Raw genomic sequence first — 235,636 nt, 5'->3', positions numbered from 1 at the left:
ATCATGCATCCTGGCATTTTTTTTTTCCCCTTCTTTCGGAGATTTGTAAATACACAATGGCAGGAGATTTAATGCACAAACAAACAGACAAACAAAAAAAGGGAAAAGAAACTTTAAAAAAAAAAAAAAGAAAAGAATAAATAAAAAAAAAAATTCTGTTTTAGTTTCCGGGGGGGGGAAGCGTCGCCAAGTTGCACACGCCCCTTCCCGTGTATCGCTGATGCAACTTCCTGTAACAAGCACTTTGTATAAAAAAAAAAAAGTGGACTTCCTGCTATAAGGCACAGGTATTTATTCTGTAACCAATTTTAGAACACAAAAAAAATATTCAAATAAATGTGATCACTTAGTGCAAATGCCTCGCTCTGCTGCCCCTTCTGCCTCCCCCGCGCCCCCCCCCGGGAACAGGGGCCCGTTTCTGCTCCAAAAGAAGGCTGTGACCTCATTTTAGAAATCGGCTATTCTCCGGTTTGGTGGGTTTGTCTCTCTAATTCAGGTGTTGGAAACGATCCGATGAGCAGCGCCTGGGTTGGGGGAACACCACAAATGTTGGTCAAACGCTGCAGGCTTTGGGCCGCTCACGTGGAGGTAAATCTGGAGAAGCCCTTTTAAAATCAAGGGGCCCGATTCTGGTCTTGTGTCGGGCCTGATTCTGCAGCGCTCAGTGCCTTGGATCGTTGCGGTTGGCCTGCTTCTCCGTTGCCTTGCATGGTTTACCTGATTCTCCTCCTATCTTACTCCAGTTTTTCTGTGGTGTAAATCCATTGACTGGAGCGGAGTCACTCCTCATTTGCGCTGGAGAGAGGCGATTCAGCCCCCTTGTGTCGGCCTTTTGCTCCTAATTCAGCAGAACACTTGAACGTGTGCTTAAGTCCTGTTGATTTGACTTCATCTGGGTGCTGAATGGGTGGGTGCCTTCCCTTGTTCTGATCTGGTAGGTTTCACATTCACTTTGGGAGGAGTACGTGATTACACCTGGCACAGCAATGAAGGCAGCCCTTTGACTTCAGTGGGGCTACACCTGGTCATAAGGGCTACTCCAGGTAATAAGTGCATGCAGAACTGGGCCCTCATCCTGGTTCTACCCAGTGACTTAAAGTGTAATTACTCCTGATTCTCGCTGACAGAGCGTGAGATCCGAATCAGACCCATTGTTTTGTCAATATAAATCAGTCCCCCGGAGCTCTGTGTCAGAGCTGTAAGTGTGGATGCAACGTTCTAAAAGCTGTGACCAAGCAAGGTTTATTGGGGGATGTGGACAGGACAGAGATTGCTGTCCCCATGGACTAGAGTGAAATCTTGCTGACTACGGTGTAAGGATCTGCCTGCCTTTATCAAGTAGCAGTGAACCCAGTATGGATACAGTTCAGAGCCGCCCTGGCACATCCGGAGCTGGATTGCACACCCGGTTGTGGCCAACTAATCGGCCCACAGCTGGTCTGGACCAAGAGATTTAGGTCCCATGGATGAGTGGGCGTTTCATGTCTCCGCTTTTTATAGCATAGCTCGTACTGAGACCAGCTGACCTGGAAGCTGTGGGGGCAGATCAGAGGGAGCCGTTCAGACAAGCTCTAATTCTAGTTGACTTCCACAAACCACCGAACTCCCCCTTTTTGCTGCAGAAGCAAGTTGGGAGGCGCAGCCTGTGAAATCCAGCTCGGCTCTGAGCTGGTGACTGCGGGTTCAGCGCTGTTGACTTCGCTCCTGACTTACATGGGCATTAGTGGTGTCTGGCCTGGCCTGGCCTGGCCCTGTCGGGACACCAGACTCCTTCCTGGAGGAACATTTGCGTTGAGCTCGGCTGATGTTTTGACTTCAGACACCGGCGCGTGGGAAAGAGGCTGTGAGGTCCAGGAACATTTGTGGTTCCTGAACTGGTGACAGCTTCCCATGTGCCCAGCCCCCGGTGGAGGGCTGCATGCTGGAGAGAACAGGCAGGCGTGGTCTAGGCTAGCACAGCGGAACCCAGGGTCTGGGCATTGGCTGCTCTGGCCCAAACAGAATCAGAATCAACGCCTGGCTCTGTTTGGCCCTGGAGTTCCCATTTGGGCCCTTCTTTGATCCATCCTGCCTGTGTGTGGCTATCAATCCGTGCTGTCTCCCAGCTGGTCGCAAACGGTATCGGGACAGGAACTGCGGCTGCAGTCTTTTTTCCCCGACCTGCCGTGTGCAAATGTGATGCACTGCTGCTTCTCCCCATGGGCTACTGACGGGTGCATGGGGTGCAGAAAGACCCTCAAGCAGGGGCTGCTTAAGCTTGAGTGTACCAACGGAGGAGGGGGCCAGGGCAAGACGTACAAAGGGATCAGATCCCTCTGGGGCTTGCGTTCTCTTTCCTGTTGCATTTGAACATGTAGACATGGAATAAAGGTATTTTCTGTCCCCCCTCATTCAGCGTGTCCCCTCCTCTGGCTCCTTTCTCCTCTTCCTCCGGTTCCCAAGAGACCAAGGTTCGCAGGCTGGCGTGGTGTAGTGGAGGACTGGTGCTCACAGAGAGCTGTGGCCTGCTCCCATGATCCTACAGAATTACATCTATTACATCAGCAGCTAGAGGGCCCCTGGCAAGACCAGGCCTGATTGTGCTAGGCACTGTATAAAAACCTAATGAGAATTAGCCCTTGCCCGGAAGAGTTCATAACCCAAATACACAAGGCAGAGGGAGGGAGGGAGGGTGAGTGGGTGGGTGGGTGGGTGGGAAGAGAACCGATTTGCCCAAGGGCACCGGCAGAGCCAGGGATGGAACCCAGGTCTCCTGAGTCCTAGCCCATTGCCTTATCCACTGGCCCCAATGGCTGAACTCTCAGTGTCTGTCTCCGCTGCAATAAAGGACCCGGGGGCTGGGTCTCGGAGCCTGGGATCCAGCCGAGTCAGTTGACCCAGGCTCTGAGACCCAGTGCCGTGGCGGGGTTATGGCAGTGTAGACGTACCCTCGTTGGCTTTGACGAGAGACTGATCGTGCTCCCTCTGCTGTCTCCCGGGATGTACCAGCAGGCCGCCGCGGAGTTCCCCTCTCCGCAGAGCGGGGTTTGTCAACCGAATTAGTTCCTCTCTCTCACGCAGTGCGAAGTGCTGGGGTTGCTCATTTGGGCCCCGATCCAGGCAAACCCTCACACACAGGCTAGGTGCTGTGCAAATGGAACAAAGCAGCCATCTCTGCCCCCAAAGAGGTCCCAGGGGAAGGGCTTTGCTCAACAGGGAATACAGCGAAGCAGGCGCTTAAGGGCTTGGCTGAATCAGCTGCAGAGTCTCCAGTCCTCCTCGCTTTACTCAGGTCAGCATATCTGTTTACACCGGAGGTGCAAGCGGGATGGCGGCACTGAAAGAGAAGCCTTTACTTTCCCCCACCATGGTGTTCCCATGAGAGGGAGCTGCTGTACTGGGAAGAGGGAGGGGAGGACACATCAATTGCTGTTTCATTCAGAGCAGGTTGGAGCAGGAATTAGTCCTATGGTACAGGGAAGGCTCCTTGTTGCTGTTTGAAGTCAGCTGGGAGTTGAGCTTCTGGCTTTGATGGCAGCAGGGCCTAGCCCTAGATTTCCCCCCTCCTCCCCCATTATGTCATTGCTTTGTCCTCCCCCACCTTCCTTTCCTCCAACATCTGTCCCTCGTGTGCTGAGCGCGTCTCCGCTCTGGGCTGACGCCCGTCCAATGGCACTTTCACATGGACCAGAAGGCTCCCGGCTGCAGGCAGTTTGCCTCTGGCAGCTGCAAAGTGTTTGTCATGCAACCTGCTCCATAGGGCTGGTGTCCTCCGCAAGCGTTTACTGCCAGCCTGTGGGTTAGGGACGCGTAATGATACCTCTTGGAAGCCTCACCAGCCAGGCTGAACAGGGCATGGAAGGAGCAGCCTCGCAGCCGTCACTAACCGAACAGCTAATGCCAGGAAACTCAAATGAGCGTTTGTATTGCAGTGCATTGCCCAGTGTGTCTGGGCTCTGCTGCCCTCTGCTGGCTGCAATCAGCACTGCTGAGCTCTGTGTCATAGACCCTGTACTGAAAACAGCTCATGGGAGTTCTCTTTTAGCACAACCTGTACAGTCCTGTGCTTCTGGAGGAGAGATTTTTCCCTGACATTCTTGGTGATCGTGGGGTACAGCACAGAGACCCCCAGGACGTTCTAAGCCACTGTGGAGTTGCTACAGGCGCATTCTTCTCATTTTACAATTGAAGAAACTGAGGCACGGAAACTGTGACCTGCCCTGGCCTTTGACTCCCTAGGTGACCTCAGCCAAGGAACTTCACCTCTCTGCCTCAGTTTCTCTTTTGATAAAATATCTGTTTTTTTCCCCTCTCTCTCTTTTTTGCAGCAGGTCACAAGTTTCCATGTGTTTCTTTAGAGTCAGTATGCAGAAAACTATAGAGAGGTGGGGGGGGGGTTTCAGGGAGGGGGGGTGGTTGCTCTGTGACGGTTCTATACAAAGGTGACCTCAGGCATCCAGGAGGGGCAATAGTCTAGATATCTGTCTTGCAGAGAGTCATTTTTTGAAATGGGAAAAGGAGCAGCAGGAAACCCTGCTAACAGGTTAAATAGACACAGCCAATTAAAAATGATATTGTCCATCACTCCTTCCCTTCACTAACAATGACACTGGTGAGTGTCAAAATCGAATCCCGGCAGCACTGCTGTTTACGTTCCCTTTTGCACTTGGACCGCGGGTCTGTCTCCCTTGAATACCCGAGTCCTGTTGTGTCGCGTGTTCATTAACATGATTGAATATGCTAGTGTACAAACAAGCTCCAAGAGTGGGAAGTTGGAGCTAGATCAATTCAAACTGGAAATAAGGTGTCAGACGAGATGGTTATAATGGACCCTTTTGGCCTTTAAAATCTATGAACCAAACATTTCTGCCCCGCTGTGAGGACAGCCTGGGGTTAAGCATGTCTAGTAACAAAGGGTTGTGTCCTGTCTACACTAGAATTTATTGACATGCCAATGTGTGTTAATACACAGCTAAAAAGTGACATGTAGCCAGACCTAGCCTAGGCAAGTCAGTTTACTATTAGATTTTTGTACAATTTCTTTCTTTCAAAAAGATCTAAAATCTGTATTTTTATGCCAGGCAATGTTTCAATAGAGATGGTTTCTTTACCCTTCTGCCTAGCAAGCTGGGTAAGATGGTCCCACTTTGGTTCTCTTTGCACTGCACGAGCAATCATATTTTGGTAACTACGTGTGACCAACTCATCTGCCCTGATTACCACAGCTGCTTTTGCCACCAGCCATGCTGCCTAACTGGGTTTCTACTGGCACAGTCTGGGAACAGTTGGGCAGCTCTCCCATACTGCAAGGCACAGAATGCCATGGGGGCGTGCATTGCCGCATGGGGCAATGCCCTCAGGGACACCTTAGCTCACAGAGAGCTGGGTGGAAGGACACCTGGCCTCCCTGTCAGAGACAGGTGGTTGGGGGTCACCTCTGTACAGCGGAATGAGGGCTGGAGCCAGACTCCAGGAAGACCATCATGTGGCAGTCTTGGGCACAGCCAGCTGCTGGTTCGTATTAGCCCTGGTGAGAAGCCAAGCGTGGCTAGAGCCACCCATGTCTCCCATGGGATCACAGACCTGGTGAAAAGCTGGAGTGGTGGGAAGAAGCGGAAATCAAAACTGGGTGTAAGGCTGATCTGGGGGCATTCTCCACATCAGCCGTCTTCGAGGCACCTGTCCGGGCTACATAGGGACTGACTTACGCGTTCGTCTGACCGGCTCCCACTACCCCAGTTCAGTGCGTCTATGCGACCGTATTTATCCCCTCACAACAGGGTGCCCGCAGCCTCCTCCGCCCTCAGCCATGGTCGTGTCAGTGCTCTCCCGTCCCATCCGGCGGCCGCTGCTGGGGGCAGTGAGGTCACAGGTGCCTCTCACCCGCCGCGACGCTTTCAGGGCCATCCTCCGCTTCTGGGAGGAAAGGCTTAGCCGATCACACAGCTACGCCTGGAAAGGACAGAAACAGCGGGACAGAAGCTGGTTAGTGATTTAAGCCTGGTCTGAAGTGACACTGTCATGGCTTGTCGGGGTGGGGGGTGATAAAACCACTCCCCTGACCCACAGGCCCTAGCCTCTAATTTTCCCTGGGGGTGCTCAACCCCCCGGTCAGCCCCAGGCTCTGCCCCCACTCCACCCCTTCCCCCGAGCCCCCCCGCCTCTTCCTGCCCCCACTCCACCCCTGCCCGCCTCTTCCCTGCCGCTTTCCGCCCCCGCACGAGTGCACACCATTCCTGCTCCTCCCCCTCCCTCCCAGCGCCTCCAGCTCACTGCGAAACAGCTGTTCTGCAGCGTGAAGGAGGCACGGGGAGGGAGGGGGAGGAGTTGATCAGCAGGGGCCGCCAGCGGACGGGAGGCACTGGGGGAGAGGGAGGAGCTGGCTGCCGGTGGGTGCTAAGCACCCGCTAATTTTTCTCCGTGGGTGCTCCAGCCACGGCGTCGGTGCCTATCACACCCCAGTGCGGCCACGGCCGTGCAGCCAGAAGAGGGCTTCGGTGGGCAGAGTTAAGGTTGGTTGGGGAGTTGGTGCTTGGGTGGGAGTTGGAGCAGAAAACGTCCTCTGTCGGCGTATGCTGCGCTGACGCTAGGGGCCTCGGAGGGCAGAGATTCCATGGCGTAGTCATCGCCCCAGTGACCTCATCTGCAGCAGGAATGAAGCAAACCTGGTGTGGTAGGATGTGACTCACGTGTGGGGTTGGCCATGCTATATCCTGCCTATGCGCTCAGAGTAATCTGCCTTGGGGCTGGGACGGAGGCTGACGGGGCCTTCCTTCCTGCCTTGCCCCCTCCCTTCCCAGCAAGCGGCCTGGCATCTCTGACCACGCAGCTAGGCCCACGCAGCTCCAAGCTGCCTTGAAGCCCGACACCATCATACTGCTCCTATGCAGTCAGGCTCTTGGGGCCAGAAGAAGGAGAGGCCACAACAGCGGCTTGCAATGAACACTCCCCCACCACCCCCCCACCACCACTCCATCTCCCTCCCCTCCCCCCAAGAATAGAATTCACTACATGTCAGACCAGGCACCACACAGGGTATTTTACCACGGGGGTTGAAGCCCAGATAGGCTGAGGTCTGTTTTAAAATGGAAACTCTGTCAGTCCCTTTGCAGATCGATGCACTTTGGCTTGTACTGGCCTCCCTCAGAGAATCCGACAGCCCATTACGCAGCAGCCAGAGAGAGGATTTTTTTTAAGCCTGTTCTGTTGTTATTAACACATGTATCTAGCACAGAAATGGATCATTGCTTTGCAGTCTACATATACGGAGATCGCTCATCCACGGCTGAAATGGAACTATTTCTGGGGTGGCTATAAATATGGCCAGTTATTAACACCATGTTGATGGAGCACAGAAGAATCCCATTGCTTTCAGCCCCGAGCCCACCTCTGCTCTCATTCATACTGGTGTAAATCAGGAACAACTCCATTCAGGGCAAGGGAGCTGCTGGCGTGAATCGGATCAGAATCTGGCCCTTTGTGTCCAGTGATCACCATGGAAATGCAGCTAATTCTGGAGTGGAATGGGACAGTCATTCCTGCACTCCAGCCCTTCCTCTCTCTTCTACCCGTCGCTGGCTCTAAGAGCTGTTTCAATCCCCAAGGTCGCTGCTGCTCCTGCGGCTTAAGTCCTCTGCGTCACTGTTGCAAGGTTATTGTGCTGCATTATCATCACTGCGTGCTGTGGAATGAGCCAGCCTCACCTGCTAAGCATGGCCCGTGAGTTGGCTCCGTCAGCAGTTCTGATGTGCTGCCTCCCGGCTGCTAGCCTTCCTCCCCAGCCCCCATGGCCTTTTCCATCTCAGGCGGAGCAAAGGGCCCAGATGAGCACAGCTGAGGGGAGGAAAGACAAGCTGCTCGGAAATCTAGGCGGAGCTATTGCATTGATAGAAAATGCAAAAAGCCCAAGCTCTAGCTTGGACCCTGAGCTGGACGGCTCGTGAGTTCAAAGGGGCATTCTGCTTTGGAGCCATCTCTAGGCCAAGGCAGGGTAAAAGCCACGTGAAGGGAGCAGAGAATGTGTCTCGGGGCATTTCTACATTGCAGCCAGAGGGGTGACTGCAGCGCCATGGCCCAATAGAGCAGTGAAGATGCAGTGGCATGGAGCCTAGGAGGACCTCAGGTAGGTACCCACGGTTCTGGGCAGGCTGGTACGGCTTCTGCTAAAGCTGCATTTTTGCTGTCTTTAGCCCAGCTGCAGTTGCCCCGCACCCCGATTGCGCCGTAGCTAGATCCTGAACCTCTAACTCCCTCGGATGTCATGGAAGGTGCTGGGCTGACCCAGGAGAGGGGAGCCCCCTGTTTGGCCACGTAGCAGACCCAGCACGGGACGTGGCAGAGCCAGCTTCCTCACACGGGCTGTGCTCAGCTGGGAGCCGGCTCTCAGGACTGGCATGCAAGCCCCAGGATCAGTTCAGGCCCAGGCAGCTCTGCTGGGAGGTTGTGAACAAAAGGAGCCAGCTCGGGCCACCACAGCGGTGGGATAGCGCTGGAGGGTTGGAAGCAGCGGCCGCAAAATGCGCAGCACGGGGCTGTTCGTTGGATATTTCCTACCTACCCCGAAGCAGGAAACGTTGGAAAACTCAGGGCCAGTGACATTCCTGGAGTCATGCCATTGCAGCCAGGGTATTTGGTGCCTTTATGAGACTCCCTGTCCTTGTGAGAGCCAGGAAGAATCTGACCCCGCCACTGGGTCCCTCATTGCTCCAGATCCTTCAAGACAGATCCTCTCCTACTGCTGTGAGCCTCATCTGAGGACCAACCTACTTCCATCCCCACCACGTGCTCTTCTGCCAGGCAGCCTGGGGAGCTCCCAACCCTTTAGCACAGCGGGGATTAGCCCAGACCTGCCAGAACACAATGATTTCTGTCCCTGGGTCAGCCCAGGAGAGCTACACCCCCACTGGCAGAGGGCCTAGCATGCCTCCCATTTCAGTGCAACCCACACACGTGCACACCAGGACACAGGAGGGTCTCAAGGAGCAGATGCAATGCTGCCGTCACAGCATCCGACAACGAGGGATCTGTTTCAGGCAGGGGGATGTTGGTGGCGACTCGGTGGGGGGAGGAAATGCCACAGCACAGGCCCTGCAGCGACAAACCACAACGCAGGAAACGAAGCCACTTGGGAGCACGGATCTATCTGGCGCGTCCGCCTGTCTGTCCACCTGCCTGCCGGCCGCCTTGGAGGTGCCATTCACCTGAGCTTCTGCTCTGGCTGCACGTGAATAAACAGGGAACGCACAGGGGCTGCAGGGGAGTGCTGGAGGGGCGGGAAGGGGACTGAGGCCCAAGGTCATGGGCAGGGAGGAGCCTGTCCTGCTTAGCTGGCAGAACTGTGTGTGTAACTCGGGCCTGTTGTTCTGTGGCTCGCTCCCGTTTGATGCTCGAACGCTGAGCAGCAGGAAACCTGCTCTTGTTCCCTAGGCAATCCTAGTTCATTTCCTTTCCTTTCATCAGTCACTGCCTGCAAAGCCTCCTGCATCAAGCCCTTTCACCCAAGCAGCTGCACCTGCAAAGAGAATCGGACTGTGAGCGTGGTCAGTTTCACTATGCAGCCAGCTCGGTGCACAGGGAGCTACTCTGGCTTGGTGCTTGAAGCTGGCCCCTGGACGGATTGCAGGGGAGGCTGCAATAGGGTTACCATATTTGAACATTCAAAAAAGAGGACACTCCGGTGGGGGGGCCGAGGATTTGCTCATGCCGCCCTGGTCCCACCCCAACTCCACCCCTTCCCTGCCCCCCATTTCAACCCCTTCCCAAAATCCCTGCCCCAGCCCCACCTCCTCCCCTGTGGGTGCCACGTTCCTCCTCCTCCCCCCCAGCCACGCGAAACAGCTGTTTCACGGCGCAAGTGCTGGAAGCTAGGGGGAAAAAGCGGGCACTCTCTCAAGTGATCAACATTCACTTTCTTTCTTGAATGATCAACCCTTCTTTGGGGAAAAATAATAATGGCAAAATCTCGGACGATTTTAGTGTTTAAAAATTCCTCCAGGATGGCGATTTAAGAACCAAAAAGCCAGACATGTCCAGGAAAATACGGACGTATGGTAACCCTAGGTTGCAGGAGAGCGGTGTGGGGGTTGGATCAATACATCAGAGGGGCCTTGTCTGGTTCTTGGGCCATTCAACAACGGTCTGCTTAAGCCACTCCCTCCCACAGGAGAGAAGGACGGCGGACAGGGCAGCTACTGTTCAGCAAGGCTGCCACACACCGGGACTATGAGGTCATAATGATTCTCTGTAACCAATCCCTCATCGGTTATCGGCTGGGATCGAGCCAGGGACCTTTAGCACAAAAGGCCAGAGCCAGAGTCCATTGAAGTCAATGGAAAAACTCCCAGTAACTGCAGTGGGGTTTGGCTCACGCCCCGAAAGCACAAGCCTTGCCCCTCTGCAGTATTTCTGGGGTGGGAATAAGACAGCATCAGAGAGGTAAGACAAAGGCCTTCTGCACAGTAAACTCTCCCTTTGTAACTCAAGTTCAGGGCCTCTGTCAGGGTTCCCTCCCCACTCTGAACTCTATGGTACAGATGTGGGGACCAGCATGAAAGACCCCCTAAGCTTATGTAAGCGGGGGAATAGTCCCGCAATTGTGGGGAACTTTCCTGGCATCTGCACTACCCCAGTGAAGTGGGCTAGTGAAAGGATCTGAGTCCTCGCTCTCACTTCCTTTACCCAGTGGCCTCCCTGCCCTTGAGGACTCCCCTTCCACTCTCCTGTCTGGCAGAGTCCTCGTAACCCCAACAAGGCTGGGCCCAGGATTCCTGGGGGGCTCAACCCCCAACCCTGCTGTGGTCACCTAGGACAGGGTTAGGGTGTCCCCGCTCCGGGGTACTCTCTCTGCCCTGGGCACTTCTCTGACCCACTGACCATTACATACAAGTTAAAGCAAATGCAAGTTATTTAATCAACAATTAATTTTGAAAAGAATAAGGGAAAATGGGAAAGGTTAAAGGAAACACATCACCCCGCTCTGTGGCGGGGAACATCACAAACAGTGTCTCTAGAACGTCAGGGCAGTTCACAGTCTGTTCCTTGTAAGCCCCAGGCCTCCTGCTCAGGCCCTGGCCGTGCTGCAGGGATGCTGCGGGTTGGACACTCGCTCTGGTGGTGGCCACACGCTCTCAGGCTCTAGGTGGCAGGACCCTTCTGCCCAGTGTCGCCCCCGCCCTGTCGGGGTTACCAATCCCGCTCCGAGTCTGGCCTGCAGCCTCCTGGCTGAGGCATCTGCCTGTGCTGGGCCCGCTGCCCAGGGTCCCCCCCTCGCTCTCCCCAGCTGCTCACCGCACCCAGCTCCGGACTGCTCCAGCCCCAGCCCCACCACTCGGTCTCTGCACAGCTGCTGCTCTGCCCCCAGCTCCCTGGGCTGCTGCTCTGGCCCCTCTGGCCCCTCTGGCTCTGGTTGCTGCAGCTCTGCTCCCAGGGCAGGTCTGCTCTCTCTGGGCTGCTGGATCTTGCCCAGCTCAGCTCCCCAGCTCAGCTCAGGCCCCTGCTTTCTCCTTAGCTCGGCCCCACTCTGTCTGACCCAGCCAATTCCAGCTCAAATGGAGGACTGGACCTCCCTGGCCTCCTGACTCCCTGAATAGCCTGCTCGCCCTGTCATTCAGGCTGACCTGGAGCATTGGCCTCTCCCCATTGTTCCTGGGGACTGTCAGTCTCAGGGTCCTGATTTCCCATAGACCCTTCCCCTTTTAGTACTGGGAGCTAGCCAACCAAAACACCCCCACTGACTGCTAGTAGGGGGGCAACAGTCCCCTTACACTTATTTCTACCAGCTTAGCTTAAAACTTCCCCAAGGCACAATTCCCTCCTTGTCCGTGGACAGTATTTGCTGCTACCACCAAGTGAGTTAGACAAAGATTCAAGGAAAAGAACCACTTGGAGTTCCTGTTCCCCAAAATATTCCCCCCAAGCCCCTTCACCCCCTTTCCCGGGAAGGCTTGAGAATAATATACTAACCAATTGGTACAAGTGAGCCCAGACCAAATCCCTGGGTTTTTAGGACACTAAAACCAATCAGATTCTTTAAAAAAACAGAACTTTATTATAAAGAAAAAAAAGTAAAAGAAGCACTTCTGTAAAATCAGGGTGGAAGGTAATTTTACAGGGTAATCAAATTCAAAACACAGAGGATTCCCCCCTCTAGGCAAAACTTTAAAGTTACAAAAAACGGGGATAAACCTCCATCTAAGCATAGAGAAAATACACAAGCTAAAACAAGAGATACTCTAACGCATTTCCTTGCTATTACTTACTCTTCCTGTAAATTTAGATGTATCATTCAGAAGGAGCTGGATTACTTGCTTGGTCTCTCTCTTTGTCTCCAGAGAGAACAAACACCAAGCACAAAAACAAAGCCTCCCCGCAGATGTGAAAGTATCTTCTTTCCCCATTAGTCCTTCTGGTCAGCTGCCAACTAAGTTAATTGAACTGATTAACCCCTTACAGGTAAGGGGATTCTGTACCTCTGGCCAGGAGGGATTTTATATTACTGCGTACATAAAGGTTGTTACCCTTCCCTTTATATTTATGACAGCCTGCTTTTCCATAGCACCACGGAGGCAGCTGGACACCTTTGTTTTATTATTTCCTCTTGATTTCTGTGCAGCTGCTGCCCTTTCAGTTCAGATGCCCCACGCTGGATCTCAGCGCTGTTAGCTGAGGCAAATCCGAACCCTCTCCTCGAGGGAGGCGGCACCAGCTGGAGGCAACAGCGTAGGCACAAGATCAGGAATGTGGAGAAGGCTGTGGCCTTCCTCCCCAAGCAGTGCCATCACAGAGTGAGAGAAGGGCAGGCGGGGCCTGGGAAAAGCCACACCACTGAGGCAGGGCTACCATTTTAGAGGCAGAGAAGAATTTCACAGCCTTCCCAGGGCACTGCATCTAGAATTGCCAACCCTCCACGATTGTCCTGGAGTCTCCAGGAATTAAAGATTCATCTTGAATTAAAGATTGTCATGTGAGGAAACCTCCGGGAATACGTCCAACTGAAATTGGCAACCCTATTCGACTCCCAGGTTGGGCCAGCTCAGCCATTACAAGGAGGACTTGTTGCTTCTGCGGATGTGGTTGGCTGGGGGAATTTCCTGGGTGTAGAAGGAGCGAGTGTTCAGAATTAACAATCCCAAACGAGGCCTGCCCTATTCAGTCCTTATCACAGGATTTTTCTGTCTCAACTGTTTCCCAAGGGAGACCTGGCTTTTCGACTAAGTGAAACCTTATGTGAAAAGTGCCTGCTTTCTGTCAAAAACTTCAATTTTTCATCAACAAGCCCCAATAGCCAAAGAGCAAAATATTTCCTGCCAGGATGGTTTCACGTCCCTCTTCTCCTCTATGGGCCAGGTGCCTCAGCTGAACTACATCTCCCATGATGCACCACAGCCCAGAACTCCACCAGGAGGGGAGACTGTGGTGCATTGTGGGAGATGTAGTCTGAGCAGGGAGCCCATGAGGTTCCCCAGCGGGAGGGAGACATTTCAGTTTTCAGCCGAAATATTTCAGTTTTTCACTAAAAAGTCTAAACTTTCAATAGGGGAAAAATAAACCCGCATTTTTTGACCAGCTTTATCACTAAAGCATCTGAACTCTGTACATAGAGCCAAATCCCGAAAGGTACTGAACTCCCAGCAATACTTATCACCGGTGCTTAATTTGTGCAGCGGCTTGTCAGGGCTAAGCCCTGGCACCTCTGGGCCTGGTTTGACCACACTCCTGTCCCTGTTTTTCATTAGTTGTCCCCTGTAATTAGTTAGCTCTCCAGGCCCTGTGGATCTCCCCTTTAGGCTGGGGGGGGGCTCCTTTCGTAGTGGACGAGCTCCGCCCGCCCACTTCCTGGATCCCAATAGACCTCTGGGCCTGGCAGTTCATAGCCCCAGGACCTCTGGGCTTGCCACGTCACTTACAAAAATAAAAAAAATTGCTTGAGCTCCAGCACGTCTTTGATTGCAAATAAACCGCTGCTCATTATCACCTCTCAGGATAGCCCCCACCTTGCCTCTGATGGCGAAGGAGAGCTGTACTTATAGGGCTTCAGCTCCGCCTCCTTCAAAGCCCCGCCTCCTAGCGGCAGAAAATCCACTGGGCATGCTCAGTAGGATCTCTGCTGCTTTAAAAGGGAGGCTACACACTCAGGAGCGCTTGGTGAGGGAAGGACAGTGGCTGCAGCTCTTGCTGGCCTGGCTGCATCAGGAAAGTAAGGAAGCTTTGGGTTGTAACGCACAGCATGTGTGTCCTGTAGCTTATACATTGTCATGATCATGGGGAGAGAAACCAAGAGGCAGAAGGGAAAGAGAAAAGTGACTGGAAAAGCAATGGTCAGTGAAGAAGGGGTGACGCCTCTCATGTCACAGCTGGCTTTGGCCCCCTCGGTTGTGGAAACTGAGGCCTGACTGGTGGCTTGTCGACGTGGGGAAGTTGACTAGAATCGCTTCCCGGGGGGATATGCTGGTATCAAAGTGACTAATCCAAAGTTCTTGAATCAATGTCACTAAATCTATAATCGAGTCCCCATGGGGAGCTATTCCAGTCAATGTCCCTGCAGAGAAAAGGTTCAAATTTTGGCATCTCCATAGCCCACAGCAAGGGGTCGCTTTCATGGCTGGTTGGGGCACTCCCGGCTAATGCAACCATCCTGCGTATTCAAGCTGCACATCCTTATGGCCAGAGCCTTGGCTGGTGTAAGTGCGCATGGCTCCATGGTGCTTACCCCACCAGTGGATCTGGCCCTGGGTGTTGATAGTGTGCCCCTCACCCTCGTATTGGGCCTGGCAGGGTTTGCATTCTCAAGGTGGTTCTCCTCCAGGCAGGCCTCGAATGTCTTCTGCAAGGCAAAGGTGGTTTGTCCGTCCACCTGGTGCCCAGATGCCCATGCTCGGTCTTGTCTGCTGCTCCATCGAAGGGATTGCTGTGGGGCAAGGTGCTGGCTCAGCAGCCCTGGGGGCTGAAGTCCGGTGTTTTCCGCAGGAAAGATGCAGCCCAGGCCGGGGCTGGGGAGCTCCCCCACGCTGCCCAGCTGCTGCGCTTTAATCCCAATACACGGGCAGCGCTGAGGGGCAGGGGAGTTCCTGGGGACTTTCCACCCAGGCTGCAATTCTTGCGTCAGGCCGGGTCTGCATTTGGCTAAGGCTGAGGAGAAAGAAAAGCGGAGCCCAGCCAAGGAACAAGCAGCAAGCCAGCACGGTCCCAGCCCCTTCCCCTGGCTGGCCGGCTCTGATCATTGAGGCAGTGCCTCGGAGGCCCGGTCCCCACAGGCCCTGGGAACAGCAACCAGCACCCAGTGCTGAGACACCCCCGGTGCTAGCCTCCGGGCCACCTACTGAGCACAGCTGGCCTGCAGAAAGCTGCCTGGCTGGCGACGGCCCAGCTCATAGGCTAGCAGTGAAGGTTCCCAGCCTTGCTGCCGCCTGGGCATCAGCATTATCCCTGCCTTGCCTTGCTCCAGGAACCTTTGGCTCAGATCTTTGGCTCTGGCTACTGCCTCCGGCTCTGGCTCTGTGCTTCGATTCCTGGCTACTGACTCCAGCGCCAACCACTAGGCGTGACACCCCATGCCCCAGTCACTCACACAGCCTGGCAGGTCACCGGACACTGGTTCTGGTGGGAGCCGGGTCTAAAGCAAAGCCCAGCCCCCTTCTGTGGCTCCTGGCCGGGTGTATCTCCAGCCGCAGGAGCAGAACCTGTGTGCTGCCCGCATGGGAGGGAGGGAGAGGGGAGTGAAGGACAGGCCCCAGCCGAGCCTGGCTCTGATCTCATTCCATGCGCTCTGCTCCAGTGCTGTGCAGACACCTAGGAACGTGAGCAATCAGTGGCTATTCTGTATTCCCCGAACAGTTTCTGAACAGCTGCGTGGCTCATAATAATCCCCCGAAAACCTGCCTGGAAACCGCCTCCCTGCTCCAGCTCTGAGTCACCCAAGAGTTTTTGCAAGGGCTTAACGGGGCGGGGGTGGGGGAGGATAACCCACCCCTGGCCCATTTCTTCCCCCTATGGCTCCCAGTGGCTGGCTCAGCGGAGAGGAATCGCGCCCCCCGCAACCAGCCTTCCCTCTCGGAACCCACCCTCTGCTGTGGGGGGCAGAGACAGGAGGTGAGGCAAAGGTGGCCCCTTTGGGATGGGGGGACCCAGGGTGCCAGCTGGCACAGGGCAGTGTGGCAAGGCCACCTGGGGTGGGGAAATGGAGGCTGTCTGGAAGGGCAGAGTGCTCGGGTCGGGGGGGCTCTGCATGGGGGAAGGGGGCTCTGAGGAAAAGGAGGCCCAGGGGTGAGAAGAATGGGGGGGCCCTCAGATAAAAGTATTTCAGGGGAGAGTAGGGCGGGGTGGCCATGGAGAGATGGGGCCTGGGGGGCGCAGAAGGGAGAAGGACCGGATACAGGTCAGGGGAAGGTTGCAGGGTAGAAGACCAAGGAAAGCAGCGGGTTGGGGGCCTTGGATGCATCGAAGCGGCAAATACAATTTCCCTCCCCGGCCATGGGGCCTGAGATGGGTTGTTGTGGCCTTTAGGGGGTCATCAAAGCCCCAGATGCAGCAGGGAGAGAGATTTCACCCCTCCCCTCAATACTCCCCTGCTCCCCGTCCTCTGAAAACCCGAGTGTATCAATCAAGCTGCTCTCCATCCCCCACATACACACAGACCCTTCTGAGCCCCTGGCAGCTCTTCCTTTCCCTTGCACTGAAGGCAGGAGACAGCAATTTTTTTTTGGTCAAGGTGGCTAGCAGGGATGGGGTCCCTTTAAGAACACCGTGTCCTGCCACCTCTGAGTGTGTGTTGTGGGTCAGTCGCAGACAGGATCTGCGGAGGGCTGGGGGTTTCCTGCCCGGGGCTTTGCCTGGCCTCCATCGCTGGGACACACACATACACACAGAGCCTTTGTCCCATTGTTTATCGCCAGCTGTACACACGCAAGGCTGCAGCTGTATTTAAAATAAAAACAATTCAGCGACAGGACGGCTCTGCGTTCAGAGGGGTGGATCCCGTCTCCGGCGCTTTGGAGGAAGGACCCCACAGTAGGACGATGTGGGATGAGCTGCCCACAATGAAGATCACATCCTAACCTTGATGGATAAAGATGGGCTGAAGGACAGGGCAGGGCAGAAAAGGTGGGGGAGTTGCACTGTATGTAAGGGAGCAGTAGGACTGCTCAGAGCTCAAGAATGAAACTGCAGAAAAACCTGAGTGTCTCTGGATTAAGTTTAGAAGTGTGAGCAACAAGGGTGATGTTGTGGTGGGAGTCTGCTATAGACCGCCGGACCAGGGGGATGAGGTGGACGAGGCTTTCTTCCAGCAACTCACGGAAGTTACTAGATCGCAGGCCCTGGTTCTCATGGGAGACTTCAATCACCCTGATATCTGCTGGGAGAGCAATACAGCGGTGCACAGACAATCCAGGAAGTTTTTGGAAAGTGTAGGGGACAATTTCCTGGTGCAAGTGCTGGAGGAACCAACTAGGGGCAGAGCTCTTCTTCACCTGCTGCTCACAAACCGGGAAGAATTAGTAGGGGAAGCTAAAGTGGATGGGAACCTGGGAGGCAGTGACCATGAGATGGTCGAGTTCAGGATCCTGACACAGGGAAGAAAAGAAAGCAGCAGAATACGGACCCTGGACTTCAGAAAAGCAGACTTTGACTGACTCCGGGAACTGATGGGCAGGATCCCCTGGGAGAATAACATGAGGGGGAAAGGAGTCCAGGAGAGCTGGCTGTATTTTAAAGAATCCTTATTGAGGTTACATGGACAAACCATCCCGATGTGTAGAAAGAATAGTAAATATGGCAGGTGACCAGCTTGGCTTAACAGTGAAATCCTTGCTGATCTTAAACACAAAAAAGAAGCTTACAAGAAGTGGAAGATTGGACAAATGACCAGGGAAGAGTATAAAAATATTGCTCGGGCATGCAAGAGTGAAATCAGGAAGGCCAAATCACACCTGGAGGTGCAGCTAGCAAAAGATGTTAAGAGTAACAAGAAGGGTTTCTTCAGGTATGTTAGCAACAAGAAGAAAGTCAAGGAAAGTGTGGGCCCCTTACTGAATGAGGGAGGCAACCTAGTGACAGAGGATGTGGAAAAAGCTAATATACTCAATGCTTTTTTTGCCTCTGTCTTCACGAACAAGATCAGCTCCCAGTCTGCTGCACTGGGCAGCACAGCTTGGGGAGGAGGTGACCAGCCCTCTGTGGAGAAAAGTGGTTCAGGACTATTTAGAAAAGCTGGACGAGCACAAGTCCATGGGGCCGGATGCGCTGCATCTGAGAGTGCTAAAGGAGTTGGCGGATGTGATTGCAGAGCCATTGGCCATTATCTTTGAAAACTCATGGCAATTGGAGGAAGTCCCGGACGACTGGAAAAAGGCTAATGTAGTGCCCATCTTTAAAAAAGGGAAGAAGGAGGATCCTGGGAAGTACAGGCCGGTCAGCCTCACCTCAGTCCCTGGAAAAATCATGGAGCAGGTCCTCAAGGAATCAATTCTGAAGCACTTAGAGGAGAGGAAAGTGATCAGGAACAGTCAGCATGGATTCACCAAGGGCAAGTCATGCCTGACTAATCTAATTGCCTTCTATGACGAGATAACTGGCTCTGTGGATGAAGGGAAAGCGGTGGACATGTTGTTCCTTGACTTTAGCAAAGCTTTTGACACGGTCTCCCACAGTATTCTTGCCAGCAAGTTAAAGAAGTATGGGCTGGATGAATGGACTATAAGGTGGATAGAAAGTTGGCTAGATTGTCAGGCTCAACGGGTAGTGATCAATGGCTCCATGTCTAGTTGGCAGCCGGTATCAAATGGAGTGCCCCAAAGGACAGTCCTCGGGCCAGTTTTGTTCAATATCTTCATTAATGATCTGGAGGATGGTGTGGATTGCACCCTCAGCAAGTTTGCAGATGACACTAAACTGGGAGGAGAGGTAGATACACTGGAGGGTAGGGATAGGATACTGAGGGCCCTAGACAAATTAGAGGATTGGGCCAAAAGAAATCTGAGGTTCAACAAGGACAAGTGCAGAGTCCTGCACTTAGGATGGAAGAATCCCAAGCACCACTAGAGACTAGGGACCGAATGGCTCGGCAGCAGTTCAACAGAAAAGGACCTAGGGGTTACAGTGGACGAGAAGCTGGATATGAGTCAACAGTGTGCCCTTGTTGCCAAGAAGGCCAATGGCATTTTGGGATGTATAAGTAGGGGCATTGCCAGCAGATCAAGGGACGTGATCGTTCCCCTCTATTCGACATTGGTGAGGCCTTATCTGGAGTACTGTGTCCCGTTTTGGGCCCCACACTACAAGAAGGATGTGGAAAAATTGGAAAGAGTACAGCGGAGGGTAAGAAAAATGATTAGGGGACTGGAGCACATGACTTATGAGGAGAGGCTGAGGGAACTGGGATTGTTTAGACTGCAGAAGAGAAAAATGAGGGGGGATTTGATAGCTGCTTTCAACTACCTGAAAGGGGGTTCTAAAAAGGATGGATCTAGACTGTTCTCAGTGGTAGCTGATGACAGAACAAGGAATAATGGTGTCAAGTTGCAGTGGGGGAGGTTTAGGTTGGATATTAGGAAAAACATTTTCCACTCGGAGGGTGGTGAAACGCTGGAATGCGTTACCTAGGGAGGTGGTGGAATCTTCTTCTTCATTTGAAGTTTTTAAGGTCAGGCTTGACAAAGCCCTGGCTGGGATGATTTAGTTGGGGATTGGTCCTGCTTTGAGCAGGGGGTTGGACTAGATGACCTCCTGAGGTCCCTTCCAACCCTGATATTCTATGATTCTAAGACTGAGATTTTTATCCCTTCTTGTCCAAACAAGAGTCTGGTCCATCATGCTGAACTTGGTGACTGGGACACCCTGGGGGGTGCTTGGCACCTCCAAAAACCAGGCCCGAGGGGGTCACACTGTGCTGCCCAAAGGCTGGCCCCAGCACCTGCTTGTTTTCATACCAAGCGCTCTTCTGGCAAAGCGGCCGCTCGGTGGCACGAGGGTGAGTCAACATGAACGTGTGCCAGGTGAAGAGTGAATCACTCGCTGACTAACCAGGCCCAATGAGCAACCAGAGAGACATGACTGTTCCTGCTTTACCCCAGCCCGCTGGCTCAGGAGGAAGGACAGCCATGTGTACTGGCTATTCATTCCAACCTTTCTGGCATACGCAGCTTGCCCGCCGATCTATAATAACACAGCTATGAGATTCCCTCTTCCACTCTGATAAGAGCCGATAAGAAAGATCTCCTGGTCCTGTCAACTTAGCCCTGCCCATGTTCCAGCTCTTCCGGTTTGTCACAAGCCTGGTGCTATTTGGTGTTTTTCACAGAGCCCCCGCGTGTGATTAGGTGCAACACTCAGCTTTCATTTTAAAAAATACAAGTTTCTGGGCCTCAGCGTTTCAGAGAAAAGCTTGAAAATGTGCCCCAAGTGCGACCTAAAGGCTCAAAACCCAGAAGGCCAATTAAAAGAACCCACATTTTTTAAAAAAGAAATCTGTTTTGGGGGGGTTTTTGAGACCTGAATCACGATGCTGCCCTTACCTATAGCTTTCCATGATGGACGTGCTGCATAATAAACACGCTAACAGTTTTCAAGTACATAAAATGTTTGTTACAAGAAGGAAAGAGAAAAGTTTATTGTTCACCTCTGAGGGTAGGACAAGAATCAATGGGCTTAAATTGCAGCAATTTAGGTTGGACATTAGGAAAAACTTCCTGTCGGGGTGATTAAGCCCTGGAATAAATTGCCCAGGGAAGTTGTGGAATCTCGGTCATTGGAGACTTTTAAGAGCAGGTTGGACAGACACCTGTCAGGGATGGTCTAGATAATATGCAGTCCTGCCTTTCATGCAGGCAACTGGACTAGAAGATCTCTCGAGGGCCCTCCCAGTCCTATGATTCTATAACGATCTAACACTCCCGACAAGTCCTGGTGTATCTCTGGCGTGTGGAATGGTCTATGGATTGGGCTGTGTTGGGCCAGCTGGCTCGGAAGGAGTACTGGGGTCTTATCAGTGATTAATGATGAATTGCAGGAGCGAGTCTACTGAGCAGCCAAGGACAGCTGCTGGAGATTTGCCTTTTGAAACGTTTTTAAAGTGAAAAATGACCTTTTTAAAGCAAGTTTTTTTAGTGGAAAACTTTCATATTTTATATTTTCATTTTTTATGGGGAAAGACTTTTCTGGTTGGTTGTTTTTTGTCCGCCCCCCATATCCCTCCCAACCAGTGATTGGGTCTTCCCTGACCCCTTTTCCAGTGATCAATTTGGAAAATAAAGGGGCGGGCAGGAGAAATAAAAAGAAAGGGGAAGAAAACTCAAAAATTTGAAAACCAGATAATGTTTGCGTTAGTTTAGTTTTCCAATACTATAAAGTCAGCTTTTCTTGAGGTTGAGAAAACGAACAAGTGTCTAAATGTGTGCCAGCCATTCTCACTGTGTTGGGGTCACGCCTAGCCCCGGTTGTCCTGCACTGGGGGACCAGAGAGCCCCTGGGGCACAGTTTTGCAAGGGAAAGCTTTGCTAGTGATGCTGGGTATTGTCTTAGTTTCAGTATAACTGACCTGTTCCTAATCTCTGCCAGCCAGTGACGATACAATATGCCTCTTCTGCAACGCCCCCTCTTTCTTTTAGACCGTGTTTGCAGCTGCCATCTGCACACGCGCGCTTGGAGGAGAACGTGTCCCTGGCTGGCCACATTCCTGTGTGCACTGGAAATTACAACCTGGGCCCAACTTGCCATGAGCCAGCTGCAGGCTTCTGCGGATGGCATCTTGCACTTTAACCATCGCCCGGCACATCAGCAAAGCTGGGCAAAGGCCCCTGGTTCGTTTAATCGCAGTGCCCAGTGCTAGTAGCCGGGCACCCAGAGGTGAACTGACTGTGTTTCATTGCATCAAATAATAACAAAAATAGACACTGAGACCAGGCTCAAGGTGCCCTGCTGCTCAACATGACTGTAACCCAGTGGTGGGCAACCTGTGGCCCACCACGGCCCGCCACTTCCCGCAGTTCCCATTGGCTGGGAACAGTGAACTGCGGCCACTGGGAGCTGCGGGAGGGCCATGCTTGCAGACGGTCAACTTCGGCAAAATGTCTCGCGGCCCGCATTCAGATTACGCCACAGGTTGCCCACCACCGGTGTAACCCCAGTCGCATGAAACAATCCATCAAGGAGGCACTTGGCTGGCCAGCTGCCTCCAAAACCACTCCTTTCCACTGCTTCATCACTCTGGGAGCACCCGCTCAGCACTCTGCAAATCCCACCATGGGCAGGGTACCCAGGTCACCAAATCCAGGCTATTTTGGATCAAGCAGGGCAGCAAGTTGCCCCGAGCTGGCCTGCCGGCTGCCCCATCTCTCTCTTCGAATGTGTGGGAACCAGCTCAGGCATCTCCACTGGCTGCAGCTGTGGCAGTGTGGTCCAAGGAGAGAGGTCAGGCCCAGGCCATAACCAGCCCCTTAACCTCGACCCAGAGCCCAATAGGCAGCCGGTGCAGATCCCAGAGCACGGGGCTCGGGCACTCCCAGCAAAATGCCCCGCTCAGTAAGCGAGCCACTGCATCCTGCACCAGCGTCAACCTCCAAACAGTTCTAAGGTGCAGCCCCACACAGAGCGTCTTGCAACGGTCTAAACCCGAGGTGACAGGTCTGTAGGAGGGTGGCCGGCTCTGCAGCCAAAAGGCAAGGTCGCAGCCTCCCAACCAGATGCAGCGGGTGAAAGCTGACTGGGTTGCTGCTGTGCTGGGAGCGTTTCACAGCGGAGGGGGGCGGGGGGGTTTCTAGAATCGCCCTTAGGTTGCCAGCCTTGGTAACTAATGGAGGCTGCACTCCCTCAGTCAAAGGGGCTGAGATTACCTCTGCCATCTCCTCCAGCAGCTTCCCACACACTCATCCCCTCTGTCTTCACTAGCTCACTCTCAGCTGTGCCCCAGTCTCGACTGGACACTGGCTGAGCGGCTGAACTGCATCAGGTGAGACACAGACATAGAATCATAGGCCTGGAAGGGACCTCGAGAGGTCGTCTAGTCCAGTCCCCTGCACTCGTGGCAGGACTAAGTATTATCTAGACCAGCCCTGACAGGTGTTTGTCTAACCTGCTCATATTTAGCTTGTGATCCACTTTGACCCCCAGATCCCTTTCCGCAGCACTCCTTTCTAGGCAGTCATTTCCCATTTTGTATGTGTGCAACTGATTGATCCTTCCTAAGTAGAGTACTTTGCATTTGTCCTTATTGAATTTCATCCTATTTATTTCAGACCATTTCTCCAGTTTGTCCCGATCATCTTGAATTTTAATCCTATCCCCGAAAGCACTTGCAACCCCTCTCAGCTTGGTATCGTCCGCAAACTTGATAAGTGGACTCTCTATGCCATTATCTAAATCGGGGATAGTCAACCTATGGCACGCATGCCAAAGGCGGCAAGCAAGCTGGGTCCCAGCCACCCGTCTGGTGGGCTCTGCTGCTGGCCTGGGGTCCTGGCCACCAACCCGGGGCTCTGCAGACACCCTCGGCTGTGGCTCCCTGGCCCCAGCCTGGGGCAGTGAGGGGGTGCACACAGGGGAAGAAGGGGCACAGCTCAGCACCCCCACCTTAAAAATTGTTCCAATGCCACTGTGCGCCATTTTTAAATCCTGATTTGCTGCTTACATCACTGTCACGCCACATGGACCAGCGCACTGCATTGGATGTTGAGATTAGAATGTACATGCAAGAACTGGATCAGAATTTTCTGACAGATTTCAAGATTTTCAGTGATTTGGCCCAATGCTTTGTTTTCTAATTAAACCTGAAAAGTTCAACGAAAGCGACTTGGATTTGTCAGTATTTCAGTGGATGGGGGTTGAGGATTTCAAAATGCAGCTCATTCAGTTATAAAGCTCAGAATTGTGGGCATCAAAGTGTATAGATCTGCCGAGTGCACTTGAAGCTACCGAGAGAGATTATGGGGCCTCTATTCTGACCTGCTGGACGTCCCTGCCAGTGAAATTTAACTGTTTGAAGAAAATTGTGTTTGCAATGCTTTTAACATTTGGATCTACATATCTGTGTGAGCACGTATTTTCACACATGAAATCTGTCCACTGTCCCTCTCGGAGCTGGTTAACAACTTATCACTCAGAAGCCCATGTGCAGCTTAAAGTATCCAAATACATGGCAGACATTGGAAAACTCAGCAAGGGCAAGGATCACACTAAACTGATAAGATCAGCATTTTTAATTTAATTTTAAATGAAGCTTCTTAAACATTTTAAAAACCTTATTTACTTTACATACAACAATAGTTTAGTTCTATAATTTGGCCTTATAGAAAGAGACCTTCTAAAAACGTTAAAATGTATGACTGGCACGCGAAACCTTAAATTAGAGTGAATACATGAAGACTCGGCACGCCACTTCTGAAAGGTTGCTCTAAATAATTGATGAAGATATTGAACAGAACTGGACCCAGAACTGATCCCGGCGGGACCCCACTCGTTATGCCCTTCCAGCTTGACTGTGAACCACTGATACCTACCCTCTGGAAAAGGCTTTCCATCCAGTTCTGCACCCACCTTATAGTAACTCCATCTAGGGTGCATTTCTCAGGTTTGTGTATGAGAAAGTCACGGGAGACAGTATCAGAAGCTTTACTAAAGTCAAGCTATACCACATCTACCACTTCCTCCCTATCCATGAAGCTTTTTCTTTGACAGGGTAACAAGCAATCAGGTTGGTTTGACGTAGAATCATGGACTATCAGGGTTGGAAGGGACCTCAGGAGGTCATCTAGTCCAACCCCATGCTCAAAGCAGGACCAATCCCCAACTAAATCATCCCAGCCAGGGCTTTGTCAAGCCTGACCTTAAAAACCTCTAAGGAAGGAGATTCCACCACCTCCCTAGGTAACGCATTCCAGTGCTTCACCACCCTCCTAGTGAAAAAGTTTTTCCTAATATCCAACCTAAATCTCCCTCACTGCAACTTGAGACCATTACTCCTTGTTCTGTCATCTGCTACCACTGAGAACAGTCTCTTTTGTTCTTCACAAATCCATGCTGACTGTTACTGATCAACTTATTATCTTCTAGATCAGTGGTTCTCAACCAGGGGTCTGGGGCCTCCTGGGGGGGCCACAAGCAGGTTTCAGGGGGGCCACCAAGCAGGACCAGCGTTAGACTTGCTGGGGCCCAGGGCAGAACGCCTAAGTCCCACTGCATGGGGCTGAAGCCCAGGGCCCTGAACCCCGTCACCTGGGGCTGAAGCAGAAGCCTGAGCAACTTAGCTTCACAGTGCCCCCTGTGGTGTGAGGCCCTGGGCAACTGCCCTGCTTGTTAACCCCTAATGCTGGCCCTGGCTTTTATATGCAGAAAACCACTTACTGTGGCACAGGTGGGCTGTGGAGTTTTTATAGTATGTTGGGGGGGGTCAGAAAGAAAACGGTTGAGAACCCCTGTTCTAGATATTTGCAAATTGATTGCTTAATTATTTGTCCCATTACCTTTCCGGGTACAGAAGTTAAACTGACTGGTCAGTAATTCCCCGGGTTGCCCTTAGTTCCCTTTCTATAGATGGGCACTAGATTTGCCCTTTTCCAGTCTTCTGGAATCTTTCCTGTCTTCCATGACTTTTCAAAGATAATCGCTAATGGCTCAGATATCTCCTCCGTCAGCTCCTTTGAGTATTCTAGGGTCCATTTCATCAGGCCCTGGTGACTTGAGGACATCTAACTGGTCTAAGTAATTTTTAACTTACTTTTTAACATACAGTGGGAGTGTCATCAGCATCCTGAAAACCCAGCACCACGTGCCTCCTATGTGATGAATTCTGCTCAGTCCAAGCTGCATGAGCAGGCTGGAGACACTTCCGCTCTGCCCCGTTGCAGGGAATCTCCACCTGCCCAGTTTGATAGCCTCTCGTCCTTTGCACCATCTCGCTGGCTGATCATCTGAGGGGAAAGAGCGCAATTGCCAGCTGCCTGGGAAAGCTGAAGCCTTGTATTGTCCCAGTGCAGCATATCCCATTGCATAGACAGCCTGTGCCGAGCACTGCACCTCCCCAAATACACTGACACACACTCACCTCTCAGACTCTGCCACAAAATCGACGTAGCTTGAAAGGACAGGAACGAAACCCAAACACTTTCTGTTTCTAATTCAAGGGAAAGAGCTCTCTGAAAGGAAACCGTTCAGAGGCAGGCAGGCAGAACCGAGTGGGCTGCTAGCAGTCCCTAAAATCTGACCTAAGCCAGCCATGCCTAAGCCAGAGATAATTCATTTAGGGCCTCTGTCATTCTGCCTCCTGCAGCCCACATGTTGCCAAAGTGGTTTAGTCCTAGTTTTGATTAACAACTGTGATTTTTTGCAATGCTCTCCAGCCAGCCAATAAAATGGACTCTTCCTTCCTCATTTCCATCTTTGATTTTGATGCACCCAAGCCACCAAATAGGCAAAAGTCTTGTGCGGAACCAGGCATCAAATCTAACATCTCTGGTTCCCTGCTTCTTCCACACCGCCCCTGTTCTATTTAAACCTTTAAAACAAATGATGCCCAAGGGCGGCTTAATCTTGTAAGGGAGCGTATGTTTCTAGCTATACTGACGCTTTAAAAATCATATACCAGGTTCCTTCTCCACATCGTGCATAACGTGGCAGCTTATGACAGCTGAAATGATGTATAAACTCCAAGCTGCTTTTCACTATTTACGCTCTTTGTTCACTTTCTGCATTTCTCCCAGTTTGGCCAATGAACGAACGTAGGCTAGCCCATTTCACCTTGTCTAGTTCATCTCTGGTCTCATGCACTAGTAATGCTGGGATTGTAAACACTGCAGGGGAAGGTTTATTTGAGCCAAACCTGACCGGTCCATGTCCCCATTTGTATCTCTTCTTTCCCTACACTTTAAAATCTGTGATGAAAATACTCAGGCCTAGGGTGCTGATCTGATCCATGTAAACATGGTACAGCAGCTACTCAGTATGCTGCAAGCTCTCCAGTTGCAGGTAGTGATACTATAGTGGTTATGCTGGAGGGGAGGGCTTTAGTAAGCTAAGCCGGAGGCCTGAAATATATAAACTCCTTATGATCCCAGGTTCAAATCCCCAAAGGGTCAGCTCAGCCCTTGCTCCTCCCAAGATAGAAAACCATGTCTAATGAAATGCAGTGTCAGATGAGATCTTTAAAACCAACATGCTGCATGGTGCCCTTGGTCAAAAATGCTGTTTTCAATGTCTGCTGGAGGGCCAGTTGGCTGCCGCACTGCATCCCAGAGGTGGCTGCATTTCAGCAGTGCTTGGAAAGCTTGGTGGGGTCCCAGGGGTGACAGCAGCATTATCATGGGAACTCATAACGCTCCTGGGCCACAGCCTGCTTCCCCTGGAGTCACTGACTGTTGGGTCACCGCCTGACGGGAGCAGGATTAATGGCCCCTATTTTAGGAGCGAGTTTCTTCTCTCACTAAGTCACTTTTAGCAGAAAACAGCCATCTGCCTCCCCTGCCCCCACTCCCACAACCTCGTCCATTGGTCCTGCCAGCATTATCCTCCACTCCAACATGGGACATTCAGCTATGCGCTCGCATCATTTTGACAGCCTCAATGGCTTTATAATGGGGACAGAGGGGCTCCTGGCTCAGGCACAGGACAGGGGAGCAGGACGCCTGCATCCTATTCCCCACTCTGCTGTCTAGCCTTAGGCAGGTCCTGCCCCCCACCCCCACTGTGTGCCTCTGTTTCCCCATCTGTAAAATGGGGGCTATGATACTGACCCACCTCAGATGGGCAACGAGCAACTTAGCTCAGGGGTGTCTGGAAAGCATGTTTCCAGCTGGATGCTGCTAGAGTAGCAAGAAGTGTTGTTTCTGCTCAGCCTGTTTTATTATGCTGGGGGCCTGGTGTATAAATCTGAGCATAAAGCGGCTGGAGTTCCCACTGACTCCAAGGAAGTTACTGCAGAGCTAGGGCCAGTCCTGTCTCCATTGACCCCAGTGGGCATTTTGCTCTTGATCCCCGTGGGAGTAGGATTTAGCCCTTGAAGGTCGTCACTGAGAGCAGAGCCGGGCCCGCTGCCGGTGGGGGTGTACTGACGGAATGGCACCAGACCCATGTACGGAGAACACCCCTGGCTGCCTGCTCCACCATTCACACTGCACCAGATGCACATGAATATGGCCTGCCACGGAGCTGGGATTTCCTTGGGGATGATGCCAGAGAGTGTTTCAGTTTGACGCATCAGCCAGGGCAGTGCGAGCTTAACATGGGTGTAGATAGATCAGCTAGACAGGGCTAGTGCTCGGGTCCCCTTCCCTTTTAGTAAAAGTTTTCTTTTGTTATACACAGACTCAGTGCTCGGGTTGCCTCTTAGAGGTGCCGAGGGGTAGGGGTAAGTTTTCCCCGATTGCTGGGTAGGGGCTCGAGCTGTTTGGAGACGCTACCTGGCAAAAGGGTTACGTATAGCTAGAAATTAGCTAGATGGGTGTGCGTGCGTCCAGCCAGCCAGGGGTCTAGTTGGGGGGGGGTCTAATGAAGTATTTGATTAAATACTGAATGGCTGAAAGTGTCATTTGGCTGAAGCCGATGAGCAGTGCGATCATGACTCTTCCCCTTGTTAAGTCTCACTGCAGCCCCTCCCTTTGCTGCCGGCTGGCTTTTCGGGGAAGGTGTATGGGGGTCACTATTGCCACCCCTGAGGGTACAGCCACCCTGGAGCTAGAGATGTAATTTCCAGCACAGGCAGCCCTAGCACTCCCCTGAGTACGTGTCTAGGGTCTGCAGTCGGCTCTTGTGTAGCCCCAGCCCCACTGGGTGTTCTTAGTGCGCTCGCTCGCTCAGAGCTAGCGTGTGATTGCATTCCGGCTCCAGCGTGCCCCCCCCGCCCCCTACAGCCCCTGTCATCTGCACGTGGCCAAGTGCCTCGCACCCTTGAATGGGTTAACCCTCCCAACCGCCCAGGCAGACAGTCGGGATCATTATCCCCATGTCACAGACAGGCATACCAAAGTCCCAGAAGCGCTAAGTGATTTGCACTCCAGCCAGAACATCTCACGGAGCCATTATCCAGCCCTGTACAAACTCCATAGACTACCCCACTTCCCTGGCTCACAGGGGCCTTAGCCTCTGCAAAAGAGACCAGCTTGTCACTAAGCTTCACTAGGAGAAGGGGATTTCTCTTTTGCTGATCCAGCCTCCCTTTCCTTGACCTTCAATCTCCCAGCCTCCTGCGGGGTGGGAAAGCATGTCTCCCTGGAGCTAGGAGCTGGCCTCTGATTCCATGCTGGGCCTGTCTCTGAGAGGCGCTGGCCCGGCCTTGCTTCATGTGCTGGCCATGGGGAGCATGTTCTGGCCTCAGGAACGTGGCTCAGGCTGAGGGGATCGTCACTCGGTCCCTCATCTCCTGTCAGTTTTTATACTGGAGGAGGCTCGGGCAGCTCAGGCCAGGAGGGGCTGTATAATAGCGAAAGGGAGGCAGGCTGGCCCTCACACAGAGGCAGGGAGCGTGAGACAAAAGCAGGAGAGGCACGAGCAGCAGCCATCTGGAACTGGACCTGAGTGGAGGGACAGAGAGCCCACGCGAGGGGAACATGGGGAGTCTCTGAATGGCTGGAGCAATCCCCTATCAGCCTCCGAGCTGGACCAAGCCCTGCGACTGTGAATGATTCCTTTCAAGTAGCGAGGGGCAGTCCCTGCAGGGGACAGGACCCCAGCTGCCAAATGGCGCAGCCTCAGCAGAATATCCCCCCAGCGAGAAGGGGCAGGGGTCTTTCACCGCCCCGGCACCTCGCCTCCCCCCATAGCCACGGGGTCAGTGCAGGGAAGGGAGAGCGAAGGAAACCCATTCCACGGGCAGCCAGCAGCCCTTGTTCAGATGCCAGGGACGGGCCTTGGAAGCACAGTCCCCCCATAAAGGACCTGAGGGGGCGTTTTTAGGTCGTCATCCAGGGGCTGGGCAGGACACCCCCTCTCCCCCCGTTCCCCTGCATGAATAGAGTGCAAAGGCCAGGCTTGATTTCGGTGGGACTCCTGGGGTATTGCCCCACTAGGAGGCAGCAGCGTTGTCCCTGGGGGACGCTGTGGAGTCAGCAGGCTCTTCTATGGCGGCTAAGTCCACCCCAGGACTTAGCTCCTGTGCCCGGGGTCCCTGTCTGTGCCCAGAGGCCTCAGTGAAGAATCCCCTTTGCATTCATTCTGTCCGAGTCCTGGCTCTTCCCTACCGCCGGGGAGGCTGCCAGGGCAAAGGCTGAACGGCAGTGGCCCGGAGGGCCAGGCTGTGGGAGGAGCTCAGGCTCAATGCGGTGCATCACGATGCCCTCTAGTGGCGGTCCCAGGTGCGGCGCTCCTTAGTACAGGAAGCGCCCGCTCTGCTAAGAGAGTGTTTAGCAGCGCACTTCACGCACCCGCACAGAGCTGGGTGGAAAGTGGTCAGCGAGGTGACTCCCAGTGAGACAGGCTCAGCCTGGCCCAGCCCCAGCAAAGAGCCTCCCAGCACAGGTGGGGATGGTCCAACCCCACGGAGGCCCGACGCTCCTCCCTGGGATTGCCAATAGCTCTGCCAGGACATAGAACCCCATCTGAGACCAGCTCGGTGGATCTCCCAGAAAGAAGAGGAGATGGCTTTGAGGGGAGACCGGCGCTTCTCAGCTCCAGCTGGCTCAGCCTACGAGGAGGCTACTTCCACGAGCTCCCCCAGGGGCAGGTTCCCTCTTGCTTCTCCCGAGAACATTGCCCCCCCCGCTCCCCCCGGCCCTCGGGCTGGGTCTCAGCTGTGGGGATGGATGGGACCCAGTGCGGCCTCTGGCCAGTGCGTGGAGACTCGGCGGCTCTGGAGACTGCCAGCTGGCAGGCTCACCCACCTGCTCTCCCGCAGCTGCCTCGTTCCATCACAGCTACTGCTGGCAGCAGCCCCGCTAGGGCCCATGCAGCAGCCGTCACCCCCGCGGAGATGTCTGTAGCAACACTGGGGATCAGAGGCAGAAGGATGGGATGGGGAGTGGGAGTGGGGATTAAAGCAGCTGTTGCCCCACGCTGATGGGGGGTGGGGGCAGGGGGTCGAATCTCTCACACACCCTGCACCGTGAAGGGTTAACTCACTGGTGTCTTCTCTCACTGAGCAAGACTGGACCCCACGGGCAGTGTCCCTCCCATTGCCGCCTGCAGCTGCTGTTATATAAATGGGAGGCCAACAGCTGGAGGAGCTGTACTAACTCATTGCCCTGCCATGCCATTGCCATCCTGGGAGCTCTGCACACGGCACAGTGCTGGAAAGGCCATTGCTAAGGCAAGACTGGAGGCTGACGAGGAATTGTACAGCAGGCTGGAGGAAGGCGGCAGCAGGAAACTGAGGTTTGGGGTTGGCAAAAAAAGTGGAACAATGAAACCCATCCTTTTCGTGTGGAGCATGGGAACCAGCCCATAAGTGGTGGCAGCGATATGGAAAAAATATGAAATGAAAAGCAAGCCGATGACAGTTATGGGGAAGCCACAGAAGGTGTCAAGCTCTGGAGCCAAGGCAGAAGAAGCACTGAGTGAAGTGAAGACTGGTAAGGCTGCTGGTGGCGATGAGATAACTGTTGATATGATCAAGGCAGTTGGAGGGACTGGAGTCAAGTGGCTTTATGCATTACTAGGTGTTTGCTGGGATCAAGCTTGGGTACCCGGAGAGCAGGATCGATGGTGCCTCTTTGGAAGGGCCAGGGTGATGCAAATGATCCAAACGCTTATCAGGGGATCACCCTGTTACATCAGCCTCTCAAAGTCTTTGTGAGAGTTTTGGAGGCAAGGTGGAGGAAAATATAGGAGAGGAGCAACATGCCTTTTGGAAGGGAAGGAGAACTCTAGACCCGCTATTTGCAGTGAGACAGATGTTTGAAAGAATGATCAACGGAGGGCATTGCTGCTGTGGAGCATTTGTTGGTCTTGAGAAAGCATATGGCTTGATTCCACCGGTGTTTGGAGTATTGAGATGGATGGGAGGGGCACTTCAAGAAGTGGAGAGGATAGAGAAGCAGTATCGAGGGTCAGAACCTAAGGCAACAATACATGGAATTTCCGAGAGTTCTGAGGGGACGGTGCAACAGAGACAAGGCAGAGTGCTGAGTCCACTTCTCTCCATCCGAGTTATGAAGTGAATCAGTAGAAGAACCAAGCCACAGAGAACCAATGTATGCTGAGGACCTGGCCCCTATGGCTGACAGCAAAGAGGAATTGCTCAATGTGGGATCAGACTGGGCATCTGTGTTGGAAGATCATGGTTTGAAGAACACAAAGAAAGCTAGAGTTACGCAAATTGGGAAGGTGCAAGAAGAGCTGGTGATTAACATTTCAGGAGAGAAGCTGATTCGGAAGAAAGAATTTTTGCCCTTGGTAGGGTGACCAGGTGTACCGATTTTATAGGGACAGTCCCGATTTTTGGGTCTTTTTCTTATATAGGCTCCTATTACCCCCACCCCCATCCCAATTTTTCACACTTGCTGTCTAGTCACCCTAGCCCTTGGGAAGTAAACTTAGTGCCGTTGGAGAGAGATGAGGAGAACTGAAACGAAGAACCCTTTCCCTGTGCGCTGGCAGCGGCGGTGAAAAAGCTGCAAGGAATGCTGTGGGACTAGCAAATAAGGAACAAACTGAAAGGAACAGTGTATGCGGCATGTGTTTGTCCCTGCTGGCTCTAGGGTTTGGAAACAGTGGGAGTTACCAAGATGGAAGAAAAGAAGATACAAGTAGTAGAAAATAATATACTGAAGAGAATGCAGTCAAGTGCAGGGTAGGCAGAGTGTGCATGGAAGAAATGAGGGGTAAGATGAACCTGGGACCCTCAGTGATAGATGGGCTGGAGAGGGCATGTTTGAGGTGGGCTGGACATCTGATAAGAATGGGAGAAGAACAACCAGCAAAGAAAACCAGGGACGAAGAGGAAAACAAGCAAGGACATGGAAGACTCAGGATACAATGGAAAGACTCTGTTGGCCTGGTGGTGTCTACATGAGGGCTTAGGTCAGCTTAACTATATCTCTGTGTAAAATTTACACCCCTGAGTGACAGAGCTGCGTAGACCTAAGTTTTAAGCATAGACCAGGCCTAACTCAGAGAGATTTTCAGTCAAACCCAGGAACAGAACTCGGTACCTTGTGTTCTATAAAGCAAAGACTCCTGCCACTGGAACCAAAGGGGAATCTCTGCTTGCTCTCGCAGTGGTAGGGCTTTCATGCTTCAGGGGCTGTAAAAAACTCTAGGACAACACAATCACTCTGTCACACTCCCACACACACTAGTTGCCATTCCAGAGAGCTGAGGTGCACGCAAACACTACAGGGCATCTTGTGGTTTCCAGGTTCTCTAGTATCCCAGCAGTGCCCTAGGATCCAGCTCATTGGGTGGATGGGCGGGGAACAGCCAATCGTTACATTCCCCAAGTAACCTATAAATTCAGGCCAAGTAGGTCCTTTTCTTTCCTTTCAAAATGGCTGTCCTCAAGAGGCCAGGGGTTCAAAGTAAGTCAGTCATTTTAAAGTGGAAGTCTCAGTGCCCTAAAATAAAGTGTATAAGCCAGAGACACGCACTCATCTTCTGCCCTGCCACAGCCCAAATCCACATGGAATTCAGTCCATTATGTCTTGGTCTCTACTCCACTTCTTCCGTCTAGGATTTAAAATCCTGCCATGACCCAAGGACAGGATTCTGAGCATGTCGTATTCGTCAGTCTCACTCGCTTCAGATATGATGGGCCAAAGCAGGGGAGAAAACACAGCTCTTTAAACCACAAAGAGACATAAAACAGGGACGCTGTTTCTCAAGTATTTTGTGGCGGCTGGGAATTTCTGAGCACTTTCCAACCTCTCCTTTTGTCTGACCTGGGGGTGGCAGGTTTGCTGTTTGACTAAAAAAAACACCAACTCCTTTGTGTTATGCAGGTCAGACTAGGTGGTCACAATGTCCTTCCTGGCCTGGGGATCTGTGAAAATCGTGAATGACCAACTCTGAGCAAAAGTGCTTTTAATTTAGCTCTTAAAGAAATCTCTTTCAGGTCTGTCTTGTGCGTGACCAGCTGCATCTTCCAGGCCGGTGAGTCGGCTGAGTAAGGAGCATCTCTGCCAAGGGTAAGTCTTGAGGATTTTCTAGTCAGCAATTCTCTATAAGGCTTTTCCTTTCCGTATCCATACCGTGACACAATGGCTAAGAGTTCTGATCCCAGATTTGCATGTGACTGCCTCTACGATCTTGGGCAAGTCAAGTCATTTCACCTGGCTGCCTCCTCTGTGGGGTGAGACACTCCTACTTCACTGAGGGGTGGGGGGGTGGCGTGTTGAGAATTAATGTGTCAATCAATGCAAGTACAGTGTTTTGACGATGTGACAGTATTATAAGTGTGCCATTCCCTTCCGCCCAGAGGCTCACGCTCAGAGCTAATCAGGTGTGTTCAATGTCTCTCTCTAGGGGCTGCAGCGAGTGGGGGCATCTCTGTACCTCGTGCGATAGAGGCCTGTGCGTTTGGGGTTGAAGGTTGAGATTTCTCTTCCTGTGTGCTACATGGAGGAAGTGCAGCTGAGCGGATGTCTGTTCATGTATGTGGCAGACATTAATTAGTTTGGTTTGCCTTACGGCAGTATATGGTATTACAGAATGCCATTTGGAAGTAGAAACGACTTAGGACTGGATTGAAAGGTCTGGGGATATTGTAAGAGCAGAGGGAAGATCCATTCTGGCGTAGTTGTTGAAATGTGCCTTGAAGTTGCTTTATCATTATACTTTGGCTTGGCAGAATTCCAGCTCTATTTTTTGATCATTTCAAAAGATAATGTCAATGTTTATATTTTTAAGCATATTTTCTATTTTATCAATTTCAGTTTTCACAGTTGTGCAAAATACTGGATGTTAAGGCATTTGTTGTTTTTTGTATCTATTTCAGTGTTGCAGGAAATGATGGGTAGGTCAGCCAATAGTTATCTAATGACAGTAGATATGGAAATTCAAAAAGTGAAAGCTTTATAACCCTTAAAACAAAACTGTTCACATCACATCACATCACATCTACAAAGTAAATGTCCTTAAATCAAACTCTAATAGGTTCTCAAGCAGTATTTTTCTTACTTTGCCCAGCTGTACGTTTTGATGATTATCAATGGAAATGTTTTTTGGTGGGTTTGTGTGTGTACGGTGAAATTGACGTTTGCTGACACATGGATAAAAACCTAATCCCTTCTAAGCCTAATTATACTTTGTATTTGTCCCACCCTTTTGAGCCAAATATCACAAAGCTCAGAGCAAACAATTAAGTCCCACAATTTGTTCGGAGGTGAGAATTGTCACACACACACACACACTCACACTCACACACCTGACAAAGAGAAATTGAAACAAAGGTAGAATCATTTGTCTAAGATCACACACTGAGTTTACTTAGATTGTAAACAGCTTGGGGCAGGGACTGTCTTTTTATTCTGTGTTTGCACCGTGCCTAAGCAATGGGTTTCTGGTCCCTGACTGCAGCTCCTAGGAGCTACCACGATACGAATCATAAATAATCAGTGGGGGAATTGGGCTGCCAGGTCTCACAGCTCTAGCCCCTAGATCATGCTGCCCGTCAATTTGACTCTCACTGTTTTACATGGAGGCAAAATAAGCATTTAGCAGCATGGCGTTCTCTCTGGGGCTTGCATCCTGGCTAGAGAACATTTCCACCGTACTGGTTAGCGAGACCTTTCACGTGTAAGCATTCCTTGTCTGCTTTGCACTGAGTCTCGTCTATAGATTTCCCAGGATGCTGACGGGGGAAGGGAGGGTGCATGGGAAACCGGACATGGCATGTTATTGAATTGATAGGCTACTTTGTCCTGATGGGGGTTGGGGGGAGGGCGGGTTAGAAACAGAGCATCAATAAACGGCTTGAGTTGTGAATGGAGAGAGACGGATTAGGAGCCGGGTGAAAACGTGTCAGAGTGCAGAAAGAAAAATGAGCAGCTGGCTGAGCAAAATTGGTGTCTGGTGAAGGACTCAGGGCCTGGTGGAAGCACGACACCAGGGCCTGGTGACACTGATCGAGAAAGACTGATGAAGAACAGCTGGATCTGGTTGCAAACATCTGGGGAACCAGGGCTGGAGTGAGGGCGAAGTCTAATAACTACAGTGGCTCCAGAAGCTACTTCTCGGTGTTTTAGTTTGTGGCCTCGATAACTCGTCACCAGGAGCTTAATTAAAAGGTTGCAATTTATTTGTGTGCAGACAGGATAGGAGCAGTCACCTCTTTGGTGAGAGGGGATGGAAGTGTAGCTTTCGATACTGGGCCTCCTACCACCACAAATTTAGCTTAGGTGTAAAACTTTGGAACATTGAGGCCAAATACAGTTCCTTGGGCTAGTGCCTGAGAAACCGCGCGAGTGCGGTGGGATTGAGGAGGTGCAATTGACATGGGCCTGGGCAGTCCAGTCTGGTTCCGAAGCCCAAGCTGATCCAATTGCACCAAGTTGGTATAAACAAGAAGAGCTACTATTGGGAAGGGCATTTTCTCTGAGCATCTCCGGACTTCAGAATTCACTCCTTCCTCCTAGTCCAAAATAACCAAAGTCTGATCACCTCCAGGTCTTTTCATTTTTCTCAGGTTTTTAAAAATGGGGTAGGGTTGGGGGAAGTATCAGAAGGGTGGGGGAATTGTTGGAAAGGGAGATGACTTTCCGGGTTTTAAGTTGCCTGGCTCACTGGCATTTAAGTTATAATTCATTGTATAGCTGCACTTCGCTGTACTTTTAAGCTATGTCAAGGGCTCCCAGGGCATATGGATAGGAGCCCTTTTGTAGCATTTGCATAAATCTAAATAAACAATCAGGGTAAGGATGGAAAAAATAAGTTTGATTGTAAATCTGATTTTAGTGTGAATCTAGAGGATAATGTTTGTAACCTAAGGAATCTTTAAATTAATTTCTTGTCCCTTTTCCAGTGTTGCCAACTCCTGCCGTTTTATTGAGTCTTACAAGAGTTGGTGGTTTTCTTAAAGCCCCAATTGTTGGAGTCAGGTGATGGGCTGAGGACTCAGCTTTTGTTCGCAAATAAAAGGAAATGCCTAGCAGAGAGAAATGTAACCCCTAACAGCTGCAACCGCAGAAGGCAAAGAAAGAGACACCCCCCCCCCGCCCACGGTATTACTATGTAAATCTCATGATTTTTAAGACAATCTCATAATTTTGGCAGGCCCATCTCATGATTTTGGAAAGCCAGGCACAATTCTGCTTGTCAGTATAATTTATCACAAGTTATTGGGCCGGATGCAGGCATTACTGGGTGAAATTCTCTGGCCTGTGTTACGCAAGAGATCGGATATGGGGCTCATGATGGACCCTTCTGGACTTGGTCGATGAATATCCAGGAACTGAAGGGAGCTCCCAACTAGCTCCCCAACAGGCCCTGCTCACTTGGCTCCTAAAATTCCTTTAATTTAAAATTCTATTTCAGAGGAAATCTTCCTGGTCCATTAGAAGTTAAACATAGAGCTTAAATATGATGGGAAGCATATTTAGATGTCATCAGCTTAAACACATATATCAACCTCATCAGTATGGAAGCCCGTCTTGGGGAGCTGTTTAAGATAACATCATCAGCTCTTGGAAATTATGAAGGAATATTAATTAGCCAGGCTCTGGGTCGTTTATCATAAAGAATAAATCAATAGCCTCGCCGTATAACATAAATCACTGTCGTGGGGGCAGTGAGTTCCAAGGATGGAATACTGTTTTATACAGCACCTTCTTAAAGGCTCAGAGTACTTTGCAGCGATATAAAGATCACTACAGCTGTTTAACAGCTGATAGCCCCACAACACAACAGTGTGTTGTTATTTAGATTTGAGACAGTAGCTAGAGGCCCCAAATGGGGATCAGGGCTCCATTTTGCTAGGAGCTGTACAAACACACAGGTCATGTCTACACTACAAACTGGGGTCGCCAGTCCCTGCCCCAAAGAGCTTAGTTTAATAGACAGGTGTACAAAGGGTGGGATGGGAAACCGAGAATAGCCCAAGGTGTGTCACAGACAGCAGGTCAGTGGCAGAGCCAGGTTTAGAATGCAGTGTGACGAAGTGGGAATGTTCTTAATGTTTTCTCTGAATAATGGGTGGGTGCCTCAGTTTCCCCTATGCAGTTCTTAAGTATCCAGGTGGTGGGTTAAGGGTGTGTGATTGTGGGAGAGCCCTAAAGGGTCAGTGTGATGGTGTCTGCAGAAAGAATGGCTGACACCCTGTCTCCTGGCAACTGATGGCTGGGGGTCCCTCCTCTGCAAAGGTGCAAACTGAAGGTGTTGGAGAACAAAGAGATCAGGTGGCCTCCTGGCCAGGGAAAGACACAGAGGAGAGGAGGGGCTGCAGAGTTTCAGTTTGGAGCTGGCTGGGGAAATGGGGGGAGGCTCAGATGGGGCTCTGGCCTCCCTGCCCCCCAGGACGGACCTGACTGAGATGTTCTGTTCTCTGTACCTACAAGCTCCGTTTTAGACCATGTTCCTGTCGACTAATAAACCTTCTGTTTTACTGGCTGGCTGAGAGTCACGTCTGACTGTGGAATTGGGGTGCAGAACCCACTGGCTTCCCCAGGAGCCCCGCCTGTATGGACTTGCTGTGGGAAGCGCACGGTGTGGACGGGGATGCTGAATGCGCCCAGGTCAGCCCCAGGAAAGTCAAAGTTGTGTAAGCTTCTTGCCCTGGGGAGAGGAGGTTTCCCCAGAGTCCTCCTGCCTGGCTTCATCTGGAGTAGTTCCAGAGCATCGCCCGGTGACTCCATGACATTCGGGTCTCCCGATTTCTAGTCCAGTGCCTCTATCCACTAGGCCATGCTCCCTCTTCCTGAAGTGGCCCTCTCCCTCACTAACGTGGCTGAGGAATTTCAGAACGTGCTGCGACAGCTTGAGCTCGAATTTGACTAAGACGCTGCATGGAGCACCTTTGCGCTGCGGGGTGGAAGCCCTGGGATCTTCCCTGAACTCAGTTGCCCAGGTCCTTGGTTTGACATCACCCCCAGCAGCACAGCATCCCCGGCCCTGGTTTGCTGGGCATTTGTGTGTTACGAGCTAAGAGGGAAGCGTGCCTACCTCCCTATTGAGATGTCAGCACTGCTTTCGGCAAGCATCCTGAGGACGTGCTGTTCTGTCTCCTGTCTGCGGGCTGAGTTAGATCCGAGAAAGAGACTGCAGCATTCCCAACCATGTGGCACTCCCTCTTATCCACTGCTGACTTGGCGGGTGCCAGGCAGTCTGTTACTTAACTAGACAATGATATGAACTCAAGGGGAAGCCTTCTCTTCCCATGCTCCATCATCCTCTCTCTCCAGCTGGAGCTACAATGGTATGATGCCACTACCAGTTGGCTTGGTGTATGGAACTTATCGGTCCCCATTACACAATCTTTAGTATATCTACTCTCACAACCCCCCTGCAAGGTAGGACATTGTACAGAGGGGGAACTGAGGCATCTGGAGCTCCAAGCTATGTTGCATGGCCTGGAGTGTAATTCAGGACTTCGCCCCAGACGTCAATGGGAGGTTTGCCCAAAGATCAAGGGCAGACTAGGGACTCCATAAAGTCCCTAAACTTCCATCTCCCATTTGTTCAGTGCTTTGCTCTCACATTCAGCACCACTTAATGGGACATCTGCTCCCCTTCAGGGCCAGTGTTGTTCCTGCCCTTTGTTTCTCTTCCTCTTCCCTGTGTGTGTGTCACTCCTTTCTTCCTCCTGCATTTCCTTCCCTATGGCCGTCTTCCCTTCACCATTCCATCTGCTAAAATGAAGAGCAATAAAATAGTTAATGCTGACATTTTATGTGTCTTCATTAGACTTCAGTGTTAATGTTCCAATGGGATTAATGGGGGTTGGCCTGTTCACACCTCTCTGAGTTATTTTTCAGGCTGTCTGCAGACTCAGGCAGACGTCACTGCATTGGTTATGCTCCGTTCACATGTTCCAGGTTTACTTCCCAACCACAATGCCTAGAAACATACCTGTTAGGAGACAAACTGAGATTCTGTGTAATTTGAATATGCCACATGCATACATCAGCAGGGCTGGACACTTCATGACAATGAGCTGAAAGGATCAGCACTGGAATTTAGGCTTAAATAGAGACTTGGAGTGGCTAAGTCATTATGCAAGGTAGCCTGTTTCCTCTTGTTTTTTCCTACCCCCCCCCCCAGATGTTCTGGTTTAACTTGGATTTTAACTTGAAGAGTGGTCAGTTTGGATGAGCTATTACCAGCAGGAGAGTGAGTTTGTGTGTGTATGGGGGTGGGGGGATGTGAGAACCTGGATTTATGCAGGAAATAGCCCAGCTTGATTGTCATGCACATTGTGTAAAGAGTTGTCACTTTGGATGGGCTATCACCAGCAGGAGAGTGAATTTGTGTGGGGGGGTGGAGGGTGAGAAAACCTGGATTTGTGCTGGAAATCACTTTAGATAAGCTATTACCAGCAGGACAGTGGGGTGGGAATAGGTATTGTTTCATATTCTCTGTGTATATATAAAGCCTGCTGCAGTCTCCACGATATGCATCTGAGGAAGTGAGCTGTAGCTCACGAAAGCTTATGCTCTAATAAATTGGTTAGTCTCTAAGGTGCCACAAGTCCTCCTTTTCTTTTAGCACTGGAATAGTTAACAAGCTGACTTTTAAGTGATCTGATGAAGTGAGCTGTAGCTCACGAAAGCTTATGCTCAAATAAATTTGTTAGTCTCTAAGGTGCCATAAATCCTCCTTTTCTTTTTACCAATACAGACTAAGACGGCTGCTACTCTAAAACCATCAGACAATTGTTTCCAAGTTGATACCCCATTGAGATGAATGGGAGAAGTTCACACCTCTTCCACCTATACACCTAGGAGCAAGGAACACAGGCCAGCCCTACAGAATAGGGAGGACTCTGTCCTGGAAAGCAAAGACTCTGAAAAGTATTTAAGGCTTGTGGTGGGCAAGCAACTTGACCTGAGCTGCCAGAATGATACTGTGGCCAAAAGAAGATGTGATCCTTGGGTGCATAAACAAAGGAGTGGTGAGTAGGCACAGGGAGGTGATTTTAATTTGTTGGTGAGACCCGATACTGGAATGCTGTTGTGGACATTTTGTAATGTCTGTACAGTTTGAGTTCTGTGTGGGATTATGAACTTTCTGTGTGTATCCTGACCAAACCGCAAACTTCATTTTGAATGTGCAGCCCTTTGCCTTCTCTGTCCTTTTATCCCCATGGTGGACTGAAGTCCCAAGGAGCAGTAATACAATACAGGATCATTAAATCAGGGTGGTCTGCTATTCAAATACAAACATCCTAGACAACAGGCTGGGTGTCACCCAGGAGAACAGGTTTGTTGGGGAGAAGTCACCCAGTAGGGTCTGTGTTCACCTCTGAAGCTGCTCTGGGAGTCACCTGAGAGGACTGGGAGGTTGTAAGAAGGCAGGAGTTGCTCTGCTTGGTGTCTTTGGCCATTTTCATCAGCCCAAGGAGAGGGGAGCTGCAGCAGGAGCCTGATAAGGCAGGAGGGAACCCTATCTGAACTCAGCCCGTCCCCCAGGGACTTCCCAGGGAAGGGTGAGCTAGCGAGGGGCGTTGCGTTATGGGTGTGTGTTGTTTTCTAAATGATCTGTACTCTCTGCCCTTTGCTCTTTACTTAAAAGAGAGAATGGTGCTTTAGAATCCTGTGCAAAGTCTCTGTGCGTGCGTGTGCACTGGTATGTGCTACACTGATCGTACGCCCATCGAAGATTTAACCCGTGGACTCAAAAATGCATGCAGGGCTGAGTTCTGGGTGTGGGTGTGTTGAAGCTATGGGGGAGTTTGGGGACCAGTTCTGGTCCTGGGGTGAGGCAGTTGGTCTGTGGAGATCTCAGCTCTCAGCAGGGAGATCTGCACCCCAAGAGTGTGCCTAGAGCCCTCAAACTAGGGACAGTGCATGGGGGGTTCAGTCTGGCACATGCCCAAGAGGTCAACTAGCTCTGCGACAGGGGCACCCAGTTCTGGTGTCCCCACTTTCAAAAAGATATTGAAAAAGATGCAGAAAAGAGCCAGAAAAATTATGTTAAGGGCTGGAAAAAAATATCTCCGAGTGAGGCTTAAAGAGTTCAATCTGTTTAGTTTATCAACAAGAAGATGGAGAGGTGACTTGATTACGGTGGATAAGTCCCTTTGCAGAGGGGAATTACCAGGAACTAAGGTGCTCTGTAATCTAGTGGAGAAAGGCAGAACAAGACCCAGTGGCTGGAAGCTGAAGCCAGGCAAATTCCAGTTAGAAAACCGGGAAGTGAAGTGGTGGGTTCCCTGTCGCTTGATGTCTTCAGATGCAGCCTGGATGCCTTTCTGAAAGACGGGTTTCAGCCAGACACAAGTGAGTGGGCTCAGTACGGAGGGAAATGGAGCCAATGTGCTATACAGGTGGTCAGTCAGGTGATTTAATGGCCGCTTCTGGCCTTGAACTCTATGAATCACTTTCTGCTTGGAAAACTCTCTCGGGACCAGTCATTTACTTCCCCTCACCTCACCCCAGGAAAGTTTAGACCAGGGATCTCAAACTCAAATTACCAGGAGGGCCACATGAAGCCTGAGGTCTGCATCACTGACACTGTTCCCCCCTGCACCTGGCCCCGCCCCCACTCCACCCCTTCCATGAGGCCCCGCCCCTGTCCTGCCTCTTCCCCCCTTCCAACCCCTTCTCCAAAGTCCCCACCCCAACTCCGCCCCCTCCCTGCCCCTATTCCAACCCCTTCCCCAAATCCCCACCCCGCCCTGCCTCTTCTCCGCCTCCTCCCCTGAGCACGCGGCTCCCCACTCCTCCCCCCTCCCTCCTGGAAAGCGCTAAGTGCCACCAAACAGCTGTTTGGTGGCGGGAAGTGCCTGGAGGTAGGTAGAGGAGCGGGGATGCGGTGCGCTGTGGGGCGGGAGGGGAGCTTGGCGGCTGCAGGAAATAACTGGGGGGGGTTGGGGGGGGCGCAGGGAACTTGGCGGGCCGCAGCAAATAGCTCTGCGGGCCGCGTGTTTGAGACCCCTGGGTTAGACTCTGGTTCATAGTTCTGCTGCGTGGGGTGAGTTCTAAATCTGCCCAATTAATCCACAGGGCTCCGCTTATAACCAGTCCTTGACTCCTCTCTGCAGCAAATCATGGAAAATAAAGCCCCATGCGAGGTTAACGGTACTGGTCTCGGCATCATAACAGTGCAGGAACTCCCCCGCTGCTCTAGGTATCAGTCACTCCACCTGCCTGAGGTATTTGCACCCCCTGATAGCCAAGGGGAAAGGAAAGGCAGCTATGTTCTGCCGAGCGTCTCTGCACTGGGCAGGCAGAGCAAGGTTCTGGGGAGAAGGGAATGCGGTAATAAGCGAGGATTGCCTGGCTCCTGATCCAAAGACCATTATGCAACTGACATCAGCAGATACACTCAGTTGCTCACGAAGCGCTGTCCAGAGGGAATGTCTGGGCAACTTTTAGTTTGACTGTCAGCTTGATTTATGTTGCAATTTGCATCGCTTTGCATAATGTACCCATAATGGACTTAGCACTCTAGTTTGTTGTTTTAACACCGTAAAAAAAAAAAAGAAAAGAAAAGAAAAAAGGGCCCAAACCTCGAAGGCCTGGTTTTCAAATAGAACTGAGCCAGGTCGCTGACAGAGCCCAGAGATGGATGGATCACGGGGAGGAATTCTATCCCTTCTTGCATTGGGTGGGTGCACAGTGGGGTTCCTGTGTGGAAGCATTGGGCTATACATTACTCATTGCAATCGCTTTTTCTGCCTCAAGCCTCCATCTCTCCTTGTACTGTCTGCTGTTAGACGCCACGTTGCGGGCCGGTGCTTTGATCTGGTCAATCCTAGGTCCCCTCCTTATTAGTTATTTCTAGTGCCTAGAAGACCCGACAGAGATCAGAGCCTCCTCGTGCTCGGTGCTGCAGGAACACAGAGGAAGAGACAGGCCCTGCCCCAATGCCGTCTGAATAGACAAGACAGACATGGGGTGCAGGCAAGAGAGCGGATTGTTGTCCCCCATTCTACAGCTGGAGAACTGAGGCTGAGAGAGATTAAGTGATGTGGCCAAGGCCAGATTGGGAGTCTGTGGCAGAGCTGAGAATGGGACCCAGGTCCCCTGAGTCTCAGCGCAGAGCCCCATCCTGCCCCCTTTGGGGGTGTAGAGGTCAGTAGGACAAGCCCAGGAGAAGCAGCAGAAAGCGATGGGGATTCTTAGCATTCCTAAGGGAGCCAGGACCACAAGCAGCAGCTAGAGCAGAGCGGGGTGGGCCGTGAAGCCACGGCTTCTCCATCTCCTTTCATCCAGGCATCTCCAAGCCCTTGGCAAGTATTTAAACCCCTTGACCTCTCTTGGGGGCTCAACAGCCCTGAGATGCATGGACTAACCTCATCCTCCAAGCTCAACAAGGATCTACAAGCTCTTATGGTCCCCAGATTTCTACCCCTTTCCCTTCTCTGTGCAGATGACAGCACCGCTCAGCCCAATAACCTCAGCCTCCTGAGCCCTGCTCCTTGGAGAAGCTGGGCTCGGCTACCCAGCAACACTAGCTGCCACTTGCCGGGACAGCAGCGATCACATCGGCATCACAGGCTCCCAGGCCCTGCCCCATCACTGCTGAAGGGGAATTGCCATTAGCTGCAGCAGTTTTGGGGCTTTCAGCAGCTTTGCAGATGGAATGTCTGGGACATGCACCCTCCAGATCCCTGACCAGGAGTTTGGAACAACCAAAGAAAATCCTGCCCCCCTCCCCGCAAGGAATCCCGCTCGGGTTTTCTGCTGATCCCAGTTTGTGCTGGCAGAGGACTTTGGGAGGTTAGTCTCTGCTATGTGGCTACCCATGCAGCTTAACACAGAGCAGGTTAAGGGGTGACTCGGTCAGTCTATAAGTGCCTACGTGGGGGACAAATATTTAATACCGGGCTCTTCAAGCTAGCACAGAAAGGTAGAACACAATCCCCTTGTAGGGACAGGGAACCTGCAGGACAAGACCTGGATCCATGCAGACTGGAAATAAGGTGTGAATATTTAACAGTGAATGTAATTAGCCACTGGCGCAATGTACCAAGGGTCGTGGTGGATTCTCCATCGCTGGCCATTTTTAAATCAAGCTGGGATGTTTTTCTGAGAGATCTGCTCTAGGAGTTTATATAGCCTGTTGTATACGGGAGTCAGACTAGATGATCACAGTGGTCCCTGCTGGCCTTGTAATCTATGAATTCTGACCTGCAGCCTCCCTGTTATCCCAGAGCCGGGCTCCTCCCCCATTCACAGCTCTGCCAATGTCCCTCAGCCCTGACCTGCAGCCCCCCCTGCTATTACAGCACTGGCTCCCCTTCCCCCAGCAATGCCAATCCCAGCCCCTCCTCCCCCAATTCCAGCCCTGGCCTCCCCCACTGCTCTGCCACTGCCCCTCAGTCTTGCCCTGCAGCTCCCCTGCGGTTCCAGACTTGGGACCCCAGCACCCCTGAGCTATGACAATATAGCTTGGTGCTGCCCTGTAGCCCCCCCGGCATTTCAGTCTCACCAGAGCAAATGCTGCCTATTGTGCCAAGCTACTCATTGATGTTGCGGTCTGAGTAAATGTCCCAAGGGAGTTAGATCTGGTTAAGCACATCTCTGAGGTGTGGCTGTGAAACGGAATGGCCCCGGGTCACCACCGCATCGACTCGGCATTCGGTAGAGCATGTATCTGCTCTGAACTTGGCCCAGACTCCAGAGGCTGATAGGTTAGCATCTACCCCGTCTCAATGCCAGCCAGACCCCCCCACAGCCAGAGAGTGATGGCACCTGTGGGTGGGTCTCAAGTCCTTGGATCACATGCGATGGCTGCAGAGTTTGGTCAAATCCTGGAGAATAAATGATGTTTACATGTGAGATTTAAGAGGCCTCTTTCGAGTCTCTGTAAGATCCAAAGCAGCGTACAGGGAAGGGCTGGGTGGCATTATCTAGAATTGTTGCTATGCATCCAAACCGACATTAAAAGAACATTAGGTTGCAAAGCCGAGCACTCGAAAGCTTGGAAATGCCCGAATTAAGGTGGCCTGGGTAACCTTCATTCAGCCCCCTCGTGCATGTGCATTGTGACGCAGTCGTTAATTGCACCGTGTTTTCCACAGGACCTCTGCTTCATTCAGTGCCCAGGATGGCCAGTGCTCCCTTAATGAGCAGCTATTCAATATTTGGGCTTCTCCCCATGCAACGTGTGTGGCCCCAGCCTCACCACGTACTGTTCAACCCTTGCTCCAGGTGAGCTGGGGCGGGGAGCGGTTCCTCTACCCCCCCCGTTACTTCCTGCGCTGCCCCCCACCCTCGCTCACCTCCACTCCTCCTGCTCCCCTGAACGCGCTGCCTCTCCCTCGCCTGAGAGGGAGTGGGGAGAAGCCGAGCGGCGGCGTGTTCAGGGGAGCATGCGGAGCGGAGGTGAGCTAGGGCGGGGGGTTCTGGGGGGGCAGGAGCCGCAGGAAGCGATGGGGGCAGGGAATGTGGCATGCCTGGAGGAGGAGGCGGGGCCGGGTGTTGGGAAGGGGCTGAGTCGGGGCAGAGCCTGGGGTGGGGGGGCACAAAAAAAAGTGGGGGCGGCCAAAAATGTTTTTTCTTGGGGTGGCAAAAACCCTAGAGCCAGCCCTGATTGTAGAATCACAGGACTGGAAGGGTCCTCGCATCTAGTCCAGTCCCCTGCACTCATGGCGGGACTCAGTATTATCTAGACCAGCCCTGACAAGTGTTTGTCCAACCTGCTCTTAAAAATCCCCAGTGATGGAGAGTCCACAACCTCCCTAGGCAATTTATTCCAGTGCTTCACCACCCTGACAGTTAGGAAGTTTTTCCTAGTGTCCAACCTAAACCGCCCTTGCTGCAATTTAAGCCCATTGCTTCTTGTCCTAGCCTCAGCGGTTAAGAAAAAAAGTTTTTCTTCCTCCTCCTTGTAACAACCTTTTACATACTTGAAAACTGTTATCATGTCCCCTCTCAGTCTTCTCTTCTCCAGACTAAACAAACCCAGTTTTTTCAATCTTCCCTCACAGGTCATGTTTTCTAGACCTTTCATCGTTTTTGTTGCTCTTTTCTGGACTTTCTCCAATTTGTCCACATCTTTCCTGAAATGTGGTGCCCAGAAGTGGACACAATACTCCAGCTGAGGCCTAATCAGCGTGGAGTAGAGAAGAAGAATTACTTCTTGTGTCTTGCTTACAACACTCCTGCTAATACAGTCCAGAAGGATGTTCACCTTTTTTGCAACAGCGTTACACTGTTGACTCATATTTAGCTTGTGATCCACTATGACCCCCAGATCCCTTTCCGCAGCACTCCTTCTTAGGCAGTCATTTCCCATTTTGTATGTGTGCAACTGATTGATCCTTCCTAAGTAGAGTACTTTGCATTTGTCCTTATTGAATTTCATCCTATTTACTTCAGACCATTTCTCCAGTTTGTCCAGATCATTTTGAATTTTAATCCTATCCTCCAAAGCACTTGCACCCCTCCCAGCTTGGTATCGTCCGCAAACTTTATATGTGTACTCTGAATGCCATTATCTAAATAATTGATGAAGATATTGAACAGAACTGGACCCAGAACCGATCCCTGTGGGACTCCACTCGTTATGCCCTTCCAGCATGATTGTGATCCACTGATAACTCTCTGGGAACGGTTTTCCAACCAGTTCTGCACCCACCTTACAGTACCTCTATCAAGGTTGTATTTCCCTGGTTTGTTTATGAGAAGGTCATGGGAGACAACATCAGAAGCTTTACTAAAGTCAAGATATACAACGTGTACCGCTTGCCCCCATCCACAAGGCTTGTTACCCTGTCAAAGAAAGCTATCACGTTGGTTTGACACAATTTGGTTTTGACAAATCCATGCTGACTGTTACTTAGCACATTATTATCTTCTAGATGTTTGCAAATTGATTGAAATCCTGAAATTGTGGAGGGCCAGGTGTAGAGAGGAACGTTAAGTGGAGTCATCAAAACTCTTGGTGGGGGAAGTGGGATTGAATAATTTGTTTGCCTAGCTCCACTCCTTGGCTTTGGTGGATGTTGGGTTTGGTGCACATTCGGAATGGTCCAGGAGCACAATCAAACCCCATCCCCGGGCTCCCTCGTCCCTGGGTTGCAGCACTTGGAAGTGCCATTCTCCAGAGGCTGAACTCTGCTGCGTCAGGGCGATTTACGTTTGAGCTCATGTTCAAAGGCTCTGCTGCTGTGGTGGCTCATGCCAGAAAGTGCTGCTCACTGGGTCATTGTTCCTGTGCCCGAGCCCTTCGGCCGTGCCCCTGCCTTTGATCCAGTTCCCTCTGTCTGATCAGATCCTGCTCAGCACATTCCAGCCTCAGTTTCCAGATTTTCCACACGGCCAAGTGGGGGGAGGGGACGACTTGACTGTCAAGGCTCTGGGGAAAGACACTCATTTAAAGGGCCAGCACCTCCTTTCTTTAGAGCAACCCCCTGAACAAACGGAGCTCAGTCGAACAAAAGCTTCCTTTGTTTGACGTAGAACATGATGTGGAGGGATATTTTGGAGGGTGGGAGAGGAGGCCAGTCAACTTCCCGAGAAGATCTGAGCCCAGGGAAAGCTGGGGGTGGGCGAGCTGCAAGCACGCCAAGATTTTGAGGCGTGAACACGATTTGAAAAATAAATCTCCAGGCACAAACTCAGTTGAACCCTTTAGTGCTGGAGCTGCTGGGAGACGGGTCCCCCAGTGAGGGAGCATCGTCTCCACTGGGACCCGGAGCCGGCTGCTCCAGACCAAGGAAAGCGCACAGAGAAGCCAGACACTGATTTTATCCCCCCCTCCCCCGTCCTCCTCCTTTTTCTTTCTCATTCCCTTTTTTTGCATCTCTCCTCCCCCGGCTACTTCCTTTGCTACATCTGGGCCAGGAGGTGAAGGGCCTTGTTGCCGTAGGAACAGAGATGAAGGACACACTTCAAACAAAACCAACACAAACCGGCTTTGTCTGATTCTGGCCCGAGGCTTTTCTGCTCCGGGACCCAAGGATTTAGGGGTTTGCTCCCCACCGCCTCAGCAGCTGCCCAGTGGCTGCATGCTGGCCAGGGGCTTTAGGTGCTTTTACCATTGCTCCAGGGACTCAGTGGGGCTCATAAATACACCAGTCGAGGAAAGGCAGGACAAAGTAACAAATCCAGGGGATCCTCGCACTGCCTGGCCCATCCCTGTACAACCAGCAAGGGCTGGGCCTGTGGTGACCTGCTCCTCTAGGGAGTAGACTAAGAAGCTGGGGTACTTTGAGTGGAGCCCAAGGCATGGGGTGCCCTGTCCAAACTTCCTGGGTCCCCTTCCCCTCACTCCGTTGGGCAGGCAGCGTGGCCTAGTGGTCAGAGCAAAGGGGGCTCCTGGGCCGTTTGACCTGGGCTCAGTTCCGGATGCTGCTAATGTCTTGCTGCAGGGCTAGAGGAAAGGAATGGAGGTACCAGTGGGTTTAATTCCCCCTTTGTGCGGCTCCCAGCCTGCCTCTTTCGTAAGGTGGCGGATCACTGGGGGTGAGGGGGAGCTGAAATTAATACGCAGCAGGTTTAAAACAAACAAAAGGAAGTATTTCTTCACACAACTCACAGTCAACCTGTGGAACTCCTTGCCAGAGGATGTCGTGAAGGCCAAGACTATAATAGGGTTCGAAAAAGAACTAGATAAGTTCATGGAGGATAGGTCCATCAATGGCTATTAGGCAGGATGGGTGGGGATGGTGTCCCTAGCCTCTGTTTGCCAGAAGAATGAGCGTCAGAGAATGGATCTCTTGATGATTCCCTGTTCTGTTCATTCCCTCTCGGGCACCTGGCATCGGCCACTGTCGGCAGACAGGATACTGGGCTGGATGGACCTTTGGTCTGACCCAGTCTGGTCGTTCTTATGGTCTCCTGGCTGGCCAAGCCCACCTGGGCCAAGTAACACTGGGACCTGCTGCGCCTGGCATGTGGGGTGGGGTGGGGACAGACACACGAGAAGAGTCTCCCAGGGAGATGGAGAAACCCAGTGGAGAGAGGCCTCTGTCTCGCTCCTTTGCAGCATGGGGGGATGGTTCCCCGGGCCACCCCCCCCCATCCCTCCTCTGCTCAACACCATGCGCTGCCAATGCCCTCTGCCAATACCTTCCGATCCTGACTGCAGTCCCAACCTCCCCCGCACGGTGTCTGTGAAAGCACACCCATGCACAGTGTCCATGTACGCGAGCACACACAACACACACACCCCCTGTTGTGTACTTGGGTAGTCTTGGCTCTCAGCAGCTCAGCTGAGACCCTGCCAGCTCTGCAATGGTTAGTGCTGTGGCCCGGGGGGGACTAGGAGATTTACACTCCCTTTCACTTTGGAAGTAGTGAGTAGGAGTGCGGGGGCTCGCAGACCATCTCGCTGAGCCCGGGCTGCAGGGTGCGGGGGCTCGCAGACCGTCTCGCTGAGCCCGGGCTGCAGGGTGCGGGGGCTCGCAGACCGTCTCGCTGAGCCCGGGCTGCAGGGTGCGGGGGCTCACAGACCGTCTCGCTGAGCCCGGGGCGTGGGGCGGGGACTCGGCTCCCGAGGGTATGGCACAACTCGTTCAGCAGATACGGACGCTGTGGCAATGTTCGAACTGTTTTGCTGTGACTAGATTTAAAAAGAAGGTTTGTTAGAGGAGAAGCCAGCCAAGGACAGCGCAGCTGGTAGCTCTGAGCATCGGGGCCTCCCCCGTTTGCTGCTTCTGCGGTCACAGCTGACCTCTGCAGTAGGAAACCATTCAACCCAGCCCTGCGCCATGGGCCCCTGACAAATGCCAGCCAGGGCTTTGTCCAGTGGCTGATGGGACCAGCAAGGGGCTCTGGATGCCCGTAGACCTTTAGGGCACACGTTCAAAGCCAGCCCACCAGGGGGCTGATCCAAAGCCCCTGGAGAGAGGCCCATTGACTTTCATGGGCTTTGGATGAGGCCCCAAAGCCCTTCTCCCCAGGAGAGAAAGGCAGGGCTTGTGGTTAATGTCCACACCCGGGTTCCGCGTCTGACCTTGAGCAAGTTGCTTTGGTTCTGTGTCTCACCATCCCAGGCTGTAAAATGGGCCTTAGCCGGGGCCGCCCTCCAATAACGGACCAGCGCCGCGCCCAGCCCGGGCCTCAGCCGGGGCCGCCCTCCAATAACGGACCAGCGCCGCGCTCAGCCCGGGCCTCAGCCGGGGCCGCCCTCCAATAACGGACCAGCGCCGCGCCCAGCCCGGGCCTCAGCCGGGGCCGCCCTCCAATAACGGACCAGCGCCGCGCCCAGCCCGGGCCTCAGCCGGGGCCTCCCTCCAATAACGGACCAGCGCCGCGCCCAGCCTGGGCCTCAGCCGGGGCCTCCCTCCAATAACGGACCAGCGCCGCGCCCAGCCCGGGCCTCAGCCGGAGCCTCCCCCCAATAACGGACCAGCGCCGCGCCCAGCCCGGGCCTTAGCCGGGGCCGCCCCCAAATAACGGACCAGCGCCGCGCCCACCCCCGGCCTTAGCCGGGGCCGCCCTCCAGTAACGGACCAGCGCCGCGCCCAGCCCGGGCCTCAGCCGGGGCCGCCCTCCAATAACGGACCAGCGCCGCGCCCAGCCCGGGCCTCAGCCGGGGCCTCCCTCCAATAACGGACCAGCGCCGCGCCCAGCCTGGGCCTCAGCCGGGGCCTCCCTCCAATAACGGACCAGCGCCGCGCCCAGCCCGGGCCTCAGCCGGAGCCTCCCCCCAATAACGGACCAGCGCCGCGCCCAGCCCGGGCCTTAGCCGGGGCCGCCCCCAAATAACGGACCAGCGCCGCGCCCACCCCCGGCCTTAGCCGGGGCCGCCCTCCAGTAACGGACCAGCGCCGCGCCCACCCCGGGCCTTAGCCGGGGCCGCCCTCCAATAACGGACCAGCGCCGCGCCCAGCCCGGGCCTTAGCCGGGGCCGCCCTCCAATAACGGACCAGCGCTGTGCCCAGCCCGGGGCCTCCCTCCAATAACGGACCAGCGCCGCGCCCAGCCCGGGCCTTAGCCGGGTCCGCCCTCCAATAACGGACCAGCGCTGTGCCCAGCCTGGGGCCTCCCTCCAATAACGGACCAGCGCTGCGCCCAGGCTGGGCCTTAGCCGGGGTCGCCCTCCAATAACGGACCAGCGCTGCGCCCAGCCCTGGGCCTCCCTCCAATAACGGACCAGCGCTGCGCCCAGCCCTGGGCCTCCCTCCAATAACGGACCAGCGCTGCGCCCAGCCCTGGGCCTCCCTCCAATAACGGACCAGCGCTGCGCCCAGCCCTGGGCCTCCCTCCAATAACGGACCAGCGCTGCGCCCAGGCCGGGCCTTAGCTGGGGCCACCCTCCAATAACGGACCAGCGCTGCGCCCAGCCCGGGGCCTCCCTCCAATAACGGACCAGCGCTGTGCCCAGCCCGGGGCTTCCCTCCAATAACGGACCAGCGCTGTGCCCAGCCTGGGCCTTAGCCGGGGCCGCCCTCCAATAACGGACCAGCGCCGTGCCCAGCCCGGGGCCTCTCTCCAATAACGGAGCAGCGCTGCGCCCAGCCTGGGCCTTAGCCAGGCCACCGTCCAATAACAAACCAATCTACAGAACTTGGGCCTTATCCGGAAGAGGAAACTGAAGGATGCTGATTAGGACAGGCGAGGCTACAGACCAGGGTAATTACAAAGCACCTAGCATGTTCCTGCTGCAGAGTCTAGCTCCTTGCAGCAAGCAGGCAGCTGCTGGGCTGCCCGCATTTCTCAGCGGATCGCAACACCCTAAGCAGCGGGTGGTGAGCTGTATCTCCCCAGGGCACTGCCCGCCCTCATTTGTGCCAGTGGCCGGGCCCGGGGGTCCTGCCCCGCTCAGCTGGCCCGGCCCAGTCGTGCGGTGTCAGCAAACCGCGGCGCCGCTCGCTGGAGAAGCTGCCATTGTTTGCCTTCAATCAAGATGTTTCAGCCGGAATCAAAAGCCCCAAGTGGGTAAATCATCATCGCACAAAAACTTCTGCCTGCAAAATAGGTCAAGTCAGACTCCAAAGAGCGCGAGCGTCGGGCGCGGTGCTCGGCAGGAAGAAAAGCGACAGCTGTGATCTCAAATATAGAGAGAGCCATGCATATGCATAACCGCGTACAGCTGTTGGGCCGTATGTTCATTAGGGCCAACTGTTTAGGAGTGAGCGGGAGGGGGACGGCTGGGGAAAGGGAGTTTATCCCGACATTCAGAGGCAAAAGTGTGGAGAGCCGCCGCCCCGCCCCCGGGCAGCTGTGCCTCGCTGATTGCTCCTGAGTCAGCAGCTTTTGCTGGGCCCTAAGGCGGCTTCAGCTCGGCGCCGGCTCCGAAGCTGGAGATCGACCCCGGCCCTGCCCCTGCTGAGAGTCCGTTAGCTGGCGCAAATTAGGAGCCAGCAGGTGGCTGCTCAGGCCGGGGCGGTTCTCTCCTGGCACCACAGACAAAGCCCAAGCTAATCCTGAAAAGCCAGCGCGGAAGGGGACTGGTGTATGGGAAAGAGAGTGTGGCCTAGGGGTTAAAGCGCCAGGCTGGGCTGCGGGAGACACGGGTTCTGGCCCTGCCTCTGCTGCGTGTGCTATAGGTGTGGGTTCCTCGCCAGGCGAAGTGCTGCTTGAGATGCGTGAAGGGAGGCAGGACCTGGGCCTTGAATGACTTGGCCCTCTCCTAGGTGCCATTGGAGCTGTTTGGCCGTGTGTCCTAGCCCCTCTGCCGGTGGAGACTCTCCCTGAGCTCAAGGGCATTATGGAGTGGGAGGGTCTGTATGCCTGTGGCAGACAGCAGGGACAAGTGTGGCCAGGGATTGGTCCAAGACTTGCCTCACAGGGGTGCTGAAGGTGTCTGCAGTGGAATTGTGATGGGCAGTGCACCAAGCGCCCAGGGGCTGAAAAAAAAATCACGTGCCTGGCAGAGGTGGTTTTAACCACTGAGCAAACTCAGCTTCACTGCAGCCCCCCAGGAGGCTCCAAAGCGATCCCTGGACACCTGCCTGGGGGTAGGGGGTCCTTGTTTCAGAGCTAAGGATCTGCTCTACTTTGCTTCCCATAGCAACGCCGGCTCTGCTGCCCCATACGAAGGCGGCTGCATGAGTCATGGAAGATCACAAGCCAGGGAGGGAGGGAGTGGAAATTCCATGTGGAACAGAGACCTGTGCAATGGGTCATCAATTTTCAGGGGGTTGCCTGGAGATGGGAGAAGCTGATGAAGCTAAAGGACAAGGCTGGCCCAGGAGAAAATTCAAGTGGGAAATCAGGAGGGATGAGGTTCTTGCACAGCCTCCCAACAGGAGTCATGGGGGCAAACAATGTATTTAGTGTTGAGAGAGAGCAGGATAAATCAATGAGTGCGATTGTACGACAGGGTTGTTTGTGTGGGGGAGTTGGGGAGCATGGCTCAAGGGCCCTGGGACGCACTTTTGGTGTTCATTTTTTATTCCTAACGCTCATGCTTCAGGGTTTCAGCCGATCACCTGCAGGGATCAGGAAGAAATCTCCTCCAATGTATTTGGGGTTGGTTTTTGGTCTCCTTCCTCTGAAGCATCAGGGCTGGCCATGGCTGGAGATGGAAGAAGGAGGGGTCGGGGCAGGGACCTGGGGTGGCACCGAGCATTCCCTCTCTCAGGTGCTTAGGGCTGGCCGGTTCTTGTTCACATGCTCAGGGTCAAACACAACTCCATGTGTGAGGTTAGGTAGGAATTTCCCCCCAGGTCAGACTGGAAGGGATCTCGGGGCTGGAGAGGGGGGCAGGGGTTGCCTTCCTCTGCAGCGTGTGGGTGTAGATCACTTGCAGGATTATCTAGGTGTATCTCACGTAATTGTTTCCCTGCCATTGTGGGGATCTCAGGCTCTGGTGCCCCTCAGGCCCTCCTGTTCTCTGCCTGTGGTACGTAATAGTCTAGGCTGCTGTGGGCTGCAGTACTTAGTCCAGGGGTGGGCCCACATCCAGCCCACGGGACCGTCCTGCCTGGCCCCTGAGCTCCCGGCCGGGGAGGCTCACCCCTGGCCCCTCCCCCGCTGCCCCCTTCCCCCGCAGCCACACCGCCGTGCGGGCAGCGCGCTGGCCCGCCGCTCCTGTCGGGCAGTGCAGTGACACGGCTGGCTCCGGCATGGTAAGGGGGCGGGGAGCTGGGGGGGTTGGATAAGGGGTAGGGGGTTCCGAGGGACAGTCAGGGGACAGGGAGCAGGGGCGGTTGGATGGGGTGGAGGTTCTGGGGGGGCAGTCAGAGGATGGGGAGCAGGGGGAGTTGGATAGGGGTGGGGTTCCAGGGGGTGGTTAGGGGCGGGGGTCCTGGGAGGGGGTGGTCAGGGGTCAAGGAGCAGGGGGGGTTGGATTGGTCGGGGGTTCTGAGGGGGGTGGAAAGTGGGAGGGGGTGGATAGGGGGTGGGAGCCAGGCTGTTTGGGGAGGCACAGCCTTCCCTACCTGGCCCTCCATACAGTTGCGCAACCCCGATGTGGCCCTTGGGCCAAAAAGTTTGCCCACCCCGACTTAGTCTGTGTTCAGTTGTTGGGTCTAGTGTGCAGGGCCTGGGTGGTGCTGGGGGCCTGCGCTATACAGGTGGGTGGCCTAGATCACTGGGCGGGGCATGATGAGATGATCAGGGGGCACGAGGTGGGGCCCAGCGCTGTGGTCGGTAGGGTGGCGACAGACGTATCCCCAGAACACTGGACATTCCGGTACTGCGGAGAATGGTGTGACTCCGCCCCCTGCTGACGTGACCCCGCCCACATGGTGTAAGGTTGGGCCGGCAGGCGTGGAGCAATGCCCTCTTTGGAATAGCTGCGACTTCCGTCCCGTGCTCGGTACGAACCCACGACTAGTTTTATATCTGGACTGGTCAGGGGACAAACCCAGGACTGGCCGGCGTACAACCCGACGTGTGGCCGGACCAGGGCAGGGCTGCAGCAGGGACAGCACACAGAGGGGTGTGGGGGCAGGCAGTGGTCAGGGACGTGGAGGGCAAAGCACATGCCAGCAGCAGTGTTCAGCTTGCAGTTCTCAGCCTGAAGCAACAGCCTTTCTGGGGCTCCCTGCTCCAGCCGCTGGGAACGGTGCCGGAGGAAGAGACTCAGCCAAGTGGGGACAGCGTCTCCCCTTCTGTAGGTGCAATAGCTGCTCTCTTGGCCGACACTGGGGATTGAACCCAATGTGTCAGCCACGAGGACAATCTTCACGCTGGCCCTGGGCTGCGGGCTCGGGGCCTTTGGCCCAGTGCTCCCAGGCACGGACACGGGCTCGGGGCTGCCAGCCTGGCGTTCGCCCATCAGCAGTACATTCACTTTAAAATGAGTGAAATGAACAGCAGAAGCCCTGTGGGGCCCTCTAATCCACATCCCCCCCCAGCCCTCAGATCGGCCTAATCCCCTCAGTCTCCGAGCCCTCTAGGATAAACCGAGCTGTCTCTGGCCTCACAGGTGCTAGGGGGAGGCGACTGAGAATATAACGTAAAATCTGGGGGGTCAGGAGGGAGCTGGGAGTGGGACAGCTGCCTTGGACTAGTGCATTCACCATGAGAAGCCCTGCTTTGTAGAGCCCCATTGTAGAGATGGAGCTGAAACCCTCTTGGGGCAGCACCTGTTGAAGGGAGGGACTGGTTTTCACAGCAGCACTGTTACTTAGCTGCCATCTCCCCCACCTGTGCCGCCTTTGCACCCCAAATACGTGATGTATGGGGCCATCATGGGAGGAGAGGGGAGCTGCTGCCTCTTGGTGGTGATGAGGGGTACGTTGCTTCTCCTCTCGCTGCTTGTGTCCGGGATGGCTCATAATGGCTGTCAGCAGAGAGCTGGGCCTTCAGCATTGACCATGTGAGCCAACTCTCATTAAAGCCAGCGGGAGTTTTCCCACAATGGGAGTTGGCCTAGCCACTCGAGCTAAACAAGTAACTCATCAACGAAGTAGCAGGCCCTCAGCTGGCCACTAGAGGGGGACATGGCTATGCTCACTCAGCCACCACCCTCCTGATCTTACAACAAAATCTCTCTCCTTCTAAAGCTTCTGTTCCTGCAGCCCAGAGGATTCCATTGGAGAAGACAAAGGCATCTGTGGTTTCTCCTGAAATGTTGGCATGTGCACTTGGCTGTGCCAGGAAATGACAAGTAGAACTTTTGCCCCCTGTGTAGTCTGTTCTGCCCAAATATATTCACTGATAATGTTTCATGACTTAAGTGTGAAAGGATCCCCAAACATTTGTATAGAAGGAGGGCCAATGTGGCGGAGCCTGGGGCTACAAACAACTACGGTTAAAGGAGCATTCATATTTTCCAATATCGTTTGTACAGCGCTCTTATTTGGGAGACTATCAGAAGCCTGAAATCTGTCTAGGTTTTCATAAGGTGGCCCATCATCATGATACTGAAGAAAATGTACAAATCTCTGTCTTCCAGTTCTGTTGGAAGGAATAAGCTTAAAGTTATTTAAGTCTGAGAATGCTGATGCATTGGGGTTTTTGCAGGAAAGCTCATGTGCCCCCTTCTATTCCCAGCCTCTATTACCCTCCTCCCTCCAAAAAACTGTACTCCAAGCAGAGTCTTGACCCCCAAAAAGGGAGACGTACCAGAGACCCCATGAAAATCCACTAGGGACTTTGCTATTGATTTTACATGGAAGGCACCCAGCTGCTGTGGTGATGAGCAGTGGTAGAAAACCCGAAGAGGGATGAGTCTAAGAAATGGGTTTGCACGTAGTTGTGAACACAAGGAGGATGGTTAGCCCGTATTCGCCAACACAAGTCCTCCCCTATTTACCAACAGCTTGATTTTTCCAGCAGAGCGAAGCCATCATGTGATCTCTTCGCTGCGGAGGTGATTTCTCAGATAGTTGGGACCAAAACCAAAGGACCGCCATCTTGATCAGGCCTCTGTTCACCGGGGAGCCAGCATAGAGAGAGATAAATTGAGGTGATGTATTCCTTGTAGGCTGTGTTAGTGAGCAGGCCAGCTGCTGGATTCTGAAAGCACCGTCTTCCCGCCCCCTGGTTAAGAACGCTCCTCTGGAGCACAAGCCAAAATGGCTCTTCTTTGTTGACAAGAGCACCATTGAGCGACGTCAATTTCCACCCAGTTGTAGGCGGGTTCAGATTGTGCGCCCTCTGCTGGCTGGCAGTAGCACAACAAAAAATATCGTAAGGTCAGGCCACGAGGGTAAAGTCTCTTTAAAAATCTCTCCCATGAATGAGTTAGCTGTAGAACGTTCCCTGACAGCTTCTAATGTAGATCAGATTTTGGCCCTAAGTTACTCGACAGTTTTCCTTTCTTTTTGGAGTATTTATACAGAGCCATATCTCGCTATCCTTTTATACTCTGTGCATGGCTGTAGTGTCTGACTGTCAAGTGGTGGGTCATGGTGCTTTACAAAGAGAAGATCTAGTACCAGCAAGTCCTCTGTAGGGTCAGATTTCCTTTCATTATGGTGATCAGGGACAGACATCTCTCCCACCACATTAAATGTGAAATACGCATGTGTGTGTGGGGGGGTGTGTACGCGCCCCCCCCACACACACACTTACACTGTTCTAAGCACAGAAACCCTTTAAAGCCACACTCCAGCTTCAGTGCACACTGACTGCAGATTTTACCAGAGTTTAGTTTCCTACCAGCGCTGGAAAGGGAAATAAGCGAACAGATTGCAATAAAAAAACCACAACAACCCTAAATGCAACCAACTGAGCCCTAAACTGCAATTTAGCTGCAAGCCAATCAAAAGCCTTCAACATGAGCCCAATTCCACGTACCAAAAAAAAAAAAAAAAAATCTTAATTGCAATTACTTGGTTGGCGTAGCAGCGCGGCAGCTCAGTGGGCAAAGCTGCTGGGACCTATTTGAAAGCAGCCTGGATGCTTGTTACAGAGAAACATTCTGGCTTGGTAGCTTGCCGCAAGCCGTAGATGAGATGTACTAGCGGGGTGTCTGCTTAGTGATGTTGGGGATGTAGCTGGGAGAGTGAGATCTCCAGCACTCCAGTCCCAAAAGACTCCCACATTCTGCTAAAGGTTTTAGTCAAGGATATCGGTATGGTGTGAACAAGAGAGACGTGTTGGCTAAACAGCAATGGAAAACGTTCTTTTATTTCTCCTTCAGCCTGTGGCTTGCTGGGTTGTTTTTTATTTTTCCCCTCCAGTACAGTCAACTCCTTTTAGAGCACTAAATTCATCATGTAAATGTCACAGCAAGGCTTCTGCATGTAGGGTATCTGTGGTTCGCTATACCAGACACATGCAAGGTCACACGCAGACCTGTCATAAATTACATCAAGGCCTACTGTAAATAGAAACAGGAGAGGGAAAATGCAGAGAATTGGGGGGGGACAATATATAACATTGTGACAGCTTAGACAACTCCTGGCGTGTTCACTTGCCACAGAAATATTTTTCACATCCAATCCGTTAGGCAAACGAGATGTGAAAGTATTTCCTAGTTTGCTTTAAAAATATCAAGGATCAGTCCAAAAAAAAAGGGCCTAAAATATGGTGTGACCATCTATAATGTTTTTTCCAATGGCTTGCCAGTCTGCTAGCTGTCCTGAGTATAGAGGGAACATACACTCAACCTTTCAGAAAGCTCCGATTGCTGATCTCTCTCGTTTGCCTGGGGTAGTGTTGCAGGAACAGGTAAAATCCAGTAGTTTCACCCAAAATGTCAAACGTGGTTTCATTTCAAAGTGTTCAAAACTCAACCATTTTCTGGTTTCCCACACACAAAAAAGTTTGCTTTTTAATCGTTTTGATCAAATGTTATCCAAACTGTTGGTGAACTTGTTAATCTTTTTGATATTTTCAATAAAAGCATCAAGCTTTTTTTTTTTTTTAAAGTGTATCTTTGGCGCACTCAAAAACCCTCCAAAAAACCAACAACCCAGCAAAGTCCAATGCCAGGGTTTTTTTTGTTTTTTTTTTTCAAAAAATGTTGGTTTTGGATAAAAAGCCATTTTTCAGGGGGAAAAGACGACTTGTTTCAAAAATTGTGAGGCATTCTACTCATAACTAATCTCTAATTCTTTGATGAGAAGAGGCAGAGCTGAAATATTGAAGGCATTCTATAGAGAATAGGATTCTTTAAAAGTGAAGTCTTCCTTTAGGATGGTCTGAAAAATAAAGACCCAACACAACCCCAAACCCTTGGCTGAAAACTAAATATAAACTCAAAACACTGGCTTCTTGTTTCTACTCAATTTTTATTTCTTGACAAAGACATCTAAATTATACACTGAATTTTACAACATGACCAAATATTGCAAATATCCCTTTGAGCAAATTCAAAAAAGGAACAAACTAGAGAGTGTCTGGGCCAGATTATATCCTGCAATAAGACAGAACTGGATAGCCTAGCCCGTATGCTCTCCAGGGGAAGAAAATGCATCTTCATGTATGGTTTGTATGGAGCCCTAGCCCAATGGGGTGTGATCCTGAATGAAGCTAGTGGGTGCTATTGTTATACAAATATATTTAATAACGAAAGCACAGTGATCACTTGCAATTAGAAAGAATACAAAAATCCCTAATGTGCACAGAATATAGTTGGAAAATGGGTAAAAGGAGAACTTAGTATGTCTCAAGCCAGTGTTATCCCAGAACTATTGATGTTCCATCCAGAGCTTTAACTGTTCCACCATCTTTCCCCGTCTAAGAACCCAGATAGCGCTAGCAGAAGGCTCTCTAATTTACCAGACAAAGGCATTAGCAGGATCCAATGGCTGGAAGTTGAGCTGGACAAATTCAAACCGGAAATAAGATGTACGTTTTTAAAAGTTAGGGTAATTAACCATTGGAACAGCCTTCTAAGTTATGTGGTGGATTCTCTGTCACCTGGAGTCCTTAAATCAAGGCTTGATGTCTTCCTAAAAGAGAGATTCTACTTCAATCACAAATCATTGAGCCTGATGTAGAAATTACTGGGTGGGATTTAATGGTCTGTGTTATACAGGAGGTCAGACTAGATGATCGTAATGGTCCCTTCTGGCCTTGAAATCTCTGAAGCTATAAAGTCTATGAATAAACTCCACCCATGCCAATGAGACAGTTTGTTTCCATAGAAACTTCCTTTAAAGGGGAAAAAGCAGACATAGTCAGAAGGACAAAACCTAAACACCATAATTGGCATAAATTGAATGTGACCCTGGCGGGTGCAATGGAGATTTGTTTTCAACGATGGCAGGTGTTCCGGATGGTTGTAACCGGTCTTATGCTTTGTGTTTAGACAGGTGGTGTTGAGGGAGGAGAGAAGCTTTGCTTAGCTGATCAGGGTTGAATGGACTGTAAACATATTAAAATAAGAGATGGCAGGTGAATTGTGTCTCAAGTACTTTTAAATTCCCATCCAGTGGATGCATGGAGGCTTGTTTACCACAAGGAGAAAGTTTATGGTCATCAGTATGGCATGGTCTACTTAAGTCCCGCTACACACATGGAAATAAAACTCCGGTAGCCCCTCACACTATCACATTCTCTCCATTATTACCTGAACAGATTGATTACTTGTGTCTGCTGGATTTTAGCAGGGAGCATTGTGTGCGTAGATGCCTGCACCAAAGATGCAAGCATGCCTCGCTACATGCAGGCATATATCTATTGATCCAGCAAGCCATTTCTGGACTCAATGACCAACAAAGTCAATTTCCCCTCTCCAAGTTGAGACTCTAGGAAAAAATTAAACAAATACAATTTCCAAGTGTATATATGTCTGACTATGGAAAAAAAGGAAAATCTTTTCAAATGCAAACAGTTAATTGCGACACCCATTATCAGTTGCTTCTTAGCTGAAAAGAAACGAGCCAGTATAGTTTTCTGCTTGTTAAAGACGTGATAAAAGAGAAGGGAAGAGCCTAACTCAAGGCTCTTTTAAAGTGGCAGGGACCTAAGGTCACAGTAGTGTGGGTTTTTTTAAAACTGTTGACGTTTAGGGGTGCGGAAGCATTTCAGAAACTCTACACTTTCAATGCCGCAAAGGTGACATATTTCAAGGCTGGGAGCCCATATTCTGAAGCTTTGCATTTAGCCACTTAAACAGCACAACCTCGCTCTTTGTAAGAGAGCTGCGATTGTTTACAGCAGGAGGATGCACTAACAATAAAGCAAAGGCAGACACATGCTGCGATGCGTTACTCCGAGTAGCCCCTGGGAACATGTGCTGCGAAGATTCCTGGGCTTCCGGATAAGGTACTGCAGCTGCAGGTGAGAGTCACTGAGCAAGCTGATTTTAAACAGATCATGCTGCCTTGCTCATTCTGCACAAAGATAGAACCATGTCCCCTTGCGTATTTCGCTATCGCTTAGGAATTCACTTGAGCCTGTTTTATTCCCCAGTCTTTTGGTTTTTACACTGGGGCTAGCTCACTTCAATCTCCACACCATTCTCCTTCTGGGTTTGGAGACAGATGTACTCTGGCTCTCCAGAAAGCAGGATCACCAGGGTACAGGCAGGGCAACCTTTTCCCACACTGCCCGCCAAGCTGTCTCCTAGCGATGAGAGGGCAGGGCACGGCTGTGGTCATTCTTTGGCCTTCATGCTTGGGCTGCAAGCAATGCTGCCAATCAGGATGGTGGATTTTTTTTTTTTTTAAACAATCTGTAAATCTGTATGCTAGAAACTAGCTGGACTGAGAGCCAGCAGCTTTTTTTTTGCACTGGACGCAACTGCTTTCAGGTGCCAGTGACTCTTAGTCCCTGTCAACTTGGGCTGGATTTGAATTGGGGACCTACAGGGGACAAGCACCCTTTCCTTCCTACCAGTTAGTACCCCCATCTCACCTCTGACACATCCATTTGGACTGAAGAAGTTGTGGAATTTGTCAGTCAAGGGAAAACGACTCATCGTCTTAGAACAAGCTTTTCCTTCCTGCTTCCTATCTGCCATTATTCCAATCCCTACCCCTACATGGGATTAATTCTAAACTGGGAGATTCTTTCCCACAGTGGCCATTTCATGGCTCCAGCCTCATACCTAGGATCAACTGCAGAAAGCTATCCCCACTGCAAAGCAATTGTAGATTTTCACTCCACAAGTCCCAGTGCATTTCCTGAAGTGAAAGATTTTAGAGAAGGCAGAAAATACACTGTGTGTTCAAAAAAGAGAAAAGTGGGAGCGGTTTTACCTTGTTCTAGGAACTGAAACATGGAATTAACTGCGCTTCACTGCACAGTTACCTCGATGGCCAGGGTTTGTGGCATACCAAGACTAATTTCAAAAATATAACCGCCCACCCTTGCACTGAACATGGGTAACCACGTATTTGCCACCGTGAAGTGGTCTGCATTTTACTTTAGCTGGAGGAAAAGCTACCCCTTCCTTGCCTTCAAACTGTCAAAAGCTTAGGTTATACATACATGGCTCCTCTCCCACTTCTAGGGAGGGGTGCAGCATCACTGCTGTATCTGGTTAAGATGAAGGTTCTTTTTAGGGCTACAGGGGGCAGGGGATGACATGAGAATTCTACCCACCTTACACAAAATGACGTGCGTCTTTTAACAACCCACACTTGCTACCGAAACAACATCTGCTTTGGGGAAAAGGTTTGACTGACATCTGAGAATGGCCAGGATGACTGTGGAACCAGTGGGGTGCAGGGCATGCTGTGATCATCTCGGTGACTATACTGGCTCTGCAGAAGCCCAAACACAAGCCCCCAGCCTATTGGAATTCTCTAACCTGAATCACAAGCTTACTCTTGTTTAAAATCACATTTTCTAATCAGAGGAGTGTGGAGACAGTTAATACTATTTATACGGGGGGGGGGCAAGTACAATTCCTTTATTGGGAAAAATAACTGTACTAAAGAGCAGGTAAAGGTCCAATTCCAGCCGTGGGTTGAACTGTTGTTGTTCCCTTTTTTTAACAGCTGTAGCTGTGCACAGATGGAAAAAACATTTGGTCAGAAAGCAGCAAATTAGTGCTTCCAGGATAGAATTCAGCTTCCACAGCTCTTCCATTTCCATGCAGCTCAGGGGGGTTTATTTCTTCTTCGCATTGACATTTTTGCAGACCCAGTTCATGCCGTCCTTCGGACAAAAGGTGGACACAGAGAAAGGCAGATTAGTCAAGGAAGGGGATAAGGAATCCTCAAGCTGTCATTTGGAAAACATATTTGTACCACTCTCCCCATAATTCCCCACAATGCGACACGTAAACTGCAAATTCCCCTTTGTTCAGTGGCTCCTGTCGCAGAGCTGTTATGGTCAGAAAAGGGACTCAGTAAAAAAGGGTTGTCTTCTCATTCCACCTCTGTGTCCGAGTCCTCTGAGTTAGGACTGACTTGTCATTAAAAAGATTGAGGCTCAATTCCAGGTTCTGCTATGGACTCCTGCAACCCTGGGCAAGTAACTCAGTCTTCCTGTATGTCAATTTTAGAGGACACTGGCCCTAGAGTTAGGGTGCTAACTTGGTATTCAGGTCCAATAACCTGCTGAGCCACAGACTTCCTGTCTCTTTGTGCCTCGGATCCCATCTGTACAATGGGGATAACAGCCCTGCTCTGCCTCATAGGGGTGTTGGGAGGAGAAATACAGTAAGGACTGTAAGGCACTCAGATGCACCTGTGATGGGGGCCATATAAGTACGTTAAATAGACAGACTGCCCCATCTATGATGATAACACTCCTCTACCACACAGGGCTGCTGGGAGTCCTAGTTTATTGTCCATAAAGCAAGTTGGGATCTGTCTTGAAGGGAATGCTCCAGCAAAGAAAGCATCATTTTACCTGCTCATGCGGCTGACCTAAAAGCCCTGCCGAGTGCACGAGCTGGATTCTCGTCAGCCATGTGCACCCTCTAAACTGCCCCCTAGAGTCCAAGTGAAGAGTCTTTAGTTAGTATGAAAGATGATGTTCAAAGGAGGAAGCCAGCTGGATTTTCAGGTCTGAGGTTTGAAAATCCATCTTTGGATTTGTAAACTGGGCAGATGAGATCGGGGACGGCAGAGAGAGGACAGGGAGCCCCAGTGGGTCATTCGTAGAGTCACTTTGCTAACTATCACTACACCTTTAAAGCCGTTAGACCTTAAAAATATTTGAGCAGCCTGCTAGTAATTTTCTGCATTGTCCAGTGGCAGGGCTGCATGTTGTTTCCTGCTCTCTTATTTCTCAGGCCAGCACAGAGTGGGAGAAATAGGTTAAGAGCTTGATCTTCCCAAGAGCGTCAGTAAGAAAGAACAGGTGGGAGAGAGAATATCTTTTAATTTACTGGACCAACTTCTGTTGGTAACAGAGAAAAACTTTTGAGGTTACACAGAGCTCTTCTTCAGGGCTCTCTCACCAACAGAAGTTGATCTAATAAGAAATTTAATAATTTTATTAAGATAATGTTGAAATAAAAAGAAAACAGTACAGAGTTTAAGCACAGAAGTTTCTGGTTATCAGGGAATAAGGTACAGATTATCAAGGGGTGCGAAATTCGGTTTAGGAATGGGTGGCGTAAGGAATACATAATCTGCAGTCTCCCCGATTGGGGGTAAAAGTTTAACGGGTAAAAGTACAAACATTGAGATATGGGGGTATGTTGTCCATATAATGGCGATGTTCAGGTGTGGAGTATAATGAGTGGATATGATGATGAGGATGGATTTACCCTCATTTGGTGGGATTTAATGTTCAATGAGTTTATGGTTCCAGTTCATATGGTCCAATGGAAAAAGTCTCTCAGTCCCTTTCCCATAGTTGATGCACAATGTCGTACCGGCTCACCACCTCACCACCTTGTCTCTCTAATAGCCTAGGACTGACATGGCGACAACTATGCTGCATATAACAATGGAAGAGTGTTGTTGGCACACAACAGCAACCCCTTTTAGCAAAGAAAGGAAATTCATAGATTGGTTCTGAATAGAGTCCTGTCTAGCTCTTAGCCAGAAAGATGGTGGTCATACAGAAGGTTTTAAAGAGGATACTGAATCCTCAGGGCTTAATCAGGAGCACATAAGGTATCTCAGTTTGAAAATAGAAATTTACCCTGGTAGCTGTCCCATTGGGTAGTTCTTATTGGAAGAGGTCCAGTGGTTTTCTAAACTGACCCTTGCTGCAGTTTTAAATTATAAAACAAACCCAGTGGTGCATCAGATTACTATGGGACATACATACACACACACACACAGAGGCCTAATTCTAATAATGGCTCTAAGCCTAACCTCAGGGAGGGTCACTTTCTTCATTTTTATTTAGTACTGCAGCGGAGATCAGTGTGTACAACAAATTGTCAGAAATCCTCTGACCAAATGGGAAAAGTCGGGAGTAAATTCATTTTAAGGCCCAGGAGCTTTGTGTTTTCCCTTCAGTAACAATGTAAAACCTATGTGTAAAACATGTAATGCTTTAAATGCTTTAGTGGTTTAAAGCGCATCACTTTGGAGAGAGATTCTCAAGGTACACGAGGCCATAGGTTTACAGTGGAGCTAGACGGAGATATGTTGAAGCCCTCCGCTCGGTTGTGTTCTTTAGAAATCTGCATGACTGCCTGCAAAGGGTAAAAAATGCTCCCAGAATGATTTCAGCTTCCCCAGTGTCTGAAGCAATAATCACATTTGCACACATCATGGCATACAAGGCAAGCAGAGCCCCTCATTCATTTTGAATCTAGGTTTACTTGCTGAACCAGAACAGCTGAGACAGCTTAAAGTAATAAATATCAGCTGACACCCTTTGCTATTCAGCACAGTAATCCCATAAACAATACATCACTGCAAAACAACAAATGCGCATCCTATCTCCCAGCTAATCTGACCAGAACCTGAATTTACAGTGATTAAAACTCGGCCCGGTGCCATTAGGGAGCTCAGGGAGGGGATATCAGCCCACTGGAGCACCCGAGAGGCGCGGATCATAAAGCGAGTTTATGTTGGGATTTACCATGGCCGGGAGCCTAAACTGCATCAACCATATAACGAGGGCAAAAGAATGACAAAGCACTGTGAGAGACAAAAGATGAACTCCAAGGGGTTTGAAATCCAAACCTAGGTCACCTAACTTTTAAAGCAGGAATGGCTTTTAAAGCCATTTTATAGAACGAGTTAATTTTAATATCTAATTAGTTCATGGGGGAGGGTCTGAGGGATTAACATGTCCCAGTAGGAAAAAATGTTTGCTATATCAGAAACATGAGTAAAATACTGTTATCTGCAAGCACTAAAGATAACTTAAATGTTTTTATTGCAACTTTATTGTGTGTGGCATCCTTCCTACAGAGGGTATCCCAGTATGCTTTGCAGAGAGGTGAATACAATGGAAGGGAAAAGAAAAATATAGATATGGGACAACAAACCTTCAGCGAAGGTTTGAAATGGGAAGGAGAGCTGTTATGGTGGAGACACCCAGGGAGGCTGTTTCAGATGGGAGGCGGTGAGCTGGAGAAGACTCTTGCATCAGGTACAGAAGGAGCAGGGAGGGGAAGAAAAATGGTGGGTACAAAAGACAGGACCAAGTCCATAGAGGATTTAAAAACAATGAGAGCAATTTTTCTTCTGCCCCTTGTCCTTATATTTTCTTGCCTGTACGTACTTGAAATTGACTCTTTATGAAAAGTACCTCATCCCTACAACAACAACAATTACACCCTTGTGACTAAAATACATAAAGTACAAATAATAACTAACTTTGCACTCTTCTGAAGCAGTATGCTTTGGCATTAGCAGTTATTCTAAGAATGAACATGAATACAGTAGTAATATTCCCTTCCCAAGCAGATATTAAATCTAACGCCATAGATGGGGAGAGAGTTAGAATTCTTCGGATTTTACTGTCTCTATTCATTTACAAACAGCTAGTAAACATCAATAAAAAAGACGCTAAACACTGAACTGCGGGAAAAGTCCATGCACCTTATTGAATAAGTCCCCTCAACCCACAGAGCCCTTGCTACAAATTCATGTTGGCTAAAACGCTGGAGAAACTACACTGCAAAGCATCTCATGGAACGATAGTGACAAGGCTCCTTTCCACATATGGGCAACATATCCTGTGCATGGCAGTCAATGAGGAGGATTATTGCGAGTGGATACTCCTAGCTTTTCTTTTCTGAAGAGTTGGATTCAAATCCTGCATTTTGGTCACAAGAATGAATGAGACTGATGGCCCCTCACACAGAGTATGTCTACACTGCAATCAGTGAACATAAGAACGGCCATTCTGGGTCAGACCAATGGTCCATCTAGCCCAGTATCCTGTCTTCTGACAGTGGCCAACGCCAGGTGCTTCAGAGGGAGTGAACAGAAGAGGCAATCATCGAGTGATCCTGTTGTCCACTCCCAGCTTCTGGCAATCAGACTAGGGATACCCAGAGCATGGGGTTGCATCCCTGCCCAACTTGGCTAATAGCCATTGATGAACCTATCCTCCAGGAACTTATCTAGTTCTTTTTTGAACCCTGCTATAGTTTTGGCCTCAGAACATCCCCTGGCAATGAGTTCCACAGGTTGACTGTGCATTGTGTGAGGAAGTACTTCCTTATGTTTGTTTTAAACCTGATGCCTATTAATTTCATTGGGTGACCCCTGGTCCTTGTGTTACATGAAGGAGTAAATAACACTTCCTTATTCATGGTCTCCACACCATTCACAAATTATTAGACCTCTGTCATATCCCCCCATAGTCATCTCTTTTCCAAGCTGAACAGTCCCAGTCCTTCTAATCTCTCCTCCTATGGAAGCTGTTCCATCCCCCTAATCATTTTTGTTGCCCTTCTCTGAATCTTTTCCATTTCTAATACAGCGGTGTGACTGCAGCCCATGTAGACATACCTTGAACTAGCTACTCCAGTAACAGCAGTGGGCAGCAGCATGGGCTAGTCACTGGAGTACAGAGTGCACACCCAGGGTCCTGGTGCATTGGTATGGCCTGTGCTGCCAGGGCTTCCCTGCTATTGTTATTGGAGCTAGCGAGATTGAAACTAGCTCGGCTATGCTGCAGACACCCCTCTGATTGCAGAGCAGGCATACAGTAAAGCACCACGCAATGTGCCATGACTGGCAGACTCTCTACTCAGGACAGACTAGACGTTGGAATAGTAGCTGGGGTAGCAGGCCAGAGGTGAGCTGTGTTGGCAGATTTGGAGAGGGTTGCTGCAGGCTGGGATTGGCTGACTGCACTCAACTTGTTTTAAACCCCATGCTATCAGCAATTTAGCTACAAGAGCAAAGTAATAAGACCTCAAATACAAGTGAACAAGTCCCTTCCACCTCTTAGGAACCTTCTGATGTCTGCTCCCATGCGATAAACCAGGGATCAGGCACAGTCACAAACTTCTGACCCCTAAACATGACCTTGGGGGCAATAAGGCTTAATTCCTTCAGGTAAACCTGGGTATGCCATAATCAGTTGGGTCAGGGGAGTTAAAAATTCGCTATCTTGGATGTTTTCAGCATACTCCTTATTTCAAATGTTACTTTTTTCTCTGTCCACACTGCTAATATCCTGCCCCGGTACCTAAGATTTCCAGGCTGCTGCTTCTATCATCCTGCTACAAGTGGCTACACATTTTTTGCCTAGATGTAAATTTCTTTTTAGACTCCTGTAATCTTGTATTCCTGACACAGTTCTGACAATTCCCTCTCTGCTCCCACATTAAACATCACTAAGCTCTCTGCTCCTAGCTCCGCTGTTCCTTATCCCCTGCAACCCCTGTCTCTGTCCACCGTGGTATAGCTACTGTTATCCAAATGGGTTTTTAATGCAATTTAAAGGTGTGTCTAACTTGGCTAAAATATGGTAAGTCCCTGTGCATACTGGCCTTAAAACAAACTCAGGGCCTATTAATGCAGCACATTATACTGTCAAAGGCCACTTCATAATACCTCTTGCCTGGGTGGATGGGCCAAACTGTGATATTAACATAGTACAATACTAGGGCTCAGCTGAAGAGGGATAGGCACAGGTGGTTCTAGGCCACCTTTCTACCTCCCATAATCCTGGGGCCAAACTGGCCCTGACACAGATTAGAGTAGTTTAAAGGCTGCTCTAACTTCCACAGACTTGTAATGGCATCAAGGGGCCATTACTGCTGTGAGGCTGAGCAGAGCATAATGCGTTCCAGCATTATGCCAATGGAAGATTCCCGCCCCCCCACCCGTTTAGGACAGCTTTAAGGACCCTCTGCACCATTCTGAGGAACTTGCCCTTAGCCTTTACAGGGCAGTAGCACAGTTTGGTCCCATCTCAGGGATATTATAAAATGGTCCCATGATGCAGCAAACTGTGCAATGCAGACTGGTCCAAAGGCATGAATCACGTCCAACAAACGTTCAGGATTCTTATTAAGCAGGCCCAACAGGCAGGTAGATAGCAAAATGAAACACATGTGGCTGCCCCTTCCCACCCCATCTCTGTTGTACAGGCACCGACTCCCCATCACCGGAGTCGGTGCCTGTACAAGGAGCCGCAGATTAACTTCTGAAGAGCCGCATGTGGCTGCGGAGCCCCAGGTTGGCCACCCCTGCCCCAGAGCGTCTAACTGCCAACAAATCACTGTTATGAGGCACTGCTTCCCCTGTCCCCTGTTGTCACCAGAACCAATTACCACCTCATACCATATACCATACACAGCCCACTTATTACACTGCTTCTGCTATTCTGCTACGCTGTCAATGGTATATAAACATGAGCTTTCACTTGCAAACCGGGTGAGTCTTTATGCCAGATTGTGAGGCAGAAACCAAATCACTACTGCAGAGAGACAATCCTTCTGCCTTTGCTAGCTCTGAATTACAGACAAAGTAAGGGTCTGCTTCAAATGCACTCAGAGCGTAATGGAAGTCTCTCTTCTTTGAACAATGCCATAGTCTCATGAACAAAATGAACGATGTGTCCACAGCTTCACTAAGGAGAGTGAGGAGGTAATGAAACTCTGTTCTTTGGAAGCGGAAACAAGCTGGTGCTATTGGCAGCCCAGTGGGTGACAGCTTGGTGCAGGGGGCTAACCTGTGGGGGTTCCCTCTAACCCAGTCACTTTTATTCATGGCTTTCCAAGGAAGCTGCTGTGACCTTTCTCAAGTCCCAAAAGGTTAATGTTAAAGGACAAGATGACAACGCAGATTCCCTTCTTAATTAACATTTTTATTAACGAACCTATTTCAAATAATAGTTAAATTCTCTAAATTTATATCATTCTATTAACCATAATCTAATCTCATTAACCTTGAAATCCCCAGTCTTAACTACCCAATTCTATACACCATGGCACTATCAACTAAACTAATTAAATGACCTTCAAACTGGTTCCCCTTTGGTTATTGTCATTATTTATCCTTGCTCATTGTTCTTCCTTGGGGCCCTCACCAAACCTTCCCTATGAACTCAGTTCCTGCACATACTCATTCCAGAGAAACCCCTCTTATCAAAATCCATTGGTACCGTCTCTCAGGTCTAACTGGATACTATGCTCCACTGCCAGCAATGGCAGCAGGCTTGTTCTCTTGCTTTCATTCTAAATACCGGATGCTTCTTGGCTTCCAGCATCTTCATTTATTTTTCTGTCACTAAAGTCAACATTATCTGAGAAGTTCTCAGAGTAGTGCACAGGGATCTAAACTCCCCATATGACAGCACGGTGCAGAGATACTGTAACACAAACCTCATGTGTTTGTCTTAATCCCAACCCCTCCCCACAGTTTGAGGGGGTGGCCTGCCTCTGTGGTTTCATGGGACACACCCAAAAGGCAGGATAAATGACTCCTCCCTAGTCTGAGCCAACCGAGATCTAAAATCCTTGCTCTAGTTGTGTTTCCAGAAATGTTTCCTGGCCAAAGCAAGAGCGTCTTGCTGTCTGGTTTGATGGTGTTTATGGCGCCATGGAGGTGAAGTGCTGTCTGCCTATCTAGATATCTATCTGAGGTACTTATGTGGCCTCCATCATTGCAACATTTGAGCACCTCATGATCTTTAATGGATTTCTCCTCACAACACCCCTCTGAGGCAGGGCAGTTATTCCCATTGTCCAGAGGGGAAACTGAGGCATGGGGATTTGCCAGTGTCACACAGGAAGTTTGGAGTGGAGCAGAAACTTTAATCTAGGTCTCCCAAGTCCTAGACAAGTGTCCTAAACATTGGACCATCCTTCCTCTCTGAGCTCGTTGGGAATGGGGATGGCTATTCACTCTACAGGCTCTAGGGCAGGTTATGACTTGCCCACCCTCCCACTGGATGATCATTTCTGTAATAAGCTGCCATCTTTTACAGTACCGGAAAATGGGGGTGACAAAGTGAGACATTATCTGGCTCACATCTAAATGCATTTCACTTAGGTTAGGGTGATGAACAAAATATTTAAGTCTGCAGATACTTAATGACTTGGCCTCTGCTATCTGGACATAAGCACAGGAGTGGATTTTACTTCCACGTACTAGGTTGTATTAGACTTTACTAGATACACACAGGTGCACTGCACACATCTGAAGGCACAATGAGAAGAAGCAGACAATAGGAAAGCAGCCATGTAGGTCTAGAAAGACTTGGATCAGCTGGGGAGAGGAGCATTTTTCAGCTAATAGAGGTGAAGCTGATAATCCTCATTTTTCAGCATTTAATGCTTCCACACCCAATCATGTTTACAGCTGTTGAGCCAACACAGCTCCCTCCTGGAGAAATGAGTAGGAGCAACAAAGTGGGTGAGAGCCTGGGGCAGGCGGGTGAGTGGGGAGAGGGAGGAGGTGACATGGGGATGCATGTACACATTTGAAATATAAGCTTGTGTTCCTTTTTGCTTTATTTCTTCAAGAGTATTTTATGTTTGAATAATAGCCATTGTGGGGCAAAAATCCATTAGGAAACAGCAAGTCCAAGTCACCTACTGAGATAGTATAACATTATAATACCCTGTAACAGCACCACTTCAAAACAGAGATAGGGCTGAAATGTTTCACAAGCTTGGCTACAAATGCAGCGAAGTTTATATATTGGCTAAATAAATAAAAGCTCTTGGAAGGCTACTGTCTGGTATATTTAGGCCCACACTTTGGGTTCTGTAAAGACAGATTTTTTTTTTTAAATTCTAAGTAAAAGAGTTGAGTTGGAATGTAAACAGCCTCCCACAGTGTTTGCAACCCAAATATTCAAATATTATACTAATGCACGAAAGCGTGAAACCGACTAAACTCAAGTCCCATCTATGTTACAAAAAATTACCGTGTTGTACGACCTGGTATGCTATTACGTGGTAGCACCCAACAAAGTTAAAACCACGTTTCAGTCTTGATTCAGGGACGTGGCTCAGCCTAGTCTACAGAGTTTTAGCCACATCAGGTGCTACCATCATAAGTAGGTCCCACCATCAGGCAGCTCTTTTGTGCTCTAGGCTGGACCAAAGTGAAACTGACCAGCCTCTCTCCATTGTCTGAGCTGAAGCAAAACCCAGCATCAGTGGAAGTAAATTTGATTTTGAAAGTTTTATGCAGTAGTAATCTAAGGAGTTAACAGCACAGGTAAGACAACATGTTTCATGAAATGATTAACCTGACATCATCTCTTTAAAATAAATAAATGCCTTCCTAAAACTTGATTAAGATATTCTGCTTTCTGAGGAGCCCTTGTGATCACTGGCCTCCTTCATAACACCACACAGCCTCTCCTCATTCAGTAAGGTATGTTGGCACAACAAGCCCTCTCTATCACCTCACCTGCACACCTTCTCCTGTGAGGGCTGAACAAGACTGGATCTGCCAGATTCTATCACGGATCGTGTGTAGGTTCAGTCCCTCAGCAATCTCCGAAGCAGGGGCAGCCGTAAGTAAATCTTGCTTGTTAGCAAATATGAGCACAGGGACTCCGCTGAGCTTTTCTTCATCCAAGAGCTCGGCCAGCTCCTATATCATTTAAAAAGGGGGTTATGGGGGGGAGAGAAGCCTTTAACCACCAGAGGATGATCATGTCTCTAATTAGAGTTATATTTAGGGCAAATGTTGGAAGTGAGTGTTCCAGTGAAACCTGGATCCTATTACAAAAAAGCAAGAGAGTGTACAATCATCTGTGCTCAGAGTTCAGAAGCAAGTTCTTTCAATTACAGGTTATGTGAGTCTTTAGCTTAGTTTGAAATTAACAGTTGTTTTAAAGGCTACAACTCTGCTTTTTGCCAATCCCTGCTCTCTGGAAACCAACACAAAATACATCGAGTTATTGCCCTGACTCATCCTTGAAATCAGGTGGTTCTATCTCTAATATATTTGAACCTCTGCAATGATGCTAGTAACAAGCTTCGATTTTTGATCCAAGTTTTATGAACTGTAACTCGTAAAAGAGAATCTTGTTTCAGAAACAAAAATCTCCCTCCCACAAGGAAGCTGTGCTACCTACTGAAGGAATGCTGAAAGCCAGGCTGAACGATAGGTTTTACTGGCCAGACTTTAGTTTCACTTGCATGACATGTTGCAGGGTATTTTGTAAAACATGTGCTTGTTGGGGAGTGGATGGCTCAAGAACCGCTACAGACTGTCCTTGTTTTGGGGGAGGAGGGAGAAGAGATCTTGTACTGCTGTGCAAGAATGAGTTGCATCATGGATCAGATTCTAGGCCAAAAAAGCAATTTACTTGCATTCTGAAAACCAGGATAAAACAGAATTGAGTTACAAAACTTTTTAAATGTTTCTGATCAGACCCAAGAAACGTTCAAGTCAATATTTACAAATTTAAGTGGAAATCATAAGAACATGATTCCTTATGATCTTGTTTTGGCAAGATTCAGAAGGACCTGAAAAGGTTTAGGCTTTAAACATTTGGTTCCATTTTTTTCTGGTAGAGGTGAACCAAGGGTAGCCCCTTCATCAAATTAATAGACAACTAATAATTTATGCTGATGCTGAAAGGAAAGCCCCACTTGAAATGCAAATTTCCACACACAAACAACAAGTATATTCCTAACTTCTGTATGGAAAGGGCATTAATGAACCTTACTTCAGAGAGAGTTGAACATAAGTTACTTACCTGACCAGTTTCTTCAAACCTCTTTCTATCTGCGCTGTCAATGACATAGATCTACAAAGGAAACAGGCGAAGGAGTTACTTTATTTGGAATACATTGAAGGATGTAGTAGCCTGTATAAAACTGAATTGAATCCAGTTCCCAATAGCAATCCTTATCATTTACACAGGCACAAACATTTATGTAAAGTGCTGTACAAACAGTAACTACCCCACCCCACACCCCAGAAGGTAGGCAACTATCCCTATTTTACAGATGGGGAGAAAAGGGTCGTGGACTGGTCAAGGTCAGAGAGGGGGTTGCTGGCAGGGCTGGGATCAGAACAAAGGAGTCTCCTGCCTCCCAGCTCTGTGCTCAGTACAGTAAATCAGGCTGCCTCCCAGTGGTAATGTGTCCACATAAACCACTACTGACTGTGTTGACAGCGAAGAAATGGACTGAATTGGTCATGGAGATTGAATTTCCTTCCAGGGCAGGGCTAAGACCATTGGACAGGGGGCAGCGTGAGAGGAGCTTGCACTTCTACTGATTATGCTCTGCCTGTTTGTTTTATGGAGATGTGGGTCAGTTCGGCATCTTTCACCAGCACTGAATTAGTTAGTTTCCTTCCTTGGCAGACTAAGAACTTGTTTTTGAACACTCTGGGGGTAAATGCAAGTGGCATAACCTGTGGAAGAGGTTTTAGCTCCACACAGTCTTTCAGGCTCCTTGAAGTTCTTGCTAGATATGCATTTAGTAAAGCCAGCTGCTCCCATCCCTCTGAACTATGCCCCTGTTCATCGCTAATGTGGTTGAAACAGTTCAGTTGTTTAAAACAATAGACAGGCCTAAATCAATGTGGAGCCTTAGTGTTTGCATATCATGTAACACAGGAAGGATTACACTGACCAAAATCAACCTTCCCCAAACAGTAACTTGCTAAGGACAATTGAAAAGAAACTCCACAATGGTTCAGGTACTGGTAGATGTGTGTATGTGTGACATGAGAGTCGGGGTCCCCAGCTGACTGAGGGGCCTGGCAACGAAACATGGGGCCTTTCATTTCCAGGTCATTGATATGAATCCATCCCTGACCAGGAGTGACTGCAAGTTGCGGACTGCTGTTCAGTGGAATGAGTGTCAGTCTGGTTCTTAGGGGATCGGTGTCCATAATTCCCCCCATCACACCACAAATGGCCCCCTTGCTTGCAGTGTCAGACAGAGACTCCATGCTTCCAGGACAATGTGGACTGAATATCAGGGGAAAAAAATTCCTAACAGCAAAATTGATTAAACTGTAGAACAGTCTCCAAACATAAGAACATAAGAGCAGCCATACTAGGTCAGACCAAAGGTCCATCTAGCCCAGCATCCTGTCTTCTGGACGTGGCCAATGACAGGTGCCCCAGAGGGAATGAACAGAACAGGGAATCATCAAGTGGTCCATCCCCTGTTGCCCATTCCCAGCTTCTGGCAAACAGAGGCTAGGGACACCACCCCTGCCCATCCTAGCTAATAGCCATTGATGGACCTATCCTCCATGAACTTATACAGTTCTTTTCTGAACCCTGTTATAGTCTTGACCTTCACAACCGCCTCTGGTAAAGAGTTCCACAGGTTGATGATGTGTTGTGTGAAGAAATACTTCCTTTTGTTGGTTTTAAACCTGCCGCCTATTAATTTCATTGGGTGACCCCTAGTTCTTGTGTTACAAAAAGGAGTAAATAACACTTCCTTGTTCACATTCTCCACACCAGTCATGATTTTATAGACCTCTATCATATCTTCTCTAAATCGTCTCTTTTCCAAGCTGAACAGTCCCAGTCTTATTAATCTCTCCTCATATGAAAGGTGTTCCAAACCCCTAATCATTTTTGTTTCCCTTTTCTGTACCTTTTCCAATTCCAATATATCTTTTTTGAGATGGGGCGACCACATCTGCAAGCAGTATTCAAGATGTAGGCGTATCAGGGATTTCTATAGGGGCAATATGATATTTTCTGTCTTATTATCTATTCCTTTCTTAATGATTCCCAACATTCTGTTTGTTCTTTTTGACTGGGAAAGGCTGGAGTTAGTAGGAACTTAATATGCTGTGAGGAAAACTCGTATGCTTGCCAGGGGAAGAGGTAACTGGTGACCTCATGCATTTTTTCCTCTACTTACTGTGGTTTCATGATCCTTACAAATCAGAGCTGATGCACACTGGTGGAGGACAGCATATGCATAGGAAGTTTACAATGCCGCTGCCCATACTATACTGGTCCATGCTCAGTAGACGAGCTGAGGGATCTGGTGTCATTTCAACATCTTTCCTAAGCACTAAATGAAACATTATAAACTATAGTAAATAGCTATTTAAAATGTCATTAAGTGCTTTCCTCAGTGAGGATGCCATATCTTATCTACTGTTGGAAAACTTGTTAAAATTACAAAGAAGGAATATCAACAGCTGCCTCCTTTAGGGTGAAATGCTATCTGTTTAGCTACTGCGCACAGGAACACTACATAACTGTTTAGGACAGGAAGTGAGGACCACCATATCCAGCCAAAAGTGAGGTAGTTATGGGAGAGAACATAATTCTTCAAACTGAAATTTGGTTAGGGCACTGGGGCTGACACCTCTGCTCTTGAAGAAAGTGTCATGGGATGTGTAGTGAGGATGACTGGTCAGCTACTGAGCCTTACATCTCACCTGAAAGATGACCTCTCCAGTACCAGAGTCCCCAGCTCACACTGCTGGGGCATTAGTTCAGCGCTCACAAGGAGTGCCCCCTAACACTCACCAATCCTTTCTCTAGCAGCCACTGGCTTTTCTTTGGGGGGTCTCCTATCAGCGCTTAACTTGCAAGATCTAACTAGATTACAGTTTGCGGTGACAGGGCTGCAGGCAATCCTCCAGTGCACAGCACAACGCCAACCAGCGCAGTACATGTAAAGTGCCTACTTCCAAAGCAGAAAGCCACATGCAAAATCGCTGCAGGTGTGTGTCTGAATATGCAATCATCCAAACAGACCGCACCTTATTTGACTGGGTTAAGCTTCCAAATATCACAGGTGTGTAGAGCTGGAGTATCTCCCATTCACACACACCTGCACTGATTTGAATGTGCAATCACTTCATGGTTTTCAAACATTTTTGGAGGGTCCTCTCCCTTTGTGCAATGCAAATCTGAATGGAGCTGAGGAAGGAGTCTTGCGATTGCACCTTATCTTGGCCCCAGAGTTCCTGCATTGCAAAGCCCATCTGAACTGGTTACTGCAGGGGTAGCATGGGCTCGGTGGCACAACTCGAGTTTAAATTATCTTTGTAAATGCTGTACCAGCACGAACAGAGTGTGAGAAAAACATTCACCTGCATTTCATGTGCTTTCTAAAAAAACAATAGGCCAATATCAAGTCTGGTGGAAGCGCGTCGCAATTTCCATGCAAACGGTGGTGGAAATGGGTCAGGAAGTGACTGCTACCAGCCGTTGTGCAACGCCTACCTTCCCGTCCACCAGTGCTGAAACCGGTCCTTTTCCTCACTGCCCATTTCCTTACTCCTTCTACAAAACAGGGTTTTCCTGTTGTATTGAGTAGGCTGGGGGAGAGAGGAGGGGTACTTTCCCCTCCTCCGGGCTTAGAATTACCCTTTATTTTCCCACCTCCCCTCCCTTGCAGTAAATGTAATGGGAATGTGGCGGTTTAATTGCTGCTACAAGCTTGGCAAGGAAGAACTGGGAGTCACATGGCCTGCAATATACCCATGGAGACGCATCTTCATATATCTTCAATATACCCATGGAGACAGATCTTCACCATGCACGGACTTCAAGTGTCTGCTGTAGCAGTCAAAGGCTCCCTGGCTGCTGCTTTGCAGTGCTGACTTCTGCCTACTTGTATAGTGCTTGCCCACCATACACAGCACCATAGATAATCCCTGACGGAGCAGTCGTGATTATTTTATGGCCGCCCTGTGTTTTGTGCCTTGATAGCCTACACAGGAGCTCGCTGACTAAGCTGGCTCTGCTGTATTTGAAAGCCCGTAATGGAGAAGGGACCTCCCCCTCTTCAGCCTTGTTAAGCCTTGGTCGCTCTCTCACAGCTCCCATAGAATCATAGAATATCAGGGTTGGAAGGGACCCCAGAAGGTCATCTAGTCCAACCCCCTGCTCGAAGCAGGACCAATTCCCAGTTAAATCATCCCAGCCAGGGCTTTGTCAAGCCTGACCTTAAAAACCTCTAAGGAAGGAGATTCTACCACCTCCCTAGGTAACACATTCCAGTGTTTCACCACCCTCTTAGTGAAAAAGTTTTTCCTAATATCCAATCTAAACCTCCCCCACTGCAACTTGAGACCATTACTCCTCGTTCTGTCATCTGCTACCATTGAGAACAGTCTAGAGCCATCCTCTTTGGAACCCCCTTTCAGGTAGTTGAAAGCAGCTATCAAATCCCCCCTCATTCTTCTCTTCTGCAGGCTAAACAATCCCAGCTCCCTCAGCCTCTCCTCATAAGTCATGTGCTCCAGTCCCCTAATCATTTTTCTTACCCTCCGCTGGACTCTTTCCAATTTTTCCACATCCTTCTTGTAGTGTGGGGCCCAAAACTGGACACAGTACTCCAGATGAGGCCTCACCAATGTTGAATAGAGGGGAACGATCACGTCCCTCGATCTGCTCGCTATGCCCCTACTTATACATCCGAAAATGCCATTGGCCTTCTTGGCAACAAGGGCACACTGCTGACTCATATCCAGCTTCTCGTCCACTGTCACCCTAGGTCCTTTTCCGCAGAACTGCTGCCTAGCCATTCGGTCCCTAGTCTGTAGCTGTGCATTGGGTTCTTCCGTCCTAAGTGCAGGACCCTGCACTTATCCTTATTGAACCTCATCAGATTTCTTTTGGCCCAATCCTCCAATTTGTCTAGGTCCTTCTGTATCCTATCCCTCCCCTCCAGCGTATCTACCACTCCTCCCAGTTTAGTATCATCCGCAAATTTGCTGAGAGAGCAATCCACACCATCCTCCAGATCATTTATGAAGATATTGAACAAAATCGGCCCCAGGACCGACCCTTGGGGCACTCCACTTGATACCGGCTGCCAACTAGACATGGAGCCATTGATCACTACCCATTGAGCCCGACAATCTAGCCAGCTTTCTACCCACCTTATAGTGCATTCATCCAGCCCATACTTCCTTAACTTGCTGACAAGAATACTGTGGGAGACCGTGTCAAAAGCTTTGCTAAAGTCAAGAAACAATACATCCACTGCTTTCCCTTCATCCACAGAACCAGTAATCTCATCATAAAAGGCGATTAGATTAGTCAGGCATGACCTTCCCTTGGTGAATCCATGCTGGCTGTTCCTGATCACTGTCCTCTCATGCAAGTGCTTCAGGATTGATTCTTTGAGGACCTGCTCCATGATTTTTCCAGGGACTGAGGTGAGGCTGACTGGCCTGTAGTTCCCAGGATCCTCCTTCTTCCCTTTTTTAAAGATTGGCACTACATTAGCCTTTTTCCAGTCATCCGGGACTTCCCCGGTTCGCCACGAGTTTTCAAAGATAATGGCCAATGGCTCTGCAATCACAGCCGCCAATTCCTTCAGCACTCTCGGATGCAACTCGTCCGGCCCCATGGACTTGTGCACGTCCAGCTTTTCTAAATAGTCCCTAACCACCTCTATCTCCACAGAGGGCTGGCCATCTCTTCCCCATTTTGTGATGCCCAGCACAGCAGTCTGGGAGCTGACCTTGTTAGTGAAAACAGAGGCAAAAAAAGCATTGAGTACATTAGCTTTTTCCACATCCTCTGTCACTAGGTTGCCTCCCTCATTCAGTAAGGGGCCCACACTTTCCTTGGCTTTCTTCTTGTTGCCAACATACCTGAAGAAACCCTTCTTGTTACTCTTGACATCTCTGGCTAGCTGCAGCTCCAGGTGCGATTTGGCCCTCCTGATATCATTCCTACATGCCCGAGCAATATTTTTATACTCTTCCCTGGTCATATGTCCAACCTTCCACTTCTTGTAAGCTTCTTTTTTATGTTTAAGATCCGCTAGGATTTCACCATTAAGCCAAGCTGGTCGCCTGCCATATTTACTATTCTTTCGACTCATCGGGATGGTTTGTCCCTGTAACCTCAACAGGGATTCCTTGAAATACAGCCAGCTCTCCTGGACTCCTTTCCCCTTCAAGTTAGTCCCCCAGGGGATCCTGGCCATCCGTTCCCTGAGGGAGTCGAAGTCTGCTTTCCTGAAGTCCAGGGTCCGTATCCTGCTGCTTACCTTTCTTCCCTGCGTCAGGATCCTGAACTCAACCAACTCATGGTCACTGCCTCCCAGATTCCCATCCACTTTTGCTTCCCCCACTAATTCTACCCGGCCTTGTAAGGTCTCACCCTTGTGCTAGATGTCTTTTTATGTTCACCTTGGCCCCCTCTCTGTAGGCCCATACTCTACCCCTGTTACAGTGATGCTGAGTAGCCCAGCTATTTGGTATTTGTTGTGTATTTTATTGTGCAGCGCCTTGGTGAAAGGCAGCATGTTTAGTGATTAGAGCATGGCACACTGCAGGAGATTAAGAGCCAGTTCTTGGCTCTGATATTGACTTTTAATTATTATTTTGTACTGAGGTAGCACCACTCCTAAGAGCCGCAGTCATTGACCAAGACCTCACTGTGCTAGCTGCTGTGTGAACATATAAGAAGATCGATTGTAAACTCTTTGGGACTAAGTAATGTAAGACTTTCTACGTGTTCACAGTCAGGTCACAGTCCACCTGTGCCTCAGTTTCCCCCATCTGTAAAACAATGTGATAGCAACAACTTACTGTTCAGATGAGCTTAGCTGGTTGGGAGTGTGGGTTAGAGCTTGGGCCCTGCTTTAACTCAGGCTGGAACTCACCCACTTTGCAAATGAGGATGCAGGCTAAGTCACTCAAGTGCTGACAGCTCTCCAGTGCCTTTCCACAAATCCCCAGGCCAGAGGACAGACAAGTTCTCTCGCAATTGATGCAACCAATTGGGAAAGAATCCTAGGGCGTCTCAACACAAAACCATGGGACTCACTCCCAGGCACACACAGATGAATGCAGAAACAATGAGGACGCAGTAACGCAGTTCGAGCTCTGCAGTGCGGATGCTCACACCCAGGCAAGGCTAACCCAGGTGCTCATACCTGGGTGCCAATCACCTGGAAAACTGTGTGGTGTAGATATAGCCTCAGCGATCTAAGCATTGGGTTTGGATTTCCTAAACTTAGTGGCAACACAGGTTCTGTTGTTGGCTGAGACAATTCAGCTTTTAAATCTTCCATGGGGGTTAACTTGAGTGACATACAGCTGGGCCGTGTCTGTCAGATGTACCTCAAGATCAAAGGCCCTTGCTGATCTGTACAGATTCTTCAGAATGTAGCTCACGAAAGTTTATGCTCTAATAAATTGGTTCATCTCTAAGGTGCCACAAGTCCTCCTGTTTTTTTTACAGAATCTGTAGAACTTTTGGTAAGAGTGGGGGATTTGCCCAATATCCCTGGCCAATATTCCTCCTCTTCCCCCACTGTGCAGGCTTGTGGGTGCCAGCTGGCTGCCACCCTGCCCTTAGAAGTGGCTGCATTTTGTATGTATTCTGTACAGTGCTCTAAGACACAATGTGTTGCATCCTGTAACTGTAAAGGCCCTACATTATAAATTAAGCATTTAGTTAAGGTTTTCACGTTCAGAGTTTTACAAACATTAACCTTCAAATAGGTATGGAAGGATAGTCTTGTAATTAAAGATAGCATTATCTTTCTGCCTCTCTTCCACAGACTTTCCTGGCTGGCCTCGGGCAAGTCATTTAACTGTTTTGTGCCTCAGTTTCCCCATCTGTAAAAGGAGGATAATACTGAACCTACCTCACTATTTGTAGCTTAATTCATTAGTACCCGTAAAATGCCTTAAGATTCTCCAATGTACACTGCTACAGATGTGCAAAGTATCATGTTAACATTATGCCATTAATACCAGAGAGACTTGTAATTGAGCATGTATAGGAGTGATCAGCACAATGTGCTGGAAAAGTCAAAAATAAATGTGAAATGTTTCTGCCAATTCCCCCATTTTTCACCATGTGTCCAGTCTTGCCAATGGGTTCGGAATGATTAATGTTATGCCAACAATGGTGTTACTCAGAATTAGGGTGTTTAGCACTGCCTGTCTTTCTGCCTGGAAAGCCACTGCATTAACAAGCACTCAGCTGTGGCCAATACTTACAAGAACATCAGTGTTTTCAAAGTAGTTCCTCCAGTACGGCCTGATCTTCCTCTGTCCACCAATGTCCCACACGTTCAGCTTAAAACCTTGAGACTGTACACTTTTAATGTTAAAGCCCTGTAATGAGCATAAGTAAAACCACACACTGAATCTCAGGATCATATTCATGAGAGCGTATCATTAGCAGCTTATATATCACATTGCTGAAAAGCATGGCAAGATAGGGCCGTGTTGCTGTTCAGATGGATCAGCTGCGGGAGAGGTGAAGAGGAAAGAGAACAGCAGCCTTATGCATGTCAGCTTGCATATGTTCCTGGATCAAGGGCTGACACTGTCATGGCTACAGAGACATATGTTGCTGTTAATGTCTTTGGAGTGCTCAGAAGGGTGGATACAACAAGAGGTGAGAGAGAGATGCCGATAAGGGAAAAAACAGAGGGCACTGTCAGAAGCAGGCTTAAGCCTGTGAAAACTGAGTACACAGTACAGTCTAACCCAAAGCCAGAGGACTAAGCTTCATTCGACACAACACTAGTGCTCAGCTTAAAAGAACAGCTGCATATCTGAAGGGTCTGTTTCATCAACTAAAGCTCCAACTGAAAGGGTGTTCAACTGGAAAAACAGGATGTGCTGTGGCCTGGCAACGTGCTGCCACATGACCCAGGGGATCAGAGCTTGGAATCTGAGCGTGGGCTTTTGCTCTGGGATGTCGGGGGCTGGGAATGCTGCGAGGCAGGGCACTCTGCTTCTAGGGGAGCTGGGGAGAAGAGCACCTTGCGTAGCTCTCTAGCAGCCTCCTCTGGTCAAGTCAGGAGTGGTGCTGATGGCATTTTGGACTGGAGGGACACAATTGCCCCAATGGGGAGCCTTGAAGCGGGGGAGTAAAAACCAACAGCTAGGGATGACATGATCTGTGGGATTCTGGGAATGCCCAGGGGGAAAGCGGCAAGGAGCATAGAGAGAAACGTACAAGTTGTTCTTTGTTTGTTAAAACAAATCTGATTTCTGTTACACCCGGGTAAATCCCAAGTAATTCCACTGCACTCTATGGAGCTAGTCCAGATACACACCAACATGCCTGAGGTCAGAATCTGGCTCAAAGGGTGCAAAACTTATGCTCTCCAGCTATACACGCATTTGGGGCTGGCTCCCTTTCTGCAGTTGAAAACACACCAATATAATGATAATATCCATAGAATCATAGAATATCAGGGTTGGAAGGGACCTCAGGAGGGACTAATCCCCAACTAAATCATCCCAGCCAGGGCTTTGTCAAGCCTTACCTTAAAAATATCTAAGGAAGGAGATTCCACCACCTCCCTAGGTGTTTCACCACCCTCCTACTGAAAAAGTTTTTCCTAATATCCAACCTAAACCTCCCCCACTGTTCTAATTTAGTTTTGTGTGCAGTCTTTAGCATTTCATAGGCATAGCTTGTACCTGAAATATGGTTAACATGGCATGTGGGATGGAAACAGAACACACAGCAGCCTGCAGGCCCAGGAAGAGCCTTTCTTACCTGTGTCGGTGTGATGTGGCTAATGTCTTCAGATGCCAGCTGTTTCAGGAGCGTGGTCTTGCCTGCATTATCCAGTCCCAGGAGGAGGATTCTCACCTCCTGGTCTGGTGCACTCTTCAGTTTGCGCAGAATTGACAGTAAACCCTGCAGCAGCCAGGAAATCCGAGATGTTATTTCCCATGCTGAAACTTTTTCCCCTTCCACAGCCTTGCCCTCCTCCCTCTGCTTCATGGTACATGGCAGCAGATCCCACCACCAGCGCAAACAGGATCTGAGGACTTGCCCCACCCTTTCATTCTTCCATTTCTCCACTTCTGTTCTCTCAGTGCCTCACTCCCACATGCAGCATCACCTTGGGTCTAGAAGCACACAACTGCCACTAATATCACTCAGCATGCCAGCTGATGGGGGCCATTCAAAGGGCTGTGTTGTCCAACTCAACTCCTGTAGCCTATTCAGTATTCACTGTGCCAGAGAGCATATCCCAAGGATGAGGTACATTAATGAGCTGCAGTCAAGCCACCAGGTGATCTGTATTATTTTTACCACCAACAAAACCCCATTAATCTAAATCTCCCTCTTTCTAGGTTACTATGTGCTCTGTCATGACTCCCTTACCCAGTAACACCCCTGATTATCCAAAACCCCATTTACTAGTCCTCTAAAACATGCAGGGCAAATGAAATGTTCAGGTTTCTGAGGATGTAGCAGCTAACAAAAGTATCTCAGATCACTGTGCCTCATGGCTAAGAAAACTTCAAACATTAGCCAGGCTCAGCCCCTCGAGCTGACAGTATCATTCGGGATTAGGAAACGGAATCGGCACGTCGGTTTATTTACAGTGCAAACCACTAGAAAATAACAGAGCTCGTGGGATCCAAGTTACCCAGGAAAGAATTTTCCGTAGTATCTGGCTGGTGAATCTTGCCCATATGCTCAGAGTTTAGCTGATCGCCATATTTGGGGTCAGGAAGGAATTTTCCTCCAGGGCAGATTGAAGAGGCCCTGGAGGTTTTTCGCCTTCCTTTGTAGCATGGGGCCCAGGTCACTTGCTGGAGGATTCTCTGCTCCTTGAAGTCTTTAAACCAAGATTTGAGAACTTCAATAGTTAAGACATAGGTGAGAGGTTTTTCGCAGGAGTGGGTGGGTGAAATTCTGTGGTCTGCGTTGTGCTGGAGGTCAGACTAGATGATCATAATGGTCCCTTCTGACCTTAGTATCTATGAATCTATGAACACAACATAAACCTTTGCTGGTGCCAATGATCAGACACCTGCACTGCTATGAAATAACGGTCAGCAGAAGAGCATTCTAGGTGCTGGCATATAACTGAGGACCACCACTTACCCTGCTTTGATTCAGAACCCTTCTGACAAGCACAGACACACAATAGAGAGGCAGTGCAGCAAGTAGATGGGGCAACAAATGGTGAGTCAAGAGCTCTGCCACTGATTTGCTAGGTGACCTCAGGCAAGTCACTTAATCACTCAGTGCCTCTCTGTCCCCTCCCAAACCCTTTCTTCGTCTTGCCTGTTTAGAATGTAAGCTCTTCCAGGCAGGGACTAGCTCTTACCATGTGTTTGTATGGCACCTATCACAACAGAGCCCCAGTGGGAATCTTGCTATCACACCTAATTAGAATCATCCTCCTCTCTGGAATGTGTCTGTGAAGGAAAATCCTCTTCATCCGTTTTGGGTCATCTCGTTTTCAGTCCAGTCTCTTACTGGTCAGGTGTTCCCATAAAAAAAACTACCATAAGAGGCATTGATTGGCAGCCATGTGTGCTCTGTGCTGAGACCAATAGGACCTGGAGCCAGGAACTCACACTTCAAATCCCAGCTCAGACCCAGAGGCCCTCCAGGCACATCACTGAACCTTAGTTTTGGAAATGGGGGTAATGATATTTTCCGATCTCATGATGATGGTATGAGGATGAATTAGTTATAGGTTGTAAAGTGCTCTGTAGATGGGAAGAGTTCCAAGTTCTAAATATTTTTGTTGAGGCCATGGAGACTGCTCCTGAAGATGGCTCCCTCTAGATCAGGGTTGAGACACATTGGCTAAGGGCAATGGGAAACTTGTCCTGGTATTGTCTCTGCACTACCATCCTATGCTGTGGATACAAGACTTCAGGATCCAGTGAAATCAGCTATCACCACTTTTCTTTAGAAAGCAGGCTTTTAATGTAGCATCCTATTCCAGTGCAGGTGTATTGGCTCCTAGCTGCCTCAGCTTCCACCTCTTTTAAAACACCACCTCTGAGCACTTACAATACTCTGCTCTGCACAAGGATGGTATTAATAAGCTCCAAAGGAAGATCTCACTACACAGATCATCCCAGCTAAGCTTCTGATAACACTGGAAAACCAAAGTTATATATGACCCCACCTCTGACCACCTGTACTATCGGCATTAATTGAATATCAATCAACTAAACTATCTGACACAACTAATAAATGAACATACACCATCCCTTGTACAGGGGAAGTTTTTGTGGAGTTATTTAAAAGAATGTTTTTGTAGGATGCAAGTAGAAAGTTAACAAATGTCAGTCCCAACTTGATGCTTTTAAGAAGTGATAGCATAATGCAAAGGTTAAGCCATCTAGCTCTCAAGTCTGGAAATGCAATAGTAAGATTGAAATCTCACCCTTAATGCTACCTTTTTGTGCCTTAATACTGTCCGTGCCTATCATACGTTGTCAGTTAATAAAACTGGAAAATGTATACTATCTAAGGTACTATATGTTGTTAAATATATATATGATGGTAGCACCCAGATAGGACTGCTTTGTATTAGGTGCTGCCTAATACATAAAGGTAGACACACTCTGACCCCAAAGAATTTACAATCTAAGATGAGTAATGGCAAAGGATGGGGTAGGAGGTCAATCAAGTACATAGGCTTTCAGAATTATTCATCAACATGCTGACAACTTAAAAAATACAAGTTTAACCACACAACTAGTAACAAAGGCTAAGGCGCAAAATGAGCTACACCTAGCAAGGGATATAAAAGGCAATAAGAATATGTTCTTTAAATACATTAGGAGCAAAATAACGATGGAGGAAAGCGTAGGTCCTCTACTTAGCAGAGAGGGAGAGCTAATAACTGACGACATCAAAAAGACTATGGTGTTTAATGTCTGTTTTGCTTCAGTCTTTACTGAAAAGGTTAGTGGTGACCAGATACTCAACACAATTAATATTAAGAACAAGGGGAAGGAATGGACGCCAAAATAGGGAAAGAACAGGTTAAAGAATATTTAGATAATTTAGATGTATTCAAGTTAGCAGGGCCTCATGAAATTCAACCTAGGACACTTAAGGAATTAGCTGAAACAATCTTGGAACCGTTAGAAATTATCTTCAAGAACTCACACAGGACGGGTGAGGTCCCAAAGGACTGAAGAGGGGCAAACACAGGACTTCTCTTTAAAAAGGGCAGGTGATGAGGTTTACAAACCGCACACTGGAGAGCAAGGGTTGGCCTTGCAGGAGACATGCCAACTCCTGCCTGACCACTTAGCAGCACTGAGGGTGGTGGTGGTGGTGCATCTTTTATCGGGGAACAAAGAGGGCAGGGAATTATAGATCAGTCAGACTAACTTCAATATCTGGAAAGATACTGGAACAAATTATTAAACAATTAAATTGAAAGCATCTAGAAGATAATAGGGTTATAAGGCATAGCCAGCATGGATTTGTCATGAACAAATCAACCTGATTTCCTTCTGTGACAGAGTTACTGGCCTACCAACAAATACAAAATGGTAGGGTGACATCACTGTGTGTGTTGGCCTGACAGCGGGACCTATGAGATGTACACCTAACCTGAGTATTACATGGAGCAGACTGGGGGACTGACAACCGTCTTTATTGATCAAAGTTTTCCCTTTTTATTCAGCCAAAAATGTGTAAAAACTAGTCAGTTAAGTATCTAAATGTTGCCTGGCTGGAAGACCCATCAACTGCTGAACAATTCTCAACACAGCTAACTCTTCCAACAATTAGTGATGACTTATCTGCTGAAAGGTTGTCCCTGCATGATACAATCTATAATGCTGTTGTGAGCTGCGATAGATATACAAAATGCTATCATGCAGACTGGTTCGATGATGATCCTGAAATATTGAATCTTCTCGATGCCAAGTGGCAAGTGCATGACATGCTCTTAGCTGACCCGTCCACTGAAGGCAAGATAAGAAGTTATGGGTTTAATCTGCAGCAAGGGACACTTAGGTTGGATATTAGGAAAAACTTTCTAACTATAAAGGCAGTTAAGCTTTGGAATAGGCTTCCAAGGGATGTTGTGGAATCCCCATCATTGGAGGTTTCTAGGAACAGGTCAGACAAACACCTGTCAGGGATGGTTTATAACCTATCCTGAAAAATGATCCCTCACTCTCACAGACCTTGGGAGACAGACCAGTCTTCGCTTACAGACAGCCCCCCAACCTGAAGCAAATACTCACCAGCAACCACACACCACACAACAAAAACACTAATCCAGGAACCTATCCTTGCAACAAAGCCCGATGCCAACTCTGTCCATATATTTATTCAAGTGACACATAATCACATTAGCCACAACATCAGGGGCTCGTTCACCTGCACATCTACCAATGTGATATATGCCATCATGTGCCAGCAATGCCCCTCTGCCATGTACACTGAATAAATGGACACAAATCCGGCATCAGGAATCATAACATTCAAAAACTGGTAGGAGAACACTTCAACCTCTCTGGCCACTCAAGAACAGATTTAAGGGTGGCAATTTTGCAACAGAAAAGTTTCAAAAACAGACTCCAAAGAGAAACTGCTGAGCTTGAATTAATATGCAAACTAGATCCCATTAACCTGGGTTTGAATAGGGACGGGGAGTGGCTGGGTCATTACACATATTGAATCTATTATCCTAAGTTAAGTATCCTCACACCTTCTTGTCAACTGTCTAAATGGGCCATCTTGATGATCACTACAAAAGTTTTTATCGCCTGCTGATAATAGCTCATCTTAACTAAATAGCCTCTTACAGTTTGTATGGCATCTTCACCTTCTCTGTGTGTATATATCTTCTTACTATCTATTCCATTCTATGCATCCGATGAAGTGGGCTGTAGCCCACAAAAGCTTCTGCTCTAATAAATTTGTTAATCTCTAAGGTGTCACAAGTCCTCCTGTTCTTTTTCAGAGTAGCAGTTGTGTTAGTCTGTATCCGCAAAAAGAAAAGGAGTACTTGCGGCACCTTAGAGACTAACCAATTTATTTGAACATAAGCTTTCGTGTGCTGCAGCTCACTTCATCCGATGCATAAAATGGAACATATAGTAAGAAGATATATATATACATACAGAGAAGTTGTTAGTCTCGAAGGTGCCACAAGTACTCCTTTTCTTTTTGCTTGCTAAGAGTAAAGCAATAAATTCCCAGAGCAGATCAAGATTGGGAATCTTTTTAACTTTAAATGCAACTACAAGAAACCAAATGCAAAAGAATAAGCTACAAAGCATCACTTATCTACCACTAAATACTTCTCAGGGGAGGAATGAAAAACAAATGTTAATAGATCCTCTCCTATTGCTGAATGATGAACTTCCAAACTAACACAACAGCCTACAAGAAATAAGATCAGCGTCGTTCCATATTCTATTCAAGTGACACTTCTTGTTGTGTGGCTGATCGCAGGATTATCTAGGTTAGCCAAGAGAGAAGGGGTTATTTATAGAAATAAAAGTATTCTCTGAGGTATAAAGTAAGCTGATTTAGAAGGCTAGAAGAAAAGCAAACCAATATATAGATGTAGACTCTGCTTAGCAGCTCTGTTTGTATACAGATTATAGAGCTCATGTGTGCAGTTAAAATGCAGTCCAATTTAAATCAAGACACAAACTCTAGTTTGGGCTAGCAGTCATTCAAAAATGTTACTGTTCTAAAGTTACATCTATGTATTCTGATTCTAGTAAATAGATATTTAATATCCGGGAGAAGCATCACTCAGTAAAATCTGTGGGAATGTTTAAAAATTCAGCCTTATAAATACCTAAATACTAGGGCTGTCAATTAATCGCAGTTACCTCATGCAATTAACTCAAAAAAATTAATAGCAATTAAAAAAATTGAGATTAATCGCAGTTTTAATTGCACTGTTAAACAATAGAATACCAACTGAAATTTACTAAATATTTTTGATGTTTATCTACATTTTCATATATATTGTATTCTGTATTGTAATTGAAATCAAAGTATATTATTTTTATTACAAATATTTGCACTGTAAACAAAAGAAATAGCATTTTTCAGTTCACCTCATACAAGTACTGTAGTACAATCTCTTTGTTGTGAAAGTGCAATTTACAAATATTGATTTTTGTTGTTGTTACATAACTGCACTCAAAAACAAAACTATGTAAAACTTCAGAGCCTACAAATCCACTCAGCCCTACTTCTTGTTCAGCCAATTGCTAAGACAAACAAATTAGTTTACATTTACAGGAGATAATGCTACCCTCTTCTTATTTACAATATCACTAGAAAGTGAGAACAGGCATTTGCACAGCACTTTTGTAGCCGGCACAGCAAGGTACTTACGTGCCAGATATGCTAAACATTAGTATGCCCCTTCATGCTTCGGCCACCATTCCAGACGACATGCTTCCATGCTGATGATGCACGTTAAAAAAACAATGCGTTAATTAAATTTGTGACTGAACTCCTAGGGAGAGAACTGTATGTCCCCTGCTCTGTTTTAACCACATTCTGCGATATATTTTATGTTATAGCAGTCTCGGATGATGACCCAGCACATGTTGTTCGTTTTCACTTTCACTGCAGATTTCACAAAACGCAAAGAAAGTATCAATGTGAGATTTCTAAAGATAGCCACAGCACTTGACCCAACGTTTAAGAATCTGTACTACCTTCCAAAATCTGAGAGGGACAAGGTGTGGAGCATGCTTTCAGAAGTCTTAAAAGAGCAACACTCCAATGCAGAATCTACAGAACCCAAACCACCAAAAAAGGAAATCAACCTTCTGCTGGTGGCATCTGACTCAGATGATGAAAATGAACATGCGTCGGTCCACACTGCTCTGGACTGTTATCGAGAAGAACCTGTCATCAGCATGGACACATGTCCCTTGGAATGGTGGCAGAAGCATGAAGGGACATATGAATCTTTAGCGCATCAGGCACATAAATATCTTGCGACGCTGGCTACAACAGTGCCATGAGAATGCCTGTTTTCGCTGTCAGGTGACACTGTAAACAAGAAATGGGCAGCATTATCTCCTGCAAATGTAAACAAACTTGTTTGTCTGAGCGATTGGCTGAACAAGAAGTAGGACTGAGAGGACTTGCAGGCGCTAAAATTTTACATTGTTTTATTTTTGAATGCAGTTTTTTGGTACATAATTCTACATTTGTAAGTTCAACTTTCATGATAAAGAGATTGCATTATAGTATTTGTATTAGGTGAATTTAAAAATACTGCTTCTTTTCTTTTCTTACAGTGAAAATACTTGTAATCAAAAATAAATATAAAGTGAGCACTGTACACTTTGTATCTGTGTTGTAATTGAAATTGATATATTTGAAAATGTAGAAAACATCCAAAAATATTTAAAGAAATGGTATTCTATTATTAACAGTGCGATTAATCATGATAAAATTTTTTGTTTCCGCGATTAATCAATCACTTGAGAGCCCTACTAAATACATAAGCTAAAAAGGTGTTAAGTGCTCCTTGATGGTTTAGCAGACTAGAAAAAGTAAGAATTAATTTACTTGCTGCATAACTCCAGCATGTGGCACGTGCAACCTGTACTACGCACATGCTGATGGACAGGTTTTTACTTGCAAACAAAATATTTGAATTAACTTTTGAATGGGAAAACCATAAACGTGGGCAGTAAACAGCAGTGTTATGGAGACTGCTGTGGTGATATGGATGTTCCAGCAGGCAAGGCAAGGATACTAAAAAAAGCAATCTGTTGGTTGGATTAGTGGCAGGGCAGCTGTGTACTGGCAGTTTAAGGGATGAGATGGGTGATGTGGTGGGTTCCCAGGTTCAGTAGCAGAACAAGTCTTCAGCTGAGGCTTAAGCACATTGTCCAGCTGAAGAGCTGCACTGGCAACTTGTCAGGAGCATGAGGGCTACATGTAATCTGCATAAAACTGAACAGATTGCAGCATTTTTAATATGGAGGGGGAAAACTGTGGAGGCCACTGTGTGACAGGGTGTATAGTCTTGCCAGGCTACACCTTTTAGATGAGGATAGCCATACTGGGCAACTCCAGAAGTGGTGGCATGTATGAAGCAAATAATCTGTTTTAGTCTTTGACTGAGTTGAACGAGAGACCAAAGTATCCTTCCTTTGTACAGAGAGGCACAGGACCTCCTCCAACAAGAGACTGACACCTGAGAGCACCACTAAGATACCTACATTTTCTGGAAGGTGGGTGGAGATACTAAAAAAGCAAAACACAAAACCACTGGATAATTACCAAGAAATTATATAAAATTTAATACTGGGTTCTACACTGTTGGGTGGCAAATACAGAGATATACAGCATTCAAAAAGGAAATTGGATATGAAAGAAAATTATCGTCTCATTAGCATCCTTCTGAGAATACAAATATGTGGTTTTATGAAAATATATAATTTCTAGGTTGAAAACACTCACTGAACTATTCAAAGTTTTTTTGTTATAGCTACGTGCGCTAAACTTTTCTTAATACATGTATATAAAAATACAATGACATTTACAGTCCTAAGGTTTGGCAGGTTTATTCAGCTTTAAATCCAAGCTATGTGGATTTCTAGAACTAGTTGGTGCATGCAACCACATCCTGTGCCATAGAAGCTCTTGAGAGGAAGAGTCACATTTATAGGCCAAATTAGAAGTTGATTTAGGGGGAACTGAGCATTGAAATTATCTGTTTCAGAGTAACAGCCGTGTTAGTCTGTATTCGCAAAAAGAAAAGGAGTACTTGTGGCACCTTAGAGACTAACCAATTTATTTGAGCATGAGCTTTCGTGAGCTACAGCTCACTTCATCGGATGCATATCGTGGAAACTGCAGAAGACATTATATACACACAGAGACTATGAAACAATGCCTCCTCCCACCCCACTGTCCTGCTGGTAATAATAAGATAAGCTATTATCTTATTAAGTACTCCTTTTTAAGTACTTATTAAGTACTGCTTTTCTTTTTGCGAAATTATCTGTGTAAATATCATATCAGAGTTGACAATATAAAGGATGTAATGGAGAGAACTATTTCACTTTATGCTATGGTCTAGAAATAAGGTGATGTAGGGCCTGTCAGTAACTGCGGGGTGGAGTTGTATCCCGATTAGGGAGAAGAAGCAAATATTTTCTGTTTTGTTGTATTAGCCACAAAGCTCAGATGATTAGAATATCAGTGCCCTCAGTGACCAGCAAATGTTTCCTTAGTAAGCGTGGCATTTAACAAAAGATCAAATAAAATTCTACTGAACTACAATGCTGCTATAAAGATCATTCTCCTAGCCCACTGCTTGACCATGTCACCCCACCCTTTGCCTCCCCCTTCTCTATCACATCAAACATAAGCTACTTGTCTTCACTTTTAAGGCCCTTCATGGCCTAACCCCATCCTACCTATCCTCTCTTATTCTCTATCAAGATGCTGACTCCTGCCTCTGATTGGACCATGGTGCAAGCCTCCATTACCCATTTGTTAAATCTGAAACAAGTGCCTTTCTGCTTTCTCTCATACTGCTAGTCAGGCTTAGGAAGAGTTCCTGGTAAACATCTGCAGAGCTACCTCATTATCCTCCTTCAAAACCCTCCTTTTCCATTATGCCTACAAAAAAACTGCCTATCACACTGACTAATATTGTCTCATTGTTTCCTTGTACTCTCCCACTGGTCTGTCTGTATGCGCCTGTTATCTCTTGTTTTACACTTAGATTGTAAGCTCCTGGGGAAGGAACTCTCTTTTTGTTCTGTGTTTGTACAGTGCCTAGCACAGTGGGGTTCTGGTCCAAGACTGGGGTTCCTACACACTACAGTAAAGAGTAATAACAACAACTCTAAAAGCATTCCGTAAGACAGAGGATGCCTATTTGAGGAAGATTAGTGAAGGTTTCACTGTATTTATATAGGATTTGGTAGAGTGGGATCAAACAAACAGTCTATCGAGTCTAATATGCCTTCAGCAGTGGCTAGTAGCTGATGTTTCATTCCTAGTCCATTGTGCAATTCTGTACACAGTGTGTGAGGGTGGGGAATCCTTCCTTACTGCAGCTAATTAGCTGATGCCCTGAAGCATGATGTTTGATTAACTTTCTCTTAGCCTGCCTAACTAGAGATGCTACATAAAAGCCTTTTTCAAAACAACCAAAGAGCCTTAATCTATTTAGCACAGCTTATTCAATACTTCTAACACAGTCAAAACGAAATCAATTACTTGCTGCGCAAATTCCAGACTATGGTGTCATTCAATTCATACATTTTTTTCTGCATTAAAGTTTACCTTTTGCTGGAGTCAAATCACCTAGAAAGTTTTCCCTGCTCAAACCCACTGAGACAGTTTTCTATCAAAAGAGGTCATACAAAGTTTTCTATTTTGGGCCACTGGGAGATATCTGAATGGGTCCTTCTGTGCATGCCTTTGCATAATTGAAATCAAACTCTTTTGCTTCCTTTAAATTTGTTAGCAATATGTCACATGCAGATTTCCTTAGGAAAAGGGTTTCAGAGTAGCAGCCGTGTTAGTCTGTATTCGCAAAAAGAAAAGGAGGACTAGTAGCACCTTAGAGACTAACCACACAAAATTTCTATCTATGGGTGTCAATGATGACAATGCCTGCATGCTTTTCTTCCTTCTGTTGGTTTTGGTATTTGAAACTTGTGTCTAGCTTTTGGAACACGTTTGTACATATTTCAGTATACCTGTCTTTGATAACTACCTGCTGTATATGAGTCAATGTTAAGACGTACTCTTTTAAAAAAACCCTATGATGTAATGTAATTTTACTGTGCAGATAAAAGCACCAACAAACTATTAGACCATATGCAAACATTTCTAAAAGGAGTCACTTTCCAAGTCTTATCTCAGAAAGTTCTCAATTTCTGGAACAAATTCTAGGTATCAAGGATACTACTGACAATAAATGGATTGTGGTTTTGTTTGAAAGAATAGATCACAATCAGCCTTAAGTGCCTGACTCCACTTTTAACTATGCAGAAACTACCCTGTCTCCATATAATAATTTTGAGCAAGTCACCTAACCTCTCCATGAGTCAGTTTCCCAATCTGCAAAATGGGATAATACTTGAACATCATGATAGAGCATGAATAAATGACCTTGAATAAAAGGCCCTGTAAGTACAAAGTTATTATACTCTTTGCCTGATGTCTGTTAATAAAGTGCCGTAAACATGTAAATATAGTTATTTACAGTAGCAAGTAAGCCACAGGTGCCATTTAACACAATATTTTCCAAACTTTCAAAAGATGAGCCCTCTTTTAGGACAACAAAACTGACTGGGCTCTCACTGCAGTCCCACCATGTGAAGTTTAACAATCTACCCATCTCTCAATGTATACATCTGCTGTGCCCTCACTTCCTTTCCCCAGCTGGTACTTCATGCCCTCTGCCCCACACTTTTGGGAATTGCTGGAATAGATCTGCATAATATTAAACTTCTACTCATTTCTAAGATGCTTTGATGTGCATTGAAATAATTTAAATGTCAACATTGTTAACTCATTATTGGCATCAGAGTAAGCAACCACTGAAAACAATGGGGCAATTCACTCCTGAGGGCTGTTGTTCTAGGCTCTCTGCAAATTCTGGTCTCTGAAGTGGTTTCACTCCCTTCACATTTTCAAGGTTTTCTTCACAGCCATAACAGCTAGAGACTTAGTGTTTGTTGTTTTGTTTCTTTTAATGAAAGCTGAGATTCTGGAGAACAATTTATGTCAGGGTCTTTAGCTGGGGTGCTCCCGCATCTCTCCCCACTCCAGCTAGTCTCTGATGAACCCCCAGGGGCCATACCACACACTCTGGGAAACACTGATTTTATATATGGGAAATACATTTGTGTATCTTTCTGTTTAATGCTAAGTAAAACATGCACTGGAAACTACCTACTTCCCTCCTGTCCACCCCATCTCACACACACAATAAATGCTCAGAAACCATTCAGCAAATCCCAGACTGTATCAGTTTGAGACCTTCACAAAGCAAAAGTGCAACTTTATCTGTCAGCAGCCGCTGCCCAAGTGTAGTTGGTGGAGTGCTCCATTCCATTATGTAACTGCCCTCATCTTTAAAGCAGATGTATTTTCTGTGATGACCACTGTGTCTAGTATGTAATGACCCACCATCAACTGAACAAAAAGGGAACAGGGGCCCTGGCCTTTGTCTCCACACCTTTTATGATGGAGCAGTGTGGAATGCTGCAGGCTGGGATGGGTGGGGAATGTAGCTTGCAGAACCATCACAGTGAAAAGAAAAGGAGTACTTGTGGCACCTTAGAGACTAACCAATTTATTTGAGCATGAGCTTTCGTGAGCTACAGCTCACTTCATCAGATGTTTACCGTGGAAACTGCAGCAGACTTTATATACACACAGAAATCATGAAACAATACCTCCTCCCACCCCACTGTTGCTATGCTCCTAGTATGCTGTCCGTGTAGCAACTCAATTAGGGAAAATGTGGTTGCCTTGAACCAGTGTGTGCAAACCAGGCCATGTCTATGGATTTGAGGACTGAATGCAGTCCTTATACCTGGGGCTATTGGAGGCTGTTCACCTCTTTCACCCATCCTCTGTCCCACTGTCATAAGCTTCAGAGGAACAGCCGTGTTAGTCTGTATTCGCAAAAAGAAAAGGAGGACTTGTGGATGAAGTGAGCTGTAGCTCACGAAAGCTCATGCTCAAATAAATTGGTTAGTCTCTAAGGTGCCACAAGTCCTCCTTTTCTTTTTGTCATAAGCTTGACTCTTTAGTTTCTGCACACACACCATCCTGCCATAGGGCTAGCCCACCTCTTGGAGGGATGGGGGTGCTCCCCTGCAGCAGCTGTGTCAACCCCTCCTCACCCTGGCACTGCATGCCAGAAACTTCTGAATACCTGCTGGTCCTTTCTCCTCCAATGAGACCCCCAGGCTGGCCCCCCATCCCTCCCTCTTCATAGTACCCCCAGCACCCCATCCATCCCTTCCCATCCAGGCTTGGCTCGCAGATCCCCAGCCCCCCACCTCTTCCTCCCCACCCAGGCTAGCCCCTCCAGTCCATCCCTCCTGCCTCACCTAGGCTGGACACCATCCATCCCTCCCTCCCTCCCTCTCCACGGCACCTTAGCCCCCCCTCCATCCATCCATCCTTCCCCAGCCAGGCTGGGCCCCCCAGCATCCCACCCCTTCCCACCCTCCCCCACAAGCTTGGTCCCCAACCCCCACCCCTTCCCCCCAGGCTGGACCCCCATCCCTCCCTCTCCATAGCACCCTAGCCCCATCCCTCCCTCCCCACCCAGGCTGCCCCCAGCCCCTCCCCCAGACAGCAGGACCCTCCCCTGGCTGCCCCACCAGCACCCCCCAATCCCTCTCCCCTCCCAGGCTGCCCCCCCAGCACCCCCCAATCCCTCTCCCCACCCAGGCAGCCCCCCCCAATCCCTCTCCCCACCCAGGCTGCCCCTGGCCCCTCCCCCAGACAGCAGGACCCTCCCCTGGCTGCCCCACCAGCACCCTCCAATCCCTCTCCCCACCCAGGCTGCCCCCAGCCCCTCCCCCAGACAGCAGGACCCTCCCCTGGCTGCCCCACCAGCACCCTCCAATCCCTCTCCCCACCCAGGCTGCCCCCAGCCCCTCCCCCAGACAGCAGGACCCTCCCCTGGCTGCCCCACCAGCACCCTCCAATCCCTCTCCCCACCCAGGCTGCCCCCCCCAATCCCTCTCCCCACCCAGGCTGCCCCCCCCAGCACCCCCCAATCCCTCTCCCCACCCAGGCAGCCCCCCCCAATCCCTCTCCCCACCCAGGCTGCCCCTGGCCCCTCCCCCAGACAGCAGGACCCTCCCCTGGCTGCCCCCCCAGCACCCTCCAATCCCTCTCCCCACCCAGGCTGCCCCCCCATCCCTCTCCCCACCCAGGCTGGCCCCCCCAGCACTCCCTAATCCCTCTCCCCACCCAGGCTGCCCCCGGCCCCTCCCCCAGACAGCAGGACCCTCCCCTGGCTGCCCCCCCTCACATCTCGCACTCACCATCCTCTACCTACGCGGCTCCCGGGTTACCATGGGCAACTGCGTCATGCGCGCCGCCTCCTACGTACAGCGTCACCCTTCTCCGCGGCACGCACGTCGCACGAGCGGCAGCGGGGCCGGGTCGGACACAGATTCCGGCCCCTGCCGGCCGCGTCGTGCCCCTCCTCGGCGCATGCGTATTAAACCTCCTTGGCTCCCGTCCCGGGTCCTGCGCTGGTGCTGGCAAGGGGGGGAGGGGAGCGGCCGGCTCTGACTGGCTGACAGGGGCCACGCCTGAGGGAGCGGGGCGGGGAAAGCCACGTGGGCCCGAGCGAGGGAGAGGGGCTCTGGCCTGGGGGCCGCAGCAGGTAGGGGGCCGGGGGCCCTGGGATATGCAAACCCCGGAGAGCTGGGGGGCGCGGTGCAATGGGAGGGGGGGCAGAGGGGTGCAGGGCAGTGCAATGGGGGGCACCGGGTAAACCCCAGGAGGTCAGAGTGCGGTGTAATGGGGGGCGGGGCAAGCCCCCCCGGGGGTCTGAGGGGGGGGGCAGTGCGGGGCAAGCCCCCCCCCGGGGGTCTGAGGGGGGGGCAGTGCGGGGCAAGCCCCCCCCGGGGGTCTGAGGGGGGGGCAGTGCGGGGCAGGGCAAGCCCCCCAGAGTCTGAAGGGGGGGGCGGGGCAGGGCAAGCCCCCGGGGGTCTGAAGGGGGGGCGGGGCAGGGCAGGGCAAGCCCCCGGGGTCTGAAGGGGGGGCGGGGCAGGGCAGGGCAAGCCCCCGGGGGTCTGAAGGGGGGGGCGGGGCAGGGCAAGCCCCCCCGCGGGTCTGAAGGGGGGGGCAGTGCGGGGCAAGCCCCCCCGCGGGTCTGAAGGGGGGGGCAGTGCGGTGCAACCCCCCCCGGGGGTCTGAAGGGGGGGGCAGTGCGGGGCAGGGCAAGCCCCCCCGGGGGTCTGAAGGGGGGGGCAGTGCGGGGCAGGGCAAGCCCCCCCGGGGGTCTGAAGGGGGGGGCAGTGCGGGGCAGGGCAAGCCCCCCCGGGGGTCTGAAGGGGGGGGCAGTGCGGGGCAGGGCAAGCCCCCCCGGGGGTCTGAAGGGGGGGGCAGTGCGGGGCAGGGCAAGCCCCCCGGGGTCTGAAGGGGGGGGAGTGCAGTGTGAGGCAGGGCAAGGTTCCAGGGCTCTGAAATGGGGGGGCGGGGCAGGGCAAGCCGCCGGGGGTCTGAAGGGGGGGGAGTGCAGTGTGAGGCAGGGCAAGGTTCCAGGGCTCTGAAATGGGGGGGCAGTGCAGTGCTGTGGGGATTGCAATGTAAAGCCCAGGAGGTCTGAAAGGGAAGCGCAGTGCTTTGGGGGAGGGGAGTGCAGTGTTTACCCTGTTGGGGGGTGGATGGGGGAGGGGAGGGGAAGGGGGGTGTGCAGTGCTGGGTAGAAACCAAGTGATCAGAGAGGAGTGTAGTGGTTTTGGTGGAGGGGAGGGCGCTGTATATAGCCCAGAGAATCTGAGAGGACATGGCAGGTGCAGCATAAGCTGTGTGTGGAGACAGGGACGTTATCGGAGAGGGACTAGGAAGGGGAGTACAGTGCAAAGCCTAGGGTATCCAAGGGGGACGGGGGCGGGCAGTGCAGTTTCATGGGGGTGGGTGTAGAGTGAAAACCCCGAGGGGAGCTGAGAGAGCCAGGGCAGGGCTGTGCAATAGGCGCAGCCTTGGCAGAGTGGAGGGGACTAGATAAGCTCAGACAGGCGGGGAGAAGTGGAGTTGTAGAACCTGGAAAGGGGCCAGTGGGGAGAGCCAAAGGGGTGTGGGTGTGGTGTGGGCAAAACAACAGGCTGTGACCTAGGAAGGTAACTTTGGTTGCTGTATTTTGGATGGACCCATGGCAGTGAGTAATCCCAATGGGAGCTGGTCAGCGGCTGGGCCAGAGTTTCTGCTATCAGGACGCACACGAGGGTCTTTGTCCAAACCCTAAAGCTTTTTCTTCCACAATGTTTCAGAGTGCCTGAGTTGATGGCTGGGGCTTAAGTGATTGACAGGGAGCAAGCAGAGATTTCCTCTGACACCTTTTACCTGCTGTAACCTGGGTCACATCAGGCTAACCATGGGTGCCCAGATGCAGCCTCATGCAAGGAAGCGGGGAAGAGGGAGTGTGTGTTGGCCTGGGCTAGCCAGTTGGGTGTGGGAGAACCTGCCACACGTCACTGTTGTAGGTGATGGAGGGTTGAGACTTGAAACTGTAGCTCATTGAAACCATGCAAGCGAAACCCTCTGTTGCAAGAGAAGGAATCTTCTGAAACCCAATCCAGCGGGAAGAGTTGACAGCCCTGGGAATATAGCAACTGGTGGCTCTCTCAACAGACTCTGGGCATAATGAAGGGGAGCAAAGCAAGCTCCTGGATCATCTGAAATCTCTCAAAGCGAGTCGCTAAGTGGCTGGGTTCTCTGTGTTTATTTAAACCAGTTTTCTGAAAAATGCAGCCCCCTCTGTTCCCCCTCGCCCTGCCACAGTAGCTGTTTCAAGCTCTGTTAGGTTAACGGCATTTTGATCACATCAGTTGCTTGATGGAATGTTTCTGCTGTGTCCATGGTAACTTTTCTGGACCTTTCCAAGTGGCTGAATGTTGATTTGAGCCAGTTTCTCCTTTGATGGAACTGAAAGGAAATGTCCTTTCCGGGCTTTGGACAACAGCCAGAGGTGGTGAAATCCTCACCTTGTTGCTCTCCCCCCTCATCCCTGCCGGGGCTACCCACCCACATCCCCTTCCTCTCTCCTTGCTTACTGATGCTTTTTCTACACAGAAAGAGAGATGTTGAATTAGATTGTTGTTTTCCGTGGTTCACTGAAAGGAAAGTAAGGGGGAATCTCTAACCTCCTTGGGGGGGAGGGCAGCTGCTGTTGGGGTGAGGGACTGGTTCACTGTGTCCACCCCATCCAAAGGTGGGGGGAAAGGCATAAAATCAGCCAAAGCATCATTAAAACTTAGTCACAATGTTGGACAAAGCAAACGCTCTACAATGAAAATGTTCTGAGCTAAATACATCCTTAGCATCATGGCATCAGTGGCATTGCACCAGTGAGGTGTTGGGGTTCATTACATCAGTTTCCCTCAGCCCTGATCTCCATCTGTCTGGTTTACACCTTCATTCTCTCTTTCAGAGCCTGTATAGCTCCCCTCCCCTCAGACTCCTCTTTCAAAGCTCTCCTTTAAATTAACTCTTTGCCTGCCATTGTTCCCTCCAGCCAAGAATCTCAAAGACCTTTAAATCACTCATGTTTGTAACTCATGACTCTCCCATATGGTAGATAATCCCCATTTTTAGAGATGAAGAAACTGGCAGCACAGAGAGGGCAGAGCTAGGGATAGATAGGATAGAACCCAGGAGGCCTGACAGCAAGCTTTGCACGTTCACTGCAAAACCATCAGTCCCTTCTTTCTTCAAGATGTTTTGTCTTTTCTGATTTGGCTTTTCTCCCTGGTCTGCTTTTACCATCAGTGTTTTCTGTCTATTTCTTCCTTCACTGCTAGGTGTATCTCTTCCATAGCTGCTTCTCCTTCCCCATGGACTTTAAAGTTTTTAGAATCCTAGAACTGCAGGGGTGGAAGGAACTCAAGAAGTCATCAAGTCCAGTCCCTTGTGCTGAGCTGGGCCCAAGTTAACCACCCTTGAGACACGAGTTTGCCCAATCTGGTCTTTAAAACCTCCAGTGATAGGTTGTGGAAGCCTATTCCAGAGTTTAACTACTATGGTTAGAAAGTTATTCCTAAAATCTAACACTCAATCTTCCTTGCTGCAGATGAAGCCCATTACTTCTTGCCCTGCCTTCAGTGGATTTGGAGAACAATTGATCACAATCCTCTTTATAACAGTCCTTAACGTATTTGAAGACTGTTACCAGGTCTTCCCTTGGTATTCTTTTCCCAGTTTTTTTAACCTTTCCTCATAGGTGAGGTTTTCTAGACCTTTTATCATTGTTGTTGCTCTCCTGTGGACTCTGTCCAGTTTGTTCCCTTCTTTCCTAAAGTGTGGTACCCAGAATTGGACACAGTACTCCAGCTGGGGCCTCACCAGTGCTGAGTAGAGCGGGACAAAACAATTACCTCCTATGTCTCACATTCAGTGCTTCCTTTAATGTGGCCCAGAATATTTGGCCTTTTTTGCAGCTGCGTCATATTGGTGACTCTTATTCAATTTGTAATACACTATAACCCCAGATACTTAGTAGTAGTACCACCTAGCCAATTATTTCCCATTTGTAGTTGTGTATTTGATTTTTTTCCCCCCTTCCTAAGTGAAGTACTTTGCACTTGTCTTTTATTGAATTTCATGTTGTAGAATTCAGACCAATTCTTCAATTTGTCAAGATCATTTTTAATTCAAATCCTGTCCTCCAAACTGCAGGCAGCCCTTCTCACAAGAGTGTCATCTGCACATTTTGTAAGCATACTCTCCACTCCATTATCCAAGTCATCAGTGAAAATATTGAATAGTGCTGGACTCAGGACTGACCACTGTGGGATCCCGCAAGCTACTGCCTACCGGTTTGACAGCAAACCATTGACTGCTCTGAGTACAGTCTTCCAACCAGGTGTGCACTCATCTTACATTAATTTCATCTAGACCACATTTCCCTGGCTTGCTTATGGGAGTGTCATGTTGTACTGTGTCAAACACCACCTTCTTCCCCTGATTAAATCCCATTGAAATGAATGCATGGGTCTCATTGACTTCAGTGGGCTTTGGATCAGTCCCCTGGTGAATGGAATACCCTGTGCATGTTGAGAGGATGATGCACATTTATAAAAGAAGTTTAATATTTATTCAGAGGTCAAGCTCAGCACCGAGACCTGTAAGCTTGATTCAGTTTGGTGGACTGTTTTCTAGCATTGCAAGGGCAAGTCACATTCCCCTGCACAGTACAGGGTCGTTGGACTCTCTATGAAGTCCTGATTAATAATTAGGATCCTTCGTGGGCTTTAACTTGGGACAAACTGACAAGCAAAGTGATTATTTCATTTTCCAGTCTGTCTTATTTTTCCTTCCCTCCCCCAATATTTTCACCACCAGAACCAGACTCGGAAGCTGCACCTGTGTTTCGAGTGACTTCCCCTCCTCTCACACGCCCCCCCCCCCCAACTATGCCCAAGGAAGCTACATGATATTGGCAGGGCCAGTTGCTCAGCTCCTGCCTCCCTGCTCTAGTCACTGGACTGCACTGCTTCTGGATTTGCACACTGCCCAACCTTTCATCCCTCTCCCTTGATTGCATCTCTCTCCTGCCGTTGCTTTGGCCAGTTCCTGCTCACCAGAGGGATCTCTGCCACTCAGAGGTGGCTGTACATGGGTGGCTCTCCAGGAGCTGTGAAGACGAGGTGGGAGACAACCTGTAGGTGAGGTGCTCTGTAGCTGGCTGGCTGAATGGAAGCCACTGCAGGAGTGGAGCGAAGAGAATGTGGCTGGTGGCTCAAAAGGACGTTGTCTGTTTCCTGCTCCCCAGCATCATCCCCAGCCAGTAGAGCATGGCAGCTGTCTCCTCCCGTTTTGAGGCTACACCCCTTCCTTCCATTGAGACCTCTAGACCAGTCAGCAATGTATCCAGGACAACAGCACTGGGCAGCTGCTGAAGTAATTTATGCTGCAGCCCTCATGGCCCCAGTGGGTGATGCCAGTCCATTTAAAAATGCACCCATGTTGGCACGTGGTAAAATGAGTGCTGTCAAGTGCATTGGTCGAGTATGGGTTTGGCATGGGGCGTCCCCATCCCTAGTGACCACTGAAGTTAGCCAGGTTGCCATGTTTTGAGATTGTCTGATAAATGGTAAGTTAGGATTCCCGCTGCTACACTGGAACTATCAGTGACAATGGATCTATCCACAGGATTTTGGAATTAGTCAGCCACGGGACACGTGCTTCTTGGGATGTCCGAAACTGGGCTGCACAGTGCTCTGTGGGGACCGATACTGCCCCAGCGAGGATGGAGAAGAGGAACTGAGAATCCGTTTCTCTCTCTCATTCCTGTGATTCCCTGAGGCCCTGCAGTGTGACAACTCTCCCAGGCGTGGCGTTAGGAACATCTGTTACTGGGAAGTAGTAGATTGTTAGATGCCAAACACCCATAGGTGTGGGTTCCATTGCATAGCTCAAAGGAGGGCTTAGACTAGACATAGTCTGTGTCGGAAATGGATCTGGAGAAACGTTCATTTAAAACATAACACGGCTCCATGGATGATCCCCAACGCTGCCACTGTCTGGCTTCGTGACCTTTGTCTGTAAAATGGGGAGAGCAAAACTTGCTTCTCGTTGTCGACTGCAGGGAGATCTGCAGGTAGGAAAAGCTGTGTTGGTGCCAAGTCTTAGCAGGCTATTTTGCTTTATAAAATCTGAGAGCAGATCACCGCCCTGTTCCTTTTGTGAGCCTTGTCCATCATTTCAAGGTTCAAGTCTTCATGGTTCAAGTCCATGAAACTCTCAGCCAGTCGCAGTCAGTTACGTGGCTACTTTAAAGCCAAACAATAACTTAATTCTAAAATAAATAGTATATGCCCAGGTGGCATCCTCAAGGTAAGAGCTAGCAGCTCGGATTGGGCTCAAGGTTAATCCGTTCTTAAACCTACAAGCTTGGGGTGCGTTGTGTTTAAGTTCTCCCATTCCTATCACTTCATCTTTGCCAGTAGAGAAAGTGGTACCACGGGCTTAATTTGTCTTGTAAGTGGTGATTCTAAGGGGGCAGCAGAATCCTTCCAATCCAAAGGATCCTCATATTGCTCCTTTTCTGAATTGGGCCATCAGGGTCACCCCCTTCCCCGAATATCAATACTTGGCTATTTCATATGGCTTTTCTCATCTTCAGAGCATTGCACAAACATCAGTTCAACCTGGCAAGGCTGGTAAGTTTAATGATCCTCGTTAAGATGATAGGAAACAGTGAGGTACAGAAAGTTTAGGAGGACCTATACGTTTGTGTTGGAGTCATAATGTTAGAGAGAGAAATACTACCTGAAATTGTCATTGTAGGAGACTTTAATTTCCTGAGTATAGACTGGAGAGCAAATGCTTCTGACAGTTATTCCTGTATGTGATCATTTGCAGATTTTTAGTTGGTAACTAAGGTTTTTTATTTCAAAAGGGCAGATCTTGGGGGAATTAAGTGAAGTTAACTGACCTGAAAAGCTCAGAGATTTCAATGTGCAGGACGGGCTTGGAATTTTTTTTTAAGTCTTGAGGTACAAATTCCACATCGTTTTTGCGTCCCAGCATGGGGGAGAAAAACTTGTGGAGAAGCTCTCCAGTTCTAGCTGGTTGAAGAACCAGCTCAGAAAGGATATTAGGAGTAAACAGAGCCTACGAGAACAAGAGAAAGAGATTGATCAGCAAACAGAAGCTCCATGTTGGTGTTGAAAGTGTAGGGAGAAAGTGAAACTCGCCAAAAGTAGTTAGACCTTGCAAATGACATTAAAACAAATAGTAAAAGATGCTTTGGCTATATAAATAAAAAGAGCAAGAAAAGAAGTGGGGTTGCCATGCAGTGATGATGGGGTAGAAATTAAGTTTACACTAGGTATGGTCCAAAACTTTGCCTCAGTTTTTAGCAAGGCCGGGGATGGAGAACATGGGGTGACAAAGGCAGGATGACTAGTGTGAATGAGCATCTAGAAATGGAAATAACCACATCTGAGGTAGGAAGCAAAGCTCAAAGAGTTTAACGTGTTCTGGTTGGGGACCCAGATAATCGTCATTCCAGAACACTGAAAGAATGGACACTTGAAACTAGAAGTCCAGTAGCAAGGATTTTTAATACATCTATCAAATTGGGTGTGGTAGAATATGAATGGAGAATAGCAAACATAGTGTCTATATTTAACAAAGTAGGCGGGGGGGAGGAACTGATCTGGGAAACCATAGACCCATTTGTCTGAGCTCAGCAGTATGCAAGGCTTTGGAACAAATTTTGAAGGAACAAAAAATTAACAACATAGAGGTCAAGGGAAAATGCGATGAAATGCAACACAGGGTTACCAAAAATAGTGCTGGATGAACCTGATATTTCTTTAAATAAGGGAAATGATGGGAAATTCGGTAGATCTAATCTATTTGGATGTCAATAAAGCATTTGATACAACGCCACAGGAAATTATTAGTTAAACTAGACAAGATGAGGATTAGTACAAAATTGTAAAATGTGTAAAGAAATCACTAAAGGGGAGATGGCAATGGTCGGTGCTGAAGGACTGTCGGGCTGGAGGGAGGTTTCTAGTGAAGTTCCTCAAGGTTCGTTCTTTCGTCTAATCTTTAATATTTTCATTCATGACCCGGGCATGAAAAGTAGGAGTGAGCTAGTGAAATCTACTGAAAACACAAAATTGGGAAGCACTGTCAATACAGAGGAAGATTGGAATATTATAGAAGAAGAACTGGATGATCTAGAAGACTGGAGTAATATTAAATGTTATCCTATTTCTAGTACAAAATGCAAGGTCATGCACTGAGGGTCTAATAAGTTCTGCTATCAACTGAGGGCTCTGCAGCTGAACGTGACAGAGAAAGACCTGGGTGTATTCATTGATCATAGGATGACTACAAGCTACCATTGTGATGTGGCTGTGAAAAAGGCAAATGCAATGCTAGGAGGTATGCTCGTAACGATGGGAAAGTATTAATACCATTGCACTGGGCAGGCGTCCTCTGAAAAACCAATCCAATTCTGCTCACCCACGTTCCAATTTCAGTTCCTCTTTTTTTGAACAGGTCCAGATCCAGGAGGTCCCTTCCAGGCCTATGTCACTATGATTAGAACTTTGGCTTTCCTAGCTCCTAGGCCAGTACTGCAACAATTGCTGGCTCTCTAGAATACAACAATGAGAATACTTGGCATTTATCAGCCAACAAGCTCAGAGGTTGCCCATCTTGCAGATTTTTCTTTAGAATGTCTGTCTTCTTGCGGGGTTTGATAACGACAAACCTACTGAGTCCATTAACCAAGCTGAAGGATCTTGTACACACTACAGGCCAAATAATTCCATATCCAGGGAAGTTATAAAGTCCACCAAGAATGGAGGAAGTTTGCAGTATTTACATAAGAACTTAAGATATTGGGTCAGACCAAAGGTCCATCCAGCCCAATATCCTGTTTGCCGACAGTGGCCAATGCCAGGTGCCCCAGAGGGAGTGAACCTAACAGGTAATGATCTAGTGATCTCTTCTGCCATCCATCTCCACCCTCTGACAAACAGAGGCCAGGGACACCATTCCTTACCCATCCTGGCTAATAGCCATTAATGGACTTAGCCTCCATGAATTTATTCAGTTCTCTTTTAAACCTTGTTATAGTCCTTGCCTTCACAACCTCCTCAGGCAACGAGTTCCACAGGTTGACTGTGCGCTGAGTGAAGGACTTCCTTTTATTTGTTTTAAACCTGCTACCCATTAATTTCATTTGGTGGCCCCTAGTTCTTATGTTATGGGAACAAGTAAATAACTTTTCCTTATTCACTTTCTCCACACCACTCATGATTTTATAGTCCTCTATCATATTCCCCCTTAGTCTCCTCTTTTCCAAGCTGAAAAGTCCTAGCCTCTTTAATCTCTCCTCCTATGGGACCTGTTCCAAACCCCTAATCATTTTAGTTGCCCTTTTCTGAACCTTTTTTAATGCCAGTATATCTTTTTGGGGATGAGGGGACCACATCTGTACACAGTATTCAAGATGTGGGTGTACCATGGATTTATATAAAGGCAATAAGATATTCTCTGTCTTATTCCCTTTTTTTAAATGATTCCTAACATCCAGTTTGCTTTTTGAATTGCCGCTGCACACTGCATGGATGTCTTCAGAGAACTATCCACAATGACTCCAAGATCTTTCTCCTGATTAGCTGTAGCTAAATTAGCCCCCATCATATTGGGGAAAAAATAACCCCAACTATACATACAATGTGCATTACTTTACATTTATCCACGTTAAATTTCATTTGCCATTTTGTTGCCCAATCACTTAGTTTTGTGAGATCTTTTTGAAGTTCTTCACAGTCTGCTTTGGTCTTAACTATCTTGAGCAGTGTAGTATCATCTGCAAACCTTGCTGCCTCGCTGTTTATAAACGGAGTGCACCGCTGGGCTAAAAGTCTCTGGCATAGGCCTGGGATCAAAGAAGTTACGAGCTCTGTTAGCACAGACTGCAAATTGCCCAAGCAAAATACCTTCAGCTGTCTCCTTTGGCTTTAAAAACACAGGGAAATTAATTGCAAAAAAGTGGTCTTGACCCAACACTAAACTTACAGTATCAAGTGCTCAGAAGGCCTGTGCTATACAGGGGGTCAGACTAGATGGTCACAGTGGTCCCTTCTGTCCTTGGAATCTATGAAAAAAAGATGACTAGGAATGCCAGGTTACGGCTTCTTCCTCAGTGTTGCTGAAATTCAGTGTCTTAGCTTCCGGTGTTCCTTGTTAAATATAAAACTTAGTATACTGCTTGCTTGTTAAATCCCCTAGTGAAACAAGCAGGATGTGCAATGTGCCAAAGATAACGTCCTAAGAGCAGCATTAACTTCTCCTGAAGTCTGCAAGCTTGAAAGTCTTTGATTAATTGGATAGTGTCCATGAAGGATGTGGACAGACCTATTTAAATGAATGCTAAACATTATCAACCTTAATATTGCAGTAGTGCTAAGTGGGGTTGGGGAGCGAGGTGCATCTGATGGCGCGATGTAAGGAAATAGTGTGTTGGTAAAGGATGCGCTATGAATTCACTCTCCTGCTGGGTAGCTAGGTGGCTCTGTTCCTGGCAGCAGGACAGAAATCTCTCTTTAAGGCAGAATGTATTTTTCAGGTGAACTTCCAGAGGGTTCCAATCCAGAAGTCCAGCGGCTTTGGACTTCTCTAGGAGTTTATCAGTGGGGAGTTTAAAAAAAAAATCCCAAATAAAGTGCCAGTGGGCAAAGCATTTGAAACCTCTACTATCCTGCAACATCAGAGCTTGGCTGACATTGGGCCAGGCTGGCTCAGGGGAACGGTTATGGGGCAAGGAGCTCTTCTCATTGTAGGTTGCTGGTTCAGTTCAAGGCAAAGGTCATGATGGCTCTGTGGTAGCTTCCATGCAATGAGCTCTGGGATCCTAGTACAGTTCCTAGGGAGCAGGTGTCAGTTGTAACACCACCCTCCCCCCATCCCCTCCGCCAGAGTTGGAAGGTCAGAGCAGAGAGGGCCGGGATTGAGGAGCCCAGACACTGAGCCTGGCAATGTTGCCAACTCCACATAGCAGGAAGTCACCAGACAGATCTTGAAAAGTCACTAGATGTAGCTGTTGAAGCACTCAAAAGGAGTCAAAAATGGCACTAAACAAAATTTCCAGAGTATTCAACAGAGAAATATATACACAGGCAGGTGTGTGTGTGCGTGCGCCCAGGCGAGTATAGTCACAAAATCATTCACAAGCAGCTCTATAGATTTGTTAAAATCCATTCCATGCTCTTCTTACTACATTCTGGTGGACACCAAGTCAATATTACGTCTCCATTGAGCATGTCCTTGGAAGGAATTGCATTCCAGGGCTTCTTGGGCTGAGATCACTGTAATCTGCAGGGGAGGAAAAGAAGTTTGTGGAGGCTAATTAAATACTTTGCTAAAGCCAGGGGCACTTTGGAGAGAGCAGCACATTAGCCAGGGCTTGTTTTTAGCCACATGTGTTCTTTCTTGCTGCTCCATAGTAGGTAACACACCCTGTGATGCAGGGGAAGATGGCTAATGAAGCTGGCAGAGCGGGGGGAGGCAGGTTAGCCAGCCGGGAGAGCCGCACAGATGGAAGGTGGGGTGGGAGGAGAGAGGGCCACGTGCCCCAATGGAGTGGGGGCACCAGGCCTCCAGGGAGGAAGCCTTTACTATAGGATCAAAGGTGGAGCTAGCTTGATTTTTGGCTCCCCTTTACTTCTTCCTCTGGCTTGGCCTGGGGTTTGCTGCCTAGCTGTTTTCAGAAATCGAACCCTGGAAGCAGGGGGAAAGGGTCCGGCTAGTGGATTTTTATTTTTAAATCTACTTTCTTGGCTCCCTGCAGGGCCCAGCTCAGGTCAGGCGAATGCCCTCTTACCCCTGGCTCTGGGCTCCCCCTTTCACTGACCTGTTGGCTCAAATCCACGCTGGCAAGAAAGTGGGGCTTGGCTGAAATTAACCAATCCCAGCCGCCGTGGGCTGCAGTGGGATGAGGATATTTTGCAGGTTTAGATATGCCCAGTGCTTAATTTGTGATGAAAGAGGGGCCAGGGCTCAGCTACCCTCAGTCCCAGCAAGCTCCAGCACAAATTAAGCACTGCCAAACGTGTCCGATAGATAGGAAGGAAGGATGCTATGCGTTGGGGCTAATGAATATTTTCCCTTCTTAATCTGGTGTGTTTCATTTATAAAGCAATGCCACGTTATCACGACTATGGGGTTTTTGTTTGTTTGTTGTGCTTTTAATTGCAGCAATTTGATCCAGAGGGGAAGAGGAAGATTTACAAACCCCCGCTGTATGGACTTTGCTGTTTGCCTAATTGAGAGTCCAATTTCCACCCATTTAAGGGGGCCTGGCTGCAAGGGCAGAACCTCCCCTGGCCCTCATTAAATGTTCTCCCCCTCTCCGAGCCTATTCAGCAAAGGGCTTAAGGTTTGTACGTGAGCCAGTGGCCCTCTGCTCATTGGGAAGGGTGCTCTGTATGCTGCAGCCCAGGTCAGTGAATTTCAGCCCAGCCTCCCTTTCTTGCCAGCCTGGATTTGAGCCGACAGGTTAGTGAAAGAGGGAGCCCAGAGCCAGGGGTAAGAGGGCATTCGCCTGACGTGAGCTCGGCCCTGCAGGGAGCCAAGAAAGTAGGTTAAAAACAAAAATCCAGTAGCCGGACCCTTTCCCCCTGCTTCCAGGGTTTGATTTCTGAAAACAACTAGGCAGCTAACCCCAGGCCAAGCCAAGGGAAGAAGTAAAGGGGAACTGAAATCAAGTTATTTCCACCTTTGATCCTGTAGTAAGGGCTTCCTCCCTGGAGGCACATTGGGGCACATGGCCGTGTCTCCTCCCACCCCACCTTCCATCTGTGCGGCTCTCCTGGCTGGCTAACCTGCCTCCCACACACAGCCTGCTTTATTAGCTGTCTTCCCCTGCATCACAGGCCATGCTACCTACTATGGAGCGGTGAGAAAGAACATTTAGGTAAAAACAAGCCCTGGCTAATGTGCTGCTCTCTCCAAAGTGCCCCTGGCTTTAGCAAAGTATTTAATTAGCTTCCACGAACTTCTTTTCCTTGCCTGCAGATTACAGTGATCTCAGCCCAAGCAGCCCTGGAATGCAATTCCTTCCAAGGACATGCTCAGTTGAGACGTAATGACGTTGATGTGGTGTCCACCAGAATGTAGTAAGAAGAGCACGGAATGAATTGTATTAATGCTATCAAGCTGCTTGTGAATGATTTTGTGACCATTCATATTGGTGACTTCTTTCTCTGAAAGTCACCGTAATTGGCAGTAAAAGTCGCTAAATTTGTCACTGGTCACTTTGATACTTATTTTCTAGCTAGGGAAACAAAAAAGTCCCTAAATCTGGTGACAAAGTAGCTAAATTGGCAACTAACTTAAGCTGCCATTTTGAGGGTGGTTTGAGTGAGGTGCACCTAGGCTCGTTCATTTCACATGGGCCACTGAACAGCTATTGGCTGAATAAAAGCTTCAGGTTGCCACCAGCCTGGGACTGACTAAGACTGGTGACCTGAGGATGTAAGCCACCATCTTCTGCCCGTGTCATGCGTCACTGTCCCCTCTGACCTCTTCAGGCCACTGAGCTCAGCTGGGATACCTGAGCTGATGTTATAGTGTGGAAAACTAGACTACATAATTATCTGTATTGTGGTGGGACCCAGAAACCTCCAGCCCACTGTGCTAGTAGGTGCTGTGCAGATACACAGGACAGAGACCATCCCTGCCTTGAGGAGCTGATGCCCTAAGTAGAGGCAGAAATGTTTCTTGGCATCCCGTTCTCCCCCAGTGGTATCATGTGCGCTCTGCATGCCCAAGGCTAAATAAGGGATGTCCGGCAGTGAGCATGTGAGCTCATGCACCTCTCCAAGAATGAAGCTGGCTTCTGAATGGCCAGCGGCTTCAGTGATGCTTGAGCCAGAACCAGGTGGTGGCCAGGCCCTGCACCACTGCCTTTGCTTAGAAAGGCAGTTTGGGCTAGTGGATTGAGCAACTCCTGAGGCCTACCCTAACTCTCACGCACTGGGTTTTCTTCCTGGCCCTGGGAAGAAGGATCTTCTCCCGCATTTGCTCACCAGGCCATTTCACGGAGAAGTGCTGGCTGTGAAGGCCGATTACGTGGCAATACTCTGGTACAGGAACCTTGGGGAGGTTAGGGGAAGGTTTCCTCTTAAAAGTTCTCCCCTTTCTCTTTCCCCTCCAGATCCCCGCTAAAACGATGATCAGGCTGACCAATTTTAGCATTGACGCCCCACGCTGGGACCAGAACACTTTTGTGGGGCGCCTAAAGCATTTCTTCAACATCACAGACCCGCGGACGGTGCTGGTGTCGGAACATGAGCTGGACAGGGCTAAGGCGCTGGTGGAAAGCTGCAGGTAAATGGCCAGGCGGCCATTGGATCTGAATGAAGGTAGAAGGCTGTTTGCAGCCTGCCTTTGCTATATGTGGGGGGTAAACCCCTGTGGTGAGGAAAGCTTCCCTCTCTGTTCAGCAGTGGTATCTTCACCACAAGGGGGTGACATAGTAGCATGTGCTTGAGCAGACAGTACATTTGGTCCAGCAGAGAGCAGTAGCCACCCCATGCCAGCCAGTAGATTGCATGTGCTCAGCCCCAGGGGTTGGGATCAGGGGGGCATCTCACACTGCTCAGCAGAGTCTTTGGCTTCTTAAAGATCTGCACCAACAGGCCCCATAAGGAGTTCTCATGCAGCCCTTCCGGGTAGGTAAGGTGGTGATGGTAACTGGACATCCTAGAGGTGGTGGGGCTGGAGAGCAGGGGTCTTGCGTAGTGCGGGGATACTGAGGAGGTTATGGAGAATATGGATGCTCCCCTTTCAGCGCATATACCAAACGCATCCTTGCCCCTAGATGAGCCGTGCTCACCTAAGCCCATTCTGTAGGCACTCTGCAGGCATGGCAGTATGTGAAGGCTGGAGATTGGCAGGAGTCTGATACTAGGTGGGGATGGTGAGCTGACAAACTCCCAGGACGTTGCTCTTTCTGCTACCTGCAGGGCTGGGCTGGTACCCCCGGGAACCAGCCAGGAACAGCTGTTCTATGCCAAGAAGCTCTACGACTCTGCGTTCCACCCAGACTCTGGCGAGAAGATGAACCTGATTGGGAGGATGTCATTTCAGGTGCCCGGGGGAATGGCCATCACTGGCTTCATGCTGCAGTTTTACAGGTCAGGGGCTGCAGGGGAGCAGCCAGAGCCCCTTTCCCAGTCCCCCTTTAAAGCTGTCCCTGTTAGGCTAAGCAGGGAATTGACTGCAATGAGTTGCAGGAAGCCACATCAGACCGGATGGATTAGCTCCCTCCTGGTGGCAAAGGGCAGGGGGACAGACTCAGCAGCACCATGGATTCTAATATCAATCCCACCAGCGTGGATGCCATGGTAATGGGCATGGCATAAACACCTAGATAGAAGGGAGATGCAAGGGCTGGGCCTGTGATGTGACAAACGTGAAGAGAAACCTGATCTTCTATCTCTGAGCCTTTTTGACCACTCAGTGCAGCATCCTCCTGGACTATTAACATGACTGGGACCTTTAAACCATGTGGGCAAGGTAATTTCCCCAGGGTGTCCAGTCCAGTCCCATGTTTGATATGACCCCTGACCTGAAACATTGGTGATCTTCATGCAGGGAAACAGATGGGCCTACTCTTCATAGGCTGCTAGAATGTTATTTACAGGTTGTATTCCTTGCACTATGTGCCTGCCCTCGACCTTGGGGCTAGCCTCTCAGTCCTCCCTGTCCTCTCCATATAGTTGTCACCTGATCTAGAGATTGTGTATTAATTATATTGATTACTTAAGAATTCCCTATCAACACTCCCGAGATCAGGCCCAGTAGTATTAAAATTACCATTCAGTTGGGAACCCCAATGTGTGCGGTTGCAACACTCACTCTTAGGAAATACCTTCTGTATTTCTATTAGTTTTATTAACACAGTTAGTGAAGTTGCAAACACTCCATCCCAGCACGGTAGATGGAGATAATACAGAAAGGGCAGCTGAGCATCTGTATACTCCCACCGTCCTTTGCAGAAGGACTTAGAGTGTTCGTTCGTCCTCACCCTCAGTGTCACCAATGGTTGTCATCCTGGCATCTCCCACGCGTTACATCTCCCATACATGTACGGGCCGGGACACAACTTTTATAATGTGTGATGCTGACACCGCTGTGCTTAATGCATGTTCAGGAGGGCTTTTTTTGTATTTCCTTGCCCTACTAATGTGGGGGTGCCCTTCTCCCATACTTTACCCATTCATTTACTTCAAGCTTATTGGTGTAGATGCCAATTAGTTACCATGGCATTCTTGGGGTCAGACAGCCCTCCATGGTGTTATATCTTATGATCTAGGTCTATTCCTAGTTAACTGCTTATGCTAAGTCTTTGGGGCTGTATGCCTTGTTTTGCTAAACTATTTTCTTACAGGACTGAGGCCTGCAAGATTGTTACTTCACTGCATTAACTTAGGCCTATGCCTGAATACCTGCACCGATAGCTACGCAGTCCAGGCTTGTGCCAAACCCCCACAGCTTCCTCCTCCGCCATGTTTTGAAATTCCGGCCCTTCCACCCAGCCCTGGGAGCTTAAACGTGGTCACCATAGAAACCCTGAGCTCGTGGAGGAAACGTGTCCTTGCTCTGAGGTTACAGCAAGTGAAATTACTTGTCACCGTTTCTGCTAATTCATCTTTTTTTTGTTGGGGTTATTAGTTTCAAAAGGGAGGGAAAGGTAAACTGGTCAATTTCACTGTCCTGCCTTCTGATCAGTTTCACTGTGGGTTTCCAGCAGGACAGGGCTGGGTTGGTGTCTGCAACCTGGCAGGGAAATGCTAAAACCCAGCACAAAGACACCTTTTTTAAAAAAGGCTGCTAACATTTCTGTTTCATTAGATTTAAATCTTTGTCCCGGCCTCTAATACATCCAAGTATTTGTGCAAAAAATGAGCCCTTTGCCCAATTGAAACCTCATCTGTCCTTTGCTTCACTGGCATGTTTTTCTTCTTTATCTTATTAACCGATTCTGCTGTTGATTAAAAACCCTTTAATTATTAACCCAAAGCCAGTCCTGGGCTCTTACTGCTCTTTTTTTTTTAAACTTGCCTCTCCTGGTTCCTTTGTATCCTCTGAAATCCCGGATCCCACCTCTCCCAGCGAGTCCCACTGTTCAAGAGAGACCGTTCCTAATCTGTAGCACAATGTTTTCTTTCTCACTCTTGGAAAAACCTCTCCTTCTCTGGTGTGTGTCAGTGGAATTAAAAGGTGCCCCCATGTTTGCCTTCCTCTGTGTCCCTCCTATGCCGTTCAATGAGAATGTTCTCTAGGGACTGATCCTGGCCTGACTCCAGATGATGGACCAAAGCTGGGATTTTTTGCAGCTCTACTGTAGAGTCAGATGCTGGCGGGTTGGTTTGCTCTCCTCTGGGAGGAGCCTGACAAGACCGCCTCACTAGCAAGGGGAGGAGCAAAAAGGCATTTAGCGCCTCCTCTTTTCTAAACTCATATTGCCATTGGCTACCTGGATTGCGAATCCCTAGATAGTGACCAATCGGATTAATGAAGGTGGAGTCTCCCTTTGCCTGAGCAATAAACTGGCTCAGGATACTCTCAGCCATTATCTTTATCCCCTTCCTGGCCTTTAAAGGGCTGAGCTTCCTGTCCCCAACTGGTCTGTGAAAGATCCTCTCATCTCTATCCCCCTCTGCCCACAGATCCCTAGGTGCTTTTCAGACAGTAAAGTCATGCTGGCAACCCGAGTGAGACAAGGAACGAATCCCCTCTGCCCCCATTTGACAGATGGGTAAATTGAGATGCAGGGAGTGGGAAGCCTGAGGAGTGCCCATGAGTCGCTGGCGGAGCTGAGGATCTCTGCCAGGATCCTTAGTCCCACCCACATGCCGTCACCACAGACCGTCCTTCCCTTCAGAGGGGTAGGGACACGCCAGGCTGTGGAGCAGAACTCGGCCAGGTTGATGTGGTGCCTGGTGGAGTGAGTGGCCAGGGGAAGGAGCCCACCACAGCCTCACCCCTGGGCTCAGCACAGCTCGGCAGGAATGAACAAATCCCCCAAGAGCCCTCCCTGCCTAGCTGAGAGCCCAGGCCCACTGCTTGGTCACCTTGCTGCTCTAGTGGGAGGCAACATGGCTCTGTGGAGTGGTAGCCAGGACTCCTGGGTTCATTTCCCAGTGGGACCGCAGGCAGGTAGCTGTGCCTCGGTTTCCTTCTTGGCAAAATAGGGGTGATGTTTGTTTGCGTGCACACACACGCTCTCACTCTTTCTTTGTCAAGCCCTCTCAGGACAGGTGGGGAGGGGTTGGGTGTGTGTTGTCTTGTGTCCCCCAAAGACTGTCCCCATCTGACTCCAGACTGGCAGTGCGTGCAGCTGCAGTGGGGTCTGGGTATCTTGTGTGTATCGCCCCCAGTGTTTATCCTTCCCGAGCGTCCCTGCCAACCCCTGACAGCTGCGGGGATGGGGCTACATTGCTGATGTGAGAGGTGGACACCGACCGCAACCTGCAGCAGTTCCCCAGCCCTGGGAAGGGGCGAGCTCAGCCCTGCGACTCGGTGCTTTGGCAGGCGGCGGGAGGGCAGAATGCACAGGCTGAGCTCTGGTGTCTCCCTCTGACAGGTCGGTCCCGGCGGTGGTTTTCTGGCAGTGGGTGAACCAGTCGTTCAACGCCTTGGTGAACTACACCAACAGGAACGCGGCCTGCCCCATCTCGCTCACGTGAGTATCTGCCCCGCACCATCCCAGGGCCTGCTGGGCTTCGCAACCAGGTATCCGCCCTGTCGCCGGGAGAGGAAATGCCCTGTTGGGAGCAATCCTGCCATTCCTCCCCAGGCCCTGGGTGAGATGGGCTCCTGACTGGTCCGTGGAGTCTTTAGGCTGTCTCTGAATAGGTGGCAGCTGAGGGGCTGTGGCACTGGTGACTTGGCATAGCGCTCCTGCTGCCATGCCCAGGATCAACCCCGGGGCACAGTCTAAAGGCACATGAGGCTGGAGGCTGCCTGGCTTAGATTTCTGGACCTGAGTCTTTTGACCTCACTGAAGAGCTGTCGCTCCCGTGGGCCCCTAGACGCGTCCCCCTCCCCAGGCTCTGTGTTAGCAGGAGTTTGTTAGAGATAACCAGCTGGGGAACACTAGGCCCTGAGGCCTTCATCCCACCTGGGTAGATATGCTGAGTTGCAGGAGAGCTGGAGTAGACCGGGCATTGCAGTCACCAAGGTCCATTCCGCTCTGCGTGGACAGCAATCTGCCCTGGTGTCCTTGGCCCAACACGTCCTCTCTTTGCATCGCAGAGCAGCATTGTGTGCACCAGGTGGCTGCTGCCCTCTACCCCAGAGGTGGCTGCGTGTCTTTGGAAGGTTACTAACTGCAGGAGCTGCCTAAATCTGCATGTGCCGAGGAGGAGAGTTTGGGCATGTAATGAGCCACAGGATTCAGCTCCTTAAGAAGAATATTCTGACTTTCCATAGAGGGTCAGAAGGCGTGATACCAACATCGAGAGACATAATATCAACCCATTTCACAGATGTGGAAACTGAGGCACGGGGAGATTAACTGAGCTGGGAACAGAACCCTGTTTCCTCACCTCACAGTCCTGTGCCTTACCCATGAGGCCGCGCTTCCTGCGTTCTTTCCCCCAAGTGGAAACGTTCCAAGGGTGTGAACCGCAGCCCTTTGGGAGCTCCATGTGGGACTTCCAGGAGCCAGTCCTGAACCTGTCTGGGGGAGTCCTCAGGATGTTCCCCTCTTGCCCCCCAGCTTCTCCCAGGGGACAGGCGCTTGTTCAGGCAACCTCTGGGACTTGCTGAGTTATGTGTTTTCTCCCCCCTCACCCCCTGTAAATTACTGTCTAGGCAAATCGGAGTGGCTTACGTGTCTGCCACCAGCACAGCCCTGGTGACTGCAGTGGGACTCAACCTGTACACCAAGGTACCGTGGGGGGGCTCTGCTGTGTGTACGTGCGGTGGGGAAGACACCGTGGAGCGGGGGTATCTGCGGAGGGCATGGGTGCAGTGGGGGAGGCTCTCTGCTTGCAGACAGGGGGACTTGCCTTCGAGGGCGCTGCTGGCTCCGCTGCTTGTCAGATCCGCTTCTCCGATGGTGCCACTAAGACACGGGTCCCCGCCAGTGCCCGCTCAGCCGTGGCTCCCCCCCCACCCTTTAGCGGAGTAGCTTCCCTGTGTACGTGGACGCCACTGACGTGTCGGGCAACTGAAGACTGTTGCAATCGAGCGTAAGCCAGCCCCAGGCTGAATGCAGAAGCAAACTTGCAGCCGCTCCGTGTTCTCCCCAAAGGCTTTCTGCAGGAGTGTCCTTTCCACGGACAAGCTGCTGACTCAACAGCCCCTTTAAAGGTCCAGAGATTTGGCATTCAACCTACACAGCAGGGGACCTGGACTTTTCCTGTCCACTCCTTTCCCATACTAGGCCCTTCCTCCCTCCCATTTAATAACACGGCGGTCACAACCCTGATGCCTAGTTTTGATGCACACGCCCCAGTTCCTTGTCCAAAGCACCCTTGCAACTACGCCCTAGCATACAGCCATGCTGGGACCATCTCTCCCTCCCTGTGAAGATACCAGCAGGTTTCTGGGTAGGTCCTTGTGCCCAAACCCATCTCATTAGGATCTGGCTCTCATGCTCCCTGCGAGGCCTTTGGTGCTGATCTTCCCAGCCCTGTTGATGTGTTCGGCAGTACTCCAGCATGAGCTCCAGGTGCAGCCGGACACAGATACCAGCTGGCCAGGCTGTTGTCGCACAGGGCAGTGGGTTGAATAAGGGAACTGGGTCTCAGGACTTTTTTCCGCCTGATTTAGCGGCTGGGTCTGATTTGGGTGAAAGGTGCCGGCTGATGGACCTGCAGGTTGGAGGGTTTCATTGAAGGCCTAGCCCATGCGGCAGTGAGCAAGCTTCCCCTACACATCTGCTTCTGAGAGTCCGTCCTGGCCTTGGGGCTCAGTCCCCGAGAGTCACTCACTCCTCCCTGCTGAGGGCACCAGTTCTCATGCTGTGTGTTGGGCTGCTGGCTTCCTGCTGGCCCAGCAACTCCTCTCACCTAGGGGATGCTGAAGGCCGTTCCAGGACTGTTGTGATGGCTGTGCTCACCTCGGTCTCTTTCCTTCCTAGAGAGCTCCGCCCCTTGTGGCACGCTGGGTCCCATTCGCAGCCGTAGCTGCCGCCAACTGTGTGAACATCCCCATGATGAGGCAACAGTAAGTCTGTCTCTGTTCTCCTGGGATGTGCTCCGGCCTGTGGCACCTTGTCAACAACCAGACAAGGATGTGGGATCTTGAACCACAGGCAGAGGTGACTTTTGTAATGAGGAGAGAGGCCGTGTTAACCAGTGGTTGGAGCCTAGATCTGAGAGCCAGGACTCCTGGGCTCTGTTCTTGTCTATCACTGGCTTGCTGTGAGGGCAGGTGGCTTCCCCTCTCTCAGCCTCAGTTTCCCCGTTGGTGTGATGGGAGTGATGGTACTGAGCTAGGTTGTTAATATTTGGACAGCTTTTGACACTGTATGAAGCTTGATGTACACGCTTGATATTCTTCCCAAAAGCCAGCACCTGCCTATGTGCCTAAGAGAGCTGCCCCCACGTTCTAAACTCTCAGCAGGACCAACAAAATCTCAGTGGCAAAACCCTCTTTTCCTCTGGAGGGTTTTTCAGTTGCCCTCCAGCATTTGGAGAGGCTGGTGGGCCCGGGGTATAGCAGAGCTGTCATCGCCCTCCCGCCGTGTTCCTGTGAGATGGGTAGGTGCTATTTCCAGCAGCCTCCCATAGGTGGCAGCATTGCACAAGCCGTTCATTTCCGCCACCCCCCCCCACACACCCCTTTCATGGCCGGAGAAGGCCAGCCCTGGTGTTTAGCGATTAAATCCTGCATCGGGATGGTGGAGAGCCGGTTACCTGATCTCCCTGCCAGAGATTTAGTGGTACACATTTTCTGAATCATGTATTAAAACGCTGACAGACGAGTCTTGCTAGGGGAGGTGGCAACTGCTTTATTCTGATTAATTTGGCAGCAGAGTGGTGGGCCAGGAGTGGATATAGACCAACACAAAGTGGTCTATATGGGTAGAAACAGGCCGGCGCAGTATAGGGGAAGTGTCACGTGGAAGCAACAGGCGTTGGCCACTGTCTGAGGAAGAAGCCCGGAGTTGATGGGCCGGGAGTCTTAGTCACCATGGCAAAACTCTACTTCCTCTGAATGATCATAGATTCCAAGGCCAGGAGAGAGCCCTGTGATCCGCAAGTGTGACCTCCTGGGTAACGCAGGCCAGGGACCCTCCCCGAAATAATTCCTGTTTGAATTACGGTAGCATCTTTCAGTAGGGTGCAGGGAAGGGGCACTAGTTGTGCCAGACAAGCTGGGTGGGAGCTGTCCATGCCGTGCTCTGTCTAGCTGGGGTTGTTGCGGGTAATGCCAGCCTGGGGTGGTGCTCAAGCCCAGGGAAACAGATGATAAATGAGGTGATTTAGGGGAGGGAACATTGTAGCACCCAGGGACCCCAGGCATGGGCCAGGACCCCACTGTGGTACGAGCTGTACAAACAGAACAAAAACAGACACTGCACCCTTCCGCCTTCCTTATCGGCCCTTGTTCGCATGGTTCTCACCCACGTGGCAGAAGGTTTGAAAAGGGCCCAATTCTCCATCGCCACCCTGCCTTATCCCCGCTCAGATCAGATGACTGCCCTTCCAGCTGGATAGCATTTTACAGCCACAATGCACTGGGCTGCATGATGACACCAGGGTCAAGGGCCAAAGCCTATAAACCTCTGGGGAGCAAATTTTGGAGGTGCCTGCATGGCCTAGAGTTTGGGGGAGGGGAGGCTGTTGTGCTAAGCCGGGGGCGGGGGGGAGGTGTGGACCATTTGGCACTATTGGGGGGAGGAGAGGAGGGCCCACCCTGTTTTCATGCGGGGTATGGACAGGGGTGAGCCAGGAGGTTGGGTTTGAGGCATTCATGGTTCCCTGTCTGTGTTTAGGGAGCTCATTAACGGGATCATGGTGACGGACGAGAAGGACCGTGAGCTGGGCTATTCCAGGGTACGTCACGGAGCAGGGCGGGGTGGCTGTTACCGATGGGTTCTGATGGCCTGGCTGCTTTGCTCGTGTGGCGCTGAGCCACCTGAAAAAACGTTGAATCCTTTTCCGGGATCACGTCTCCGTGGGAGCTGATGCCACAGCTGGTGCGGGAATGGGGGTGGGGTGCGGGGCCCATGAGACAAACTGCAGAAAAGTCTGAGCTCCCAGCCTTGCCGACTTTCTGGTCCTAACTCTGCCATCGTAAGGCCAATCCAGCCATGTTTGCTCACGTTCCCTGGGGCTGGGGCAGGCTGGGGGATGGGACTGGAGTAGGTGACACAGGTGCTTCAGACCTGGACACCCCCTCTCCCCCAGCGACCCACGGAGGCGTTGGAGCAGCGAGCACGGACTGGCCCAGCTGGCTATGTTACTGCCCCATCAGATGTAGTCCTTGGAGAGGCTTGGCTGACGGTTGTTCTTGCTTTCAGGTCGCAGCGGCCAAGGGGATTACCCAGGTGGTGGTCTCCAGGATCGTCATGGCAGCGCCTGGCATGGGTGAGCACCAGCGACACCTCCCCTGCAATCTGTGGGGGAGACGAAGGAGGCAACCAGCAAGCCCACCAGTGCAGGGGCTAGCGGGAGGCAGGGGAGGGGTAAGACTAGGGCTGGGAGCCTTTTGGGCGCAGAAAGGCTGGTGCCTAGGATATGCCAGTGCGTAGAACAGAAGGTTGGGAACTGTTGACGTCTGGGGCCTAGTCCTGGCTCTGACACCCAGACCCTCTGCCTGCCTCAGTTTCCCAATCTGTACAATGGCCAGCGCACCTGGTTTATTTTGTGTCTGCAGAGTGTGCCGAGACCCTCTGATGGAAGGCAATGTACAGACAGTCCAAATATTGCCTGTTTGGTCTAAAGGACCATTCCCTTCCACTCCAACCCCTGGGGATTCCCCCCCCACACCCTTGTTCTTTATCTCCTCCCCCCTCCATGCACCCTGACAGGCCCCATGACTCAGCCGCTGGATGGAAATCTTCCTCTAGTCTCAGTGCTATTCTGGTACCTGCCACCGGGACGCTCTGCAGAGCAGTAGGAGATGCCCCCTTCCTTTCCCTGCCCTTGGCTCAGAGCAGGGGTGCTTGCTCGGTTCCCCAGTCAGAAGGCAGGCTGGGGCAGGGATGTTGGCCCTCCTGGGTGTAAGCGACTGGCAGTGGGAGCACTGGTGTGGTGGTTCTGATACAAAGCATGTCCCTGGCCATTGGGAGCCAGGCAGGGTGACCTCAAGGGCTCACCTCCCGTGACGGCTTTTTCCTTGTGGTTGGATCTCGCCTTGCTTGGCCCCCGGCTCTTCAGTGAGCTTTGTTGGCAGAGAATGGAGCGGCTGGGCTGATAAAATCTCTCTCTCTCTCTCTCTCTCTCTTTCTGGCTAGTTCTTTTGCCGATTCTCATGGAGCGGCTGGAGAAGCTCTCCTTCATGAAGGTGAGTGTTTCAGGAGTCTCTGAGTTCCTCCTCCATCATCCCCACGCAGTGGCGTCCTGTCCACATCCATATCCAGCTCCCCCTTCCTGGTGGTCAGACCTCCCCATGGCCCTGTTACCCCCTCTTTTCTCCCTTTTCCCCCCGGACCATCTGTAGGGGTTGGGATCTCTCGCTTGTGCTCTTTCCTCAGTTTCCCCCCACCCCTGCTGGCCCTTGTCATAGAATCATAGAATATCCAGGTTGGAAGGGACCTCAGGAGGTCATCTAGTCCAACCCCCAGGACAAATCCCCAACTAAATCATCCCAGCTAGGGCTTTGTCAAGCCTGACCTTGAAAACCTCAAAGGAAGGAGATTCCACCACCTCCCTAGGTAACCCATTCCAGTGCTTCACCACCCTCCTAGTGAAAATTTTTTTTCTAACATCCAACCTAAACCTCCCCCACTGCAGCTTGAGACCATTACTCCTTGTTCTGTCATCTGCTACTACTAAGAACAGTCTAGATCCATCCTCTTTGGAACCCATTTCAGGTAGTTGAAAGCAGCTATCAAATCCCCCCTCATCCTTCTCTTCTGCAGACTAAATAATCCCAGTTCCCTCAGCCTCTCCTCATAAATCATGTGCTCCAGCCCCCTTATCATTTTGAGTTATGGGGGCCCACTAGAGCTGCAGATGACCCTAAGGGAGCCCCAGAAAGCATGTGAGTATATGGGATATGAACAAAAGATTTGCCAGACTACCAAGCACGTTGAGCTCTTTGGGGGAAGGCTTCCTTCTCCCCGGGCTGGGTTGGACATTGGCTGTGATAATTTTAGGGATGACGTTCCAGGCTCACGTTCTCCTGGGCTGATTTCTTTGCAGAGAATTCAGGTCCTCCACGCACCTTTACAAGTGATGCTGGCCGGGGGCTTGTAAGTATCTTCCTTCCCGAATCACCACCTTTCCTCTGCTCCAGCCTTGCGGCTTTGGGTTCAGAAAAGAGCCGTCTAAAGAACCCAGTCAGTGTGCGGCCTTAACAGGAGCAGACAGCTGGCTCTTTCCAGGCAGGGACTCTGAAAATCTCATTCTTTTCCCACCTTCTGTCAAGCTCAGAGTCCAGGGCTTCCCTGCCACAGATAAGAACCTCAGTAATAATAATAAATCATTCATGGATTCTCCCAGTGCTCCTCTGAGGCAGGTAATAATTATTACATCCCCATTTCAGAGCTGGCGAAACAGAGACACAAATGTGGGGGGGGCGGGGAGGCAGGGTTTGCGATTTGCCTAGCACCACAAAGTGAGGCAGAACTAGACAATGGAACCCAGGCATCCTGACGCCATTCCCTGCTCTAACCACGTCCCTCTGTATCATAAGCCCCAACAGCCGGGGAGGAGAAGCTGCTCGCTCCTCTGACGTAGGGTGCTTGTCACATCCTTAATGGAAGCAGTGAAACCCGGCTGAGTCATATGGGGGGCCACGCCCCACTTCACTCCAGCACAGCACGTGATGATCTCTAATGTAGACAGGCCCCTGCTGAATCCTTGGGTGACTGATCTCCAGAAGTGGAGGAGAAAGAAGCATCAGGAACAGATCAAGGATCTGCAATACACTAGGTCCTACTGCCATGCTGTGGATCAGAGGAAGGGGGAAGGACCCAAGGAGAAGGTCCCCCTTGGTAAAGGTTGAACCCAGGTCCCTGCTACACTGCGAAGGACTGTCCCTTCCCCAATGGTATTCCCTCTCCTCTGTGTCTAAATCCCCTGGATCCAAGCAATGCTAACTGCTGTGGGCTCTCCTGAGCCCTGTCAGGGACCATCCCCCAGATTCCCGTAGACCCTTGCTCTCAGAGCCTCCGAGCTTCCCCAGCTTCAGGGGAATCCAGGGGTTGCCAGCACTCTGGAGAATCAGGCCTGGAGCAGTTGTGACAGTCAGAAGCGGGAGCAGTCTGGCATTGGGACAGGGGGACCAACAAGGGAGGTCCTGCCATGCACCGGGGGTTGGGGGCCCAGGCTTCATCCTACTGGGCACGTCCATCCCTCGGCTTCTCCAACCCCCACCGCTGTAGCATGGGAGTGTCTTGTGAAATCAGCACTGGGTCTCCTGGAGGAAGAGAAGCATTATCCCCATTTTACAGCTGCGGGAGACTGAGGCATGAGACGGATTTGCCCAGGGTCACATATGCTGGGAGTCTGGGTGTAAGCTGGGAATTTAACCCCGATCTCCGGACTCACCATTCAGCCACCTTGCTGGAGAGAGCTGCACGGAAGGAAGCTCCAGAGCGAGAAGCTGCTCTGCTGGGCCGAGTGTGGGTGGCCAGTTCGCTGGTGTTTGTATGAGAGTCCAGGGCAATGTGCTCACCTACACCTTGGTGTTAATCAGCCGCCTTGGACTTCATCAGCCTGGCTGGGAACTGAACCTTGGCCCCGGCACCAACATGACATTCCACCAGAGCAATGCTCAGGGTGCTCTATGGGGGTGCGTAGCTAGATCGCTCCACCCAGCACCGAAATTAGCCAGCCACTGTGACCTGGCCACTTAGCTGGTGTCCCACAAGCCACGCTGGGGCCTTTGAGGAGCGGAGGTGCGGAGCGGAACAAGGATTCCCCAGGGCTAATGCCCCACCTCGTGGGAGCTCGAATGACCATGAGTGGTCCAGCTCTCAGCTTTGCACCCTCCAGGAGAGGTGACTCTTGTGGGGGCTGTCAGTGTCGCTGAGGGTTGGCTCTTGCTCTGAGAGTGGATGTTGAGTTGTCAATGGTAACACTTGGTTTTCTCTGTCCTACAGCCTCCTATTCATGGTGCCGGTTGCCTGCTCGCTGTTCCCACAGAGATGGTACCAGCCGCGCTCATTCTCCCTCCCTGAGAACCCCTCTCCTGACCTATCCTCTGAATACCCCGGGGGGTGCAGGCATCTTCTGGAAAGGCCTTGCCTGTCCCTGGGAACTTGGTGATCTTGAGGGCTTGCAGCCAGTGCTGCCCTTGCAAAGGGTTTGACCTGTGCACAGATGCTAATCCCCACACTGTGCACTCTGTCCTGAGTGGGGAAGGGGGGAGATGAGTCCCCATCTCTGCCTCTTGCACTGAAGTCAGGGCACAGGATGGGGCTGGATTCCCCAGGTCTCTGCGCTCTGCCCCCTGTGCTGGGATCAGGGTGCAGGATGGGGCTGGATTCCCCAGGTCTGTGCACTCTGCTGCCTGCCCTGAGGGCAGCTCATCTCAGCCAGTGACTTGATTCCATGGCCACTGTTAAGATCTGGCTGAGGAAGGCCTGCCTCCTGCCCACCCCCCCCTCCTCCCCCCCCCAGCCAGCCGGAGAGAAAGCCGCTCCCAGACCAAGGACACTTCCAGCAGGGTCTGGGAGAAGAAATGCAGAGCAAATCAAAGCCTGACTGTCCATCTCCTTTCCCTGCAGCTCTCTGGCACTGTCTAGCCTGGAGCCGGAGCTCCGAGCCTGCATCCAGGCCACGCACGGGGACTGCGTGCCTTACGTCTATTTTAACAAGGGATTGTAAATCGAGCATCTACCTCGGGAGCCGTCCACGGCCCTGCACCGCATTCCATAGGGCCACCTGCAGCTGCAGAGCTGTAATCTGGAGATGGGCTCGGGACATACCAATCAGACCTGGATTCCCCCACCCTGGCTGCCAAATTATTGGGGGTTGGGGGGGAGAGGCAGATCTGGAGGTGACTTCTGGCTCCTCTTTGGTTTAACCCTGTATCTTCTGCTCCCCCAGACAGATTTGGGGCCTGTCTCTGAGTGACTGACACCTGCGGGGGGCGCTACATCTGTTGCACTGGTGTTGGCCCGCTAGTGAACAGAATTGGAAATGTGCCCTCTTCAGCAAAGCCGTCACTGGGCACCATAGGTCAACAGACCCCTGGGCCTTAGCAGCGGCTCCTCCTTGTCGCTGGCTAATCCAGGGAAGAGCACCTCCTGCTGCCTTAACTCCTCCCATTGGGTCTGACCCGTGGGAGGCTGGAACGACCTTGGCATGCCAGGATCCTGTTCTCTTAGTTGTTGAACTGATGCCACCTGTTGCAAAGTGCCTGAGAACTGGTCTGATTGCTGTAGGTATCCCAGCCAGGTGCCCGGGTCCAGCCACATGGCTGAAGGTTCTTGCAGTCCTGTGCCCCTTTCTCTGTGACAGATTACTGCTCTGTTCCCCTGTTTAGACGGCTCCCTCCCCTGCCTTTGCTCCCCCTGCTTAGCAGGATGGGGGTAGCTGGGGTAATATACACATGGTGCTATCTCTCTTCTGTTCAGGGAGGCAGGATGGGCTCTGCCATTCGTGTTGCAGGTCATATACAGTACAGTCAATGCCAGCTTCTGTCCTGCAGCTGTGAACTGAATTCTGCTCTCAGTTAAACAGTTGCCATTATTCCAGCTACACCCCAGATTAAGTGAGGTCAGAATTTGGCCCTGGTCTTTGTTCACCTGCCTTCAGAAGGTACCAGCCTCTTCTGACTAAATAACTAATTAATATGCAACCACATTTGATGTCTTAAACAGCCATGGCCTTTCTGTAAACATGTAGGGCTGGATTCTCAGCATCTGAGCAGTGCAAACAGATAACTGCACGTGCAGATTGAGCACTTGCTGGTCCTTGTGCGTGCGTGATTTGAAAACGTGTCCCTCACCCTCAAGTGTTTAGGTCCCAGATTTGTCTTGGTTTACAGTCCATACAATGGAGTGTGAAATGGCCTGATGCTTTTATCCTCTCTCTCTTTTTCTTAAATCCACCATCCCATTGCCTGTAATCGGAAGAACCGATGATCACCACTGTTTGTGTAGCTCCTACCCAGCACTCAACACAAGCTACTCTTGGAGCTGTGCTGGTATCGTGCAACTGGGGCACAGAGTGGGGACAAGGTGGGATCTCTGTCAATTTCAACCTCCTCTAAGGAGAGGCAGGAAAAATTCAAGATTCACAAGAAACCTGCTGGGTAAGGAAATGTTAGTTGTAAGCTTTTGACTGGGAGAAGTTGTTACAAACAACGGAGAGGGGAAAAAATAAAATCTGAGGATTTTTAAAACTCGCCGACTCTGCTGTTGTGTTTTATGTGGACACTTGCTTTAAAGAACCTACAAGGTTCTGTGTATTTGTGATGGCTGTGTATTTGTGTATTTGTGTATGCTCTGTGTATTTGTGATGGCTGCTGACGTTTTCAGCCTGAAGTGCCTTTCGGTTTGGAGCATTTTGAGGATCTGAATGTTGGGAGTCCAAATTCTGCCCTCGCATGAGCATACAAGACCACTCCCTGCACGATTCTGAGGTTCCAATTTGATCCCTGCGAAGCTAATAGAATTACTGAATGGGTGACATTTTGATGGTGCTTCCCACCCAAAGCACTTTACTAATGGATATACAAAGATGTCCGTGAGTGTGTGTCTATATCCTTAGGATTCACTTCACCCAGCACTGAAGTGCAACCACCTCTGGGATGGAACTTGACAGCTGTTTTGTAGCAAATAGCAGCCTTTCTATTTTAGGACAGGAACTGAAAAATAATGCCATATTAAAATGCATCAGCAGGGGTAATTTGGGGAGAGACACGGTCAACCTCCCTAGCTGGAATTCAGCGCTAGTTTTAGCAACTGGTTGAGACCTTGTCTGCACTAGGACTCCTCTGCTAAGATTTCCATTGTATTGTCATTTATTATTCCTATTTCCATAGGGGTTAGGAGCTCCAAATGTGGACCAGCCCACCACTGTGCTAGGCGCTGTACACCACAGACTAAAAAGTCCCTGCTGCCCTCTAGTGATTCCATGCAATAAGCATCTGGTTACAATTAAGACATTTTAGTTTGTTCTCCAACATTAGATTAAATTGATAGATGCAGTTTTCTTTCTCTTCCCTCAACCCCCAAATGCCATTACTGGGCAGAGTTAAGGGTGCTTGGGGGCCCTAACTTGTCTTTTCATATCTTAACATGATTGGATTTCTTTTAAATTAAGCTTAATGCTGACTTTCCTGGTGTTCTAATGCTCAGTTCTGAGATAATTACAACATCCCTGTGATGTTTTATGCCCTTAAGTTACTGAACTGTACCTCAGCTCCAGCTTTCTCATAAGCGTGGGGGGGGATATGTGCGTGCGTCACAGGGTGGGGGAGGGAAGGAATGTGCGCCTTTATTAGGGGGGTGAGGACGTGTGGCTGGGGTCGTGTATTGGGGAAGGGGTAGCTCGAGAGGGTGTCAGGACAATCTGCCATGACAACTGCCCGATAATTTGGTTATTGCTGTGCAAGGGTGAGGACTTAAATCTGTCAGGGGGATACGCACACTTAGCAAGTAGTTCCCTGCCGACTGCATCTCCGCCACACAAGCGCGGCCTGGCATGCTGGCGGCCGTTAGAGGTGCCATCCTCCAGGTGAGACGCTGGCCGGCCTCTCTTCTGCCCTTGCCTGCGGAACGCTGACGGTGGCAATTAGAGAGCCTGGGATAATAACCCTGCTGTCCTGGCCCGAGGGGAGCAGGTTCTAATGTCCAAGGCTGTTTGAGTTGAGCTGTAGCCGAGTGGCCACCTGGCCAGGAAAGGGCGTGACAGCAGCACACCCTTCGGCCTTGCCTGACAAAGAGCAGTCCGGGCTGTGGCCAGGAAGTGTGGCCGGGCTGTTCGCAATGCCCCCCCGGCCTAACGGGAGATGAAAGTTGTGACCACCCTGTGGAGCAGTAGCTTCCATCCTTGATTCACAGCAAGTTGTGGCTGTACAATGACCTTGCTGTTGCTGGGAGGAGATGAGCAGCAGGCAGGCATGTGTGCTGGAGATCAGTGTGAATACGAAAAGGCTGAACTCTTGAGATTGACCCTCTGCTTGCTCTGAACATTTCAAGACCAGCACTGAGCCCAATGGCCAATTGAACGGTGCCTTCCCTCCTGTTGGCAAAATTGCTCACCCATTCCCTTCTGGCTTGGTTACTCTGATCTCCCCGGCTGGCCTGCCCCTTCCAGTCTATCCTAGTCGCTGTGTCCCTAATCAACTGCCTCCCATCCCTTTGTATGCCCAGCTCCACTTGGCTCCCCATTGTCCTAGGCAGTGAGCCCAAGTGTCCTGGCCTGTTCTGAAGGCCTTCAGGCCATTTGGCCTCTATATCTCCGCCCTGGTCTCCTTTTCCTCCTTTCCCCTCCCCCTTCACCCATGCTACCCTGGTGCCATCTGTGGTCTTTGCCCCCTGCTTGAGGCACCCTCCCAAAACCCATTCACCCCAAACACCTCCCTCGATGTCTCCCCTAGGAGAGGCCAGTGAACAATTGTTAAAAGCCCTAATTGAGTGTCTTATTGATTAACCACATGGTCTGCTCATGGTTCCCCTTATCTCATCCCTCTCTCCCCCTCCCTCCATCCCTTTTTTTTTATTATGAGCCTCGCTTTCAGGTCTGAATTTAGGCCCTGATCCTGCAGCTGGTTCTGGATCCTTGGGCTCAGGCGGGGCCCCCTTGCCTTCAGCGCACCTGCGTGGACCTGACTGCAGGATAAGGGTTTCAGATCATAAGCTCTTGGGGGCTGGGACCATGTCTCATTGCTGGGCAGGGCCTTAGCCCGCCCCTTGGGCACTCGGAAATAACAAACAGGTCACAGCCAGTCAGCCGGACGATGGCTTTGAGTCTGGGGAGGAGGTTCCTGGTTGCCGGTCTGCTGTTAGTAATAATGGAGATAATTTGGCATCTCAGATATTTCTAATCCCCAGTGAAATAAGGGCCAGTTTCCCCTGGGGAGGGAAGAGGCCCAAGAAGAGGAGAATTGTTTCTCTTTCCTCTCCCTGCCGGCAGTTTTTTTTTGTGCAAGTTGCACAAGAGCAATTTCACCTGAAGTCTGGAATTGTGCTGAGCCCGTGGCAAACGCACCCTGCCTCGGCTCGGCGGTGTACACACCAGCCGTGCCTGCTTGGAGCCAAGGTGCCTCGTGCCTTGTTGTTAACAAGACAATTCTTGTAACACAACGTGCCGCTGCTATTCAAAGCAAACATGCCCAGCCTACGTCGCCATTGAGGTCATTAGCTTCTTGAAGGGACTCCTCCCTGCTGCGGGAACTCTGTGTGCTTCAGTTTTGTTGTTGACATGACTGCAGCGGCTGGATGGACTTAACATTCAAACACTGTTGGTGTCTAAGGCTGATAAATCCCCTTTGATAGAGATGGGGACAACAATTTTCTAGTTCAATTCCCATGCTGCAGCCATGACGCGCTTAGGGGGACCACCATCACCTGGGACCCCCAATCGATTCAAGCTTCCTGGTGTTGTGAGAACCCAGCTCTCCCTCTCTCTCTTTAGGTATAGCCTTCTGACCCTGAATTTTGTGATCAGTTATAGTTTTCTAAATCTGACTTTTATGATCAAGTTTAAGTTAGATTTAATATTATAACTGTTTTGTTTGTTTGGCTCCCGTATGGTTATTACCTGGCAATAAATAACTTTCATGATTAAGCTGGTTGCTTCTCTCTCTCCCTCCCTCCCACCCTCCTCCCCCACCCCGTGGGTGTTTTTTGGTTTCCTCATTTGCTCTGCAGCAATGCTCCTTGTACCTAAGCTAAAAGATCCTGCAACGCCCAAAAATCCTGTGGGGTTTGCTCATCGAGTGGGTTACTACCAGAACAATTGTAACATGAAAAGTGGGGATAGACACAGGCTGAACCTGGGACATATGAGGGTGGCAGCTTGGAAGTGCTGCTTGACCCAGCTTACTGAGTCCGGGGATATATAAGGGGTCAGCTTGGGAGTGCTGAGTAACCCGCTCCTCTCAGACACCCTCTGTTAATGTGTGTGTTCTTGTCTGAGGCTGGGGCTGGAAGAACCCAGCCCTGGGGAACCTAGGTCTGCAGGATAGCTCCACTGGGAGGGCACTTGCAGCAGGGAGAAGTAGAGCTCTGTATGAGAACACAAGTGACATCAGCAGTACATCAATAGAAATACAGCCCCCTGCCCCCCCGAAGAGTAACCCTAATAAATGAGCATACCCCATATTAATGGGCAAAGCTGGTAACATCATAAACAAGCCAGCTTTAGGTTGCCTGGCCTTTAGCCATGTCTCCAGGTGGATTACCTGTCCAGTAGCTTCAGTGGTATGTCTTTGTGAAGAAGGACCACACAAACAAGGCTGATGCACAAGGCTCTGCTGGTGGAGTTGGCCACAGAACTAAAAGCTTGCAAGAGAAAGTGAGCTTAGTAGCAGCAAGAGGTGCAGCAGCTGGCAATGAGAGTGCAGCCATCTTCTCCAAGTAGTTGCCTCAGACGAGTGACCAGCACCATGGATGGACTTCATATTGGACCAGTTATCAGGGCACCATGAATGATACCCCCAAATATCTTCCTTGAGAAGTCTGAGGATTCCCTTTCAACCTCCTCTAAATGACAGGCAGGCACCACTGTTCAGAAAAAGGTGGGTCTCTCAGGGATCTCATACTCTGGGTGCAGAAAGTCAATCAGATGCCCAGAGTCTGAGTCCTCCACCTCAGACTTTTCTCAGAAAGAAGTGAAAAGCAGGCCCAAGGCAGAGGGGCCAGAAAGCAAACTGGAATAGAGAAGGCAAAAGACACAGAGGCAGGCACCAGCCGATGCTGCCACCACCGTTTTCACTCCTCCAGGAATGTTGCTTCAGCACATACCCTGTCACGCTGAGTCCTGGCATACTCTGTACCCGCCTCAAGAGGAACACATGCTGTTTGTTTTGCTGGGGGAGGGGGTTAGCGATAAGCTGAGCAAACACTGCTGCCTTGGGAGGGACAGAGGGTTTATTTATTTATTTATTTGCAAAGCAAGGATATGTTTTTACTGAGCAATTGTGAGCACAAGTCCTGAGCGAACTGATGGCCAAAAACGTGAAACATGACAGCGTTGTATCTTGAAAAGAAAAAATCAAATCAAATGGGAATTACATGCAAAAATTTCCCCCCACATTAGTGCAAAGAGACAGGTAGGATTTTCTGCACATCAAAAAGCCAGGACCTTCCCTAAGCTAAGCTCTGGCAAGCGACATTTTCTATTCCTCTTTCCTTTAGCGTTGCCACAGCATTATCGGTTATTTAATATGGGGCACTGAAAATGCAGCATGTGCAATATGGCAGAGCTAACACGGCAGGAGCAACCTTACACCTTAACAGTGGGAATGTGTCCACTCGCTTGTCATGCTGATCCCCTTCCCACACCCACAATCTCTCCCTCCCCTGACCCTGTTCAGGAGGGGGACTGCTGGGGTGGGATTCTCAGGCTTGCGGGTCCTCAGCTCCTTTAGTGGGCACAAGCAGAATGTTCTCTGGACAGGAAGGAATCAAGGCAATTTGGGGTCCTAGGCCCACCCCACATGGAGCCTCCTGTGGCCCATGCACTGTGAAGCTTCCCGACCTGTTCCCTCACCATGGCCCTCCCGTGTCCTTCTCTGGGGTGATAGCAGCAGGGGCACCTGCACTGGAGCCATCAGCCGTTTTGGGTCTGTCTTGACTGTCATAGATGAGGCCAGAGCCCGGACCAGACCTGTCAGGGTGTCTAGTTCACTTCCCGAGGCAGTGGATGATGGTACCAATCATACTGGGTGGGGAGAAGGATGAAGTTGTTTCATACAGGGGATACGGTTGGGGCATGATGGGGACATGGTAGCAGAGGAGGGAGGGTCAGGGTGTGACAGGGACATAAGGACATAAGAATGGCCGTACTGGGTCAGACCAAAGGTCCATCTAGCCCAGTATCCTGTCTACCGACAGTGGCCAATGCCAGGTGCCCCAGAGGGAGTGAACTTAACAGGTAATGATCAGTGATTTCTCTCCTGCCATCCATCTCCACCATCTGACAAACAGAGGCTAGGGACACCATTCCTTACCCATCCTGGCTAATAGCCATTAATGGACTTAGCCTCCATGAATTTATCCAGTTCTCTTTTAAACCCTGTTATAGTCCTAGCTTTCACAACCTCCTCAGGCAAGGAGTTCCACACATTGACTGTGTGCTGAGCGAAGAAGAACTTCCTTTTATTTGTTTTAAACCTGCTACCCATTAATTTCATTTGGTGGCCCCTAGTTCTTACATTATGGGAACAAGTAAATAACTTTTCCTTATTCACTTTCTCCACACCACTCATGACTTTATAGTCCTCTATTATATCCCCTCTTAGTCTCCTCTTTTCCAAACTGAAAAGTCCTAGCCTCTTTAATCTCTCCTCATATGGGACCCGTTCCAAACCCCTAATCATTTTAGTTGCCCTTTTCTGATGTCAGTATATCTTTTTTGAGATGAGGGGACCACATCTGTACACAGTATTCAATATGTAGGCGTACCATGGATTTATATAAGGGCAATAAGATATTCTCCGTCTTATTCTCTATCGCTTTTTAAAATGATTCCTAACATCCCGTTTGCTTTTTTGACAGCCACTGCACACTGCATGGATGTCTTCAGAGAACTATCCACAATGACTCCAAGATCTCTTTCTTCATTAGTTGTAGCTAATTTAGCCCCCATGATTTTGTATGTATAGTTGGGGTTATTTTTTCCAATGTGCATTACTTTACATTTATCCACCTTAAATTTCATTTGCCATTTTGTTGCCCAATCACTTAGTTTTGTGAGATCTTTTTGAAGTTCTTCACAGTCTGCTTTGGTCTTAACTATCCTGAGCAGTTTAGTATCATCTGCAAACTTTGCCACCTCACTGTTTACCCCTTTCTCCAGATCATTTATGAATAAGTTGAATAGGATTGGTCCTAGGACTGATCCTTGGGGAACACCACTAGTTACCCCTCTCCATTCTGAAAATTTACCATTTATTCCTACCCTTTGTTCCCTGTCTTTTAACCAGTTCTCAATCCATGACATGATCAGTCGAGGGAGGGTCTGGGAGTGACAGGAACATGGTCAGGAGGGAGAGTTGGGGCATGACAGGGATGTTGTCGGGGGCTCAGGCTGTGATGGGGACGTGGGTGGGGGAGGGTCAGGGTGTAACAGTTAAGGGTGATGGGGACACAGGCGTGGAGGATGGGAAGGGAGAGCTGTGACAGGGACACAGGCGGGGAGCTGGGGGTGATGAGGACACAATCGGGGGGAAAAGGAGGGGGTGACAGGGTCAGGGTGACAGGGACACAGTTGGGGACAAAAAGAAAAGGAGGACTTGTGGCACCTTAGAGACTAACCAATTTATTTGAGCATGAGCTTTCGTGAGCTACAGCTCACTTCATCGGATGCATACTGTGGAAAATACAGAAGATGTTTTTATACACAGAGACCATGAAAAAATGGGTGTTTACCACTACAAAAGGTTTTCTCTCCCCCCACCCCACTCTCCTGCTGGTAATAGCTTATCTAAAGTGATCTCTCTCCTTACAAAGTTGGGGACAAGTTGGGGGAGGAAGGGAAGGGCCGGGACGGGGTGGGGTGGGCACAGGCCAGACGGCCCTGCTGGTGGAGGGGGCCCTGGGCCATCATCCACCTCCCACCGCCGGCCCTTTAAATGTCAGGCGCCGAGCTTCCCTTTCCGCAGCAGCCCCTTCCATGTGCTTCCGCCTCACTCAAGATGGCGGCCAAAACGGAGTTCTTCCCGGGCCGCACTCAAGATGGCGGCGCACGGGATTAGCTCAACCCCTGGGGTGGGGGTGTCACGCGCGGATGACATGAGCCAATGACAGGCAGAGCGGGGCGTGGGGCGGCCCAATGGGAACGCCAGGTGGGCGGGGCGGCAGCCGGGGCGCCCCTCTGCTCCCGTCCCGGGCCGGGCGCGGTAGGGTTAGGTAGGCGGGGGGTGGGGGGGGGGATGGAGAGGAGGCTCCTCGGCGCCATGGCCCTGCTGCTCTTCCAGGTCCTGCCCGAGGGGCTGCCGGCCAGCGTGGAGCCCGCCCAGGTAGGGGCTGAGGGGGCAGCGAGAGGCCTGTGGGGGGCGACAGGCTTGGGGGCCCGGCGTCCGAGGAGGGGAGCTGCCCTCGGGGGACCCCTCAGGGGTGCGAAGGGGGGCTGCACGGTGTGCTCGGGATGCAGCTCCCTGTGGGGGGGGGGTTACTTTGGGGCCTGGCCCAGCAGGCTCCACTCCCCCCCCCCCCCCATGCCTGTGTACCCCCCTCATACCTGGGAAAGGGGCCTAAGCGGGTTCCTGCTTTCACCTTCGTCTGTGCGCTGTTGATTTTCTTAACGCGCTGCCCTGCCCGCAGTGAAGATTTCTCCCCTTATTCTGAGCTCCCCAGGAGGAGGGTCGAAGCCCTCCCTACTTCCCTTCCCAGGTTTTGTTGAATCTTTTTGCCTCTGTGTTGTCATGTTCTCTTCCATTGCCCCACGTCAGCCCCGCCGGTTCTTAGTGTGTGGTGAACGAAGGACCCCGGGTAGAAAAAAGCCAACCAGCCAACCCCGCAACCCTGGAAATAAATTCAACAGATTATTAGGGTTGAGTCCAGGAGAGGTAATTATTATCCTGTATTCTGACCTTCCATGTAACCCAGATCATGGACTCTCACCCAGAGATGCGCCCATCTCAAAACATATTGTTCGGGACACCCAGTGTTGACCCACTGATGGGAGAATTGACCACAACATTTATGATCTCCTCCTGATTGTGTATATTTACCAAGGTGATTGAAAATCTTGTTTTGCTGAGTGGCAGGAAGGCTGCTGTTTTGGAGTGCTGAATGTCCAGAATCTTCTAAATATTTTCAGATGCAGCCTATCTGTGACCATGGAAATTGTAGATCTGTTTAATCTTATGTCCTTTCCTGTGCGGACTAGTGCAAGATTGTACCCTATTGTGTACTCTCGACTGTGTCTTTGGTCTGGTTTTTACTGATCCAAGTGTTGGTGCTTCTACCACTTCCTTTGGGAGCTAATGTAAATAAAATTTTCAACTTTGTGCAAATGGCATATCTTAGCGGTGGGCCATTCAGAGGGAGGAATTATTTCTAGAAAACTGTGGACCTCTATGTTCCCTTATATACAAACAAAGATGCAGTAGCTGCTGTAAAGTGAGTAAAAGATACTTGTTAGTCACTGGTTTCAGAGTAACAGCCGTGTTCGTCTGTATCCGCAAAAAGAAAAGGAGTACATGCATCCGATGAAGTGAGCTGTAGCTCACGAAAGCTTATGCTCAAATAAATTGGTTAGTCTCTAAGGTGCCACTAGTACTCCTTTTCTTTTTGTTAGTCACTGCCTCTCAGTGTGTCTCAAACAAGAAGGAATTGGTGAGGGAAGACATGGCAACAGTAATACAAGCAAGTTTGTTCCTAGACTACTTGTGTATGCAATTTGTACGTCTAATCTTTCAATACAACAGCAAAATAGACCTTGGTGGATATGAGAAGTGGGGCTCGGGGGAGGAAGACAGCAGGAGAGTGGATGGGGTGCTTTAAAAAGTTTATGTATTTCATGAGTGAAGGCACACTGTTCTTGGTAATGTGTATTTCCTGTGGTGACCAGATAGAGGCAAGAAGATATTTTATAAGTTTCCTTTGTAAAGTTTTTGTTTATATAAAATTGGCTTACATTGCTTATTTTAGATATTAGGTTACCTCTGCATCTCAAACACATAGTGTTATTGCACCGCCTACTACGAATTGTAATCAGAAATGTGAAATATTGAAAATAAGCTTATAACAAAATTTTATTCATGTACACCTGCATCCATGCCACCTTATATTTGTGATTCCTTCAGATCTTATAAGTAACATTGCGTAAAGCTAGGATGGGCGGTACTGGCACTGGGAGACTAAAGAATGGTGGGGTATTATTGCAGGGAATGTGTTGTGTAATTCAGTAGGTTGAGCTCTTATTGTTGAGCCTGCACTGAACAAAAGTTCCCAAGAGCATGCTCTGTTGCAGATGATTCTGCTTTTCGGATTAAAAATAGTCCATGCTGCTTATAGTCTTTACCAAAAAATTTCCTATAGTTACTCTTATTTTATTGCTCTATACTATCTGAACTTCAGTTTGCTTAACCACTCTCTGCCTCCTTGACCTTTCCTTGTATCCAGTAAACTGGAATTAATCTTGAGAGTATGTATTAGTAAATTAAGGGTTAAAATATTGCAGTTATCCAAAAAAACCCCACTACATATCAAGAAATTCAGAGTTAAGGTTAAACTGAAAAGGAAATCAAACAGTTAAGATGGTTTGCATTCTTTAACTCTGCTCTGAAGTGACACCATAAAGCGAGGGGGAGTGAAAAATAAATATCTTTAAAAATCCGTTTTATCAAATCTGGAACCATAAACTCTAAAATGCATTAATCATAATTCTGTGGTGTTGTATTATGTCAGTATAGGGCAGAATAAAAGTAGTTTGGATGCCTTTACTGTACATTTCCATGCCTAGCATGTATGGATTTCTTAGCTTAATTACAACTATATTCTGTCAAATGTAGCTTATGCACAGATTTCAATGAGGTATAACTAATATGAAAAGTTTGAAGAGCCTGTGTTGTTCCAGTCTTAAGATCATTTGAGACAAAAAAAGTCTGAGAGAGCTTAAAGGACACATTTTACAAGTCTTCTCAGTGTAATGGGTTTACTTGTAAAATGTCTCACGCCAAGTTCAATATCAGTGTTCTAATTTTGGGGATGATACTTTCTATTCTTTATACATAAGAAGGAGGCTGAATCCCTGCTTTAAGTGCAAAACTCAGCTCTGCAGTTGAAGCTACGTCAAGCATTATCATAGTACAGCATTTCTATTTAATGTTCTAAACTTTTGTATAACATGGGTGTATGCTGTTAAACGGCTGCCACATTTCACCTGAGCTGAGGCTGCATTTAGCACCTGGGGTTTGAGCTGGTATCCTGCCTCACATAGAGGCCTGTGCCTGAAACATCAGAGCAAGGAAAAAGCTCCATAATCCACCAATGGGTGTGGTCAGGGTACAGGTCCTTCTTTTTGGGCCATGTCTACACTAGAGACCTTACAGTGGCACAGCTGTACTGATGCAGCTTTGCCTCTGTAACATCTCCTGTGTAGCCGCTCTCTGTTGATGGGAGAGAGCTCTCCCTTTGACATAATTAAGCCAGCCCCAATGAGTGGCGGTAGCTATATCAGTGGGAGAGCGTCTCCTACTGACATAGCACTGTCCACACTGGCCCTTCTGTTGGTGTAACTTATGTCACTCGGGGGTGTTTTGTCATACCCCATGAACAACATAAGTTACATTGACAGAAATGCTAGAGTAGACGTAGCCTTAGACTCCAAAAGACCTTTGTTGGCCTAGCCACTTTTATTCAGAGAGTGAAGTTATTCCTATATTTTTAAAAGTGCATTGAGATCCTTCAGAATGAAATCTGCTGTATATAACCATAGGGCATATTACACCTCTGCCACAATATCTTTTGAGACTGTTGGTTTTGGCTCACTGATTTCTGCAGCTTTGGCAGGAGACAGTGGGGATCAAAGTACATTCTGTCCTTGCTCAGACTGGGAACCTCTAAGTGACTCTGCAGGTTGGATTAAGGACTCCATGTACTGTGATAGTTGCACCATAATTCAACTGGCTGTCCACCTGTGTGTAGCATGTTTTCCCATCAATTCAAACTCTTGTTTCATACATGGCTGTGAACTCAGAACCATGTACAGTATTACATGATTTTCTCCAAGCTATCTGAGCTGAGGCGTAAATTTATTTCTATACAGCAAATGTAAAATCTGGTTTGAAAAAGTAAAATGTATCCTGGGTAAGTCCTTGGTGGTGGTGGTTGTTGTTGTTTTTTTTTTTAGAGTAATTGGGGCTGCTTTTAACTCGGAATCATAATTATCTGTCTGAGAATCCACTACAATTAAAAATTGATTGATTAAAAACAAAAACAACTTATTTAAAAATACAACCCAGAAAATTCAGGGCTGGTTATAGCTAACTATGGCTGTCAGCCATAGCACCTTGTTCTTTGATCCTGTCAGACCTCACAAGCCAAGCAAGGTCAGGCCAGGTCAGGGCTTGAATCTCAACATCATCCAGTAGGTGGCATTTTTCTCTCCGAGTCTCTTCTGAACCAATAGCTCGGCATAGTGCTGCTGGATATATGTATTATTCTGGCCAGATTCCATCAAAGGATTTTTATATGGCCTGCCTACCTAAAATATCCTACCAAATTTTATTCTTCTCAAAATTCTTCTCTTCCTAAACATCCATCTCTAATCCCTTATATTGTTTGTAACAATGGTGTCTGAGTGCCTGTTGTTTAGTATTGCTTGGCATTCTTAAACGCGGGTCACATTTAATGTGAGTGGTAGCTGTGTTTCAGTGGTAGTTGAGGTGTTTCTTGTATATGTAATTGTATTTCATTTACTCAGAAACATTTTGGTATCCTCTGTGATACGAGGCATTACATATAGTAAATGTAAGATTATTATCCTTTTCGTGTTTAAATTTATATTGGGCAGAAAACAGAGTAGGATTAAATAATAATCAAATTTAATCATGGTAAAAGTTTAATAGTGGGGCGCATCACGGTTTCATACTAGATCCAGTGTTGTCTAATTATGTTATTGATCCGGAAAGGGTGAATAGCAAGGTAGCAAAAGGTGCAAATGAGAAAGCTATTTAGGGCAGTTGGAACCAGACAGGACTGTGGTGAACTTGGACAGATCTAAACAAGCTAGGTGAATAGGTAACAGAATGGCAAGCGAAGTTCAGTGTTCATAAATGCAGAGTAATGAACTTTGGAGGAATACATTTAATTATTCATACCCCTCAGAGTTCTACATTAACGGTATCTGTGCATGAAAGGGACCTGGGAGTCATTGTAGACAGCTCAATGAAAACTTCTGCTCGATGTGCAGCTGCAGTCAAGAAAGCAAACAAGATGTTAAGATGAATAAGGAATGGTATGAAGAACATTATCATGTCTTTATTAAGGTACTCTCTCTCACAAAATTAGGTGGGGTTCAGAGAATGGTGATGAATAAACAAGGATATAGAAAACTGGTGTGAAGAGAGATTGAGAAGACTGTGATTGTTTATTTTAGAAAGGAGACTGTGACTGGGTGTACCTCCCCCGCACTGATCCGGCTGCGGTTAACCACACACTGTGAGATGAAGAGGCCATGTCCCCCAACTCCTGATGGGCATGCTTAGCCTGGAGACAGGATATAAAAGGGAGTGGCCCAGCTTAGTTTGGGCTGGTTGAGGAGGAGAATGGATGTATGCTGTGGGCTCCTGCCAGGTTGTTGCTGGCGCTACGGACCATGGAGGCCAAGCCAGTTGGATCGACGGCAGAATCCCCGCTGACCCTGGGGGATGAGAGTGGGCCAGAAGGCTGACACCTGTAGGAGAACTCAGAGCAGGAAACAGAGGTAGGAAGCAACCCAGGGAACACAACTGTTAAAATAGGAAATTGAGCTGAACCGTGGACTACTGGTTTCTTAGGGCCCTGGGTCAGGAGCCAGTTGAGAATGGTGGGCCCGGATCCCCGTACCCTGCCCCACACCTGTCGCAGGGTGTGGGCACTGCTCAAGGACTCTGGCCATTAGACCATGCTGCCCTGAGAGCAAGGGCAGCCCCAAGGACTCTGGCTGCTAGGCTGCACTGCCATGCTTTATGGGCTAAAACAGCAGTATCTACACTAGCCACTTGAGCCATAACCCTTTATCGCACGCAACCTGCCATCCTGTGACTGGGGTGTACCTACCCCGCGACAGAGACAGATAAGAAGGTATTAGAAGACAAATATAAAATGCTGAAGGTATAAAAAGGTACATCAAGAACTTCTCTCTGCCTCATAACACAAGACATTTTGTGAAATTAGAATGTGGAAAATGCAAAACTAATAAAATACGTTTTTTACACAATGCATAATTAGGCTGTGAAGATTGTCACAAGAAGATGATGAGGCCAAGAATTTAACAAGATTCAAAAAGGGATTGGACACTTATATGGATATCATGAATATCCAGTGCTTATGATTAATACTAACGCATTTTGGAAGGAATATTAAACCTCATGCTTCAGGGCTTAATCCATTCTCTAAGATTAATAGATTAGAAGGCCAGAAGGGACCACTGTGATCATCTAGGCTAAACTCCTGTATGTCACGGGTCATAGGTAGGGCCCTACCAAATTCACTGTCCATTTTGGTCCATTTCACAGTCTTAGAATTTTAAAAATAGTAAATTTCATGATTTTATCTATTTAAATCTGAAATTTCACGGGGTTGTAAATGTAGGGGTCCAGACCCAAACAGGAGTTGAGGGGGTCGCAAGGTGATTGTACTGGGGTTGCGGTACTGCTACCCTTACTTCTGCGCTGCTGCAGGCGGTGGCTCTGCCTTCAGAGCTAGGCAGCTGGAGAGCGGCAGCTGCTGGCTGGGAGCCCAGCTCTGAAGGCAGAGCTGCCGCCAGCAGCAGCGCACAAGTAAGAATGGCCTCGTATGGTATTGCCGCCCTTACTTCTGACCTGCTGCCTGCAGAGCTGGGCCCTCAGCCAGCCGCTGCCACTATCCGGCCACCCAGCTCCGAAGGCAGCAGCACAGAGGTAAGGGTGGCAATATCACGATCCACCCTAAAATAACCTTCTGACCCCCTGCAACTCCCTTTTTGGTCAGGACCCCCAATTTGAGAAACTCTAGTCTCCCCTGTGAAATTGGTATAGTACAGGGTAAAAGCACACACAAGACCAGATTTCACGGTGGGAGACCAGATTTCGTAGTCCATGATGCATTTTTCACAGCCATGAAGTTGGTAGGCCCCTAGTCATAGGACTTCCCTGAATTAATTCCTGTTTGAACTACAACATTTCTCTTAGAAAAAACATCCAGTCTTGATGTTGAAAATTGTCGGTGATGAAGAATCCATCACAACCCCTAGTAAGTTGTTCCAGTAGTACTGGGACAACATTAGCTTTGTTCCAGTTGTCTGGAACCACCCAGTGTTCCAAGAGGTCTAATCTCATAGATCAGGTTGAGACTGTGGACAGACTATACCAAGTCTGCTACCGCAGGGTTCTTGCACCTTCCTCGGAAGTATCTGGTACCAGTCACTGTCCGAGACAAGATACTGAACTAGATGGATCTCAGATCTGAGCCAATCTGGCAAAACCTAGGATCTTGTCGTGTAACAGGCTGCTAAATGTTTAACAATAATAACCTTAGACAAAACTGTTTTAGATGGTAACCTCTTTAGGGCAGGGACCATGTCTTACTATGTGTTTAGAAGGCATCTAGTACTTTTTGGATACTCATATGTGTCTTTGTGCCTGAATGTGAGCCAAGGATCATGACACATGTCTCCATCTATATGATGAGTTCCTTTCATTACTAGCAAAAACAACAAGGAGTACTTGTGGCACCTTGGAGACCAACACATTTATTTGGGCATAAGCTTCCGTGGGCTAAAACCCACTTCATCAGATGCACGGAGTGTATTTTTCACTCCGTGCATCTGATGAAGTGGGTTTTAGCCCATAAAAGCTTATGCCCAAATAAATTTGTTAGTCTCTAAGGTGCCACAGGGACTCCTTGTTGTTTTTGCTCATACAGACTAACATGGCTACCACTCTGAAACCTTTCATTACTGGGTGACTCATTTGCCAGTCTGCAGACTGCTTTCCAAACAGTTAACGCTTCGGAGGAGGGCTGAATTTATATAGTGCTGTCTTCAAACTAACTCTCTATTGTCATTTTGAGCTGTAGCTCACGAAAGCTCATGCTCAAATAAATTGGTTAGTCTCTAAGGTGCCACAAGTACTCCTTTTCTATTGTCATTTTGACTGTTTTTGAATCTTAAGTCTCTTGTGATCTGAAGTTTAGATAAAATAGCCTTTGCAGATGTTTCGTCACCCGTGATTGCGTTCCATTTGCCAGCACTTAGCATTTCACCTCAGTCTGTTTCAAATTGCAGTGTCAAAAATACAGTAACCTCTTAACTTATTTTCTTAATTTCTTATTTTTGCTCCTCTACATCAGCCCAAGATCTTGATCCCTTTCCTGTCAGTCTCATCTGGAATTTTTTTGCATCTCCTATGCTTGTGTCTCTTCAGAAAAACAAAAAAACTTAAGTTAACCTGTCCTTGTATTCCTGTCCTTGCTCTTACTGGCAGTGTGTAATCTAGTGGTTAGGCCATGAGACTAGGAATCAGGAGTTCTGGATTATATTCCTAGCTCTGCCATAGACTCTCTCTGTGTCTTGAGGCAAGTCCTTTGACCTCTGGTGACTGTTTTCTCCATCTGTGAAATGAAAAGACGTGCCTGCCTCACAAGGATGAATGCAAGTCACCATAGAAGTCCAAAACTATTTTCCTTCCCATCATTCTCTACACTTGAAAAGACTGTGGGCAGCTTTCATCTAATGGAATGATTGAAGCAGAGACCCTCCTTACAAACATCAGCATGCTGAAGCTTGAAAAATGCAATACCAAAAATAAGTTTTGAGTGCTTTTAGAATGGGGGAGGTAAGAGGCAAGTTTTGTGTGGTCTTGCTCTTCGCTGCTTTATCTCAATTCTGTTGCCACATAGCTTTGGGCTGATAGGAGGCATGTGTGGTAAGTGATTGCTAATCAAGATTTCAAGGCTGTGTTCCCTGAGTTAACAAATCACAGCCAAAACTCATCTGTGTTCATTGGCCTGTAACAAAGCAGATACACTTGCAGGAACAGAATGACAGGGAATGGAGACTTTGACATACATAATACAGTGTAATGCCTTCAAACAAAAATCTTCCTACTGTGGACTCCAGTCTCAAAGATTTTAGAAAATGGGGAACCAAAGCATTAAATGGTCTTTGTTTCCCTGTAAAACTTGGATAAATTTGTATTAATAAAAAATTGCTTTATATCTTCCCTGTGAAGTGTTTAGAACTGTTGGAAACTGGAAAGTGATAGCAGTAGAAGTGTATTTAGAAAATGAACGTCCTACTTCAGGGCCTTTGAAGACCCTGGGAACCCGTTATGTGCAGACTGTGCAGTGTCTGAATCAGTGAGACAAATGCTAAGGTTTCTATTAGGCATAGTAATTTTGTAACCCTTTTTGAAGCAGAGATACTAAAGCCATTTACTGACTCTGGGTGGAATTTTCAAAAGCACCTAATTGGTAGGTTTGCAGTGTTATAGCTGTGTTGGCCCCTGGATATTGGAGAGACAATTGATTTAGGACACAAGTCTCATTTACTTTCAGTGAGGCTTAGTTCCATCTTGCTTGCTTGCAGTATATTACATACGATATACAGGAATTGATGCCGCTTCCTCTGAGGTGGAATGCAGAAGTTCTTTAATAGTACACAGTAACATTGCCCAACAGTTCAGAACTGGAATTGAAGGGACTCTTTTATCCATCTGAAATGATGTGGGGAAATTAGGGGCAGAATGTAAATACTTGGATTAGAATTTGGCAAAAATGCTGGGTATGCTGGGATTAACACCATTACATTTGCAGAACGTGCCATGGTATCTTGTAATGATTAGGTGAATGGTTAGTATCTTGATTATACATCTAGTACAAAAAACAGAACTTCTGTGACAAAGCACCTCTGCATGCCATGCTGCAGTCTTGGTTCAATGCTGACTGGAAAGAAGTATAGTGGAAGAAGTGGTAGAGCAGGATTAAGGATAAACTTCATCTATCACCAATGAATACTATGCCTTAAAGCAGTTTTTTTCAACCTTTTTGATACCAGGGACTGGCTTGCTGCCTTCCTAAACTGTGTCAGGGAGATCTCAGGGACCAGCGCAGGTCCTCGTGGACTGGTCGTTGAGAAACACTACCCTAAAGCGTTGAAATCAGTCAGGTTATAATCCTGGGCTTAAAAAAAGAACAGAATAGTCGGAGTACGGTAGTCATCCTGGGGAGTTCACTTCAACAGGGGCTCATAGTCAAATACTGTAGCAGGATTGTAAAGACTAATTTTTTTTGAGCAATAATACATTTTATTAGCTTTGAATACGAAGGAGTTATCAAATATCGTGCAAACCAGAGCTCTTGAGGAATCAACATTTTGTTGTACATTCTGCATTGCAGCTGATTTGGCCTTTGTATGCTGCTGTACTGCCAGTTTAGGTGATGCTCTGCAGACCTCAGGAGCCAGCAGGGCTGGGAAGAGAAGGTGACCCATCTTTGGCAGTTAGCCCTCTGCTTCTTTCTCTGCTCCCCCTTCCCTTTCAAAGCAGTAGAGCAAGGCCTCCGAAGAAGGGAGTCCATTGTGGTTTCTGGGCAAGGAAGGCAGCTGGGGCCTATATGGTTTTCACAGACAGAGGAAGAAGAGGTGGCCCTTGGCTGCTGTGTTCTTCATAGGGTTGAGGCTCAACTTGTCTCTTCCTTCCTGTGAAAACTGTAATGGGGCCCCATTTCTCTCCCTTCCCTTTTCCCTAACCATCGTTCGTTCCGAGATCTCTCTCCCCTTTTGGAGGGGAAGTGTGGCGAGGAGAAGTGGGAGGGGCTACAGCTGCTGGAGGAGGAGAGCTGAGGACCGTCTGCGCCCTTGGTCGGGTGGTGGTAGCATGATGACATTACCAACGCAGTCCAGCTAAAGCGAGTTTGGCCTGCATTTACTGAATTTGGGGGCAGCCTGGTCAGGGATCTCCCCTCATGTCCTATGAGAAGCCTGGGCTGGGAACATCTCTGAAAACCCTTGAGTAGGGAACCGTTCCTTAACCTCCTCTCCTGTAAGAGAGTGCAGATCTGTTCATTTGATCCACACAGTGAGAATAAGTTAAAAATAAGTTTGATTGCTACTCCAGGTGTTCCACGCTTAGGTCATATGTCACACATTTAAATGTCTTGTACATTAGTAGGGGTTGAGGTGTAAGTTAATGGCCACAAGGATCAGAAAGGAATATTTGCTCCACTGCATGTGTGCACAGCATTGCGTAACTGGGGCTAGGGATGTGGGGTTTGGAGTGGAGGCTGCTCCGGGGCTATGGTGGAGAGAGAGGACTGCCCTCCCCCCAGCTCTTTCTTCCTGCAGCAGCACCTGGGCTGGGGGGGAGAGGCGCCCCTCCCCACCACGGCAGGTTGAGGACTGGACTAGGTTCAGGCTGGGGGCGGGACGCCTGTCCCGTCTCTCTCCCGCCCCCCGGCCGCAACAGGTCGGGGACCACGGGGGGGGAGGGGGGGCCTGTTTCCACCACCGTGGCAGGTCCGCCGGGGCTGCTTACTAGGCTGCTGTGCAGCCACGCAACTTACAGAGACCTTAGATGACGGGTGTGTTTGTATTAGTGCAAGTGGAGGAAAATAAACATCTGGGTGGGCTTCTGGTGAGCTATTGCCGCATATCCAGTATGACTGACTTGACCGACTTATGCCTCTTTTAGGGTGACCAGATATCCTGATTTTATAGGGACAGTCCCGATTTTTGGGTCTTTTTCTTATATAGGCTCCTGTTACCCCCCCAACCCCTGTCCTGATTTTTCACATTTGCTGTCTGGTCACCCTAGCCTCTTTATTCCGTGCGGAACATAGGCTCTTCACCATCGCTTCCATCTTTGACAGGCTCTCACTGCAGTCTGAGCTTCTTCTGTTATCGTTTTGATGGCTTTCAGTTCTGTTCTGTGTTTCCATGTTGTGCTCGGTCTGCTCGTTGCCTCTTGCCCTGGGGATTTCAGTCCAATGCCTGTTTTTTTCTGTTGTTCAGGTCTTTCCTCCATTTGTGTCCTAGCTCTCTCCATTTTGGTTCTGTAAGTTCCTGTCCTGCATCTCCAGTATAGAAGAATCTAATTTTTTGAAGCCTAAACACTTAAACTGCCATTACAATTTTTTTAAACATTCATTTAGATTCCTAAATGAGTGACACACACAATCTTTGTCAAAATTCTTATGAAAAGAACTTCTTTTATCTCTTGCACAACTTTAAGTGGTTTTCCAGTAATCTTTGTAAGTCATTGTCCTTTCTTTTAGCACTGGGTGCAGGGTAAAACTTAGCTTGTTTATGCCTTTAATTCTCACATTTAATTATATAAATAGTTTTTAAAAAAATGTTATTTGGCTTGTACAAATATTGCATATAAAGTCCTCTGGCTGAGTCTGCATTTGTCAGCATTTTTCATCCCTACCCAAAAACCAGACATCTTGTCAATTCCAAACTAAGAGCCTTTGAGGGTGCAGTATCTTGATGAACATGTAAACTAGAGATTAGTGTAAAGCTTGTGGTAATAGAGGGGGCTGAACAGCCAGGCTTTCTTAAAGGAGGTACATTTTCATGAGGGCGAACTTTAAAATAGCACTTTATCTTTTGTAACACTTTAAAAAGATGATTTATTTTGTATATTGTCAGATCTTTAAAGGAAAAGCACAAGGATGCTATTAAGAACTCTCAAATTCTAATCCTGGTTCTGCCATTGACTTGCTTGTGAAGCATTATTGTACAAATCACTTCACCTTTCTGCCTCAGTATCTGCAGTTTAGATGGTGAAACGAAGGGCTTGTCTACACTTGAAACTTGTTGCAGGTTAACTTGCATTATTTCGTGTTAAAGGGTCTTGCTTCCACAGTCAGTTTTTTTGTTGCTTATCTGGTGTTTTAACATGCATTATTCAGCCCACTTTAAAAGCGGGTTTACTGAGAGATGTGGAATGACTTTACCCATCCCAAAACTGTTGTTCATCTGCCAATTCCTCCTGCTGGTATCTCACGCTGCTTTGCTGGCTCAGGGTTGGCCTGTCTGTTTACCTGTGTGCTCTCTAGTGCCTGGGGTCATTATAGCTGGAGGTCACCTCCCTGTTTAAATGCTGGTGCAGTTCTGTGTCTTGTAATTCTATCTCTTGTGGAGATTGCAAAGCTGTCCTGTTCCTCAATGCTGATCAGTCAAGACTTGTACTGCAGTGTGGCCTCTGGCTGGGGTCGAAGACTTCATTGCCCTATTGGGAGAGGAGCACATACAGGCCCATCTGAATTCTAGCCACCGAAATGCACAAATATACAAGCAGCTGTCCAAACAAATGAAAGAGAGGGAGGTACAACTGGGACTTAAGCCAATGCCTCAATAAAGGAAAGGAACTCCGACTGGGTTATAAGAGTGTGAAGTACAATAATAGGACCTCTGGGAGAGCTTGCAGCATCTGCAGCTTCTATAATGAATAGGACTGTCAACTTGCTGGAAATCTCACCATTGAACCCCTGCATTTTGAGGACACGCTCCGCCAATGTCAACCAAGGCGCAAACCAAGAGGGAGGAGACTGATAACGAAATCTCTGATATCGTTGACTTGATGAACTAAGGATTAGTCTACACTATAATTGCTACAGTGGTGCAACTGTACCAATGTAGCTGCGTTGCTGTTGCACTCTAATGCAAGCACTCTATGCCGATGGGAGAGTTCTCTCCCATCGGCATAATTATTCCACCTCCCTGAACGTCAGTAGCTATATCGGCGGAAGAGCATCTCCCCTGACATAACGCTGTCCACGCTGGCTTGTAGGTCAGTGTAACTTGCGTCACTCGGGGGTGGCTTTTCCATACCCCTGAGCGACTTTAGCGCTTACTTTGACATAACTTATGTGTACAAGTCCAAAGAGGGAAATGCAGTCCCAGAGACTCAGGAGCTGGCCAGTTCACAGCCTGAGGAATGGTCTGGATCACAGGAAGATACCTGACCTGGGGAACGGATCACTTGCAGTAAGTATTGTGTGATCTATTATAATACAGCTGTATTGAGGGTGTTGCCATGTTGGTCTACCTTCTTTCCGCCTCATGTGTTTTCAACTCCGCCATGTTTGTATAGGCATTTTCCATCACCTGGGCTTTTAAGCCCTCCACCCATTGCTCATACTGCTGTCTGTGCGGGAGAGTGTATACGTTCTACAACGCTTTTCTATCGATGCGGAAACACAACCATAGCTTGTTTGCGGTTCCAGCTAGCCACTGTGTTGCCTGTTGGCCTTCCACTCCCACCCAGTCTTAGTTCCCCAATCGACGCAACCCCCTCCTCTCCCCCCCCCCGGCTGCACTGTGTGGCTTACCAATGAGATGGTTTTAAATAAAAGCAGTTCTATTGTAGCAGCAAGTGCAGAAAAGAGAAAGCACCAAGCATTTATCTGATGTGTGCCGTCATTGATGCCCTCAGCTTTTAGTCAGTGTGAGTTACACCGGAAAAGTCATGTGTGGTACATAATCATTTTCAAAAAGATACTGTAAGCAGGACATCGTTTGTTTTACAGGGCACTTTATGCTGATCTGCAAGGGTTAAAGAGAACGTAAGCTAAAGAGTGCTCTAATTTTGCACAGAGATTTCACAGCAATGCAGCACTCTCAGCACTGCTCCTTCAGCTTATGGTTCCCTTCCATTCCTGCCCAAGCTTTGGGATACTACCCCGTCAAACAGCTGCCTGGCATATTTTTCTCTGTTTGCCCGTTAACTTTTTGATCAAAATCCTTTGCCTTTTGAGGAGATGGTTCCTCAACGTATGGACACCTGCAGAGGAGCCCCTATTCCCAACACCCACAGTCGACCTCACATTTATTATCCATTTGCCCAGGTTGGCAGAACAACCACACATCACAGGCCCAGGGCTTCTACACAAACAAAGACAACAAAATGGCAACAAATGGCGGAGGGCAACAAAAATAATTAAGGGACTGGAACACAGGAGTTATGAGGAGAGGCTGAGGGAACTGGGGATGTTTAGTCTACGGAAGAGAAGAATGAGGGGGGATTTGATAGCTGCTTTCAACTACCTGAAAGGGGGTTCTAAAGAGGATGGATCTAGACTGTTCTCAGTGGTAGCAGATGACTGTACGAGGAGTAATGGTCTCAAGTTGCAGTGGGGCAGGTTTAGGTTGGATATTAGGAAAAACTTTTTCACTAAGAGGGTGGTGAAGCACTGAAATGCGTTACCTAGGGAGGTGGTGGAATCTCCTTCCTTAGAAGTCTTTAAGGTCAGGCTTGACAAAGCCCTGGCTGGTATGATTTAGTTGGTGTTGGTCCTGCTTCGAGCAGGGGGTTGGACTAGATGACCTCCTGAGGTCCCTTCCAACCCTGATATTCTATGATTCTATGAAAGATGATTGTGAAAAGTCTTACCATTTCTGAGCTCACGCAAGACTGGGAAGAGCTGTGGGAATAGAATTCCAAAATCAAGGAAAAAGCAACATTTTATCTCTGCTGGCATTGAGACTTCAATTTTGACAATAACGAGCTGTTCTTTTTCTCTCCCTCTCCCCCCAGAGCAGCTGATACCTTGTGGCAACTAAGGACAGGGGTGCTAACTTTAAGTGAACAGCTGTTCAAACTCTGTAGGAGGAAGAGGAAAGCAAGGGATGATGTGTTCAAAGAACTCTTAGGTGCATCCAAAGAGAGAGAGAAAAAGACAGAGGAGTGGCAGGAAGGGTTCCTGGAGCATGACAGAGAGAGGGAAAAAGACAGAAAAATGGCATGGTCCTCACAAGCACAGCTGCTGGGGATGGGTAGGCAAACAGCCCTCCTAGAAAACATGCTAGCTCTCTGGTCAAGGACTGGTTCACAGCCTGTGTCCCCTGCAACCATGCTCAGAAACAGGTCCTGCTCCAGACATTCTGTGCCATGGGACAACAAAGAAAATAGTAGACAGTGGGAGATACCCACAAGGGAGAGGCCCTCCCACATCAAAGATGCAGACAACAGTGTTGAGTGGCCTACATATGCACATTTTGTGACCTTAAAAGCAGAAACTTGTCTGCATGCAACTCTTGTCTGTGGTATTTTTTTCATTTACTATTTGCATATTGTTATGTAGGTTAACATTTTTTACTGATCTAAACATTTATATTGGTGTATAGTTTGTTAAAAATACATTCAAAATGTTTTTGTAGTCTGGGATGTGCATCTAGAACAACTCATGAAAACGTGCACCTCCACACATACACTATGTTAAAACCCCCACAAAGCATAGTAGAATCCCCACTTATAGCACGACCAAAGCTTTGCAGCATGGCACGTGCATGTTAATATATGTGTGTAGTAATCCTGATTTAAGCCTTAAACAAAAGCATACACATTTCTGACAAGTGACCCCTAGCCTCAAAGTAGGAGCACAGTGTATGCCTGACTTTGTGCCCCTGTAGCATGTCATAGAGGTATCTTCTCTGCCCGTTCAAAACATTCAGCAAGTCTCCCAACCATCTACGAGGCTATCCCCCTTGGTCTGGCAGAAGTTGTGTAAGACACAGAGAACAGCTATCCTAAGAGGGAGATTTCTCATCAGTCTTGACATCAGGCTCCTTCATCTACCTTGCAGTTTCCCAAATGTACCTTCCACTGTTATTCTGCAGCTACTTATGGTGTATCTTTCTCCCATCCAATTGCCTAGTAGAAGGCTTTGTAAGTCAGGGAAGCCGAGGGTAAGCAAGGTTTCCCAGAATGACTGATGTCTGGCACTGCCATAGTCCACAAAGACTACTGAACCAAAAATTCAATTTTTTTCCATTACAGGAAAGTCTCAGGTTTCTAAAGCTCCTGGCATCATGGACATTTCCAGACCACCCCACATTAATGTTGGTGAACTGTCCATGCTGATCAACCAGGCCTTGCAGCCCCAGGATGAAATAACTTTGAACTCCACGGTCTGGTGCTGGAGGGTGAAGATGCAAAGAACAGGCACCTGGATCCCCTCAATGACCACAATAGAATTTGTGAACTCCAGCTGTGCAAAACCATTCACCTCCCATGCATTGCCTAGCCTTAGGAATCAGGGGCAAAGCACTTCCTTGATAGCTGTGCAAACCTCCATGGCAACAGCCTCAGTGGTTGATCTTACCAACACCAAACTAGTTAGTTACTGATCAATAGTAGTTGGGGATGGCTAACTTCCAGATGGTACTAGCTGTACACTTCTCCACATTGAGGGCAACTCTCACATGGGTGTCCCGCCACTGCAGCCTTGGCAAGAGCTCTGCACAGGTTTATATGAAAGTGGCTTTTGACATCCTGAAATTCTGCCAGCACTGCTGGTCATCCCAGGTCTATAGCACTGTTCTGTCCCACTAGTCAGTGCTAGTTGTCCAAGTCCAAAAGTGGCACTCTAAGTGAAGGCGCTTCTGGAAAATATCTAGGAGAAGTGTTTCCTGGATGTCAGCCTCTGTTTTTCAGATGGCCTGCTTCTGAAGTCATGAAGCATGATTGTAGACATGCTTGCTGCAGCCTGTTTATATTCATCATCCTGAAGATTGCAGTGCTCGCCAATGTTTCTTCCATGCTGCCTATCAGCACTTTGAAAACGGCATTGACTTGCAAAACCCAAATGGATGATGGGATGAAAAGAGAGAGATCATGGGAATATAGTTTGATGCCTCCCCCTTTCCCCAAACTTCAGAATTCCATTGTCTTCCAGTAGGTATCCTACAATGTGCAGGGTGGGAAATGCCAAAATACATACACCACAGCAGTGTAGAGCAGTGCACCATGGGATGTCTGATCAGAATGCTGAGCACTTGTTTCGAACCGTAACTGTTGTGTGGTAGCGATAATATGAGGCAAAAGTACCTTAATCTCAGGATAACAATACCTATACCAGGGATCTCAAACTCAAATGACCACAAGGGCCACATGAGGACTAGCACATTGGCCCGAGGGCCGCATCACTGACACACATCCCCCACCGCTGCCCCCGGCCCTGCCCCCACTCCACCCCTTCCATGAGGCCCTGCCCGCCTCTTCCCATCCCTTCCCCAAAGTCCCCACCCCAACTTCGCCCCTTCCCTGCCCCTATTCCAACTCCTTCCCCAAATCCCAACCCCTGCTCTGTGTCGTCTTCGCCTCCTCCCTGAGCTTGCGGCTCCCCGCTCCTCCCCCTTCCTTCCTGGAAAGCACTAAGCTCTGCCAAACAGCTGTTTGGCGGCGGGAAGCACCTGGAGGTAGGCAGAGGAGCGGGGTCATGGTGCGCTGGAGGGGGGACAGGTAAGGGGAGCTTGGCGGCCGCAGGAAATAACTTGGAGTGGGCGCAGGGAGCTTGGCGGGCCGCAGCAAATAACTCCGTGTGCCACATGTGGCCAGCGGCCATGTGTTTGAGACCCCTGGTCTATCCGCTACTCATACAAAGCTTGTTGCAGATCGCTTAATACAGATTCACAAAACCATGATACTTGCTGTGTCTCCTTACAGCGATATTGTGAGATGAATAGTGTAATATTTGTACAGCATGCAGCAAGTAAAATACATTTTCATCTCCTGCTCTTGAGTCCAGTGTATAGGACTAGATCCTTCAGGTTTAAAATACAATTAGTGATTAAGAAACTTGGGGTTTCTTCTGTGATATCTTTGTCCCAAGATGTTCAGAGTCCAGTTCAGAGTGGACAAACTTTATTATACATAGTTGTGGAGCCTTGATTTGAATTCTTATGTATTTTCTTAGATACTGTTATCCTTAAGGTAGGGACCATTCCAAAGTTCCTGGCACATGGCGATGCTACCATAAACAAATAGAAGCGTAAAGCACTATAAAAGTGTTAAGTTTCTGAGCCTCTACAAGCCCCATGTGGCACGTTTCACATATGGTAGAGAAGAATTCAGGGTGAAAGGTTTTCCTCTTCACAGCTCATGTTTGATTTGATCCTGTAGCGAAGTTAAAAGGGTGAATTTCTTACATCAAATTCACTTTGAAGGCAGCAGATGAAGTCACAAAATCGGGACTAAACCAGCAGGTTAGATCAGAAGGGCAGTGAAATGAGGAAGAGATCACTCAAATACAAACAGTCCAGTTGTAAAGGAAATACAGAAGCTGAACTGGCACCATAAACTGCTTTGTCAGTCAGATTTTTTTTTTTATCTTAAAAGTGCCTGGAACATCTAGAGCAAACAGTTATCTGATTGGTTTTAGCTTCTTAGAGTGGACCGCTTATCACATACACCCTTCCTGGGAGTTGAGGGAAGACAGAATTCCTGAGATGTCTTAAAGGGATACTTCCCATTTAAAAAAAAAAAAAAAAAAGCCAACCGCACACCCACCCCCTGCCAACCTGGAATTTCAAAACCAAATATACTTTTTCTAGATGACATTTTGACTTTCACTGTGTCTGGACAGTGAAACTAGACTGTCTCAGGTTCTACTTTTGATGTGCTAGCATGCTGAAATGCAGTTGTATTTGGGCTTCCAGTCCTGTGCAGGAGAATCCTTTTTGTGCATCAGATATCTTTGCCCTCCTCAATCCATCTCAAAACTGGCTACTCCTGCTTGGATTTCCATGGTGGGCATCCGTTTAAAAATACCAGCCCTTGCATGATTCTCTTGCTAGGTGTAATAATACCCTCTTCTTTTTGTCTAAGTTAGATGGTAAATTTTCTGGGGGTGAAGATAGTCTTTTTTTTTAATATGTGCAAAGTCATGGTGCTACATAATGTTTAATAAAAGCATATGAAAACTAAACTTTGGGCCTGAACTGCATAAACATTTCTCTGATTTTTTTCAGACACCATTCACCATGTTATAATCTGCATTGCATATAATTGACATTTGATTGACCTTGTGCAAACTTTTACTGTGTAGTTAGCATATTAAATCAGTGGTTTGAGGATGGATCTACAAGTCATAAACAGTAGGGTATTATTTAGTGGGAATATTCAACAAAGTCTCTTGTTTAAGGCAGAGCATTTTAATTCAAAACTTCACTTTAATGAGTTCTTGTGCAGCTGACTTTAACATGTAATTCCTCAGCAAGTCAGGCCAGCCTGGAGATTCTGTAATAAATGTCATTTTCTCAGCAGAAAAACCCACCTGAAATAAATATTCCTAACACTTCTAAGGAACATTTCTAGCAGAATAAGTAAAGCAATTTTTGCAGACATGATATTCATTCTGCCAGATAAGGTGGAATGATGTTGAGAAAAGGGTCCCTTAATGTGTTCTGTCACTCATAAGTATTTTTTCTGAGCTGTCTTGCCTTCTGTATGTAGATAACTGGCTCAGTATAACTCTTACAAGTAGGGTTTCTCACCCACTAAGTCAGTGATTCTCAAACTTTTGTATTGGTGACCCCTTTCACACAGCAAGACTTTGCATGCGACCCGCCTTATAAATTCAAAACACTTTTTTTATATTTAACACTATTATAAATGCTGGAGGTGAAGTGGGGTTTGAGGGTGGAGGCTGACAGCTCACAACCCCCCATGTGATAATCTCATGACCCTCTGAGGGGCCATGACCCCCAGTTTGAGAACCCCAGCACTAATTGAAATGTGTGTTCATGACAACATTCTTTGTATGGTGGTCATTTCTTTGAGCGAAGCCATCCTTAACAGAATTCCAGGCAGTTCATTTAGACCCCCATTTTGACCTAACTTAAAACAATGCTTTGATGTGAAATGTTCCACCGTGCTGGGGAATCAAACTGGGAAACAAAGAATTCCCGCCATATGTAAATCCTATTTAAAGACAGGGGAGTGAGATGATCGGGGTTCTTTCTTCACTGAATTCCCCAGCCAGGATGACTGCTGAGAACATCTAAGAAAGGGACAAAGCAGAGGGGAGAAGGATTGGACCCAGGCTGGGAAAGGTGCCTGGGTTGTGAAAGGAATATCAGGAGTTTTAAGCTGTAAGCAAGAGCAGCTTGTCTTCAAGAAACTCTGCAACCTGCTTAAAACAACATTTAGAGTGAGAAATTACTACTTGTAGCCAGGTTTCAGAGTAGCAGACGTGTTAGTCTGTATTCACAAAAAGAAAAGGAGTACTTGTGGCACCTTAGAGACTAACAAATTTATTTGAAATGAGCTGTAGCTCATGAAAGCTTATGCTCAGATAAATTTGTTAGTCTCTAAGGTGCCACAAGTACTCCTTTTCTTTTTACTTGTAGCCAGTTTTTATAGTATATTAAGCTTAGTTTGCATGTTAGTTTTTATTTGTTCAGTAATCCACTTTGATCTGTTTGCTCTTCCTTATCACTTACATTCTATCCTTTGTAGTTAATAAACTTATTTTGTTTTCTCTAAACCAGTTTGTGCAATTCATAACTGGGGCAAAAAGCTGTGTATATCTTCCTCCACATTGAGGGAGGGGGTGATTTTCCTGAGCTTACGTTGCACAGTTCTCTGTGCAGCGCAAGACCATACAATTTTGGGTTTGCATCCCAGAGGGCGTGTGCACTGGAGTTGCTGAGCAATCCCCTAGCTGATTCGTCCCATACAGAGCTGATTTTTCAGTGTTGTCTCTTTCTGCAGCTGGGTGTGTCCTAACCTGTGTAAAAACAACGAGGAGGCCTTGTGGCACCTTAGACACTAACAAATTTGTTAGTGTCTAAGATGTCACAAGGCCTCCTCATTGTTTTTGCTGATACAGACTAACATGGCTTCCACTCTGAAATCTATCTGTGTGTATGCTAGAGGAGGCTTGAGGGCCTGGCTCAGCAGGACAGGGTGAGGGAGCCCAGGCTGGTGGAGTGGGCGGGCTCAGTGGGACTCCAGTACATCAGGTGGCACCCTGGAGTGGGGGGCGGGGGTAACCTGTCACAATGTGGACCTGTGTTTTGCTGATGGTGTTTGGGTTCTGGTGGCCCTATGTGAGCCCTTTGCTGAGTAAGTGTGAGTAGATGAGCAGTGAACGCTGGTTATTAGCAAACATTGGATAAATTGTTACAGTGTTGTTTCACTTTGAGCATTGATTATAACTACATCAACATTTTTAATGTTTGGTTTACTCATTGTAAAGACGGTTGTAGTATATTGTATAATTGTAATGTATATATGCAGTGAGTGCACTTGAAAACACCTTCATTTAGTGGTAACTCTTGGATAATGGCAACTTTTTACTGGAAACCAAGAAGTTGTGCATAACTAGCATTCACTGTATCTGTGTCTGCACTCAGACATGTGCATATCTTTGACTCCCTGGATGGTGCTGGAATGCAGAGAAAGAAGTAAACAAAATAACCATTTTGGCTTTCCCTCTCTAAAAACGCACAATAATGTTTGCTAAATTTAGGTTTTGGTTTGGGGGAACGTATAGGGAAAGAGGTTTATTTCTGAGCGTCTAAGGAAGCGTTTAATGACCAACATCTCCCCCACCCTCCCATTCTGCTTGGTGCTTACAAAAGATAGAGCAGATAATGGAATCCTCAGACTTCCTTGAGTGTTTGACCATGGGTCTGGCGTAGAAACTATGCTAGTCACTGGTTGGTGAGCTTCTAGTCACAGACAAAGGTTGGGTGTCCATACAGTTCCTTTTAGATCTATCAGCAGCAGTCTGATACCGCTGACCCTGAAGTCTTGTTGACTCACCTGCGGATCCTGGTGGATGTATACAGAATTACTTTTGATTGGTACCTCTTTCTCCTGGAGGCCCTAGATGCTAGCTAGTATTGTATATTTGCTCATTGCTGCCAGGGCTTTGCTGATTTAAATGTCTGGATGCTTGGGGTAGAGCATTCTCAGTGGAAGTCCCTTTGGTCTGGCCCCCTCCACTCCTCCCCCAGTCTGTCAGCCAGAGCCACTATGTTTGTTTTCTCGGCTTTCTAATGCCTACCTTTTTTTCTCTCTCAAGCTTTTAAGTGAGGAGTGATTATGGATGGAGTACCATATATGGTTTAATGATAACACTGATCAATAAGCTGTGTGTGTCATTTTTAAGGTGTCCACAAAACGCTGCCTAATGGCTACTTTTTATACATGCTGGCTTTCTTCTGCTCTCCTTTCTCTTAACTTGACAGCAATTATTCTTTTAAGAATTGCTCCAGACTTTGGATATGACTGTGGGATGATTTCTAATTTCTCCAGTGCATGTCTGTTTTAGAACTTTTGATCCCATTTTCTATGACCAAATTCAGTTGCGTGGAATCCACACTGGGGATTAGTATTTATTGTTTTACGTGCGTCATTCTGCTTCTGAGGCGGCTCATGCTTTCTTTGGCAGGCTAGATGATTTAAGCAACAACAGAGATTATATGTTAGACTCTAAGATGCAAAAGGGTTAATCAGAAATGTGTAAATGAAACAAGGTCACTTGCAAGAACATTTCAAAGTTTATAATGTGATCTGTGCTAACACTTTAAAAAGTGTCATCACTGCCTGTCCGAGTCTTCTGATTGTTTGTTTGTCTAACTTATATTATATTTTTTCTTTCCTTCCTGCAAACTATTTTTAATGTGAACTTTGGTATATAGAATTTCACAAGGAGACCTAAAATGCACGGCTCGTGGATACAATCATGTCCTCTAGTTAGTCTTAATATGGTGGGTTTGATTCTTTTCTGCTGGGATGTTTTGTATGTGAGAGTGAGATGGAGGGGCTTAGGGGAAGATGCGTGTATCTCGGCTAGAGTGGCTCGACTATAACAAAAAGCAACAAATTATTATTAATTTGTATTACCGTAGAACCTAGTCATAGACCAAGACCCCATTGTGTTAGACACCATACAGACATGGAACAAAAATGTCCCCATAGCAGGTGAATGGTTCTTTTCCTATGTGTGGTCACTGGTGTTAGTGATTGACGGCCACACAGGTTTTCAAAAGGCATCCCTGTTTTGGGATGAGGGGAGAGTGGAGGTCATGGCTAGTCAGGGAAGGAACATCCTTCACCAGAAAGAGGTTAAGGGAAGTGCTGCTGATCAGAATGTTTCTTGCCCATTGCTGTCTATGGAGATAATCTAACAAAGCAGTAAATCTGCACATATAGTAGTCATTTAAAGGTATCGAGTAGTATCTACTCCATTGATGAAAATTTTTAGTTGTTTGTGGCTATCTCCTAGTCTGCCAACCTCTCTGGAAGGTATGACATTGCAAAGTTTAAAAAAATAAAACGATATAAGATACTTCCTTTAGACCTCTCTCTGCTGATGCCACTTTGAAACATGGTGAGAATTTCCTCTTGCATCATTAGGGCTGGCGCGTATCTGTACTGGCATAGCACCAGGATCTAAATGCAGTGAGTGTTCATTGGGTAGTGCGAGCCAACATAGCTCTTGGAGGGTAGACGTTAGATGCTGGGCTCTACAAATTTAGGCTATGTCTGCACAGCGCACCTCACAATGGCGCGAGCTCTCCCAAGGACTAAACAAAACCACCCCCAGCCAGGGGCGGTAGATTCGTCAACGGGAGCACGACTCCGGCCGACAAGCACTGTTCACACTGGTGCTTTTTGTTGCTAAAACTTTTGTCGTTCATGGGAGTGTATTTTCACACCTCTGAGCAACACAAGTTTTAGGGCCAAGAGTGCCAAAGTAGACATAGCCTTAGATGTAGCGTCCAGGATTTCTCTAATCTGTGGCATAGGTATTGTGAAATACTACTTGCCTAATGTATTGAGTCACGTGGGTGGGTGGGTGGGGTTGCGGTTGTGTGTGTTTGAATGGAGCCAAAAGGTCTCTTGCCTTCATTTTAGAACACTTTGAGACAAATGTGATTTTATTTGTTTATTTATTTTAAATGACTGTGATCTGTGTTAGCTGTGACTGAGATACAAAGTAGTATATTGCACCTGGAGACCACTCTTTTTTGTATTCAGTCTTTCTCTGTTTGCTTGATATATTTGCATAACCCATGATCTTTGTTCTTAAGAGTTTATCTGCTCCTGCTGCTATTCCTCCTCCTAGAGCCATAATCCCCTGTGATTTCAGTATTTGCTATTTGGAATCAGTACAGGCCAAGGGATTGGTAATGAGATACGGAGCTTTTCACGTCCAGGTTATCCATTCAAATCCAGTCTAGGCTGGTAACAATTATAGGGCTTTACAGAGAGGTAACACCTTCCACCAAGATTCAGGACTAAATTCACTTAAAGTAAAGCCATACTGCTTGCTGTAGAGAGAATTTTGACTTCAAGCGGGGAATAAAGGGCAAAGTGGGCTGGTGCCAAAATAGGGGTATATGTGTCATCTATAGCCCTATGCTGCAAATCCATCCCGTATGTCCTGCACGCTGCTGAGTGTCATAGTCCTGGACAGCAGGACACAATGGCCCACACTGTGGATTATTTGCTACTGACCGGTAGCAATCCAGCATTGCAAGCTTCCAGAGTGTGATCGTCACTCGCTTCTTTGCTGTCAGTGCAGCTCTTGTTCTGGAGTCCATATGCCTGTGTCATCCCATACCTGCATTATGATGCGATTCCACCTGTCAGGGTATGTCTTCACGCAGCAGTGCATTAACGTGTCTGTGTAGTCGCAGCACCAGTGCTGGGAGAGATAACAGCGCTGTAAAAATAACACCCCCACGAGGGGAGTAGCTCCCAGCACTGCGATACCTACCAGTGGTGTACTGCGGTTTGCATAGACACAAGAACTCCTGGTGAGGGTGTACAGCACTGATGCAAGCAGCCAAGTATCATGTGTACAAGTGATTAACTTCAGCAGCTGTATGATGGCATGCGTTAACCAAAGTTTGTAGTATAGATGTGGCCTCAGTCCTCTTTACCCATTCAGTCCTTGTCCTCGTTTTTACAACTGTCATAGAACATTGAGAATTGAATCCAATTGCCTGTATTTTCTCTTACTCTCTGAAGATTGCTCAGTTATTTAGGGTCATTCACTGTCATAGTGCAGAGGATGACTTTCTACCTGTATCAAGTTTTCCCTGATTAAGGGAAGCTGATAAACCACAGGCTTAAAAGGTTGGCATGTTTGAGTTGGTGAGTGGCCAGTTCTAAAACCAAGGAAAATGACCTTCTTTGGACAAGAACAACTGGAAGTCATAAAATTTATTTGCAACTGTATACCAATTAGTTAATATGCCTAACTTAGCATAAGAATATATAATAGTCAGTACATCTGCAGTGCCTTGTATATAAGGATCTTGAAGTGCTTTACAAGCTCTAATGAAATAAGCTGCCTCTGAGATATGTAAGGTTTCAGAGTAACAGCCGTGTTAGTCTGTATTTGCAAAAAGAAAAGGAGTACTTGTGGCACCTTAGAGACTAACCAATTTATTTGAGCATGAGCTTTCGTGAGCTACAGCTCACTTCATCGGATGCATACCGTGGAAACTGCAGCAGACTTTATATACACACAGAGAATATGAAACAATACCTCCTCCCACCCCACTGTCCTGCTGGTAATAGCTTATCTAAAGTGATCATCAGGTTGGGCCATTTCCAGCACAAATCCAGGTTTTCTCACCCTCCACCCCCCCACACAAATTCACTCTCCTGCTGGTGATAGCCCATCCAAAGTGACAACTCTTTACACAATGTGCATGATAATCAAGTTGGGCCATTTCCAGCACAAATCCAGGTTTTCTCACACACCCCCCCCCATACACACACAAACTCACTCTCTTGCTGGTAATAGCTCACCAGCAGGAGAGTGAGTTTGTATGTGTGTGGGGGTGGGGGTGTGTGTGTGAGAAAACCTGGATTTGTGCTGGAAATGGCCCACCTTGATTATCATGCACATTGTAGGGAGAGTGGTCACTTTGGATGAGCTATTACCAGCAGGATAGTGAGTTTGTGTGTGTGGTTTTTGGGAGGGGGGTGAGGGGGTGAGAGAACCTGGATTTGTGCAGGAAATGGCCCAACTTGATTATCATGCACATTGTGTAGAGAGTTGTCACTTTGGATGGGCTATCACCAGCAGGAGAGTGAATTTGTGTGGGGGGGTGGAGGGTGAGAAAACCTGGATTTGTGCTGGAAATGGCCCAACCTGATGATCACTTTAGATAAGCTATTACCAGCAGGACAGTGGGGTGGGAATAGGTATTGTTTCATATTTTCTGTGTGTATATAAAGTCTGCTGCAGTTTCCACGGTATGCATCCGATGAAGTGAGCTGTAGCTCACGAAAGCTCATGCTCAAATAAATTGGTTAGTCTCTAAGGTGCCGCAAGTACTCCTTTTCTTTTTGAGATATGTAAGTAATATCCCCATTCCGCTCACTGGGAAATTGAGGACTAGAAAACCTGTGACTTTGCCAAGGTCAGAATCTGGTGCAAAATTGAGACTAGAACCCAGGTCATCCAAATCCAAGTTCTTTCTTTTCTATAATCTAAAGACCATGCTTTGTTTTAAGAAAAGATAGGTATTTGTGTAAAATAATGTTCATATTTTCTTTATCAGAGAGAGAGGGGAAAAAAAGGATGCAGAAGAATGTAACAAAATATCAATAGAAAATAACCTTAAGCTTCTGAGGTATTCCTGTGTCAAGTAAGGCTGAGCCAGACCTTGCTGAATAAAAATGGAACTTTTTTCCCTGTCAGTGTCATTTGGAATGGGACTATTATGTTATTTGCCTGGATTGGTTTAGGTGAGGGATCGGCAACCTTTGGCACGCGGCCCGCCAGGGTAAGCCCCCTGGTGGGGGGGTCCGGTTCGTTTACCTGCCGCATCCGCAGGCTTGGCTGATCGCAGCTCCCATTGGCTGCAGTTCATTGCTCCAGGCCAATGTGCAGCTTCCCAGGCACAAAACTTTTTTTTGCTTTTCTGTTGGCATTCCTCTCAATCTGACTGCAAAGCTCATGATTTTCACTTCTGCATCCCTCCTCCCCATATTTCTTCTTATGTGATTGTACCTCTGAATAAAGGTGTCATAAATATAAAGGGAAGGGTAACCACCTTTCTGTATACAGCGCTATAAAATCCCTCCTGGCCAGAGGCAAAACCCTTTCACCTGTAAAGGGTTAAAAAGCTAAGGTAACCTAGCTGGCACCTGACCCAAATGACCAATGAGAGGACAAGATACTTTCAGATCTGGAAGGGGGTGGGGGGAGGCGGAACAAAGGGTCTGTCTGTCTGTGTGATGTTTTTGCCTGGAACAGATCAGGAATGCAGCCTCACAACCCCTGTTAATTAGTAAGTAATCTAGCTAGAGATGCATTAGATTTCCTTTTGTTTAATGACTGGTGAAATAAGCTGTGCTGGGTGGAATGTATATTTTTGTAACTTAAGGTTTTGCCTAGAGGGATTCTCTATGTTTTGAATCTGATTACCCTGTAAGGTATTTACCATCCTGATTTTACAGAGGTGTTTCTCCTACCTTTTGTTTAATTAAAATTCTTCTTTTAAGAACCTGATTGATTTTTCATTGTCCTTAAGATCCAAGGGTTTGGGTCTATGTTCACCTGTACAAATTGGTGAGGATTTTTATCAAGCCTTCCCCAGGAAAGGGGGTGTAGGGCGTGGTGGGATATTTTGGGGGAAGACATCTCCAAGTGGTCTCTTTCCCTGTTCTTTGTTTAAAACCCTTGGTGGTGGCAGCATAGGGTTCAAGAACAAGGCAAAGTTTGTACCTTGGGGAAGTTTTTAACGTAAGCTGGTAAGAATAAACTTAGGGGGTCTTTCATGCAGGTGCCTACATCTGTACCCTAGAGTTCAGAGTGGGGAAGGAACCTTGACATGGTGGCAGAGCAGTGGGATCATTTTGAACCAGAAGCACAGCAGGATTTGAATAGGTTTTGTAAAAGGTGATTGCAGCTGTAGAGTCTGTCTGTCTGCCTGGGGGACAGAGCAACAGGCATAACAAAAGGGTTTTTCTGTAGGCTGAGAAGAGCTATCAGAAAAAAAAGAAAAAAAAAAGGGGGGGGGATATCAGGTTACAGTACAGCAAAATTTTACAAGCCATTTTTTTTTGTTTTGTTTTTGTTTTCTTTCTAACTCTCGGGTGTAAAGTTAGTTAAAAACAGAGAGGCTAGGATGACAGAAAGCAAGTCACAATGCAAACTGGAGTTAACCAGACTGGAAGCAAAAGAGAAAGAAAAGGAACACCAGAGACTGGTCGAATTAAAACAACTCGATAAGTAAGCCCAGGAGGCTGCCCACAGGAGAGCTATGGAGGAGAAGGAAAAAGAGAGGAAGCGTGCTGAGGAGGAGAAGGAAAAAGAGAGGAAGCGTGCACTGGAGGTGGAGAAGGCAAAGGCTCAGCAGGAATATACATTCCATTCAGCACAGCGTATTTTACCAGCCATTAAACAAAAAGAAATGCGTTAGATTTCCATCTAGATTACTTACTAACAGGGGCTGTGAGGCTGCATTCCTGATCTAGTCCTGGCAAAAGCATCACACAAACAGACAGACCCTTTGTTCCCCACACCCCCTCCAGATTTGAAATTTGAGATTTGTCCTCTCATTGGTCATTTGGGTCAGGTGCCAGCTAGGTTACCTTAGCTTCTTAACCCTTTACAGGTGAAAGGGTTTTGCCTCTGGCCAGGAGGGATTTTATAGCACTATATACAGAAAGGTGGTTATCCTTCCCTTTATATTTATGACAAAAGGATATTAGTGAAGTCCCTATTTTTGTGGTTCCATAATTTGATCCAAAAAATTCTCTAGGCTGAAATATGGCAAATAATGTCTCAGTATGGACAAAGTTTAGAGGAGGTGGTCAAATCAGCTTGGTTCAAAATTACATATGACTCTTTATTCTGTAGTTTTTGAAGGTTGCTTTATTTATAATTCTGTAAATACCTTTTCTATTTTGAAAAAGTTAAAAGGCTGAAATAGAGGCTTTGTAACAGCAAAGAGTCAGTGAACTTTTTTGAGTGTTTTCTAGCTCAAGCATTAACTCTACAGACTGTAATGCTCTTCTTCTTTTTAAATATGAAGTGGAAAACATACAGGATGTGTAACATGGCCAAAATAACATCGCTGTGGGAACCTGAACTCTTGTTTTTCCTGGCTCTTCTGTTTTTAACTGCTCAGCCTTAAGATTGCATTGTTAATGTAGCTGCTTTGTATGTGCTGAGGTAAAACTGATAAAAATTTCATTTTATTTCCAGTCTGTGTAAAGTAGTGTAATATTGCAATGAGAACCTGAAGCTTTTCACTTCCCGACTTTGTACATTTAAAATCTTAATAAGCAGTGAAGTCTTTTGCATTAATATTTCATTTTCCTTGCCCACAATACTGCTGATAATGCAACATTTAAGTTGAGAAAACCAGTCAAGTCAGATGATGCAGAACTGATGATTCCTGGTTCAACCGTGGCTGTGTCCCTTGAACAGATATTTCCAAATATAGGCTTTTTCTATCTTTGTACTAGCCAAATGATACAAACTAGAATTAATTAAACTTTTATTAGGCTTTACAGAACATGCATACTGGGCCATATTTTTGGTTTTACTGCCGTAACTCTAGCATAATTAATTGTCTTCTTTGGAATTACTCTGGTTACCCTAAAATGAGCGAGATCAAATCTGGTAATATGCACATACCATGGTATTTCCACTCCCATTAGGGTTATCAGTGAATATTCTTATTAATTTATAGATTAGTATTTACTAACTTACTTTAAAAGTGGAATCTTACTATCCGAAATACCACTTCATATGCATTTCATACTCATATTCATATTCTAGTGAAGATCAAAATTTTTATGAGAACAAAATAAAAAATATAAGATAACATTACTCATACTTTTCCCATAAGTTTCAATCAAAATTTTTGCTCACACACACTGGCACTAATTAAATGTTTTTAGCAGTTTCTTTGTGAAGACTGTTGAAGATAAGTCACCTAGAAAATTGCATTAGCTAGTAAGCACCTCAGAGAGCTTCCTGCTGGAAGTTAAACTAAAAATACAATACCCCTGAGGGCCATTGGTCATCTTTAGAGAGAGAGAGATTGATTATTCTCAAATAGGCTTACCAAAAATTGGGTCAGAAAAATTATCTTGCCCCAGTCAAGACTGCCCTTGAGTCCAGCACTACGTTAGGAAGAGACACTATAGGAAATTCAGTGTTTCTTGGCAAAAAAAACTCCTTTGATTCCATGCTACTTGGTAAAGAGAGGGAAGTGGTTTCATTTCAGGCTCTCCCTGAGACATAGAGAGGGGAAAAAACAACAGGCTCAGGCCCATCCTGAGTCACTTACCTGGTAAAAGTTCCAACTCTGTATCTGAGAACAAGTCTCTCTTCTAGAAGAAAGTGACCTCTGGGTCTCTGCTCTAGGCTTTGCAGGCATTAATGTGCATGTAAAGATGTACCTGGTGCCTGGAGAAGTGCCTTGTACTTGTGATAGTGATATTGCTTTCTGGGCTGGCATTGGCATTGCATGTATTTACTGAACACTTGATGATCATAATGGCATATCAACATGGGGAGTGCATGTTCTCCCTGTTTGGATGGTTGACTGATCAAAGGCAGCACTCCAGAATGGATCAAAGCAGCCTCACCACCAGTTTTCCCCTCAGAAATCATTCTTTTCTCAGATCCTTTCTTTTCCTGCAAGGGACCAGGATACAATGGATCTGGTAAGATGACTTTGACAGGGCCAAGAGGTTTCAGCAAGACCTGTGTTGTCAGTGTTGCACCTCATGGTCACAATAGCGTTCAACAGTACCTGTGGGAATGTGTTTACTTGAGGCACCTTCAGTGGTTACGAGCAGCAGAATAATTGCACCCACTTCGGGTGGTAGAGAGAGACTGATGCAATGGCAGTCCAATGAAAACCTGTAACTAGGAAAAGGACTTCCAAATTAACGGATTTAGATTGTAGTAGCCATGGGTGCGTCCTGTTTGTAATGGGGAGATCATGTGGTGTGTTCCATATTCAAGGGACTTAATTTCTCCAGGAATCCATTCAAATGCATGTCTGGAGATTAGGGTGGCACTGAATGCAATGTGGGCTTTCGGAGATGTGGTATCACAAAAGGTAGCTCTAAATCTAATTGTGGAAAATTGAGCTATGTCTCCTAAGAAGGAAGGAACAGGATATTGCTTCCTGTTGCCTGCACTGCAGACAAGCTCAGCTGATCAGTACTAGACAGCTGTGGGTAGTTATTACATCTAGGATGATGTGGCAGATCTTTTTCTAATAGTGTTTGCTTGAAAGATCTATTTACCATTCCTCTGAGAAACACATTGTGATCTGTAGAAGACATTAAGTATGACACTGTCAGTGGACCTATTTTCCATTCTTTCCTTGAAGGGGCAGGAGTTCACATGTTCCTTTCTCCAATTCCTTTTGTTATTCAAAGGTCTTTGGTCAAGATTAGAAGAGACAAATGTTCCATGATCTGTATAGCCCCTTTCTGGCCCAGGCAGGTTTGGTTTCTAACCCTACTGGCAACTGTAGACGCCACTCTCATCAGGTTGAAAACTTCATGCTTTTGAGGCTTTTCCTACAACTGGAGAATCCCCAGCTATTATTTATAAATAATAAATATAAATAAATCTTTATTCAAGCCTAATTTAATGGTGTCCAGTTTGCAAATTAATTCCAATTCAGCAGTCTCTCGCTGGAGTCTGTTTTTGAAGTTTTTTTGTTGAAGAATTGCCACTTTTAGGTCTGTAATCGAGTGACCACAGAGATTGAGGTGTTCTCTGACTGGTTTTTGAATGTTATAATTCTTGACGTCTGATTTGTGTCTATTTATTCTTTTACGTAGAGACTGTCCGGTTTGGCCAATGTACATGGCAGAAGGGCATTGCTGGCACATGATGGCATATATCACATTGGTAGATGTGCAGATGAACGAGCCTCTGATAGTGTGACTGATTAATCACAGGCTTGAGTAAAGACTGGGAGTGGATGTCATTACACAAAGTAAAACTATTTCCCCATATTTATTTCCCCCCACCCCCACTGTTCCTCACATGTTCTTGTCAACTGCTGGAAATGGCCCACCTTGATTATCACTACAAAAGGTTTTTTTTCTCTCCTGCTGGTAATAGCTCACCTTACCTGATCACTCTTGTTACAGTGTGTATGGTAACACCCATTGTTTCATGTTCTCTGTGTATATAAAATCTCCCCACTGTATTTTCTACTGCATGCATCCGATGAAGTGAGCTGTAGCTCACGAAAGCTTCTGCTCAAATAAATTTGTTAGTCTCTAAGGTGCCACAAGTACTCCTTTTCTTTTTGCAGATACAGACTAACATGGCTGCTACTCTGAAACCTGTCTAGGGCATGGGGTTGCCAAAGATTTCAGCTAAGGGAATCCCTCCTGTCGTGCATTCTGCTGTAGCCAATCCAGTATCTTCACCTCAAGCATAATGTTCACGGGGATTAGGGCAGGCTGGTCCATTCACCCCCCTCCTGTGTCTTACACCCATTGCAGTGTGATTACTGGGCTTTCTCCACCTTTAGTGTTCCAGAGGGAGAATGAGCTCTAGTAAAACTTATAGTAGTCAGTATAGCAAGGTGAAACCTATTCGCTGATACTAATAAAGGAAGTTTTTCTGGTCAGCCTTTTTCTTCTAGATAATTTGTTGATGGGCTTTTTAATCACTTAAGTATATAAAATAAGTGTTACATAAACAAACTGAGCATAAATTATCCAAGTGGAGACGCTATAGATGTTCCAAAGGTGATGATGCAGGAGGCAGAGGTGTTGAAAGTTGTGCCTTTGTGATGCCAAAACTGTCTGGTGTATGGATACACCACTGCAGTAAAAGAGATGGATATTAATGTTAGCAGTGCTTGGGTAGAGTGCAGTGCTCTGGTTATTGCTGAAGCATGAATGTTACTGGCATAACTTCTATTTGCTATTTTACTAGTTACGCAGAGCCCAGCAGTCTGCTGGGAAGCTGCTCATAACAAAATACAGACATGGGGAATATTTGGATAACTTGTCGCTCCTTTAAAGGGGTCATTGTCAAGATTGTGAGGCATATATAATACTGCTTACCTCTTATATAGCACCCTTCGTTGTAGATCTTGGAGTACCTTACAAAAGAAGGAGGGTAACATTCTTCCCATTTTACCAATAGGGAAATAGAGACAAAGAGGTGAAGCAGCTTGCGGGTCAGTTGCAGAGCCAGGAACAGAACCCAGCTCTCTTGCCTTCTGGTCCAGTGTCCTACACACTGTCCATACTCTCTCCAGCTCTATACACGAATCTAAATCTGTCTGCTGACCTGCTGCACTCATTTGACCGAGGCAGGTATTTTTTATATGAACAGAGCAGGTATGGGGGATACGTTTTGCGTCTGCCCACTACTTTAGGTAATCCCAGTAGTTTGAATTAGCTGCTGGTATATTGCCTAGCAGAGAAGATGGAGTTTGAGTGGCAACTTTTGTTTGGGTAAACTAATAGATTTTCCAGGTCTAGGGGACAGCTGAGTAGAGAGGGGAGGGAGTATGTGGATAGAAGGGAAAGGAAGGCATCTGTCATCTGATATATTCTGGTAGGGTTTAAGTACTCAATAGGTACAAACATATTTTCTTTCCCCATCCTCCAAATAACATGTTGCTTTCCTTTTCTACTGTTAAACTGACTTTAAATGTTTCATATAATACTTTGTCTTCCACTTTTCATACAAATTGTGTCCTAAAATGCCTTGCACAATTAAATACTGGACATGATACAATAAATGGTGTCATTTACTCATGCTCAAGAAAGTTTGAGTAAACTAAAGCATTTGGCTATAAGGCCAGTAATGCATCAGTAGATAAATCAAAAGGCACAGAAATGAGAGAAAAGAAAATTTAAGAGTTAGAGATAGAGGGTAGATCATGATATGCTGAACCCAGTCACTCACTGTGTTAGTTTGAAAGGGCTGGTCCACGGTCAGTGGTCTGGGCTGCAGTTGGAATCCAAGCTTTCTGGGCTAGAAGGAAGCACAAGAGCTGTGAAGGCAAGGCAGCCCTGTGAAGAGAGTGTTTCATATTCTCTAGCAGTCCATTTTGAATGACAAAACAGGCCCTGGGCTTTGTGGGTGGGGAGCTGCTTTCCAGTCATCCTTTGCACCCAGCAATAGCCTTGGTCAGATTTGGAGGGAACTACATCCAGCAGTCTCTATTAGAAAGGAAGGGTTTGCCCACTCTTTGGCGGGGGGGGGGGGGGAAGGAGGGAGGGAGAAGTGGGGTATCTACAGTATTCCTTGTTTATGCAAAAACATGAGCCAAAGTAGAAACAATGAACGTAGTAAATGCGACATTAGATTGTAAGATCTTGACATGTTTCCTGCTGTTTCCTGTAAGCACTTGTGCTAAATTAGTCCAGATCGGTTCTCATAACAACACCCATGTCAGTCCCTCAATCCATCCTAATTTGTATTAGATGTTCTAACATTTCAAAAAGAGCAGCTCAGTGTTTGGAAAAACAGATCAAATTTCTTCTTCCACATAGTCAAATGGATTATAAGTACATTATAGGAAATGCTTTGTAGGGCAATTTAGAAAACTTTTAGTGTGAGTGTATTTTTAAGATTGAGCTTTTTGGTCCCCCCCCCCCCCCCCCCCCCCCCCCCCCCCCCGATGTATGCTTGAAAACAAAATCTCAGTAATGGAGAATGGAAGTTAAGACCGGATTGCTCTATTACTTTGAGCCAGGCTTTTGTACAATAATTTAGAAGTGCAGTGTCTAAGTATAATGTATGTTCAGAAACTGCTGTTCTTTTGAATAACTGGTGTTGAGCTTTCCTGAGCATTGAAACTGTAGGTTCCATTTATTCTTTTAAACTTTGCTTAGGTTCTTTGAAGATACCTGAAGAGACTCTATTTAGGTCTTTTCCTCCTTGCTCTTCAGAACCTGCACTGTACTGGTCAGTGCATGCTAATTCTTTTTGGAGAGGCTCCCCTCAAAGTTTATGCTGGAGCTCTGTCAGTATTTCTGTTTTCCTACAGCAGTCTACTCACAGGTTTGGTTTCTTGTTAGATGGCAACAGAAACCTCAGAGAACCCTGGGGCTAAGTAGACCAGCGGATTAACTGGCTGGTTTGGTGATGTCATCTGAGTCCCTATCAGCATTTGTCTCTATAACACAACCATTCCTGTTTGAGACCCCCACGACTGGAATAATGACGAGTGGTAAAAGTCAAGATTGAAGTGTATTGTCAGAATGAGGGGTGGGGGTGTATGTCCAGGAGAGTACTTCAGGTTGGATTGAGTTGTGGTTCCTTTAGAACTCTTCAGGGAGCTTTTCCTATGCTTAGCTGTAGTCTGTGCTGTTTTATTCTTCACAGTGTTGTTTTCAAGGTGTAACACCCAATGTGGTGGTGCTTTGGAAGAGACAATTACTGCTGACTCTTCTTCCTACATTTATTATCTCCCAGTAAGTCAGAGTTTTCAGTTTTCTTCAAAGTATCCACCATGCAGAATTGATACTTGGCTGGAAACATATTCATGCTCATTCCCAGAGCCAATATAAAAGGAAGTAGAGCCTGTATATTTCTTGTAAAACTGAATGGTAAGAAAAAATCTTCACCTTCTCTTCTGGATTTCCTGCTGCTTTCCTAAACTTGCAGGTGATAAATTATCAAGCCTAGAGAAGACTGAGGCACTTCAGAGGGATCTAAGGGCTTTTCTTCACTACGGAGGTAAGTCAACCTAAGTTACACTACTCCAGCTATGTGAATAACATAGCTGAAGTTGACATAGCTTAGGTCGACTTACCCCAGTGTCTTCACTGCAGTAGTCGACAGGAGAGGCTTTCCGGTCGTCTTCCCTTACTCTTCTCGGAGAGTTGAAGTACTGGGGTTGACCGGAGAGCACTCTGCCGTTGGATTGATTTAGCGGGTCTAGTGAAGACCCGCTAAATCAATCCCTGCTGCATCGATTGTAGCAGCGGGGATCTCCCTGTAGTGGAGACCAGCCCTAAGCTAAGTGAATTAGCAACACAATGACAGATAAAATTCAATGTTGATAAATGCAAAGTAATGCCCACTGGAGGGAATAATTTAAAATACTCATACACTCTGTGGGATTCTAAATTAACTGTATCTGTTCCAGAGAAAGACTTGGGCATCATTGTGGACAGCTCAATGAGGATCTCTGCTCAATGTGCAGTAGTGGTCAGAAAAACACAATGTTAGGATGCATGAGAAATGCAGTGGAGAGTAATATAGCAAATATTGTTACTTCATATAAAATCATTGGCATACCATTAGCTGGAACACTGTGTTCTTCAACTATGGGTCAGTGTGGACCTCACTGCATATGAGATGGGATCTTTTTGCATTGCAGCGTCCATCAAGGCCATGGGTGCCACTTCATGCTTCTGTGCAAGGGCATAAAGGACTGGAGCAATTGCAGCTGCCACCCTCCCTCTGTTCCCTCTTACCACCTGAGGCAGCAAGACTGAACCTGGCAAGGTCTTTTCTTCTTGTTTCAAACTCATCTTCTAGATTGAATTGGAGAACAAATACTACTTCACCCCTCCTTATCTTCAGTTCTCTACTTTGAACGTTTCCTAAAACCAGAACAAAACAGACACCTCTCCCCAGACACGCCCCTGCAAGTGGAACAAAGGGCCTGCCTCGTGCCTACCACCCTGGCAGACTCTAAACCTCTAAACTAGGGTTTAAGCGCTGCCAGACTTCATTCCCCAGTATAGCTGATGCCTATTCTGTCAGGGGGAGAGGCACATCCCTGATAAGCACTCAGAGTGAAAATACTTCTTGTCAATCACTCGCAAATTGAGGGACATGTGGCTGAAGCTACACCTGGTTGACTGACGAATGCTCATGGTCTCAGACCTGGAGGAGTCAGCCACCTCTAAGTAACCCAAAGGGTCATCTTCAGCAAGTGCCCCTTCAAGCAGACACCACACCGCAGGGTCTAGGGGTGCAAAAAAGGCAGGGAAGAGAAATGCATCGAATTTTACACCAGTCACGTTGATTCCGATCAGCTCAATGCCAGGATCATCAGCATTGGCTGTCACTTTCTCAACACCGTATCTGCGAGCTACCACTTTGGCACCAGTACCAACAGACATGGCATCGGCGTCAGCTCCAGCTCCTCTGGCACTGACAGCATCTTTGCTGAAGCTAGTGCCGGCACCCCAACACACAAAAGAAAAGCCAAAAGGAAGGGCCAAGCAGTGACATGGCTCCCAGCATAGAACCACCCCATGGAGAGAAGAGAGAGTCTTCACTGTGTCCAGTTTTGGGCCCTACACTACAAGAAGGATGTGGCAAAATTGGCAGGAGTCCAGCGGAGGGCAACAAAAATGATTGGAAGCTGGAGCACATGACTTATGAGGAGAGGCTGGGGGAACTGGGATTATTTAGTCTGCAGAAGAGAAGAATGAGGGGGGATTTGATAGCTGCTTTCAACTACCTGATAGAGGGGTCCAAAGGGGATGGATCTAGACTGTTCTCAGTGGTAGCTGACGACAGAACAAGGAGTAATGGTCTCAAGTTGCAGTGGGGGAGGTTTAGATTGGATGTTAGAAAAAAACTTTTTCACTAGGAGGGTGGTGAAGCACTGGAATGCGTTACCTAGGGAGGTGGTGGAATCTCCTTCCTTAGAGGTTTTTAAGATCAGGCTTGACAAAGCCCTGGCTGGGATGATTTAGTTGGGGATTGGTCCTGCTTTGAGCAGGGGGTTGGACTAGATGACCTCCTGAGGTCTCTTCCAACCCTGATATTCTATTATTCTAATGATAGAGCATCAAGCCCCCTGCTGAGGGAGTGGTGCTAAGTGAGCTGGGAAGCTGTTTCGTTACTTTTTAAGATCGGTTACTTCCTTTTCTACTACTGGTTTCAGAGTAGCAGCCGTGTTAATCTGTATTCGCAAAAAGAACAGGAGTACTTGTGGCACTGTAGCTCACGAAAGCTCATGCTCAAATAAATTTATTAGTCTCTAAGGTGCCACAAGTCCTCCTGTTCCTTTTTCTACTACTGTGTATCTAGAATCTGGATCTTGAGTCACTAGATTTACTGCTGAGCTCTTGTCTTTTGAATATGTACTGGAGACTCTTCTGTGATTTGCTAAAGAAAGGGAGGATCAGTTGAAGTTGTCAGAGGGTGTCAACTTTTAACACTAGGAACATCAGAATTGCCAGACTAGATCAGACTGGAGGTCCACCTAGTCCAGTGTCCTGTCTCCAGCAGTGGCCAGGACCAGAAGCTTCAGATGTTGGCAAAAGAGCCCATAACTATCCATCACCAAAACAGGAATGTGCTCCTGTGTATCATTGGTATTGTCCATTTGCTTGGCAAAGCAACCTCTGATGGTTTGAATGTTTCATCCATGAGTTTATAGACGTGTCATGTGGCATAATCGACATCGGGGTAACTTTTTGGACGGGTCATTTAAAGTTCTGATAACTTGCAAAAGATAGAAAATCCAAAAGCTGAGGAGATGCAGCTTACTACTAACTTTTGTGCCTCGGTTTCCCTGTTGATAAGGTGGGAGTGGCACCATGTAACATTGAATTGTATGTTTAGAGGATTAGTTAGTGTTTGTAGAGTGCTTTCTAACGTTTGGATGAGGTGCTGTGTAAGTATGAAGGATACTTACTACATTTCTCCCTCTTGTTTGTGTTCAGAGAACCCCCAGAACTATGTGCTCAGTTGGGAAACAATTCAGGAACTTCCAAGAGAACATGGTAACAGTGGCTCAGGAGTGCTAAAAAGTTTGAAAAGGTGGTAATTGTCTGAGACTAGTTCTCACCAAACTTGCTTGTGAACGGTTTGGCTGTTTTTAAGGCTTTTTAAAAATGTAATGCAATTAAAAATCTGAATTTATAAGAATTGTAAGTAGTTTCTTTTTTTTTTTTTTTTTTTTAAGACCTGAAATGATTTAAAAATCCACTATTTCCCATTAAGGGATTTAATAGGCTTCTGTACATAAAGGACTCCTGCTCTGATACTCCCCAAATATCTTTAATTTGTAGCCGCCTAGAGGTTGAGAGGATCAAATAAAAGAGAAGTTCCCCTTCTGTTAAATGCCTGCTTAGTTGCTGCCTCTGCACATGGAAGTGGTGAGTTTTCTAGTTTAGCATATGACAGATGAGAGCAGCTGCTGATTTAAGAGAAACAAAAAAAAGGGGGGGTGGTTGCTGAACTTTTAAAGGAGATATAGACAGTTTAAATTTAGATTACCGTCTGCTGTGTCATCTCCCCTACTGCTGTAGAACTTGCTGTACCACTTGTTTATGAGAGGACAGACAAGATTGGCATTCTTGGTGACTAGATAAGTTTGTTTACGAGGTACAACCTCCCACTGGTCTCAGTGTGGAGCTGGTTAATGCCCAGAAGTAGGGGCACTACACTGGGACAGCAACACGCTCTCACGGCATGGCAAGGATAAAAATAGCTGCCACATTACCTCTTTGTAGGCTTGCTTGGGGGCCCAATCCTGCTCCCACTGAAAGAAATGGAAGCTTTGCCATTTAGTAAGCGAGGGGTTTGGTGGTGGTGAATTTGCCAGTAGTGCAGTAAGAACTCTTTAAAGAAAAAATCAAAGTGGGCAAAACCAGGGGAGTGGTTTAGATCGGTGTTCCATTTTAGCCAAATCCTCCAAGTGTGGAGGTGTTCAAACATGGTTCTGGTTTTGATCCATCTTCCCCAAATGCTGCCTGTTAGTGCAGACTACAAAGCTGCTCAAAGGAGCTACATCCAAACTAGACAGCCATTTTTGAGGAGAAATTGAGGTATTTTTGCGTAAGGAATTTTAATTAAATGTCATTGAAGAGCTGTTCTTTAATACAGGTATTTATTTCATTTGGGGTATCTGGTTAGAGCCAAGATAGTTCTCCTTGTTCACCCAAAATGTAGTGTTTAACGCCTCTGCCTAGAGCAGGGTTGCTAAATACCAAGTTGCATCTCAAGTTTGTAGCAAGCCCTTTTCTTGTTAATCAGCAGCTGTCTCCAGTTTTTTGCAGTGCCTGAACTGATGTCATTTCCCCCTTGCCAAACACTACAGCTCTGCTGCGTCTGAGATGTCACAGGGTGTGGGAGGAGAAAGAGGGGAAGGGCGGAGAGCGAGCGAGTGCATGCTGTCTTCTGGGACCCTGTTTACTTAACATTCCCAGCCAGGAAAGCCCTGGTTTAAATAGGATTGCAGGCGCACCCTGCGCACATCAGATGAGGAAATGGTTGTTGAGGGACTTTAAAATTCTTTTGTTCCAAAGCATTAGTGTGGATGATGAGAATGCAGAATGCCTTTCCTCTTGGGTCTGAGACAGGTAACTAGTTTTGGTTGGTTTGGTTGCTGCCGGTTCCGGTGGAGAACTTGGTTTTTTAGAAAATGTTTTCTCACTTTCCAAGGAGAGAGGTAAGTAAGTGTGCGTGTGTGTGTGTGTTTTGGTGTTGCTGTTGCAGGAGAACTTTCTTTTCATTAGCAAAGAAGGAACAAAACTTCAGTTCGGGAGAACGAACTTTTGTTGTTGTTAGATTCACAACAAAGAGGGATTCTCCTGTGTGTGTGTGTTTTTTTTTTTTAACATGTACTTTCCACAGGTCCTAATATGGAAATGTGTTTACATTGCTTTAAACTTCTGTCAGTGTTTGAAGAGTTTTTTTAATATATGGGTAATATTTATTTTCCAGAGTCATGCTGTGTAGCAAAATAACTCACTGAAGAGAGGAAACAGAAAATGGCAAAGAGTTAACATGTACATGATGCCCGTTTTAGCAAGGCACAGATCCTGGATTTGGTGACTTATGTAATAGCTTTGGAAAGTTGTTGTTTTTACAAGAAACAATGAATTTATATTTGGTAATGTAACAAGGAATGAGAAACAGTAGCAACTGACCCACCGCTCCCTGGCTGGGAATACATTGCCAACTATTTGTTCTTAAGCTTCTGAGAGTTCTAAAACTTGTTTTGGTCTCGGAGGCATGTCTGTCTAGAGATCTAACTGTAAACTGTCCTCAACACTACTGAAGTTGGTAATGTACAATAAATAGGTATAGCTTTATAGCTATTAATCTAGTATTAAAATACCAAGCAAATGTGAGGCATTTTAAACTGGGCACTTTCTATTGCTTAAAAGGACAGCAGAGTCTAACACAGCAGTTCTCAAACTTTTGTGCTGGAGACCCCTTTCATATAGCAGGCCTCTGAGTGTGACCCCCCTTATAAATTAAAAACACTTTTTATATATTTAACCCCATTATAAATGCTGATGCAAAGCAGGGTTTGGGGTGGAGGCTGATAGCTCGTGACCCCACATGTAATAACTTTGTGACCCCCTGAGGGGTCCCAACCCCCAATTTGAGAACCCCTGGTCTAACGTTTAGCAAATTACTGCATACGTAGCCCTGTCACTTTGTTTATCAGTTACCAGTTTATTTTTTCTCCAAATGTAGGGTAGTGGGTTTTTTTTCTTTCACTGATTCTAAAACAGTTTTACATGATAATCTACCTCTAACCCATTGACCCTTTGCAGTTGTACATAATGGCTATAATAATGGTTCACTTGTTAGCAAACCACATCCAGATAGAATCTGCTTGAAAATCTGAGAGTTTTGAACAGGGAATACAATGCTGTCATAGCTTTGTGGAAGGAAAGACCTTTGTGATTGAAAGTTGTGTGGGTAGTAGGTACGGACTGGAAGAGCTGTTCAATCTTTGAAGAAATTATTCTAAGGATTTTAAGTAAATCTTCAATCTGTAATAAAATTCTGCAAGATCAGTTTAGCTTGTGAAGTGGGGTCAGCATCAGATGTCCATGTATCTTATTTTTAAGATTATTTTTCTAAATCTGTGAAGTGTATTCCCCCCCACCCCCAAAATAAAATTAAAAATTGAGGGTGATTATTGCATGATAAACTAGGTAGCATGCTAAACCAGAGTTTAGGAGCTCTTGAGTTCCCTTTACTCATCTGTCTAGCTCAACACAGGGCATTTTAATGTTGGAGACCAGGCTGCTTATCTATCTTTGTTCCACTTGCGGTATACATTTTAAAAAACACACCCCAGGTACATAATGCATAAACGGGAAGTGGAAACAGCTGGTGGTGTCTCAAGAACAGGTTTCTGTATATTTTAATTGTTCTTCATTTGTGGATAAAAACAGTGTTGGGAACATATGAAATGAAAAAATAAGTGTAGGTAAAACACCAACTTCAGTTTCTAGGTGACAAGATGGTCAAATGCTTTGGGATAACTTCCTGTATATAAATGAAGTGTAGGAATCACGTCACACACCACTGAAGTGGAGTTGCCTGTGGTATGAAATTGAACAACTGTTTACTTGGCCATGATGGGGACTACAGAACCGTTTTTGAGACAGGAAGTGAAAAATATGGTATTCATATCAAATTGTAGGGGGAATTAATTAAAATTACCCCAGTTGACATCTGGCCAGGACACTTACATAAGTGTTATGGAGATCAGAATGGCCACAAGCAGTTACAACCTCCACTTTTGTAAAGAGAGGGACACTCCGCAAGCAATACATTTTACATTGTCTTGACACCATGATAGGAGTTTGGTTCAATATTGGGCTGAATCCGCTTATCTTGTGATCTAGTGACGTCACCATGTGGTACAGCTGCATAATACATATAATAAAATGTCAAGTACTGTACCATTTGTGTGATTAAACTTGTTAGGATCAAAGCCCAGGCCATCCTTGCTAGGTCATTTTAAGTAATAAGTCCTGTAAATAGCAAATGTGAAATGTCTATGAGAAGTGTTGTGTCTTTGAGTGTTTAGTAGGGAAACAAGAATAAACATTTTTTTTAGTCCTCTCTTTATCTGTGGTCGGGGCTTATGAGTGCTATTTGCTGGTAGAATGTGCTGTTGCAGTATCTTGGCCTTATTCTCAATTCAGTTCTTTCTTGGTACTAAATAAAGTAGGGTTGCATCCAGAGCCCGTTGAAATCAATGGGAATCTTTCCATTGACTTTAGTGGGCTTGGATCAGGTTTGAAAAGATTAAAGTATCTTGCTTTTGAGTGACCAATAGTTTATCAGCAATTAAAAAGTTTTAAATATTTAATCCAGCCTGGAGCTGAAGGTCCCTTTCACCACCCTTGCAAAGTTCTTCTTATCCGAACTGGGCAAGTTTTTTGACAAGCAAGTAAAATGTCTGTTTTTCATTATCAAAAATCTTGGTAAAGGGGCTTGCTCTAGAGAAGAGCAACCTTGCACGATTTGCCAGGTCAGGCAGAAACTCTACTCACTCCAGCTCCTTTACCAAGATTTTTGACGATGAAAAACAGTAATCCTGGAAAATATCATTGTGTCCTCTTGTGTAGAACTTTAAACCCAAACTTTATCCCTTTTATCCTCTATCACTGTAGATAACAGTGAAGAAAAGTGGTTTGTTTATTCTTCAAAAAATGATTCCAGGTCTTCACTTTTTTTTTAAACTTTGATGTGTATATTACAGTGTAGAAGAATGTAAATGCATGCAAGGTTAAGTCAGCTACAGTCTTCTCAAGAACTTGTGCTCCTTATTGGTCTAATCATGGTGTTCTGCACTGCTATGTAATATATCAGCCAGGCCCAATCAAGTTTTTGCAAGGATGAGAAACAACTTCCGTAGTGTCTGGGGCTAGCAGGACTGCTTAATGGTCCCCAAAGCCTTGTTTACACTGGAAAATCTGTATCTGCATTCCAACAACATGGTGCTCAGCTGATCCTGGCAACAGTGGTAGAGCGTAGTGTAGACAGAAGTGCCTTGGCTTTCATGATAAAGGGCTGAAAATTCCAGATCCTTCTCAGCTGGACAATAGGTGTACACATTTTTACTGTAAACGCACCCACATAATGAAAAGCGCACAGGAAAAAAAAAGTTTGAATCTGTTTCAAAACTCACTGCAAATTAGAAAAATTATGCCCCGTTTAATTTTAAAATGTTGGTGAGTGACGACCTTTATCTGTGATAAAGAAGGTTCAAATTTCACTTTTGAAATATCTAATTAAAAAGGCTGATTTATAAGAGGATCCTATTTCAGATCACTCCTTTAAACCTAATGTACAAAGGTTGGAGGCTCTGAATTTATTTTTGAGAGCCTCATGCAAATGTTCTCTTGAATATTTAGGGTCATAGATCTCTGCAAGTCGTTTAATTTGATCTTGCCCTTTAAAAGAGTTTGTATGATTTCTCAGCTTCTGTGAATCTTACAAATATTTTCATCTGAGCTAAAACAGCATCAAGTTTTGCTCCGTTGCTTTGATTCAGTTACATGCTTTACTGAATGTAACCTCTTCCCTAGCAGAACTGAGTCTAACAAATGGACTAAATATGGATGAAGTGGAAGAATAAGATCTTGGGAGGGAAATGTGCATATGGAGCCTCCTTTCTAACTCCACTCATTGCAGGCCTTAATAAATTGGTCTAGTTGCTTCCATTTGGAAGAACTTCTTGAGTGGCTATTTATTCTTTGGCCCCACATTTCCTAGTGAAGTGCTTTTGCCAGGGAAGAGCTGCTGAGAAGGAAAATTGGAAGCCATAATAGCAGCAAAAATGGACAACTGGGTAGAAAAAGCACTCAAGATGAAATATTTACTTCCCCTTAAAAATATAAAAGAATGCAAAGACTGTGTCAGAGAGACAAGGTAGTGAGGTATTATCTTTTATTGGAGTAACTACTGTTGGTGAGACAAGCTTTTGAGCTTACCCAGAGCTCTTCTTCAGGTGTGGTATTTGGGTGTTTCTTAAAGCTCTAGCTCCTGACCGCATTTGATTTTGTAAGAATCCCAGCTTTCATTAAAAGTGCGTTTTTCACCCTCCTGGCTGCAGAGGGAAACTGGACCTGAGTACAACCTAAAGACTCAAACCAAAAGGCAAATAAAATGTTGGATTAATTTTATTTTAAAAAAAAATTGTTTTAAACTTTTAAATACTGTCAACTAAAAAAAAAAAAAAAAAAAAGCCAGTTCTGAAAAGTTCTCTAAATAGCTCTTTCCTGGAAATGACATCACCAATGGGGAGGAGTCCGGACACAGCAAGGACTCCTCCTTCAAGGCATAAAAAAAAAAAGTTGTTAAACAAGTAAACATTTCCATGTAACGTTTACAGCCCTGACACTGCAGCACTAAACACCTGAAAATGAAAGTTTCTATAGACAAAAGTGAAAAGTGACTTTAATATTAGATATAAATATACAGCATGATTTTTAAAATGACAGTGTACCCTTTTGAAAGGTTGAGTCTCTCTCAAGCGCAGAAGTAAATGAGTGAGCCAGCTTGTTCATGAAGGTGAACTGTGTTTATAAAACCTCTAACATTGTGCTTTGGTGGCGAAGGTTGGGTCCACTGTGGCCAATTAATCTTGGTGATTAAATGTTTGTTAAATATTGTTCTCATGATGCCCGCAGTAGTAAAGCAACAAGCAGTGTATTTTGAAACTCCTGTTTGGGGCCCTTCTCTTGTGTTTGGGGCCACTTTGATGTATGTTTTCTTTGCACTTGATTACACTATCAACATTTGATGCTCACTTGTCTCAAAATATTCCTTTTATCTGGCATTTTTCATATATAAAAGGTAAAACTGAACATGTTGCCATTTGTAATAAAGGTATAGCATGCAGGAGAGTTGATAAGACTTCTCTTTATTCTCTAGCCCCAGTCACCTGACTTGGGTCAGGCTTACAAGAGATTATTGCCCGTGTGATGTGGCACAGATCAATTCCACAGATTCCAGTAATTACTGTTACATAATTATCATAGTTTGCACCTTTACCCAACTCCTGCCTATTCATGCTTGCATTAAATGATGCTGGCAAAGTCACAATACTTAAATGCAAATGTTTGTTAATTTTTCCGTTCTTCCATGTGTCTGAGGAATTTAGCATGTACAGAAATGAAGATCTATAATGATACTGGATAGTTCACTACATAGTTCTCACAATTATGCCTCAATCCTGACCTGCAACAGTACGTACACAGCCTGGCCAATGTAATGCAGTCCTGAGTTGCATCCCCTGAGCTAGTCCAGTGCTTTATGGTTCTGCCAGTGCATCTCAGTCCTGGCCTGCAATGCTAGCTGGTTATTGTTATTTATCAGGTTTATTAAGGTGTTGCCTAAGGGCCATCCAAGAGTGGGACCCCATTGTGCTAGGCACTCTATATACACACACACACACACACACACACACACACACACACACACTAGTAGATGGCCCATTGCCCCAAAGGGTTTACAGTCTAAATAGACAAGACAGTCACAGGATGGGGGAAGGGGTGTATAACACAGAAGCAGAGTGAACAATTGATGGCAGCAAAAACAGCATGTTAGTTCCATGATTTTTGTGGGCGTGGGGTAAGTTTAGATAGATCGGCTAAATGGAAGGGGAAGTGAAGATGAGGCGCACGTGGCAGGGGAGACGAGGGTAGGAGGAGTGGCTGTGGAGGGAAGCTAAAGTGAAGAGCCTGTGAGGAGGGAGGGGGCGGATGGGAGCAAACAGCTGATCAGCACAGGGCAGAGGAAGTCTGAGAACCTCCAGTTTTGACTGGAGTGTGCTGCAGTCTCTGCTTTGGTTGCTCCTGCTTCTACCAGCTGGAATCTCTGGCTGGCTCCTCCTCCTTTGCAGTTCTCCCCCAGGGAACCATAGTGGGGGCATCATCTGGCTCCTAGTGCCTCCAGAATATATGGGGGTCTCCACTGCACAGTTCTGGGTCCACGGTGAAGGTTGGTCTTGACTGGGTACCATTTTACATTTCTGAGATTATCTTGAGCATGATAGATTATAACATGGATTTATGATGTGCATAACTGAGGGCAGTGATGAACCACTAAATGTAGTTGCACTTGTGCCCTGAGTCACAAGTCAACATTTCAGCAAAAATCTTCAGCAGTAAAAAAACTAGTTCATTAAACCCACAGCCACATAAGCCCTCATTATTTGAACGTAGACAACTGATTATTTCAGTTCCCTTGTGCGTACTCTCTCATGAGGTATTGATGATGGACAGGACTAGCCAAAGGCTAGTTATAGTCTGATATGTGAAACCTAATCAAATCAAGACATTAACTTGCATTTGATGGATTTACTTATGAGTTTTTATGATTGATGATTCTTAAGTCTGGTCTACACTGTGGGCTGGATCAATCTAAGATAGGCAACTTCAGCTATGTAAATAATGTAGCTGAAGTTGATGTACTTAGATCTACTCATCGCGGTGTCTTCACTGCAGAGAGTCGACAGTTGACGCTCCCTGTCAACTCTGCCTGCGCCTCTCACGCTGGTGGAGTACCGGAGTCGACAGGAGAGTGCTTGGCGGTCGATTTATCATGTCTAGACTAGACGCGATAAATCGACCGCTGGATCGGTCGCTGCCCGTCGATCCAGCCGGTAATGTAGACGAGCCCTTAGATACTTTTCGTGTGTTGGTAGACGACCATTCTTCCCTTTTGTTACTGTTGGAGGTTTACAAAATATATCGTATAAGAGCTGATTGTGAATTAATCAAAATACAAAGTTTGTGTCTATCCATTTTCTGAAGGCTTTCTGATTTACTTCCTTAATTCTGACTAATAGTGGCTCATGAATATGGCCTCTGTAGTAAAGAGAGAAAAAAAATCCCTCAGACCTCATATCCAAGAAAACCTGCCCAACACCTTCTAAAATCAAGCCTAGGAATTTAAATTCATAACTCAGCTAAACACCAAAAAGCATGGACTTAATAAAGACACTGGATTAATGGCTCATTACAACTATCTGTAACCCACTATAACCCTCCTTTGTTCTATGACTGTAGATGTGTTACTGCCCACTTCATCTTGACTGGTCTCTTGTGCGGTGTATTAACTCCTTATCTGTTCCACCTTGTATTTAGCTGGGACGCTCTGCTCCAAGTACCTTTCCCAGACCTGAAGAAGAGCTCTGTATAAGCTCAAAAGCTTGTGAATTTGGTCCAATAAAGATATTACCTCATCCGCCTTGTCTCTCTAATTCTATAGTTATATACAATGTAATCTCATTTACTGCTCGCCTGTGACTGACAGTTCAAGTAGCATATGTGTGAAGGTTAGAGACGTTAAGTAGTTTAGCCTCAAAACTGACCTTCCCTAAGTTTGACTTGGATACACAGTGAGGTCTGAGTGCAGAACTAGGAGTAAGAAATTTGATTCCTCATCCCAGCACAGATGCATTAGTGTTCTCTGTGGTTTTAAACAAATCGCTTAACGATGCTGCCTCAAGTTCCCCATATGCCCACCTCCAGATGGGTTTTACAAGGATTGTTTGTAAAGCACTCTGAATATGAAGTGTTTATAGAAATCCTAATTAGCCTTTTATTAATACAGTTTTGAAAGTAGTGTACTATAAAGTTTTAAATCACTATTTATACAAGTTGTAAATAAAAACAGCTTTGCACATCCCCTGTTAGTTGTGGAGTTGTCAACACCGCGATGGGTTTATCATTTATGGGGAAACAAACCAAAATAGCCAAGTTTTACTTTTATTTATTTATATAGTGTGTATTATAAATGCAATAGGTGTAGTGCAAAAATAATCCAGATTAACGTGTCAAAATAATACAGAAAGGATCTTCAGACTCTGCCAACTCAACCTCAGAAAAATCCTGAGCAATAGATGGGCCTTGCAGCATGCCCATCAGCTTGCTATGCTGGCTGGTAGGAACTGAGTGCCAGGCTTGAGGGCCCTCTGCTGAAAACGCCTGCCCCCAAAATGGTACGTATCAACGTTCGGTCAGCTCACATGCAAGAATGGCATTAGACTTGCTGGGGCCCAGGGCAGAAACTAAGGAGTGAATTTCTGCAATGTTTCTGAAGCCAAAACCCCAACCCCACCAGGCTGATGCTGGAGCCCTGGCCCTGCAGTTCGGGGCTGAAGTCTAAGCCCTACTGTGCGGGGCCCCCTGTGGCATGGGGCCCTCAGAATTTGCCCTGCTTGCTACCCGCTAATGCTGGCCCAACTCATGTGTCCCAGAAAGTCTGGCTCTTGGAGGATAGCCTAAAACCCAGAGTATACAGGGCTTTATGGGGAGAGCCAACTCCTTAAACCCAGAGTATACGGGGCTTTATGAGCCAACTCCTTGAATTGTACCTGGAAACTAGTTGGAAGCCAATCAGTCTTTGCAGAATAGATGTAATGGGTGCATGCATAAAATGCTAAGTAAGCAGACGGGCACTTTCTGCTCTAGCCGAAGTTTGAATGTCCTTCAAGAGTAGCCCGGTGTAGACTCCACTGCAGGAATCTATTCTGGAGGTGACCGTAAATGGATAACTGTGATGAGGTTAGCAGCAGAGAAGAATGGTTGCTATTAGCCAAGTGAAGGTTGAGGTGGGAGAAGCATGCTTGCAAATTGCTGCTATTTGACAGCCAGACACAGCCAGTCGTGTCCAATAGGACCCCTGCATTGCAGCTGTGGGAAAGAATAATGCTTTAATAAAACAAGGGGGAAAAATTGGTCAGGTAAGTTTCCCCACTTCCCTCTCCCCTCCGCTCCCAATTTCTGATGATCAAGCAAGTGAGTGCAAGAACAAAACATAAAGCGGCATTTGCTGGTGTCCTTTATGCTTTAAGCTTCAACTATCTAATGGTTCCATTATTAGTAGCACAGAAAGTCCTTTCTCTGATTAAAATGACCTTTACAGCTACTCATCTAAAAATAGCTGCTAGACACACAAGCACTGTAGCACAATGCATTAATCCTTTAATTTTTGCCTCCATGAGACAATAATTTTTTGCATGTGTGCGTTCTCTTATTACAAAAATATTCTTCCTGTCCTTTGTCTTGCCCATACCTGTTTTTTTTTCCTTTCATGCCTCACTTTAATAATTAATAATAATAATAAAGGTACATTGTGTTTGCCCAGGAGACATTTGAAATATAAGTCACATTGTTTGGGTATCTTGGTAACTAATAATTCAGTGGCTGAGATTTTGTAAAAATTAATCTTCATTTAAAAGAGCTGCAGTTGGAGGCTACCTTAATTATTATATAAGCACCATGTGTTCAGTGTTCCAAATAATAGTCTAAACAGAGTGTTTACAAATGTTAAATAAAGATACAGCCCTTGCCCAAGAAGAGCTTGCCCTAAATCACAAAGTTCCAGCGAGAACACGTTCGGAGATTTGGGATGGTGATAATTTAAATCTTTCATGTAATATAGATGGGAATGGAAATGGCATGTTATTGAAGTAAGTTTAACATTTGCAGGCCTTGTGGGAAAAGAGGGTTTTCAGGCTGTGTGATTGAGTTAAGTGGGTGGCAGCCTGGCATATAAACAGAGGAAAATATGATATTCCATGCAGCCCTCTGTGCCTACAAGACATTGAATATCACAGGGGAGTGGGGACGGGGGGGGGGGCTCTAAATTAGGTTTGCATCACTTGAGGAGTAAAGGGACAAAGTGGGATGCAGTGAGAAATCAAAGTTTAACAAAGTGCCTGGTGGTAGTTACAACATACTTCATAAGACAAAACATTCAGGGTCACCAAGTGCCCCCTGTAAGTACATGTAGGCAAGGATGATATTGTGCAGAGTTGGGCTGGAAAGAGCAGTTGTCTTAAATTTGACTTTTGTAGACAAGGGGGAGTCAGTGAGGGAACTCAGAGAGAGAGATGATGATGTGGTTTGAACAACTTATGATGAAATCCCCCAAAACAAAATTGAGCTTTAAGTAAGTGAGACTGTCCAGGGAGGTTTATATCTTTGTTACAGGTGGTTGCTGCAAAGTCTTAATTTTTGCTCTTTGAATGTTATACTTTGAACAAAAGAAAATATGTATTGGAATAAATGCTGTTTAATTCCTTGAAATGTATATCCTGGTGCAAAGCAACATTTAAAATGACAGTGCGGGATTCCAGCTCTGGCCTATCTCTGACTCTAACTCATAGTTGTTTGGTTGACACAAATAATGTTGCTTTAGAGTTTGTCAGAGCTGCAAACCCACATTCAAGTTCTGCATTTTCTTCCTTGTGCATCATCAACAGTATTACAGTTTTTTCAGTTAGACCTTAAGTCTCAATTCTGTTGATGCATGAGCCAGGAAAGAATCTAGTTCGTTCTCCAATAGCATTGCTGCTGCGTGGCTAATAGGAGGAAAAAATGGTTAGTAAGTGGACAGATATGACTTGGGATACATTAGCCACAGAGACATTGTGAGATGTGCCATTTCTAGTTATTTCCTTGACCATAATTGCACTTTGGGAAACAAATGCTGTGGTTAAAGACATTGAAATGTAAAATTCTATGATAGCTCAGCAGAATGACTTGAACATTTGACTATCATCTTAGAAATTACAGGTGGAAAAGACCTACAAGAAGGATGTGGAAAAATTGGAAAACGTCCAGCGGAGGGCAACAAAAATGGTTAGGGGACTGGAACACATGATTTATGAGGAGAGGCTGAGGGAACTGGGATTGTTTAGTCTGTAGAAGAGAAGGATGAGGGGGGATTTGATAGCTGCTTTCAACTACCTGAAAGGGGGTTCCAAAGAGGATGGATCTAGACCGTTCTCAGTGGTAGCTGATGACAGAACAAGGAGTAATGGTCTCAAGTTGCAGTGGGGGAGGTTTAGGTTGGATATTAGGAAAAACTTTTTCACTAGGAGGGTGGTGAAGCACTGGAATGCGTTACCTAGGGAGGTGGTGGAATCTCCTTCCTTAGAAGTTTTTAAGGTCAGGCTTGACAAAGTCCTAGCTGGGATGATTTAGTTGGGGATTGGTCCTGCTTTGAGCAGGGGGTTGGACTAGATGACCTCCTGAGGTCCCTTCCAACCCTGATATTCTATGGTTCTATGATTCTATACTTTTCGTCCTATCGAGGTGTGGGACATCTGCTTTCTGCATCTAGCATTTAAAAAAAAAAATTCCCTCCAATAAAGAACGTAAAACACGTGGCACTTTTTAACACTGTTTAATTGCATTAATACTTCATGATTGAACAAGGTTGATTTCAAAGCAAGTCTAGCAGCGGGGTTGTGAGTGGAAAAAACAATCACTTGCAGCCGAGCTCTTTGGGAGGTCTGTCTGGCAGAAGGTTCTGCTGCCCCTGCAGAGCTAGCAGGACAGGCAGCCCTCTCTCTTTCTGCCTATTAAGCAGGTGGGCTGCTGATATCTTTTCATGGCCTCTTCCCCAGTTCAGAGTAAGGGAAAGTAGCACACTGTTCTGTGTTTTCATGAAGCTGTGCACATGCTCAAAAACCCCTTTACAGTTTGGAAGGCTTCTGGGAACTCTTCTTATGGAAGAAATGGAGGAGGGCTCTTTCTGCTGTGTAAGGGGACGTAGGAGGCTTTTCTTTTAGAAACTACACTGCTACTTCGATGTAGGCACTTGGGGAGTTGAAGCCAGAAGTGTGACTTTTGTGGAGTGTGCTAACTCTTGATTAGGTTGGTGGGAGGGGTGGGAATGTTTTAATAATGATACTCACATGTTCCTTGAATCCAAAAATAGAATGTCGTCTTTTTAAAAAAAAAAAAATAGCGTATGGGGTTTCATTGACATGAACTATAATTGGTCCAAGTGGTATGTTCAATGAAAGTGAAATATCACTTGGTTAAAAAAACAAACAAACCCTAAAATGAAGGAATAAAAAAATACACAGGGTATCTAGTGAACCTGTTAGCCTTGGTAAATACCAAGAATATGACCGATGTTCTTCACCTATTATGGTGTGTACTTGAAAACACATCACTTAAGCTTGTAGTCCTATTTGTAGTAACACGTAAACCAGTGGTTCTCAACCTTTTTGTCATTGTGGGTCACATATGCGGCCCACAATGTGTTACCTGGGCCGCAGATTGAGAACCACAGCGAGGGAGGACTGCAAAGTGATAAAGTACAGCTGATTTGGCTCCACTCCTAGAATGCTGAAGCTTCCAGGAAGCAGCTTTACTGGAAAGCTGATTTTATATAAACTAGGCTGCTAATGGTAAGAGAATAATTTCAGAGCCGAATTTTACAAGAATATACTGTAATTGCCACTTGGATTTAAATAAACTCAAGCAGTTCTCACTCAGATTACAACATTCTCTATTTATAAAGCATTTCCTCTGCTTGACACACAGCCTCAGCAACACAACAAAGTAAAATGTGGAACAAAATCTCTCTCTCCTATGTACAAAATGTCCAGAGCACAAAATGGGATACCTTAAAAATGAATGGGAGGGTGTGTAATAAAAGGCAATGTCGTCTAGTTGTTAAAGCATTGGACCATGTACAGTTGGTAGACCTGGGTTCTCTTCTCAGCTATGGAAGACTTGGGCAGTGCTTTCGCTCTCTCTCTGTTTGTGTAAATTTGCATTAATACTTATGTACCTCACTAGTGTCTTGAGAAATCTAATGCATGTGTTTAAAATGTTTTGAGAGCCTTGTGTGGAAGGCGTTATATAGTTATATTTTAAAAATATAATGTTAGTAACTTGTGTGTCTCTGTTTTTAATTTTAGGACAAGCAAACCTGCCTGGGTGTCAACAATCAAAGTTATATATGTGAAACAGGTCACTGTTGTGGACAGTCACAGTGTTGCAACTACTACTATGAACTCTGGTGTAAGTCCTTCCTTTTTTTATAGACTCCTTTCATAATCTGCATGACCATGAGCCTTTCTGATCCTTCTTCTGGGTTTCCTTCTTAAATTCCTTTTATATGTTGCCATCCAGGTGTACTGCAGCAGAGACAACAACTGGATCCCTGCTTTGGGCTGGGCTAGAGCGTTGTGGTAATAGGGACCTGGCATCTTCTGGTGTAATGGCAGTGGTACTTCCTACCAACAGCCATGACAGAGTACTTGGAGTTTGCAACAAAAAAACCTTCTCCATTTGGCTCAGGCAGTTGTTTGGCTTCAGAGATAAGCACAGCTTTATCTTTCATTATTTTAGGCTATCTGCAACAGAAGTACTGTACAACACTGGGTTGGTTTACATTTGATTCACTTTGTTTAGAAGTAAGACTAAGATTTTGTCTCGGATATTTTTAGTAAAAGTCAGGGACAGGTCCCGGGCAATAACCAGAAATTCACAGACTCCTGTGACCTGTCCCTGACTCTTACTAAAAATATCTGTGACAAAATGGGGAGGGAGGAAGGTCCAGCACCTGCGACGGCTGGGCAGTTCCAGGGTCCTCTTCTCCCACGCCCACCACAGCTGGGCAGCTCCAGGGGTCCTTGCCAGCTGCTGTGGCTGGGAGCTCTTGTGAGCCTCACTGCAGCAGTTGTGTGGGGTCTCCTTGCAGAGGCTGGGTGCTTCGGGTCCCCCTGCTGCCCAGTGGCTGGGAGTTGCACGGGGAGGGAGAGGGGCGCCGCTAGCAGCAGCTGAGAGCCGCCCTGGGACTGAAGCGAGAAATGTCCCGGAAATCTCTGGAAGTCACGGATTCCTTGACATAATTGTAGCCTTATTTATAAGGTTTTCTTAAGCATCAGAACTAGAAATTTCATCTTATTTTTTAAAAAGTTCAGATTTGGAGCACAATTCCTCTGGTGAGGAATGGATTCTGGGCAGATTCCATGGATATAGAGTAGGTCTGTGGGGCCCTGATTAACATACACTGTTGTCTACACTCCTTGCTAGCTCAGTTTTTTACCTAAGGAGCTGAGATGTCCTCCAAATCAATTAGAAGACAAAATATAGGCAAGAATTCCTTTATGCTGCAAATACATCTGCTGACTCACAAGGACTGGAGATGTCAGATGTAGAGTGTGTTTACACTTAAACCACTACAATGGCGCTGTAACACTTCAGTGTAGACACTGTCTATGCCAACAGGAGGGGTTCTCCCATCAGTATAGGTAATCCACCTCCCCAAGAGGCAGTGACTAGATCAACAGAAGAATTCTCCTGTCGGCCTAGTCATCACCTACACCAGGGGTTAAGACAGCATAGCTACATCTCTCAGGAATGTGGATTTTTCATACACCCGAGAGACATAGCTATGCCGATGTAAGGTCCCAGTGTAGACTAGCCCATTGCTGGAGGGCACCAAACAGAGAGAAGCTGATACCAGATAGCAGGATTCTTATCAGAGGTGTAGGGGAAAAGGGAGGCTCAAAGGACAGGAAGTAAGAATGATCACTCCACCTAATACAACGCAAGAAATGGGGTGGTGATATTCTGTGTATTTCTAGAATACCAAGGGGTTGGGTAGAAAGGAGGGCCTGCGCACAAACCCTCTGGAACTGTTGTGAATTGATCACCCGTCTCTAATGTGCTGATACTATTCATCGCCACACCCTGTAGTCTTGTTGCTTTTATGTAACTGTTGTACCTACTTCTTAATCCCTCTGATACTGGCAGTCTCAGTTTCCCACAGTGAGATACTTATGTAAAGTGTAGTAACACAAACATGAAGAGTTCCAATCTCTCCAGATTCAACGGCAGTAATTCCTGATGCTTCGTCCTTTGTCTGGAAATTTGTTGGACCTAAATTTTGCAACAGGGCCCTTGAATACAGCTGCTCTTTGGAAGAAATATGGAAATCAGAAGACAGCTTAGGTTTTAAAATGGAGATTGTACTGAAGTGAAAGCAAACAATGCAATCAGCATATTAGTGTCTGTTATTTTTTTAATATTAAACTCAGTTTATTTTACACTGAGCCCACATCATCAGTATGTGACAGTTCTTTGCATTGACAGTGTCTCACTGCATCATAAAAGCAGTCAGGAAATCTGAAGAATTAGGTATCTGGGATCCAAATATTTGGGACATTTGGCTGGGGAAAATGAGGAAGGCAGTTGAAGATTATGGGGTGAGTAAACTCATTAACTGGATATATGTGCTAAAGTGTTCATTGGGGAATAGGTAACAATATAGGGATTCAAACTGGCATTTTTAGATTTGAGGCTTGCCCAGTTTATCTCAATGGGGCAACTCCTGCCTCAGAGCTGTTACTTCAGGCTGGCTGCAGGCCCAAGCAGATATCACTTCAGTTTACATTTTTCAAGGGTTTTTTGCATCCATGGGAACAATTTTTTTTTAAATGAAAGTTCAGATTCTGGAGCCCAGCTCTGCATCTATAGACTTCATCCATTGCCACAGAAATCACAGAACAGCAGGACCCTGGGTAAGTATATCTTGTGAAGCGCTTTGAGATCCTTCAAGATGAGAGGTGCTATATAAATGTTATGGGCAGTTAAATGACAATATGGAAAGCAGTGGCGGTGTTGAAGCCCTGTTGGTCTCAGGATTTAAGAGCGACAAGGTGGGCGAGGTAACATCTTTTATTGGACCAATTTGTGCTGGTGAGAGAGACAAGCATTTGAGCTCTAAGCTTGAAAGCTTGTCTCTCCCATATGGAAAGCAACTTAAAGATGATAATGTCATTGCAGAGAAACTAAATGAATTCTTTGCTTCAGTCTTCATGGCTGAGGATGTTAGGGAGATTCCCAAACCTGAGCCGTCTTTTGTAAGTGACAGATCTGAGGAATTGTCACAGATTGAAGTGTCACAAGAGGAGGTTTTGGAATTAACTGAGAAACTTTACAGTAACAAGTCCCTGGGACCAGATGGCATTCACCCAAGAGTTCTGAAAGAACTCAAATGTGAAATTGCAGAACTATTAACTATGGTTTGTAACCTGTCCTTTAAATCAGCTAGTGTACCCAACGACTGGAAGATTCATAATGTAACTCCAATATTTAAGAAGGGCTCTAGAGGTGATCCTGGCAGTTACAGACCAGTAAGTCTCATGTCAGTACCGGGCAAATTAGTTGAAACAATAGTAAAGAATAAAATTGTCAGACACATGGAAGAACATAAATTGTTGCTCAAAAGTCAACATGGTTTCTATAAAGGGAGATCGTGTCTTACTAATCTGAGCTCTTTGAGAGGGTCAACAAACATGTGGACAAGGGGGATCCAGTGGACATAGTGTACTTAGATTTCCAGAAAGCCTTTGACAAGGTCTGTCACCAAAGGCTCTTACGTAAATTAAGTTGTCATGGGATAAGAGGGAAGATCCTTTCATGGATTGAGAACTGATTAAAAGACGGAACAAAGGGTAGGAATAAATGGTAAATTTTCAGAATAGAGAGGGGTAACTAGTGGTGTTCCCCAAGGGTCAGTCCTAGGACCAATCCTATTCAACTTATTCATAAATGATCTGGAGAAAGGGGTAAACAGTGAGGTGGCAAAGTTTGCAGATGATACTAAACTGCTCAGGATAGTTAAGACCAAAGTAGACTGTGAAGAACTTCAAAAATAACTCACAAAACTAAGTGATTGGGCAACAAAATGGCAAATGAAATTTAACGTGGATAAATGTAAAGTAACGCACATTGGAAAAAAATAACCCCAACTATACATACAATATCATGGGGGCTAATTTAGCTACAACTAATCAGGAGAAATATCTTGGAGTCATCATGGACAGTTCTCTGAAGACGTCCATGCAGTGTGCAGCTGCCGTCAAAAAAGCAAACGGGATGTTAGGAATCATTTTAAAAAGCGATAGAGAATAAGACGGAGAATATCTTATTGCCCTTATATAAATCCATGGTACGCCTACATCTTGAATACTGCGTACAGATGTGGTCCCCTCATCTCAAAAAAGATATACTGGCATTAGAAAAGGTTCAGAAAAGGGCAACTAAAATGATTAGGGTTTTGGAACGGGTCCCATATGAGGAGAGATTAAAGAGACTAGGACTTTTCAGTTTGGAAAAGAGGAGACTAAGGGGGGATATGATAGAGGTCTATAAAATCATGAGTGATGTGGAGAAAGTGAATAAGGAAAAGTTATTTACTTGTTCCCATAATATAAGAACTAGGGGCCACCAAATGAAATTAATGGGTAGCAGGTTTAAAACAAATAAAAGGAAGTTCTTCTTCGCTCAGCGCACAGTCAATGTGTGGAACTCCTTGCCTGAGGAGGTTGTGAAGGCTAGGACTGTAACAGGGTTTAAAAGAGAACTGGATAAATTCATGGAGGTTAAGTCCATTAATGGCTATTAGCCAGGATGGGTAAGGAATGGTGTCCCTGGCCTCTGTTTGTCGGGGGGTGGAGATGGATGGCAGGAGAGAGATCACTTGATCATTGCCTGTTAGGTTCACTCCGTCTGGGGCACGTGGTATTGGCCGCTGTTGGTAGACAGGATACTGGGCTAGATGGACCTTTGGTCTGACCCAGTATAGCCATTCTTATGTTCTGTGACAGGGTTGGGCCACATGGCTATAGGAGAGTAATAGAAGGCAGATATATTAGCCCCAGGCTAAGTAGGTCCCTTTTCCCTGGGTAAAGTTAACAGGGAAGGTTCCAGAACAATCAGGAACCTTCTGGAAACAATTAAGACAGACAGGCTGATTAGAACACCTGCAGCCAATCAAGAAGCTGCTAGAATCAAGGCAGGCTAATCAGGGCACCTGGGTTTAAAAAGGAGCTTACTTCAGTTTGTGGTGTGCGTGTGAGGAGCTGGGAGCAAGAGGCACTAGGAGCTGAGAGTGAGAACGTGGACTGTTGGAGGACTGAGGAGTACAAGCATTATCAGACACTAGGAGGAGGGTCCTATGGTGAGGATAAAGAAGGTGTTGGGAGGAGGCCAGGGGGAAGTAGCCCAGGGAGTTGTAGCTGTCGCACAGCTGTTCCAGGAGGCACTCTAGACAGCTGCATTCCACAGGGCCCTGGGCTGGAACCCGGAGTAGAGGGTGGGCCCGGGTTCCCCCCAAACTTCCCAACTCCTGGTCAGACACAGGAGAAGTTGACCTGGACTGTGGGTTCATGAAAACGGCCAAACTGAGGGCTGCTGTGAATCTCTGAGGCAAGCAAATCTGCTAATAAGCGCAAGACCCACCAAGCTAGAGGAGGAACTTTGTCACAGTTCTTAACAGCCATTTCATGCATGGCAACAGCTTTGCTCTCCACACAGCCAGCATGGGGACTCATATTAATTTTTAATAATGAATGGTTAAATTGCCATTTTAAACTGTGGTTGCTTGCTTTATGCTCATTGCAAATTTTGATAAAGCTTTTGACGTTAACCAGTGCAATCCATATACTGAAATAGCTGTAGAGAAGTTTCAGTTCATATTGACCTTTTCAGGATCTGTGTTCCCTCTAAGCTGCGCGGTCACGTGGCCGCCCAGGAGTGAATCAAGTGCCGCTCATAGCGGCGTGTGTTCAGGCGCTCCATCCCCTCACTGCTCTGCAGCTGCGTTACTCCTGCCCTCTGCCTTGGAGCGCCTGGCCCGTTTTCCCTGGGGAAGGTAACAGGGAGGCTCCCAGGACCCTCCTGCTTGCTGTGCAGAGTGTGGGGGAGTGCTGATGTCAGGGTGTCCCCCTTCCCCTGCCTCCTCCTTCCCCATGTACCCCATCTCCATAGAGCGGGGGAGAGGGAATAGGGCTCAGTAGCAGGAGAGCTGCTGTGGTCTGAGCCTTTAGGTGAGTGCCTTGAGAGACCGTGTGCTGTCTCTTTATAGACTTCTCCAGAAACCAGCACACGCATACTGTCTCACACACTCCTGTTGCTGTCTTTCTCTCTCTCCCATGCACACTTACGCACTCTGTCTCTCACACACTCACCTCGCAACACATACTTGTGATGTTGTTACTTCTTTGTACTTCCTATAATGCACATTAAGGCTATATCTACACTACCACGGTAAGTCGACCTACGCTACACAACTCCAGCTATGTGAATAACATAGCTGGAGTCGGCGTACCTTAGGATGATTTACCGCGGGTCTCCGGGGGGTCGATGGGAGAAAATCTCCCATCAACTTACCTTACTCTTCTTCTCAAGGGTAGAGTGCAGGGGTTGACTGGAGAGCAATCTGCTGTCAATTTGGTGGGTCTTCACTAGACCTGCTAAATGGACCGCCAGTGGATCGATCTCAGAGCATCGATCCCAGCTGTAGTGTAGACATAGCCATATTCTCTGTAATTTTATTCTTTCAAAGTGCTGTTGTTTTAGTTTTTGACTGGTCTATGCATTTCATAGTTTTATTTCTCTCATGCTGCGTAAATTTAATTCTTTAGTAGTGAGTTCTAAAATGTCTGACCTGTCCTGGCTGGAGTAATTATCCCTATGGTAACTTTTTTAAAATATATGTTATATCTAGATTTTTTATTTCTACTGGTGGCGCACATGTGCATGTAACAAAACTCATTCCGCACATAAATGGAAAAAATTACAGGGAACATTGTTCAGGCCTCCATCACCCCTGTGCATCTGAAAACTAATTCCATGCCTCTTTGCCAGTCTTGCTGAGACAAATCCTTGATTTATTTACCACAGTGCCTTGGGAGAGAGATGTCAGGAGAGGATGTTTTTTGGAATGGAAAGAAACTTAGTCCTGGCCAGCCGGAGGTGCCTCCTGTAATATGATCCCATCTTGTGGGCAGTGGGAGAAGTTCCTGTAAACAGGTTTTCTTTCCACTTTCAGGACTTGGAGGGAGCCTTGGTTTAGAAATCAGGGGCCTGAAAAGTTCTAGAAATAAATGGGAGTGAGAAGTATGTGGTGTTATGAACCAATTAAAGGAGATGATGGTATGTGTGGGGGGACAGGGGGAGAATAGGAAGCAAAATCATTGTATTATTTTGTTAAGGGGTGGAGTGGAGGAATAAAGAACATGATATGTCAAGCAGGTGGACGGGCTGTGTTTAAAATTAGATAACAGCTTGGTCCAGATTCCCCACCCATCCCTTAGTAAAACAAAGTTTGAACGCCTTGGTGCCAAAAAAATATAGCTATATAGTCTGAATTATCTGTTGCTAAGCACAGGGAGAAAATGAAATGGGAGAATGTCACTCTGAAGAGAGCCTTCCTTTCTTTTAGATGAGGATTTGAAATGGAGAGAACACCTACGTTGCAGAGGCGTTGAATTGCCTTAATGTTTTTAAAGTGCTTTTGGAATCCCCAGATGGGAGGCGCTAGCCAAGTGGTAAATAGTGAGAGTGCAGTAACCACTGTAAATAGGTTGTTAACAATATCCATTCTAATCCCCTTTTCATTTGCTTATAATTTGCTGGAAATTTCTGAGCTTGGCCTTTGTCTCTAGGTGACATTTTTTGAATGTTTAAGCTGAAATGTCATCTTTGAGCATGGAGAAAGGAGGAAAAGGATACACATGAGGTAGTTATCGCCATTTTACAGATGAGGAAATTGAGGCTCAGAAGTTGTGACAGGTCCAAAGTAAAAGAAATGTATAGCAGCTTTGGGAATCAAATTCAGGTCTCCCGACACCTATCATTGTGCTTTTACCACACGACCATCCTCAATAGTTATTGGTCATTGAGTCAATAAAGTCAAATACTAGATTGGTCTGGGGACCAATCTTATTTAACATTTTCATTAATGACCTTGGCACAAAATGTGGAAGTGTGCTAATGATATTTGCGGAGGACACAAAGTTGGGAGGTATTGCCAATACATGGGAGGACTGGAATATCACATAAGAAGATTTGGATAAAATTGAAAACTGGAGGAATAGAAATGGGATGAAATTTAATAGTGCAAAGTCTGAGGTCATCAATTTAGGGACTAAAAACACGAATTTTTATTGCAAGCTGGGGACATGGCCATTGGAAACAACAGAAAGGAAATACCTGGGTGTACTCATTGATCACAGGATGACTATGAGCCACCAATGTTATGCGTCTGTGGGAAAAAAAGTAATTCAATCCTAGGTCCATCAGACAAGGTATTGCCAGTAGAGAGAGAGAAATATTAGCACCATTATACAAGGCGGCTGGTGAGACCTCATCTGGCATACTGCATGCAATTCTGGTCTCCCATGTTTAAGAAAGATGAATTCAAACTGGAACAGGTGCAGGGAAGGGCTACTAGGATGATGAGAGGAATGGAAAACCTACCTTATAAGAGGAGACTCAAAGAGCTTGGCTTGTTTTGCCTAACCAAACGAAGGCTGAGGGGAGATATGATTACTCTCTATAAATACATCAGAGGGATAGGAATTATTTAAGTTAAGAGCCAATGTTGGCAGAATAAGAAATGGATATAAACTGGCCATTAATAAGTTTAGGCTTGAAATTAGACAAAGGTTTCTAACGATCAGAGGAGTAAAACTCTGGAACAACCTTCCAAAAGTAGTAGTAGGGAGAAAAAACCCTAACTTGTTTCAAGACTGAGTTTGAGTTTATGGTGGTTGCCTGTGATGGCATGTGGCCTATCTGTAACTATTAGCAAATATCTCCAGCCGCCAGAAATGGGACACTAGATGGGGAGGGTTCTGAGTTACTACAGAGAATTCTTTCCCAGGTGCCTGTCTTGTGAATCTCACCCACATGCTCAGGATCTAACACATTTGGGATCCGGAAGGAATTTTCCCCCACGTGAGATTGGCAGAGACCCTGGGGTGTTTTTGCCTTCTTGGACAGCATGGGGCATGGGTCACTTGCTGGTGTTTGAACTGGAGGAAAGGATGGAATCTCTCTAACTTGCAATTTTTAAATCAAGATGTGAGGAGATCAGTAACACAGCCAGAGGTTATGGGCCTATTACAGGAGAGGGTGGGTGAGGTTCTGTGGTCTGCGATGTGCAGGATGTCAGACAAGCTGATCACAATGATCCCTTCTGGAGTTGAAGTCTGAGGGTAGGTCTACACCACGGGGTTAAGTCGACCTAAGTTATGCAACTTCAGCTACGTTACTCACGGAGCTTAGGTTGACTTATTGTGGTGTCTAAACCGCGCTGGGTCAACGGGAGAAACTTTCCTGTCGACTTACCTTATGCTTCTCATTCTGGTGGAGTACCAGAGTTGACGGGAGAGCGATCTGCGGTCGATTTAGCGGGTCTTCACTACACTGGCTAAATTGACCCCCAGTGGATCGATCGCTGCAACATCGATCCACAATAAGTGTAGACATGCCCTGAGTCTGATGCCTGACAAGGCAAAGGGTCCCTAAAGGGCTTAAAAAAACCAAACCAAAACAACAACTTAGGGCAGTAGGAAAATACAGTACGTTGGAAGAATAACCTCATTGTAACAAGAATGAATCATAACACATGTGCACAATTAGCCGAGTCAGGTTGCATGTGCAATCTTAATTTTGGCATTTCATCATTTTTGAGTGCTTAACTGAGTAGCCATAAGAAAAGGAGTACTTGTGGCACCTTAGGGTATGTCTACACTACGGAATAAGGTTGAATTTATAGAAGTCGGTTTTTTAGAAATCGGTTTTATATATTCGAGTGTGTGTGTCCCCACAGAAAATGCTCTAAGTGCATTAAGTGCATTAACTTGGTGGAGTGCTTCCACAGTACCGAGGCTAAAGTCGACTTCCGGAGCATTGCACTGTGGATAGCTATCCTGCAGTCTCCGCTGCCCATTGGAATTCTGGGTTGAGATCCCAATGCCTGATGGGGCTAAACATTGTCACGGGTGGTTCTGTGTACATATCGTCAGGCCCCCGTTCCCTCCCTCCTTCCGTGAAAGCAAGGGCAGACAATCGTTTCGCGCCTTTTTTCCTGAGTTACCTCTGCAGACGCCATACCACGGCAAGCATGGAGCCCGCTCAGGTAACAGTCACCCTATGTCTCCTGGGTGCTGGCAGACGCGGTACGGCATTGCTACACAGTAGCAGCAACCCTTTGCCTTGTGGCAGCAGACGGTACAGTACAACTGGTAGCCGTCATCGTCATGTCCGAGGTGCTCCTGGCCACGTCGGCTGGGAGCGCCTGGACAGACATGGGCGCAGGAACTAAATTTGGAGTGACTTGACCAGGTCATTCTCTTTAGTCCTGCAGTCAGTCCTATTGAACCGTCTTATGGTGAGCAGGCAGGCTATACGGATTGCTAGCAGTCGTACTGTACCATCTTCTGCCGGGCAGGCAAGAGATGAGGCTGGCTAGCAGTCATACCGTACCATCTTCTGCCGGGCAGGCAAGAGATGAGGATGCCTAGCAGTCCTTCTGCACTTCTGCTGCCAGCCAAAGATGTAAAAGATAGATGGAGTGGATGAAAACAAGAAATAGACCAGACTTGTTTTGTACTCATTTGCCTCCTCCCCTGTCTAGGGGACTCATTCCTCTGGGTCACACTGCAGTCACTCACAGAGAAGGTGCAGCGAGGTAAATCTAGCCATGTATCAATCAGAGGCCAGGCTAACCTCCTCGTTCCAATAAGAACAATAACTTAGGTGCACCATTTCTTATTGGAACCCTCCGTGACGTCCTGCCTGAAATACTCCTTGATGTAAAGACACCCCCTTTGTTGATTTTAGCTCCCTGAAGCCAACCCTGTAAGCCGTGTCGTCAGTCGCCCCTCCCTCCGTCAGAGCAACGACAGACAATCGTTCCGCGCCTTTTTTCTGTGCGGACGCCATACCAAGGCAAGCATGGAGGCCGCTCAGCTCACTTTGGCAATTAGGAGCACATTAAACACCACACGCATTATCCAGCAGCATATGCAGCACTGGAACCTGGCAGAGCGATACCGGGCGAGGAGGTGACGTCAGCGCGGTCACGTGAGTGATCAGGACATGGACACAGATTTCTCTGAAAGCATGGGCCCTGCCAATGCATGCATCATGATGCTAATGGGGCAGGTTCATGCTGTGGAACGCCGATTCTGGGCTCGGGAAACGAGCACAGACTGGTGGGACCGCATAGTGTTGCAGGTCTGGGACGATTCCCAGTGGCTGTGAAACTTTCGCATGTGTAAGGGCACTTTCATGGAACTTTGTGACTTGCTTTCCCCTACCCTGAGGCACATGAATACCAAGATGAGAGCAGCCCTCACAGTTGAGAAGCGAGTGGCGATAGCCCTGTGGAAGCTTGCAACGCCAGACAGCTACCGGTCAGTTGGGAATCAATTTGGAGTGGGCAAATCTACAGTTGGGGCTGCTGTGATGCAAATAGCCCACGCAATCAAAGATCTGCTGATATCAAGGGTAGTGACCCTGGGAAATGTGCAGGTCATAGTGGATGGCTTTGCTGCAATGGGATTCCCTAACTGAGGTGGGGCCATAGACGGAACCCATATCCCTATCTTGGCACCGGAGCACCAAGCCGCCGAGTACATAAACCGCAAGGGGTACTTTTCGATAGTGCTGCAAGGTCTGGTGGATCACAAGGGACGTTTCACCAACATCAACGTGGGATGGCCGGGAAAGGTACATGATGCTCGCATCTTCAGGAACTGGTCTGTTTCAAAAGCTGCAGGAAGGGACTTTATTCCCAGACCAGAAAATAACCGTTGGGGATGTTGAAATGCCTATAGTTATCCTTGGGGACCCAGCCTACCCCTTAATGCCATGGCTCATGAAGCTGTTGTACACAGGCAGCCTGGACAGTAGTCAGGAGCTGTTCAACTATAGGCTGAGCAAGTGCAGAATGGTGGTAGAATGTGCATTTGGACGTTTAAAGGCGCGCTGGTGCAGTTTACTGACTCGCTTAGACCTCAGCAAAACCAATATTCCCACTGTTATTACTGCTTGCTGTGCACGCCACAATATCTGTGAGAGTAAGGGGGAGACGTTTATGGCGGGGTGGGAGGTTGAGGCAAATCGCCGGGCTGCTGGTTACGCGCAGCCAGACACCAGGGCGGTTAGAAGAGCACAGGAGGGCGCGGTATGCATCAGAGAAGCTTTGAAAACCAGTTTCATGACTGGCCAGGCTACGGTGTGAAAGTTCTGTTTGTTTGTCCTTGATGAAACCCTCCGCCCCTTGGTTCACTCTACTTCCCTGTAAGCTAACCACCCGCCCCTCCTCCCTTCAATCACTGCTTGCAGAGGCAATAAAGTCATTGTTGCTTCACATTCATGCATTCTTTATTCATTCATCACACAAATAGGGGGATGAGCCCAGGAGGGGTGGTGGAGGAGGGAAGGAAAATGCCACACAGCACTTGAAGCACAGCACTTTAAAAGTTTACAACTTTAAAATTTATTGAATGACAGCCTTCTTTTTTTGGGGCAATCCTCTGTGGTGGAGTGGCTGGTTGGCCAGAGGCCCCCCCACCGCGTTCTTGGGCGTCTGGGTGTGGAGGCTATGGAACTTGGGGAGGAGGGTGGTTGGTTACAGAGGGGCTGCAGTGGCAGTCTGTACTCCAGCTGCCTTTGCTGCAGCTCAACCATACACTGGAGCATACTGGTTTGGTCCTCCAGCAGCCTCAGCATTGAATCCTGCCTCCTCTCATCACGCAGCTGCCACATTTGAGCTTTAGCCCTCTCTTCAGCCCGCCACTTACTCTTTTCTTTCTAAGCTTCACTAGCCTCTGGGAAGGAGAAGATCCTGTGATCATTGAAACACATGCAGCTGGTGGAGAAAAAAAAAGGGACAGAGGTATTTAAAAAGACACATTTTATAAAACAGTGGCTACACTCTTTCAGGGTAAACCTTGCTGTTAACATTACATACATAGCACATGTGCTTTCGTTACAAGGTCGCATTTTGCCTCCCCCCATCGCGTGGCTACCCCCTCAACTCTCCCCGAGGCTAACAGCGGGGAACATTTCTGTTTAGCCACAGGCAAACAGCCCAGCAGGAATGGGCTCCTCTGAGTGTCCCCTGAAGAAAAGCACCCTATTTCAACCAGGTGACCATGAATTATATTTCACTCTCCTGAGGATAACACAGAGAGATAAAAAACGGATGTTGTTTGAATGCCAGCAAACATACACTGCAATGCTTTGTTCTACAATGATTCCCGAGTACGTGTTACTGGCCTGGAGTTGTAAAGTGTCCTACCATGAAGGACGCAATAAGGCTGCCCTCCCCAGAAACCTTTTGCAAAGGCTTTGGGAGTACATCCAGGAGAACCGCGAATGCCAGGGCAAAGTATTCCTTTCACATGCTTGCTTTTAAACTATGTATAGTATTTTAAAAGGTACACTCACCAGAGGTCCCTTCTCCGCCTGCTGGGTCCAGGAGGCAGCGTTGGGTGGGTTCGGGGAGTACTGGCTCCAGGTCCAGGGTGAGAAACAGTTCCTGGCTGTCGGGAAAACCGGTTTCTCCGCTTGCTTGCTGTGAGCTATCTACAACCTCATCATCATCTTCTTCATCCCCAAAACCTGCTTCCATATTGCCTCCATCTCCATTGAAGGAGTCAAACAACACGGCTGGGGTAGTGGTGGCTGAACCCCCTAAAATGGCATGCAGCTCATCATAGAAGCGGCATGTTTGGGGCTCTGACCCGGAGCGGCCGTTCGCCTCTCTGGTTTTCTGGTAGGCTTGCCTCAGCTCCTTCAGTTTCACGCGGCACTGCTTCGGGTCCCTGTTAAGGCCTCTGTCCTTCATGCCCTGGGAGATTTTGACAAAGGTTTTGGCATTTCGAAAACTGGAACGGAGTTCTGATGGCACAGATTCCTCTCCCCAAACAGCGATCAGATCCCGTACCTCCCGTTCGGTCCATGCTGGAGCTCTTTTGCGATTCTGGGACTCCATCATGGTCACCTCTGCTGATGAGCTCTGCATGGTCACCTGCAGCTTGCCACGCTGGCCAAAGAGGAAATGAGATTCAAAAGTTCGCGGTTCTTTTCCTGTCTACCTGGCCAGTGCATCTGAGTTGAGAGCGCTGTCCAGAGCGGTCACAATGGAGCACTCTGGGATAGCTCCCGGAGGCAAATACCGTCGAATTGTGTCCACAGTACCCCAAATTCGAGCCGGCAAGGCCGATTTAAGCGCTAATCCACTTGTCAGGGGTGGAGTAAGGAAATCTATTTTAAGAGCCCTTTTAGTCGAAATAAAGGGCTTCATCGTGTGGACGGGTGCAGGTTTACATCGATTTAATGCTGCTAAATTCGACCTAAAGTCCTAGTGTAGACCAGGGCTTAGAGACTAACAAATTTATTTGAGCATAAGCTTTTGTGAGCTACAGCTCGCTTCATCGGATGCATTCAGTGGAAAAAACTGAATGCTTATGCTCAAATAAATTTGTTAGTCTCTAAGGTGCCACAAGTCCTCCTTTTCATTTTGCGAATACAGACTAACACGGCTGCTACTCTGAAACCTGAGCAGCCATAGTGTTTTACTGGCAGTTTTATTCTATGGAACTTTATACAGATAGGTGCTCAGTAAGTAAGAATTCTAGGCAGTTAGAATTATATCTAGATCTGTGTTTCCTCTCAGTTGCCTCTGCTGCTTTTACCCCTGAGCAGTGATACTGATCACCTCAATTCTGAAAGAAAACAAATCTTTAATATGCAGCCACTGGGAGAAGGATTATAAATGAAAAACGTTCTCTGTTTGCAGACAGCACCATTTATATTATTGCTGTTCTGAACCATGTTCTCACTAACCCTCTGCATGCATTCCCGGGAACCTTGAGAGAGGGTTGTTGTCCCCCCCCCCCCCCGTCCCCCCCCCCCCCACACACACACAAAATCCTCAGTCAGGATATTTGTGCTGAGACTGTTAGTTTCTAAAACCTTTGCGATGCTGCAACACGTGCATATTCCAGGGAGGATTTGTAACTGAGATTCATGTCCAAGAGTTTTAGTCTCTCATTCCCTTTGTTTTATCCTCTTTCGTTTTCGCCCCCAGCTGTCCTTCGGCATAACTGTGTCTGTTTTCCTTTAAAGAGTTTTCTGCTACACCTTACCTTTCTTTCAGCTCCTTATCTGGCTTGCCTCTCCTACTCTGTACCTTTGATAGCTCTGCTGCTCCAGTATCTGCGAGTGTTTCAATCCATTGCTGCCGTTAGGTAGCCTAGACTAAAATAGAGAAGGAGAAATTAAATTAAAAACTTGTCACTATTAATGTTTCTGAAATTTTGTCACTTATTTTCTCACCATTTATAGCCAGTTTCAGAAGGCAAAATCATCTTAAGCTGTTTAATGTAGGTTGGTAAGAGTCACAGATAGAAGGGTAGAGGAGGAAATATACAGTACAGAGGTTTTGGCCCTCTTTACTGATTGCTTTATTATATAGGAGCAGCAGCAGTCTTGCCTAGTCTGGACTATTATAATCTAGTACAGGGGTGGGCAAACTTTTTGGCCCCAGGGCCACATTGGGGTGCGAAACTATATGGAGGGCTGGGTAGGGAAGGTTGTGCCTCCCCAAACAGCCTGGCCCCAGCCCTCTCCCACTTCCCGCCCCCTCAGAACTCCCGACCCATCCAACCTCCCCTGCTCCTTGTCCCCTGACTGCCCCTCCCTCCCCCCTGGGATCCCATCCCCTATCCAACCCTCCCTGCCCCCCCAGGGCCCCCCGCCCAACCCCCCCACCGCTGCACTTGCTGCCACCAACCCCTTATGCTGCTCAGAGCGGCAGGAGCTCACTGCCTGCACGTAACCCCGCGGGCCGTAGTTTGCCCACCTCTGATGTAGTACCTCTTAAACATCAAGGAAAGGCAGGATAGTTCCTTAGGAACCCTTCCTAGGGTATGTCTACACTACAGTTAGACACCCATGGCTGGCCTGTGCCAGCTGACTTGGACTAAGGGGCTCAGATTACGGGGATGTTTAATTGCGGTGTAGACGGGCTCAGGCTGCAGTCTGAGCTCTGGGACCCTCCCACCTTGCAGGGTCCTAGAGCCTAGACTCCAGCCCAAACCTGAACATCTATACCACAATTAATCATCCCCTTAGCCCAAGTCTGGCTAGCCTGAGTCAGCAGGCATGGGCCAGCTGCAGGTTTTTAATTGCAATGTAGACATACCTCCTGTGGTCATTTTACCTCTGACCTTCTTCTGCACCTCTCACCGCTTTGGTTTGCCTGTGTAAAATGTTATCTTGGAGTTGGTTTTCCAGTGGCCTGGACATGTTCTGAAACTTGATGTGCACCTTGGATTCATTTGAGGCCATTGTTCAACTTGCTGTTTGTATTCTAGTAACAGAGACTGGGGATCAGTTGCCCTAGGCTGGTCCTCACTAGGCCTCTAGCATTGTTATTTCATCTGGAGCATAAAGAAGTTATTTATCTCTAGGTAGTCTTTCCCCAGGACAGAGACATAGACTTAAATAGCGTTTGCTGATTTGCTGCCTCATATTGACTCTAGTTGAAAGATGATGAAGCTACAAGCAGGGATGTTCAGAACTGTTTATTATGTCTTTTATTATTGTATTATTGTGTCCAGGTTTTATACAGTAGTTGCGGCATGTGTATATTCACCACCATCTAGGAGGCTAAGAATTAGCTGCAGTTAACCTCCATCGCCACATGTTCAAGTCAGCAGCTCTGAGGGCAACAAAACGGGTTGGAGTTTTGACTATTCCACTCTACAAATATTTGTTACATTTGGCAGCTTCAGCTGTTGTATGATAACGTACATTGTCAGTAGCCTCATAATCCCTTCTTAAGAGACAGCACTGATTTGGAGCAGCTTCTTCTCTGAAAAGGCAGGATATTGACATGGCCTTGTGATCAGAGATGTCTTTTCCTGACACAATCTGCAAAACTCCAGTGCACCAAGCTTGCAACATTGATTAAAGTGGTCTCCCGTTCTTGGGTGACAAAAATATTGACCCTTCAACTAGCTTTTATTCAAGCATCTTTGAGGAAGATGTTGCTACTTGGAAGTATGCCTTTCAGTCAGTGAAACTGCCCCACATCCCCTCCTGTTTGGACCAGATATTGTGATGCCAAGATTACCCAACGTGCTTGTCAGACAGAGAAGCACTCTGTGGTGTTTTTTGGCTTGGCCTTAGTGAGTTTCTTGCCAACAGAACAGTGGCATTTACCCAAGTTTACTGTGATCTCTAGGGCAGATTATTCTGTTCCTACCCTTGCAACACGAACACGAAAGAAAACATGTTTTCCATTTTGTACTGGATAAAAGGAGCTTCCCTCAGTGAAATCTTTGCTTGGAATGTTGCCCTTGGTGAACATGGTATTTGTGCCTCCTGTTGTCAGACAGAAAATGACCTCTTCCCCTCTTGGTGAAATGTTGTTATAGGTTAGGCTTTAAAAAAAAAAAAAAAAAATCTGAGCAATTCCATGGCCATTGGCCCAGAATATTTTATAGGGAACACTGACTCTGAGAGTGGTAGTTTTGAAGTGGTTACTATTTCCTAGGAGGAGTAGGTGTTCCATCCCATCCCTGATTTCTATCTCCAAAGATACCGATGTGTAGCAGAAAAGGGTTTGATTGTATTGGGAGCAGAACCTCCACCCACAAAAATCCTAGTATGGCACCTGTTTTGGCTGTCTTAAGCTCAGAATTCATACTGTTGTTACCTGGACAGTGTGTTTGATGCTGTGTATGGAACTAATGTCATTGTCTTTAATATCTTTTAATAAAAGCTTTTGACACTATGTGGCACAGAGCTCTTGTGGAAAAACTTAACTCCCTGGCTGTTACTGATGCAATCAACACTTTTGATTGCATCACTATTGCCATATCCTCCACAGATTGCTGTTGACACCAGTATGTCTCAGAGGCAGACCTTTTTTGAGATGAGGGCAGCCTCTGTTTTTGACAGAACTGTTTCAGTAAACTGAGAAATATTCAGAAACTTCCGTGAATTTGATGATTGTCCTGTACATCTTTTTAACCAAGAATATGAGCCGCTCTGTCATTTCTGTCTATTTGAAAGATCTTGATGCTATCGACCAATAGGCCAAGAAGTGATTGGTCATTCTTCCAAAGAAGGCACTTTCCATCTCAGGGTAGCCTAATCCCTGCCTGTTCTTTTATCACCTTCCTTGGAAGGATAATTTTGATCAGCCCAAAATGAAGCCAGCAGGTGTCTTCCACGTGGGAGGGAGAAAGTTGTTGAAACACATCAGGGAAAGATTTTCAAAGGCACAGAGGGCAGGTAGGTGCCTGACTTGTATTGACTTTCATTGGGAGTTGTGTGCCAGACTTCTATTTTGCCTGTTGAATATCTCCCCCATTGTTTGTATGAGGTAGACTTGCTCTCTCTGTCTTTAAAACAACACTTGCAAGGCTTTTGTTTAGTCCCTCCAGAAGTATATTTTATCCTGTGCATAATGGAAAACACGTTTTCTTTTGTGTTCATGTCCCAAGGGTAGGAAACAAAATGCAGGCCATACTTACAGGTTTGGTGGTGGTTCTAAAAGGTCTGTGACCTGCGTTATACAGGAGGTCAGACTAGATGATCATAATGGTTCCTCTGGCCTTGGAATCTATGAATGTTTCTCCAGATTAGGAGCGCAGCTGCTGCCACTGTGCTCAGCCGTGCTTTGCCAGCTCAGGATCGCCACCGGTCAACCAGTAGATCATTCTCTCATCATTTTTCATCTCTGTGGGTTTTCTGATAATTGCTATGTGGCCAGTCTTGTGTGGGTGACTTTGGAAATCCCCTACTCTCCCCCACCTCCAGAAAGAACAACCTATTCTGTGCATGATCCTGCCTGTGTTTCTGTTCACATTTTCACCGTTGCTCGTTCCAGGTCAGTCAACACTCAGTGCACTCACGTATAGTTCACTCCCTAATGTGCTTTTCCCCTCTCGTAAGCACAGTATTTTCAGTGTATCTTACTAGACATCTTTGCGCTTAGCCTTATATTCATACTTTCACTTCAGATAAATCGTTGCACTACATATTTGCTACGTTTTAAGATTTTTATGGCCTGCAACTTTTAACATCTTGCACTATGATCCTCTCATCTAACAAGCTATTCTGGCCTGGGCTGAGTCAGTAATTGGGGCATGGCGGGGAGGCCACCTATGAATACCTACAGGATGCAAGAAGTGTTGGTGGTCAGTGAACCAATCCCTCCGCATGGTGTTTGCTGGCTCTGGTTCCAGAAATTCATATGAGGAATACAGCAGAAGTCTTGACTGCTTCTGGTCAAGAACAATCCCATGATCCTTTCCATAAGAATAGGGTGTGGTGTTCCTGGTGTATTGGTCAGATGACAGGCAAGTTAATTATGTTCTGCCTCCCTCAAAGTCCACCTGCAGTTTCAGTGGAATCCAGCATTAATTTACTATCCTGAATTGTTGTGTGATATTGCTGTGTTATTCAGTTGCCACACTTCACCCCAGAGGTAACTGTGCTTTACTTGAGCCCCTCCATCCAGCTTGTCTATCAGTTTGTCTTGTAAAGCACTTTGGGTTCCTTTGCAATAAGATTTATTTAGAAATATTTTATTTGTATCTGGAGGACTAAGACGTGGGAGGGAGCAGCTATCCCAATAGAAGAATTCTGCTGTCTCAGCTGCAATTGCTTAACAGTGGCATCTCTCCAGCACATCTTAACTGAACATGCACAGCTTACCAGTATGGGAATAATTCTTCGGGAAATTAACTGATAAAATGTACTACAGTAATCTGCTTCTGTGTTTATTTTAGCAACCCTGTAACAGTTGGAAAAGGGTGGGTGTAATTCGCAGCTGTTTTTTGAGTATGGCTCTGGATGACTTTCTCCATATCTCTCTCCTCTCCTCTTTCCTTGCTCTTTTCTTCTCGAGATTAAATGAAATCTAGACCTGCCATAGTGCTGACTCCATAATAATGCTATGTGAAAGACCTGATTTCAATGACTGGTTTCTCACTTCCTAGTCTAGCTAGGGCTTGAGTGAGTGGATAGCAGCTCTTTCAAGAGGAGTTCTGTCCATTCATCTTCAGCCAGAAAGGTGCTGATTGCAAATCAGCCCCTCCAAGCAGTGTTGGAGATTGGAGTGGGGCAATCCTCAGTACTCTGGATAAAGGCCTCTTTGGAGTGGGAGTGACTGGGGGAGAGAGGTTTCAGAGTAGCAGCTGTGTTCGTCTGTGTCCGCAGAAAGAAAAGGAGTACTTGTGGCACCTTAGAGACTAACAAATTTATTTGAGTATAAACTTTCGTTGAAGTGAGCTGTAGCTCACGAAAGCTTATGCTCAAATAAATTTGTTAGTCTCTAAAGTTTCACAAGTACTCATTTTCTTTTTGGGGAGAGAGAAATACCAAAATTCTGACATCAGGATGGAACATTGAGACATTCCTTGTCACTCTTGTTACTCAAAAGTTCACATTCTTTTCTGAGTGGTAACCGTGTTAGTCTGTATCAGCAAAAACAACAAGGAGTCCTTGTGGCACCATAGGGCTTGGCTACACCTGTGAGTTAGAGCGCATTAAAGCAGTCCTGGGCGCCCCAGCTCACTCCCCATCCACGCTGGCAAGACAAGTAGAGCTCTCTGACTCCACGGCTAGAGGGCTCCTGGTACTCCACCTCAGCGAGAAGATTAACACTTGGTGCGTAGTGGGTGAAATGCCCGGGCTTCACTGTGAACAAGGTGTTGCATTACTGCGCTCTGATCAGCCTCGGGAAACGTCCCATAATCCCCTTAAGTCAAGTGGCCGCTCTTGTCATTGTTTTGAACATGCCTAGGAATGCGGATATGGCCTTTGAAAGCTGGCGCGGAGACAAAGCATTACTGTGGAATGCTGTGTGTGTGTGTGAGAGAGAGAGAGAGAGAGAGGGGCGGGGAGGAGGGGGAGTCTGCTGCTGTCTGAACTTACAAGACAGCATGCTGACATGCTTTCAGCACCCCAAAAATCCACTCTGTCCCCCCACATACACACAACACACTCCCTGTCACACTCCACCCCCCCATTTGAAAAGCACGTTGCAGTCAATTGCATGCTGAGATAGCTGCCCATAACGTACCGCTCCCAATGCCACTGCAAGTGCTGCAGATGTGGCCACGCCAGTGCGCTTGAAGCTGTCAATGTGGACAGACTGCAGAGCTTTCCCTACTGTGCTCTATGAAGGCTGATTTAACTCAAAGCGCTCTACATTTGCAAGTGTAGCCGTAGCCATAGCCCTGGTCTACACTACGAGTTTAGGTCATAGGAGTTTAGGTCGAATTTAGCAACGTTAGATGGATTTAACCTTGCAACCGTCCACACAATGAAGCCATTGTTGTCGACTTATTGGGTTCTTAAAATCGATTTCTGTACTCCTCCCCGACGAGGGGATTAGCGTTGAAATTGACATCAGCGGGTCAAATTTGGGTTAGTGTGTATGCAATTCGACGGTATTGGCCTCCAGGAGCAATCCCAAAGTGCTCCATTGAGACCGCTCTGGACAGCACTCTCAACTCGGATGCACTGGCCAGGTACACAGGAAAAGCCCTGCAGACTTTTGAATTTCATTTCCTGTTTGGCCATCGTGGTGTGACCATGCAGAGCTCATCAGCAGAGATGACCATGGAGTCCCAGAATCGCAAACGAGCTCCAGCATGGACCGAACGGGAGGTACTGAATCTGATCGCTGTATGGGGAGACAAATCTGTGTTATCAGAACTCCGTTCCAAAAGACGAAATGCCAAAATATTTGAAGAAATCTCCAAGGGCATGAAGGACCGAGGCTATCACAGGGACCCGCAGCAGTGCCGCGTGAAACTTAAGGAGCTCAGGCAAGCCTACCAAAAAAACCCAAGAGGCAAACACCCGCTCGGGGTCAGAGCCCCAGACATGCCGCTTCTATGATGAACTGCATGCAATTCTAGGGGGTGCCCCTACAACTACCCCACACCTGTACGTGGACTCCTGCAAGGGAGTCTTACGCAACAGGGATGAGGATTTTGGGGACGAGGAAGATGATAGCGCACACCAGGCAAGCAGAGAAACCGTTCTCCCCGACAGCCAGGAACTGTTTATCACCCTGGAGCCAATACCCTCCCAACCCCAGGCTCCCGGATGTTGAAGGCGGAGAAGGCACCTCTGGTGAGTGTACCTTTGTAAATATAATACACAGTTTAAAAGCAAGAGTGTTTAATGATTAATTTGCTCTAAAGACTTGGGATGCATTTGCGGCCAGTACAGCTTCTGGAAAAGTCTGTTAACGTGTCTGGGGATGGAGGGAAATCCTCCAGGGACATCTCAATGAAGCTGTCCTGGAGGTACTCCCAAAGCCTTTGCAAAAGGTTTCTGGGGAGGGCAGCCTTATTGCATCCTGGTAGGACACTTTACCACGGCAGGCCAGTAGCACGTAATCTGGAATTATTGCATAAGAAAGCATGGCAGCGTGTGTCCAGTGTTAGCTGGCATTCAAGCAACATCCGTTCTTTATCTCTCGTGTTATCCTCAGGAGAGTGATATTATTCATGGTCACCTGGTTGAAATAGGGGAATTTTATTAAGGGGACATCAGAGGTGGCCGTTCCTGCTGGGCTGTTTGCCTGTGGCTGAAAAGAAATCATCCCTGCTGTCGTGGTGGGGGGAGGGGTGAAGTGATCATTCCAGAGAATTGGGTGTCGGGGGGGGTTTAGTTGGGTTTGTACTGCACATTAACCCAAAAACATCAGCTCCTCCTTTTAAATGGCCAGTGTGTCTTTTTCAGTTTTAATCTCCCTTTTTTTCCTCTTGCGGCTGCAGATATTTCTACACTGCGACTAGCATCTCTGTTCCAGAGGCTAGCGCAGATAAGAAGGCAAAAAAAACTCACTCGCGATGAAATGTTCTCTGAGCTCATGCAGTCCTCCCGCACTGAAGGAGCCCAGCAGAATGCGTGGAGGTAAACAATGGCAGATTCCAGGAAAGCACAAAATGAACGTGAGGACAGATGGCTGGAGCAACAGGAGAGGTGGCGAGATCAAGAGGAAAGGTGGCGGCAGCATGATGAAAGGAGGCAGGATGCAATGCTGAGGCTACTGGAGGATCAAACTGATATGCTCCGGTATTTGGTTGAGGTGTGCAGGAAAGGCACAGACCGCCACTGCAGCCCCTGTGTAACCAACCACCCTCTTCCCCAAGTTCCATAGCATCCTCTCCCAGAGGCCCAAGAACGCGGGGCGGGGGGCCTCCAAGCACCCAACCACTCCACCCCAGAGGACTGCCCAAGCAACAGAATGCTGGGCACATTCTGCCACCATTCTGCACTTGCTCAGCCTATAGTTGAACAGCTCCTTACTTCTGTCCAGGGTGCCTGTGTACGGCTTCATGAGCCATGGCATTAAGGGGTAGGCTGGGTCCCCAAGGATAACTGTAAGCATTTCAACATCCCCATTGGTTATTTTCTGGTCTGGGAAGTAAGTCCCTTGCTGCAGCTGTTCATACAGACCAGAGTTTCTGAAGATGCGAGCGTCACGTACCTTTCCTGGCCATCCCAGCTTGATGTTGGTGAAACGTCCCTTGTGATCCACCAGTGCTTGCAGCACAATTGAAAAGTACCCGTTTTGGTTTATGTACTGGCTGCCTTGGTGATCCTGTCCCAAGATAGGGATATGCATTCTGTCTATTGCCCCACCACGGTTAGGGAATCCAACTGCAGCAAAGCCATCCACTACGGCCTGCATATTTCCCAGAGTCACTACCCTTGATAGCAGCAGCTCAGTGATTGCGTTGGCTACTTGGATCACAGCAGCCCCCACAGTAGATTTGTCCACTCCAAATTGATTCCCGACTGACTGGTAGCTGTATGGCGTTGCAAACTTCCAGAGGGCTATCGCCACTCGCTTGTGAACTATGAGATCTGCTCTCATCTTGGTATTTTTGCGTTTCAGGGCAGGAGAAAGCAAGTCACAAAGTTCCATGAAAATGCCCTTATGCATGCGAAAGTTTCGCAGCCACTGGGAATCATCCCAGCCCTGCAACACTGTGCAGTCCCACCAGTCTGTGCTTGTTTCCCGGCCCCAGAATCAGCGTTCCACCGCATGAGCCTGCCCCATTGTCACCAGGATGTCCAAATTGCCGGGTCCCGTGCTTTGAGAGAAGTCTGTGTCCATGTCCTCATCACTCTCATCACCGCGCTACCATCGCCTCCTCGCCTGCTTTTGCAGGTTCTGGTTCTTCATATACTGCATGATAATGCGCAAGGTGTTTACAATGTTCATAACTGCCACGGTGATCTGAGCGGGCTCCATGCTTGCTGTGGTATGGCGTCTGCAGGAGAGCAGAGTTGCAGGGGAAGCAGTGGTTGGATGACCAGTTTTGCAGACCTACGGCACCGTCTGCTGCCAGGACACAACAGTTGAGCAGGCTGCACGCTTGCCGTGGTATGGCGAGACAAGAGCAGCTGAGCAGAGTTGCAGCGGAAGTGGCCCTGCAAGACCACCAGGAGAGCAGAGTGGTAGCGGAAGCGGTGGATGATGACGATGGTTTGCAGACCTACTGCACTGGCTGCTGAAAGCAGTATGGCGCCCGCACAGAAAAAAGTTGCGAAACGATCGTCTGCCGTTGCTTTCACGGAGGGAGGGGCAACTGACGACATGTACCCAAAACTACCGGCAACAATGTTTTTGCCCCATCAGGCATTGGGAGCACAACCCAGAATTCCAATAGGCGGCGGAGACTGCGGGAACTGTGGGATAGCTACCCACAGTGCAATGCTCCGAAAGTAGACGCTAGCCTCGGTACTGTGGACCCACTCCGCCGACTCAATACGTTTAGTGGGGACACACACAATTGACTGTCTAAAATCACTTTCTAAAAAATCAACTTCTAATAAATTCGACTTAATGTCATAGTGTAGACATACCCATAGAGACTAACAAATTTGGGAGTGGATGGGTCACTACAAAAAGTCATTTTCCCTCAGCTGATACTGACACCTTCTTGTCAACTGTTGGAAATGGGTGACATCCACCTTGATTGCATTGGCCTCGTTAGCACTGACCCCCCACTTGGTAAGGCAACTCCCATCTTTTCACATTCTGTAATATATATATTGCTTACTGTATTTTTCACTCCATGCATCTGATGAAGTGGGTTTTAGCCCACAAAAGCTTATGCCCAAATAAAAGTCTCTAAGGCGTCACAAGGACTCCTCGTTGTTTTCACATTCTTTTCTGTCACCCTTACAGTAAGCCCGGCAGAGTAGACTAGCTAGAAAAACTGCATGGGAGCTTTAAACAGGACTTACCTACAGATATTAGGAGATGCAGAGTACTCCTACATCAACACTTCTGGGCACAAGATAATTTTCCTGGAGGAATGGAAATCTAATTGTATAATGAAAGAGAGATCCAGTATTTCGTTTGCTTGGCCAAGATAGGAATTTGGGCTGATTTGTGTATCTCCCATTGTCAAGACAAGGCGCCATTCTAAGAGCTTGGAGGCACAGTAGATTGTATTTGTTTGAACTGAGTACAATGAAATTATTCAAAGTTAGTGCAGTGGGTACACTACTTTCTGTCCTAAGTTTGGAATGAATGATTGCTCATTCCAGAGATTTCTAGGTTTTTCTTGCTCCCTCTCCCCACCTTCTAAAAGTAAACCTTAACTATGCAGATGCTCTCAGCACCTGTGTGTGTGTGTGTGTGTATTTGTAAAGGGGCGCTGCTAAGTAAGTTAGGCCAAAAATTAGGTTTAAAAAGAATAAACCAGAGATGAATCTGAACCAAACACCCCTAAACATTGTGGCTAGCAAGGCAGAATCCTATGTAAAACAGATATTTCTAGAATTATTGTCCTGGTGTAGAGTGGTTGGGGCAGGTTTGCTTTTTGGAGAGAGGTGGATAAAAAGAGTTTTGTTTTAAAATTCCCTTGTGAAAAAGCATTGTGTTAATGCACAAAAACCAGAGAGTTTGAACGGTTGACTTTATGGTGTCCAGAATGAGAGAAATGAAAGCAGGAGTGACCACAACCAGTGGAAAACACTGGTGTGGGTTTTTTTGAAAAGTTTCCTTTTGGATTATCAAAAGTGCTGGACTCCAAAAGGAAATTTTGTTTTATGTTTCAGAAGTTTGTTACTCACATTCACGGGAATTCAAACAAAAGGGAAAGGTACAAAAACAAACTTCGCCTCTCACTGATTTTTGGGCCTTTATGGAGTTTTTCAGTGTCCTACGTAAGGATGTAAGAAAGTTTAGAGTTCTTTCAGAAGTTGCAGCCACAGTTGCAGTAGGATGGGGGGGCTGCAGGGTCCTTTACCCTCCAACAGGGGGTGGATAGCCTCCTTCCCCCCAACCCCTATTCCTCCTAATCCCAGGAGAGGCCTATCCCACAGGGTTGAATTTCCAGTTGAGTCTTTGGAGAGATTTGGCTGTCACTGGGTGTGTGTCAATCTTTTCTTAATTCAATAGATAATTTTTCAGCCTGTGCAATTAAAGGAATACAAAATAAAGTGATGACATGCTATGCCAGTGTTCTGTTGCCTGCTCCCTGCTTGCTTCTGTCATGAGAAAAAGATCTGCTTTTTGTGAACAACTCAATTCACACCCATTTCGTTAATACCAGAGTGGGGAGGTCTGAGCCCTGCACCCTAGAGCAGTGGTTTTCAAACTGTTTTGCTGGGGACCCAGTTGAAGAAAATTGTAGATGCCCACAACCCAACAGAGCTGGGGATGAAGGGTTTGGGGTGTGGGAGGGGCTCAGGGCTGGGGCAGAGGGTTGAGGGTGAGGGTGAGGGTTGTGGGATGGGGCTGGGGATGAGGAGCTTGGGGTGCAGGAGGGGCTCTGGGTTTGGCAGCGCTCAGGGCTGTGGTATGGGGCTGGGGTGAGGAGGGGGTCAGGGCTCTGGGCTGGGGCCACAGGCTCTGGGCTGGGGCAGAGGGTTGGGGTGTGGGGGTGAGGGCTGCGGGGTGGGACTGGGAATGAGTGTGTGTGTGGGAGGGGGCTCTGGCCTGGGACAGGGGGTTGGGGTGCAGGAGGGGGTCAGGGCTCTGGGCTGGGGATGAGGAGTTTGGGGTGCAGGAGGGGTTCTGGGCTGGGGTAGGGGGTCGGGGTGTATTAGAGGGTCTGGGCTGGGAGTGCAGGCTCTGGGGTGAGGCCTGGAATGAGGGGTTTGGAGTGCAGGAAGGGATTCCAGGTTGGGGGGGGGGGGCTTAGGGCAGGGGCGCAGGGTTGGGGCACGGACTTACCTTCGGCAGCTCCCGGTCAGCAGCTCAGCTGGGGTGCACCATGGACCACGCTGTACCCCAGAAGTGGCCAGCAGCAGGTCTGGTTCCGTGTCACTCTCACTCGCAGGCACCACTCCCACCCCTCCCCCAAGCCAGCCAGTGGGAGTGCGGAGCCGGTGCTCGGGGCAGGGGCAGCGCGCGGAGCCCCGTGGCCCCCCTACCTAGAAGCCGGACCCGCTGCTGGCTGCTTCCAGGCCACAGCGCAGTGTTGGAAAAGGTAAGCACTAGCCTGCCTTAGCTGGGCAGCCCCGCCAATGGGACTTTTAACGTCCTGGTTGGCGGTGATGACCAAAGCAAGGCGACCCACGGTTTGAAAAACACTGCCCTAGAGCTGGCCCCAGCTGAGACCCCGGGAGGCCCTGTGGGGGCTGGCACTGCTGTGGCTCCCCTGTTCCAACCCCATGTCATGCAGGAGGCACAAGCCCAAGTCCCCCCGACCTGTCTCCTCTCACCAGCGCCTCCCATATCCCATCTCTTAGGCAGCCACAGAAGGTGAAGTTCTCAAGGTCGTCGTCCTCGTGCACCCTCTTCATGTGTGCCAGGTCACACCAAAGTTTACATATTCGGTAATTTACTAATGAGAAATGTTAGTCTCCAGTCAGATCAATATCAGACTTGTTCTCTGTCCTTGGATTACAAAGGAAGTCTAACATTTGTCAGGGCCCTTCATATACTGCCATAGGCGCCGACTCCATGGGCGCTCCGAGGCTGGAGCACTCCCAGAAAAAAGATAGTGGGTGCTCAGCACCCACCAGCAACAGCTGTTTGAAGGCACCCCCAATTTGCTGATTGGCAGCTAGGGGAGGGGCTTGGGGCAAGGGGGAGAGCAGCAAGCAGGCTGGGGATTGGGGAGGGGTCAGAGCGGGGGCAGGAAGAGGTGGAACAAGGGCGGGGCCTCAGGGGAGGGAGAGGAGTGGGGGCGCGGCACCCCCGGGGAAAAGAGAAACTCAGTGCTGATGTATACTGCTGCTTGGGTGAGATCTATCGTTTGAAGCTGAAGTATCCTTCTGGTCTAGAGTCATCTGTTTTGCCATCATCAGCTCTATATGGAACCATATTTTTTGCCTAGAACAAACATTTATGATGGGTTAGATGTTTGACAGGAAGCATGGTGCCTGGACAGCTTGGAGCTGTGTCCCCAGCATGTTCGTGATCTCTCCCAGAACTCTGCTCTTTCGAGTGCTGAAGCACGTATAAAATTGCCCAGTTTGTTGTTAGGGTCAATATATCGCTGTGGAGCCTAGTTGTAACCTGTATATTTTTGAACACAAGTGTAACATATAGAACATCTGCAGACGTTGCAGCTTTAGGTTTGCACCTCGTTGCTTTAAATATTATCCCATAATCTTTTCCACTGCATCTTGTGTGTACTTCGCATTTCTCCCCCCACGGAAATGAATTGCACTGTGAATAACCGGTTCTTCCCTCCCTGTTTGTTCCCAGGGTTCTGGCTGGTGTGGACTGTCATCATCATACTTAGCTGCTGTTGCGTTTGCCATCATCGGCGTGCCAAACACCGCCTCCAGGCACAGCAGCGGCAACACGAGATTAACCTGATTGCTTACCGGGAAGCCCATAACTACTCAGCTCTGCCATTTTATTTCCGTATGTACTTCCTACAGATCTTCCTAGATGCAACAGGGAGCAGGCTGGCTTTTGAAAGAGTAAAGACCAAAGAATTCACCATGTCGGGTGGAGGAGGGGAGAAGCTGCTGGGTCAGAGGGAGAGGTTGGGGGCTGCTGCTGCCTAACTTGTGGTTTGTGGAGAGAAGGAGGTAAATTCTAGCTGCCTGGAACATGTGGCCCTGCTGACTCTGGAAGCAGAACTGTGCCAGCAACAGGGCCTTTATCCCTGTCATTTTTCTGCTCCTGGGTTATCTGTACCTTTTCCTGGAGCCATGGAGAGGTTTTTAAAAGACCGTATTCAGGAGAGCTTGGAGCGATCTTTCTTTGATACGCCTGCTATGTAACCTATTTTTGCAGCTGGTTTGACTGAGGTAAAGAAAGTGGCTTGACAGAGATTGGTCACTCAGGGGCCAGGTGGGAATGATGACTCAGCTGTGACCCTCCTGGTTCCCAATCCTATACTCTGCCTACTAGACCATGCTAGATTTCCAGTGAGTTAACAGATTCATTGTTACTGCATCTGTGGGAGCTATATTGGCAGAAAGAGGAGAGAATGCAGTTGCCCTGATGCATTATGATATAAGGACATTTCCCTTGAAGTTATACTGTTTAAAGAGTGTTTTGATCAGTTGCTTAATTCAGTCCACTTCAGCCTGTTTTGTCTCCTTAGGAAAACCTTTAATTGATTTGTGGGTCCATTATAAGCACAAATATAGTGTTCCCCTCGCCACTCGTGGTGATAGGGTTTCACTCTGGCCACACCAGAAATACTGAATCCAATATTAAAACAACATAGGGGCCAAGTCTCTTAATTTTACTCTAGTTGCTGCCTCCTCTTACATATGCAAAAAGCTTCAGGGGGGTGAAATCTTTGATTTTTTTTTTTTTAAATGTAAACACCAGTGATTAGAGAACCCCAGCCTAGCAATCTGTGAAGTCACCTAGTCGGTTTCCTGCAATCAATACAGGATTATTCTCTGCTGTAATTTATAGTGCACTGTTCAGGGTGGTCTAATAGCTAAAGCATGGGACTGGGAGTCAAGAGATCTGGATTTTACTCCCAGCTCTGTATGGACTCCCTCTGACCTTGATCTAGTCACGTTCTCTCTGTGCCTCAGTTTCCCATTCTCTAAAATGCGATAATTACCTCCTCACGTAGGGGATGATGCTAACTCATTGTTGCTTGGTTTAGAATCCAGGGGTTCTCAAACTTCATTGCACCACAACCGCTTTCTGACAACAAAAATTACTACACAACCTCAGGAGGGGGGACCAAAGCCTGAACTCGCCTGATCCCCACCATCCTGAGGGAGAAGAGGGGGGCAAAACCCAGGCACACTGCCCCAGGCTGAGGGGCCAAAGCAAAAGCCCAAGGGCTTCAGTCCCAGGCAGCAGGGCCTGTAACCTGAGCCCTGCCACCCAGGCTAAAACCCTCGGGATTTGGCTCTGGGTGGTGGGGCTTTGGCCCTGGGCCCCAGCAAGTCTAAACCAGCCCTGGCGACCCCTGTAGGTCCACCCCACAGTTTGAGAACCGCTGGTTTAGAAGCTGCTAGAGATGGGCAAAGTATCATAAATTACGTGAATGACATTGATCTATTTTAAATAACAAATTTCATGAAATTGCACATGAAATAACTTCTACCTCCCGATTTTAGGATTTTTGCCAAATTATTTACTGCCTCCCTATGAGGAAGTGGTGAACCGACCTCCAACCCCTCCCCCACCATATAGTGCCTTACATCAGCAGTGCGTCCCAGCGGGTGGCAACAGCACAGTCCCGGATACGCCAAGAAACCTCCAGCCCTCACAGACAAGCTCTCCTCCACCGCCAGGTGGCACTAACAGCAGCACTGACAGCACTGGGTCCCTCCGTGTCCGGGACCCTGAATCCTCCATGACACTGGCTGAACGAACTGTCACCAAAATGCAGGGTACCGAGCCAGGCAGCTCCAGCACCGGCCCTGAGTTGGAGGAGATGGCCGATCCTGTGTCCTTCCCGGATAAGGATTCCGAGAGCAAGGAGGAACTGCTTAAAGATTACAGCTGTGAAAGCTTCGACCATAACAGGGCTATTCCCGATGCCAAGGACAAGACACCCAGCAGACACCGCCGTTTCACTGGCGACTCGGGAATTGAAGTCTGCGTCTGCAACCGGGGCCACCATGACGATGACCTCAAGGAGCTTGATGGGCTCATTGACGATACTTTGGATGGGCCTCTGGACTTCTGTGACAGCTGCAGTGGCCGCCTCCATGGGGATGAGGAAGAAGGGCTTTTCAGTGCCTCCGAGGAGCAGCACCGTGAACATAACCACCACCATCTGCCTCAGCAGCCGGTGTGTGTCCTCCTGAACACCATAAATGAGCAGGACTCTCCAAACTCTCATACCAATCACCCTCCCAGCTAAAGTGGCTGAGTCATAAGGGAGAGTCTATAAAAGGAGTAAGAACAACTTTAAAAAAGGTCATGCAAGCTTTTTTCCCCCCCCCCCCCCCCGATATAATTTTGGGAATATCCCCAAAAGCACTGCTTGGGAGGGTGGGCAACTGCTCCTGTTTTTTTAAAATCGCATCCCTCCGCCTACACGTAGTAGGGACTTCAGTTTCAAAACGAGACCTTGGTAAAATGGAACTTTCCTAATGATGATTTTGGTGGTGGATTATTACTGTTTGGTTGGTTTTAGTTTTCCAGAACCTGCTTTATCTTGCAAGTCATAAAGCTCAGCAAGTCTAACCCTGTGAGGATAAGAAATACAGTATGGCTCCACCCTCCAGGTGTCTTCCCAGAAGCACACAGCTTCTGATAGCACTGGCAGTCAGCAGCCCAAGAGTTCTGGTTTGATTTGTGCTCTTGAGGGAGTAGAGATAATCCAAGTTTTCCCCCAAACAATAAATCACTAAATCAGAACAGTGCTGTAATCTTTGGTGCTTCAGCAACAGGTAGTGGTGTAGGAGATTCCCCACTTGATGCTGGTAACTGAAGGACCAGTTTCTTCCAGACAGAATATTAGTCTATAGCATGCAAGTTACAAAAAGGGTCGCAGAGTTTGCCTTTACATACTCTTCTTTTTTTTTAAAGGCAAATATATTCCTTTAATCAATGCCTCTCAGAGCACAGCGATGAGTTAGAATCCAGGCAGCTGGGCTGCCTTTCCAAGTACTGTGGTCTCTCTACATGACATTCAGCTTGTGTGCTGCAAAAGGTTTGGCCTTTTTTTTTATTTTTCATTTTATTTTTGTACCCTTAGGGCAGCACTTTAGTTAAGATGATAAAAACAAAAACCAGGGCTGTCTTTGGCCAGTGTGCCTTCAAGTTTCAGTGATGCATGTTGAACAAATGGAGAAAAACCTCTGTCTGTTGCAAAAGGATTACTTACAGCGGAGACCTGTGCAGTATTCTTTTTTTTTTTAATCCAAAAGTTTGGTGCGATTCTAATGCTGACCACTTAAAAGAAATGAATGTCTAGGGTTTTTTCTTTTTTTTTTTAAGGTGGCAACTGGCTACTGTATAATGTCTGAGCGTTGTGTGTGTGACTGCAATACATTCATGCATGTCCTACTGGTAACATGAAACCTGCTGTAAGACTGCAAGAAAATTTACTGTAGCTTTGCTTTAATAAACAGTAGAGTTTTTGTTAGTATAAAGGGAAGGGAAAAAAAAACAAACAGCTGAAACTAACATTCCCTGGAGCGTTCCTGTGGAAGAGGGCAGGACTCAGTCTATATATGAAGTGTGCTTGGGTTCCCCTCTAGCTTTCCTTTACTTATGGTCATCTCGATCATTACTGTTATGGAGGGAAATTGAAACCTTAACGCAGGCATTCAGATTTGATTGATCGAAACCAAAATCAGTTTTCAGTAACGTGGAAACCAAATATAACACCTTTTCTGATAACTCGCATGTGTGTCATTTTGTGAACGGAGAACAAAAATCCGTGTTTACATTTTACTTGACATACACTATGTTCTGCTGGTAACAAATATGGATTATTCAAGGTTTCTCATTTAAATACTTTACCTCTGTACTGAAGATCGTGCATTTTAGTTTCTGCTTGTTCATCTGTAATGAGCAACGTTTTTTAAAGAGCAGCCATTTCTCTCCCCTCCCCCAACAAACAGCCTTACATTAAGCAGATGTTCACTGGAACTAGAATTGCAATTTCTACAATAGGATGCATTGAAACAGTCTTTCATTGAGATTCGTCAGAGCCCGTTCTATGCTATGGTGTGCGCATGTGGTTAAAAAATACTCCATGGCACATTAATTGTTCTGACTGGCTCTTTGTACAGTATGACCAGACTTACAGTGGCTCATACAAATAGGGAACTGATCGTTTGCTGCAAGCCTAGGAATTCTATTCCTCACCCTTCCCCCATGGAGAATTGTTGCTAGCTGCTGTGCTCATTGATCATTTCTTCCCTTTGAGGAGAGAACTAAAATCTGTCCATCTACAGAATTGACCTGCAAATTGTTAAACTCTCTTCCTCACATATTTCAAGAAAGCTTAAAAAGCATTTAACAACTTTCAGAAAGCAGGATTTTAATAATAAGAATCCTATACCGCCACCTTCTCCTTCCTCAACATTTCCTCACTAAATCCCACGTGTTGAAGGTGGCCTCACAGACATTTAGGAGAAAAGTTCTCCTTGTTAGTTTGCAACACTCTGCCTTTTCAGTTTAAGGATAAGGAAGCTCCCACTTCAGTTCTCTCAATCTTCAAGATCCTCTCCAGCAACAAAGGAAAGTGAGTTGATAGTCCTGACGTTTCTAAGGTGAGAAACAAGGTCTTCCATTGTGCTTGAAAAATCCTTTCTGGCTGCCTTCGTAGATCATAAAGAAGCAAAAAGGGCACAAACCAATTTTTTTGTTTTTTTCCAAACCATCTTTACCCTTGTGGTAGAAAGATCCTGTGACCTGGGTCTCAGATGGGCTCAGGGAAAATCACTAGTGTAAACTTGGCCAGGTGTAAAGGAACAAGAACAGGTTCATTTGGCTGCCACCCTGTTCACACAGGGCACCACCTGCCACAGTCTTACCCCACAGCAGCAAGCAAGGCACTGGTAGCAAAGAGTAGTCCCACATCAGGCCTACCTCCCCTCAGAGAAGCTCTGACAGGCAGCAGGCTCTCAAGAAGTTCCTGGCTCCAGCCAGGCCCCTCACACAGAGTGGGGGCTGGGGATCTGTTCTCCGTCCTAGCCAGCCCTAAATGAACTGTGCTCTTCCCTTTTAACCCCTCCCTCCAAGCCTGACACCTGCTGCAGGGGTCATGGGGTGGGACTGAGGTAGCCCACAGCAGTTCGTTAACCCTTTCCTGGCCAGTGTGGGATGTCTCTTATCTCACACCCTCCCTTTCGGGATGGTACCAGGGTACCATCAGCTCTCCCCACCTCCCTTGGGAGAATAAGTCTGCGTTTCGGCAGGCATTTCCCACCTTATGTTGTATTTTAAGTGAGTACAGCTGGATAGGTACTTGTCTTTCATGGTGGTTAGCCATCACAGGAAGTTGTCATCTGTGATCAGGGTGAATGGGTTTCCAAGAGATAATGTCAGAGCATATCCATGGCCCACTTCATCACCAGATTTATAATCCACTTCATCAGCACTACTACAGATTTCTTAATCCATGCACCGCTACAGAGTAGGGACCGACTGGCTAAGCAGCAGTTCTGCAGAAAAGGACCTAGGGGTTACAGTGGATGAGAAGCTGGATATGAGTCAACAGTGTGACCTTGTTGCCAAGAAGGCTAATGGCATTTTGGGCTGTATTAGTAGGAGCATTGTCAGCAGATCGAGGGACGTGATCATTCCCCTCTATTGGGCATTGGTGAGGCCTCATCTGGAGTACTGTGTCCAGTTTTGGGCCCCACATTACAAGAAGGATGTGGAAAAATTGGAAAGAGTCCAGCGGAGGGCAACAAAAATGATTAGGGGGCTGGAGCACATGATTTATGAGGAGAGGCTGAGGGAACTGGGATTATTTAGTCTGCAGAAGAGAAGAATGAGGGGGGATTTGATAGCTGCTTTCAACTACCTGAAGGGGGGTTCCAAAGAGGATGGATCTAGACCATTCTCAGTGGTAGCAGATGACAAAACAAGGAGTAATGGTCTCAAGTTGCAGTGGGGGAGGTTTAGGTTAGATATTAGAAAAAACTTTTTCACTAGGAGGGTGGTGAAGCACTGGAATGCGTTACCTAGAGAGGTGGTGGAATCTCCTTCCTTAGAGGTTTTTAAGGTCAGGCTTGACAAAGCCCTGGCTGGGATGATTTAGTTGGGAATTGGTCCTGCTTTGAGCAGGGGGTTAGACTAGATGACCTCCTGAGATTCCTTCCAACCCTGATATTCTGTGACTCTATGACCAGGCCTTCCTTCTCAGTGATGGAGGATGCCATCTCTTGGGGATTCAGCTTCCAGCTAATGTATAGCAGGAGATATCAAGACTGTTAGACTGATTTCCTACCCATCCATGTGTCAGCAAGGCTATTTCACAAGCTTCTGACTAGCAGCCCTTCCTAGCCTCATGATGGGGGCTGCTGTGGTGGAGAATCCATGTACAAACCAGAGATAGGACCCCAGAGTCCCAGGAACTGTTGTAGCAGTTTTGTGGTGGAAGCAGGTCAGGCTTTCAAGGTCTGCACTTGATAGGCAAGGGGCTGGACCTAGCACTTCCCCAACATGTATCCCAGGTAGGTGGTTTTCTCCTTTCCTGTTTTGCACTTAGCTCTGTTTGCCATCAACCCAGTGTCTTCTAGGTACCTGAGGATGGCCACCACATTATTTAAGTGGATCTCCTGGCCACAGCAATAAATGAACATGTCATCCAAATAAACCATAGTGTATTGGGCCTGTGGCTGGAGGACCCGGTCCATCAGCTGCTGAATGGTTGCAGGTGCTCTGTGGGGGCCACATGGCATGACCTGGCATTGATAGAGCCCATACAGAGCAGAGAAGGCAGTCTTCTCGTGGGATCTGGGTGCAAGAAGCATCTGCCAGTGTGGTGGTGTAGTTCGCTTCACCCTACCACTCTAGTATCTTGTCCTCTCTGGGCGTGGGAGAAACTGATGCAGAACTGGGAGGTGCCATCTAATTTGAAGGCCAACATTCTAGGACTTCTCCACTCGGTAACTCCCAGTTCCAGCATGGTTTGGAGCTCCTGTTGAACAACTTACCACATCTTCCTGAAAAGGAGCCAGAGGGTGTGTCTACCTCTGTGACCTGCTTGATTTCGATAGCGTGATAGGTTAAGTGTGTTCACCCTGATTCAGGGTGAAAAAAGGGAAAGAATCTGCTGCACTTGGACTTTCTGTGCTGGCAGAAGGTTCTCCCCTACTTTAGGCTATGCTGCCTGGGCTCCTAACTCTAGCAGATAAGGGTCTATGAACAAGGCTATTGGACATCCCAAGGTTTCAAGAGGTTTTCATGGTAAACTTAGGTCCATTTCTTCTTATTTGATTGCCTAACCTCATCATTCATTGGCTTCACCTGCTATGCTATGTCGCAGGACCCCTTCCATTTCGCCGAAAGCTTGGACACAAAACTGGGGAGTAATAAGGGTATATGATCCCTGAGTTTAAACACACTAGGGCGAGCCCCATTGTGTACGTACTCATGTGCCTGCTGGGCACGAATGAGATTCTCCATTGTGAAAAGTGGCCGGGGCCTTGAGCCTCTTGCGGAGTTGGAATATGTACTGAATTAACGTTTTCTGCCCCGCAGCCCTGCTCCTCCCACATCCCCCTTACTAGGTCTAAGATACTGGAGGGTTCTCCCCCATATCGGAGTTCAAAGGGCAAAAAAAAATAGAAATTTCAGTACAGCAAACGGGGGAGGGTCGGGGCGTGACAGTTGATCCTACTGCTGCAGATCCTTGGCCTGATCCTTGGCTTAGGCCAAGAACTTCTTGGGCATTCTTTTCAGTGTCTGGTATAAGCACTCCACAGGACTGTCCATTTGAGGGTGGTACAAGGTGGTCTGGATGGTTTTAATCTTTGACAGGCTACGTAACTCCTTCATCAGCCATGATATTAAGTTGGTCCCCGGGTCGGTGAAGATCTCCCAGCGCACACCCTACCCTGGCAAAGACCTTTATCAATTTAGTCGCGATGGTCTTAGCCTTCCTAGTGTGTATTGGGATTGCTTCCAGGCACCTCATGGAATAATGCAGTGTCACCAGCGTGGTGCCCTATGGCACTGTTCTCCAGGGGCCCAACCAAGTCCATCCTTGTGTATTCAAAGGGAGAGGGACTAGAGGAACTTTTGAAACTTCTTTTAGGAGGAACTGGCTGATGCTCGGGACAAGAGCCACAGACCTCACTGATCTCCTTACAGATCCTGAGCCAGAAGAAATGGACTCTGACTCTGAGTAGGATTTTCTCCTGGCCTAAGTGTCCTGCCAATGGTGTGTGAGCCAATCGTAAGAGATCCTGATGCTCTGGCTGCAGTACTGTGAGCTGTCCCCATATGTCCCCCATTTGACTGTCCTCCTGTGGATAGTAAAGCCACTCAGCTCAGATTCTGAACCACAGAAATCGCCTGGTTTGATTGGGGGGAAATTTGTCACCTCTCCATTCACTATGGCCAACTGATTCAGTGTGTCATCTCTCGATTGTCCTCCTGCAAAGTCGGAACCGCACATTAAAATGTTTGATTCTTGAAGGGGGCACCCTTGGCTCCTCACCTGCTTGGGAGTCTAAGGGGGCCTCCTGTTGTCTGGAGCTCCCCTTTGCAGGTCCTGCCTCTTCACCTACTCCCTACCAGCTTCCTGGGTTCCTGGCCCCGGTCTGCTGAGGCAGCCTGGGTCATAGTACCAGAGGGCTCTCCAAATCTCCATACCGCCCCAGAGTACTCCCAGTCCTGAACTAGAACAGCTGGGTAAGTGAGGGCTGAGGCCAGCCCTACTACAGGGTCCCTGTACATTCTTGTAGGATCAGTTGGACCTGCATGCTTGAGTGGAGTTTTGCCTTCCCATGGATGTAAAACTATAGTCTCTCCCGGGGGCTCTGGCCTCTACTGAGTGGTCCAGGAGAAGAATTTGGCCACACCCTGAGCAGACCAGTTCTATGGCCTCAGTCCCATTTATTTGGATGGGGACTTTGGCCCAGATCAGCTTGTTTCTGGCATTCTGCCATCCACACCTGCCTGCAGCTGCGCTCCAGGTACGGGCAGCGTCTGCACAGGTGCCAGGGTGCTCGCGTGAGAAGCAGACCATTGGCTCTTGGCAGACACTGATGGGAATGGTGCTCTCGTCTGGCCGTGCCTCCTGCAGATGTAGCACCTCGCTGTGGGGCTGCCCGCCCTGGGGCAGGGAGCAGGGCATGGCTTGGAGAGTCATGTCAGAGAGCAGGAGAGCTGCTCTGCAGAGCTCTAGTGTTCGTGATGGGAGCAGCCTGCAGCCACCAACTCCATTTCCTTCTCACGCTTCCCCACCACCGTCAGTTTCCTGCCTTCTAGTCTCTCTCTCAAGTCATCTGGGGAGAAGCCGCCAACATCCATGGGGAGCTGGTCCTTCTGCCCCTGGGAGCAAGGTTCCTCCCTGCACCCTCAGCCAGGGGCTCGCTGTCTGCCTTGGCTTCCTCCTGCCCTCAGCTTCCCTGGAGAGAAGGGGACAAGCCTGCAGGAGAGAGAGTTTCATTCTTGCCATCTCCAGAGGTATCTGCATGTCCCCAACCAGCTGATCAAATACGCTGTGGGGAGCCAGCCCCAGGAGGCTACTTGTAGCCGCAGAGCCTCAAGGGGCCAGATCTGGGTGGTGGCCACGCACTGATTGGGAGCATCCTCACCAGGTGCCCAGAGCAGCTTGTCAGTAGCTGCCCGGCCTGTTGGGGCTGCCACTGCCCGTCTCGCTCACTCGCTGGGTCACGGCGGACTCTAGGTCGCTGTTTGTGTTCCCCATCCCGTGGGACCAGGGTCGCTCCTGAGCTCAGGACAAACCACGACTATGACTAACCAAACCAGAAGGGGGTTATTTGGCTGTTGCCCCTGCTGCAGTTTCACCCCAGAGCAGCAAACAAGGTGCTGGTAGCGAAGAAGTCCCGCATAAGGGAGGCTGTGACGGGCAGCAGGCTCTCTGAATGCTAGCTGGAGCTCTGCTCTCCTGCCCCGCCAGCCCCACCTGAGCCGGACTCTCCCCTTTTAACCCCTTCCTCCGAGCCTGCCAGGGGTCATGGGGTAGGGCTGACGGAACCCACTGCAGCTCATTAACCCTTTCCTGGCCGCTGTGCGGTTTGTATACCCCTTCCCAGTTCCCCTGCATGTGGGGAATGGAGTGGTCAGCCGTGGTCTTTATCCCAGTATTTTAGACTAGCTTTTCTATATCCTGAGCAAAGACCGTATGGTGCTGAGGGTGGCACCAGAATCTCTGGCAATTAAGGGTGTCGCCAGGCTCAGTGAGACATACCATCTCTCTAATTTTTTATCGTTCAATATCTTTCTATAGGTTTTTTTTCCCCCCTGAAAGCTATGACTGAGCTTTCAGTTGATCTTAATTTGCAAAATATTGCACTCTGGCTCCAGAAAACGATCCTAGGGTATCTCTGCAGGTGGAGAGCAACCAACCCAAACCTACACCCACTGGTTCTGTCTGTGACGCTCAGAGCAGTAAGGTTCGCTCAATACCAGGCATGCAGAAAGTGGGGGAGGGTGGAGTGGATACGTGTGTGTCATGTAGACAGTGAGTTAATGTGTCTGGCTTGTGGTTGTGTTTCAAACAATATATGCAGACAACACGCTGGGCAATATTCACAACAGGCTTCAGGGGCTAGTGATAGTAATGTTAAAATAGACACACACTCACTCTTCCTATTTCTGAAGGATTCTATGGTCTTAAAAATCTTTATACCAGGATCAGTTCACTCACTATTGAACTTCAGTTGCCTCTGGGGTAAACCCCAGTAACTTTTCAACGGCACTCGGCAACCCACAGCATCCATCACGTTAGGACAGGAAGAGAAGAGCCATTTGAAGCTGCAGGAGAATTTAGCTAGGCAGAATGCAACTGGAGCTATCAGAACTTAGCCACCCTGATATGCACTGCCTGGAAAGTGGAATTGTGATATCATGATCTGAAATGTCAGCCCTGTGCCTCATTTGCTGGGCATTTTTGACTTTAGTGGAACATCAGTGATCACACACACACATCGTAAGGCTGTTCTGTAATTGCTCATAATGTGGTTACAGGATTATTACAAAAAGAAAAGGAGTACTTGTGGCACCTTAGAGACTAACCAATTTATTTGAGCATGAGCTTTCGTGAGCTACAGCTCACTTCATCAGATGTTTACCGTGGAAACTGCAGCAGACTTTATATATGTTTATTACATGTTTTAAATTTTACGTGTGTGTGTGGGGGGGAGAGAACACAACACACACAAACGTCCAGAATTGAAAATCTATTCCAGCAGATTAATTTAAACCTAAATCCAGAGAATTTTTGATCCAAATCCAGAATTTCCTAAACCATCATCTGTCTTTACTTTGTGCTTCTGCTCCTCCGTCCATCATCACTTCAGATTCGCAGTCTGTTCCTCTGTCTGTGCTGTGTTCAGGGCACACCCTCATGTCACATGCTCTGAATTTAGTGACCAGCTGACTGTTCCTTGGCTTGGAAAGAAAGGTGAGAGGCCCAGGTCTACACTACAGGCCTTACAGCGGCACAGCTGTAAGGTCTCCTCTTTAGGCGCTCTATGCCGGCAGGAGAGAGCTCTCCCATCCCCCAAGGAGCTGCAGTAGCTATGTCGGTGGGAGAGCACATCCCTGACTGACAAAAGTGCGAGTTTAGACATAGCCTTAGTGTTTGATACTTTAGTAGATCGTGTCTGCCTATTTCAAGGGCTGGGCCAGGGTGAAGGGGAGGGGTATTTCAGCCCTTATCAGCTTCTCAAGTAGTACCATAAAAGCTCGCTAGGAAACCTGAGAAACTGGATCATTGTTATGACCCAGGCGAAATTAGCAGACGGTGCTAAACATGTGAGCAAGTGGCATCTGGAGCAGCCAGCCATAACCTGCCTTGAACTCTCATTCTGGATCAGGAGCCAAGAGGCTGCTGGATCTCTGTACCAATGGCCTTGGGAGCGTCACTAATCTGCCTACTTTCTAAATGTTTCAAGATTTTAAAAGGGCACGGAGCTTCTGTCTCGCGCTCGCGCTCTCTCTCTCTCTCTCTCTCTCTGACGCACGTACTTGATGAGCAAGTTTTGCTGGAGGGCCAAGCTCATTTGGGGGTGGAACACCAGCCCAAGGGATGGTTCCATCTGCTTTTTATGCCTACACCAAGGCCAGCAAAATGGGGAAACACTAAGATGGGATTTCAAGAAACAAGCACTTCTCTTTCTCTGCTGCGATTCAGCCGTGCATCTCCTCTAAAACTCCTCCTCCTCTAGGTTTGCAGATGGAATCCCTATAACCCTCATTGTCATGCTTCCCATCAGGCTTATTCAGTTTGCCTTGATCCCATATCTCTTGCTCCAAGGCATGTGGATTGACATTGGAAATGAAACCTGTTGCAGGGACCCAGACACTCTCAAGTCCTCCCCCAACCTGCCACCAGTGCCCCACTTCCCCCCCCCCCCCGGTGAGCCAGAACGCAGGGAGATTAGTCATTTCCACTGGCATGAAGCGCCAGGGCTAAAGCCACCGTCCTTCACATGCTGCAAATGGGGCTGCAGGGATTGTACACCAGCCAGCCATCTCCCTTCAGCTTGGTGGGTGAGTCCTGCAAAGAGGGCCAGTGTAGCCAAGACATGGATGGTGGTGTCTAGGAAGGGGCCTTAGACAGGATTCCCAGGGGGTGGCCTGATTCATGGTCTCCTTTCTTCATCTTCCTAGACAGCCCTTGGAGAGAGCTAAACCTCCCCCACACACATACCCAACAGGGAAACTGAGGCAACTCAGTAGCAATACCACCTGCCCTCTAAAGTTAATCTTTGCTTTAGCAAATGGGACTGGAAGAGGGGGAGGGATTGCTCAGACCCGATGTGTGGGGGGGCATGCGGGATCACATCCCTCCTGCCCCCAGATTTGCTGCTTGGCTTGGACTGGGCCAGCCCAGTAACTGCTGAAGCCAGCTGCCCTCACTCTGCCCCTGCCAACCATCGGCAGGTGCTGGTCGTATCTGGGATCACCCCCTAATGGCTGGAGTGTCTGGGGCGAGCCAACTCCGGTTACTTAAGGGGTTACATGTGCAAGAGGAGCTATTTCCCTCAGGTGGCTGCAGCGAAGGGATGCTTCAAAAACAGAAACTTGAGAAGCTGGCTTGAAGCAGCAGCTCCCGGGAGCAAGTTTGGCTCCTGTAGTGACATTGAGCTGTGACCCAGCTCGGTGAAATAGGGGAGAGGGACACTGACCTGGGGTTGGGGGCCTGGAAGGCTCGTGTGCACATGAGGGCTGAATCAATTCAACCCCAGGTGGGGAATTTTCTTTGGGCTGAGTTTGTTTAGGGAGCCTGGAAGAGGGGGAAAGCAGGCCAGGAGTGGATGTTCCAGTAGCGACCACCCCATATTACAGGGACTCACTGTGGGTCTGATACAGTCTTTCTCACATTCTGGGGCAAACTGGGGCAGCGGCAACCCCGCTGAAGCCAGTGTGATGGCTGGGCGTGTGGAATTAAAGACTCAGCATTTCTTGTTTGATTTGTTTTTGATCAGAGAACAGCTGTGGTCCGAGGGTTGGGGCTGGCTCCGTTCATCTGGCCGGGTGCCTGGAGCGGAGGGGCCTGCAGGTATTTGAAAGTTATCACCCACCCTGTCTGGCAAGTGCTCTGTCTGCTGCAGGAAAATAGCTCTCTGCTCTCGCTTACCCCATCCCCAGTGAGTGTTGCGTAACCTTGTGTCAAACAGGACCAAAAAGAGAGAGGAAATGAATGCCAAAGGAATGTCTGCGGCAGTGAAAGTCTGGCAAGGACGGAGCCGCAACCTTCTTGTGCATATTGAAGACCTTTTGCTGGGTGTTTGACTCAAAGTTGGAGCTATAGGGCTAGAAACTGAGAGATCTTAACTATTTTTTTTTAGCTGACCTTTTGGATCAACTGTATGTAAGGTGAGTACCTCTGGAGGCAGCCTAGTGCCGTTGGGAACCCTTTCCCTTTCCAGTCCTTTCAGCCCCATTAGGGCAGCGCTGCTGACAGCGAGCTTAGCTGGACTCTCACTGAAAAGCGCTCTTCTGGGGCGTGAGCCCTCCTGGCACCTAGGTGAAAATAGCAAAATCATTAACAGGTTCTCTGCCCACGCCATGTTTGGAATGAATGTATGGGCCAGAGCAAACAGGAGCAGCTGATTCCATTTTTGGGGCTGGACTGGGATCCACCGAAAGGCCCACTCCGCCTGATGTCGACGGTAAAACTCATTCGAGTCAATAGCAGCAGCAAGGGCTAAGTCTGCTGCACTTCACCCGCTTGGTGTATGAAAGGCTCTTCCCTGAGTCAGGAGACATAGGCTGTAGCTCTGGGTCTGCCACAGACTTGCAATGTGACAGGCTGAGGGTTCCCACCTCCATAAAATGGTACTTTCCCACCTTCATAAAGCACTCCACGGTCTTTTGCCCAGAAGGGGGATATATTAATTCACACTGTCATTAGCTTAGTACCATAGCACCTTTGTATTCTTTAATTGTAGCTTCCAAAATGTTCAGAGGTTCTACTGCTTTATCTGCCTTCGGGAATTCACAAAGCGCTCAACCGTGAGGGGCCTTGGTCTCTTCTAAAGCTGCAAATGATCAAGAACATTTCGAATCCTCTAAATGCAGAAAAAAACACGGTCAGCACATCGCATTAGCTTGCTGGGTTCTTGACTGATCCGTTGCTTCTCATTCATAGAGCAGCCATTCTGAGTTGTAATTACATTTCGTTCCAATCAGTTTACTTTCCTAGCGTCACACTGAATTCCGTTTAATAAACCACACCTTGCTGCAAGCGCTGCGTTGGCATCCGAGCTCCACTGCGCCATTGTTCATGCTGCCATCCGCAGCTAAGGGATAAGTAAGAAAGTTACTGGACTAGTCACTGGAGAAAATTCAGCTTTCTCTGGACCTTATGAAATGCGTTAATTTGGGGGCTTTTGCAACCTTACAATTTGACAATCCAAATAAACTTGGCAAATGTAAAAGTGAAGGGTCTTGCAGGTTTGCTAACTTGGCCAGATTGCACTTTCTCTGTTGGGGGTAGTGTACATTGAACATGATGCTCAGTACCAGGGGTGAGCACTCTCTGAATACCTCCCTGGGAGGAATCTATATTAAACACGCTATACTGTATACAGGAGGAAAAACGTGGCAGAATTAACATTGCTGTAGGAGCCTTAATCTTTGCATTTCCTTTATCTATGCAACCTTAGTATTACATGAACAGAGGTGTTTGCATTTAATTTCCTAGGTTTTCTGTAGGAAAAAGGAGAGGGGAATGAGAAGAGAGAACATAATCATGCACTTGTGAGGCACTGGTGCTTTCTAGAAAGTATTGCACGATAGTGCCTCTACAGTCCAGCCTCCTTTAACTCCAGCATTAATTAATGTGCATTTCAAGGAGTGCAGGCTTCAAAGGCACTCATGATATTAACAAGAATTGCATTGGTGCCTGGACAGAGCCAGACCGGCTTGCTACCAACTTGGACATGGAAGCCAAGGGACAGACGTTTTCTCCCATCCATGAAAGAGGAAGCCCTGCCCATGCCTACAACCACACTCTCCAGGTAAGGGTGCAGCTGGAGGACTTGTTTGCTAGACACCTAGTCCAGATTTCTTGAGTCCTGGCAGTCTCTGTACAGCAGGGGACTCTGGGTAATTTGAAATGAGTGTGTCACAGAAGGATCCCAAATGAAAAGTACATGCTCTTGGGGGAGGAGGAGAGACTAAGGGGGATACAGGTCTGGCAACGGAGCAGGAGGAGCTAAGTGAAGGTTAAGGCCAACTTTTAGGTACATTGAAAGTTGTGTGTTTGAGAGGAATGTTGGCCTTATGCTTAAGGCACTGCAAATAGGAAGACCTGGGTTCAATTTCTGCTCCTGTCACAGGCATCTTGTGTGACCTTAAGCAAGTGACTTCATCTTTCTGCATCTGTACAATAGGGACAGTACTTCCCTTCCTCCCTGCAAGGGTACAAAGGATAAAAGTCACTTAGTAAAGTGCTTGGGTACTCTGAGGACCACCACCATTAGAAAGCCTCTAAATAAATAAGCTTTGTAAGTATTGCATGCAAGCCATGGCCCAAATCCATCCTTTGGGTCACCAGAACGGCCATACTGAGTCAGGTCAGTGGTCCAGCTAGCCCAGTGTCCTGCCTTCCGACAGTGGCCTGTGCCAGATGCTTCAATCGGAATGAACAGAACAGGGCAACTTTCAAGTGATCCATCCCCTGTCGTCCAGTCCCAGCTTCTGGCAGTCAGAGGCTTAGGGACACCCAGAGCATGGGGCTGCATCCCTGACCATCTTGGCTAATAGCCATTGATGGACCAAGCCACCATGAACTTTCTAATTCTTTTTTTTAACCTAGTTATACTTTAGGCCTTCGCAACATCCCCTGGCAACAAGTTCCACAGTACTTCCTTATGTTTGTTTTAAACTGGCTGCCTATTAATTTCATTGGGTGACCCCGGTTCTTGTGTTATGTGAAGGAGTAAATAACACTTCCCCATATGCTTTCTCCACACCATTCATGATTTTATAGACCGCTATCATACTGCCCCAAGGTCATCGCTTTTCTAAACTGAACAGTCCCAGTCTTTTTAATCTCTCCTCATATGGAAGCTGCTCCATACCCCTGATCATTTTTGTTGCCCTCTGTACTTTT

The 235,636-nt window shown here is 47.8% G+C and overlaps 3 protein-coding genes and 1 long non-coding RNA gene across 11 annotated transcripts; 3 read left to right on the top strand and 1 right to left on the bottom strand.

The window, feature by feature from the left end:
• Positions 1–59,990: 59,990 nt before the first annotated feature.
• On the bottom strand, positions 59,991–98,885 carry ARL3 (ARF like GTPase 3). Of its 2 annotated transcripts, none has more exons than XM_078853881.1 (6): positions 98,723–98,885; positions 84,459–84,602; positions 82,940–83,056; positions 74,724–74,774; positions 73,432–73,609; positions 59,991–63,830 (listed from the first exon to the last, which is right to left on the bottom strand). In XM_078853881.1, exons 1-6 carry the CDS (start codon positions 98,723–98,725, stop codon positions 63,664–63,666), a joined length of 660 nt encoding a protein of 219 aa, XP_078710007.1. In that variant the 5' UTR covers positions 98,726–98,885; the 3' UTR covers positions 59,991–63,663. The 2 variants fall into 2 exon arrangements, with proteins under 2 accessions (XP_078710007.1, XP_073210600.1); XM_073354499.2 differs by having other exon boundaries at positions 63,691–63,830; positions 73,424–73,609.
• A 118-nt stretch (positions 98,886–99,003) lies between these two features.
• On the top strand, positions 99,004–128,429 carry SFXN2 (sideroflexin 2). Of its 3 annotated transcripts, none has more exons than XM_073354495.2 (12): positions 99,004–99,069; positions 113,098–113,270; positions 113,909–114,079; positions 117,535–117,633; positions 118,767–118,842; positions 120,040–120,125; positions 121,900–121,960; positions 122,428–122,494; positions 123,364–123,413; positions 124,274–124,323; positions 126,178–126,225; positions 126,805–128,429. In XM_073354495.2, the coding sequence occupies exons 2-12, from the start codon at positions 113,113–113,115 to the stop codon at positions 126,902–126,904; spliced, it is 966 nt and encodes a 321-aa protein (XP_073210596.1). In that variant the 5' UTR covers positions 99,004–99,069; positions 113,098–113,112; the 3' UTR covers positions 126,905–128,429. The 3 variants fall into 3 exon arrangements, with proteins under 3 accessions (XP_073210596.1, XP_073210598.1, XP_073210597.1); XM_073354497.2 differs by lacking the exon at positions 99,004–99,069 and adding an exon at positions 102,748–103,272; XM_073354496.2 differs by lacking the exon at positions 99,004–99,069 and adding an exon at positions 105,276–107,312.
• Positions 128,430–136,091: 7,662 nt separating this feature from the next.
• Positions 136,092–222,759, top strand: WBP1L (WW domain binding protein 1 like). 5 transcript variants are annotated; one of them, XM_073354490.2, is made up of 4 exons: positions 136,092–136,214; positions 190,067–190,169; positions 218,683–218,844; positions 220,521–222,759. In XM_073354490.2, the coding sequence occupies exons 1-4, from the start codon at positions 136,128–136,130 to the stop codon at positions 221,270–221,272; spliced, it is 1,104 nt and encodes a 367-aa protein (XP_073210591.1). In that variant the 5' UTR covers positions 136,092–136,127; the 3' UTR covers positions 221,273–222,759. The 5 variants fall into 5 exon arrangements, with proteins under 5 accessions (XP_073210591.1, XP_073210590.1, XP_073210592.1 ...); XM_073354489.2 differs by lacking the exon at positions 136,092–136,214 and adding an exon at positions 136,444–136,763; XM_073354491.2 differs by lacking the exon at positions 136,092–136,214 and adding an exon at positions 176,677–177,025.
• Positions 210,313–216,514, top strand: LOC140915071 (uncharacterized). Its single transcript, XR_012160091.2, has 2 exons — positions 210,313–212,126; positions 212,777–216,514. It is a non-coding gene; the product is annotated as an uncharacterized LOC140915071 (long non-coding RNA).
• Positions 222,760–235,636: the final 12,877 nt, after the last annotated feature.

This window comes from Lepidochelys kempii, chromosome 7 (assembly GCF_965140285.1).
Source record: "Lepidochelys kempii isolate rLepKem1 chromosome 7, rLepKem1.hap1, whole genome shotgun sequence".
In the NCBI taxonomy this organism is placed as follows: Eukaryota; Metazoa; Chordata; order Testudines; family Cheloniidae; genus Lepidochelys; species Lepidochelys kempii.
Note: the sequence above shows the minus strand (reverse complement) of the source record. Positions and strands in the feature narration are given on the sequence as shown.

Bases quoted from the DNA above. Each gene is read 5' to 3' on its own strand.
- ARL3 (XM_078853881.1), bottom strand. The intron at 83,057-84,458 runs GTAAGAAAGGCT...TGCTCATTACAG, and splicing joins GCCACATCACACCGACACAG to GGCTTTAACATTAAAAGTGT. The intron at 63,831-73,431 runs GTGTGCAGGTGA...TTTTGTCCGAAG, and splicing joins TTCAGCCCTCACAGGAGAAG to GACGGCATGAACTGGGTCTG.
- SFXN2 (XM_073354495.2), top strand. From the start codon at position 113,113: ATGATCAGGCTGACCAATTTTAGCATTGACGCCCCACGCTGGGACCAG. The intron at 114,080-117,534 runs GTCAGGGGCTGC...TCCCTCTGACAG, and splicing joins TTCATGCTGCAGTTTTACAG to GTCGGTCCCGGCGGTGGTTT. The intron at 121,961-122,427 runs GTACGTCACGGA...TCTTGCTTTCAG, and splicing joins GTGAGCTGGGCTATTCCAGG to GTCGCAGCGGCCAAGGGGAT.
- WBP1L (XM_073354489.2), top strand. From the start codon at position 136,620: ATGTTCTCTTCCATTGCCCCACGTCAGCCCCGCCGGTTCTTAGTGTGT. The intron at 136,764-190,066 runs GTAATTATTATC...TTTTAATTTTAG, and splicing joins TAGGGTTGAGTCCAGGAGAG to GACAAGCAAACCTGCCTGGG. The intron at 190,170-218,682 runs GTAAGTCCTTCC...GTTTGTTCCCAG, and splicing joins CTACTACTATGAACTCTGGT to GGTTCTGGCTGGTGTGGACT.